The sequence below is a fragment of the Ursus americanus genome, chromosome X (genome assembly GCF_024610735.1).
Source record: "Ursus americanus isolate L20-20 chromosome X, mUrsAme1.1.p, whole genome shotgun sequence".
Taxonomy (NCBI): Eukaryota; Metazoa; Chordata; class Mammalia; order Carnivora; family Ursidae; genus Ursus; species Ursus americanus.
Window position 1 is genome coordinate 58,531,262 of NC_142164.1, and position 288,358 is coordinate 58,819,619.

General features: G+C 36.1%; 1 protein-coding gene and 1 pseudogene across 2 annotated transcripts; one reads left to right on the forward strand and one right to left on the reverse strand.

Moving 5' to 3' along the window:
* Positions 1–17,966: 17,966 nt before the first annotated feature.
* On the forward strand, positions 17,967–230,212 carry BRWD3 (bromodomain and WD repeat domain containing 3). 2 transcript variants are annotated; one of them, XM_087859782.1, is made up of 42 exons: positions 17,967–18,289; positions 18,412–18,470; positions 18,672–18,701; positions 19,111–19,170; positions 29,578–29,728; positions 31,336–31,434; positions 74,237–74,397; positions 76,893–77,114; positions 81,263–81,363; positions 81,878–81,948; positions 83,119–83,219; positions 110,866–110,904; positions 115,479–115,519; positions 118,193–118,297; positions 119,332–119,485; positions 123,460–123,594; positions 124,640–124,768; positions 125,682–125,907; positions 135,623–135,790; positions 137,800–137,983; positions 145,351–145,444; positions 147,133–147,282; positions 148,814–148,890; positions 149,481–149,649; positions 150,518–150,631; positions 182,015–182,122; positions 184,034–184,158; positions 187,017–187,099; positions 188,229–188,340; positions 189,423–189,484; positions 189,584–189,739; positions 190,402–190,522; positions 191,550–191,675; positions 191,764–191,842; positions 197,277–197,333; positions 198,555–198,695; positions 199,635–199,706; positions 201,306–201,458; positions 202,492–202,655; positions 203,017–203,114; positions 203,664–203,822; positions 224,526–230,212. In XM_087859782.1, exons 1-42 carry the CDS (start codon positions 18,259–18,261, stop codon positions 225,278–225,280), a joined length of 5,442 nt encoding a protein of 1,813 aa, XP_087715908.1. In that variant the 5' UTR covers positions 17,967–18,258; the 3' UTR covers positions 225,281–230,212. The 2 variants fall into 2 exon arrangements, with proteins under 2 accessions (XP_087715908.1, XP_087715909.1); XM_087859783.1 differs by lacking the exon at positions 110,866–110,904 and having other exon boundaries at positions 17,968–18,289.
* On the reverse strand, positions 136,604–136,704 carry LOC123792765 (U6 spliceosomal RNA; annotated as a pseudogene).
* Positions 230,213–288,358: the final 58,146 nt, after the last annotated feature.

Sequence of the window (288,358 nt, forward strand, 5' to 3'; positions counted from 1 at the left end):
GCCTGCTGTGGGCAGTGTTTTGTCCCTGGCCTGAATGTGGTGAGTTTTAACTAGGGGTGCTGTGGTCTGCTTGTGAAATGAGACCTGTTACCTCCTCTACCAGTACTGAAGCCCTACAGAACTTTCTGGTTGTGAGAAGTGGTGTTAGCAGGGGTTTGTGCTCATCTTCAGAGGCCTGCCTGCCCTGGCACTGTGGCAAGTGTGACTGAGGTAGGCAATCCCAGTGTAGTCCAGGGGGGTGGGGCTTGGTGTAAGCAAGTTAGGCAGCTAGTGTTGATGCTATGATGCTTCCCACAGGTGGCTCTGTGTTTAGGCTGAGGGGTGTGTTTGGGGGGGAATGGCACCAGGCAGTTCTTTTGTTTCCAAAGAGGTGTCCCTGTGAAGGCTACCTCTCAGGAATGCACTCTGAGAATAGTGAGTAAGATCTCTACTGTGTGTCCCTGGAGTGCTTCAGATTGCTGTTTCCAAACTGTGTGCTCTTTGGTTGTTTGCCTGCCTTCTCTCTAGAAGCAGTAGCACCCTCCAGGCTCTATCCCAGCTGAGCCCACTGACCTTTTAATTTCCAGACTTTAAGCCCTGCTTGTTGCAAGAATTCATTTTCAGGCCCTGAATTCAGCCCCTCTTGTCTTCCAAGCCAATAGCTTTTGGGGAAATGTTCTTATGCATTTCCCTGTGTGCTTCTCTCTCTCTCTCTCTCTCTCTCCCTTCTCCACAATCACAGCTCCCTCCTCTCTACAGCACCAGTGATATGTTTCTCCCCTAAACCATGTCTCTACACTTCCTATGTTTTTTGATGTGGCTTCCTCTCTCCCTTTAGTTGTGGAGTTTCTTCTGTCAGTCTTCAGGTGAATTTCTGGAGTGTTTAGGATGATTTGATGGTTATCTTGTTGCGTTCAAGGGACGAGGTGATCCTAAGGTCCTCCTACACCACTGTCATCTTCCTCTGTTACTCCAGGTTTCTTTTGAATTCCATTTGCATGATAGATGTTTCTCCAACCTCTTACTTTCAACCTGAAGGTATCTTTTAGGTCTAAACTGTGTCTCTTCTAGGCAGCATATAGATGAGTCTTGTTTTTTTATGCATTCAGCCATACTGTGAGCCTGAACACTTTAAATAATATATTGTGGCAACCTCGGGTACTGGTACACCTTTCTCTCAGGTCTTGTTATTGTTATGTGCTTGTTTATATTACTGTGCAAACCCTCTGACATTGTCCCTCAGAGGGTATAGCCTTGATTACACACACATTCACCCTGGAAGAACACTCACAGTGACAGGGCTTTCCTTGTCTCCTACTCTGATCACTCCCTAGATCTTAAGTTTCACTAATAGCCTACTGATTAGTCCGGGTTTTTTTTTTTTTTTTCATATGCACTAGGGCATAAATTGACTTATCTGATCCATTCATTTTTTTGGCCGAGAATTATTTTTCTTATTTTTATTTATTTTTTGATGTAAAGTTTGATGACTCATTAGTTGCATATAACACCCAGTACACCATGCAATACGTGCCCTCCTTACCACCCATCACCAGCCCATCCTATTCCCCAACACCCTCCCCTCTGAAGCCCTCAGTTTGTTTCTCAGAGTCCATAGTCTCTCATCCTTCATTCCCCCTTCTGATTACACCCCCTTTCTTTATCCCTTTCTTCCCCTACCGATCTTCCTAGATCTTATGTTCCATAGATGAGAGAAACCATGTGATAATTGTCTTTCTCTGCTTGACATATTTCACTTAGCATTATCTCCTCCAGTGCCGTCCATGTTGCAACAAATGCTGAGAAATCATTATTTTTGATAGCTGAGTAATATTCCATTGTATATATGGACCACAACTTCTTAATCCAGTCATCTGTTGAAGGGCATCTTGGTTCCTTCCACGATTTAGCTATTGTGGACAATGCTGCTATGAACATTGGGGTGCATATGGCCCTTCTCTTCACTATGTCTGTATCTTTGGGGTAAATACCCAGTAGTGCAATGGCTGGGTCATAGCGTAGCTCAATTTTTAACTTTTTAAGGGACCTCCACACTGTTTTCCAGAGTGGCTGTACCAACTTGCATTCCCACCAACAATGTAGGAGGGATCCCCTTTCTCCACATCCTCTCCAACAATTGTTGTTTGTTTTCTTGTCAATTTTTGCCATTCTAACTGGTGTAAGGTGGTATCTCAAGGTGGTTTTGATTTGAATTTCCCTGATGGCTAATGATTTTGAACATTTTTTCATGTGTCTGTTAGCCATTTGTATGTCTTCATTGGAAAAGTGTCTGTTCATATCTTCTGCCCATTTTATGATTTGTTTGTTTCTTGTGTAGTGAGTTTGAGAAGTTCTTTGTAGATCTTGGATACCAGTCTTTTATCTGTAGTGTCATTTGCAAATATATTCTCCCATTCCGTGGGCTGCCTCTTAGGTTTTTTTTTTACTATTTCCTTGGCTGTGCAGAAGCTTTTTATTTTGATGAAGTCCCACAAGTTCATTTTATCTTTTGTTTCTCTTGCCTTTGGAGACGTGTCATGAAAAAGTTTGCTTTGGCCGATGTCATAGGGGTTGCGCCTATGCTCTCCTCTAGGATTTTGATGGATTCCTGTCTCACATCGAGGTCTTTCATCCATTTGGAGTTTATCTTTGTGTATGGTATGAGAGAGTGGTCAAGTTTCATTCTTTTGCATGTAGCTGTCCAATTTCCCCAGCACCATTTATTGAAGAGACTGTCTTTTTTCCACTGCATGTTTTTTTCCTGCTTTATCAAAGGTTAGTTGCCCAAAGAGCTGAGAGTCCATTTCTGGGTTCTCTATTCTGTTCCATTGGTCTATGTGTCTGTTTTTGTGCCAGGACCATGCTGTCTTTGTGATCAAAGCTTTGTAGTACAGCTCGAAATCTGGCATTGTGATGCCCCTGGCTTTGTTTTTCCTTTTCAACAATTCCTTGGTAATTCGGGGCCTTTTCTGGTTCCACACAAATTTAAGGGCTGTTTGTTCCAGTTCTTTGAAGAATGTCCTCGGTATTTTGATCGGGATAACATTGAAAGTGTAGATTGCTCTGGATAGCATGGACATTTTAACTATGTTAATTCTTCCAATCCATGAGCATGGAATATTTTTCCATCTTTTTGTGTCCTCGTCAATGTCTTTCAAGAGTGATTTGTAGTTTCTAGAATATAGGTCCTTTACGTCTCTGGTTAAGTTAATTCCAAGGTAATGTATGATTTTTGGTGCTATTGTAAATGGGATGGATCCCCTAATTTCTCTTTCTTCAGTCTCATTGTTCGTGTATAGAAATGCAACTCATTTCTGAGCATTGATTTTTTATCCCACCACATTACTGAATTGCTCTATAACTTCTAATAGTTTGGGAGTGGATTCTTTTGGGTTTTTCATACAGAGTGTCATGTCATCTGCGAAGAGAGACAATTTGACTTCTTCTTTGCTGATTTGGATATCTTTTGTCCCGTTTTGTTTTCTGATTGCTGTTGCAAGGACTTCTAGTACTATGTTGAATAATAATGGCAAGAGTGGGCATCCTTGTTGTGTTCCTGATCTTAAGGGAAAGGCTTTCAGCTTTTCCCCATTGAGAATGATATTTGCTGTAGGCTTTTCATAGATGGTTTTTATGAGATTTAGGAATGTACCCTCTATCCCTACACTCTGAAGTGTTTTAATCAGGAAAGGATGTTGTATTTTGTCAAATGCTTTTTCTACATCTATTGAGAAGATCATATGATTTTTGGCTTTTTTCTTATTGATAAAATCTATCCCACTGATAGATTTGCGAATGTTGAACCACTCTTGCATCCCAGGGATAAATCCCACTTGGTCATTATGGATAATCCTTTTAATGTACTGTTGGATCCTATTAGCAAGGATCTTGTTGAGAATTTTGGTGTCCATATTCATTAGGGAAATAGGTCTGTAATTCTCCATTTTGATGGGGTCTTTGATTGGTTTGGGGATCAAGGTAATATTGGCATCATAGAATGAGGTTGATAGCTTTCTTTCTGTTTCTATTTTTTGAAATATCTTTAGGAGAATAGGTATTATTTCTTCTTTGAATGTTTGGTAGCATTCCCCGGGAAAACCATCAGGCCCTGGTGTTTTGTTTTTTGGTAGGTTTTTAATCACTGTTTCAATCTCTTCATAATTAATTGGTCTGTTTAAAAAATCAATTTCATCCTGTTTCAGTCTTGGTAGTCTATAGGTTTCCAGGAAGGCCTCCATCTCTTCCAGATTGCTAAATTTATTGGCATAAAGCTGTTGGTAAAAGTTTCTAATAATCCTTACAATTTCATTGGTGTTGGTTGTGACCTTTCCCTTTTCATTCATAATTTTATTAATTTGGATCCTTTCTCTATTCTTTTGGATACATCTTGCCAGAAGCCTGTCAATTTTATTAATTCTCTCAGAGAACCAGCTTATAGTTCTCTTGATCTGCTCTACTGTGCTCCTGGTTTCTAATTCATTGATCTCTGCTCTAATCTTGATCAACTGCTTTCTAGTGCATGAATTAGGCTCGTTCCTCTGTTGCTGTTCCAGCTTTTTGACGTGAGAATATAAAAATTGCATTTTTGATTTTTCTGTTCTTTTGAGTGAGGTGTGCATGGCTATGTATTTTCCCTTTAGGACTGCCTTTGCAGTGTCCCATAGGTTTTGGACCATTGTGTTTTCATTCTTCTTTGTCTCCATAAATTGCTTAAATTGATTTTTCATTTCCTGGTTTATTGAATCATTCTTGAGCAAGATGGTTCTTAGTCTACAAGTGTTTGAATTTATTCCAAATTTTTCCTTGTGGTTGAGTTCCAATTTCAAGGCATTGTGGTCTGAGAATATGCAGGGAATAATTTCAGTCTTTTGGTATCGGTTAAGACATGTTTTGTGACCCAGAACATGGTCTATTCTTGAGACTGTTCCATGGGCATTAGAATAGAATGAGTATTCTTTGGTTCTGGGGTGTAGTGTTCTATATATATCTATGAGGTCCAACTCATCTAGTATGGCATTCAAAGCTCTTGTTTCTTTGTTGATTTTCTGCTTAGGTGATCTCTCTATTGCTGATAGTGGTGTGTTGAGGTCCCCAAGTATTAACTTTTCTTTATCTATATGTCTCTTTATTCTGGTTTAGAGTTGGCTTGTGTATCTTGCTGCTCCCCTGTTGGGGTCATATATATTTATAATTCTCATATCCACTTGTTGGATACATCCTTTAGGAATAATATAGTACCCTTCTATATCTCTAACTATAGTCTTTAGTTTAAAATCCAATCTGTCTGATAAGATTTTTGCTACCCCAGCTTTTTTTTGAGGTCCATTGGCATGAAAGATGGTATTCCATCCCTTTACATTCATTCTGGATGTATCTTTAGGTTCAAAATGAGTCTCTTGTAGACCGCAAATGGATGGGTCATGTCTGTTTATCCAATCTGCAGCCCTGTGTCATTATGGGAGCATTTAGGCCATTTATATTGAGACTAATTATTGAGAGATATGATTTTTTTAATGTTTTTTTATTATATTATGTTAGTCACCATAGAGTACATCCCTGGTTAGTTGCGTATATCACCCAGTACACCATGCAATACGTGCCCTCCTTACTACCCATCACCAGTCTATCCCATTCCCCCACCCCCCTCCCCTCTGAAGCCCTCAGTTTGTTTCCCAGAGTCCATAGTCTCTCATGCTTTGTTTCCGCTTCTGAATACCCTCCCTTTCTTTATCCCTTTCTTCCCCTACTGATCTTCCTAGTTCTTATGTTCCATAGATGAGAGAAATCATATGATAATTGTCTTTCTCTGCTTGACTTACTTCACTTAGCGTTATCTCCTCCAGTGCCGTCCATGTTGCAGCAAATGTTGAGAACTCGTTCTTTCTGATAGCTTAGTAATATTCCATTGTATATATGGACCACAGCTTCTTAATCCATTCATCTGTCGAAGGGCATCTCAGTTCCTTCCACGATTTAGCTATTGTGGACAATGCTGCTATAAACATTGGGGTGCATATGGCCCTTCTCTTCACTATGTCTGTATCTTTGGGGTAAATACCCAGTAGTGCAATGGCTGGGTCATAGCGTAGCTCAATTTTTAACTTTTTAAGGGACCTCCATACTGTTTTCCAGAGTGGGTGCACCAACCTGTATTCCCACAAACAATGTAGGAGGGATCTCCTTTCTCTACATTCTCTCCAGCAATTGCTGTTTCCTGCCTTGTTAATTTTTGCCATTCTAACTGGCATAAAGTGGTATCTTAGTGTGGTTTTGATTTGAATTTCCCTGATGGCTAATGATTTTGAACATTTTTTCATGTGTTTGTTGGCCATTTGTATGTCCTCATTGGAAAAGTGTCTGTTCATATCTTCTGGCCATTTTACGATTTGTTTATTTGTTTCTCGCGTATTGAATTTGAGAAGTTCTCTGTAGATCTTGGATACCAGTCTTTTATCTGTAGCATCATTTGCAAATATATTCTCCCATTCCGTGGGCTGCCTCTTAGTTTTTTGACTGTTTCCTTGGATATGCAGAAGCTTTTTATCTTGATGAAGTCCCACATGTTCATTTTATCTTTTGTTTCTCTTGCCTTTGGAGACGTGTCATGAAAAAGGTTGCTTTGGCCAATGTCATAGAGGTTGCTACCTATGTTCTCCTCTAGGATTTTGATGGATTCCTGTCTCACGTTGAGGTCTCTCATCCATTTGGAGTTTATCGTTGTGGATGGTGAGAGAGTGGTCAAGTTTCATTCTTTTGCATGTAGCTGTCCATTTTTTCCCAGCACCATTTATTGAAGAGACTGTTTTTTTCCACTGGATGTTTTTTCCTGCTTTATCAAAGGTTAGTTGCCCAAAGAGCCGAGGGTCCATTTCTGGGTTCTCTATTCTGTTCCATTGGTCTATGTGTCTGTTTTTGTGCCAGTACCATGCTATCTTTGTGTTTTTTTTTTTAATGATTTTTTATTATATTATGTTAGTCACCATACAGTACATCCCCGGTTTCCGATGTAAGGCTCGATGATTCATTAGTTGTGTATAACACCCAGTGCACCATGCAATACGTGCCCTCCTTACTACCCATCACCGGTCTATCCCATTCCCCCAACCCCCTCCCCTCTGAAGTCCTCAGTTTGTTTCTCATAGTCCATAGTCTCTCATGTTTCATTCCCCCTTCTGATTACCCCCCCTTTCTTTATCCCTTTCTTCCCCTACTGATCATCCTAGTTCTTATGTTCCATAGATGAGAGAAATCATATGATAGTTGTCTTTCTCTGCTTGACTTATTTCACTTAGCATTATCTCCTCCAGTGCTGTCCATGTTGTAGCAAATGTTGAGAACTCGTTCTTTCTGATAGCTGAGTAATATTCCATTGTATATATGGACCACAACTTCTTAATCCAGTCATCTGTTGAAGGGCATCTCGGCTCCTTCCACGATTTAGCTATTGTGGACATTGCTGCTATGAACATTGGGGTGCATATGGCCCTTCTCTTCACTACGTCTGTATCTTTGGGGTAAATACCCAGTAGTGCAATGGCTGGATCATAGCGTAGCTCAATTTTTAACTTTTTAAGGGACCTCCACACTGTTTTCCAGAGTGGCTGTACCAACTTGCATTCCCACCAACAATGTAGGAGGGATCCCCTTTGTCCACATCCTCTCCAACAATTGTTGTTTCTTGCCTTGTCTATTTTTGCCATTCTAACTGGCGTAAGGTGGTATCTCAGTGTGGTTTTGATTTGAATTTCCTTGATGGCTAATGATTTTGAACATTTTTTCATGTGTCTGTTAGCCATTTGTATGTCTTCATTGGAAAAGTGTCTGTTCATATCTTCTGCCCATTTTATGACTTGTTTGTTTTTCGTGTATTGAGTTTGAGAAGTTCTTTGTAGATCTTGGATACCAGTCCTTTATCTGTAGTGTCATTTGCAAATATATTCTCCCATTCCGTGGGCTGCCTCTTAGTTTTTCTGACTGTTTCCTTGGCTGTGCAGAAACTTTTAATCTTGATGAAGTCCCATAAATTCATTTTATCTTTTGTTTCTCTTGCCTTTGGAGATGTGTCATGAAAAAGGTTGCTTTGGCCGATGTCGTAGAGGTTGTTGCCTATGTTCTCCTCTAGAATTTTGATGGATTCCTGTCTCACATTGAGGTCTTTCATCCATTTGGAGTTTATTTTTGTGTATCGTGTGAGATAGTGGTCAAGTTTCATTCTTTTGCATGTAGCTGTCCAATTTTCCCAGCACCATTTATTGAAGAGATTGTCTTTTTCCCACCGGATGTTTTTTCCTGCTTTATCAAATATTAGTTGCCCAAAGAGCCGAGGGTCCATTTCTGGGCCTCTATTCTGTTCCATTGGTCTATGTGTCTGTTTTTGTGCCAGTACCATGCTGTCTTTGTGATCACAACTTTGTAGTACAGCTCAAATCCAGCATTGTGATGCCCCCAGTTTTGTTTTTCCTTTTCAACAGTTCCTTGGCGATTCTAGTCCTTTTCAGGTTCCTTAAAAATTTAGGGAATATTTGTTCCAGTTCCTTGAAAAATGTGATCGGTATTTTGATCGGGATAGCATTGAAAGTGTAGATTGCTCTGGATAGGATGGACATTTTAAGTATGTTAATTTTTCCGATCCATCAGCATGGAATATTTTTCCATCTTTTTGTGTCTTCCTCAATGTCTTTCAAGAGTAATTTATAGTTTCTAGAATATAGATCCTTTACGTCTCTCATTAAGTGAATTCCAAGGTAATGTATGGTTTTTGGTGCTATTGTAAATGGGATGGATTCCCTAATTTCTCTTTCTTCGGTCTCATTATTTGTGTATAGAAATGCAACTGCATCTGAGCATTGATTTTGTATCCCGCCACATTACTGAATTGCTCTATAACTTCTAATAGTTTGGGAGTGGATTCTTTTGGGTTTTCCATATAGAGTATCATGTCATCTGCGAAGAGAGACAGTTTGAGTTCTTCTTTGCAGATTTGGATACCTTTGATCCCTTTTTGTTGTCTGATTGGTTTTGCAAGGACTTCTAGTACTATGTTGAATAATAGTGGCTAGAGTGGGCATCCTTGTTGTGTTCCTGATCTTCAGGGAAAGACTTCCAGCTTTTCCCCATTGAGAATGATATTTGCTGTAGGTTTTTCATCGTTGGCTTTTATGATCTTGAGAAATGTACCATCTATTCCTGCACTCTGAAGGGTTTTAATCCGGAAAGGATGCTGTATTTTGTCAAATGCTTTTTCTGCATCTATTGAGAGAATTATATGATTTCTGAATTTTTGTTTCTGGATAAAGTCTAAGACACTGATAGATTTGCTAATGTTGTACCACCCCTGCATCCGAGGGATGAATCCCACTTGGTGATGGATAATCCTTTTAATGTACTGTTGGATTCTATTAGCCAGGCTCTTGTTGTTTAGGATTTTGGTGTCCATATTCATTAGGGAAATCGGTCTATAATTCTCCTTTTTTTGGGGTCTTTGCCTGGTTTGGGGATCAAGGTAATATTGGCCTCATAGAATGAGTTTTGTAGCTTTCCTTCTGTTTCTATTTTTTGAAATAGCTTTAGGAGAATAGGTATTATTTCTTCTTTGAATGTTTGGTAGAATTCCCCAGGAAAACCGTCCAGGCCTGGAGTTTTATTTTTTGGAATATTGTTTATCACTGACTCAGTCTCTTCATAATTAATTGGCCTGTTTAAAAAAACCAATATCTTCTTGTTTCAGTCTTGGTAGTTTATGGGTTTCCAGGAAGGCCTCCATCTCTTCCACATTGCTTAATTTATTGGCATAAAGCTGTTGATAAAAGTTTCTAATAATCCTTCCAATTTATTGGTGTTGTTTGTGACCTCTCGTTTTTCATTCATAATTTTATTAATTTGGATCCTTTCTCTATTCTTTTGGAAATGTCTTGCCAGAGGCCTGTCAATTTTATTAATTCTCTCAAAGAACGAGCTTCTAGATCTGTTGATCTGCTGTACTGTGCTCCTGGTTTCTAATTCATTGATTTCTGCTCTAATCTTGGTCAACTGCTTCCTCGTGTTGGATTAGTTCTCTCCCTCTCTTGCTGTTCCATGTTCTTGAGGTGAGAATATAAAAACTGCATTTTAGATTTTTCTGTTCTTTTGAGTGAGGCTTGGATGGCTATGTATTTCCCCCTTAGGACTGCCTTAGCAGTATCCCATAGGTTTTGGACCATTGTATTTTCATTCTCGTTGGTCTCCATAAGTTGTTTAAATTGATTTTTGATTTCCTGGTCTATCGAATCCTTCCTAAGTAGGATGGTTCTTAGTCTCCAAGTGTTTGAGTCTTCCAAATTTTTCCTTGTGTTTGAGTTCCAATTTCAAAGCATTGTGGTCTGAGAATATGCAGGGAATAATTTCAGTCTTTTGGTATCAGTTGAGACGTGTTTTGTGTCCCAGAACATGGTCTATTCTGGAGAATATTCCATGGGCATTAGAATAGAATGAGTATTCTTCGGTTTTGGGGTGTTGTGTTCTATATATATCTATGAGGTCCAACTCATCGAGTATGGCATTCAAAGCTTTTGTTCCTTTACTGAGTTTTTGCAAATGTGTTTTGTTTATTTCTGATAGTGGGGTGTTGAGGTCCCCTACTATTTTTGTATTTTTATCTATATGTTTCTTTATTCTGGTTAAGAGTTGGCTTGTGTATCTTGCTGCTCCCCTGTTGGGGGCATATATATTTATAATTGTCATATCCACTTGTTGGAAACATCCTTTAAGAATAATACAGTGCCCTTCTCTGTCTCTAACTATAGTCTTTAGTTTAAAATCCAATCTGTCTGCAATGAGAATTGCTACCCCAGCTTTCTTTTGAAGTCCATTTGCGTGAAAGATGGTATTCGATCCCTTTGCTTTCAGTCTGAATGTATCTTTGGGTTCAAAATGAGTCTCTTGTAGACAGCAAATGGATGGGTCATATCTTTTTATCCAATCTGCAACCCTGTGGCGTTTTGTGGGAGCATTCAGGCCATTTACGTTGAGACTGAGTAGTGAGAGATATGATTTTAATGATGCCATGTTGCCAGGAAAGTCTTTGTTTCTATAGATTGTGACTTTCTGTTCTGTATCACTCTTGGGGCCTTCTTACGTTTATAGAACCACCCTTAATATCTCCTGTAGGGCTGGTTTCGTGGTTACGAAAACGGTCAATGACTGGCGATTCTGGAAGGTCTTTATTTCTCCATCAATTCTGAATGACAGCCTTGCTGGATAAATCCTTGGCTGTATGTTTTCCTCGCAAGAGCTTTAAAAATGCCCCCCCCCAACCCTTCCTCTCATTTCAGGTCTGTGTAGACCAGTCTGACATAATCCTGATAGTCTTGCTTTGGTACGTGAGAAATTTCATTGCCCTGGCTGCTTTCAATACTGTATCTTTGTATCTAATATTTGCGAATTGCACTATGACGTGACGTGGCGCAGGTTTGTCGTGGTTGAGCTTGGGAGGGCTCCTCCCTGCCTCTTGGACACGAATGTTTGTTCCTTTGCTAGATTAGGGAAGTTTTCAGCTACAATTTGTTCAAATATCTCTTCTAGACCTCTCTCTTTCTCCACCCCCTCGGGGATGCCGATGATTCTGACATTGGAACGTTTCATTGAGTCAGTAATCTCCCGTAAGCTACATTCTTGAGATTGGATTTTTTTGAGCCAAGTTTCTGTTTTAGCCTTCTCTTCTACTAACCCATCCTCCAATTCACCCATACGTTCTTCTGCCTCATTTACCCTGGCCGTCGGAGCATCTAGTTTTGACTGCATTTGATTTATAGTATTTTTAATTTCTGCAGATTCGCTCTCATTTCCACCCTTAGAGATTCTATATTCTCATTAATATTTTCGTTAATATTTTTTCAAGTACACACATCATCTTGAGCAATGTTACTCTGAACTCCATTTCTGATAATTTCGTTATATCCATATCCATTAGTTCTGTGGCAGAGGCCATAGACTCATTGTCTTTTCTTTGCTGGGGGGGATTTCTCCTTCTCGTCATTCTGATGAGGAGAGATTGAGGGGTTGTCCAGAGCCCAAATTATTGCCAGGACCCACTCAGTGTGCACTTGTGTTATAGGGATCTTAGGGATGTGGGCTTCTTGATTTTTCAGCCTGCCTTCTGGGGTAGGTGCCTGCCGAGCCGATACTCAGGCAACCCTGTTTGGGTAGGTCTCCCTGTCTCCTGAGAGGGTTATGGGGTTGGGCACACTGTGAGCCGGTGTTTCCAGGCTTTTGTTCTCTGGTGGCTTTCCGTGGCGGTTTGCTGTGCCTCTTTTGAGAGTCAGAGCAGCAGTAGCGGAATCTCAGCCTCTGTCTCAGAACAGAGGAATCGCAGACCACTCTCCACTGGGGTTCTGGCCACTTTAACTCTGTTTCTGTTGGTGCTGCTCAACCCTGCAGCGTCCAGGGATGTGTGCCCCACAGATGGCGTCCCAGCCCTCACTTCCAAGGCTGGCACATCTCTGTCCTTTGTGTTTCTCACAGTGCCAGCCGCCAGCTGCCTTGCGTGCTCTAGAGCTCTGTTTCAGTGTGGTTCGCAGGTGCTCTGGAGCTCTGGTTTTTAGTCTGGTCATGCCCGTGTTCCCTGGCTCAAGGTCTCAGTCTGCTCTCTCGCAGGTGCCAGTCTTAGAGTCAGCCTGCTCCCCAGTGCAGGTGGCTACTGCTTCCTGGCGCTCGAGCGCGGTGGCTCCCTCCCCCTTCCGTTTATCTTCAGATATCTGTGCGCGGCTTCACAGCTCCCCGCTTCATACCTCAATACTCATTGCTGGATATGTTCATTTGTAGTGATCCAGATGTATCTTCCTGTGTCTCAGGCTGATTCCGTGGATGTTCAGGATGGTCTGGTACCTGTCCAGCTCAACTCAGGGGACCAGCTGAAAAAGGGGACCCCTACTTCTCCGCCATCTTAACTCCTTCCTCACAATCTGATCCATTCAAATTTGAGTTCCTTTGAAGGGATATTTGTTTAGATCAGTGTTTGAGATTTGCTCTGATCTCAGGATGGCTCTTTTCAGATGCCTTTCCTCTATTTCTCTCCATGAAATAACGTTTAAGGTTTCGCGTATAATTCAAATGGGTATCAATTTCTTTCCAGTTACATTTTGCCACTACCTTCACTGTCTTTTAGAGTACTCTCAGGCTTAAATTTCTTCACAACCTCTTGTAAATAAAGTCAGTTCCTATGGGGAAAGATTCATAGTTCTCTCTTCTAGGCCCTCCTGCTTTCCTAGTGCAGATTCTCTGAGGTACAGCTCTGGTACTGAGGGCCAGCATAGTGGCATACTTCTCTATGACATCCCAGCTTTTGGAGATGAGTGCTTAGTGTAAGAGGTATGCAGCAGACTTAGGTCTCTTTGCCTTGCCTGTCTTAGCATGCATTTCCTGTGCCACATTTTGGTGCAAAGGTAATCAAGGCCCCAGTATTCTTAGTGCTACCATGTCCCATATATAGCCTTGTCACAGAAATGGCAGCTGGGTGAAAGAATGATGCCCACCATGTCTTGGCTGCACTGGATCAGAACTTAGCCTTAACAACAGTTAGTTGGGGGAAGTATGAGAAACACTTATGTTCTGTGCCACACAAGAAGATAGCCCTTCAACTTAGAACTAAGGGGAGAGGAAGCCATATATTTTTAGTTATTTTACTCTGCAGTGGAGTTTCTCCTTAGATAAGTTTGTGTGGGGGGAAGGAGGAAGTGGTTCTTCATTCATATACCATAAAGTTTCATTGTTTCTAAAGTTTTAGATTTTCTTAAATATGTGCTTTTTTTCATTTATTTTTTGCCATTTTAAGACCATTTCTAGAGATTTTAAATGGTTGTTTATGTTTTGTAATTTCCACTAGTTTCACTGGGAAGCTTATTCACAAAACTCTTCACGCTGTTATCCTGGAAGTAGAATCTATCCATTCACATGTAATGCTGTTATTGAAGTAGTTGGATTTATGTCTATTATTTATTTATTTTTTCTATATGTCTCATGTCTTTTTTTGTCCTATTCTATTCTCTCTTTGCGTTAAGTAAATATTTTCTAGTGGAACTTTTTAAAATTATTTTTTCACTATTTTTTAAGTTATTTTCTTAGCAGTCCTAGGGCTTAGGATATATCTCTTAGCAGAATATAGTTCACTTTTATACTAACTTAGTTCCTTGAGATACAGAAATGTTACTCCTGTATAGTTCTATTCCCTCTTCTTTCTTTTTTTCCTATTTTTATGCATATTATATCTATTTAATATGTTAAAATATATTAATATATCATAATATATGTGATATATTTAAAAAATCTAAGAATACATTATTTTAGTTATCACATTTTATAAACTTTTAAGAAAATGAGATAAGAAAATAGAACTATTTATTTATACAGTTTATTATATTAATCTCCTAATTTACCACTTCCGTCCCTCCATCTCAAGATTCCCTACTTTTTAATTTCTTTTTTTTTTGTCATACTAGGGATATTTGCTAAATTTCAAACTTGGCCTTCCATTAACATTATTTTTAAGGAGACAGAATAAAATAAATAATTTTGGGTTTAATTATGTCCCTTCCAAAAGATATGTCCATTTCCCCATCCCCAGTATGTGTGAATACAACTTCATTGGAAAATAGTGTTTTTGCACATGTAAATCATTCAGGTTCTTGAGAGATATTATTCTGGATTTAGGGTGGACCTGAAATACAATGCCTGGTGTTTTTATAAGAAAGAGGAGAGGGGGTTTTAACACAGGGACACACAAGTAAGACCATATGAAGATGGAGTCTGGAGTTAATGCTGCCACAAGCCAAGGAATGCCAGGAGCCACTAGAAGCTGGAAAGGGCAAAGAAGGATTCTCTACTAGAGATTTTGGAAGGAGTGTGTCCCTGCTGATACTTTGATCTTAGATTTCTGGACTCTAGAACTATGACAGAACAGACTCCTCTAGTTTTAAGTCATCCTGTTTGTGTTAATTTGTTATGGCAGTCCTAGGAAACTAACACACCCAATCAGGCAAACATTCCAGATTTGTTTCTTTGTAAATCCATGTTTGCTTTCATTTATGAAAATTTCCTTCCCCACCCAATTAAGCTTTTGGGCACAGGGTTAATACTGGTGACTTTAACGGCAACGAAGTAATTCAAAGTATTTGGCTTATCACAAAGAGCAATGAAAACTTTTTATGTTAACATATACATTCTAATAACTTTCTTTTTGTCACCCTAGTAATTAAAGTCAAGAGAAAAGCAAGGAAATTGTGCCAGTTTATTGATTTGCTGCTTATCATCTCTAAAATTCTCCCTTCTTGACTGCTCTATGAAAATGGATCTGGGACAGTTATTTATTTATTTATTTATTAAGATTTTATTTCTTTGACAGTGAGAGAGAGAGGAGAGTGAGAGAGCACACAAGCAGGGGGAGCAGCAGGCAGAGAGAGAGGAAGAAGCAGGCTCTGTGATGCAGGGCTGGATCCCAGGGCCCTGGGATAATGACCTGAGCAGAAGGTAGACACTTAACTAACTGAGCCATCCAGGTGCTTGGATCTGGGACATTTAAGTATTTTTCTTCTGGTCAGCTAGAACTGAAGCGTTGTCAGTAGATGGAACTGGAAATACAGGGCAGGAAGAAAGGGTTTTGCTTCCTGCTTCTGGCATTTTTACTGGGTAGGCTGCTCCCCCAGCTTGTGCAAATTTCTCCTGTGCCTTTTTCCTGCAGTGCATTGTTTTGGTAGCACTCCCAGCAGCTTCCCCTGGCACTCTTCTTCTGGTGTCTTTGTAGTAACGTCCTTCTGGTGATACAGTTCCTCATGAACACATTTTTCAGACACCCTAGAAGACTGATCCCAGGGCAGAGTTCCAGTGACTTCCAGAGGTTGTAGTTTCAGCAAGTTCCGCCCACAAAGTACCACAGCAACTTTCCTGTCATTTAATGAGTCTTGTCTGGCTTTATTCTCTCCAGCCAAGTCTGGATCTTAGCCCTAAGTGGGAAGTAGGAGTTGAGGGTACTATATCTTAATTCTAGGGGTAGTGGCTATTTTAGCTACTATTATATTATATATTTGCTATTCCTATATTTGTTAGAGTTCTCTTTACTCCTTACAAGATAATCCCTCATTACTCCAATCTCCTGTTATTGTTAATAATTTTGTATCTTAGACTTTCTTAAAAGGCACATAGTAATTTGAACTAATTAGTAATTTGTAGTAATTTTCCCTTTTGATTGCACCCAGACTGATACTGAGGTGATCACTGGAATAACAATGTCCTAGAAAGTTTGAAATACAGTATGAATATATTCACATGACTTTTACAGCAAGCAATTCCTGTGAAGTGGGCACAGCAAGTACTATTACATTTTACAGATGAGGAACAAGGTTCACAGAATACAAGTAAGAATACAAAATCATATAGTCATTTTTATTATCTGTAAAATGGGGATGACAATAAAACCTACCTCCTAGGGTAATTATAAAGATTAAATGAGGTGAAGTATATAAAGTGCTTAGTGCCTGGTAGTGGCTTGATAAATGTTAACTGTTATATATATTATACTTGACTTGTAAAAAATATTCAATCTGGTGCTTTGCTAAACTTTTTGCAACGAGTTGTCTAGGGCTTATATATTTTTTCCATATATATATTTTTTGTTAATGGCATTTTTCAAGTACTATAGCATAACCACCAAAGATGGGACTATCATATCACAATTACCATGTGTAGTTCTTTCTTTCTAAGGGGAAAACACGGCCAGAGTGAGAGCTAAACAACCTAGTGTATGATTATATCAGCATAATGCAATTCTAGACCAACTGTGATCAATGGCTAAACTCTGAGTAAGGAAACCAAATTTCTGAGAATCCATCACTAAACTTAAAAGGTAAACCTTCAAATTTGATTATTTTAATGAATGTAAATAGTACATGCAGCTTAAACATAATCTCTGGTCTCATCGGGTTCGGTTTCTATTAATTACTTTTTCTTTGGTCAAGGCTTGAGGTGGGAACAAAATATTAAGGAAAAGTAGAAAAGGAGACTGTTTATTATATAAGTATCAATTATTCTACAAATCGTTTAATCACTTACGATTTTAGTAACTAAATACTGAAAGTCAGTACTGTACTAAAAATTTAGTATTAAAAAACATTGTCCCAGAGCTTGCATACAGATTTGTAAAAATACATAAAACCACCTTGCATATAGATATGTAATAATACATAAGAATCCATGGTTAATGTAAAATACTTTGACAGAACTTTAAGACACAAATGAAAATTATCCTACAGGAATGAGACAGATATTGCAGGTGTTAAAGTTTCATGAGGGAAAAATAAAATGCTTGATATCTGACAGCATATTCCCCTCACAATATCAGTTGTTAGACCTGGTCCTTATAACAATATGAACCCTGCACTCTGGACTGGTAAGTAAAACATTTTCATGTGATACAAAAACCATTTTAAAGGGAAGCAAGTGTGGTGACATAGGGGCTCCTTTTTCTCCCTCGGTCACAAGATCTTTCAGTGGAGGGCCTCTTTTCAGTGTAGCGGCAAAAAACCAAACCAAACACCAAAACAACAACAACAAAGCCTATTCGGTGACGGGAAGAAAAATAAAGCAGCAGAATCAAGTAAGCCCCTCACTTGTCCCTCCCGGCAACGCCAGAGCGAAAGATCCTCAACAGAACAGAGCCCGACTGCCCTCGCAGGAAAGGAAACACACTCAAGAGCTCTCGGAGGAGAACGCCACCATGGAGTTCTACGGCGCCAGCCAGAGCGTCGGCCGTGATTAGCCCCTCCCCCTGTTTCCGGGAGCGGTAGCTAGGCAACCGCCGGCCTCAGGGAGAGAGGAGGATACTCGGTTGCGTTAGTGCCCCTAGCGGCGAACAGCGAGCGCTGCAGTCTCCTCTTACAATTTTTACCCTCCCCTCTCTCCACCCCTTTGCCCCGTCCCCCCACCCCCGCCGCCACTTCGGCTCCTCCCCTCTCTTCTCTCAGGCTCGCTAGCTCGCGCTCGCTCTCGCTCACTCTCGCTCTCTCGCTCGCTCGCTCTCGCTCTCTCTCTCCCTCCTTCCTCTCCGCCTCCTCTGCTCTTGGGCTAGAATATCTATGGGTCGAAACGTGATGCGATGAATCCAAGAGAGACCAGAGAGACCGAAACTAGGACGAGGAGTGGGGCGGAAGCGGTGGGACTCCTGGGCATGGGGGCTTCACCACAATAGAGGCAGCGCCCCCACCCGCCCCCGCCAGCTCCTCCGGAGCGGAGCCCCCAAACCCCCTAGGGAAAAGGATGGCGGCGGCACCTACCCAGATCGAAGCCGGTGGGTAACTGTGTCTGGGGGCTAAGGAGATGGGAGCTTAGCGCGAGGGCTGTCAGTTTCTTTTGAAAAAGCTTCTGTTTTTCTTTACCTCCCTCTCAACCCCTTTTTCCCCTCTTCCACAGAGCTGTATTACCTGATTGCTAGATTCTTGCAGTCCGGACCCTGCAACAAATCCGCTCAGGTGAGAGAGCGAAGGAGATCTGGGAGTCGTGGGGAATGGTCCCAATGGGGAAATCGAGGCATCGGGTGTGCGGTTTCACTGAGGGTGAGGGAAAGGCCGGCCTTGACTAGTCCTGCCGTCAGCGGCTGCGTTCGAAGTGGGGAGGGAGGATGTGTTGATGGCCCGAGCTGCTCCTCATATCCGTGTTTCCCTTTTGCTCAGGTGCTAGTGCAGGAGCTCGAGGAGCATCAGGTACGGAGCCCCTTCGGGAAGACGTGGGGAGGGCTGGGGTGAGACTGGAGGAAGGGGAGGGCAAGTCAGGGGCGGAGGACAGGGGCTGGGAGGGAAGCTTGGATCTGGGCACTCATAACTGTTGTCACTGGAGTGAACCAGCTTCTTCCCTCAAAAGGGGCGGATATCGCCGGGGTCTTAACTCGCCCCCTCTTTATGACCAAGGGAGGCGGTTTTTCAGGATTTCCTCCCCCTCGGCCTCCTCCTTCCTACACTGGACTAGCTTTGAGGCAACAGCTATCGGACCTGGAGAAATACAGACACCAGAGGGTCGGGGACCAGGACCCGGGTTGGGTCGGGTTCATTGGGAGCCAAGGCATGGCCTATATGGTTTGCCCACCCCCCACCCTTTCTTTTCTCCCGGCCCCAGTTGATTCCGCGCCGCTTAGACTGGGAGGGAAAAGAGCACCGAAGAAGCTTCGAGGATCTGGTGAGTAAAGTTTTCATTTCAACTTAATCCAACTCTTTCTCCACTCCCTCCCCACCTTGTTCCTCCAACCCGCTCTCGACCCCTCAGCCAACACTGCTCTAGAGCTCTGTGCTGGGCCGTAGAACGACTGCCCCTTCCCCCCTCCCTGCCAGTCGGAGAAAGGGTACCTTGCCCTCCCCTTGGTTTCGCTTATTTCCACTCGGAAACTTTGCAGAATGTGAGTTAGTTATCAGAGATGCCGTTTTGTGGATTATGAATATGTTACAAACATTGAGAAAGGCCCATTGTAGGGGGAAAAGGGAGAGAAACCTGGGGGTTATCTTGGGGCACGTACTAAGGACTGACGTTGGCCAATGACAGCGTTGGTAACAGCCCAGAGTTCCGGATTAGTGGAAGAAAACTGGTTTCTGGTTGGTCCTGGCTTGAAATACGGGAACTGAGGCCAGGCTTAGTCTTTGGGCGGGGGGGCGGGTGTTACGGGGGAGGGGGCTAAGGAGGGGAGTTAACCGACCCTGGATTGGGCAAAACGACACAATTAAAAATAATAGGAAGCATCAAGCGAATTCCAAAATTTGCCGGTTTTAGGTAATCGACTACCGAATCAAAAAGCATAATTATTGTATCTATCACGTTTTAGAAAATAGCTCATTAAATCATTAGATCGCATTTCTGCAGATACATTTTCACTAAATAACAACTGCGGATTATGACCTTTTTGAGAATTGATGAAACACGATTTGGGGTTTAGAAGAGATAACAATGGTTATATTTTTAAATATACTTTAGTAAAGGACCAAAGGCATTGGATTGACTGTGTTGTTTCTCCTACAAATATAATTCATAGTGTCCATGCACTTCTGATCAGCATTGACACATACAAAAAGGTGATGTTTTTTATTTTGGGGAAGATGTCCCCTTGCGTTAGCCTCTGGTACAGTGAATTGGAAGGAAATGAAAGGAGAAAGGGGTGGTGTTACTGAAATCTAAATTCAGCTATCTTTCCTTCAAATAAGATCCAAATGGAGGAAAATGAAAGTTAAAGAAAGTTGAAGGGGTATGGTAGACTCTAAATATAAATAAAATGATTTGATAATACAATATTTAAACTGATTTAGTGTTCATTTGACAATTTTTATATTACAATAATGAGGCCATGTTAATAATTATTACTAAATAATAATTTTAGTTTGCTGTTTTATTTTTTGCAAATCACAAAATGGTGTAATAATTGTAATATGGATAAACCCCACCGCCTATACTATTAATGGTAAAAAATTCTCAGGTGGATAAAAATTATTTTGGAGAAACTGCATGTATTATCATTGTATTTAAGTAGTCAGACTTTTTGTTAGACTGAAGTCCTGCCAAAAAGGGGGCAAAACGGTGCCTACCAATAACTAAACACTTTTTAACTAACTAATGTGGTTTTGAAGATAGAGTTTTATACTGAGATATATTGAAGATGTTTTCATTTATATTTGTCTCTGAACAGACCATTTTAAGCAAATAGCAAAAGGAAACTTAGAAAGCTTTTTTTAAAGAAGAAAAGCTTTTTAAAAATTACTTGACAGTGATAAAAAGCAAATGGACATCAAAATAATTAAAAACAGTCTACTCACCACAAATACACATAAAAACAAAGCAAACCCCCCCAATCCAGTTTATTAGACTTTCTTTTCTTATATTATAGAGGCATATTTTTACATAATGTTAATCAATGTCCATTATATATAAATTACTCTTCAGAAGAAGATAGTACTAATTTATGATGTTACCATCTAGATACTTAGAGTGAGTTTTTAAATACTTTTTAAATCTTTTGGTGGCTTTAATAGGTGAAATAGCCTCTAGTTGATTTAATTAGCTCTTTTTTTTTTCATGATTAGTGAGGCTTAAATTTTAATGTTATTTTTTAAATTGTTATTATCTATTTGTATGTCTCTACATATGCCTGATTTTCACATTTATCTTTTAAATTTATTGTTTTTTTAATATTTCCTTACACATTTTTATTTTTATATACAGAATTTCATCTATTGTTTGAACATTGTCTATAGTGTAGATAGTGCATCTTTTTTGTTTTTAATTTAATTTTCGTATTGTACAGAGGTTTTTATTTTTCTGGGATCCAGTGTTTTTAGGAATATTATATTTTGATAATATGGACCTATTTTAAGTCAAATATCTGTTCTGTACTTATAGATTTCTTTGTAAGGGAAGATGGGCTAGGGCTAAGTGAAAATTTGAACAGAAGGAAAAGAAGTATAGTGGCTGAGAACTGAATGTGCTGTGTTAGATTGATTGGTAGACGTATTAGTTGTATAGTTGCTTAAAATTATTTCACATTGACCTTTGATTTTGTGTGGCTTCATTGTGGAAGAGATGGGTTTTTTTTTTTCCTTAGTGTAGGTATTTTTTTAAATGCTGTTAGAACAATGGATTTATACAATGTGATCTTTGATTTAGCTACATGTTTCAGGTTGAAGTTTAGGGCAAGTATAAATAGTAAAACCTTATATGTACTTACAGTATTTATAAGTAGTATAATTCTGTATGTTAAATTATATAGCAGTACTTCAAACTGAAGGTATACTCGGGGATGAGAAAGGAAAGAATACAATGCATGATGAAGAGGTAAAGGATTATAAACAAGGATATCAAAATACTGAATTAAGATTGCATTTCCATGTATGCTATGTCTATGAAACAAAACTCCTGCCTTTCTGTCTGTATGTGTACTTTCACTTAAATTGTATGTGCTGCTTAACTTGATTTATCCAGAATAATATTAAGATAATAAGTTGGATTTCTTCAACACTTCATTTCTGTTACTATTATGCATTCTAGAAATCCCTCTTTTTTCTTTCTTAAATCTGATTTAGTGTTTTACTTATAATTTGGAACAAAAGGAAAGGTGGTATTTTGTTAAAGCTATTAGTAGGCAAGTATTGACGTATTCAGATCTGAAGTACCTTTTAAAATAAGAGCCCGTACATGAAATGTTTGTCAGTTTATGTTGAACTGTAAGGTTTTTGAATATGACATTCAAAATAAAGCATTCTAAATTAACTTTCAGAATTTTAAGTAATGATACAGGGAGAAATTTGAAGTCATGGTGAGTGTTTTTGAAGTTTGATCTGGACATTTTTCATTTCTGCTTGACTCTTATTTACAACGTAATAGAATTAGATTTGCTTCTTACAATTCATCTTATGGTAGATAATTTAAATAATTACAGATGTCTGTTCATTTGTGTTGACCCTGTTGAATTGTTGGCTATTTTATTGCTTCCTCCTTGGTGCTTTATTGGGGACTACAAACATAGTAATGAGGGGTATATGTGTATGTGTGTGTTTAAATGAAGTTTTTGTTAACATACAAATTTTATATATTGAAATTGTGACTTCGAAACTTTTTTGAAGGCATGTTTTAATATTTTTTAATGATTTTAAGGGGACTTGTATCATAAGACTGAGCCAAAGGCATAACTGTCTTTAGGTATGGTATATATTTTTACATTTATTCAGAATTTTTCATGTATAGAATTGAAAGCCCTAATTACTGTTTTCATTTAGAGTAACATAGATTGTATTACCTTCATTTTATATTCAACAGACTTGAAGCAATTTTATGCTATTGAAAAGTTTATCAAGATTGTATCTCAGTTACTATCTTAAAAAAATTTATACATCTATGAAGATATATATCATTACAAGAACTTGCATCTGCTTATAATATTTGCAAGTTTAAAAAGTGCTTTCACATTATCTCATTTGATGCTCACCAAGTACTTTAAAATACTGTATTTGAATTCCTGAAATACCTGTATTTTTTCTTACCTTACCCAGCTCTTGTTCTCTAATTACTAGTAATAGCTTAAATTGTCTATTAGAACAGTAGAATGATTTTTGAGTGCTGGTGGCATAGTTATTGCATCTCTAAGTGTGGAAGTAGTTTAAGTGTGTGTGATTTATTAACTGCTATGTGGATGCACAGCCATAGTTAGGAAGAACAGAATGCATCATGGGAAACCAAAAGGCTTGTGCTGCTCAACCCCGGTGTGAATATAATGCTAACTGATAGGTCCAAGGAAACTAGTATTCCTCACTTTTCATTTGTTTGAACCATATGTACACTTTTGCTTTCTGTAATATGTTGGTTTTAGCTATTTGTCTGGATTGATCATTGTCTTTTTTTCACACTTTGGCTCTAAGAACATACTTTCAATGATTAAATTCCTTTTGGAGATTTATCATTAGTTCTAGAAAACTGGTATCTCAATACAAATGAGATGGCATCAAGAAAGTGAAGAGAGCTGCTGTTACGGAGTAAGAATTAGGGTTGGGTGAATGTTCCTTATAAAATTTTGTCCTGAAAGCATCTTTGTCAATTTGAATATTAGTTTGTGTGTTTTTCTTCTTGGTTTACTGATGTTGATTACTGATTGATTAATAAACATTTTTTTTGTAGAGAGCAAAAAGTAATTTGAAGTCAATTTAGTGTTTGGGTCAAATTTCAGAGATGCCCTTGTTTGACATTTTTCATAAAGGATTTTGTGAGTGGTAGAAAAGATCATAAGATTTAGTTGGGAAGATAGTCTTGCTGAGTGACCCTGGGCAAGTTACTCAACCTCTCAGGGGTTCAGTTTCCTCATATATAAAATAAAACCCCCTATCTATTTTACAAGGTTGTTTTGTGAACCAAATGAGTTAAATATAAAGAATGCATTTTGTTAATTGAAAATGCTGTGCAAATGAATTGGTTACTGCATTTTAAAAATAGGACATAGAGGTTGAATGGAAAATGGGTATCTAAAGAACTGTGACCCCAGAATTTATGTGTTCACAGCTAGCTATAGCTATATGTTCACCACCTCATTTTCCTAATATTTTTATAAGGTGAGGGGCATATAAAACAGTACCATTGGAAAAAAGTATTTAAAAAGTGTTAGAATTGAACCAAAATGAGTGCTTTGAAGTGCATCTCTATTAACTCAAACAAGAAATGATTGTTATGTCAAAAGATGCTTAGTGTTATTTGCATTTTTATTAATCAAAGAAAAGTACCTTAGTATGATATTGGTGTAGTATTCACTGTTTTTTAAGAAGTGGAAGATAGGTCTTTCTGATGTGTCTTTGCAGGGATCCTCAACCCTTCTGAGTGATCTTTTCTTATCCTGAACTTATTTCCTATACGTTATTGATGAGTAATTTCTTGTATTTTAAATTGCCTTGTTGAAGATGTTTTCTCATGACCTTTAATATCTACCATAGTACTTTATAGTAATCTGGCCCTCAGTTATTGTTTGTGTAATTTTCTTAACTTTTTTTAGGAGTATTTCATGATATATATTTCTTAGGCTTATTTAATATGCTAGCTGGAACTAAGTTCCTTTATTGGACCTTTCTCTACTGAGAAACTTCCAGCATGTGGGTGGGTCCCTTGTCCTTGTCCTGATACTATCTGCCCTCAAAGTTATAGTACTTTTGGTACTTGGCTACGGTACTGTAACCCATAGAATATTTGAGCCTAGGTGGGTTACTCTTGGCTGTCTCATTCCTGAGAAAATCTTAAAACTAATAGAAAAAGAAATGCTGTGAACAATGATAAACATTTTCAAAGAAAAGTGATAGGAAATCTTAACACTTTGTAGCCCATTGTACAAATCAGTGTATTATTACAGTAGAAAAGCCTACCTGTTTTAAACACTTTACTATATAATATTGGATGATTGCAGACATTTATATTTTACTGAAAGGTATCAAGAAGAAAATATTAGTTTTTTTGTGTTTTCTTCTAGTCTTATTTTTTTGTATGTGTATTTTTTCACATCAAAATCAGATGATACTCTGAGTTTTTTTATTACTTTCTTTTAACTTAACGTTATGGAGGAGAAGCTTAAACATTGAGGGATATTATGTGTTAGTCACTGTGCAAAGTACGTTTACTGGGTAGGGGTACCTTTCTATTTGCCTGGAATGCCTTCCCTTCCTTTTATCTGTCATGTGAATTTTCACTTAGCCTTCAAGTATGAAATTAGACATGAACCCCACCCCTAGGCTGAAGTAGGTACTGTATTTCTTTGCTTCTCTGAGCTCTTTGTACTACCTCTAGGTACTTGTACTTTGATTTGTTTTATTTACAGGTTTGTTTTATTTACTAGTTTGTTTCCCCCACTGGGACCGTGGGTTCCCTTAGGGCAGCAGTTTAATTGTCTTCCCCTCTCATCTCTATACATTAAATGTCTGAATGAAATACATGAGTGAATGATTTTGTTTTTGTTTTACAAATCATATAAGGTAGTTATCATTACTCCCTGTTTTACAGATGCAGAAGGTTAGGCTCTCAGACTGAGTAGCTTTGAAGGTCACAGAAGTAGGAACTGAGGATGGTGGAAAAATTAAAATCTAAGTCCTTTCTGCTATATCACACTGCCAGAAGGAGTAACAGCTAGTAAATTTTAGAACCTGAATAATCCAGGCTTCCAGACTTCAAAGTACCATGCATATCTCTATATTATACTTATATTGATGTATTTAAAGCCTTGCTGTATTTTTCAAAATCTATTTTGTTTCTGTCCCTAAATAGAAAAAAAATCATGTGACTAATTTTTATATGTGCTTCTCCCCCCATCCTTCCCACACCAAAAAAAATAAAATCTCAGATAAAATGTTATATTTCACTTACCTGTGTAGTCATGATCTTAGAAAACGAAACACAGGAAAAATTATCACTTTTATTTGTTTTTTGGAGTTATCCTATAATTTCTAAAAGCCAAAGTAAAAATGTCATTATTGCTATCTGAGAATTAGTATTTCAAATGTAGTGCTTGGTATGGGCCTGGCACCCTGAAGTTAGGTACCTTTTGCATTTTATTCAATTCACAGCTGGATTCCTTTTAACTAATTATGATGAGTAGGATCATTTCCGTGAACTCTCTGTTCTTCTCACTTGTCATAATAATTCTGAAGTTTAGTAATTCAATTGTTGGATTTCCTCTTTAGGTCAGCCAGTCTTCCTATCAAGAAGGTTTATAATCTAGGCTTCATTTAATTTCTTTCAGTTTATTTGAATTTATAGTTTTATTTTTTTGCAGGCTTTGTGTTAGTTATCTTCATGATTTTTCAGTTGCCTTAATAAGACAGTTATAGGAAGAGCAGTGGACAGGGAAACCCAGATTTCTGTACATTCATTGTGACCATCGGACTTCACTTCTCTGGGTGTTTTTCTTACTGTAAGATGTGAAGTTAGGCTAATAATGTGTAAGGACCCTTCTAAATCAAACATTCTATAATTTAACTCCTTGGAGCTGTTTTACAGAATAATATAGAAGTTTGTATTATACTCTTGAACTTTGTTTTTAGAGAATGCTTTTCTTCTGCAGATATCGAAGTACTTGTTATGTACTTGTTGGCCAGAGAGAAAAATGTGGTTAAATAACTGAAATTAGAATATTTGAGCTTTAATTGAAAAGAATGGGTTATAATATCATGTTACAAATTTCATAGACTATTTTAATACATACTTTTAATGTTACTTTTATTATATATCACATTTTATTCATACATAATTCTAATATAGAATTTTTTAAAGACTTAAAAAAGTAATTACTGAGGGTAGCTAAGAGTTCTTATGCCAAAAAAGATGACCTTTAAAAAATTTCAACTTCAATCAAAGCAGATGGATTGAAATAAATGTTGAGTACCACTTATAAGTTCTGAAATTTGATTTAGAAAAAACTATTATTGCAAGAACTGAGCTGATACAGTCTGGAAGCCTGTTGATACTGTTTAAAGGAGACACTAGCATGTTCAACTCAACTGTATTGTTATTACTGTTGTGTTGATAGAATATGTTTATCTACTACTGTTTCATAATCAAATTTTTATTGATTTTAGACGAACGGACTTGTTGAATGGGACCACTTAGAAATTAAGCAGTTTCCAATTGTATAGGGTGGAATTCAAACTTGTAAAATTTATTTTATAGCTTATAATAAAAATCTTCAAGGGGGAGAACTTGGGTATAGATAAGCCTTGTTTTGGTGGCTTAATTAATGACTCTGTATTTTAAAATTATTACTGAGGAATTGATAAAAAGATTTATGTGATTGGCTGAAAATCAAACATCATTGTTTCTATAAAATGAAGTAGCCAGGTGACTTAAGATGTCAGTTTAGGATATAGTTCTGACAGATTTTCTGTAAGAGGGTGATTCTAAAAATTCATATTAGAGAATTATTTTCTGGAATATATGTGGCTAGATATATTGCAATTTCTAGGCAGGTGAGTAACTCTTGAGATGGTTACGGGATGAAAAAAAAAAAGAAAATTGATCAAAAAGAAAATGCCAGTTAAGGAGGGCACTTGTAATGAGCACTGTGTGTGATATGCAACTGATGAATCACCAAATTCTACCCTGAAACTAATAATACACTATATGTTAACTAACTTAAATTTAACTTAAATTTAATTTAAAGAAATAAACCAACCCCCCCAACCCAAACAAACAAACAAACAAACAGAAGAGAAAATGCCGGTAAAGACATGAACTACTATCCTATGTAAAGCCTTCACAGTGTTTACTTGATAAAAAAACTAATGGCTGATAATGGAAGTAGAGTATATCTGAGACAGTGTTGGTGGGGAAAAAAGGCATAAGCTATTATAGATGTTCATATGCAGTATATTAAAGCTTTTTTCTTTGAGGTACATATCTTTCTGGGGTACTAAGTATACTTTCCTGTAGGCATATTTAGGAAATGTTTTAATGTGGAGGGAATGAATTACAAACTAGGATTTAAGGATATCATTGTAGCTAATACATTAAATTGAATCATCAGCTGCTTTGACTTTAGTGTTACCTGTATGTTTTACTAAGAGGTGGTTCTATGTAGTTACTTGCTTCCAAAGCAAACTAGAGATGTGAGAAATAACTGAAAGAATTTGCTTGATCCTTTGTCCCAATCCAGAAGCTAAACCATGTTGACATAAGTATAAAAAAATCAGGCTTGGTTGTCATTCTTTCTGAGCATCATGATAGTTCCCAAGACCTGTGTATTTTGGTAGATTAAAATTAATTTTTGCTGGGACTTAAAAAAGATAATTGGCAGGGAATAATTTTTAAAAACCATGATAGAATCCTAATTCACAGAATTCCGAATACATGTTGGATTGTAGTTCTTCAACGTATGTTTTCTAAGAAAACAAAAAAGGTACCTTGATAGGAGAATCTAAGATTTTTCCTCTGTGAATTCATGTAGTATTTCCTTTAGACGGGCTTTACTTTGGTTTTTTAATGTTCATTGATTCATTGAACAAATACTTACCACGAACACACATAATTTCTTTTCTCATGGTGATCATTAGGGATGATTTACAAAATTATTCTTTTATGTTGTGTTGTTCTTGACCTGGTGATAATATATTGATGTGAGGTCCTATACACACACACACACACACACACACATACATACACACACACACACAGAGTATATATTGGTGGATATTATGGTGTATATATGGTAGATATTATATATATGTATTTACATTTTTATTTATATTTTTCATTCTTTCTCTCTCCCTTTATGTCAAGATGAGAATGTAGATTTTTTTTAATCTAAGGATTTTTAATAGTTTAGTTTTCTGTTTGCTCCTTTAATAATTAGGTATTTATGATACGCATCAGGGACTTGAACATTAGCTTAGATAAAAAATGAACAGTTTTGTTGTTTAATTTTCTTACCCCTGTATACATATGTTTACCATCTTCAGAAATTTGCTTGTGTGTTTTAAAAATGAATTAATGTTGTGATGAATTTTGAGTACATAGCTTGGTTATTTAGAGCATAGTATTTATAAAAACATTAATTGAATACTGTTTTGGAAACCAGTTAACTTTTTTAAGGAAAACCAGTTCTGCTTTATTAAGCAAATTTGTCCTGTTAATCCTAAAGGGATTTAGGTGAGAGTTTGATGCAAGTAATACCTTTTCTTTATATTCTTATCATTTATATAGAATCTAGATTCTCTGATTCTTGATCAGTTCATCACTACTGAATAAATCAAGTACTAGTAGAGTTTACCCGTTGTCTTTGTACTTTAATTTTAGGCATGCGCACTTTTGCTGTTTTGCAACACTTATTTCATAAGATTAACAGCTAAGCAAATGATTTAATCAAGGCATGTAAAAGTAAGTTTGAGTGCCATGTCATTTAAATGTTATTTAGATGTGCTTAATTTTTGTAGCTGTTTCTTTAATTTGGTTAAAGTATTAAATATTTAAAATGTTATTTTCCTGATCCTGTATATAAAAATTACACTTTGTTCCATGATGGAATAGTTTGGTAATGGAGTAAATTATGTTTTTAAACCAAATTGGTTTTCCTGTTTTATTTATGCTTTTTAGGTGGCAGCCAATGCACACATTCCTCCAGACTACCTCCTTAAAATTTGTGAGCGGATTGGTCCCTTACTAGATAAGGAGATCCCTCAGAGTGTTCCTGGGGTACAGACATTACTAGGTGTTGGTCGGCAGTCTCTGTTACGGGATGCTAAAGGTAAGATTTTAACAGTTTTCACAGAAAGAAGTGGAGAACAGCATATTTTTATGTTAAGTAAATGTTCCCATGCTTTCCTAAATACTAATTTTCTTCTAGTTTTTCTTATTTTGCCAATCTTATTTTCTTAGTGTACAAGTAAATGTTTAGAGGCCTAAAAGAAGCCCTCTGCTATAAAACAGTGAATACAGTAGAGGTAAAGAATATAAAAATTTCTTGTAATCCTGTGGAATAGAGCTCTTAAAGGATCATTGCTCTGATTAAAGTACAGTATGAATGCTTAAAAGTCTTTCATTATGTTTTTAATATTTTTAAGTATTTCAAGTCTTTATATCATCCTAATCACATTGTATATTTTATAACAGGTAGATGAAAAATGATGCGTAAACATTTATATATGATATGTAAAAATTTTTATAATTGAAAATATTAAAAAAATATATCAACCTGTTAGTGACTGTTCAGTAACAGTTTTTGTACTCCACTGTTTTTCAGTCTTAAAGATTTTCCCCAAAGTTTTTCATGAAACCCCAATATGTAAAATATATAAAGTAGTATTTTATGAACATCAAATGTGGAATTAGGCATTAAGGATGCCTATTAGTGTAATAAATACTTCAGGTCTAGCAACTAATTTGTTTTGTTTTATTAGCATCATGTTTTTTAAAAAAATATATCTCATTTTAAAATATAAAGAAATTCTTCAAATCAGTTAATTTGGAAGTTTTCAAGAGAGCAGTAGAGGGGTGCCTGGGTGGCTCAGTTAGTTAAGTGTCCAACTCTTGACTTCAGCTCACGTCATGATCTCAGGGTTGTGAGATTGAGCCCCGTGTCAGGCTCTATGCTTGGCATGGAGCCTGCTTGGGATTCTCTCTGTCCCTTTCCCTCTGCCCTTCCCTGCGTCAAAAAAAAAAAAAAGAAAAGAAAAAAAAGAAAAAAAGTAGTACAATATTTTTGTATCACAGTTGAATTATTAGGAATATTTCACATTTACTTGAGTTTTTTGACATAAACATAAAGATAAAAAACATAACTCTTTATAGTCATTTATTATCTGATATGCAATATTTTTACCTGTTATGACACAATTGGCAGGCACTCTATAACTGACCATGAACCAAGTATAAATGTTTCTGAATTTTACTTGTGCTGTAGTCGTAACCTTGCTTATATAGTTTTATATAAGTAGAATTATATAAGCCTACAGATCAAGAAGTTCCAATATAAAATTAAAACCTTATTAATCCATGATATATTTATGTATGATTTAAATACACGCATATTAAAGTTTTAGTTCTAAATCAGCACAGAAATAAAATATCCTGGTGTTATATTAAAGTGTTGTTGCTTAACAGTCATCATACAGTTTATAACATGTTTAAAAATACGCACGTTATTTTTTATTGTGGTATTAATAGTTAAAAATATATTCCAACAAAAGAAATTGAAAGCAGACATTTACCTCTGAGGTACAATTTAAAAAAACAGTTCTATTTCTGTCTTTCTTTTTTTTTTTTAATTATGATATGTTAGTCACCATACAGTACATCATTAGTTTTTGATGTAGTGTTCGATTTCTTGACTAACTTTTGAATCTTTTTGAATAGACTGTAAGAGTACACTATGGAATGGGTCTGCTTTCGCAGCTCTACATAGAGGCAGACCTCCAGAACTACCTGTAAATTATGTGAAACCTCCAAATGTGGGTGAGTAGTGTCCATGTGACCTATGAACATATTCTTGACTTGTTTCTTCCTGAACTCATTATATGGCCAAAAATGGGTACCAGAATTAAATTTGAAGTATAAAGAAGCTGCTTACATTCTTGAGGGGTTTCATGGTTGGTTCAACTATTTTTAAAGCATTTTTATTTAATGTAATTATGGTTTTTGGTCTCGTTTTCTTTATTTTCTTTCTTCTTTTTCTCTTTCTTTCTTTCTTTCTGCCTTCTTAGCAGAAACATTTCCTTTTTTTATATACTATACGTGTTTTTAACCATATGGTTCTGTGTTTACACATCTATGTGCTGAGCTTAAAGATTTTACAAGGAACTATGTAAAGATAACTTTCAGAACAAAACAAAATACATTCTGCTTATATCTGTTTGCTAAACATAATGATGTGATCAAGTTTATATGTCTTCATTTAAACAAAATCATCCTTCCCCTTTTTAAAGTTTACTGAAATTTGCATGTTCCATTCAGATTATTCCTGGGGTGTCTCTGGCCAGACCATTTTGGAGAAATACTACTAGTGGTTTCCAAGGAGACCTAGGTACAAAACCATTTGTACTAAAATTTAACTCTTAAAAAGAATGTATAAACAGCTAAATGAGTAATTGACACTCTGCTTCCCTATTTTCTTACTCTTCTAAAAATTTATTTTATATAGTGCCTAGGGCCTAGAGAATATTCCTTAAATTAAAATTGAAAAATAAAAATACTTTTTAAAAGGAATACTATTTTATATAATAAGCTTATAGAAGTTATTTACCCCAAGAGGGGTAAAAATTTAGGCTAGAAATAATTTCAAAAGTTATTTAGACAAAATTATTGATAAAGATTCATAAGGTTTATTGAAGTAAATTAGATACTTCGGTACACATTACTAACAATACTCTTCCATAGCTGGATGTTACTGGGTGAAAAGGACTACTAATTTGGGTCTAATTGGACATGACATTTCTAACATTTTTTTTTTCATTTTCAGGGGTGGTTTCTTTACCCTTTAGAATTTTCCAGTATTCACTTTTTCCCTAAAGCTTTATTCATAATTAACTTATTGGCTTAAATTAAAATGGCTCTTATTATTCATTCATTTATTTATGTTCAAAAGATATAAAATTTTTAACCACACTATCAACATTATTTGTAATGCTTTATACTTCTTTTAGTGGTCACATGTAAAGTGCTGAAGAGGAGCATTTAGAGTATTAGGTTTTCCATCTTTCTTTAGTCTTTCTTCCCTTCTTTTTTTTTTTTAAGATTTTATTTATTTATTCGACAGAGATAGAGACAGCCAGTGAGAGAGGGAATACAAGCAGGGGGAGTGGGAGAGGAAGAAGCAGGCTCATAGCAGAAGAGCCTGATGTGGGGCTCGATCCCAGATTGCTGGGATCACGCCCTGAGCCGAAGGCAGACGCTCAACTGCTGTGCCACCCAGGCGCCCCTCTTCCCTTCTTTTTTTTTTAAAACTATTTTAACTATATGTATTCAAACTTCTATCAGTTTTGTACAATGAATACTTAACATTCTGCCTTAGATCACTTTGTTATTTTCATAGTAATTGCTCAGGAGTTTTAGTGTTCCTGGCATTGATACTTTCACATTCTTAATTCTGCCCTGTTATTTGAAGAGGAACTATTACAATAAAGATAATTCAACCATGGTGTATTTTCATGTAGTGTATACTAGTCAAAAATATTTAAGTTTAGGATATTTAGAATTCAGAACCTGGTAAAAACTCAGAGGAGTTGACTAGGAAAGAAGCAAGATGAATAAGAAATCTTTTAAAATTTGTGATTTAAGAGTTTTCTCATTAAGGGCTATAGTTTTGCGTAGCTACTTTAAAATCAATCAGTTTTATAGTTTCCCAGTGTAAATAAAACTTAATCAGGAAGGTGGAGCACCTGGGTGGCTCAGTCCCTTGAGCATCTGACTCTTGGTCTCAGTTCGGGTTGTGATCTCACGGGTCATGATCTCATGGGTCCTGAGATTGAGCCTCCTGTGGGGCTCTGTGCTCAGCAAGGAGTCTGCTTGAAAGAATCTCTCCCTCTGCCCCTCCCCCAACTCACTTGTGTGTGTGTGTGTGTGTGTGTGTGTGTGTGTGTGTTTGTGCACGCTCTGTCTCTCTTTCTCTAATAAATAAATCTTAAAAAAAAGCTCAAGAAGTAATTTTGAAAGTTTAATCAATGAATCTTAGAACTTTGGCAATGCCATTTAAAAAATTATTTATTTATATTTTGAGAGAGAGAGGAGGGTGGGGGTTGGAGGGGCAGAAGGGGAGGGAGAGAGAATTTTAAGCAGGCTGCATCTCACTACTCTGGGATCATGACCTGAGCCAAAATCAAGAGTTGGACGCTTAACTGACTGAGCCACCCAGGCGCCCCAGCAACACCATTTTTTGATAAAAGTGTTCCTTGGTCAAGTAAATGTGGGAAACACTGAGTTTAAAAAATTATAGAAAAAAATGAATGCATGTAGGAATGTTCAGAGCCTTTCATATGCTAAATGCATTGTGAATCACCTTATGGGGAATATTTCCTAAATAATTTGACAGTAGAAACCCTTTTCCCAAAATACCTGTAACATTCTGAACATTTCCTAGAAGCAGATTTGAGAAACTAGGTTATAAACCCCTATTTACACCAGAAAAAGGTGAAGTCCAGAGAAGTCCAAACAGTCTATTTTCTACACCATATTTCCTTGGTATAACAGATCTGTACTTATAGAGCACCAAAACTAGAAGATTAGCCATATTACATTTATTTCTTCATTTCTTTATTTAGATTTATTTATTTTTAGAGAGAGAGTGTGCACACGCATGCACATGTTTGGGTTGACGGAGGGGCAGAGGGAGGAAGAGGAAGGAGATTCTCCGCTGAGTGGGGACCCTGACATGGGGCCGGAACTTAGGACCCTGAGATCATGACTTGATCCGAAATCAAGAGTTGGATGCTTAAGTGACTAAACCACCCAGGCGCCCCTATTAATTTTTTAAGTCAAATATATTATGGTATAATTCATATAAAATAAAATTTCCCCTTTTTAAGTGTCCAGTGAGTTTTGACAAATGTATGCACTTATATAACTATAGCACAATAAAAATGTAGAACATTTCTGTCACCTCCTAAATTTCCTCATGTCTCATTGTAGTCAATCCTCTGCCCCTCCCTGTATTCCTGGAAACCAGGAACCTCTCTGTCCACTCTACTTTTGCCTCACTTACAATTTCATCTAAATGAAATAATAAGCATGTAGTCTTTTGTTTATATCTGATTTTGCTTAGAACCTAGTGCTTTTTTGATTTATGCATGTCATTTGTTCTATCAATAATTTATTCCTTTTTATAACCAAATAGTCGTTCATTGTATGGATGGATATACCATGATATATTTGTTAATTCATTAATTGATGGGCATTTGAGGTGTTTCAGATTTTGGCTATTATAAATAAAGCTGCTATAAACCTTCTTATGTATGTCTTTGCATGAACATTGGTTTTCATTTCTCTTGGGTAAATATCTAGCTAATGGGATTGTTGGATCATATGGTAAGTATGGGTTTAACTTTTTAAGAAACTGCCAAATTATTTTGAAAGTGGCTATCCCATTTTGTATTCCTACCAGCAATGTATAATTTTAGAATTAGCTTCTCAGTTTCTACCAAAAAACAACTAGGATTTTGTTTGGGATTATATTGAATCTGTAGATAATTTGGGGGGAAATTAACATCTTAACAACATGAACCTTACAATTCAGGAACATGGTATAATTTCCCATTTATTTAGGTCATCTATAATTTCTCAAAGCAGTATTTTGTAGTTTTCAGTGTACAGGTTTTGCACATCTACTGTGAATTTTTTTCCTGAGGGTTTCATGGTTTTTTTGGTGCTGTTTTAATTTATCTATTTTAAATTTTCAAATTTACAGTTGTTTGTTGATAGTAAATAGAAATGGGTTTTGTTTTGTTTTTGTATATTAATCTTGCTAAATTCATTGACTAGATCTAATAGCATTTTTTTTTAGATTCTTCGGAATTCTCTACATAGATGATCGTGTTATCTGCAAATAAAGACAGGTTTACTTTTCCTTTCTAATCTGGTCTGCCTTATGATTCTTTGTCTTGCACTAGTGAACTGTTGTGCTTCAGGTATAATGGTGAATTGAAGTGATGAGACTGGACATCCTTCCCGAGTTCCTGATTTTAGGGGTAAAGCAGGCAGTCTTTCACTATTAAGTATGATTGTAGATGCCTTTATCAGTTTGAGGATGTTCCTTTCTGTTCCTACTTTGCATAGAACTCTTATCACAAATAGATATGTTCCACTTTTTAATTTTAACCAGTATAGTTAGATTTATACCAGTTATTTCTTGGGGCTCATTTTTTTTAAGTCTTTTAAATTTTTTATTTAAATTCAATTTAGTTAACATATACTGTATTATTAGTTTCAGAGGTAGAGTTCATCAGTTGCATTCATCAGTTGCATATAACACCCTGAACTCATTACATCGTGTGCCCTCCTTAATGTCCACCATCCACTTACCCAATCCTCCCACCCACCTCCCCTTCAGCAACCCTCAGCTTTTTCCTATAGTTAAGAGTCTTTTATGGTTTGACTCCCTCTCTATTTTCTTTTCCTTTTTTTTAAATAATTTTTATTTTGTTATATTAGTCACCATACGGCTCATTTTAACTGGTATTTTATGTAAAATAGTGCTACCCAATAGAACTTTCGATAATAATGGAGCTGTTCTATTTGGTGCCATCAGAAACAGTAGTCACCAGCCAAATGTGGCTGTTGTATCCAAGGAACTCAATTTTTAATTTTACAGAATTTTTACTAATTTTATTTTTATTATTTTTTTCAAGATTTAATTTATTTATTTGAGAGAGAGAGAGAGAGAGAGAGAGAGAGCATGAGCACAAGCAGGGGAAGGTTGGGAGAGGGAGAAGCAGACTCCCTGCTGAGTAGGGAGCCCAATGTGGGGCTCGATCCCAGGACCCTGGGATCATGACCTGAGCCTAAGGCAGAGGCTTAACTAACTGAGCTACCCAGGTTCCCCTAACTAATCTTAAAGTCTATAACCACATATGGCTAATGACTACAATAATGGATAGTGAAGATCCAGAACAATATGAAAACCAGTAAGCAGCTTTCTGGACAGGTACATAATTTAGTAATAATGTATTATCTAATGATTCATTTTACAAATTTAACCTGGAATGTTTTTTACTTTTGTACTTAGAAACTACCTTTAGCTTTTCCTATTTTGATTTTAGTAACTCACTTCAAAGATCATATGTGCCACTTCTTTCTAATGAGTTTCACAATTGTCTTTGGCCAAAAACAATAAAATTCTGACCTTATCTGGACTTTCCACAATATGGGATTATTTATTAAATGTTCCCATCCTTTGTGCAGTTAATCAACAATGTTATTTAGTAATTTAATGAAATGGGGGTGAGGGAGCATGGCATAGCATGGACTAACTACTGTTATACTTTGCATATATGTGTACCTAAGTTTATCAAGGGTGAATTTCCAAATCCCTGTAGGAAAAGAGCAAAGGTGCCTATGATATTTATGTTATTACAAGTCTAAGCTCTAGTCATGCCATTTCATTAGCTGTATGCTTGACTAATCAAATTGGGTTTGCATTATGCCAAAATTAAATCAAAGGAAGAAAGTTGAACTAAATTCAAAACAATATTAATACCTAATGCCACTCAAAAAAATCCTGGAGCATATATAATTAATATTTGTAGTATCATTTGAGATCTTGCACTGTTATCACTAAATATTGTTGTTTCTTCATTCCTTTAAAGATTAGTATTTGTTTTGGAAACTTTGTAAGTAGTTGCACTAAAATTTGAAAATAACATTTCACACAAACACAGTCTGCTACTGAGCTAGTTTTTCAGTACAGAAGTAATTTTAAAAGTCTGTTTCATGTCCATTTGAAATGAATATTTGAAAGAACTAGTCTTATAGTTATTTTCTATCATGGTGAAATTTTCAGAAATTTTCCTAATTACTATATTCTAAACAATTTCCATAAAATTATCTGTAGAAATGATGGCAGGATAGCTTGTTTATTCTAGTTTGAGACTGACATTATTACCCAAGGAACCAATGTGCATACCTAGGTTTCTAAATTGAATCAAGGGCATGATATGGCAGGACTATTTTTAAACCTTTTTTTCTCTTCTATCTTTAGTAAAATTGATACATAACATTGTCCTATAATTTACATGTAGTAGGCCTGTAATTTATACTGTATATAGCTCAGGAGGCTTGCATTAACTCTAAAGCCAAATTAATATTTATATATTGCCATAAGCTTCCATTTAGCATTGATTGGCTCTTGACTTATTGGTCATTGTATGGTTATATGTCACACTTAAACCCATAATTCACTTGGTGGTGGGAAACTCGCCTCTTGTTAATATGTACATGTAAATTGAAAGAAACTCTAATTTAAATTTTCTATTTGGCTGAGGTGACTGGGTTTCTGCCAGGAATGTGTGTCATCCTCCCTCTCTAATTTTATGTAGTTCTTATCTCTTGCCCATGGATAACACTTTTGCCAGGCCCTGCTTTACCTTGCCTCCTTTTCTCCACTTACCATCTTCCTCCTTTTTGTACTCACATAATTGTGCATGAACCAAGTTGATTCTAAAGTCATTACTTTTATGTATCTGGAGAGGAGCAGGGGTTTCTTGTCACACCTGCAAGTAATTAGAACTGGAAAATAAACTCAGAATCTTTTTTAAGTGCTACATTGTGAATGCTCACTAAATATTACATGAATAGAAGTAGTATAATTGCTGCCACATGGAAACTTAAGCATCCCTTTTAAAGGCATTGATTTGGTTTTATACAGCTCATGAGTTTCTTGTTTGTATCCATTTCTGGAATCGATATTGTATTAATATTAGGATTAATAATTTGTTTCTTTATTTGAAAGAAAAACAGCTTTTAGTACATGAGTCTTAGTATCATCATGTAAAGTATAATAGAAAAGAATTTCTCTATTCCTATTTTGAACATTCTTTTCCCTTCCTCATTATTCTTTGTCATTCCTTTAGCTTTTTCTTTCAACATACACCAAAGCATTCTAAAAGAATCTTCTAGTATTTGTTTTATACATTTTACTCAGTACCTTACAGAAATAGAACTTCATATTTATAATTCATAAAGGTAAGCTATAAAACAATTTCAGATTTGTTTAGTTGGAGGAAAAGGCAGCCTAATAAAACATCTGTGTATAATAACCAAATGCAGTTATATGGTTTAGAAGATAGTAAAATATTTAGGGTATTTATTCCCAAATTATATTAAGTGAACTTTTTGCAGAAAGGTTGAATGGAATTAGAAATACTGTTTATTTGCTCTATTTTACTTAATATTATCCTAGGAATAAGACATTCAGTGATCATGAATGTCAATACTCTGTGGGACTTACTGGTGTAATTTAAATTGTAGTGGGATGGGTGTTGTGGGGTGGGAATGGCATTAACCTTAAAGATTGTAAAGCTGTTCTGTGTGGTTAAGGTTTCAGAGACATAATTTGATTGGTAGTAGCATCAAATCCATGAAGGAAGTAATTCTGTTGTCTTGTGCTTTTACTGTAGTTTTCAGGTTCTATTAAAATTTGTTTCTGATCTTTTTCTGGCTTCTTTTATAACACTTTTTTTTTGTTCAGTTGTTAGAGCTTTTTTGGGGAACCCTTAAACCAAGCTTCACACAGAAAATATTACTAGTCATTGTAAATCTAGAATTGACACTGAATTTCATAAGTCACTTTCCACTGTTCTTGAAAGAGTATATTCTTAGTTTATTGTCCTCTCTACTTATAGGATCCATTATGTTCAAGTGCATTATTTATTTATTAAGATTTATTTATCTGAGAGAGAGAGAGAGAGAGAGAGAGCAAGAGAGAGCATAAGCAGCGGAGAGGGGCAGAGGGAGAAGGAGAAGAGAAGCAGGCTTCCCACTGAGTAGGGAGCCTGACATAGGGCTCCATCCCAAGACCCTGGGATAATGACTAGAGCTGAAGGCAGACCCTTAACCAACTGAGCCACCCACGCTCCCCAGTTCAAGTGCATTTTAACAATCAGAAGTTTGCATATTTGCTATGATTCCATTTTCTGATTAAAATTAAAAAAATAAAACTAAATGTTGATCAGGAGACTTTTTTGTAAAAGAGAAAAGACTAATCCAAAATTATTTTAGCCTTTATATCTTGTTTTCGGAAAAATTTTGTATTTGAAGAGGATATTGTTGGTGATGGGTGTGGTATTAGAAGCCTGATTTGTGAGCAGTAGTCCTTTTTGCTTTGTGTGAATAAAGCCTTAAGACTGTTTTTTGGTTAGAAGTTATTGGCTGAGCCTCTGGTACTGTTTATTTATTTATTTTTTATTTTTTATTTTTTTTATTTTCTAATTATTTTATAATAATTTTATTTTATGTTATGCTAGTCACCATACAGTACATCCCAAGTTTTTTATGTAAAGTTCCATGATTCATTATTTGCGTATAACACCCAGTGCACCATGCAATATGTGCCCTCCTTAATACCCATCACCGGTACTGTTTTTGATTCAGTCTTAAGCTTTTGCTGAAAGCACTCCTCTCTACTTCATCCTCTACCCAACCCCCCGTTCCTGAGGTTTATCTTTGAGGTAGGCGTGTGGCTACTATTTCTTAGAAGTTCAAAACTTTGCTTTATTGTTCTGAAGTTGTTTTAGTGGATTTTAAAACATTTTTTGATCCAACAGGCATCCTAATAGAAATACGATTTTGGTAATATCCTTTGTCCTTCATTCCCTTCATAAGGCTGGCCTACCAAAGTTGGGTTGAGATTATTCTTTAAAATAGCTAAACCCACTACTTTCTGGTGTTACTGGTCATGAGTCATATTTAAATTCTCTGGGTTGTTTATGGCTTCTTTGTATAGGAAGTTAGCTTGACCTATGGTTAAAAAAACTAATTTTATCTTTCAATGCCATTTACAGAAGAATTGGAAATATTTTGTTTTTTTTATATAATCTGTCTTAAAGTCTAAATATGAAAAGTTTGAAAATTATACAAGGATTTCATGAACACTAGGTATAACACATTAGTAGATTGTGGGTGACAGGTAAAATTCCTTGAGTTATGTGACTGATGTATGTTAAAAATCAGATAACATCACCAATTTGTATACTTTTGTTTTATCTGGAGCTTAATGCTGAGTTAATAATATCCTGTTTCTCCCAGCAGGTATGGTAGTTACCTGGCTTTGGTTCAATATTATATCTCTTAGCATCATTGATCAGATATTCCTGTGATATCAGCAGTAGAATTCAGTGAGTTCATCTTGGTAGTGAAAGTCGCTTATGGCTAATGATTTTCTGGTTTAAGCGCAGAAGTTTTTTTTTTTTTTCTGTTTTGGGAGGAGAGGGAGGGTGGTGCTTTTTGTCAGTGCTAAACTGCTGAATCTCTAGGGTAATTAAAAATAATTTACCTTGTGGGGCACCTGGGTGGCTCAGTCAGTTAAGAGTCTAACTCTTGATTTTGGTTCAGGTCATGATCTCAGGATCTTGAGATAGAGCCCTGAGGGCTCCAGAGTCAGCTTCAGGAGTCTGCTTGAGTTTGTTTGTTTGTTTGTTTCTCTCTCCCTCTCCCCCTCCCCACCTCCCCCCACCACTCATTCTCTCAATAAAATGTAAATCTTTAAAAAAATTTACCTTGTTAAAGCCTCACCAACTAGAGACCACGAGGAACAAGCCTGTAGTATGACGATATGAGATTTATTGACTCCATGGTGAGGGAGTATACTCCAGAAGAACCATATCAGGCCTCTGGATAAGAGGGAGAAGGGAAGTGCTTTTTGTAAATTTTGAATTGCCGCTGAAGAATTCTGAGAAGGGTCTGAAATTAGCTGGGATTAGTTCTAGATTGGTGACTGCTTTTGAAGCAGATTGAGAGAAGTAGGGATTAATTAGGGATTGGGTGCTGTCATGAAGCAGGGTGGTTTAGGAATTTGGTATCTCCCTCCAGTAATAAATGAAAATAGCAAAGCAAGTCTGGAGGTATCATTGGTAAGAAAGCAATAATCACTCAAAGAAGAGATCATTATGATATTTTACAGCTGGTGCATGACCTTGGGAAAAACAGTGTTTTCTGTTAACTTTGCAGTTGGCTTTATCTGTGTCTATCCTCCTAGCCTGATTAATTGCAGGGCTGCTTTTTCTTTTTCTTTTTTTTTCTTAGCTGATATTCACTCTTTCAGTCACAGGTTTTGATTCTTTCAACATGTGGTCTTACAAATCTTTTTTAAAGTTTTTACTTAAATGCCAGTTAGTTTACATACAGTGTAATATTTGTTTCAGGTGTTCAATATAATGATTCAGCACTTCCATATATCACCGGTCTTTATCTCAACAAGTGTACTCCCTAATGGTCATCACCTATTTAACCCACCTCCCCTGTGGTAGCCATCAGTTTGTTCTCCGTAGTTAAGAGTCTGTTTCTTAGTTTGCCTCTCTCTCTCTTTTTTCCCTTTCCTTGCTTGTTTTGTTTCTTAAATTCCACATAGCACTGAAATCATGTGGTATTTGTCTTTCTCTGACTGACTTATTTCATTTAGCATACCTCCATCTATGTCATTGCAAATGGCAAGACCTCATTCCTCTCTGTGGCTGAAGGATATTCTATTTTATGTACACACACACATATATGTATATATGTATACACATCACAACTTCTTTGTCCATTCATCAGTCGATGGACACTTGGGCTGTTTCCGTAGTTTGGCTACTGTACATAATGCTGCTATAAACATAGAAGTGCATGTGTCCCTTTGAATTAAAATTTTTGTATTCTTTGGATAAATACCTAATAGTCTGATTGCTGGATTTTAGGGTAGTTCCATATTTAAGTATAGAGGAACCTTCATACTGTTATCCAGAGTGGCTGTACCAGTTTGCATTCCCACCAACAGTGCAAGAGGGTTCACCTTTTTCTACATCCTCTCTAACACCTGTTGTTTCTTGTGTTGTTAATTTTAGCCGCTCTGACTGGTGTGAGGTGATATCTTATTGTGCTTTTGATTTGTATTTCCCTGATGATCAGTGATGTTGAGTATCTTTTCATGTGTCTGTTAGACATCTGTATGAGTTCTATAGAAAAATGCCTATTCATGCCTTCTGCCCACTTAATAATCGCATTATTCATTTTTTGGGTGTTCAGTTTTGTAAGTTCTTTAAATATTTTGGATACTAACCCATTATTGGATATGTCATTTGCAGATATCTTCTCCCATTCCACAGGTTGCCTTTCAGTGTAGTTGATTGTTTCCCTCACTGTGCACAAGCTTTTTATTTTAAGTCCCAATACATTATTTCTACTTTTATTTCCCTTGTCTCAGGAGACACACCTAGAAAGAAGCTGTAGTGACCAATGTCAAGAGGTTACTCCCTGTGTTCTCTTCCAGGATTTTTATGGTTTTGGGTCTCATTTTTAGGTCTTTAATCTGTTTTGAATTTGTTTTTGTGTGTGCTGTAAGAAAGTGGTCCAGCTGCATTCTTTTGCATGTTGCTGTCCAGGTTTCCCAACACCATTTGTTGAGCAGACTGTCCTTTTCCCACTGGATATTCTTTCCTGCTTTGTCAAAGATTAATTGACCATATAGTTGTGGGCTCATGTCTGGGTTTTCTATTCTATTCCATTCATCTGTATCTATTTTTGTGCCAGTTCCATACTGTTTGGATCACTACAGCTTTTAATATAACTTGAAGTCCAGAACTGTGATGCCTCCAGGTTTGCTTTTCTTTTTCAAGGTAGCTTTGGCTATTCAGGTCTTTTGTGGTTCCACACAAATTTTAGGATTCTTTGTTCTAGCTCTGTGAAAAATGTTGGTGGTATTTTGATAGGGATTGCGTTATACATGTAGATTACCTTGGCAGTGTGGACATTTTAACAATATTTGTTCTTCCAACCCATGAGCATGGAATGTCTTTCCATTTCTTTGTGTCATCTTCAGTCTCTTTTATCAGTGTTTTCTAGTTTTCAGAGTTTGGGTCTTTCACTTATTTTGTTAGGTTTATTCCTAGGTATTCTTATTGTTTTTGGTGAAACTGTAAATGGGACTGATTCCTTGCTTTCTTTTTCTGCTACTTCATTGTTGGAGTATAGAAATGCGGCAGATCTCTGTATATTGATTTTGTATTCTGTGACTCTACTGAATTCGTTTATCAATTGTAGTAGTTTTTTGGTAGAGTCTTTCAGGTTTTCCATATACAGTATCATGTCATCTGCAGATAGTGAAAGGTTGACTTCTTCCTTGCCTGTTTGGGTGCCTTTTATTTCTTTGTGTTGTCTCACTGCTGTGGCTAGGACTTCCAGTACTGTCAAATAACTGGTGAGAGTGGACATCCTTGTCTTGTTCTGACTATAGAGGGAAAAGTCTCAGTTTTTCCTCATTTGGAATGATATTAACTGTGGGTTTTTCAAATATGGCCTTTATGATGTTGAGGTATGTTCCCTCTAACCTATTTTGTTGAGGGCTTTTATCACGAATGGATGTTGTACTTTGTCAAAGGCTTTTTTCTACATCTACTGAAATGACCATATGGTTCTTATCATTTTTTTTTATTAATGTGGTATCTCATGTTGATTGATTTATGAATATAGAACCACGCTTGCACCCCGGGAATAAATCCCACTTGATTGTGGTGAATGATATTTTTAATGTATTGTTGGGTTCAGTTTGCTAGTATTTTATTAAGAATTTTTTGATCTATGTTCATTAGGGTATTGGCCTGTAGTTGTCTTTTTTAGTGGGGTGTTTATATGGTTTTGGTATCAGGTAATGCTCACCTCATATAATGAATTTGGTAGTTTTCCTTAATTTTTTTTTTTTTTTACTTTTTGGAATAGTTTGAGAAGAATACACATTAACTCTTTAAAGATTTGCTAGATTTCACTTGTGAAGGCGACTGATTCTGGGCTTTTCTTTGTTGGAACTTTTTTGATTACTAATTCAATATCTTTGGTATTGATTGATCTGTTCAGATCTTCTATTTCTTCCTGTTTCTTTTTTGGCAATTTATGTTTCTAGGAATTTATCCATTTCTTCCAGGTTGTTCAATTTGTTGACATATAGTTTTTCATAATATTCTCTTATAATTGTTTGTATTTCTGTGGTGTTAGTTGTTATTTCTCCTCTCTCAATTGTCATTTTATTTTTTTTGGATCCTTTCTCATTTTTTTTAGAAGTCTGGCTATGGGTTTATTAATTATATTTTATTTTTCAATGAACCAGATCCTGGTTTCGTTGACATGTCCTAGTGGTGGTTTTTGTTTTTGTTTTTTTTTAGTTTCTATATCAGTTGTTTCTGCTCTAATCATTATTATTTCCTTCCTAATGTCTTTAGGCTTCACGGTTATTTTTGTAGCTCCGTTAGGTGTAAGGTTAGGTTTTTTCTTTGAGATTTTTCTTGCTTTGGGAGGTAGGCTATATGTATTGAAGTAGCCTATGTGTATTGCTATATACTTCCCTCTTAGGACTGCTTTTGCTGCATCCCACAAGTTTGGACTGTTTTGTTGTGTTTCATTTTCATTTGTTACCATGCATTTTTGAATTTCTTCTTTGATTTCCTGGTTGACCCATTAATTGTAGCATGTTGTTGAACCTCCTTGTATTTATGGTCTTTCCACATTTTTTCTTCTGGTTGACTTCTAGTTGCATAGTGTGTGGTCAGAAAAGATTCATGGTATGATTTCCATCTTTTTATGTTTATTGAGGCCTATTTTGAGGGCTAGTATGTAATCTGTACTGGAGAATTTTCCATTTGTACTTGAAAAGAATGTGTACTTTGCTGCTTCAGGTTGGAATGTTCTGAATATGTGTTAAGTCCATCTGGTTCAGTGTGTCATTCAAAGTCATTGTTTCCTTGGTTATTTTCTGTTTAGATGATCTGTCCATTGATGTAATTGGGATCTTAAAGTCCTTTCCACTTATTGTGTTACTATTAATTCTTTTATGTTTGTTATTTATTGTTTTATATATTTGGGTGCTCTCATGTGGGGTGCATAATTATTCACTATTGTATATCTTTTAAAAGCACATAGTCAGCATACAAGAATTTGTTATTAATTGTACTTAAGAACTTTTCTGTATGTTCTTAGTCTGTGGAGTTGAAAATCATTTGTTTCACCCTGGAAATATTTTTGACACCAGTTAAATTTTCCATGTCACTGTAAAATAATTTTAAAACAAACAGATTTTTCTCCACTGTAATTAGAGAATGAATTGAATAGACTTGTGGTCTAAGAATTCTGCTGTTGCCATTTTATAATAGTCTTCAAATGTGGTGAACTTTCCAGTTTAACCCAATTTTAATAGAGCCAGAGTTCCTGTTGATACTCTTCACTGACTTTTGGAGTATGATGGAAGTACATAATGTAGAATTTTTGCTGTTAAAGGTACTTTTTCAGGCTCATAGGAGATTGCCCTTTGTATAATTTCATTAAGATAGCATTGAAAAGTATAAAGAATATTGAACTAGAATTAGGAGACCTGGATTGAGCCTAGGCCTGGCTGTTAATTTGCTCTGTGATGTTAAACAAATCACTTAGTTTTTTGGGGCCTTAATTTCCTCATTTACAAATTGAAGAAAATGCTTTCCTTCATATCTCACAGAATGACCATGATCTCAAATGAGATGTCAATGGAATTAATTCATAAGCTTTAAAATGTCACGTAGATCTAATTTGTAATTATGATATTGGTTCGCAAGTGCTGATAATAACTTGAATAATGATAATAATGACTCATAGATTAAAGATGTGTCTTAGTTATCTTTGTGAAAATATTGTCTAACTCACACGCAACTATAGTGAGGTACCACTTTAGTATGTAAACTTGTAAGACCTGTCCTTTGACTATAAATCTAGTGGTCTTTCCACAAAATTCTTAGCAAAGGAAATAATACATATTCCCTGGTTGCAGTAGTAGAACCTCTTGTCAACATTGTAGGTGCTCTGAGATATTTATAATCCTCATATTTGATATCACTTTCCCAAACAGTTACCAACTGATTTATGTTTAGAATAACAGTTTTCACATTGTTATAGGTGTTTTAAATAAGACATGAGATAATATCGTGGGAGTTGGTAAACACTATTTTATTCAATATACTTTGAGGTCCAACTGTATCAAGGTATAGCTTGTAAAATGAGTAGCAGTACTCAGAAGAGAATTGCCACTTGATAAAATAAGAGCCTGGAATTTGCAGTGGGAGATGTAACTAGAAAGGGAGGTTGGGGCCCAGTTATTCTGAACTGTCCATGCTAGGAGTCTACAGAATTGGTTAAAGGGCTGGATAGTAAAAGTTTTTGGCCTTGTGCATCATTTGGTTTCTGTTGCAGCTACTCAACTGTGTGGTAATGTGAAAGCACCATAGCTAATATGTAAATGAATGAGAATGGTTGTTTTCTAATAAAACTGTCTTTACATAAACAGGTGGTGGGCTGAAATTGGACCAAGGACCATAGTTTTTCAACCTCTGTTCTATGCTATACTAATGAGTTTAGATTTTATCTTGTAGATATTAATGTACCACTTGATATTTTTGAATAGGAAAATTACATGATCAGATTTTTATTTTGAAGAGATAACTCAGGTGGCAGAAAGTAGGATAAACTGAAGAGAAGAGAGACTGGAAAAGGCAGACGGGGAAATCAGAGGGAAGGCTATTACTGTAAATGTAGACAGGAAATGATAAGCATGGCATCAGCGGCAATAGAAATGGAGATAACTGGATTGATTCAAGCAATATTTTAGAAGTAGGTAATAATACAATTTGGTTGGATATGGTGAATAAAAGAGGAAGCTTTAGAAATAATCTGTTAGTGACAAAATTGAGGAGTAGGAGAATATAAGAAACTTGTGATGGAAGGATAATTAACTTCATATGAGAAGTCTCCATCTATGGTGTATCCAGGTAGAGGAGATGGATGTCCATGAGGTGGTTGAAAATGTGGACCAGGAGCTAAGGTGAAGAGATAAACATTTTATTATTTATTTTAGAGATAAAAATTTGGCAGTAATTAGTATGTGGGTAAGTGAGATTGCCGGGGCAGCATGAAGGTAGAAGAGAACCCTGAATAACATTTGAATAAACTATCAGCATTTCATCAAAAGTGAGTCAGGGTAAAAAAAAAAAACAATACAAGGAATTAAGAAGGCAAGGTTTAGAGAGGCAGGGGGAGAATCAGAAATAAGATCTTGTAAGTCATAAGAGGATTATAGACTTGATCAAAATTCCCTATAAAACTTCTTGACTATGGAATTTAAATTCTGAATGGTTTTGGAAGGTTGATGGATAATGAAAATTACTTAACTTTCTAGAAATAATTTTTAATTCAATTTAGCAAATATTTGAACGTCAAATATAGTAAAGCCTTTTCCAAGTGTCCAAGGAAGTCCTTGCTATCAAGGATTTTACTCTTTGGAAATGTTTGGACGGATGCCAGAATACAATTATGGTATAGGGCATTGTCTCAGTCCTTTCAGGCTACTACAACAAACTGGCATAGACTAGGTGGCTTATAAACAACAAACATTTATTTCTCACTGTTCTGGAGTCTGAGAAGTCTAAGATCATGGCAGCAGCAGATTCAGTGTCTGGTGAGGGCCCACATTCTGGTGTATAAATGGTACCTTCTCACTGTAACTTCACGTGGAAGAAGGGGCAAAGGAGATCGCTCAGGCCTCTTTAAAGAGTACTGATTCCATTCATGAGCACTCTGCCCCCATGATCTGATCACCTCCCAAAAGGACCCACATCCCAATACTATCATACTGGACATTAGGTATTCAACATGAATTTGTAGGTAGGACCACAAACAATCTATATCAGACATATAGACTAAGTGATTTAAGGGAAATACAAAGTGTAATGGGCATTCAGGAAGGAGAGATGAAACTGATTAAGAGAAACAAGGAACAATTTTAAGGAATGAGTGGCCTTTGAGGTGAACTTTGAAGGCTGAGGGGTGGAACATTCTAATTAAAAGGATAATCTGCATATTATAGACAAGAGGGTTTGTCTTATTTCAAGTGGAAAATTTATGTCCAAGAGGAGTAGGAATTATGGTTAGATATTTTTAGAAAGGTGGGACCAGATTAATTAAACAAATACTTGAGTGTCTTGCTTCCAAGGGACTGAGCTAGGTCACTCCATGATGTATTAAACATTAATCTGTATCCTTAAAATGTTTATAATCTTATTAGATCAGAAATATGCAGAAATAACTAATATAAGTACCATGATAAGGTCCAGAAGTGAAGTAGGAGAGTTCTCTTTTGGCTGAAGTGATTGAGAAAGATTTCTTTGAAAAAAAAAAAAAAAAGGAGGTGATTTTAGGCTATGTTTCCAAGGTTAAGGGGGATATCAACGGTAAAATCGCAGACATAGGCATAAGGCTAATGGAATAGTGTAAGCAAAGGTGCCAAGGTGGTAAACTGTGAGCAGTTTAGTTTAAGGGTAAGACTTGAAATTTCCTATGGTTTTAATCAGAAATTATCAGTGTTGCTGGTACTCATTTGATTGTGTGTGTAGTTTTGTCTATATAGTTTTATCACTTGTGTATTCACCTCCACAGTTAAGATAGAGTTTTATCACCGCAAGGATCCCTCATATTACCTTTTTATAACCACCTGCCTATCTTCTGCCTCTCTCTAACCACTGCCTCCGTCTTGTCAACTACTAATCGGTACTCCATTTGTATAGATTTGTCATTTCAAGAATGTTATGTAAATGGAATCATACGGTATATAACTTTATTTCACTCAGCATAATTATCTGGACATTCATCCAAGTTGTTATGTTAATATTCATTCCTTTTTATTGCTGAGTGGTATTCCTGGTATGGGTATTCCACAGTTTATTTGTTTACCGGTTGAAGGACATCTGGGTTGATTCTAGCTTTTGACAGTTACAAATAAAACTATGAACATTTGTGCATAGGTGTTTTGTTTTGCTTTGGTGTGTGTGTGAACATAAGCTTCCTTTCCCTGGTAAGCTTTCATTTCACTGGGATAAAATCCCAAGTGTACAATTCTGGGTCATGCGGTAGTTGAATGTTGAGTTTTTTAAGAAACTGCCAAACTATTTTCCAGAGAGGCTATAGCATTTTACATTCCCACCAGCGATCTATCCACTTTCTCCACATCTTTGCCAGCATTTGGTATTGTCTCAATATTTTATTTTAGATTTTCTCGTGGCTATGCAGTGTGCTATTATCATTGTGGTTTTAATTTGCGTTTCCCTGATGGCTGCTGATGTTGAACACTTTTTTTAGTGCTATTTACTGTATGTATATCCTCTGATAAAATGTCTGTCTGAGTCTTTCACCCATTTTCTAATTGGATTATTTTCATTCTGTTACTGAGCTTTAAGAGTTCTTTACATATTCTAGATGCCAGTCCTTTGTTAGATATGTCATTGGCAAATATTTTCTCCCTGTCTGTAGCTTGTTTTTTTCATCCTCTTTACATAGGCTTTCACAGACCAAAAGTTTTAAATTTTGATGACATCCATATATCAAATTTTCTCTTTTTGGATCATGCTTTTATTGTCAAGCCTATGAATTCTTTGCTTCAGAATTCTGAAGATTTTTTACTGTATCTTTTTTTTCAAGCAGCTTGCTAGTTCTGCATTTAATTCTATGATCCATTTTCAGTTAAGTTGTGTAATGTATGAGTTTTAGGTAGAGGTTCGTTTTTTACCTATGAATATCTAATTGCTCTAGCACCATTTGTTGAAAAGGCTATTCTTCTTCCATGGAATTTGATTTGCAGTTTTTTCAAACATCAGTCAAGAATATTTCAAACATCTTCAAGAATCTATTTTTTGGTCCTCTGTTTTGTTCCACTGATCTGTGTGTTTATCTCCTCACCAGTGCCACATTGTTTTGATTACTGTAGTTGCATAGTAAGCCTCAACCTTGTAAAGAGTAATCCCTCCCACTTTTTCTTTGTCAGGATTGTTTTCAATATTCTAGGGTCAGTGCTTTTCCATTTTTATTGTACTGTATTATATTATATTATTTTATTGTTTGAGAGGGAGAGAGGACGGGAAGAGGGAGAGGGAGAGAGAATCTTAAGCAGGCTCCATGCCTAGCATGGAGCTTGATGCGGGGCTTGATCTGAGATCATGACCTGATCTGAAATCAAGAGTCGGACACTTAACTGACTGAGCCACCCAGGCACCCTTTCCATATATATTTTAGAGTAAACTTGTCAGTGTCTGAAAAAGCCTTTTGAAAGGAATTGCATTAAGCCTATAAATCAGTTTGGGAGAACTAATTTGTTTACTGTGTGGAGTCTTCCAATCCATGACCATGGTATGTCTCTTCATTTATTGAGGTCTTTGGTTTCTTTCATCAGCACTTTGCAATTAGAGCATACAGATATTGTACATGATTTTTTAAATGTATATCTAATGTTTGAGTGATTGTAAATGGTATTGTGTTCTTAATTTTGATTTCTACATGTTCATTGTTAGTGTATAGAAATGCAGTTAATTTGTGTTTGTTGATCTTATTTCCTCCTACCTTGTTGAGTTCACCTATTATTTCTAGAAGTTTTCAAACTCTTCTAAAACATATTCCATCCTGCTATTTTTATATTACAATTTTGGGATTGGATGATTTGACAGATTTAATTATGTCCTGGGTTGGTTTTAGCTAGAATTTTAAGTTTTGAGTGAAGACTGTTGTAGTCATTGGAACATAGTATAGCTTTGGTGCAAATGAAAGAAAATTTAAATTTTTTTTCTCATTTTCAGAAAAGGTATTATACAATATTGGTTAGGAGATCAGCCTCTGAAGCCAGATTGCCTGGATTTGAATCCTTGCTCTGCCATTTTATTAGATTGGGATCTTGGGGATATTACCCCTCTATGCTTCAGTTTCTACATCTTTAAAAAGGGGATATTAATAATATTTTATAGGGTTAAATAAGTTAAACATATAAAGTGCTTAGCACAATGCCTGGCACGTGAAAAGTGTTCAATGTTAAGTTTTATTACATATAACAAAGGATTTTTTTTTGTCAATTCTGGTCAGTAAAGTGTGGGTAATATTTTTTAATTTAAATTTTGTTAGTTAACATACAGTGCAGTATTGGTTTCTGGAGTAGAATCTAGCAATTCATCAGTTACATACAACACCCAGTGCTCATCACAGCAAGTGCCCTCTTTAATACCTATCACCCATATAGCCCATCTCCCTCCCACTTCCCTTCATCAACCCTCAGTTTGTTCTCTATCATTAAGAGTCACTTTTGGCTTGGTTCCCTCTCTTCTTTTTTTCCCTTTTCCCCCTTCCCCTATGTTCATCTGTTTTCTTTCTTAACTTCCACTTATGAGTGAAATCATCTGGTATTTGTCTTTCTCTGACTTATTTTACTTAATGTTATACATGCTAGCTCCATTGACATCATTGCAAATGACAAAGATTTCCTTCTTTTTGATGGCTGAGTAATATTCCAGTGTGTGTGTGTGTGTGTGTGTGTGTGTGTGTGTGTGTGTGCGTGCCACATCTTCTTTATCCAGTCATCAGTCCATGGACACTTGGGCTCTTTCCATAGTTTGGCTATTACTGATAATGCTGCTATACACATAGGGGTGCATGTATTCCCTTGATTCCATATTTTTGGATACTTTGGGTAAATATCTAGTAGTGTGATTGCTGCATTGTAGGATAGTTCTATTTTTAACTTTTTGAAGAACCTCCATACTGTTTTCCAGAGAGGCTGCACCAGTTTGCATTCCCACCAATAGTGGAAGAGGGTTCCCCTTTCTCCAGATCCTTACCAACATCTGTTGTTTCCTGTGTTGTTAATTTTAGCCATTCTGACAGGTGTGAGGTGATATCTCGTTGTTTTGATCTGTATTCCCTGCACTTTTATATGTTTATTTATTTATTTATTTATTTATATTTATTATTTATCTTTTTTAATTTTTTTATTTTTATAATAATATTTCTTATTAAATTATGTTAGTCACCATACAGTCCATCCCTAGTTTTTGATGTAAAGTTCCATGATTCATTACTTGCGTATAACACCCAGTGCACAATGCAATACATGCCCTCCTTAATACCCATCATCAGCCTATCCCATTCCCCCCCGAAGCCCTCAGTTTGTTTCCCAGAGTCCACAGTCTCTTGTAGATCATTCCCCCTTCTGTGTACCCCCTCTTTCTTCTCCTAACGATCTTCCTACTTTTTATGTTCCATAGATGAGTGAAACCATATGATAATTGTCTTTCTCTGCTTGACTTATTTCACTTAGCAATATCTCCTCCAGTGCCATCCATGTTGCAGCAAATGTTGAGAAATCATTCTTTTTGATAGCCGAGTAATATTCCATTGTATATATGGACCACATCTTCTTAATCCAGTCATCTGTTGAAGGGCATCTCGGTTCCTTCCATGATTTAGCTATTGTGGACAATGCTGCTATGAACACTGAGGTGCATATGTTCCTTCTCTTCACTACGTCTGTATCTCTGGGGTAAATACTCAGTAGTGCAATTGCTGGATCATAGGGTAGCTCTATTTTTAACTTTTTAAGGGACCTCCACACTGTTTTCCAGAGTGGCTGTACCAATTTGCATTCCCACCAACAATGTAAGAGGGATCCCCTTTCTCCACATCCTCTCTAGCAATTGTTGCTTCCTGCCTTGTCAATTTTTGCCATTCTAACTGGCATAAGGTGGTATCTCAGTGTGGTTTTGATTTGAATTTCCCTGATGGCTAATGATTTTGAACATTTTTTCATGTGTCTGTTAGCCATTTGTATGTCTTCATTGGAAAAGTGTCTGTTCATATCCTCTGACCATTTTATGATTTATTTGTTTCTTGTGTATTGAGTTTGAGAAGTTCTTTGTGGATCTTGGATACCAGTCTTTTATCTGTAGCATCATTTGCACATATATTCTCCCATTCTGTGGGCTGCCTCCTAGTTTTTTGGACTGTTTCCTTGGCTGTGCAGAAGCTTTTTATCTTGATGAAGTCCCACAAGTTCATTTTATCTTTAGTTTCTGTTGCCTTTGGAGATGTGTCATGAAAAAGGTTGCTTTGGCCAATGTTGTAGAGGTTGCTGCCTATGTTCTCCTCTAGGATTTTGATGGATTCCTGTCTCACATCGTGGTCTTTCGTCCATTTGGAGTTTATCTTTGTGTATGGTGTGAGGGAGTGATCAAGTTTCATTCTTTTGCATGTAGCTGTCCAATTTTCCCAGCACCATTTATTGAAGAGACTGTCTTTTTTCCACCGGATGTTTTTTCCTGCTTTGTCAAAGATTAGTTGCCCAAAGAGCCGAGGGTCCATTTCTGGGTTCTCTATTCTGTTCCATTGGTCTATGTGTTATTTATTTTTAACAAATGAAAATTATGTATTTTGAAGGTGTGCAACATGATGTCTTGATGTATGTCTATGTTGTGAAGTGATTATTGCAATAAAAAATTAACATGTTCATCAACTACTATAGTAATCATTTCCTTCATGAGAACACTTGAGATCTACTCATTTAACAATTTTCAAGTATACTGTACATTATTAGCTATAGTCACCATGCTGTATATGAGGTAATTAACTGTTTTTACCTTTTGATCAGTGTCTCGCCTTTTCCTATACCCTTCTAGCCTCTGGTAACCATCATTGCAATTACTGTTAATATGAATTGAAGTTTTTTTTTTTTTAAGATTACACGTATCAGTGAGATCATGTGATTTTTGTCTTTGTCTGGCTGTTTCACTTAGCATAATGTGCACCAAGTTCATCCTTATTGCTACAGATGGCAGGATTGCATTTACTTATTGCCAAAGGCAGCTGGTTGTTTTATGTCTCCTGCATTTTGTATGTTTAGAATTAAAGAACATAAAGCACAGTTAAATTTTAAATGTAAATCACAATGAAAATTTCCTAAGGTCATAGAAAATGAATAGAAATATTCCATTTCTAATGATACTGTTGGACAAGTGTCTATTCATGTAGTTGATTCAAATGCATGTTTGAACCTATGCTCTAGAAAAAGGGCCTTCTTAATGTACTTTTCAAATTGAAATATATTTGACAAAACATTGTATAGATTTAAGTTCTACAATATGTTAATTTTATACATTTATATATTATAATATGATTGCCATTGTGGCAATAATTAATACCTCTGTCACGTTAAATAATCATTTTCTTTTATTGCAATAATTAAGTTCTAGTCTCTTAGGAGTTTTGTTGATTATAATACAATATATTTCTTTATAGTCACTATACTATTCATTAGACCCCTAGGACTTATTGCAAGTTTGTACCCATAAAACAACTGTCCTATCCCCCAACCACCAGCCCCTGGTAACTACCATTTGCTTCTCTGGTTTTACACGTTTGAGTTTTTTAGATTCCACATATAAATGATTCCCTGGTTGAGTTCTCTCACTTAGCATAATTTGATCAAAGTCCATTCTTGTCACAAATGGCAGGATGCCTTTCTTTCTCGTGGCTGAATAGTATTCCATTTACATATATACCATATCTTTTTTATTTATTCATCCATTGATGGGGATGTGGGTTGTTTCCATATTATGGCTACTGTGAAAAGTACTGTAATAAATAGTGAAGTGCATATATCTCTTCAGTATCCTATTTTCATTTCCTTTGGGTATATAGTTAGAAGTAGAATTGCTAGATCATATGATAGTTCTGTTTTTAATTTATTGAGGAAGATTCATATTGTTTTCCATAGTGGCTGAACCAATGTACATTCCCACCAACTGTGGCGAAGGTTTCCCTTTTCTTCACATCCTCACTAACACTGATTAGTCTCTTATATTCTTGATGATAGCCATTGAAATACGTATGAAGTGATAATCCAGAGTAGTTTTGATTTGCATTTCCCTGGTGATTAGTGATGTTGACCATTTTTTCATGTACCTGGTGGGCTTTTGGATGTTTTTTGGGAAACAAATGTCTGTTCAGTTCCTCTGCCCATTTTTAATCAAATAATTTGTTGTTGTTGTTGTTATTGAATTGTGAAGTTCTTTATATGTTCTGGATATTAACTCTTTGTCCAAAATATTGTTTGAAAACATTTTTTCCCATTATGTAGGTTGCCTTTTCATTTTGCTGATTGTTTCTTTTACTGTGCATAAGTTTTTAAATTTGATATAGTCCCACTTGTTTATCTTTGTTGTTTGTGCTTTTAGTGTCATGTTCAAATTATTATTACCAAATCCAATGTTGAAGAGCTTCTTGTTTCTTTCTATGAGTTTTATGACATCAGGTCTTATGTTTAAGTCCATTTTGAGTTAATTTTTGTGTGTGGTATAAGTTAGGGATCCAATTTTATTGTTCAGCATGTAGTCCATTGGCCTCCAGCACCATTTTATTGAAGAGACCATTTTTTTCCCATTGGGTGTTCTTGGCCCCCTTCTTGAATATTAGTTGCCTGTATATGATAGGATTCATTCTGGGGTCTATCTTCTGTTATATATCTGTGTTAGACACACTGGTCTGTGTGTCTATTTTTTGCCAGTATAATACTGTTGTTACTATCATAGTTTTATTGTATAGTTTGAAATTAGGAGGTGTGATACCTCTAAATTTGTTCTATCTCAGGATTTCTTTGACTACCTTGGGTGTTACCTAATTCCATACAAATTTTAGGAATATTTTTCTTCTGTTTGTGAATTATGCTACTAATTTTTTTAAAAGATTTTATTTATTTGCTTATTTTAGAGAGAGAGTGTGTGCTTGAGCAAGGAGAGGAGTAGAGGGGGAGGGAGTGGGAGAGAGAATCTCGAACAGATTCTACTTAGAGGGTGGAACCAGACGTCCTGAGATCATGACCTGAGCCAAAACCAAGAGTTGGATGCTTAACCAATGGAGCCACCCAGGTGCCCCTGCCATTAAAATTCTGATAGAGATTGCACTGAATCTATAGATGGCTTAGGGTAGTATGGACATTTTAATGTTATTCTTAATGCTGATGCATGAACATGTGATGTCTTATCATTTATTTATGTCTTTGATTTCTTTCAACGGAGCCTTGTAGGTTTTGTTGTGCAGATCTTTTACTTCCTTGGTTAAATTTATTCCTAAGTATTTTATTTTTTGATGCTACTGTGAATAGGGTAGTTTTGTTTTCCATTGTTTCATTATAGTATATAGAAATGTAACTGATGGAGAGGAAGATGGGGGCAGAGTAGGCGGACTCTAGACTCATCTTGTCCCACAAACAGAACTCGATAACTATCAAGTCATCCTAAATACCCCAGAAATTGACCTGAAGACTGACAGAAAAATACACCACAACTAAAGGGAGCAAAGAGGCCACATCAAAGAAGGTGGGACGTGCAGAGACATTGTTTACGGGAGAAACAGATCCTGGGTGATGTTTTTAGTGTGTGTTTGTGTAAAAGGGCAAGAGAGAGGAGGACACAGGGGAATGCACAAAGAGATTGTTCCATTGGCTTGGAAAATGAGAGGGGATGAATTTCATGAGGTCTTACAAACAGTGAGGCTTAAAGCCTGGAGTTTTAAAGGCCAGAAGGCTTGGCTGGAATAGAGTCTGGAGGACTCTGTGCTGCTCCTAGAGAGAAGGCAGGCAAACAACCAGGGTGAGACCCTTGCCACAGAGATAAAAGAAATAAAAAAGAGTCAGAGATTCAGAATGCAATAAATGAGATTTGAAACAGGCTTGATGCAATGAACAGCAGGTTACAAGAAGCAGACAAATGAATTAGTGATCCAGAAGACAAAATAATGGAAAATAATGAGGCTGAACAAAAGAGAGAATTATGCAACACGAGAATAGACTGAGGGAACTCAGTGACTGCACCAAACATACTATCATTTGTATTATAGGAGAAGGGGACAGATAGAGAAGGGGGCAGAAAATTTATTTGAAGAAATAATAGCAAAAGCTTTCCCTAAGCGGAAGGAAACAGACATCCAGATCCAGGAGGCCAGAGAACTCCCATCAAAGTCATCAAAAGCAGGCCAACACCAAGATATATTGTAATTAAATTTGCAAAATGTAGTGATAAATAAAAAATCTTAAAAGAAGCAAGACAAAAGAAATCCTTAACTTTCAGGGGAAAACCCATAAGGCTAGCTGGAGATTTCTCAACAGAAATCTTGGCAAGCCAGAAGAGAGTGGCATGATATATTCAAAGTGCCAAATGGAAAAATCTGCAGCCAAAAATACTCTATCATTCAGAATAGAAGGAGAGATGAAAGAGTTTCCCACACAAACAAAACCTGAAAGAGTTCCTGACCACTAAACCAGCCATGTAAGAAATTTTAAAAGGGACTCTGAGTGCAAAGAAGAGCCTGAAAGTGACAAAGACAAGAAAGGATCAGAGAAAATCTCCACATACAACAATAGAACGAGCAATGAAATGACAATAAATACATATCTATCAATACTTTGAATGTAAATGGACTAAATACTTCAATCAAAAGACAGGATGTCAGAATGGATACAAATATAAGACCCATCTATATGCTTGCCTACAAGGTCTCATTTTAGAACTAAAGACACCTGCAGATTGAAAGTGAGGGAATGAAGAAACATTTATCATGGGAAATGATGTCAAAAGAAAGCTATATTAGCAATACTTATTTGGGCAAATTAGACTTTAAAACAAATACTGTGAAAAGAGACAAAGAAGGACATTATATAATCATAAAGAGGATAATCCAACAAGAAGATCTAATAATTGTAAATATTTTTGCCTCCAACATATGAGCACCCAAATATATAAAACAGCAGACATAAAGGAACTAATTTATAATAATACAATAACAGTAGGGGACTTTAACATCCCACTTATATCAATGGACAGATCATCTAAATAGAAAACCAAGAAGGACACAGTGGATTTAAATGACACACTGGACCAGATGGACTTAACAGATATATTTACAACATTCCATCCTAAAGCAGCAGAATACACATTCTTTTCAAGCGTACATGGAACATTCTCCAGAACAGATCACATATAGCTCTCAAAACAGGCCTCAACAAATACAAAAAATGGAAATCATACCATGACTGTTTTCTGAACACAACACCATGAAACTAGAAATAAACCACACACACACACACACACACAAAGGCTGAAAAGACCATAAATACATGGAGGTTAAACAAGATGCTACTAAACAATGAATGAGTCAATGAGGAAATCAAGAAGAAATAAAAAAATATGGAAACAAATGAAAATGAAAATGTGATAGTCCAAGAACTTTGGGATGCAGCCAAACTGGGCCTAAGATAGAAGTATATAGCAATACAGGCCTACCTCAAGACGGAAGAAAGTCTCAAAAGAAATTACCTAACCTTACACCTAAAGGATCTATAAAGAGAACAACAAGCAAAGCGTACAGCCAATAGAAGGAAGGAAATAATAAATATTGGAGCAAAAATAAATGATATAGAAGCTAAGGGAACAATTGAACAGATCAATGAAATCAGGAGCTGGTTTTGTGAAATACCTCTAGCTAGACATATCAAAAAGAAAAGAGAAAGGACCCAAGTAAATAAAATAAAAAATGAGAGAGGAGAAATAACAATCAACACCACAGAAATAAAAACAAGTATAAGAGAATATTTTGAAATACTGTATGTCAGGAATTGGACAAGCTGGAAGAAATGAATAAATTCCTGGAAGCATATAAACTACTAGAACTGAAATAGGAAGAAATAGAACACTTGAAAAAACTGATAACCAGCATAGAAATTGAATCAGTTATCTAAAAACTTGCAACAAAGAAAAACCCAGGGGGCCTGGGGTGGCTCAGTGAGTTAAGCGTCTGACTCTTGGTTTTGGCTCAGGTCATATTCTCAGGGATGTGAGATTGAGCCCTTCATCAGGCTCCACGATTAGGGAAAAGTATGCTTGAGATTCTCTCTCTCCCTCTCTCTCTGCCCTCCCCCAAGCTCTCTACATACATACATACATACATACATACATACATACATACATACATAAAAGAAAGAAAAGCCCAGGACCAGATGGCTTCACAGATGTACCAAACATTTAGAGAAGAGTTAATACCTATTCTTCTCAATGACTTCCAAAAAACAGATAAGTAAGGAAAACTTCCAGATTCATTACATGATGCCAGCATTACCCTGTTACCAAACTAGATAAAAGCACCACTAAGAGGGCACCTGGTGGCTCAGTCAGTTAAGCATCTGCCTTCGGCTCAGGTCACGATCCCAGGGTCCTGGGATCAAGCCCCACATCGGGCTCCCTGCTCAGCGGGGAGCCTGCTTTTCCCTTTCCACCCTACTCATGCTGTCTCTCACTCTGTCTCTCAAATAAATAAATAAAATCTTAAAACAAACAAACAAAAAAAAACACTAAGAAAAAGAACTACAGGTCAGGATCCCTGATGAGTATGGATGCAAAAATTCTGAATAATATGCTAACAAACAGAATCTAATAATACATTAAAAATATCATTCACCACAATCAAGTGGGATTTATTCCCGGGGTGCAAGCGTGGTTCTATATTCATAAATCAATCAACATGAGATACCACATTAATAAAAAAAATGATAAGAACCATATGGTATTTCAGTAGATGTAGAAAAAAGCCTTTGACAAAGTACAACATCCATTCGTGATAAAAGCCCTCAACAAAATAGGTTAGAGGGAACATACCTCAACATCATAAAGGCCATATTTGAAAAACCCACAGTTAATATCATTCCAAATGAGGAAAAACTGAGACCTTTCCCTCTATAGTCAGAACAAGACAAGGATGTCCACTCTCACCAGTTATTTGACAGTACTGGAAGTCCTAGCCACAGCAGTGAGACAACACAAAGAAATAAAAGGCACCCAAACAGGCAAGGAAGAAGTCAACCTTTCACTATCTGCAGATGACATGATACTGTATATGGAAAACCTGAAAGACTCTACCAAAAAACTACTACAATTGATAAACGAATTCAGTAGAGTCACAGAATACAAAATCAATATACAGAGATCTGCCGCATTTCTATACTCCAACAATGAAGTAGCAGAAAAAGAAAGCAAGGAATCAGTCCCATTTACAGTTTCACCAAAAACAATAAGAATACCTAGGAATAAACCTAACAAAGTAAGTGAAAGACCCAAACTCTGAAAACTAGAAAACACTGATAAAAGAGACTGAAGATGACACAAAGAAATGGAAAGACATTCCATGCTCATGGGTTGGAAGAACAAATATTGTTAAAATGTCCACACTGCCAAGGTAATCTACATGTACAACGCAATCCCTATCAAAATACCACCAACATTTTTCACAGAGCTAGAACAAAGAATCCTAAAATTTGTGTGGAACCACAAAAGACCTGAATAGCCAAAGCTACCTTGAAAAAGAAAAGCAAACCTGGAGGCATCACAGTTCTGGACTTCAAGTTATATTAAAAGCTGTAGTGATCCAAACAGTATGGAACTGGCACAAAAATAGATACAGATGAATGGAATAGAATAGAAAACCCAGACATGAGCCCACAACTACATGGTCAATTAATCTTTGACAAAGCAGGAAAGAATATCCAGTGGGAAAAGGACAGTCTGCTCAACAAATGGTGTTGGGAAACCTGGACAGCAACATGCAAAAGAATGCAGCTGGACCACTTTCTTACAGCACACATAAAAACAAATTCAAAACAGATTAAAGACCTAAAAATGAGACCCAAAACCATAAAAATCCTGGAAGAGAACACAGGGAGTGACCTCTTGACATTGGTCACTACAGCTTCTTTCTAGGTGTGTCTCCTGAGACAAGGGAAATAAAAGTAGAAATAATGTATTGGGACTTAAAATAAAAAGCTTGCACCGTGAGGGAAACAATCAACTATACTGAAAGGCAACCTGTGGAATGGGAGAAGATATCTGCAAATGACATATCCGATAATGGGTTAGTATCCAAAATATTTAAAGAACTTACAAAACTGAACACCGAAGAAATGAATAATGTGATTATTAAGTGGGCAGAAGGCATGAATAGGCATTTTTCTATAGAACTCATACAGATGTCTAACAGTCACATGAAAAGATACTCAACATCACTGATCATCAGGGAAATACAAATCAAAAGCACAATAAGATATCATCTCACACCAGTCAGAGTGGCTAAAATTAACAACACAAGAAACAACAGGTGTTAGCGAGGATGTAGAAAAAGGGTAACCCTCTTTCACTGTTGGTGGGAATGCAAACTGGTGCAGCCATTTTGGAAAGCAGGATAGAGGTTCCTCGAAAACTTAAATATGGAACTACCCTACCCTACGATCCAGCAATCACACTAGTAAGTATTTAATCAACGAATATAAAAATACTAATTCAAAGGGGTATATGCACCATGATTTTTATATCAGCATTGTCTACAATAGCCAACTTATGGAAATAGCTGAACTGTCCATCAACTAAGGAATGGATGAAGAAGAAGTGGTGTGTGTGTGTGTGTGTGTGTATATATATATGGAATATTTTCAGCCATAAAAAAGAATAAAGTTTTGCCATTTGCAAGAATGGGGTTGCAGCTAGAGTGTATTATGCTAAGCAAAACAAGGCAATCAGATGAAGACAAAATACCATATGATTTCACTCATACCTGAAATTTAAGAAACACACCAATCAAAGAAATGGGAAAAAACATAGAGGGAAACCAAGAAACAGACACTTAGGTATAGGGAACAACCTCGTGGTTAACAGGAGAGTAGATTGGTGGGGGTGTGGGTAAAATAAGTGATGGGTATTAAGGAGTGCCCCTGTTGTGATGAGGACAGGGTATTCAGTGAAGGCGTTGAATCACTACATTGTACATTTTGAACTAATAAGACACTGTATTTAACTAACTGGAATTTAAATAAAAACTTTTAAAAAATGAAATATAACTGATAATTGCATGTTGATCTTATATCCTGCAACTTTACTGAGTGTGTTGATTTTTTTCTAGTTTTTTGTTTGAAGCTGGAATTTTCTAAAATTATAGTATATACAAATAACAGTTATATTTGTTTTCTGATTCAGATGCCTTTTCTTTGTCTTACCTAATTGGTATAGCTAGGACTTCCAGTACTATATGGGAAAGAGAGATGAGAGTGGGCATCCTTGTCTTGTTCATGATTATAGAGGAAAAGATTTCAATTTCTCACAATTGAGTATAATGTTAGCTGTGGGTTTGTTGTATATGACCTTTATTATGTTGAAGTATGCTTCTATACCAGTCCTTTTGAAGGTTTTTGTCATGAAAAGATGTCATATTAAAAGATGTCATATTTTGTAAGTACTTTTGCAGCATCTATTGATATAATTATGTGATTTTTATCTTTCTATTAATGTGATGTATTACATTTATTGATTTGAGTATGTTTTATCCTTGAATCCCAGGGTTAAATCACACTTGGTCATGTATAATTCTTTTAATGTGTGCTTGAATTTTGTTTGCTAATATTTTGTTGTGAATTTTTGCTTCTATGTTTATCAAGGATATTGGTTATTATAATAGTTTTCTTTTCCTGTAGTGTTCTTTTTTTTAAATGTTTTTTTATTATATTATATCAGTCACCATACAGTACATCCCTGGTTTTTGATGTAAAGTTCTATGATTCATTAGTTGCGTATAACACCCAGTGCACCATGCAATACGTGCCCTCCCCACCACCCATCACCAGCCTATCCCATTCCCCCCCCCGAAGCCCTCAGTTTGTTTCTCAGAGTCCATAGTCTCTCTTGCTTCATTCCCCCTTCTGATTACCCCCCCTTTCTTTATCCCTTTCTTCTCCTACCGATCTTCCTAGTTCTTATGTTCCATAGTGGTCCATATATACAATGGAATATTACTCAGCTATCAAAAAGAACAATTTCTCAACATTTGCTGCAACATGGACGGCACTGGAGGAGATAATGCTAAGTGAAATAAGTCAAGCAGAGAAAGACAATTATCATATGGTTTCTCTCATTTTGTAGTGTTCTTATCTGACTTTGGTATCAGAGTAATGTTGGCCTTGTTGAATGATTTTGTAAATGTTCCTTCCTCTTCAGCTTTTTGAAAAAGTTTGAGAATTGGCATCAATTCTTTAAGTTTTGGTAGAATTTGCCTGTGATGCTGCCTGTCCTGAGGTTTTCTGTGTTGGGAGGGTTTTGACTACTGATTCAGTCTCTTTACTAGTTAACTGATCTGTTCAGATTTTCTATTTCTTCTTGATTCAGTCTTGTTAGGTTGTGTGTTTCTAAGAATTTATTCACTTTTTTATGTTATCTAATTTGTTGGCTTATAATTATTGATTGTAGTCTCTTATGGTCCTATGTATTTCTGTTGTAATATGTCCTCTTTCATTTATAATATTTTTGAGTCTTTTCTCTTTTTTTTTCTTAGTGCAGCAATTTTATCTTTTAGAAAACCCGCTCTCAGTTTTTTTTGATCTTTGTATTTTTTTCTTTTGGCCTTTATTACATTTATTTCTGCTCTGATCTTTATTATCTTTCTTTTTACTAAGTGCTTAATTTGTTCTTTTTTCTCTCTAGTTCCTTGAGATGTAAAATTATGTTTGAGATTTTTATACTTTTTTAATATATACATTTATCTCTATAAGCCTTCCTCTCAGAACTGCTTTCTCAGCATCCCATAGGAGTTGATATGTTGTGTTTCCATTTTCATTTTTTTCAAGGTGTTTTTTATTTCCCTTTTAATTTTTTTTGTTTGACCCATTGATTGTTCAGAAGTGTGTTTATTTTTCACATTTGTAGAATTTTCAGCTTTCCTCTTGTTGACTTCTAGTTTCATACCGTTATGGTCTGAAAAGATAGGTGGTACGATTTCAGTCTCCTTAAATTTGCTATGAGTTGTTTTGTGTCCTATCATATGATCTGTCTTTGGAGAGTGTTATGTGTGCACTTGGGAAGAATGTATTCTCGTGATGTTGAGTGGAATGTTCTATATATGTCTGTTAAATCTGTTTGGTCTAAGGTATGTTTCAGTTTTGTTTCCTTGATTTTTCTTATGTCTTCTTTGATTCTTATACTGAAATGGGTTGGCTATTAGAATGCTTTCTTTTGTATTCCAGAATGTGGCACAGTAACTCATGCACATGGTTTTTCCGTCTGGAGTTAGTTCCCTCAGATGCACTGGGAGCATGCACGAGGACATCGCAGTGGAGTGGGAGTTGCATGGGCTTAGCACCTGGGGCTTTGAGGGTGCCCACTGGCCAGTGGGTGGATCCTCTGAGTGGAGCATTTCCAGAGATCAGTGGGGTAGACCATGTTGATGATCTGAAGCAGACAGCATAAAACTTTTGCCTTTATTACCCTTTGATATTCTCATCTGCTCTTCCCCTATTCCTCTCCCTCCCCCCAATCAAGGAGGTCTGTCCTCCAAAATTTTGGTGCTGCCTGAGAGAAACAGGTCCCTTCAGTTGTAACCTGCACATTTGCAGCAGCTGGGCAGTCACTTACTACTTTTGATTTCTTCCTTCTCTGTGGGAGTGGTTGCAGCTTTCCACCTCTACTGGAGAGGGTGCTGCTGCAGCTGCCGAAATCTCAGACCCTTACATTGTCATCCTGGAAAGCCCTGCACACTTGGCAAGTTCCTCCAGCTCCTCTGTGTCCAAATTTGTCTCTATTCCACTCTCATAGCATGCCAGATTCTCCCTTCATGCAGGCTGGACCTCCACAAAGTCTCTATTGCCTGTAGGTATCCACTCACTTTTGCACTGTCCAGATTCCCTTTAACGCATGATCACAGTGAGTTGGGGTGGGGCATGCTTGCCTAATCCCTTGGGTTGCAGCCCCCACCGAAGTCCTGTCTACCCATAGATGCACAGATAGGTAGAAATCTCTGGGGTATTCTGGTATGACATGCAGAAGCACTTTTGTTCTAATATGAATGTCTAATTAGTTGTTAATCAAAGTGGAGAGAAAAGTACAACAGTTAATCTGCCATGATGCTGACATCATTCCCTTAATGAACTTTAAATTTGGGTTTTGCTATTGATATTTGTATCCTAGCAATAAAGAATGTATAATATGAGATTATAAAAAATACTCATTTTATTTCTAAAATGGAATCATTTTTGAATATATTATATAATAAACTAGGACTCTTAAAATACTTTAGAAATCTAAGTCACATTTTTCTTCACTGACTATATAAAATATAAAACCTTAAGTTTAGTATAAAATAAATACTTTATACTTCATTACTACTTTTGTACTTTTTCCAATTTTTAAATTATTTTTAAATTATTACTTTACAAATTTTTGTCCTACTTGTTATGCAATTGTTTCAGTATGTTTCAGCATAGGCTTCCTGATCTTTTTGGTCTAATAATGTTCTGTTTTTCATGTATAGAGTTGATAGAAGGGACTGTGCTTTGAGGTGTTTTTTACAGAAGTTATGAACTTGCAGTGATCCTTCTCTTTCTTCTTGCTTACTGACCTAGGTGTTTTGATATGATTGACTGAATTTAGGAGAACAGACTGTGTGGTCTTGACTGTTGGAGGAAAAAGCTGATGTAGTATTAAGTTTTGTTAGTATAACAACCCTGTAATAAATCTTTGATTTTGGCTTATTGCTATTAAGTGTTCTTGATATCAGGTCCTGTATTGTTTTTCAGGGTTTTTTATTACCATTTAATATTTGAAATTCTAGTACTAAGCTTTTAAGTCAAGATAATAAATAGTACATCTTGTGCTGCATGCAACAAATATTCTAAAATGGACACACTTTTTCTAACACCAGGATTTTAACAGGTTGTTGGTAGCTTTTTTTCTATAAAATGACAGGATGGATCACTAATGGAGAGAACAGTGAAGAAAGGATTAATATAAGAAAGGAAGCACATCCTTATAATAAATTCAGGATGCCACAGAGTGAGCAAGGCAAAGCTATTGTTGAAGACTACCTAAAAAAAATCAGTCTGGTTTGAACTTTATTAATTTGGGTTACAGCATTCCATATTATAATTACAAAAGAAATAGAATTTGAGTATGTGAAATGATGTATTAATATCTAGTGTGTACTGGAATATCATACACTTCAAATTAGGATATTTTTCTGTGCTTTTTTTAAAAGACCATTTAATATTCTTAATTTCTAAAGGTATTTCAATAGTGTTTAAAATGTTAATAGAGAGGTGCCTGGGTGGCTCGGTGGGTTAAGTGTCTGCCTTGGCTTGGGTCGTGATCCCAGGATCCTGGGATCGAGCCCCGCGTCGGGCTCCCTGCTCAGCGGGGAGCCTGCTGCTCCCCCTACTTGTGCTCTCTCTCTCTTTCTCAAATAAATAATAAAAAATGTTAATAGAAAAATAACAAATTTCAGGAGAACCTTTACATGAATTTTATTCAGTTTTAATTAATTCTTTAAAATGTTCCTTATGGGTGCCTCAGTGGTTCAGTCGGTTAAGCATCTGCCTTTAGCTCGGGTCATGATCCCGGGGTCCTGGGATTGAGTCCCGCTTTGAGGCAACAGGGAGCCTGCTTTTCCCTCTCCTCCCTGCTTGTGCTCTCTGTTGCTATCTCTGCCTCTCTCAAAGAAATACATAAAATCTTTCCAAAAAATGTTCTTGATAAAATTTGAGTCTTCTCATGGGATAACTGTGATCTCATGTTCTCTCCCTTTTACTGTTCATGACCACTTCTAATTGATGCTGAGGAAGCATAGAAAGTTAAACTGAAGTAAGTTAATTTTACTGCTTGTTCGGGACACTCATAAAATTCCCCAGTTTTAAAGAAAATGGTATGATGAAATATAGTGGCTATAACATAGGAAAAAGATCCACAAAGGTGGAAGTGACCCATAATTCACAAGAGAAAACATTAGGTTGGGCAGAATATTTATAAATATTAGGTATAATGCAACAAAGTGAACTAGAAAATTTTACATAAGAAGATACAAACTTGAAATGGTATAAATATGACTATATTATGAAAAACAATGGGTAGGGGCACCTGGATGGCTCAATTGGTTAAGCGTCTGCCTTTGGGACAGGTCGTGATCCCAGGGTCCTGGGATCGAGCCCCACATTGGGCTCCCTGCTCAGTGGGGAGTCTGCTTCTCCCTCCCCCCCTCCCCCTGCTTGTGCTGGTGCTCTCTCTCTCTCTCTCTCTCTTTCTCTCTCATAAACAAATAAAATTTTTAAAAAAGAAAAACAATGGTAGAGATAAAAGGAGTGAGAAATCTATATGGGATGATACTATAGACCTGACAGTGTGGATGGTGCTTTCCTAATGGAGAAGTAAAAAGAACAGGATACCTACATCAGACTAATGCTTGATGTCTGCCCATCCCCCCACTCCAATTATAGGTATTATGCTGAGCCATCTAAAATCACTATTTTTTATGTAGAATATAGTCAAATACCAACAATTTCATTCAGTTCAACCCATAAGGGATTACCCCAAAACACCTTTAATATCCCAATTAGCATATAGGCGAAGAACCTATAGATTTATTAAAAAGGAATAGATGGTATAAATTCATAGCTTAAATGTGAGATCTGGAGACAACCATCTTTTCTGTTAGTTTTTTGTATCAAAGAGAGTGATCTGTCACTATATCAAAGGGTAGAGCAAGCATGGTTAAAGAAAAGAAAAGCCAAGATACATGTGTACCTACCTGCTTTAAGAAGCCCAAATGAATTAAATCCTGGTATACTGAAACAGTTTTCACTGGCACCTGCCAGTGAAATTTTTTTGTGAAATCAGAGTGGACAGGAGAAATGGAAATGACCCAATGGACAAGTTATATGAAAGGAAACAAATAGTAGATTCTAGGAATTATAGATTGGTGAATTTAACTTTAACCCCAGGCAGAATTTTAGCCAGGTTTATAGAACAAGTGGTTTGTATACTCTTAGAAAAGAAAGAGGTGAGCACTAGGAATATGTTTACTAAGAACGATGTCAAACTAACTTTATTTCCTCTTTAACCAATAGATAGTATAAGGCAGCTGTTTTAGAAAACTAATGTCGTCTTTGCAGTCCTAAATTGCATTCATAAGATGTGTGGTTGAAAATAATCCACTGTATTCTGTGCTGATTAGACCACTGGAATATTTTGCTCAATTCTTGTTATTTTAAGAGGCTGAGACATTGATGAACTAGAAACTTCTCAGAAAAAAGCAACCACATTAGTTTTTAGGGTGAAAGAATATTTTTCTATAGGGGGTGATGGGGAAGAGAGATATGTGTAAACTATGGCTGAGAATAATGTAGGGGGGACCTCATATATTGAGAGAAGATGTAAGGCACAAGTGATAGCTGTCTTTAAATATTTCACAGGTAACAAAGGGATTTGACTTTTTTTTTTTTTCCTTCAGCGTAGCTCACAAAGGCAAAGCCTGTATCATTCCCGAAGTTACAGGGAAAGAGATTGAGTTCAATTAAAGGTTGAGTCTCCCCAAAATTAAAGTGGCTTAACATATGAATTGGCCATTTTTTAGGAAATAATAATCTTCTCTTTACCAAAAGTGTTTAAGCAGAGGCTATCTGCCAGATATATTGTAGAAAGGATAATTTTGGGAAAAGGAGGTTGGACTAGAATTAGTGGTTGCCAAACTTGGCAGAGTATGAGCATCAGCTGTAGAGCTTATTAGAAAAATATATTTCAAGAGCTGTATGTATTTGTATAGATCACTTTCCTCATTAAGGTATCTTATTCATGAAATTGGGTAAATGATGAAAGCTTTGTTCAGTGGAATGTAAATTCCGTGAGAATGGGGATCTTGTTTGATTTATTTATAAGCTGTATTTCCAGTGTCTGTCATAGTTCTTAGCTCATAGTAGGTGGTCAGCAAACTAGGTTTTGAAGAAAAAGTAATTATTCCATTGATAGCTGTTCACTGCTCTCTGTGACTTAATAAATTTAAAACATACAGTAAGTCTTATCTTGTTCTAACTTGAATCTTTAAGCATTTTGGTCTATCACTGAGTTAGGTCATATATCCTGTCTCTTGTTAGAGTACATTTAGATGTCTATCTTAAAACATTTTAGTGAAAAAAATTAGACATAATGGATTCTGAATAGAACATTTTGTATTAATACATTTTATACATATATACATTTGACTAATTTATCTACTAGTTGAATTTGTCAACTATGCTAAATACAAATAAATGTATTGTGACATCAAGGATGTTTGTCTGAAAAGGAAGGTGCTTAAAATATTTCAAGACAAAGTTGGCATGTTCACATGACTGCTCAAGAGAAAATGCTCTATAGTTGATTGTTGGAACCTGACCATAACTATGCCAGATCCCTAGATGAAAGGTGTTACAACTACAGTACAGTGTACTATTTCTCTGAAGTTGTCAAATCCTTAACAGCAGCAGATGGAGAAGCAGGTATTTTGTTCTGACTAAGATTATGTTGATTGGTTGCCCTATTTCAGCTAGTGTTTCTGCCATTTCACTTTTGTGACTATATGGGGCTAAATTCTTTAGTAAATGGAGGTTGAAATAACATAACTTACCCTTTATAGTGTTTTTGAAAAGCTTAAGTAATTAATCGAGGTAATGAGTAGTATATACTAAAACTACATGCCTTTGAAGTACTATGGCTTTTAGAAGGCTTAATAGTGAGAATTCAGTAAATGACATTATAGTAGATATATTGGCATAGGATTGTGGGAGTTTTTTCTTATTTATTTGTAGGTTCCTCATTAATACCTCATTTTACTTTGTTAAGGTGAAAGTTAAATTGCTCATCTCTCAACTTGCATTATGCTTAAGGTAGAAAAAAAATCACTAAAATAGTACATTTGGTAGAGATATTCACATACATCACAGTGATAATTGTGTGTGTGTTTGTGTGTGTCATTTTATTTTATTGTTACTTTTGAGCAAAAGATTAATGACTTTAAGCATTCCCCTCCAGTAAAGGGAGCATGAATAATATTCATGCTAGAAGAATGAGATCCAATTCTTCCTAGTAAAGTACTCAAAGGTTGGTTAAAAGTGAACTCTTGTATCTTTATAGTCAGTTATCAGCCATTAACGATTGAGGATAATGTTTCTGATAAAGTGCTCAAAAATGCTTAAAGATTCAAGTTAGAACAAGATAAGACTTACTGTATGTTTTAAATTTATTAAGTCATAGAGAGCAGTGAACAGCTATCAATGGAATAATTACTTTTTCTTCAAAACCTAGTTTGTTGACCACCTACTTTGAGCTAAGCACTATGACAGACACTGGAAATACAGCTTATAAATAAATCAAACAAGATCCCCATTCTCACGGAATTTACATTCCACTGAACAAAGCTTTCATCATTTACCCAATTTCATAAGAAAAGCAAAAAGCAGCAGCAATACTAAAAAACACTGGTTAAATGGACAATGCATGCAAAAAAGAGTGTTGACAGAACTCCTTAGTGTATATAGAACCGAAGGCCTGTTGATATTAAATGACTGAGAAAAATGTATAAATGTTATCATCTCAGGTGCTAGATGAATAAACAAAAAATCACAGATTGGAAGGAAGGAATATTTGATGCTGCTGCTGTCAAATATACAATGTACCTTATATTAGAATTTTTTTGAATAGCTATTAGCAATAACTAGGAAGATCCCAATAGAAAAGTTGTGTTTAAGATAAAAATGTATTGTTAAGTGTATTAGGTGAAATTTTAAAAATTTACCTATACTTTGATCACAAAGCAGTTGGTTTCATTTCTCTTGTTTCTTTTTAGTCTTTATTATATGTGTATGCATATTTTTCCATAATTTAAATCGTAGTATACTCATAAGGTTGCATTTTATATTTTTTTGCTTTGTAGTTCCTAAATTTTCCTACAGTGCTGCAGTTTTATATTTTAATTATTAATTCTTATAGAATAGTCCATCACATATTCTGTAATTTAATTAACCATTCCCCTGTTGTTGGACCTAGGTTATTTATCATTCTTTGGTATTATAAGTAGTACTTCATTAAACATTTGTACATGTAACTCATTTTTGCTAATGAGTTGTGTCACTAGGATAGATTCCTAAGGGTTGGGCAATGGGCGTGTGTATTTTCATGACTCTCGAAGTGTATTGCCAAAATTATTTTCCAAGTGGATCATGTCACTTTATGGTGTATCTAGATATGTAGGCGTATACCAGTTTCAAGTAGTAATTGCTGGCCTTAGGTTTTAGAATTTTTAAAATGCTAATTTATTAGATATAGTATTGTATTTCATTATTTTCATTTAAATTTCTTTTGATAGTTGGCAAAATAGTTAAATATATTCTGTGATTCAGTTTATTTGTATTTCGTATATTGTGACTTATCTGTTAATTTCCTTTATTCATCTGTTAGATCTTAGTGGTATTTTTTTAAAGATTTTATTTATTTATTAGAGAGAGAGAGCAGAGCGAGAAAGAGAGCATGAGCAAGGGGTGGTCAGAGGGAGAGGGAGAAACAGGCTCCCTGCTGAGCCAGGAGCCAGATGTGGGACTCTGTTTCAGGACTCTGGGATCATGACCTGAGCCAAAGGCAGACACTTAACTAACTGAGCTGCCTAGGCGCCCCCTTAGTGGTTATTCTCATAGATGGTTAGTTTTATATGTGTTTTAAAATATTAAGATTTTGTCATATTTGTTGCACATACTTTCCATTTTTCTTTTTCAATTAATAGTTTTCTTTGTAAAGGAGTCTTAAAAAGTAAAAGCTAATTTGTATAGACTATAAAGATGCATAAGGTTTTCAGTCATTGTTCCTGATTTAACAGTTTTGGCGTGATATACTAATGGGATGTCTTAGTGGGGTCAAGAATATTTTGTTTATATACTTGGTTTTATTCCTTTGGCCTTCAAAAAACACAGATATTTGCTAGAGGAATGATTGGATTTCTGGTGGCTTTTTATCTCTCCCCTGTGTCTTTCACTACTTCTTTTTCTTCATGTCTCTGCTTTTCTTCTTAGAATTGTTTTTCTGATTATTTTTCTTCCTATTGATACTGTTTTTTGTTTTTATACTTTAAGCAGTGGTTTTTAACTGGGGACAGTTGTTGCATTTTTTGTATTTGTTTATTACCACCAGGAGACATTTGGCAATATCTAGAGATATTTTTCCTTGTCACAGCTTCGTGGTGGTAGGGTTCTACTAAAATCTAGTGGGTAGAGACCAGGGAAGCTGCTAAATACTTTTCAGTAGACAGCCCCACACAGTGAAGGCTCATCAAGCCCAAAGTGCCAGTATGTCTGAGGCTGAAAAACCCTGTCTTACAGTAATACACCTTTTCTTCTATCTACTTGAAAAGTATGGATAGAAAAAAGCAAAGCAGAAGTGATGGTTGATTGTTTCAAGGAGCTAAGAGCAGTAAGAAATGTTTGACTAGTGAAGGATGATTGCTAAGTCCCAAAGTTACAGTGTCTGCTCTTTCCATCTGAGAGTTGTGAAAATTTCTAGAGGTTGGATTGGGGAGCATGTGCCAAAAAGAAGTCCTCTGAGCTGGCGGTAGTGATGCTTGTGGGTTTTCTACCATTATTTACTCAGCATTTCACAGTGTTCTATAAATACTCAGATCTCTGTTGTGTTCTTATGATTTGCGTTCAAAGTCTCATTGGTTTTGCTATCCATCATTCATTTTTTTGTCATTTTGTCAATTTAAAATGGCCAGTGGATCTACCTTTGCCTGAAAAAAAAAAGACTCCATTGCTTTTAAGATTGAGATGTGTAAAGGTTTCATATTTTTTATTGTGGCATTGTTCTAATTGTTCTAATCGAGCTACAAACTCATTCTTGCCTTAATTTTGACTTACTTCAACATAAAGCTGTTATCATTTGTACTATATTATTTATGCACTATGATAAAATGTTGCCTTGCCTCAAGGTGACTTTGCACTTATAAGGATCTTATGTTTTGATTAAAATATAATGTATGGGATGTTAAATATTTTCAGTGTATAAGGGAAGACTGGAGGAATTTCACAGAGCAAGTGGGTGCTTGTAAATCCTTACATGGGGACTAAGATCTCCATTTTAGGTAAGTGAGAAGAATCCAGGTGGCATTTGGAAGAGAACTGGTCAGACTTATGCTTTATTCTGTTTGTTTTTTTTAAAAATTAATAATGCAAAGCAAAAAGAACTATAATGACTTTATATAGGAGATGCAGTTTCAAAAATTCATTGGTAATTAGTGGGAGAATCTACTGATTCAGAAACCAAAAAGCAGAGAACCTATAGACAAACCTAGAGAGGATTGTTTGTTACTGAAAACTTAATGTATTATCATAGCTTCCTTTCTTTTTTCACTGTAAAATTCTATTACTCTTGAAAGTTTAGAGACAGCTGCAAAAGGAGTGGATAGATTTGAGTAGGTAGGATAGGAGTTCGTAAAATTCCCTATGTAACTTTTAAAATGTATTATATTTAATCAAATGTAGTCTCTATTCTAAAATTCCTTCATGTTATGGTAAGATTTACCTATATATTTAAAGTGACAGTGTCTTTGACTACAGTTTTACCAAGAAAGGTAAAACGAGAATGTACCTGAGAAACCATAGTAAGGCAAACAGAAAATCAGATTGTGGGATTTAAAAGAAGAGTATTCTTCGTGCTTTGCTGTAGTAAACTTGCATTCATAAAATCATGAAATGTGTAATGGAATTTAGACTTGTCACAGGGTAAAATTGCTATGGTGTGTGTACCCTATTTTATCTCATCTTAATATTTATGATTTAACTTCATGTAGTAGGTTTTGCTTTTAGGTTTTAAGGAATCTTCTATTTTATGTTTTTCAGTGAATATCACCTCTGCCAGGCAATTAACTGGATGCAGTCGCTTCAGCCATATTTTCCCTTCATCTGCTTACCAGCACATTAAGATGCATAAGAGAATTCTGGGGCACTTGTCATCTGTCTACTGTGTAGCATTTGACCGAAGTGGGAGAAGAATTTTTACAGTGAGTTTAAAATTAATGATAGTGTAGCATATTTGAGATTTACTACAATTGAAGGTAGGCTTCATGGCATAGAATTATACTTCATAAGCGATTCATCCTTCTTAGACACATGAATGCAAGAAAAGACGAGTACAAAGATGAGTAAAAAGATGAGTTTACAAACTGAGAGTTGCTGGAGGGGTGGTGGGTGGGCGGATGAATAATTGGGTGAGGGGCATTAAGGAGTGTGCACTTGATATAATGAGCACTGGGTGTTATATGCAACTGATGAATCACTAAATTCTACCCCTGAAACTAATAATACATTATATGTTAACTAATCTGAATTTAAATAAAATCTGAAAAGGGGAAAAATAAGAAAAATAAAAATTATGTAACTTAAAAAAAGAACTTGAAAATCTTTTCTCATCTATATAAATAAATGGGTGAACTATAAGATCCTCTCTGTTTTGGAAATCTAATTTAAAAAATTAAATCTTAAGAAGGCCTTATATTCCAGAGGTGGTTAATTTATGTGAAACAAGTTTATCTACTCCATTTCATTTCATTTCATTTCATTTCATTTTAGCAAACATTTATTAAAATGAATTTTCCATTTGTCACTTAGTGCAATTGGTGCCCATTCTGCTTAATTAAAATGATTATGTCATTCTTATGATTGAATAATTGTACTACACAGTTAGTAACCAAATTACAGTTATTGTGTATATCTTTCTTTTATTTCAGTACTAATTATTTTTTTAAAGATTTCGTTTATGTATTTGAGAGAGAGAGAGAGCGCGCGCGTGCAAGCGAGCAGGGGGGAGGGGCAGAGGGAGAAGCAGACTCCCTGCTGAGTAGGGAGCCCATCTCAGGGCTCAGTCAGAGGACACTGGGATCATGACCTGAGCCAAAGGCAGATGCTTGAGTGACTGAGCCACCCAGGTGCCACAATACTAATTATTTTTAATTTTTTTTTTGGTTTGTTACTGTTTTTGCTAATTTTTTTTTTCACACCGGGTTTGGACTTATGACCCTGCGATTAAGACCTCAGCTGAGATCAAGAGTTAGACACTTAACTGACTGAAACACTCAGGTGCCCTTAAATCTGGGTTTTTTGTTTTTATTTAAATTCTAGTTAGTTAACATACAGTGTAATATTAGTTTCAGGTGTACAATATAGTGATTCAGCACTTCCCTAAAACACTTGGTGCTCCTCACAAGAAGTGCACTCCTTAATTCCCATCACCTGTTTTACCTATCCCCCTACCTACCTCCCCTCTGGTAACCATCAGTTTGTTCTCTATAGTTATACGTCTGTTTCTTGGTTTGCCTCCCTTTCTCCTTTTTTTCCCCCTTTGCTCATTTGTTTTGTTTCTTAAATTCCACATATGAGTGAAATCATACTGTATTTGTCTTTCTCAGCTTATTTTGCTTAGCATTTTATTAACCAGATCATATCATGGGCTTTTGAGTACAAAATTGTAGCATGCTAATATTTATAAGGAAGGGTTTAGTCTCACTACTCTAGTACCAAGTTAACATAGAAGTGTAGGTACTGTCATAATTTTCTTTTTAACTTTCTATGCTATATAGTAAATGAAGTAGTTTGCATTTTGGGAAATTATGACTCCTTGTAGTTCATTAAAGATTCTTCCATTGACATTTTCATAACTCCAAATGCATCACCAAGTATTTGGATGTTAATGATCATGATGAGAATGACAATTGCCATCTTTTTATTTTTTATTTTTTTAAAGATTTTATTTATTTATTAGAGTGACAGAGAGGGAGAGAGAGCACGAGCGGGGGTGGGGGCAGAGGGAGAGGGAGAAGCCGACTTCTGGCTGAGCAGGGAGCCTGACCTGGGGATCCAGGCTAGATCCCAGGAGGGATCATGACGTGAGCTGAAGGCAGACACTTAACTGACTGAGCCACCCAGGCGTCCCACCATCTTTTTATAAACCAATAATTACTAACTAACTTATTTACTATATTAGAGTAGAATTGTTTTTTACTATTTTTAAAGCTCTTTTGAAATTCTCAAAAGGAAATTCAACTTAATATTTTCAGCAGAGTTTATTAACAAACTCTCAAGTTTACTGAGAAATGCATACAGAATTTAGGTGAAATTTTTAAGTATTTGTAGAAAAAGTATTCAAGTAATTATGATAAAAGGCTGTCAGCCATAAGGAAAGAAATAATGGCAGATACATTTAATGCCAAATCACTTAAAAGTGAGTTATAAATATTTTGAGTTGTCAGGATTGGTAGTTTTGGGGAATTCTTCACAAATGTTGTTGTCAGTTTAGATAATGCTTTGTCAGTGCTGTCATTTGGAGCTCATTTATATTTCTTCCTGATCCATATTATATGGACCGAGGAGATTAGAAAGTAAAGGCTCAGAAGTAACAATAAAAATCCCCCTTTGTCATTTTGGCTTTTTTTTTTTCCTGGAGGGGGCTGGTGGTGCAAATTTTGCTTCATTGGGAATCTGTCCTTTTGTGTTACTATAGGGTTCAGATGACTGTTTGGTGAAAATTTGGGCAACAGATGATGGACGTCTCCTTGCTACACTTCGAGGCCACTCTGCTGAAATTTCTGACATGGCTGTTAACTATGAAAACACTCTTATTGCTGCAGGCAGCTGTGATAAGGTTGTGAGAGTGTGGTGTCTTCGAACTTGTGCACCAGTTGCGGTCCTTCAGGGACATTCAGCTTCTATTACTTCCATACAGGTAAGAAAAATGAAAAGATATCACTAACATATGTAATGAGGATGAGAATTCTCTCAGTTTTTGTTATTTTGTGTGGATATTATTATAAAGAATGGCAACAGAAAAATGTTGATCTCTAAGGGCTTTGTCCCTACCCTGCTCTGGTATTTTTAAAAATTCCTTTTTCATATAAATTTATTGTTTCCGAGATAATCCAAAAATCATTGAAAAAGTTTTCCAAATATAGTGTAAGACATTTATCTCACTAGTATTTGTGAAGAGAGGAGAAGACCTATAAATGCTGTAAGGAAGCAACACTAATACCTGTTAGTCGGGTTGTAAACAGGTTCTAACTTGAATATTGGCATACTTTGTGTTAATATTTAATGCAAGATGTTTGTCAGTCGCGTTGTGTGTGTGTGTGTGTGTGTGTGTGTGGTTTAATGTTAAAGAAAATTTTATTCTTAGTTTCAGTGATTTCCTATTTCAACTTGATGTTTGACATAAAATACATTGACTTCTTTTAAATTTTTGTTCATAGAGTGTTTTTACTAAATGTTGATAGTGAAAATCCTTGATACCCCCAAAAAACCTTTTATTTAAGAAAACTAAGCTGAACTTGTCTTCTTCTTTGCGTTGAGAGCAAAACAGGAATCCTGAAACTGTGTTTTACACTTGGGTCAAGGAGACCACTTTTGTGAATGAGATAATTACTCACATTTACTTTTCTTTGTTCTTTAGTCACTAAAAAGTATGCCAGTGTGTTATTTAATATAAAATCACCTGTTTATGAGGATCTAGCAAGAATTATGTTTAATGTATATTGGATTTTAAAAATTTTGTATCAAATTTTTGATCAGTTGAAATTATTTCATGGATTTTGTTTTAGGAGATTATTAGTTATTTGTATTCCCACCATCTTATCTGACAGATTATTTCTAGGATTTGGAAATAACTCTCATAATAACATAAAAAATAACTGCTTATATTGAAAAATATTTATGATACTGTTTGGCTCTTTCATAGTTTCATGTTCTAATTTCTATCTCATTTTGTTTACATCTGGGAACTCCCTAAAGATCCGTGGATCTCTATCACATTCTTTCCCTTAGTAATCTCATTAAGTCTCATGGCTTTGGAGTCATCTGTAGGCTGATGATTTTCAAACTTATATTTTCATCGCTGATGATTTTCAAACTTATATTTTCATCTTGGGACCTTTATTTTAGTTCCATACTTGTATGTTCAAGTACCCACTTGGTATCATCACATGAATGTCCTGAATCTCAAACTCAACATATTCAAAATTGAACTTTGGTCTTCCTTCCTCAAATCTACTTTTCCTAGAGCTTTCTTCAACTAAACAAATGGCAATTTTATACTTTCAGTTGCTCAGAGTAGTCATCTCTGACTTTTTTTTCTTTCTCTTATATCTTATATCTAACTTGTTAGTATATCATGTTGGCTCTACCCTCTGAATAAATTCAGAATCTGACAAATTATCATGACCTTAATCATTACTATTCCGTTTCAAACCATTATCATCTGTAACCTAGATTACTGAAACAGACTTCTAACTGATCTTCCTGCTTCCCTTCTCTCTTTCTTGCCCCAGTCTAACCTCTGCATAGCAGGCTGAGTGATTTTTTTTAAATAATTTTTTTGTTATATTAGTCACCATAGTATGGTATTGGTATGTTCTCGTTTTTTTTATTTTAATGTTTTTTTTATTATATTATGTTAGTCACCATACAGTACATCCCCAGTTTTTGATGTAATGTTCCATGATTCATTATTTGCATATAACACCCAGTGCACCATGCAATGGGTGCCCTCCTTAATACCCATCACTGGCCTATCCCAATCCCCCCCCCCCCCGAAGCCCTCAGGCTGAGTGATTTTCGAATGGAAGTTAAATCATGTCATTGGTACTCAGAACCTTCAGTAGCTCCCAAATTCAGAGTTAAAGTTGAAGTCTAAATGACCCACATTGTAAGGTCTATATTCTTAGCCCCTTGCTCTCTTTGACCTCATCTTCTACTACTTGTTTCCTGTTTTTATTTTGCTTTAGCTGCTACCCTCTCTGCTTTTTTAGATCACTCTAGCTACGATCCTGCCTTTGCTCTTTCTGTTTCATGTCTCTGGAGTGGTCTTCCTTGGATAGTCACATGGCTTATTCTTTCCCTTTCCAACCACCTCTTGCAAATGTGTCTTTCTCAGGGAGACTTTCTCTGACCACTTTACCATTCTAAAATTTTAAGTTGTTCCCTGCACCAGCACTCTTTATCTCCTCTTAATGTGATTTAGCATGCATTCTATGTTACTTATTCATTGCTAATTAATTGTCTCTCTTAACATCATGGTGTTTTATCTTTTCAGATTCTTTTTATAAGCAAAATTGAGATAAAATGGTATGACTTTAATAGTGGTTGCCTCTGGGCAGTGGGATTATAAGTAGCTTTTATTGTTTTTCTATATTTACTAAATTTTCTTTAATAATTATATATTTATATTAAGAAATGCACATATAAGTGTTTTTATTTTTATAATCTCTAATGATTTATTATTTAAAAACAATTCAATTAGACTACGTTAATGGGCCACAACCCCTTTGTGACTGATGAATTTATTTAAATATAATGGTGATAATAAAGGTTCTAGTGTTTCTTCAAACTTAATAAAATGATACTATTTTATATTTAATTTATTCGTATAAATCAGACATCAGCAAATTTACAGATCAGATAGTAAATATTTTAGGATTTGCAGGCCATATGGTCTCTGTCACACCTACTTAACTCTGCATTCCAGTGCAAAAGCAGCCACAGGAAGTGTAAGGTGAATTTGTTCCAATAAAACTTTATTTACAGAAATACGCAGGAAGCTGGACTTGGCATGTGGGTTGTAGTTTGCAGACTCCTCCTATAAATTGTGGATCAAGTTTTCCAATGCAACCTTCTCTATCTGAAAAAGGAAAATATAGGCATGCTACCTGAGTACTGGTTTCTTCACTATGTATCAACTACTAATGGATAACATTAATTGATAATTTTTATTTAAACTCTGTAGTCTTTGTAGAAGTTATGTGTTTCCAATCAAGAAAACTAGATAAATGACTTCTAATCTGTGATGATCATTTTCTTTAGATCTGAGGTCAAAATTTATTCAAACCCTATGCATCTGGATCCTTAATATTCATCTTAGTGGTATTGATTATCTCTATTTGGGATTTTTAAAACTCATGGCATGCAGAGACCCTGGTTTGATTTTCAACTTTTTCCTGTACCTCAGGCATCAGGAACCCAAAGGCTCTTCCCTTATCTGTGATTCTTTTCTGAGGATGTATAAAATACTGAGTTAGAGCCTGAGAATCCTACATGATAAAGGCTGTCCATGGTTCATCTAGGGTATTAATTATCCTTTAAATTGGCAACTTAAGTATACTTTTTAATCTGTTTTTTCCACAATTATATAATGATTTGACCTATTTTACTTATTCTGTTAAAACAAATGAAAAGGGTTTAAATTTAAAAAGAACAAAATTTATATCATATGTCATTGAAGCTGGAGTTTAAAGTAAAACATGAAGACCAAAATATTTAGATATTAACTTCCTAAGCATTGATTTTAGATTGGTTCTTGATGCCCTGCTCATATGAACAATAAAAATTCCACAGTTGTTGCTGTATAAGCATATATTTAGCAGATTTGTAATGGTTTAACTAGTAACCACCTTATGATTTTTTTCTCCATTAAAAGTAATGAGATAGTAATCTTGAAGTGTGATATTCAGTAATTTAAAAATAATTTTTTAGTAATTTTTGAAGATTTTACTTTTAAGTAATTTCTACACTCATAACCCTGAAATCAGGAGTTGCGTGCTCTATTGACTGAGCCACCCAGGCACCCCTAAAAATAATTATTTTTAGGACTAATATGTTTTATCCTAAATTTGATGACTGACTTTTTTTTTTCTACAATTGCTTGCTATTTTAAATTTTTGTAAGGTATTCATTAATCTAGGAAATTTAACTGATTTCTTGAAAGTGAAATTCTTAATTGAATTTATTTAAAGTATTTTTTAAATGATTATAATTTTAGAACATGCTGTGTTTAAAATAAGTTTGAACATGAAAGCTTTCTATTTGAATTAGAATTTTTTTTTTTAGTTTTGTCCATCAACTAAAGGCACAACCAGATACCTCACTTCTACTGGTGCTGATGGAACAATCTGTTTCTGGCAATGGCATGTAAAAACAATGAAGTTTAGGTAAGTTTAGAATTGGGTTAGAAATTTTGTGCAAAATCAAGTATGTTTATTTTTCTTTATGACCTTGAGAAATTCTTAATAGTGCATGTATTTAAGTACATAAATATACGTGTGTGTGTGTGTATCATCTATACCTACTTCAATTAGATGTTATAGATTTTAGAATAAAATTTTTATGAAACCAATGTTGAAGAGACTAACTTATACACAAAATTTTTGTAGAGAGTATTTGTTTCATTTATTATTCTGGTAAGAAGACTTTGAACTTCTCTTAATTGTAGTAAGTTATGTGGTAATTTTGTAAAGTTATAATAATAATACTGGTATCTTAAACTATATTTGCAAGGTTTAATGCATTTTTAACCCTAATGATGGGAATAATACTTATCGACTACTTCAGTTGTGTGTTTTTTATAATATTGATGTTAAATCTGTCAATATCCAGCAGTGTGCAAAGATTCTTGCATGTTAAATGAACATGATGGAAAATAAAAATATCTTACTTTTCCCTTAGAGATCGCCCAGTGAAGTTTACTGAGAGATCCAGACCTGGAGTTCAGATATCTTGTTCATCTTTCAGTTCTGGTATGTGTAAATATTGAAAGTTTCAAGTACCCAATATATTAAATGATCGAGTTGTAAAAGATATATGTTTAATTTTGTGGAGAAAAAAATGTATGTTTGTTAATAGAAACACACCAAAAATGTGAACCATATGATATAATAGATGGACCTTTGTGGACTTTAATTAACATGTAATAGCTTTTGAATTTTTTTAAATTTTCTAATATGTTTTTATATAAATCAGAATTTGGTTGGTAAAAAGTACAGCTCTTTCCCAATACACATACAGTTCAACATTATAATCCTGCCCTGACATTACAGAAAATATATACTGTGGTTCCATTTAGAATACACTTTTACAGTATGTAATTGGTGCTTTTCTACTGCTAAGAATCATATGCTAGCTGACCTTTTCTTTTATTGTGGTAAAATATAACAAAATTTACTATTTTTTTAAAAAAGATTTATTTGAGAGAGAGAGCGCGCACATGCACCCATGCGCACAGTGAGTTGGGGGAGGGACAGAGGGAGAGAATCTCAGGCAAACTCCATGTGGGGCTCAATCTCAGGACCTGCAGATCGTGACCTGAGCTGAAACCAAGAGTCGGACACTCAAGCGACTAAGCCACCCAGCCACCCCTAAAATTTACTATTTTAATAACCATTTTTAGGTGAGTAGTTTTGTGACATTAAGTATATTCATTAAGTATATTGTTTTAGATATATTACCACCATCCATCTCTAGAATTTTTTCATAATCCTAAAAGTGGTTGAGTTTTTACATTACACCATGATGGCCACTATAAAGAGAATTGCAGCTATAGGTCATTTTATAAATAATTTTGGAGCATTATGATTTTGCATAAAATATAAAGAATTCCTCAAGGCTCTGTCCTTTAATGTTTATTTTTCAAAGGCCTGTGTTTAGTGTGTAGTTGTTGGATTTTTGTCGGGTGAATGGTATAATTGTCCTTTAAATATTTTTCTTGAATTTTACCTATTTTTCTCAGAAGTTTTATGTCTTTAATTATTAGATAATAACCTGTGTTATCTTTAATGATTAGAAGATACCTGTCTTTAATGATTAGAAGATAACCTCTTATTAATATAAGGTAGCATGTAACTAAGAAGGCAAAGTGTTTTTAAAGTTCCTTGGTAAAATGTTTGCTTGTTTGTTTTTTAATCTTCCAGGTGGTATGTTCATTACAACAGGTAGCACTGACCATGTGATTAGAATATATTATTTGGGTTCTGAGATCCCTGAGAAAATTGCTGAATTAGAATCACATACGGTAAGAGCAAAATGAGAAACTTAAATATGTTTCTTTCTTTTTTAATATCTCTGGAAAGTTGGTTTTATTTCTTCTTTTCTAATATGTACCTTAATTTAATATATATTGGTGCTGAAATCTATATGGTAAGATATCTCAGTAATATTGAAGATCAGTGTGAAATTCTGGATTTAGTATGGCTGTAGTATTTAAAACAAGTTCTATTTGATTACATAGAAAGAAACCACATTATAGTAATAATTAATGAAAAGCCTCTTTGAGCCTGCTGTATTCAATTAATTATATGAGCTGTTTGTTACTTTAAAATCTACATGCTTTTTAAAGATTTTGTTTTTTTATTTAAAAGAGAGGGAGAGAGCATGAGCAGGGGGAGGGGCAGGCAGAGGGAGAGGGAGAAGCAGGCTCCCCGCTGAGCAGGGCACCTGATGCGGGGCTTGATTCCAGGACTCTGGGGTCATATCATGACCTGAGCTGAATGCAGATGCTTAACCGACTGAGCCACCCAGGCGCCCCAAAATCTACATGCTTTTTAAAAGACACATTGAAAAATGGTGGCATGGAAGGATCCTGAAATCACCTCCTCCTGTGAACATGACAAATCTACAGCTATATATGGGACAATTCCCTCTGAAAAGGACCTGAAAGCTAGCTAAACAGTGCCTCTACAACAAAAGATGAAAGGGCCACATTGAGATGGGTAGGAGAGGTAGAGATGTGGTCCTTCAAAAAACTCCACCCCAGGAGCAGCAACCCACAGTTGGGAGTAATCTCATAATATGGAACTTGTTCTTGAGGAGGAAGGTATCTAATGTCCCACATCAGGCACCCCAACCCTTGGGACCAGAACTAGAGAAACGAGCCCCCAGGGTATCTGGCTACGAGAGCCAGGGGGGTTTACTTCTAAGAGAACTGTAGGGAATGAAAAATACACTCTTAAAAGTGTCCTGCACAGACTCACTTGCCATGGGACCCAGCTCAGAAGCAACAGTTTGCAAGGCACCTAGACTCTATGTGAAGGAGACTTATTTGCTAATCTTAAAACGTCTGCTGGAGAGGCAAGAACCTGTTGGGACTCTCTCCAGGGGAAGAGGTAGGCACCATTTTTGCATTCTCCTGCCTTGTTGGTCATGGTGTAAATGGGTGCTATGTGGAACCCCTCCTTTAAGTCTTTAAGTTGGCTAGCTTCAGTGGGAGTACCATACCCATGCACACTGCAGCTGTGGCCTATCCCACCACAGCCAGGTGGGCTGAGTACCCCATACCCATATCACATTCACAGCCTGCCTACCATAGCTGGTGGGCATGCACAGCCCACACAGGATACCCCTTGACCACCTGGCTCTAGTGGCCCGGGGTATTGTGTTCCTGGACCCAATGGGTTTGAAGCAGTTAGACAGCTTCTGGCAGGCTACCATAGCCAGGGCACTGCACAACCAGAAGACTGAAACACCCCCATTCTTGATGTGAATAATTCCTATTATTTTTGTTGTGGGAGCAGGTCACACATCCAGAGGCTACAGAAGGGCTCTCAGGGAACATGGGCAGGGATTCACCATATTAGCACCCTCACTTGACCTCATCATAGCTTGCTGATACCTCACAGAAAGGAGGTTATACACGTGTCTAAAGCTATGATTTTTGCAACTATTGCCTGGGGACACCTCTGGAACTGGTCTGGAAGTCAACAGGGTTTATGCTTGTGGACCCAAAGACTGTATATTTGCATATCTTAAGAAGATACTGCTTGATAATCTGTCTTACAATTAGCCTGGAAGTAGGCACTGTCTGAGAGCCCTCCTTTTGGAACAGTGGCAGGTCTTGGCATACCTTCAACAACTGAGACTTATCAAGAACAAATTGTGCTACTTATAGACAATCTCAGAGGTCTGAGAAACAACCAAAAGCTAGGGCACAGTTGAGCTGATAAGGTTTATCTCCAATGCAAGGCCACACTATACAATTTCATTTATATGTGGAATTTAAAAAGTAAAACAAAGTAAAACAAATGAACAAAAAGCAAGAAGCCGACCCATAAATGCAGAGAAAAACTTGTGATTGCCAGAGGGGAGGGAAGTGGGGGAATTGGCAAAATGGATGAAAGGGAATGAGAGATACAGGTTTCCAATTATCGGATAAATAAGTCATAGGGGTAAAAAGTACCAAGTAGGGAATATAGTCAATCATATTGTAATAGCATTGTATGGTGACAGATGGTAGCTACACTTGTGGTGAACATAGTATAATGTATAAACTTGTCAAATCACTATGTTGTACACCTGAAATTAATATAACATTATGTGTCAACTATAATTAAAAAAATTTTTTTAAGGAGGAGAGGTAGCTATTTTACCTAATGCATAGAAACAAACATGGAGTCAAGCAAAATGAGGAGACAGGTATATGTTCGTGATGAAAGAACAAGAGAAAACCTCAGAAAAAGACCTTAATGAAATGGAAATAAGTAATCTACCTGATAAAGAATTCAAAGTAATGGTCGTAAATATGCTTACCAAACTCAGGAGAAGAATGGATGAACACAGTGAAAACTTCAACAGAGAGATATAAACCACAAGAAAGTAACAAAGAGAAGTCGCAAAGCTGAAGAATCCAATGGGTGAAGTGATAAATATACCTAGGTGGTTCAGTGGCAGACTAGACAAAATAGAACAGATGAGCAGCCTGAAGACAAGATACCAGAAATAACTGAGAACAGGAAAAGGGGGAATAAAAAGAAAAATTAAGATAGTTTGAGGGACATACTGGACAACATCTAGCAGAATAACATCTGCATTATAGGGAGTCCCAAATGAAGACAGAAAAAAAAAAAGTAGAAAACTTATTTCAAGAAATAATGGCTGAACATTTCCCTAACCTAGGGAAGGAATCAGATATTCAGTTCCAGGAAGCCCACAGAGTTCCAAATAAGAAAAAAACAAGGAGATCCACATCAAAGAACATTCGAATTAAAATGTTAAAAATTAAAGAGAATCTCAAAAGCAGCTAGAGAAAAACAACTTGTTGCATTAAAAGGGACCCCCAAAAGCCCATCAGCTGATTTTTCAATGGAAAATTTGTAGGCCAGAGGGGAGTGGCATGGTATGGCATGATATATTGAAGGTGCTGAAAGGAAAAAAAAATGTCCAACCAAGAATTCTACCTGGTATATTATTTCAGAATTTAAGGAGTGATAGAGTTCCCAGACAAGCAAAAACTAAATGAATTTGTCACCATTTAAACAGTCTTATTAGAAATGATAAAGAAATAAGTTTCTGCTGAAAAGAAAAGGAATGAACTAGTAATAAATTGTATTAAAGTAAAATATCTCACTGAAAAAGACAAACATATTTAAGATAGGGGATTCAACACATATAAAGCTAATATGAAGTTTAAAACAAAAAAAATGATAAAATTAACTATATAATAATTAGTACAGGGATGCACAAAATGAAAAGATTTATTTTTTTAAGTCTTTTTTTTAGTTTTAAATTTCAGTTACTTAACAGTGTTATATTAGTTTCAGCTGTACAATATAGTGATTCAACAATTTCATACATCACCTGGTGCTCATTATGAAAAGTTCACTCTTTAATCCCCATCACCTATTTAACCCATCCTCCAAAACTCCTCTGGTAACCATCAGTTTGTTCTCTATAAGAGTCTGTTTCTTGATTTGTCTCTCTCTTTCCCTTTGCCTCCTTTCTTTTGCTTCTTAAATTCCACAGGTGCATGAAATCATATGGTATTTGTCTTTCTCTGACTGACATTTCACTTAGCATTATACTCTCTAGCTCCATCCATGTCACTGAGAATGGCAAGATTTCATTCTTTTAAAAAACTGAATATTCCATTGTATGTATTCTTCTTTATCCATTCATCAATTGATGGATATGTGGGTTGCTACCATATCTTGGCTATTGTAAAAAATGCTGCTATAAAAATAGGGATTCATGTATCTCTCTGAATTAGTGTTTTTGTATTTTTTGCATAATTACCCAGTAGTGCGATTGCTGGATCATAAGGTAGTTTGATTTTTAACTTTTTGAGGAACCACCATACTGTTTTCCAGTGTGACCACACCCAGTTTTCATTCCTACTAACAGTGCAAGAGGGTTTTCCTTTCTTCACATCCTCACCAACACCTTTTGTTTCTTGTGTTGTTGATTTTAGCCATTCTGGCAGGTATGAGGTGCTATCTCATTGTAGTTTTGATTTGAATTTCCCAGATGGTAAGTGAGGATGAACAACTTTTCTTGTGTCTCTGGGCCATCTGTATGTCTTTTTTTGAAAACTGTTTATTTCTTCTGCCCATTTTTTAACTGGATTATTTGGTTTCTGGGTGTTGAGTTTTATAAGTTCTTTATATATTTTAGATACTAACCTTTTATCAGATATGTCATTTGCAAATATCTTTTCCCATTATTTAGGTTGCCTTTTAGTTTTGTGGATTGTTTACTTCATTGTGCAGACACTTTTTATTTTGATGTGGTCCCAATAGTTTATTTTTGCTTTTGTTTCCCTTGCCTCAGGAGATATATCTAGAAAGAAGTTGCTATGGCTGATGTCAAAGAGATTACTGCCTGTGTTCCTTTCTAGGATTTTGATGGTTTCCTGTCTCACATTTAGGTCTTTCATCCGTTTTGAATTTATTTTTGTGTATGGTGTAAGAAAGTGGTCCAGTTTCTTCCTATTCCATGTGGCTATCCAGTTTTCCCAACACCGTTTGTTGAAGAGACTGTCTTTTTCCTGTTAGATATTCTTTCCTGCTTTTCAAAGATTAATTGACCATATATTTGTGGGTTTATTTCTGGGTTTCCTGTTTTTTTCCATTGATCTATGTGTCCATTTTTGTACTAGTACCATACTGTTCTGATCACTACAGCTTTGTAGTATAACGTGAAGTCCAGAATTGTGATGCCTCCAGCTTTGCTTTGCTTTTTCAGGATTGCATTGGTTATTTGAGGGTTTTTTTTTGGCTCCCTACAAATTTTTGGATTGTTTGTTCTAGCTCTGTGAAAAATGCTGGTGGTATTTTGATAGGCATTGCATTAAATGTGTAGATTACTTTGGGTAGAATAGACATTTTAAATATTTGTTCTTCCCATCCATGAGCATGGACTGTCTTTCCATTTCTATGACCCTCAGTTTCTTTCATCAGTGTTTTATAGTTTTCAGTGTCCAGGTCTTTCACTTCGTTGGTTAGGTTTATTCCCATGTATTTTATTTCTTGTGCAGTTGTAAGTTGGGTTGATTCCTTAATTTCTCTTTCTGCTGCCTTATCATTAATGTACAGAAATGCAACAGATTTTTGTATGTTGATTTTGTATCTTACAACTTTACTAAATTTATTTATCAGTTCTAGCAGTGTTTTGGTCCTGTCTTTTGGCTTTTTTATATAGAGTATCATGACATTTGGAAATAATGAAAATTTGATTTCTTCTTGCTGATTTGGATGCCTTTTATTTCTTTGTGTTGTCTGACTGCTGTGGTTAGGACTTCCAGTACTATGTTAAATAACAGTGATGAGAATGGACATCCCTATCTTGTTTCTGAGTGTAGAGGAAAAGCTCTCAGTTGTTACCCATTAAGGATGATGTTAGCTGTGGGTTTTTCGTATATGGCCTTTATCATGTTGAGGTATGTTCCCTCTAAACCTACTTAGTTGAGGGTTTTTATCAATGAATGGATGCTGTACTTGTCTAATGCTTTTTCTGCATCTGTTGAACAGATCATATGTTTATTATCTTTTCTCTTATTGATGTGATGTATCATGTTGATTTGCAAATATTGAACCACCCTTTCAACCCAGGAATAAATTCCACTTGATCTTGTTAAATGATTTTATTAATGTATTGTTGAATTTTGTTTACTAGTATTTTGGTAAATATTTCTGCATCTCCATTCATTGGGGATTAGCCTGTCGTTCGTTTTATGTGGTGTCTTTTATCTGGTTTTGGTATCAGGGTAATGATGGCCTCATAGAATGAATTGGGAAGTTTTCCTTCCTTTTCTACTTTTTGGAATTGTTTGAGAAGAGGTATTAACTCTTCTTTAAATATTTGGTAGAATTTACCTGTGAAGCCCTCTGGTCCTAGACTTTTGTGATTTTGAGTTTTTTAATTACTGATTCATTTTCTTTGCTGGTTATTGGTCTGCTCAAATTTTATGTTTCTGCCTGTTTCAGTTTTGGTAGTTAATATGTTTATAGAATTTAACCATTTCTTACATGTTGTCCAATATGTTGGCATATTGTTTTTCATTATATTCTCTTATAATTGTTTGTATTTCTGTGGTTTGGTTATTTCTCCTCTCTCATATGGGATTTTATTTATTTAAATCCTTTCTCTTTTTTTCTTGGTAAGTCTGGCTACACGTTTATCAGTTTTATTAATTTTTTCAAGGAACCAAGTTCCTGGGTTCATTGATCTGTTCAATTGTTTTTTTTTTTTTAGTTTCTCTATCATTTATTTCTGCTCTAATCTTTTTATTTCATTCCGTCTGCTGGTTTTACGTAGTTTGTCTTTCTTTTAGGTGTAATGTTAGGTTGTTTATTTGGGATTTCTCTTGCTTCTTCAAGAAGGCTTGTATTGCCATAAACCGCCCTTTTACAACCACCTTTGCTGCATCAGGGGTTTTGGAGTGTTATATTTTCATTTTTATTTGCTTCCATGTATTTTTTAATCTCTTCTTTGGTTTCCTAGTTGACTTATCATTTTTGAGTAACATGTTATTTGATCTCCATTTATTGTGCTCTTTCCAGGTTTTTTTTCTTGTGGTGCACTTATAGTTTCATAGTGTTCTGGTCAGAAAAGATGTATGGTATGACTTCAACATTCTTTAATTTGTTGAGGATGTTTTGTAGGGTAATATGTGATCTGTTCTGGATAATGTTCCATGTACACTTGAAAAGCATGTGTATTTTGCTGTTTTAGGGTGGGATGTTCTGAATAGATCTGTTAAATTCATGTGTTGCAGTGTGTCATTCAAAGCCATTGTTTTCTTGTTGCTTTTGTGTTCAGATAATCTGTCCATTTATGTAAGTGGGGTGATAAAATCCTGTACTATAATTGTATTATTGTCATTTAGTTGCTTCATGTTTGTTATTAACTGTTTTATGTATTTGTGTGCAGCTATGTTAGGTGCATTAATATTTACAGTTGTTATATCTTCTTGTTGGATTTTCCCCTTTATCATTATATAGTGTCCTTCTTTGTCTCTTGTTAGTCTTCTTTTAATATCTCTTTTTTCTGATGTAAGCATTGCTAGTCCAGCTTTCCTTTGGCTACCACTTGCATGACGTTTCTCCATCCCCTCACTTTCAGTCTGCAGGTTTCTTTAGGTCTAAAATCAGTCTCCTATAGATAGCATATAGATGGGTCTTGTTTTGTACCCATTGCATCACTCTATGTATTTGATTAGAGCTTTTAATTTACATTCAGACTAATTATTGATAGATGTGTGTTTATTGTCGTTTTATTATTTGTTTTGTAGTTGTTTCTGAAGATTTTTTCTGATCCTTTCTTGTTTTTCTCTTTTTCATGTTCTCCTGATTTTCATTGCTGATGTGTTTGGATTTCTTGCATTTTATTGGTGGTTCTTGGTTTATGGTTACCATTAGTTTTGTATATAACCTCTCCTGTATATAGGAGTCTATATTAAGTTGATGGCTTTTTAAGTTTGAATCCATTCCTTACTGCTCTAATCCCCATGCTTAATGTGTATGTTGTTATAATTTATATCCTTTTATTTTGTGAGATCATTGATTTTTTACAGAAATATTCATTTTTACTGCTTTTGTATTTCCTGTCACTTTTGTGTCACTTTCTGTTTATACTGTCACTTCGTGTTTCTCCTTTCTACTCAGAGTCCCCTTAAATATTTGTAGCAGGGCTATTTTAGTTGTCATGAGTTCCTTTAGGTTGTTTGTTTGTCTGGAAGCTCTTTATGTCTCCTATTCTGAATCATAGCCTTGCTGGATAAACTATTCTGGGCTACAGATTTTTCCCATTCAGCAGTTTGATATATCATGTCACTCCTTTCTAGCTTGCAGTGTTTCCATTTAAAAGTCTCCTGCTAATTGGTTTTCCCTTTTAAGTTACTGTCTTCTTCTGTCTTTCTGCTTTTAGGATTTTGTCTATATCACTATATTTTGCACATTTAATTACAATATGTGTTGGTATTGGCCTGTTTTTGTTGATGTTGATGGGATTTTCTGTGCTTCTTGGATCTGTATATCTGTTTCTTTTCCAGATTAAGGAAGTTTTTAGCTATTATTTCTTCAGATAAATTGTCTGCCCCCTTTTCTCTCTCTTGTTCTGGGACTCCCATAATATGAATGTTATTAAATTTGATGGAGTCACTCAGTTCCCAGAGTCTGTACTCATTTGGCATAATTCTTTTTTTCTCTTTTTTGTTCAATTTGAGTACTTTTCATTACTCTGTCTTCTAGATCACTAATTTGTTCCTCTGCTTCTTCCATTGTTCTCTTCATTCCATCAAGCATGTTTCTCATTTTGTTTATTGACCCCTTTATCTCTGCTATGTTCTTCTTTATCTCTGTGTTAAGGTCTCACTCATGTCTTCCACTCCTTTCTTAAGTTCATGAGTGTTCTTATGATCAATGCTTTAAATTCTCTACTAGGCACATTACTTATATCTGTTTCACTTAGATCTCTAGCCATGGCTTTTTCCTGTCCTTTCATTTGGGATAAATTTCTCTCATTTCGCCTCCCTCTCTGTGTCTGTTTCTGGGTGTTGATAAAGTCAGCTATGTCTTCTGCTCTTCAAAGTAGTACCCTTATAAAGTAGAGGTCCTGGAGTGCCCTGCAGTGCACTATCCCATGTTTGCCTGAATCTTGCACTTCAGGAGCATATCCTCTGTGTGTGTGTGTGTGTGTGTGTGTGTGTGTGTGTGTGTGTGTGTGTGTGTTTTGCTTGTGCTCTACTGTTCGGTCTGAGACACTTTTCCTTTCAGTGCAGTTGTCTGCACTGATTCTCTGCCTGTTGTGGGCTGTACTTGCTCTCTGTATTGTTAGTGGGATCCAGGCAGGCTAACTGTAAGGATCATGCCCACCCAGAAACTTGGGAGTAGGGTAGCAGTGTTACCAGCATTTGTACTGAGCCACTAGTCCTATGCTACATCCACAGAAACACTGCATTGGCTGGGGACTGCTTGCCGGGTTGGCCTGGGGTGGGAGGCTGGGTGCTGTGCGTTGTGATGCCGGGGTATGGTTGGGCCTGGTGCACGATAGCAGCTTGGGGCATATGGTGAGAAGTGGCCTGCAGCAACAGCTGTGCACCCAGCAGCTGGTCATTGCACGGTCATAATGGCTCAGTGTGGCAAGGTAGCCGTGTGCTGTGAGGTAGCTGGGCTCAGTGCATGGGGGCACCTGTGCACTGGTGGGTGGGTAAGGAGTATGTGGCTTTAACAAAATTTGCCCTGAGCCCACAGTCATAGGGCAGCAAGCTTGGAGTGGTTGAGTGCTCAGGAGAACTCGTGGAGGTGGCTTACTGCCCGTAGGTTAGATAGCAAGTGTCTGTGCAGCCCTACCTCCTGCAGAGGACCATGTCTTTATGCTGAGGGGTGGCGGTGAAAATCGTGCCTGCCAGTTCCTTCATTTTTGAAGTCCCCCAACATTCTCTGAAATCAGTGTGACAGATCTGTCTCCTGTTTGTTCCCCAGCATTGTGTAAACTACTGTTTTTATGTTGCCTCTCTATGCAGGCTGCTGTCTCTTTAAGGGCAGTGGCCCAGCTATCACTCACCCTTATGGCTGGTCTAGTGCTCAGTCAGCTGACTTTTAAAGCTTCAGGCTCCAAGTCCCACTGATTATACAAGCTCACAGAATTCAGCCCCTCTGGTTTTCAAAGTCAAGCATTATGGGGATTAGTCTTCTCAGTGTGAGTTCCTTGCGTGAAGGCCTGTTTCTCTGCCCTCTCCATACACACAGCTCCCTCCCTTGTGCCAGCAGCCTCTCTCTGCCTTTCTGACCTTCCTAACCTTTCATATCAGCTTTTCTTCTGTATTTACTTGTTGAGTTTTTTCTGACAGTGTTCGGATTACTCTCCAGTTTATTGATTTGGGTGTGGATGATATCTAGTGGTATAGGGTGAGCTCAGGTCCTCCTCCTCTGCCATCTTCCCTGGTAGGCATCCAAAATGAACAGAGTTAAATCAACATCAATAAAAAATAAATAAGTAAAATAAAATCAACATAAAAAATAACACATGAGGGGTGATAAAGATGTATAGTTGTAGAATGCATTCGTACAGGAGATGCTATCACTTCAAAATAGAGTGATATATATAGGATGTTAAATGTGAAACTCATTTAATACAAAGCAGAAATCTATAGTAGAACACAAAAGAAAACGAGAAATGAATTAAGCATAACACTAAAGAAAATTACCAAATAGCAAGTAAGAGTACAAAAAAAAAAAGAAAGAAAAGAAAAAAAAAAAGAAATGAACAGAGCGGAACTAAAAAAACAGCCAGAAAAAATTCAACAATTGTTGCTAAGTACATTCCTATCTATAATTACTATAAAGTTAAATGGACTAAATTCTCCAATCAAAGACATAGAGTAGATGAATGGATTTTATTTTATTTTATTTTATTTTTTTTAATGATTTTTTATTGTATTATGTTAGTCACCATACAGTACATCCCCGGTTTCTGATGTAAGGCTCGATGAGATGAATGGATTTTAAAAAAGAAACAACAAAAGAAAGACTCATTAATATGTTGCCTGCATACTCATTTCAGATCTAAGAACACAAACTGAAAATGAAACTATAGAAAAAGATATTCAGTGGAAATGGAAATGAAAAGAACACTGGTCTTTTACATGTTGGGAGCTTTTAATTACTAATTTGGTTTCTTTGTTGGTTATTGGTATCTTCAAGTTTTATATTTAGTTCTGTTTCAGTTTTTGGTAGTTTATATGTTTCTAGGAATTAATCCATTTCTTCCAGATTGTCCAATTTGTTGTCATATAGTTTTTCCAAATATTCTCCTATAATTGTTTGTATTTCTGTGGTGTTGGTTGTTATTGATGCTTTTTCATTTGTGATTTTATTTATTTGGGTTCTTTCTCTTTTCTTTTGGATAAGTCTGAATAGAGATTTATCAATTTAATTTTTTCAAAGGAGCAGCTCCTGGTTTCATTGATCTGTCCTATTGTTTTTTTAGTTTCTATATCATTGTTTTACACTCTAATCTTTATTATTTGTTTCCTTCTACTGGCTTTAGGCTTTTTTGTTGTTCTTTTTCCTTTAGGTGTAAGGTTAGGTTGTTTGAGGTTTTTCTTGTTTCTTGAGGTAGGTCTGTACTGGTGTAAACTTCCCTCTTAGGAATGCTCTTACTGCATCCCTAAAACTCCCAATAAAAAAAGTCCAGAACCAGATGGCTTCACAGGCAAATTCTACCATACATGTAAAGAATTAATACCTATTCTTCTCAAACTATTCCAAAAAGTAGAAAAGGACGGACAACTTCCAAATTCATTCTGTGAGGCCAGCATTACCCTGAACCAAAACCAGATAAAGACTCTACTAAAAAGGAGAACTATAGGCCAATATCCCTGATGAAAATGGATGCAAACATTCTTAGGAAAATACTAGTAATCCAAATCCAACAGTATATTGAGAAAATCATTCACCACGCTAAAGTGGGATTTATTACTAGGTTATAAGAGTGGTTCAATATTCATAAATCAATGTGATACACCACATAAAGGAAAGGATAAGAAACATATGATCCTTTCAATAGATGCAGAAAAAGCATTTGATAAAGTACAGCATCCATTCCTGATAAAGACCCTCAACTAAGTAGGTTTAGAGGGAACATACTTCAACATCATAAAGGCCTTATATGAAAAACCCACAGCTAACATCATCTTTAATGGGGAACAATGGAGAGCTTTTCTTCTACACTCGACAAGAAGATAGGAATCTCCACTCTCACCATTGTTATTTAACATAGTACTGGATGTCCTAACCACAGAAATCAGATAATAAAAAGAGATAAAATGCATGCAAATCAGCAAGGAAAAATCAAACTTTCACTATTCCCAGATGACATGATATTTTATATAGAAAACCCAGCAGATTCTACCAAACACTGCTAGAACTGATAAAGAAATTTAGTAAATTTGCCAAATCCAAAATCAATGTACAGAAATCTGTTCCATTTCTATACACCAATAATGAAGGGGCAGAAAGAAAATTAAGGAATCAGTTCCATTTTCAATTGTATCAGAAATAATATGCCCAGGAATAATCCTAACTAAATAGGTGAAAGACCTTTACTCTGTAAACCATAAAACACCAGTGAAAGATATTGAAAATGACAAAAAGAAATGGAAAGACATCCCATCATCATGGATCAGAAGAACAAATACTGTTAAAATGTCTATACTACCCAAAGCAATGTATACATTCCATACGATACCTATCAAAATACCAACAGCCTTTTTCACAGAACTACAACAAACAGTCCTAAAATTTGTACGGAACCACAAAGACCCTGAATAGGGAATGCAGTCTTGAAAAAGAAAAGCAAAGCTGGAAGCATCAGAGTTCTGGACTTCAAGCTATATTACAAAGCTGTAGTCATCAAGACAGTATGGTACTGGCACAAAAACAGACACATAGATCAATGGAACAGAATCGATAACCCAGAAATGAACCCACAGATATATGGTGAATTAATATTTGACAAAGTAGGGAAGAATATCTGGTGGGAAGAAGACAGTCTCTTCAATAGATGGTGTTGGGAAAACGGGACAGCAACATGCAAAAGAATGTAACTGGACCACTTTCTTACACCACACACAAAAATTAATTCAAAATGGATTAAAGAGCTAAATGCAAGACCTGAAATCATAAAATTCCTAGAGTATTATATGGGCATTAACTCTTTGACACTGGTTGTGGCAACTTCTTAGTAGATATATCTCCTGAGGCAAATGAAACCAAAGCAGAAATAACCTTTTGGGACTTCATCAATATGGAAAGCTACTGCAAATAGAAGGAAACAATCAACAAAACTAAAAGGCAACCTATGGAGTGGGAGAAGGTATATGCAAATGATATATCTATTAAGGGTTTGGTATCCAAAATAAATAAGGAAATTATAAAACTCAAACCCCAGGGGCACCTGGGTGCTCAGTCAGTTATGTGTCCAACTCTTGATTTTGGCTCAGGTCATGGTCTTGGGTATTATATCAAACCCTGCATCAGACTCTGCTTATTATGGAGTCTGCTTGAGATACTCTCTCTCCCTCTCCCTCTGCCCCTGCCCCCACTCCACTCACTCTCTCTCTCAAGAAAAAAAAGAGAGATAGAACAGAGATCTTGAGTTGGAGGGGAGGGGAGAGGGAGAGGGAGAAGGAGTCTCCCCTCTGAGCAGGCAGCCTGATGCTGGGCTTGATCCCAGGATCCAGGGATCATGACCTGACGTGAAGGGAGATGCTGAACCTACTGAGCCAACCAGACGCCCCATAAATAAAATCGTAAAAATAAAACAAACCAAACCAAACCCACAACCCCCAGAAGACAAATAATTTAATTAAAAAATGGACAGAAGACATGAATAGACATTTTTCCAAAGAAGACATGCAAATGGCCAGCAGACATAATGAAAAGATGCTCAACATCACTGATTATCAGGGAAACACAAAATTAAACTACAATGAGATATCACTCTGCACCTGACAGAATGGCTAAAATCAACACCACAAGAAACAACAGATGTTGGTGAGGATGTGAAGAAAGGGGAACACTCTTGCCCTGTTGGTGGGAATGGAAACTGGTGCAACTACTCTGGAAAACTCTAAGAAGGATCCTCAAAATGTTAAAAGTTGAACTACCCTATGATCCCACAATTGCACTACTTGGTATTTACCCAAAGAATACAAAAATACTAATTTAAAGGGATAAATACATTCCAGTGTTTATAGCAGTGTTAACTATAATAGCCAAACTATGAAAACAGCCCAAGTGTCCATTGACTGATGAATGGACAAAGATGTGCTCATGGATTGATGAATGGATAAAACACACACACACACACACACACACACACACACACACACAGAAATATTAGCCATAAAAATTATTGAAATCTTGCTATTTGCAATGATGTGGATGGAACTGGATAGTATTATGCTAAGCGAAAAAAGTAGGTCAGAAAATGACAAATACCATATGACTTTACCCATGTGTGGAATTTAAGAAGCAAAACAAACCAGTAAAGGGAAAAAAAGAGAGGCAAATATCGAAACAGATTCTTAACAATAGAGAACAAACATAGTTATCAGAGGGTCGGTGGGTGTGGGATGGGTTAAATTGTTGATAGGGATTATGGAGTGTACTTATGGTGAGCACAGGTGTTGTATGGATGTGGTGATCAGTATATTGTACACCTGAAACCAGTATAACTCTGAATGTTAACTAACTGGGTTTAAATAAAAACTTTAAAAAATGAAAGCTTTTAAGGAGAAAAAAAAAAGAACCCTTGTGAAACTGTGCATATACCAGACAAAATAAACTCTCAAGAAAGATGGTAATGAAAGGTATAGAAGGGCATTACTAAATGATAAAGGCATCAATGCAACATGAGGTTATAGTATTTGTAAATATTAAACAATCAACATAGGGGCACCTAAATACACAAAGCAAAAATTACTAGACTTGAAGGGAAAATTTGAAAGCAATAAAATAATAGCAGGGAACTTTAATATCCAGCTGACATCATTGGCAAAAGCCAATAAGGACAGATTGGCCTTAAAGGACACATTAGACCAGATGGACTTAATAGATACATAAAACATGTTCCATCTGAAAGTACCAGAGTACACATGAAACATTGTCTAGGATAGATCATATTTAGGCACAAAACAAGTATTAGTAATTCAAAAAGATTGAAACCATATAAACCAACGTTTCTGATCACAATGCTATAAAAATAGAGATCAATTACATAAGGAAAACTGGTGGGAAATCAGATATGTGGAGATTAAACAAGATGCTACTGAACAACCAATGGATTTATTCAGAGCTCAAAGGAGAAAATAAAAAGTACCTGGAGACAAATTAAAATGGAAATATAACAGCCCCAAACATGTATGATACAACAAAAGCAGTTTTAAAGAGTTTTAACAGCAAAACAGGCATATGTAAAAAACAAGAGAAATCAGAAACAAATAATCATACTCTACATATAAAGGAACTAAAAAAAGAAAATCAAAGACCAAAGTTACTAGAAGGAAGGAAATAAAGATCAGAGGAAAAATAAATGAAATAGAGATTAAATGACAGTAGAAAAGATAAATGAAAATACGAGCTTGTTCTTTGAAATAATAAAGTTGACAGATACTTAGCTATATTCATCAAGAGAAGAATAAGAGAGGACTCAAATTGATAATCAAAAACAAAAGAGAAGTTCCAGTTGACACAACCACAAAACACAAGGGATCACAATGTATATAAAGTATTATATGCCTACAAATTAGATAACGTAGAAAGAATAATTTTTTTAAATTTTTATTTTAATCCAATTAAATAACATGCAATGTATTACTGGTTTCAGAGGTACAGGTCTGTGATTCATCAGTCTTATATAATACACAGTGCTCAATACATCAAGGGCCCTCCTTAATGTCCATCACCCAGTTACCCCATCCCCACCCACCTCCCCTCCAGCAACCCTCAGTTTGTTTCCTATGATTAAGAGTCTCTTATGGTTTGTCTCCCTCTCTGGTTTCATCTTGTTTTATTTTTTCTTCTCTTCCCCTATGATCCTCTGTTTTTTTTTTCTTCTTAAATTCCACATATCAGTGAGATCGTATGATAATTGTCTTTTTCTGATTGACTTATTTCGCTTGGCATAATACCCTCTCGTTCCATCCATGTCCTTGCAAATGGCAAGATTTCATTTTTTTTGATGTCTGCGTAATATTCCATATTATTTATATACACACCACATCTTCTTTATCCATTCATCTGCCAATGGGCATCTGGGCTCTTTCCATAGTTTGGCTTTTATGGACATTGGTGCTATAAACATTGGGGTGCAAGTGCCACTTTGGATCACTACGTTTGTATCATTGGGGTAAATACCCAGTAATGCAGTTGCGGGGTCGTAGGATAGCTCTATTTTCAACTTTTTGAGGAACCTCCATACTGTTTTCCAGAAAGGCTGTACCAGTTTGCACTCCCACCAACACTGTAAGAGGGTTCCCCTTTCTCCACAACCTCACCAACACTTGTTGCTTCCCGTCTTGTTAATTAAGGCTATTCTAAATGGTGTAAGGTGGTATCTCACTGTGGTTTTGATTTGTATTTCCCTGCTGCTGAGTGATGTGGAGCATTGTTTCATGTGCCCGTTGTCCATCTGTATGTCTTCTTTGGAGAAATGTCTGTTCATGTCTTCTGCCCATTTCTTTTTTTTTATTATTATTTATTTGACAGAGATAGAGACAGCCAGCAAGAGAGAGAACACAAGCAGGGGGAGTGGGAGAGGAAGAAGCAGGCTCACAGTGGAGGAGCCTGATGTGGGGCTCGATCCCATAACACCGGGATCACGCCCTGAGCCGAAGGCAGACGCTTAACTGCTGTGCCACCCAGGTGCCCCCTGCCCATTTCTTGATTGGATTATTTGTTCTCTGGTTGTTGGGTTTGATAAGTTCTTTATAGATTTTGAATACTAGCCCTTTATCTGATAGGTTATTTGCAAATATCTTCTCCCATTCTCTCAATTGTCTTTGGTTTTGTCTGCTGTTTCCTTTGCTGTGCAGAAGCTTTTAATCTTGATGAAGTCCCAGTAATTCATTTTTGCCTTTGATTCCCTTGCCTTTGGAGACGTGTTGAGCAAAACGTTGCTGCAGCCGAGGTTGAAGAGGTTGCTGCCTGTGTTCTCCACTAGGATTTTGATGGATTCCTGTCTCTCATTTAGGTCTTTCATCCATTTTGGGTCTATTTTTGTGTATTGTGTAAGGAAATGGTCCAGTTTCATTTTTTCTGCATGTCTCTGTCCAATTTTCCCAGCACCATTTGTTGAAGAGGCTGTCTTTTTTCTATTGGACATTCTTTCCTACTTTGTTGAATATTAGTTGACCATAGACTTGAGGGTCCATTTCTCGGTTCTCTATCCTGTTCCATTGATCTGTGAGTCTGTTTTTGTGCCAATACCATATTTTCTTGATGATTACAGCTTTGGAATAGAGCTTGTAGTCCAGAATTGTGATGCCACCAGTTTTGGTTTTTGTTTTCAACATTCCTTTGACAATTTGGGGTCTTTTCTGGTTCCAAACAAATTTTAGGATTATTTGTTTGAGTTCTGTGAAAAAAAATTGATGATATTTTGATAGGGATTGCATTGAACGTGTAGATTGCTCTACGTAGCATAGGCATTTTAAAAATATTTGTTTTTCTAATCCATGAGTGTGGGATGTTTTTCCATTTCTTTGTGTCTTCCTCAGTTGTTTTTTGTGAGTATTCTATAGTTTTTTGAGTACAGATCCTTTCTTCTTGGGTTAGGTTTATTTCTAGGTATCTTCTGGTTTTGGGTGCAATTGTAAATGGGATCAACTCCTTCATTTCTCTTTCTTCTGTCTCATTGTTTGTGTATGGAAATGCAACTGATTTTTGTGCATTGATTTTATATCCTGGCACATTGCTGAATTCCTGTAGGAGTTCCAGCAATTTTGGTGTGGAGTCTTTTGGGTTTTCCCCATAGAGTATCATGTCATCTGCAAAGAGTGAGAGTTTGACATTTTCTTTGCCAATTTCAATGCCTTTTATTTCTCTTTGTTGTCTGATTGCTGAGGCTAGGACTTCTAGTACTGTGTTGAACAGCAGTGGTGATAGTGGACCTCCCTGCCATGTTCCTGACCTTAGGGGAAAAGCTCGTTTTTCCCCATTGGGAATGGTAGTTGCAGTGGGCTTTTCATAGATGGCTTTTATGATGTCGAGGTATGTTCACTCTATCCCTACATTGTGAAGAGTTTTAATCAACAGAGAATGCTGTACTTTGTCAAATGCTTTTTCTGCATTTAGTGAGAGGATCATAAGGTTCTTGTCCTTTCTTTTATTAATATAGTGTATCACATTGATTGATTTGCAGATGTTGAACCACCCTTGCATCCCAGGAATAAATCCCACCTGGTCATGATGAATAATCCTTTTATTGTACTTTTGGATCCTATTGGCTAGTATGTTGGTGAGAATTTTTGCATCCATGTTCATCAGGGATATTGGTCTGTAATTCTTCTTTTGGTGGTGTGTTTGTCTGGTTTTGGGATCAAGGTAATGCTGGCCTCATAGAAAGAATTTGGAGGTTTTTCCTTCCGTTTCAATTTTTTGAAACAGCTTCAGAAGAATAGGTATTAATTCTTCTTTTAAGTGTTTGTTAAATTCCCCTGTGAAGCCATCCTGCCTGGACTCTTGTTTGTTGGGGATTTTTGATTACTGCTTCAATTTTCTTGCTGGTTATGGGTCTGTTCAGGTTTTCTATTTCTTCCTGTATCAGTTTTGTTAATTTATACATCTCTAGGAATGCATGCATTTCTTCCAGATTGCCTAATTTGTTGGCATATACTTACTCATAATATGTTCTTATGATTTTATTTCATTGGTGTTGGTTGTGATCTCTCCTCTTTTATTCATGATTTTATTCCTTTGGGTCCTTTCTCTTTTCTTTTTGATAAGTGTGGCCGGGGGTTTATCAATCTTATTAATTCTTTCAATGAGCCAGCTCCTAGTGTCGTTGATCTATTTTACTATTCATTTGGTTTCTATTTCGTTGATTTCTGCTCCAATCTTTATTATTTCTCTTCTCCTGCTGGGTTTAAGCTTTATTTGCTGTGCTTTCTCCAGCTCCATTAGGTGTAAAGGGAGGTTGTGCATTTGAGACCTTTCTTGTTTCTTGAGAAAGTCTTGTATTGCTATATACTTCTTAGGACCACCTTTGCTGCATCCCTGATGTTTTGAACAGTTGTGTTTTCATTTTCATTTGTTTCCATTTTTTAAAAATTCTTCTTTAACGTCCTTGTTGACCCACTTATTCTTTAGTAAGATGCTCTTTAACCTCCTTGTATTTGAGTTATTTCCAAATTTCCTCTTGTGATTGAGTTCCAGTTTCAAAGGATTGTGGTCCAAAAATATGCAGTGGGTGAACCTAGTCTTTTGGTAGTGGTTGAGACCTGATTTGTGACCCAGTATGTGATCTATTCTGGGGACCGTTCCATGTGCACTTGAGAAGAATGTGTATTCTGCCCTTTAGGATGGAATGTTCTGGATATATCCGTGAAGTCTATCCGGTCCCGTCTGTCAGTCAAAGCCTTTATTTCCTTATTGATCTTCTGCTTAGATGACCTGTCCATTGCAGTGAGGGAGGTGTTAAAATCCCCTACTATTATTGTGTTATTTTCAATGTGTTTCTTTCGTTTTGTTATTAATTGGCTTATATTATTGACTGCTCCCATGTTAGGGGCATAAATATGTATAATTGTTAGATCTTCTTGTTGGATAGATCCTTCAATTATGATATAGTGTCCTTCCTTATCTCTCATTACAGTCTTTGGTTCTTTGATTTAAAATCTAATTTGTCTGATATAAGGATGGCCACCCCAGCTTTCTTTGATGTCCATTAGTAGGATAAATGTTTTTCCACTCCTTCCCTTTAAATCTGGAGGTGCCTTTGGGTCTAAAAATAGTCTTTTATAGACAGCATATCAATGGGTCTTGCTTTTTTATCCAGTCTGAATCCCTGTGTCTTTTGAATGGACATTTAGCCCATTTATATTCAGAGTAACTATTGAAGGATATGAATTTATTTATTTATTTATTTATTTATTTTTTTAAGATTTTATTTATTTATTCGACAGAGATAGAGACAGCCAGAGAGAGAGGGAACACAAGCAGGGGGAGTGGGAGGAGTGGGAGAGGAAGAAGCAGGCTCATAGCAGAGAAGCCTGATGTGGGGCTCGATCCCAGAACGCTGGGATCACGCCCTGAGCCGAAGGCAGACGCTTAACCGCTGTGCCACCCAGGCGCCCCGAAGGATATGAATTTAGTATCACTGTATTACCTGTACAGTGACTGTTACTGTATATCGTCTGTTTCTTTCTGGTCTATGTTAGTTTTGGGCTCTCTCTCTGCTTAGAGGATCCCTTGTAATATTTCTTATAGGGTTGGTTTGGTAATCACAAATTCTTTTAGATTCTGTTTGTCCTGGAAGCTTTTTATCACTCTTTCTGTTTTGAATGGCATCCTAGTTGGGAAAAGTATTCCTGGCTGCATATTTTTCTCATTTAGCACCTTGAATATATCATGCTAGTTCTTTCTGGCCTGCTAGGTCTCTGTGGATAGGTCTGCTGCCAGTGTAATGGTTCTATCCTTGTAGGTTACATACAGACCTCTTGCCCCTGGCTGCTTTTAGGATTTTCCCTTTGTCTCTAAAATTTTTAACTTTCACTATTCTATGTCAAGGTGTTGACCTACTTTTACTGATTTTTTAAGGTGGGTTTTCTATGCCTCCTGAAATTGGATGCCTGTTTCCTTCCCCAGATTAGGGAAGTTCTCCACTATTATTTCCTACAATATACCTTCTCCCTCCTCTCTCTGTTTCCTCTTCCTCTGGGATCTCAATTATTCTAAAATTTTTTCACCTTGTGGTATCACTTATGTCTCGAATTCTCCCCTTGTGATCCAGTAGTTGTTTATCTCTTTTTCTTAGTTTCTTTATTCTCCATCATTTTGTCTTCTATGTCACTAATTCTCTCTTTTGCCTCATTTATCCTAGCAGTTAGAGCCTCCATTTCTGATTGCATCTCATTAATAGTCTTTTTGTTTTCGACTTGGTTATATTTCAGTTCTTTTATTTCTCCAGAAAGGGATTCTCTAGTGTCTGTTATGCTTTTTTCAAGCCCGCCTACTATCTTTATGATCATTATTCTGAACTCTAGTTCCGACATCTTACTTAATGTCCAATCTGATTATGTCCTTGGCAGTCAGTACTGCCTCTTGTTCTTTTTTGCATTGAGTTTTTTCGTTTTGTCATTCTGTCCAGTGGAAAATAGATGAACGAGAGAACAAAATACTAACATGGCAACAATGACCCCAGAGAAATATACACTAAGCCAATCAGAAGAGACCTGACATCAGGAGGACAAAAAAAAGAAAAAAAAAGGATAAAAGAAGGGAAAAAAGAGAATATAATCAGACAAGTGAGCAGAATAGAGCAATACACTGGGGTTTTTTGTGTGTGTGTATTTTGGTCTGTTTTTTAGAAAACTAGGTCCCAGAATTGTCAAGAAAGAAAAACTTATATATGTACAAAAATAAAATTAAATCCAATGAAAAGATAGGATGTAACTGTAAGTATGGAAATTAAATACAAGAAAAAAACAAAAGAGGAAAAAGGAAACAATGACAGGAAAAATAATGGGAGATAGGTGAACAGAACAAAGCAATACACTATCTCCTGAGTGTATCTTGTTCAGTTTGTTATAAGAAACTATGTCTCAAAATTGTAAAGAAAGAACACCTTATATATACAAACATAAAATTAAATACATTGAAAGGATAGAACATGCAAAACTAAAATTAATACCTTGAAAGGATAGAATAAAATTTAAAAATGAAAATTAAAAGACTTTAACAAAACAAAAAAAAGAGAAAGAAGAAAAAGATTAAACAAAACAAAACAAAAAAGAAAATGATCAGACAGGTGAATAGAACAGAGCCATACACTAGATTTGGGGTTTATTTTGGTTTGTCCGAAGAAACTGCATCCCCAAATTGTAAAGAAATGAAAACTTATGTGTGTATAAAAAGAAGATTAAATACAATGAAGGGATAGGATATAATTGTAAAAATGAAAATTAAAAAAAAATTTAAAAAGGTGTTGATTAAATAAGAAATTTTGTTGAAAAACAAAAGAAAAATAATTAAAAAAATTAAAGTTGAAAAACTAAAGAATCATGGGATAAAGTCCATGAATTCTAGATGTTGTATTCCACTAGTGCTGGAGTTTTGCAGTTCTCAATGGTCAGTAAACTTGTCCTTGACTGGATGTTCTTCCTGATCTTCTGGGAGAGGGGCCTGTTACATTGATTCTCAAGTGTTTTTGTTCCAGGCGGAATTGTACTGCCCTTGCCAGGGGGCCAGGCTAAGTAATCTGCTCTGGTTTGCTCTAAGTGGCTTTTGTTCCCTGAAGGCTTTCCCTGCAGCTTTAGAGGATAAGAATGAAAATGGAAGCCTCCTAATCTCTAGCCTGGAACCTAATGCCTTGGGCCCCACTCCTCAGTGCACCCTCAGGGAAAAGCAGTCAATCACCCCTGTCTCCCTGGTCTCTGTTCACACTTTGTGTTTACCCAGCCTGTGACTGAGCATTTCTGTCTCAGGCAAGCCACCCAGTTTGGAGTCTCCAAACCCTGCAGACTCCTGCCATGCACTCCCACACTGCTCCTCTTGGGGGAAGGAGGGAGGTCTCGCCGGTTCTGCTGCTTGTTTGGGCCCCTGCTCAGAGAGCAATCGCCTGACTGCTGCTTTTTGCGGTTTATGGCTATCCTGAGCTGAGAGTCCATTCCTGGGCTCACTCTTTGTAGCTGGCTTCTTCGCTCTGATGCCTGGGAGCTCTGCCACACTCAGGCACCCCCGGTCTTCCTGTGACCCCGAAGATCCTGAGACCACACTGTCCCATTTAGGGATCCACCCCCGCTTAGCAGCCTAAGTGACGTCCCTCACTGACCAGACTTCTGAAAGTTCTGATTTTGTGCTGTGCTGTTATATTACTTGCTGGTGGCTGGCTGACGGAGGCTCCCTCCCCCTGCAGTCTATCTTCCCATATATCGCCTCAGATTCACTTCCTCGCATCGACCTTGCAGAAAGTGGTTGCTTTTCTACTTGTAGAGTTGCAGCTATTCTTTTCTTAGATCTCTGGTTGAGTTCACAGGTGTTCAGAATGATTTGATAGCTATCTAGCTGAATTCCTGGAACGAGACGGAATTTTGGTCTCCTACTTCTCTGCCGTCTTGGACTCAGAAATGGATAAGTTCTTAAAACATCCAATTTTCTAAGACTGAATTATAAAGAAATAAAAAATCTGTATTGATGGATTCCTAGAAAGGAGACTGAATCAGTAGTCAAAACCCATCCAACATACAAAAGTCCAGAACCAGGTGGCTTCACTGAATAGTGCTAAACATTGAAAGATTTAATCACTGTCCCCAGACTCTTCCTAAAAATTAAGGGAATGCTCCAAACTCATTTTACAAGGTCAGTCTCTGATATAAAAACCAGACAAAGACACTAAAAATGAGGAAATCACAGGCCAATATCCCTGATGTATAGAGATGCAAAAATATTCAACAAAATATTAGTAAACTTAATTCAGCAATGCATTCAAAGGATCATACACCATGATCAGGTTGGGATTGCTACAGGCAAGAATGATTCAACATCTGCAAATCAATCAACATGATACACCACATTAGCAAAATGAAGGATAAAAGTCATATTATCATCTCAATAGTTGCAAAAAAAGTATTTGATAATATTCCATATTCATTTATGATAAAATCTCTATTAATAAAGTGTGATAGAAGGAATGTATCTGAGTATAATAAAGATCATATCTGACAAATCCACAGCTTACATACTCCGTGGTGAAAAGGTGAAAGCTTTTCTCGAAGATCAGGAGTAAGACAAGGATGTCCATTTTTGCTGCTTTATTCAACATAGTATTGGAATTCCTTGCCACAGTAATTAGCCATGTAAAAGAAATAATAGGCATCCAGTTTGGAAAGGAAGAAGTAAAACTGTAACTATTTGCAGATAACATAATTCTGTATATAGAAAACCCTAAAGATTCCACTAAATAAAACCAAACTGGTACAACTCATAAATGTACTCAGTAAAGTTGCAGGATAGAAAATCAATATACAGAAGTCTGCTGTGTTTCTATACACTGAGAATGTACTATCAGAAAAAAATATACTAAGGAAAAAGTCTCAATTACAATGCTTCTAAAGAATAACATACCTAGGAGTAAATTTAATCAAGGAAATGTAGACCTGCACACTGAAAACCAGAACAGATGAAAGAAATTGAAGAAGACAAATAAATGGAAAGATAATTCCATGCTCATGAATTGGAAGAATTAATATGTCCAGGCTGGCTGCCCAAAGTAATCTAGAGATTACATGCAATCCCCATCAAAACCCCAGTGGCAATTTTTAGAAGGGGAACAGATATGTCTAAAATTTGTAGGAGTCACAAAAAATCACAAATAGCCAAAGTAAACTTGAGAAAGAACAAAGCTGGAGGCATCACACTTCCTGATTTTAAACTATACTACAAAGTTCTAGTAATCAAAGCAGTATGGTGTTGGCAGTAAAACAGACAAATAGATCAATGGAACAGAATAAAGAACCCAGAAATAAACCTGCACATGCATGGTCAGTTAATTTACAGTGAAGGAGCCAAGAATGTATAATGGGGAAATGGTAGTTTCTTCAGTAAGTAGTGTTGGGAAAACTGGACAGCCACATGCAAAGGAATGAAACTCTGGACCACTATTTTACACAATACACCAAAATTGACTCAAAAGTAAGACCTACCTGAATATAGAAGCTGAAATCAAAATTCCTAGAAGAAAACATAGGCAGTTGTCTGTCAGTTTGTAACCCTTTCAGGAGCTTATTGAGTGTAATCTGAAACTGACCCTGTACTCAGAGGACAACGAAAGTAAGAGGCAGGCTACTCCAGGTTGGTAGGTGACAGTTTGAATAAGTAAAGGGAACTTACATATAAGTCATGTCTTGGGTGGCAGCAAGACAAATGGATCTCCATGGCCACCCACCAAATCGTAAAAGTTTAACAAGAGGCCTTAACTGGGTCCAGTCAAATATACTGTGCAGGTGTTCTCAGCACCACATCATTATCTCAAGGCTTTGCCCTTGGAGCAACCTCTGGGAGCATGAAAGGCAAGAGGAACCCACATTCCAAGGGAGGAGGTAACAAGCCTTTGATTGCCTGGGGTCCAGCTTGCAGATCAGTTGGTGGTCACATCTTTTCAATGACTTTCCCCTACATTCCACCCTTCATGACCGGCTTTTATAATCTCATGTGCCCCCTTGTGAAGTGGGCCCTAAGTGTTCAGCAAGGGGTTTTATTAGCATGGAGGTGACTCCTTTGGTGACTGTCTGGCTGCATTGGAGTCTGATGCCACAACAGCAATATAGGTGCATGTAAAAGGAAACACAGATTAAATAAGACAATGATTATAAAATCAATGACAACCTTTTTTGTAAGAGCCCTTGATCTGATCTGCTGATTTATTAAGTCTCCTAAGCTGGGGATTGGATTACTCAGGGCATTCACTTGTATTTCATGTGATTTAATAAAGATGGCACATTAGCAGATTCACTGGGGTGAACACACAACATTGTGTTTGGATAATGGCACAGGTCCCTCCTTATGAGGCAGTAATAATGTCTAAATCCATTTTATTTTGGAGTACAGCTTTCTAAGTAATAAGTACAGCTTACCAGAGACATTTCAGTGTTCAGTAAGGACAGATTTTATTGCTATCATTCAATGCTTGCTGAGAGAATTTATTAAGGGGTTCACGTTTTCTATTAATGTCTTCTAAATCTAAGCCAATGGAGGGAACAAAGACAGTGGCAAAATGGTCTTATCAGTGAAAAAATCAAACACTTACCCTGACTTTGAGGAGAGGGAGGTTAGCACCTTTAGAAACTTGACCTGGTTGTACATACCATACATGTTGGCCAGGGGAGGCAGCACTGTCAGGTGTGAAGAGATGAACTGGGGGCGGGATATGCCATCATCAGGACCCTCATTTTCCCCATTCTTTCACTGGTGCATGCTTGATTTCAGGTACAGTGCATTTTAACAGTTCCAGCATGCAGGAGGACAAGGGGATCTTAGTGGAGATTGAGTAGGTTCTTCACCCAAGGGTGTGAGGGAACTCACCTGTCTCATTGGGATATTGCATTGTAAATTCTAGTAGATAATTCCTTTTTCAAGAATGATGGGGCTTGGTGTTTTCCACAGCATAGTGTGTTGATTTTGGGCAATGGTTGTTTCCAATAACTTCTATATCTTTACAGTATTGGGTGCCTGGGCAGGGGTAGTCTGGCATATAGGGCAATAGGCCCTACTGTTTGGTCATTTAAATATATTAAAGCCTAGGACAGTACTTTTGTCCAGTTGGCCAAGGTGGTTTTGCCTGTTAAGTATTTAATATGCTGTTTTAATACCATTTTCCTTTCTACCAATCCTGCTGCTTGTGGGTTATAGGGGAGATGGAACTTTTATTTAATGTCACATTTTATTGTTCAGTCTTGCACATCATGGCCTTTGAAATGTGATCTCTGATAATTATGTGTTTAATGAGGATATTCATACATGGTACTCAGTTTCTTAATCCCCTAATGATGAGATCCTGCTTTGCAGGGTGGCAGGGAAAAGTGTGGATTAGGCCAGATGCAATGTCTACATAAACCAAGGCATATTTAGAACACTCACTTAGAGGAGGCCAATACAATTAATTTGCCAGTTTCTCATAGGTTGGGAACTCCGGTGGATGGCCTGATTCTTTTAGCAGTTGCCTTTGGTGTTGTTTAGGACACACAACATGCTGTTATTACTTTAACCAAGTCAGTGTACTCTGAGGGCAGTCTGGCATCCGTGGCAATATGCCATCCTACTTGGGCATTGTGGGGGCCACTCTTTATATGCACCCAATCTGCCTAAACTACTGACGGGTCGGTAGCTAGGGCTCATTCCCAAGCTAGGACACCAGCTTTCTGATTGCTGGGGGGGGGGGTGTCAGTGTCTTAAGAACTGGGACATGAAAAACAGTGAGAATCACTTCAGGCTCTTGCAGATGGACCCAAATGTCATACTATATATATCTTGACCCCACAAGGACTTTTTAATGATCAGCTTCCCATTGTTCAAGCAATAAATTTAATCCCTTAAAATAGCCTAATTATCAGTACAAAGGATTAATGGCCAGGGCTCCTGAGTGATCAGCAGCCAGACCACTATGAGCACAGTACACTAGTTGCTGTACTGGCTGCTGCGTAAGAAGTTTTACCTGGAGGAGCACTGTGTACATTGCTAGGAGTTGTTGCTCTATGGGGATATATTGGGGTTTTGCCACCTTCCAGAGCTGGAACCAAAATCCCAGAGGTATTCTCCCCTTTTGTTATCTCTGCCATAGTGTCTGGCCCGTATCTTTTGGAGTCATAGACACATCGAACTCAAATGGTAGCCCTACTTAGGAGATGCCCAGAGCTTTAATCTATTTTATTAGTATTTTTGCCTTCTCAAAGGCAGCACACTGCTGTTGTCTCCAGTCTCGTATGTGCCGTTTCTTTACCGGGCAGCATAAGGAATGGGAGTACTGTGCCAGGTGGAGATTAAAAGTATTCCAAAACCCCAAAATCCCTATAAAGGACTGCACCCCTTTCCCATTCTTAGGGGTTGGATAGGCTTACACCTTTTCAGTTACAGCTTTATGAGACTTAGCTGACTAGATGACACCTAAAACCTTATAGCAGTGTCTAGGCCTTGAGTTTTCTTTGGGTTCATTGCCCATCTTCTTCCTCACAGATGTTCCTGAGCAAAGCCTGCAGGTGTCCTGCAGCAGAGGTAAATCTTTACATGTTAACATTGTATTATCAATGTAATGGGCCCATTTTGCTGATGTGGGGAAGGAGAACAGGGATAGGTCCCCAGCTACCATTGTATGACATATTGTGGGGCTATGCACATAGCCTTGGGATAGCACTTGAAAACTTCATTATTATCTCTCCAACATGAAAGCAATTTAATCTTAGTTATCAGAAACCTGTCAAAGTCTTTTCCATGAGTGTTCTTAAAAGATGAACCACTGTTGTAGGGACACTTGTTGCAATGCATCAGAGCAAAATAGTAACTGCAAATGACAGAAGACTTAGAAATGGTTATTTGATTTGATGAGAGTTCATTATAATGCAATGGACAAGAAAACTATAGCTGTATTCTTAAAAGACCCTCCTTTTTTTTCTGGCAATGTTTTGGTTATTTCCAGGGGTATTTATATTTTAAAGACATGATAAGATTTATAAACTTCAAGGGACAGAGGAAGATGTACGTTTTCTCCTAGGAGTTTTGGGGTAATTGCTATTTAAAATTAGGGATCAGAAGATATGGGGCATTATGTCTGTTTCCTCATCAATTACCACAGCATCCTCCTCTTCATTTTCATCATTTTCTCCAAGATTCCACCTCAGCATCCTAATCGGGCTTTCTCATAAGTTCTCATTTCTTAATACATTGCACCCTCCTTGCTTTGCAAAACGGACACTAAGGTCTCTAATTTATTACTTTGCTCTTCTATCTTGTCTGCCAGCCCCAGAGCTAGCAGAGTAGTGGACACTCACATATCCTTTTCTAAACTCAGCTCTTCTGACTTTCTAACTTGAGCTTCAGCCTCTAGTTGGGCATCAGTGGCCAGCTGACCTACCCACAGTAGAAGCCCACTATGGCAATCATGTTTCCCTTCTCTGCCTAAATGTAGTATGTGCATTTCCTCTAACAAGTGCATTAGATTGGCAGGCATTTTCTGGGTGTCCCCATATTCATGTAGTAGTCCATAAGCATCTAACATACAGGCCACCCTTCCTTACACAGAAGTTGATGGCTAATTTGGGATTTCTCCTGTGGATGCCTCATTCCCAAGGCCCATTTCTTTAGTCTCTGGGTTGACTTGCCAATTGTCAGTTTACAGCCCTCTTGGGAGCTTCTTGGATATAACCAGAAACAGGCCCCTATACCCAGAGGTCAAGGAAAGACCAAAGAAATAGGTAGGCCACTCTGGGTTGGTAGGTGGCAGTTTTAATAAGCAAAGGGAATTTACACATGAAGTTTGTTTTGGATGGCAGCAAGATGAATGGATCTTTGTGCTTGCCCACCAAATCTTAAAAGTTTACAAAGAATCCTTAACTGGTATACTGTTCAGGTGTTCTCAATACCACATCATCATCTCAAGGCTGTGTCCTTAGAGCAGGAAAGGCAAGTGGAACCATATACTGTATACCAAGGATAGGGAAGAGTGCAAGGAGCCTCTGATTGCCTGGGGTCCAGCTCACAGGTCACTTGGCAGTCACATGTTTTTCATGACCTTCCCCAACAGTGGTAAGGTCCTTGATATTGGTCTTGATTTTTTAAAATCTGGCTCTAAATGCAAGGGAGACAAAAGCAAAAATGAACAAATGAGACTACTTCTTAGTAAAAGGATACTGCACAGTAAAGGAAAACATCAATAAAACAAAAAGACAACCTAGTAAATGGTAAAGGATATTTGTAAATAATATATCCATTAAGCAGTTAATACCCGAAATACATTAAGGACTTCTATAACTCAACAACAACAACAACAAAAAACCCAATTAAAAGATGAACAGAGGAACTAAATAGACATTTTTTTTCTAAAGAAGATAAATTGATGGCCAATAGGCACATGAAAACATTTTCAACCTCACTAATTATCAGGGAAATGCAAATGAAAACTACAGTGTAATATCACCTCACACCTATTAGAATGGCTCTTATCAAAAAGGCGAGAAATGACAAGTGTTGGAGAAGATGTGGAAAAAAGGATACTCTTATACACTATTGGTGGGAATGTAAATGTAAATTGATGTAGCCACTATGGAAAATACATTATGGAGATTTGTCAAAAAATTAAAAATAGAATGACCATAGGATCTAGATATTCCACTTCTGAGTATTTATTGATGAATACAAAAACACTAATTCAAGTAGATATATGCACCCCTATGTTCATTGCAGCAGTATTTATAGTAGCCAGAATATGGAAATAACCTAAGTGTCCATCCATGGATGAATGGAAGATGAGGTACACACACATGCACACACACACACACACACACACACACACACACACACACTGGAATACTACTCAGTCACACATAAGGAAATCTTGCCATTCTTGACAATACGGATGGACCTTGAGTGTATTATGCTAAGTGAAAAATCTGATGGAAAAAGACAACATGATTTCACTCTGTGGATTCTAAAATAACAAAACAAAAGAACAAACCAAACCAAACAAAAACAAACTCATAGATACACAGATCTATGATTACCAGAGGGAAAAGGGCATTGGGGGATGGGTGAGAGGGCTTATTTGTATGGTGATGGATGGTAACTAGACTTAATGGTGGTGATCACTTTGTAGTATATACAAATATCAAATTATAATATTGTACAGCTGAAACTTATATAATGCTATATGCCCATTTTACCTCAAATAATAAAAGATATACTATCTTGAGAAAAAAATAATTTACTAATTTAGCTTGTTGATTTTAGTTTGATTATTTTCAAAATGTCATCATAGACTCCTGAAATCTAATCCTACTCGGTTATCAATAACAACAGGGAACAGCTTTATGCCTAGGTGACAGCCATTGGTGACTGGCCATTGGTGACTGGACCTTTTCCTCAAAGCTATTTCCACTTTCTTTTTTTACGAAGCTTGGAGCCAGTAATGTTTTTTTCATATCCTTGTGTACCTTTCATCTTTTCCTCTTCTTCCTTTCCTTACCTTTTTCTCTAGATAATTATTTACTATGGTATATGGGAGTACTTGTTTTTCAGCTCACTATACATCTCATATACCTCATTGTCAAAGCTGTATAGTCAGCAATTGAAAGCACTGAGCTTTGTAGGTCTTAAGATTACTGTTTTTAGTACTGTTGACCTCTCATTTGGAATAGTATTAGTGTACATCAATAAAATACACACAGTTTCCCTGAATCCTGACTATTAGAAAAAGATACTTCGTGAGTTACAAAATCAATCATGTTCCCGAAATTTGTAGTAAAAGAGACCTGTTAGAAACCTTCTCCTTGAACTTTTGGAAACAGCCTCCTGATTTTGTCCCATCCCATAAACATAACTTGAACAATTACTTATGAACCACTGCTGAACCAAGCTGACTCTCACCTTGCTGTTACTTATTCCTAGACATTAAAATCCTGGAATATTATTTAAATTGTGAAAGAAAAATACTTAGGAAATATATAAATATCCATTTCTACTAGGGTATGCAAAGGAGGCATCTTTACAATTACCACACAAGCGGGTATGTATACAAGTGCAGTCAAGTTTATTGAGAGCTTAGTGAGAAGGAGGTAGTAGAAACAATGGGCAAGAATGGAGTCAGGGAAAGATGAAGAAAAATTGATTAGTAGAGTTTTGTGCATTTATTTGCTGGGGTCCAGCTAAGAGAAAGTCAGAAAACCTAAATATTCCCTGTAGGAAGTCAGCGGCTACTGTTAGTCATTGAAAGTAAGATGTACTTTCAGAACATCTAAAACCAGTTATTGCAACTGGCAGTGAGAATCCAGAATCTGTCAGATAAATATTATAGTGAAATCACAGAACATTATGACTATACCTCTGAACATATGAAGACAGTTTAATAATTTTTAAAAATGAAAAATAAATATAAAGATATTTAGTATCTGAGCTTTTTACTAAAAATTCAAATGCCATTCAGTAACTGAGTGTTTTGTGAAAATATGTACAACATTTGAGGGTACGTTTTAGCTTTATTATCAAAGAATAAGAAGTAAAATGCATATTCTGGCTTACACTTTAATCTTCTCATCACTATAATACACATTAGTTTTGTTGTAAAAGTATAGTTTAATCATTATAAAAGAAGATTCAAAGAGAAGTATCTAAACTGTTGTACTAAAAGACAGATGAATCCTTTGTAAAATAAATAATCCATGTGAAAAGCAGGAAATGATTGATTTTCTGAAATTAAAAAAAAATAAGTGGGAAATTTAGTTCAACTGCTATTAAATCTGTTACTTTAAGGTCGCATTTTAGGTTAGTGTGCTGTCCTATTATGGGGGACATAAAAGCTAATATCTATTCAAACTGTCTCTTGAGATTATGATTTAGAAACAGGATTGCTTATGTCTGGTTTATCTCAAATTACTGCTAATAAGTATTCCTCCTTAGTTAATGCATTGCTTCAAACTTCATTAATTTTTTTTAAGAAAATTAGAGTCTTTTCTGAGAAAATTATAGCATTAAAAAGTCTACTCCATGATGCTTTTGCATGTGAATTTGAAGGGAAGAGTACTTTATTCGTTTTACAAATAAATTAACTCTAACCAAAAATCTGTTGTTTTATGTCTTAGGACAAAGTTGTTGCTGTTCAGTTCTGTAACAATGGAGACAGGTAACTATGTAGTACATATCTGTGTAAACAGATGTTTGACATATTTTATCTCTATTCCTTCAGAAGTAGCTCCCTCTACTGTAGTACTTTATTTCTGTTCAGTTTCTTAAGCTGAAAGCCCTTGTCTATTTTTGATGGCATCCTTACCCCATCTCTTTTAAACTCCTATTCAAGTAGTAGCCATACTTTATCAGTTCTTCCTTTCTGAGTGATTTCTTTTTTGTTTATTTTGTTTTTTTTCCCATTTCTATTATCACTCACTTTAGCCAAGGATTCCATTGTTTGACCCATTACCTTCAGTTTTCTTCTCCTTTCTAAATATATCCTGTCCATTTCTGCCAGATCACATTGCTCTGTTCAGAAATCTTTAGTGTTTCTGCTTTGTCTATAGAATAGAATTCAAATGTCTTAGCCTTGAATTCAGAACTTTCTATAACTTAGACCTACATTATTTTCTCATTTACTATTCCTCATATAAATCATTACATTTAGCCTAATTGACTTGATCATTGCTCCTGTTACATCCATATATCTATATTTTTTCTCTCATTCATTGCTTTGCTTATACTTTACCTCACACCATTCTTACCCAGAAATATCACCCTTACTCCCCTTCACTTATTCTCTTTCCCTCCTACAGCCTCCCTCTACCTTCTGTTCTCCTTCGCTCTATTTTTCTTCTCCCTCCAGTCTTTCTCTTTCATAAGTCCTCTATCTTCCCATGTTCTACCTGAAGCCTTTTCTGACTGCTCCAGATTTTAGCCATATTGTCTTTCTCTGAACATCTGTATTACTTATTGTCTCTTCTACTCATATGATACATATCTCAAACTGTGTCTGTAAACTCAGAAATTTTGTGCAGGTATTTGCGCACCCTCTCAAATGCTTGATCCCAAAAGAATGATAATCTTTTGCCCTGGTCTAAAGATTGACCTAGAATAGATTAAAAAATGTAACCATGTAATATAAATGTGTATCTGTATATTTCTATAAGGACTTTATGTGGGTGACCATGTTTTATTTTAATTTAATTTATTTTTTTTTATTTTTTGACCATGTTTTATTTTTAAATATTTTTCAGACAGTGGGTGATTGCTATGATGAGTTTGTTCATCTTTATTAAATGCAAGAGTAAATAATGATGGTCCACATAGAGTGAAGTTTATATTAGGAATGAGAAAACCTTCAGATAATTTTTTGAGGTTGATTTATTGCACTATACTGAGTTATACACTTGAAGGTTTGTACAGCTATGATTCTTTCATGCTAGAGGAATCTGAAGTTTTTAATTCCTTGCCTTTTCCCTAAAGGAGAAACATTATTTTATCTTCATTAGTTATGTGGACAGTAAACAAAGGATATCCAATTTTACTAATAATTAAAGATGCAGTTTAGAATAAAAGTAACATTTTTTTTTCTTTCAGAATGACAAGATATGAAGAATGTTAGCACCCAGTATTGCTGAGGGTTTAGGGAAAATGGGTACTCACTCTCCCATAACTTTTGAAGAGATTGTAAAGTGTTAAAAAAAAAAAAACTTTTCAGGGAAATAATTCATCGAAAGCTTTAAAAATGTGCTGACCATTTGACTCAGCAAAGATATGTATAAGGTTGTACAAAGATATGTATAGAGATACTCATCACAACATTATTTATAATGGTGAGGAATGGAAATAGTATAAATATTTATCATTAAGGAGTTGATTAAATTTTGATACATCCATATAGTTGAATACTTATTAAAAGTGACAGTAGTTTTATATTTATAAACCTAGAGATATATCTATAAAATAAAATATCTATAAAATGTTTTCTTAGGGGAAAACATAAAACATTATATATAGTACAATTCTGTTTCCTCTAGGGGGAAATATATAAGTGTATATTTATGTTTTTAATAAAGTCTGGTGGAATAGAAATGAAAGTATGAATGGTGATAGAATTATGGGTGAATGAATGTATTTTTGTAAGTTTTATTGAGATATAATGCACATAACATAACTTCAGTGTTTTTTAGTGTATTCACAGGGTTCTGCAACCTTTGCCACAATCAATTTCAGAACATTTTTAGCACCCCAAAAAGAATTTCCATACCCTTTAGCTATCACTCCCCAGTATCTCTGCACTTGCACCCTTAACTCTGGGCAACCTTTAATCCAGTTTTTGTCTTTATAGATTTGCCTATTCTGGAAATTTTGTATAAATTGAATTATACAATATGTGGGTTTTTGTGACCGACTTCTTTCAGTTAGCATAGTGTTTTCAAGATTCAGTCATGTTGCAGCATGTATTATTATTTCATTTCTTTTTATTGCTGAATAATATTCAATTGTATGGATACCACAATTTGTTTATCCCTTTATTAGTTGATGGACATTTGGATTGTTACCACTTTTTGGCTTGTGATGAATAATGCCATGGATATTCATGTACAAGTTTTTATGTGGACTTAATGTTTCATTTCTCTTGTATTTATACCTGGGAGTAGAATTGTTGAGTGATATGGCGACTCTTTTTATCATTTTGAGGAACTACCAAACCATGTTCCAAAGTGTGTAATTTTCATTCCTCCCAGTAGTGTATGGGGATGAACGTATTACTTTCATAATTAGAAAAAAAGTGATTTCTATTTTGGAAAAAAGTAATAAGGGTATTTTAACTGTTTCTTTGCAGTTTAAGATTTGTTAGTGGAAGTAGAGATGGAACAGCAAGAATTTGGCAATATCAACAACAAGAATGGAAGAGTATAGTGCTAGATATGGCTACTAAAATGACTGGGTAAGATCGGATGTTAGATATTTCAGTGGTTCTCATATGGTATACTATCTTTTGATTTACTGAATTATATTTCATAATGAAAATATCTTTTTAGATTAGTAAATAGTTTGGAGTTCATTGGTAGACCTGAAGTTTGCATCTGTATTTAGTCTTTAAGTAAATTGCCTTTTGCTGTTGATGGACAGACTGGATGATAGAAACTTTGCTGAGTCATTCAAAATTCTGATCTCTTGTGACTCAAAGATCTCTACTCGGAGTTATTTTCTGCCTTAGTTTTCTATAGGTCATTTTTAATATCTGTCTATACCACTTTCTACTTTGAGAATTGTTCCTATTAAATGTCATCATAAGTTTAACTATTTCTCTGTCTTACTGAGGTTACCTTTATAATGTTTCATATTGTTAGCATTACTCAACATTATAACTACACTTAATCAGCATTCTGTTTCATTGTCTTCCCTGTTGATTGGAAAATACATAATTACATTTTTTAGGACATTACAGTTTCTATAGGGTAAGGCCCTGAAACTAATTATCTTCCCATTAATAACAACATAGAACTGACATTGTAGTCCTAGCCAGCTATTCTTGTCGTATTCAACTAAATTAAAAGTTAATGAATTTCTTGCTGCTCTTTTATAAGACCTATTATTTTAAAAATTTATTATTTAAGGGAATAAAGTGTCCATTATATGTTTTCCTCATATTTTCTGGTAGCCAACATGACCTTGTATTTTATTTTTCAAGGGATTTGTAGATTTTTTTCTAGTTTCACTTTTTTTTTGTTCTTGTGTAACTACAGAATTTTTTGTCGTTTTGTGTCTTTTGTCTTCCTAAAATAAGCTTATGGGTCTTGCCCTACTTAGGTACATTTATTATTTTATTTTGTGAGTACTTAAAAGTATAGTTTAGGTTTTTTTTATCTAAAAATTTGCAAGCTACTGGAGAGATTTTTTTCATAATTTGCTATTTTAGATGTACCTTTGTTAATAATTTACAATGTCTGTATGAATACTGCAAATTTTTTCGTTTAGGAATAATCTGCCATCTGGGGAAGACAAGGTCACTAAACTTAAGGTGACTATGGTGGCCTGGGATCGCTATGACACCACAGTTATTACTGCAGTGAACAATTTCCTTTTGAAAGTATGGAATTCTATCACAGGGCAACTTCTTCATACTTTATCTGTAAGTATTTTTGGAATAATTAAAATGATCAAAAATGGCATTATTCCAGAAGACAAGAAATTTAAATTTTAGTTTACTTTCTTTGACTTACTATCCCTCAGAGAAGTAAATATTTCAGTTACCTCTGTTGACATATCTGCAAAATAAGGATGGTACGTGATATAGCTGCTAAAAGCAGGTATGAAAACATTTCAAGATCCTTTTGAGGTCTGATAATTATTTATTTTGTTAAATGCAGTCAAGGATATGTAAGTTATTTTGTTTTTAGCTTGAGTTGAGATTTTTGTTATTGTTTTAGGGGTAGAGCTAACTTTATTTTGACAAGGGTATCCTTTATATTCTACTTTCAGAGATTCATTTATGCAAGAAGTAGAGGTAAGAGGAAAAAGTGGGAGAAAAAGGTTGCTTTTCCTCTTTTAAAAATGTATTTGTTGTAGTAAAAGACTGTAATATTTGTGATATGAAAAGCGGAAGTCACATAGGTGGGGTTGTTTGTTGGCTTATCATGTACACTTCAGGTTAAATGCCACGTAAAAGCCTTATTCCCTATCTGCTTCATCATCAGTTCGTAAATACTTTGAGGACAAGGGCCAAGTGATTGCCATATGGTTTACAAAGTAGTAAGTGATAAGGACTAGAATCTAGAATCATGACTCAATTCACTTTGTAGTATACCATGGTATCATCCTCATTTGACTCCTATGTGAGATAATCTTACCTATAACCTCTGAGGTTTCTAAAGATTTGTTTAATTTTGGGAGTATTTCCATATACCTTCCAATTCTCTTTCCTGAATAAAATCCTAACACTGTGTTAGTGGAGTTTTAGATTCTTTTTTTTTTTTATCTGCTTAGCCAATTCTGTATCCCCTTCTGCCTCTCCCTATTTCCCGATATAATTTTCTGTTAATATGTGTAGAAAAATCTATACTATTTGCTTGATTCTTTGTTAGGAAATGTTTGTCTATGCAGCATGCTCCAATAGAAATATAATCTGAGCCACATATGTAATATTAATTTTTCTAGTAGCCACAACAGAAAAAGTAAAGCATAACAGGTGAAATTATTTTTAATAATATATTTCGTTTAACCCAGTATATCCAAAATAGTAGCATTTCACCATGTAACTAATATGAAAATTATTAATTAACTATTTCATATTTTTAAAATACTAAATCTTTGAAATCTAGTGTGTATTTTACACATCTCAGTTTGGACTAGGTGCATTTCAAATGCTTAATAGCCACATGTATTAACTACAGTATTAGCACAAGTCTGTGTCTCTAAAAATCACAATTTCAAAGTTCATGTCATAGCCACTGGTTTTATAAATCTGTGTAAAATACTGTCTTAATAAGTACCTTAATTTAATATAATAAATATTGAAAAAATAAAATAAAAGGATGTTTCCCCTAAAAAAAAAAATATGTACCTTAATTTAGAACTCTGTTTAGTGGTACTCTTCTCATGGGTTGATTCATGGGTCATCTGTTTTCAGTGAATTTTACTAAAACAATTTTAGAACAGACTTTATTTTTAGTCCTTGTAACAGTCAGATCTATTAGTTTTGATATTTATCTTTTCTGTGTTAACAATTTGTTAATTGCGGTCTTAGTGAAGGGTAAATTTCTTCCACTCAGCAAATACTTACTGAGCATCTACTGTGTGTCAGCAACTGAGGTAGATGTTAGGAATAAATAGTAAATTAGAGGGTCCCCTAAATCCCATCCTGGGATTTACAGCCTATTAAGAAAAAAATAAAAACAACGACAAAAAAACACACAAAAATTAATTAAGTAAATGGTCAGAAGAAAAGTGTAAAATACAATGCAAGTTTCTAATAGGGTGACCACACCTGGTCTAAACCTATTTGGCCCTGGTCAAAATCGGTCAGAGAAACTTCCTCAGGAAGTTAAATTTGGGTTAAGATTTGAACAATAGGTAGAAATTACCCAAGTCTCAGCCTAAATGTCACCTCCTTGACAAGGTTTTCCCTGATCAAACAATCTAGAGTAGCTTCTAGTCTTTGTCTGATTCTATCAGCTTGCTTTATTTTCATCATAACACTTATCACCACCTGATATTTTCTTATTTTCTGTTACAATATGGTAGGATATCGGTAAATATTTGATAAATTACATATGTAAGAGAGTTGGGAGGTCCTTACAGGAAGAGGGAAAAGCACATCAAAGGTCTTCAGGTCGAAGGGAGTTGAAAGAAAGCCAATTTTTGTCTAGAGCACAGAGAACAGAGTGTCACCGATAGGACTGGAGAAATGGACAGAGGCCAGACCATTCAGGGTCTTATAAGATCTATCCTAGACCAATATAAAACCATTAAAAGGTTTAAAAGCTAAGGAATGATATGTGGATTTTGCTTTTGAAGAATACTGTAAAATTCTGGCAACAGAATAGAGGGAATAGATTGGAATGAAGATAAGAGTGACTTGGGTAGACTATAGGAGTCTATGGTAGGATGGGCCATGGTAATAATTTGAATTTGTGTGGCAGTGGTGAAAGTAGAGGTGTGCTTAATAAATAAAAATAAGGCAGATGATATATCTTATGACATTACTGAATTTGGTTAGGTTTTGTTCCCTAAGATCCAGTGACTATGGCCTATCCTATGACGTGTGACCAACAAATAAAATCCCCTATTTAAAAGCCTCTCTTTTCCAATGTAAACTGAAATAGTTGTATCATTATCATTTGAGTTTAACAAAGTAGTTTTACTGTTTGCTCATTAGGAACCTGAGAAAGTATTTGTTATATCAGGTTGATTATTTAGCATATAACAAAGAAGTAACTTTTTAGTGCTCACTGGGAAAAGAGTTTTGGTAAACTTTCAGTTGTAAGAGTATTTATTGCAGTGGGATTTTACCTACACATTTTGAGCCAGTCTGCAGTTATTTTTTAATAAGTTATATTTTTATACATAAAGGTAATAGGGTAGGGTGCTCTATTATTCCATTTTTTATACGATGATTTGGGATAAAATGCACTTTTTAGGGTCATAAGATATGATGATTTCTAAAAGCTCCTGATGTATATATGCTGATGTGTTCCTAAGTGAAATGCAACTTCAGGATGTCATGCATGCGTTTCTAAGACTTGGAACCTATCGTTCATCATGTATTCTCCTTAACAATGATCTGAGTCCAGTGTTGGCAAATTATTTCTTTAAGAGGCCAGATAGTAAGTATTTTAGGCTTTGCAGGCCACATATGGTCTCTGCTGCATATTCTTTGTTTTTTGAAGCCTTTTAATGCAGAAACCATTCTTAGTTCATGGGCTGTGTGTACAAAAATGTCTGGGAGCTAGATTTGACCTTTAGGCTACAGTTGCAGAGTCCTCATAAGGTCTCTATATAACTGATATTCACTGGTAAGGGAAACATATATAGAGAAGATTGGTTTTCAAACTTTTTTTTTTAGCAGCAAACCCATTTTTCGGATAGCATATTAAATGAAACCTTCAACTATAAAGTAGATAAAGGGCAGAGCCACTACACTTTTTTGTTTGAATGTACCATGGGGCCTTCCAAAATATAAATTTTTGAATACTAGGGATAGAGAGTACTAGATAAAGAACAATGAAGGTTTGTGTGTTATCTCCGTGGCAGAATTGGGTGTTAATGAAAGATTCTGTTTGTCCCATTTTTTTGTGGGTCTTTTAAATAGCAGAGTCATAGAAATACAAATTCTTTTTCAGGGGCCTGGTTAATGAGCTGTAACTGTTTCAGACTACACTTTAAACACCTTTTTGGGTCTTCTGTATTGAATGCTTTTTGAAATCAGCACCTAAACATATAAAGAACTCTAACTGAACTATTTCTTGTAGTGTCCATCTAGTAAATGCTGTGGTGTGCATAAATTCATCTAAGTGGGATTAATAGCACACTCCTGAGAGATTTTTTGGCCAAATAAACCAAATACCTGGTGTTGCTTTTCATTTTTAATATTGATTTTTATCACAGGGACATGATGATGAAGTATTTGTTTTGGAAGCACATCCATTTGATCAAAGGATCATACTTTCAGCAGGTCATGATGGGAACATTTTTATTTGGGACCTTGACCGGGGGACCAAAATTCGGAATTATTTTAACATGGTAAGAAAAATCTGTGTTTAGTTCATATTAAAACAGGCATCTCTTATATGACAACTTGGTAATTAAAGTATACTTAGTGCCCAGGAACCTCTGTCATCTGTGTTTAAATCCATACAGTAACTTAGAGAATGTCTCAAGACCTGAGATTAAGGCCAATGGAGAATCACACCTGTCAGAGTGACTCTGTTATCATGGCATTAGCATTTTCCAAATTCTTGTCCCCACCTCTAAATTCTAGAAACTCAGATTTGATAAGCTTTTGGAGTTAACAGTAACCAAAATCACAAAAAGGTTAATGTTTAAATAATAATCATAATGTATAAATCATAACAGTGACTATATTGTATCTGCTTCTGGTTAACCCCATATGGCTTAGTTAGTAATCAGGAAGTTCTTTGGCAAACGTGGAATTGGAGGTTTAGATACTCTTAAGATATATTTCATACAAGCCATGAAAAAATCTGGTGAGCTATTTCTTTTCCCAGTAGAACACCCTCCTATGGTAATGGGAATACTCATATCCTCCATATTTAGTGTTCCTCTCTGAAGAATAGTTGTGAGGAAACATTTCTAAATTGTCAACCTTTGAACTCCCTTTTATAGGCTTTGTACAGTTCTAGAGTGTTAATAATACCCTGTCTTTTGTTAGTAAAATTGATTCGTGTGCTTTAATTTTAGGAAGTTATTTTAAGGCTTACTTGCATTTCAGTTTAAGGTGTGAAGATATTATTTTGACTTTGCTCAGATAGCACTTTTGTCATTTTGGTTGTATTTAGGTCTTTTTTAAATTCTCAGTTACTCATTTAGTACTTCTTGAGATATGACATTGCTAGTAATATTTGATACCATCTATTGCATTTTGATTTTCCTAATTTCTTTCAGAGCTTTACTGTTTCAGTAGGGTTCTGGCTACAGAAGCCAGAGAGTACATTGGAATGTTGATGCATCACAGATTCCAAGATATTAGGAAGCAGAATCTATTGCCTACTTATTATTTGAAAATTACCTCTTAAAGATGACTTAAAGTGACTCCTCTAAATTTCAGATTGAAGGCCAAGGCCATGGTGCAGTGTTTGATTGTAAATTTTCACCAGATGGAAACCATTTTGCCTGTACAGACTCTCATGGGCATTTGCTGCTTTTTGGTTTTGGATGCAGTAAATACTATGAAAAGGTTAGTCTATTTAATTTTTATTATAGACTATAATTTTGGATTATATCATTCATAAATTGTATTTGAAGTCTTCCAGTTAATAAGGGTCATTGTGTGTCAATAGATATAAAATAACAAAGTCACCTTTCTTGATAAAAGTTTTCATCACTGCCAGAACATAGGCTTGGCAGTTTGAATCGCTATTAAGATATAGGGTGATGTAGATATAAAAATTCATTAGGAAATCCTTTTGCTTAGAACATATTCTCTGTGCTGCCCTTCAGGTGTAATGGAGAACAGCTTTACCAGATTGCATCCTCTAACTTATCATAAATTAGAAATAAACAGCTGGTGACCAAATGTTAATTTTCTTGCTTGGCCACTTTACCTATTATCCATCTTGTTAAAATACTTTGGAGGCTAACTTAATTGGTTCTTTATATTTTATTAACTATGAATTTGAAATAGATTGTAGATTCTTGGAGTTGGAAGAGAACTCAGAATCATTGAGTTTAGCTCAATACTTATATCATCTTTGAGTTTTTTATGTATTTGGTATTTACCTGCTTTGCCATTTATATTATACCTCATCTATCCTTATTTGAATAGAAATAAGCAATAAAAATAGCTATAAAGGTTTGTATGATGTTTGCAACTTAAGTAAAAATACCTAACTTTATCTACTGTGTTATTGCTCTCCTTCATATGCTAATTGGAGAAATATGGTACAGGGCCAGAAAGTAATACAGATGGTAGGATTTTGTGGAGAAGAGAGAAGATTACCACTTAGGTGATTCACTTCTACCTAGAGGGAACATAAAGCAATAGAGGGCTATAAGAGTATGTAAAAAGTGTCTGATTTGAAAAATGTATTCTCTCTAAGAATAAAAATCAATTCCCTATGCATGTTATATACTTAAAACCTGTCATAAAGATTCCAGACCAGATGTTCTTCCACACGGATTATCGACCTCTTATCCGTGATGCCAACAACTATGTACTGGATGAACAAACCCAACAAGCTCCTCACCTCATGCCTCCCCCGTTCTTGGTGGATGTTGATGGCAATCCTCATCCTACAAAATTCCAAAGGCTAGTACCAGGACGGGAAAATTGTAAAGATGAACAACTTATACCACAGCTGGGATATGTGGCTAATGGTATGTTATCTCCAAAATTAAATTTAAAACATTTTGCAAAATGTTATACTTGCTGCTGTTCTCTCTATATGTCCCTTGCTAAGCTCTGTAGTAGGTTATATTTTGCCTAATACTTCTATTAATTTTCAGTATAGTACTTACCAGAGTAGTTTTGCATTTTTATGTCACTTAAACACAGACAAATGGATTAGGACAGCAGGCATATACTCAAGCAGAGAATATATCAACCTGCTTCCTTAGAACCCTGAACATTAAATATACTACCTTTAGTGTGTCAAGCATTTCTCATTGGTGAAATTGCACTGCTCATATTATTGGTATTTTAATTTGACAGTCCATAATTAATGGACCAAAAATGAGGAAATTTCAAAGACCAAAAACTGGAAAATGGCCATTTGCCCATTCTCTTATGTGAAATGCAGAGAATTATTTAGTGTTTAAATACCAGTCAATCCTGGATGATGTAAAGGAAGCAGTGATGAGCATGATGCATGATGTAAGGATATTAGAATAAGTCACCAAAATATGCTATTCCCTGTCAAATCAACTCTTCTTTTCAAATTTTAATTCCAGTATGGTTAACATACAGTGGTATATTTGTTTCAGGCCTAGTGATTCAACACTTCCTTGTATCACCCCGTGCTCATCACGACAAGTGCACACCTTAATCCCTATCACCTGTTTGACCCACACCCCACTCTCCTCCCCTCTAATAACCTATCAGTTTGTTCTCTATAGTTAAGACACTGTTTCTTAGCTTCTCTCTCTCTCTCTTTTATTTTCCTTTGCTCACTTGTTTTGTTTCTTAAATTCCACATATGAATGAAGTAATACAGTATTTATCTTTCTCTGACTTATTTCAGTTTACATTCTCTAGCTCTATCCCTGTCACTGCAAATGGCAAGATTTCATTCTTTTTATGGCTGAATAATATTCCATTGTGCATTTATGTGTGTGTGTGTGTGTGTGTGTGTGTGTGTGTATACACATACTATATCTTCTTTATCCATTCATCTATTGATGGACACTTGGGCTGCTTCTATATCTTGGCTATTGTAAATAGTGTTGCTATAAACTTAGGGGTACATGTATCCTTTTGAATTGGCGTTTTGTGTTTTTTGGGTGAATACTCAGTAGTGCAGTTACTGGATCTTAGAGCACCTCTATTTTTAACTTTTTTAAAAAGATTTACTTATTTGAGAGAGAGAGAGAGAGCAAGTGCAGGGAGGGGCAGAGGGAGAGAGAGAGAATCTCAGACAGAATCCTGCTGAGTGCAGAACCCGGCACCGGACTCTATCTCACAACCCTGTGATCATGACCTGAGCTGAAATCAAGAATCAGTCACTGAGGTGCCCCACTATTTTTAACTTTTTGAGGAACCTGCATACTGTTTCCACAGTAGCTGCACCAGTTTGCATTCCCACCAACAGTGCAAAAGGGATCCTTTTTCTCCACATCCTTGCCAACACTTGATGTTTCTTGTGTTTTTGATTTTAGCCATTCTGACAAATGTGAGGTAGTATCTCATTGTAGTTTTGATTTGTATTTCCCTGATGATGAGTGATATTGAGCATCTTTTCATGTGTCTGTTGGACATTTGGATTTCTTCTTTGGAGAAATGTCTGTTTATTTCTTCAGCCCATATTTTAATTGGATTATTTGGTTTTTGGGTGTTGATTTATATAAGTTCTTTATATATTTTTGATACTAGCCCTTTATTGGATATGTCCTTGGCAAATATCTTCTCCCATTCAGTAGGATAACATTTAGTTTTGTTGACTGTTTCCTTTGCTGTGCAGAAGCTTTTTATTTTGATGTAGTACCAATAGTTTATTTTGGCTTTTATTTCCCTTGCCACAGGAGACATATCTACAAAAATGTTGCTATGGCTGATATCAGAGAAATTATTGCCTATATTCTCTTCTAGGATTTTTATGGTTTCAGAACTCACATTTAGGTCTTTTTAAAACATTTTTTAAGATATATTTATTTATGGGGGGGGAGAGGGGCAGAGGGAGAAAGAGAATTCTCAAGCAGACTCCACAAGTGTGGAGCCCAATGAGGGGCTCAATCCTAGGACCCTGAGATCATGACCTGAGCCGAAATCAAGAGTTAGCTGCTTAACGGACTGAGCCACACAGGTGCCCCGGTATAGACGTTTTTAAATATTTATTCTTCCAGTCCATAAGCATGGATGTCTTTCCATTTCTTGGTGTCATCTTCAATTTCTGTCATCAGTGTTTATAGTTTTCAGAGATAGGTCTTTCACCTCTTTGGTTATAGGTTTATTCCTAGGTAACATTATTTTTGGTGTAATTTTAAATGTGACTGTTGTCTTAAACTCTCTTTCTGCTGCTTCATTATAAGTGTATAGAAAAGCAATAGATTTCTGCACATTGATTTTATATCCCGTGACTCCTGAATTCATATGTCAGTTCTAGTAGTTTATTGGTAGAGTTTTTAGGGTTTTCTATATAGAGTCTCGTGTCATCTGCAGATAGTGAACATTTAACTTCTTCCTTACCAGTTTACATGCCCTTTATTTTTTGTGTGGATCTAATAGCTATGGCTAGCATTCCAGTACCGTCTTGAATAAAAGTGGTGAGCGTGGACATCCTTTTCTAGTCCCTTACCCTAAGGCGAAAGCGCTCAGTTTTTCCCCATTGAGGATTGTATTAGCTGGGGTTTTTTTGTGTATAGCCTTCATGATGTTCAGGTATATTCATTCTATCCCTGCTTTGTTGAGGGTTTTTTATCATGCATGGTTGTTATACTGTGTCAAATGCATTCTCTACATCTGTTGAAAGGATCATATGGTTCTCATCCTTTCATTTATTAATGTGGTGTATCACGTTGATTGATTTGTGAATACTGAACCACCCTTGCAGCCAAGGAATAAATCCTACTTGATTGTTGGATTGTATTTTGTTGAGGATTTTTGCATCTATGTTCTTCAAAGAGATTGACCTGTAGTTCTCTTTCTTTAGTGGTGTCTATCTGGCTTTGGTATCAAGATATTGCTGGGCTCATAGAATGATTCTGGAAATTTCCCTTCCTTTTGTATTTTATGGAATGCTTTGAGAAGAATAGGTATTAGCTCTTCTTTAAATGTTTCGTAGAATTCGCCTGTGAAGACATCTCGTCCTGAACTTTTGTTCATTGGGTGTTTTTTGATTACAGTTTCAACCTCCTTTCTGGTAATCAGTCTATTCCTATTTTCTATTTCTTCCAGCTTCTGTTTTGGTAGTTAATATGTTTTTAGGAGGTTACCCATTTCTTCTAGGTTGTCCAATTTATTGACATATAGTTTTTCATAATATTCTAATTATATTTCTGTGGTATGGTTGTTATTTCTCCTTTCCTTTGTATTTTTATTTATTTGTGTCTTTTTTCTTTGTTTTTTGATGAGTCTGACTAGAGGTTTATGAATTTGTTTATCTTTCAGAGAACCCAATCCTGGTTTCTTTGATCTGTTCCACTGTTTCTTTAGTTTCTATATCATTTATTTCTGCTGTAATCTTTGTTAGTTCCTAACATCTGCTGGTTTTAGGTATAGTTTGGTATTTTTTGTAATTCCTTTAGGTGTAAAGGTAGGTTGTTTCTTTGAGGTTTTTCTTGCTTCTTTAGTGAGTTCTCTATTGGTATAAATAACCATTTTTGCTGCATCCCAAAGCTTTTGGACCATTGTGTTTTTATTTTCATTTATTTCCTCGTACTTTTGGATTTCTTCATTCATTTCATGGTTAATCCATTCATTGTTTAGTAGCATGTTATTTAACCTCCATATATTTGTGGTCTTCGCAGATTTTTTCTAGTGTTGAACTTCTACTTTTTTTTTTTTGTCATCAAAAATATGCATGGTATGACTTAAATTTCTTTGAATTTGTTGAGTCTCTTTTTTTGGCCTAATATGTGATCTATTCTGGAGAATGTTCCGTGCGCATCTGAAAAGAATGTGTATTCTGCTGTTTTAAGATGGAATGCTCTAAATATATTTGTTAAATCCACCAGTGCACTGTGTCATTGTTTGCTTTTTAATTATCTGTTTAGATGTATGTAAGTAGTGTATTAAAGTCCCCTACTATTATTGTATTGTTATTGATTGGTTCCTTTATGTTTGTTATTAACTGTTTTATGTATTTAGTGCTCCCACCTTGGGTGTGTAAATATTTACAATCATTATCTTTTTGGTAGATTGTCCCCTTTGTTATTATATAGAGCCCTTCTTCATCTCTTGTTACAGTCTTTGTTTTAAAATCTATATTTTCTGATATAAGTATTGCTACTCTAGATTTCTTTTCACATGATTTGCATGATAAATTTTTTTTTATTTCCTCACTTTCAATCTGCATTTATCTTTAGGTCTAAAATGAATCTCCTGTCCGTAGTATATAGGTGGGTCTTGGTTTGTTTTTTTTTTTAATGCATTCTGTCACCCTATGTCTTTTGGTTGGAGCATTTAGTCCATTTACATCAAAGTAATTATTGATAGATATGTATTTATTGCTATTTTATTACTTGTGGTTATTTCTGAAGTTTTTCTCTGGTCCATTTCTTATCTTTCTCTCTTTTAAGTTTGCTGACTTGCTTTTGTGATATATTTGGATTCCTTTCTCTTTATTCTTTTCCTGTCTATTAGTGTTTTTTGATTTGTGGTTATCATTAGGTTTACATAGAACCTCTTGTGCATATAGCTGTCTATATTAACTTCATTGCATCCAGTCTGTTTTGAATCTCAATTATTGCATTCTTCATTTCTGACAGTTTTTTAACTCTTTTATCCCTGGGTTAAGGGCCTCCCTGAAGTCTTCCATACTTTTCTCAAGCCCAGTGACTATCCTTATGACTGTTGCTTCAAATTCTCCATCAGGCATATTACTTGTAACTGTTTCACTTAGATCTCCGGCCATGACCGTGTTTGAATTCCTCAATCTTGGCATTTTTAATTTTTTTTTGTTTGTTTTTTGTTTTCTTTTTTTTTCTTTTAAAGATCGTATTTATTTATCTGAGAGAGAGAGAGAGAGAGAAAGATCACAAGCAGGGGAGAGAAGCAGACTCCCCACTGAGCAGGGAGCTCAATGCAGGACTCGATCCCAGGACTCTGGGATCATGACCTGAGCCAAAGGCAGACACTTAACCAACTGAGCCACCCAGGTGCCCCATCTAGGCATTTTTTTTTCTAAGTCTCTGTCTACTTCTCTGTGTTAGAAAAGCCTGTTATGTTTCCTGCTCCTGACAATTACGGCTTTGTGAAGAAGAGGAAGTCATAAAGTGTCTAGGGCCTGGTGCTTCAAGAAGTGTCTCTGATGTGTGCTGAGTACACTCTGCTGCTGTGTTTCAGCTGCCCTGTCCTTCAGACCAGTCCTCTTCAGAGCCTCTCCTTGCCTGCAGTGGGCAGTGTTTGGACCTTGGCCAGAGTCTGGCATGTTTTAATTATGTATGCTCTTTTTTGCTTGTTAAATGAAACTTGATGGTACTTCCCTTGGAACTGAAACCTTGCAGAACTCCCTGATCGGGAGTTGTGGTGTGTGCAGGGGTTTCTGCTGGTCTTCTGGGGAAGGGGCCCACTGTGCTAGGACTGAGGCAAACTTCACCTAGAAGAACAGTAGGGACAGAGTGAGGGGTGTGGGTCCTGGTGTAAGCAAGTTAGGCAGCCAGTGTTTGAACTGTGCTGTTTACTGAAGGTGGCTCTAAGTTTATGTGAGGGGCAGGGGAGGGAAATGGCACCAGCCAGCTCTTTTGTCCCAGGAGAGGGGTCTCTGTGCTTGCTGCTCTCAGGGAAGCACTCTGAAAAGAGTGAATAATCTTTTCCAGTGTATCCTGGTGTTTTTCAGTTGCTGTTTTCATGCTGTTTGCCCCAGGGTTGTTTGCCTGCCTTCTCTCCAGGAGCAGCACAGTGCCCTCAGGGCTCTATCCCAGCCAAGCCCATGGACCTTTTAAAACTACTGTCTTCAAACTCCCACTGGTTGCAAAAACTCACAAAAATCAGCCCTTCTCATTTTCCCAGCCAACGAAGGGGGAAGTGTTCTCCTTGTGCTCCTCATTGTCTTGCCTTTCTCTGTAACTATGGCTCCCTTCCCTCCACAGCACCCATGCTGTTTCTTCCCCAAACCATGTCTCCACACTTCCTATCTTTCTTGATGTGCCTCTTCTCTCCCTCTAATTGTGGAGTTTGTTCTATCAGTCCTCAGGTTTATTTCTTGGGTATTCAGAATGATTTGATAGTTATCTAGTTGTGTTTGAGGGATGAGACAAGCCTAGGGTCCTCCTACTACACCACCATCTTCTAGCTCTCTAGTATTAAGTTGGTATCATTTAAGCTTCAGCCCATTCTTTACTCCTCTCCTCCCCATGTTTTAGGTATATGATGTCATATTTTACATTCCCTTATGTTGTGTGTTCCTTTACTGATTTCTTATAGAAATATTCATTTTCACTGCTTTTGTGTTTCCTACTTGATACTGTCACTTTTGGTCTTTCCTTTCCACTCAAAGAATTCTTTTTAATATTTCTTACAGAGCTGATTTATTGGTCATTAACTCCATTAGTTTTTGTTTGGGAAACCCTTTAGCTTTCCTATTCTGAAAGATAACCTTGCTTGATAGAGTATTCTTGCCTACAAATTTTTCCCCATTCAGTACTATGGATATGGCACTCCCTTTTTGTTGTAACGTTTCTCCTGAAAAATCTGCTGATAGCCTTATGGGATTTCCCTTATGTGTAACTCTTCTTTTGTCTTGGTGACTTATTTTTTTTTATTTATCACTATATTTTGCCATTTTAATTATAATATGTCTTTCTGTGGATCTGCTTTTGTTGATTTCGTTGGGGGTTCTCTGTGCTTCCTGGATCTGGGTGTCTGTTTCCTCCCCCAGAGTAGGGAAGTTTTCAGCTATTATTTCTTCAAATACATTCTCTGCCCTCTTTTCTCTGTTTCTTTCTTCTGGGACTCCCATAATATGAGTGTTATATTTGATGGAGTTACTGAGCTCCCTAATTCTTTTACATAATTCTTTTTTTTTTCTCTTTTGTTTAGCTTGACTACTTTCCATTTCTCTGTCATCTAGGTCATTAATTTATTCCTCTGCTTCTTCCAGACTGCTGTTCATTCTGTCAAGCATATTATTCATTTTGTTTATTGAATCCTTTATCTCTGCTGTATTATTCCATATCTCTTTTTTAAGTGTCTCACTGATGTCTTCCACTCTTTTCTCAAGTCCAGTGTGTATCTTTATGATCATTACTTTAAATTCTCTATAAGTCATGTTACTTATGTCTATTTTGCTTAGATCTCTGGCTGTGGCTTTGTCCTCTTTTTTCATTTGGGAGAATTCCTCTGTCTTCTCATTTTGTTTGCCTCTCTGTGTCTGTTTCTCTGTATTAGGAAAGTCAACTATGTCTCCTCTTCTTGAGGGAAATAACCTTTTGAAGAAGAAGTCCATGTAGTACCCTGTAGTGTAGTGTCCCCTTTTCCCGAGGCCCTGTCACTTCACTGAGTTTTTCTAATGTGTGGTGCAGGCACTCTGCTGTTGTGTGCCAGGCACTTTATTCTTTAGGCCCATCTTCTGTAGATGCTGTCTTTGCCTATTGTCAGCATTGTTTGGTGCTTGGCCTATTGTGGTGAGCTTTAACTATATGTGCTCTGGTCTGCTTGTGAAATGAGACATGTTGTCACTGCCACTGGAACCCAGGTCCTGCAAAACTCCTGGGTCAGGAGATGCAGTGTTAGCAGGAGTTTGGGCCAGTCTGAGGGAAAAGAACTGGTGTGTTAGGACTGAGGTAAGTGTGACTTGGAAGGTCAGTTCCATCTGAGCATGATGGGGTGGGACTTGGTGTAAGCAATTTAGGTAGTAAGTTCTGGTGCTGTACTGCTTCCCATAGATGACCCTGTGCTTATGCAGATGGGTGGCGGAGGGAAATGGTGGCTGCCAGTTACTTTGTTCACAGATAGGTCTTTCCATGACTCCTACCTCTCTGGGACACTCTGAGATGGGCAAATAAGCTCCCCACTGTGTGCATCAGGTGCTCTTGAGATCAGTTTCCATGCCATATGCCTACAGGCTGTTTGCCCTGAATTCTTTCCAAGAGCAGCCCCAATACTTTGCATGCTCTCTGAGAGGCAAACCCATTGACCTATAAAACTCCAGGCTTTAAGCCCTGCTGTTTTCAAGAACTCATGAAATTCACCCTCTCTGGCTTACCAAACCAGTTGCTATGAGGATTCATCTTTCCCATGTGAACTCCCCTTTGTGCAAGTCTGTCTCTTGCCCTTCTCTACAACCTTGGCTCCCTCCCCACCATGGTAGCCATGATCCGTTTCTATCCCAAACCATGCCTCTGTACTTCTACCTTATCTGATGTGGCCTCTTCTCTACCTTTAGTTGTACAGTTTGTTCTGCTAGTCTTCAGATCGATTTCTGGAGTATTTAGGCTGAATTGGTAAATATCTACTTGAATTCGTGGGAGGAGGTAAGCCTAGTCAATTCCTCCTACTCCATGGCCATCTTCCCCTCCATAGCAAATCTTGTTTATACATTTCTCTTACATATTCTGCATCCCCCACAACAGAATGCCTTCATATCTTTGTTAGATGTAGGTTTTCTTCCAGGTATGAGGTAGGTATTGATTTGTAAATGGAATTTTATTTCCTTACTAGGGATTTAAGACTTGTTTTTTTATAGAGTGAAATGTTGCATATCCTTTTATGTACTCTCTCATAAAGATTTGTAGAATAATGAAATGGTGTTACACATTTGCTGATATTGACTTTTATAATGTCATATGTGTAAATAAGGGCAAAAAGCATGAATATTAAATAGTTAAAACTCAAAACATTTGAATAAAAAAATTTCTAATTCATCACACTTCATTTCCTATAATAACTGATGACTTGGCTACTTGGCTTCCCTTTTGGATACCTTTTAGTCCGATTAGAGGACAAGATGAAAAACATGTCTAAGATGTATTTAAGAAAAGAATATAGGGGTGCCCGGGTGGCTCAGTTGGTTGAGCATCTGACTCTTGATTTTGGCTCAAGTCGTGGTCTCAGGGACCTGGGATCCAGCCCCGTGTGACTCAGTACTCAGTGTAGAGTCTACTTGAGGATTCTCTCTCTTTCTCTCTGCCCCTCTTTCCCCACTCTGTTATAAATAAATCTTTAAAAAAAAAAGAAAGGAAAAGAATATAGAAGTAAATAAAGTATTCACATGTAATCATTGTATTTCAGTGTATCAATAGAAATAAATCTCTACTTACCAATATACTGAGGTGTTTTCAAAAGAGACAGTATTTAAAGGACCATTATTTTTATTTATTTCAAAAAGGAAATTCTCATGAAATAAAGATGCAAAACATTTTCTGTATCTGTGGTTGAACTTTAAACTTTACTCAGATCTCTACTGTGGACTTTTTGCTTGGAATATTTCATCAAGAAAGTACAGTTGGAAATTCATAATTTAATAATTATTCTTTAATATGAGAAGGCCCTCCTAATGCTAATTTGGGGACATTTGTTAAGTCATACATACACACAAGCCGACATATCAAACAATTTAAAAGTTCTTTACAAATACTGTTTGATATATGTTTTATTTTCATTTTAATCTTATTTTTTATTATTTATCTAGAAATTTATAGATTAAGGTTGTTTTTACTATATTTAGGGTATATTAAAATGTATGTAATCTTGTGGCTTTCTATCTTTGGTCTCATTAAGGTGATGGTGAGGTAGTAGAACAAGTAATTGGACAGCAAACCAATGACCAAGATGAAAGCATTCTTGATGGAATAATCAGGGAGCTACAGAGAGAACAAGATCTTAGACTAATTAACGGAGGAGATGTTCCACATTTTCCAATTAATAGATCATATTCTGCTAATGGTGGTAAGTATACATATATATATATATATATTTATATGATGGAGGTACTTTATTTATTTTACTTGCACTAAGTAATTACATGTAAGGAACAATTTTAGGTTTTTAAATAAGAACATTTTTATTAATTTACTTGTGATTTCAGATACACCAAAGTGCCATAATCTCGTCATTCGTGGCTAAAAGGTTTTTAGTTTTTCTTAAGAAATATGGGTGGTATATTTTAATATACTGTTTTCTCTTAAGAATGTATTTGCAGTCTTTACTTCTGTTATAATAAATGAGGTGCTGCAGTAAGTACAGCCTTAAAAGGGGAACCAACCTGTAATGTTTTCAAAATAAAAACCACTGTGAATGTAAGAATTACTAACAAAAAATTTACCCTTCTTTGTTGAAAAAAAAAAAAGCAGCGTTAATCCCCTTCATCTCTTGAATTTACAAAAATACACTGGAAGATAAGCCCTATTCTTAGGAAATACAGATGCAACTTGTGAATTGATTTTCAGAACAGTTTGAATACTGGCAGTATCTTTTCTTCACTTTACATGAAATGTAACTATACATCTGAATTTTTTTAAAGATTGTATCTATTAATTTGAGAGACAGAGAGAGAGAGAAAGCACGAGAGGGGGTAGGGCCAGAGGGAGAAGCAGACTCCCTTGCTGAGCAGGGAGCTCAATGCAGGACTCAGATCCTGGGACTCTGGGATCCTGGCCCAAGCCAAAGGTAGACGCCCGACCGACTGGGGCACCCAGGTACCCTATGTATCTGAATTTTGTATAAATCTTAGCTTCTGTCAGTTTTACTTTTTTTTTTTTTTTAATGATGGCTTGCTTCATGAATTTGTGTGTCATCCTCACTCAGGGGCCATGCTAATCTTCTCTGTATCATTTCAATATAAGTGCTGCCAAAGTGACCACCATCAATTTTACCTTTATCAAGAACTATTAGTTGTACTTTAAAATGCAGTCTTCTTATGGGATTTTGGCAAATGTGTTTCTTTTTACATTTATGTAATTGGGGTTTATTTGGGTATCATAGCTTTTGGAGTCAAAGCATTGAATAAAGCGATTTAAATTTGAGGTGATTCACAGGGTATTATACTCATGTCCTGATTCTTAAGTATCCCATAAAATTAAAATAAAAACATTCTTTGTTCACTTAAGGAGCACCTGACTCACATAGGCTTTCCTTAACCTGGAACAAAATAAGAAGTGGGATGATAATCCTACATAACCAGGCCCTTTTTGTTTCTAAGACATAAAACTTTCTTAGAACACTGATTTAGAGATTCATTAATGAAATCCGCATTCATCTGTACCCTCAATACTAGATTTCTGTGGATAGATTTGAAATGCCATTAGTAAAAACGACCCCACTGACTTCTATTTCCAGTGTTTATTTTTTTTGTCTTCCTGGGTGCTTATTTTCACAATTGAATGAATCATTCAATTTCCATTTTTATTTTATTTGCAAATTCAATAAAAAATTTTTAAAATAACAGGGAATGTCCAGGGGCTTAAAAAAGGTTTCCTTACTTTATTTCCCCTTTCTTTCATTGCTTTTCAGTTTTGAAAATGAAATTTTTATAGTTAAAAATATTTTTTGCTTATACTTTTTCTCTTATTACTACTTTTGAAAGCCTATTGAAACTTTATTCATAGACCTTTTCATGGGCTAAATATAGGTTTTAGATTAAAAGCTGCTTTCTGAAGTAGTACTATTAAACATTTGTGAATCTACCAAATCATATTAAATATACATTTTGTATTTCCTAAGCATTTAGTAGATGACAGATGTGAATGTACTTTGAAAAAATTATTTAAAAGAGTGATAGAAACTTTAAACATTTATTGAGTGACTTGCTTTATTCAAGGTGCTACAGAAAATGTAGAACAAAAGGATAGCAATATTGTCTTAGAAGTACCATCTTAGACTCTTCTATTTTAGAGTACTGATCTCTAAAAATTTGGTGCCTTTACTCGGAGAAAGTGGTACCTTTCTATTTATTCTAGCTCTGAGAAGTCCAAATATGGACATATCTTCATCCCCAAATATTGGGCTTCGACGTAGTGGTCAAATTGAAGGTGTCCGACAAATGCATAACAATGCTCCTCGGAGCCAGATGGCCACTGAACGAGATCTCATGGCATGGAGCAGAAGAGTGGTGGTCAATGAACTAAATAGTGGAGTTAGTAGGTGAGTCAATAAGGTAACATTGATAAGAAAATTGAGAACTTTATTGTTAGTAAATTTTAAAAACTAAGGTATTTTTTAAACAAGCTGAGTTTTATATTAGTTTTTCTACATTATTCCAGTTAGTTCATTCCATAACTATTTAATGATTATCTTCAGTTTCCTTGGCTATGTGCTAATGGTTTGAGAAATACTGAAAAACGAAAATCATAGTTTGCTTTCCATGAGTTTCTACTCTAGGTTAGAAGGTAAGAATACAAATACTATTAAGTGAGAATATGAGACCATATGTTGTTAAATATGTCAGTGGTATATAGACCAAAATTCAACAGTGGTTCTGAGAAAAAGGCCATTAATTTGATATTGGAATAGTTTGGGAATGCAATATACATGTGTTGCAGACCCCACTGCTTAATGTATTTTGAAGTGCCCTTTAAGTGGACTTCCTTGTATGAAAGGATTTTATTAGGATGAATTTCAAATTTAGAATACATATTCTTTTTTTTATTATATTATGTTAGTCACCATATAGTACATCACTAGTTTTCGATGTAAAGTTCCATGATTCATTACTTGCGTATAACACCCAGTGCACCATGCAATACGTGCCCTCATTAATACCCATCACCAGTCTATCCCATTCCCCCACCCCTCTCCCCTCTGAAGCCCTCAGTTTGTTTCCCAGAGTCCATAGTCTCTCATGGTTCATTCCCCCTTGTGTTTACCCCCCTTTCTTCTTCCCTTTCTTCTCCTACTGATCTTCCTACTTCTTATGTTCCATAAATGAGTGAAACCATATGATAATTGTCCTTCTCTGCTTGACTTATTTCGCTTAGCATTATCTCCTCCAGTCCCGTCCATGTTGCAGCAAATGTTGAGAAATCGTTCTTTTTTGATGGCTGAGTAATATTTCATTATAGATATGGACCATATCTTCTTAATCCAGTTATCTGTTGAAGGGCATCTCAGCTCCATCCACAATTTAGCTATTGTGGACAATGCTGCTATGAACATTGGGGTGCATACGGCCCTTCTCTTCACTACGTCTGTATCCTTGGGGTAAATACCCAGTAGTGCAATGGCTGGATCATAGGGTAGCTCAATTTTTAACTTTTTAAGGGACCTCCACATTGTTTTCCAGAGTGGCTGTACTAATTTGCATTCCCACCATCAATGTAAGTGGGGTCCCCTTTCTCCACATCCTCTCCAACAATTTTGTTTCCTGCCTTGTCAATTTTTGCCATTTTGACTGGCGTAAGGTGGTATCGCAGTGTGGTTTTGATTTGAATTTCCCTGATGGCTAATGATTTTGAACATTTTTTCATGTGTCTGTTAGCCATTTGTATGTCTTCATTGGAAAAGTGTCTGTTCATATCTTCTGCCCATTTTCTTATTTGTTTATTTGTTTCTTCTGTAATGAGTTTGAGAAGTTCTTTGTAGATCTTGGATACCAGTCTTTTATCTGTAGTACATTCACAAATATCTTCTCCCATTCCGTGGGCTGCCCCTTAGTTTGTTTGACTGTTTCCTTGGCTGTGCAGAAGCTTTTGATCTTGATGAAGTCCCACAAGTTCATTCTTTCTTTTGTTTCTCTTGCCTTTGGAGACGTATCATGAAAAAAGTTGTTGTGGCCGATGCCAAAGAGGTTGCTGCCCATGTTCTCCTCTAGGATCTTGATGGATTCCTGTCTCACATCGAGGTCTTTCATCCATTTGGAGTTTATCTTTGTGTATGGTGTGAGAGAGTGGTCAAGTTTCATTCTTTTGCATGTAGCTGTCCAATTTTCCCAGCACCATTTATTGAAGAGACTCTCTTTTTTTCACTGGATGTTTTTTCCTGTTTTGTCAAAGACTAGTTGCTCAAAGAGCCGAGGGTCCATTTCTGGTTTCTCTATTCTGTTCCATTGGTCTATGTGTCAGTTTTTGTGCCAGTACCGTGCTGTCTTGCTGATCACAACTTTGTAATACAGCTTGAAATTGGCAATGTGATGCCCCCAGCTTTGTTTTTCCTTTTCAACAATTCCTTGGCGATTCGGGGCCTTTTCTGGTTCCACACAAATTTAAGGGCTATTTGTTCCAGTTCTTTGAAAAATGTCATTGGTATTTTGATTGGGATGGCATTGAAAGTGTAGATTGCTCTGGGTAGCATAGACATTTTAACTATGTTTATTTTTCTGATTCATGAGCGTGGAATATTTTTCCATCTTTTTCTGTCTTCTTCAGTGTCTTTCAAGAGTGATTTGTAGTTTCTAGAACATAGATCCTTTACCTCTCTGGTTAAGTTAATTCCGAGATAACATATGATTTTTGGTGCTATTGTAAAGGGAATGGATTCCCTAATTTCTCTTTCTTCAGTCTCATTGTTCGTGTATAGAAATGCAACTGATTTCTGAGCATTGATTTTGTATCCCGCCACATTACTGAATTGCTCTATAACTTCTAGTTGTTTGGGGGTAGATTATTTTGGGTTTTCCATATATAGTGTCATGTCATCTGCGAAGAGAGACAGTTTGACTTCTTCTTTGCCGATTTGGATACTTTTTATCCCTTTTTGTTGTCTGATTGCTGTTGCAAGGACTTCTAGTACTATGTTGAATAATAATGGCAAGAGTGGACATCTTTGTTGTGTTCCTGATCTTAAGGGAAAGGCTTCCAGCTTTTCCCCATTGAGAATGATATTCGCTGTAGGCTTTTCAGAGATGGTTTTTATGAAACTGAGAAATGTGCCCTCTATCCTTACACTCTGAAGTGTTTTAATCAGGAATGGATGCTGTATTTTGCCAAATGCTTTTTCTTCATTTATTGAGAGGATCATATGGTTCTTGACTCTTTTCTTGTTGATATGATGTATCACACTGATAGATTTGCGAATGTTGAACCACCCTTGCAACCCAGGGATGAATCCCACTTGGTCATGATGGATAATCATCTCATCTTTATTTTTTTATAATAATATATTTTTATTATATTATGGATAATCCTTTTAATGTACTGTTGGATCCTGTGAGCTAGGATCTTGTTGAGAATGTTGGCATCCGTATTCATCAGGGATATCGGTCTGTAATTCTCCTTTTTGATGGGGTCTTTGCCTGGTTTGCAGATCAAGGTAATACTGGCCTCATAGAATGAATTTGGTAGTTTTCCTTCTGATTCTATTTTTTGAAACAACATCAGGAGAATAGGTATTATTTCTTCTTTGAATGTTTGATAGAATTCCCCGGGGAATCCATCAGGCCCTGGAGTCTTGTTTTTTGGGAGGTTTTTGATAACTACTTCAATCTCTTCATAATTTCTCGATCTGTTTAACAAATCAATTTCTTACTGTTTCAGACTTGGTAGTTTATAGGTTTCCAGAAAGGCATCCATTTCTTCCAGATTATTTACTTTATTGGCATAAAGCTGTTGATAAAAGTTTCTAATGATCCTTCCTGTTTCATTGCTGTTCGTTGTGACCTCTCCCTTTTCATTCATAATTTTATTAATTTGGGTCCTTTCTCTGTTCTTTTGAATAAGTCTTGCCAGTGGCTTTTGATCTTATTTATTCATTCAAAGAACCAGCCTCTAGTTCTGTTGATCTGTTCTACTGTGCTCCTGGTTTCTAATTCATTGATCTCTGCTCCAATGTTGATGAACTGCTTTCTCTTGCATGGATTAGGCCTATTCTTCTATTCCTGTTCCAGCTTCTTGAGGTGAGAATATAAAAACTGCATTTTAGATTTTTCTGTTCTTTTGAGTGAGGCTTGCATGGCTATGTATTTTCCCCTTAGGACTCCCTTTGCAGTGTCCCATAGGTTTTGGACTGTTGTGTTTTCATTCTCGTTGGTCTCCGTAAATTGTTTATATTGATTTTTTATTTCCTGGTTTATCGAATCATTCTTGAGCAGGATGGTTATTAATTTCCATGTGTTTGACTTTCTTCCAAGTTTTTCCAGGTGAATGAGTTCCAATTTCAAAGCACTGTGGTCTGAGAATATGCAGGGAATAATTTCAATCTTTTGGTGTCAGTTGATACCTGTTTTGTACCCAGCATATGATATATTCTGGAGAACGGTCTATGTGCATTCGAATAGAATGAGTATTCTTTTGTTCTGGGATGTAGTGTTCTATATATATCTATGAAGTTCATCTGGTCTAATATGGCATTCAAAGCTCTTGTTTCTTTGTTGATTTTCTGCTTAGGTGATCTGTCTATTGCTGATAGTGGAGTGTTGAGGTCCCCTACTATTAACGTATTTTTATCTATATGTCTCTTTATTCTGGTTAAGAGTTGGCTTGTGTATCTTGCTGCTCCCCTGTTGGGGGCATAGATATTTATAATTGTCACGTCCACTTGTTGGATACATCCTTTAAGAATAATATAGTGTCCTTCTGTATCTCTAACTACAGTCTTTAGTTTAAAATCTAATCTGTCTGACATGAGAATTGCTACCCCAGCTTTGTTTTGAGGTCCATTGGCATGAAAAATGGTTTTCCATCCCATCACTTTCAGTCTGGATTTATCTTTAGGTTCAAAATGAGTCTCTTATAGACAGCAAATGGATGGGTCATGTCTTACTATCCAATCTTCTACCCTGTTGCGTTATGGGAGCATTTAGGCCATTCACATTGAGAGTGATTATTGAGAAATATGATTTTAACGATGTCATGTTGCCTGTAAAGACTTTTTTTCTATAGATTGTAAATTTCTGTTCTGTATCACTCTTGGGGCCTTTTTACTTTTATAGAACCCCCTCTTAATATCTCCTGTAGGGCTGGTTTCGTGGTTATGAAATTGGTCAGTGACAGGAGATTCTGGAAGGTCCTTATCTCTGCATCAATTCTGAATGACAGCCTTGCTGGATAAAGGATCCTTGGCTGCATGTTTTTCTCTGAAAGAGCTTTAAAAATGCCCCCCCAATCCTTTCTCTCATTCCAGGTCTGTGTAGACAGGTCTGACATAATGCTAATATTTTTGCCTTTGTACCTGAGAAATTTCCTTGCCCTGTCTGCTTTCAAAACCGTATCCTTGGATCTAATATTTGCGAATTGCACTATGACGTGATGTGGCTTAGGTTTGTCGTCATTGAATTTGGGAGGGGTCCTCTCTGCCTCTTGCACACGCATGCTTGTTTCCTTTGCTAGATTGGAGAAGTTTTCAGCTACAATTTGTTCAAATATCTCTTCTAGACCTCTGTTTTTCTCCACCCCCTCGGGGATGCTGATGATTCTGACATTGGAGCATTTCATTGAGTCCGTAATCTCCCATAACCTATATTCTTGAGATTGGATTTTTTTGAGCCAAGTTTCTGTTTTAGCTTTCTCTTCACCATCCCATCCTCCAAATCAGTAATTTGTTCTTCTGCCTCATTTACCCTGGCCGTCAGAGCATCTAGTTTTGACTGCATTTGATTCATAGTATTTTTAATTTCTGCCAGATTCACTCTCATTTCTGCCCTTAGAGATTCTATATTCTTGTTAATATTTTTTTCAAGTCTACACATCATGTTGACCATTTGTTACTCTGAACTCCATTTCTGATAATTTGGTTATATCCATATCCATCAGTTCTGTGGCAGAGGCCACAGACTCATTTATCTTTTCTTTGCTGGGTCGGATTCCTCCTTCTTGTCATTCTGATGAGGAGAGGTTGCAGGGTTGCACAGAGCCCAAATTATTGACCAGGACCCAGACAGTGTGCTCTTGTTTTACAGGGACCTTAGGGATGTGGTCTTCTTGATTTTTCAGCCTGCCTTCTGGGGGAGGGGCCTGCCACGCTGATATTCACGCAACCCTGTTTGGGTAGAGTCTCCCTGTCCCCTACAAGGGGGGATGGGGACTGGCACAACGTGAGCTGGTATTTCCGGGCTTTTTTTCTCTGGCGGCTTTCCCTGGTGGTTTTCTGTGACTCTTCTGAGAGTCAGAGCAGCAGTGGCCGTATCCTAGCCTCTGTCTCAGAACAGAGAGATTGCAGTCCGCTCTCCACTGAGCTCTTCTGGCCTCTTTAACTCTGTTTCTGTTGGTGCTGCTAAAAACCCTGCAGCTGGTGTCCCAGCCCTCACTTCGAGGGCTGGCACATCTCTGTCATTTGTGTTTCTAACACCGCCAGCCACCCCTGCGGGCGCTCCCAAGCTCCCTGTTTCAGTATGGTGCGCATGCACTAGGGAGCACTGGTTTTCAGTTTGGATGTGTGCGAGTTCCCAGGCTCACGGTCTCAGTCTGCTCTCTTGAGGGTGCCCATCCGTGAGTCCTGCTGCTCCCCAGTGCAGGTGGTTACCGCTTCCCAGTGCCTGATCACGGAGGCTCCCTCCCCCTTCCATTTATCTTCTGACATCTTTGGGCAGATCCACGGCTCCCTGCTTCCTATCTCAATACTCAGTGCTGGAGATGTTCATTTGTAGAGATCCAGATGTGTCTTCCTGCGTCTCAGGCTGATTCCGTGGGTTTTCCATATGGTCTGGTACCTATCCAGCTCGGCTCAGGGGACCAGCTGAAAAAGGGGACCCCTACTCCTCTGCCATCTTCTGAAATACTTATTTATAAATCCTAACGTTTCCTTTAATATCAATTCCAGATAATCCACATAGGCTGGAAGTAGATTTAGGGACGAAAAAGGACATTCGACAGAGAACATACAAAATCTCTTAATCATGCTATATCCTTTACCAAGCCTTTTACCAGCTCATCCAACAAGTAGCAAACATAATTTAGTTTCACATTTTCTTTCTACAGCAGTAATAAAAAAAAGGGAGACATAGCTTATTTATGAACTTTTGACAGTAGAGGAATTTGAAATAATTCTTTGCTCAAAACATTGAGGTACAATTGAAAGAAGGAAGTCAAATAGATACTTGTATGCCAATGTTCATTGCTATATTATTCTATTATTCACAATACCAGAACAGTAGAAATAACTCCAGTGTCTGTCCTCAAATGGATAAACAAAATGTGAGTATGCATACAATGGAATATTGCTTAGTCGTAAAAAAAAAAATGAAGTTCTCATACCTCCTCCCGCATGGATAAACATTAAAAACATGCTAAGTGAAATACCAGACACAAAAGGACAAATAACATATGATTCCACCTATACGAAAAATACAGAGAAAGCAAATTCATAGGGATGTGAAGTTGATTAGAGTGTTAAGTTAACATGGACTGGTAGAAAGAGAAATAGAGAGTTACTGCTTAATGGTTACAAAGTTTATTTGGAGTGATGAAAAGGTTTTGGAAATAGTGGTGATGGTTGTTATGCAACATTGTAAATGTCATTAATGTACACCTAAAAGTAGTTATAGTGGCAAATTTTACATTCGAAGATATTTTTGTTATCTGACTTTCAGACTGGTGGTTTGATTTTTGATGATTTTCTGTCACTTTGACCTTTTTTATTAGGGTTCAGGAAGAATGTCGAACTGCAAAAGGTGACATAGAAATCAGTCTTTATACAGTCGAAAAGAAGAAAAAGCCATCTTATACTATCCAAAGGGTAAGTTTAGTTTTACATTCCTTTGGGTTACACTACTTGCAAATATTTGCAGATACTGGGTTTTTCAAAAGTAGCAGTTATGTGTTAAGGGGCTGTTTTGATAGTTCACTACATATAGGTAACCTATTTTTCAAACCTGAAATTGGTATATATTGTAATTATTAATAAAGATAAAATTACATGATGTCAGGACTGTCCCCCAAAATTTAGGACATGTGGTCATTGTAGGTATAAAACATTTGTGTTCAAATACCATTTTCATGTGCTTAAGGTAAAACCTTAAAATTGTTGGCTGATCACTAATCACAGTGTAATGTGAGTGTTTAGATATCCTAGGTCAGAGGTTGACAAACTACTACCCATGGTCTAAATCCAGTCTACAGCCTATTCCTGTTAATAAAAGTTTTATTGGAACACAGCCACACTTACTAATTAATATATTGTCTATGGCTGCTTTCATGCTATAGAGTTGAGTGGTTATAACAAAGGTCATATGACCTGCAAAGCCAAAAATATTTACACTCTGGCCCTTTACAGAAAAGGCCCACTCTTGGCCTACCTAATCATATAGGAGCAAAATCTGATCTATACATTGGGAAGATTCATATTCCCAGTAGAAACTTCTAAGCAGGGAGTCAGATTCCTATACTTCATTAGGTACATAGTAAGCCCCTTACTAGTATTCTGAGATTGAACAAACTAGTGGCATACTGATGTATAGTCTTATTCCCAGAACTAACCATAACTCCTAAAATGTATGGTAACTTGGAGAGTCTAGGATGATTTTAATTTTATTAAAGAAATCTAGGCAATGGGCACTGAATTTTAAATGTTTTTTTTCAGTATTGATAAACACAATTTTAGGTAAGTATCGTATGAATATCTTCAAATATCCTTAGATCATTTTGATGCCCACTTTCTTAATTTCTCTTGAGGTTTTGTTAGCTTATTTGATGTTCTCTGATAAGATTATTTTCTTAGAGATATTGAATGATTCAGATCCATGATTTATATTATTTACTCTTGCTAAGCTGATTTTTCAGATATCAGACTTGTCTGAGACTAATAAACAGGGTTGTTTGGTCTATAAACATTTTTATTTATATCAAAAATGAGAAATAGTTACATATGGGGTAAGAAACTAGTCCTTGATACTGATTTATTTATAGGAGTTTTAAACTTGTTTTCTCTTGATAACATGCTATGGTTGTAACTTTTACATAAGGGTATATCATTAATATTTTATACTTGTAAAGGTTAGAATAAAATAGTTTTCACTTTAATTTTAGTTAAAATTAAATATTTGTATCGGTTTATTAAATGTATTTTTAAAAGAAGTACATATTTTATTAAGAATTATATATACGTAGGTGTGATATGATATCTTGCTTCATCTTGTAATAAATTCTGAGTAATATAGTATATGTGAATTCTGAGTGGGTCTATTCTTGCAGCCCAAACTTTAAGGACACTCTTTAATTTGATCACAAAATTTTCGAAATAGGGAAGTAGTAAATATTAATGGAAGGTAGTATAAATGTATATAGATCTTGTGTTTTCTTTTGGGGAGATTTATTCCTAATTATTACATCCATCCCTCCCCCACCCAATTAATTTGCTTTATGCATGTTTGTGTTTGTTCACTGAGCATTTGATTTTTTTAAATCTATTTTCTTTCTGTTCTACAGAATGATTATCAGCCTAGCTGTGGGCGGTCTTTACGAAGGACACAGCGCAAGCGTCAGCATACTTACCAAACACGGTCCAATATAGAGCATAATTCACAAGCATCATGTCAAAATTCAGGTGTACAGGAAGACTCAGACAGCTCCTCAGAGGTTAGATATCTGCTATTATTTACTCAGTGTAATTCTTTGTTTGCCAGTTAGTATCATCACCTTGGGTTTACTTTTAATAGTCATTTTATTAGAAACAAATTCTAATGATTTTCTTTTAAGAAGATTATTCATTGGTAAGGCATTTAATAGGCAAATTTGAGCATTATATTGAATTCCTTTAGATACCTTCTCTGATTTATACCTAAGATATTATTTTGTTTGAGAGTATCAAATATGCCAGTGAAAGTTTGAGTTTGGGACAATGAGAAAAGAGTGAGAGGAAATCTGCCCATAAATAGAAAGTGGAATATAAACATTGATAGCTAGTTTACAGTCCCAGAACTGGTTTACTGTGTAATCAGCAGAAAGACATATTTTCCGTTATTGTTGACTTCATCATTCATGAAGATTATGAAGTGATGGCTTTTTTCAGACCTACTTTTTTCATGGTAGTAGAATAGAGTATACCCATTATTTTCTTCCTCTCTTCTCCAGTCCTTTCCTTTTGTTCTTTTAACAACTTTAGTTGCTAAGTGGATAATGTGGGTTTAATTATTCATTGGCAATATATGGCACTCCCATTATTCTTCCAGCATTCACAGTTCTTTAATTCTTATCAATGATGTCCTTCCTTTTCTCCCTTACCTATGAAAATCTTGAACTAAAACAAATGGTGAGGTATTGAGGAATGATTTTACCTTTCTAATGTCATAATGGTGGTGTGGTTTTATTTTAAAGAAGAATCCTAATATTACTAAATGTTTATAGTTAAAATGCTTTTTTATAAGGATTTCTTTTGAAATAATCACTTGGGTATGAGGCAGTTGGTGATGGTACAGGTAAAACAAGGTAGGCAGTGAGTTATTGTCTACACTGGAGATTGTGTACACAAGGGTAATTTATTCCCTCTACTTTGGTATGTTTGAAATTTTGCATAATAAAAAGATTATTAATTTTTATGGGGAGTAATTATATTAACTTGGCAAAGGCATATAGATTTTTTTTAAGTAATGGTCTTAACATTTAAGAGGGTTATATTTGGGAACCTTAAGGAGTCTGTTCAGTCTTTGAAATAATAAAAGATGTCCCATATCACTAAGATAGTAGATATTAGAAAGTTTTAAATACCTGGTAGGCTTAGTTGTGAGTTACAGATATATGTAGAAAAATGATTATGTACATTTTGAAAAGATTTATTGATTTATTTTAGAGAGAGAGAAAGAGAGAGTGCATGAATGGGGGAAGGGGCAGAGGGAGAAGAGGAAAAAGAGAATCTCAAGTAGACTCACCACTGAGCGCAGAGCCTGACAGGTAGCTCAATCCCACCACCATGAGATCATGACCTGAGCCAAAATCGAGTCGGACATTCAACCTACTGAGCCACCTGGGTGCCCCTTATTATGTACATTTTAACTGGAATGTTGTTTTGGTTGGAGGAAATACAAAAAGTGTTATAAAACAGGTAGTGTGTGCTGATTAATGATATGCTAGTTAATAACCATATATCTCAATTGCTGGCTCCTTGTTGCAGGAAGATGAAACACTTGGCACAAGTGATGCTTCTGTAGAGGATCCTGTTATTGAATGGCAAAGTGAAAGTTCTTCCAGGTAGTTTTAATGGTTTTGATTTGGCCAAAATTGTTTGACCATTTTAATATGAAATTATGTTCTTGTAGGAATTTAGTAAAACCGGAGTTAAAATAGTAAATTATAGTAGAAAGAGTACTGGGTTGGAAATCCAGAGACTTGTTTTATCCTGGTTCTGCCAGTATCTTTTTGGGCATGTCACTATGGGCTTTAGTTTCCTCATTTGTAAAATAAGATGCTTTGTAAATCCAAGATTCTGCATTTTAGCAGGCTATGTTTATTTAGTTGAGTTTTAAAATAGCTACATTTAACCATTTCCAGGGATTAGGGGCATCTTTATTTAAAGAAGCTTATGTGACTTGGACAGGAATTTTGAATTTTAAATTCTGTTATGGGAAACTAACCATTATACTTTAGCCAAGAAGGATTTCACTGAAATCACTTAGATAATGATCAGTAATCTATACTGATATTTTTTTCTGTTCAGTTAGAACAAAATCAAGCCATGTCATTTATAATGCTGTTTTATTACAAAATGATCATCTTTCAATTAGGAAGCAAAACTATTCCTTTTCTAAACTTATATATTCATAATTTTGATACATTTATAGTGATTCATCAAGTGAATATTCTGATTGGACAGCAGATGCTGGAATAAATTTGCAACCTCCAAAAAGACAAACCAGACAGGCAACAAGGAAAATATGCAGCAGCTCTGAGGAGGAGAATTTGAAGTCACTGGAGGAAAGGCAGAAGAAACCTAAGCAAACTAGAAAGAAGGTTTGTAAATTTACAGGTTGTTTTTATTTTTGCCTTTGACACTTGAATAATAGAAACACTTGACTTTTCTCTAAAAATAACATTCCATCTGAGAAACTAAGTAAAGTTGTTTAAAATGACTTTAAAGTAAAAAGAAGTTTAAATTTTTTTTGTTATCAAAAGTAGAGGCTAGAATATCTTCATTATTATTTTAGTTATTAAATTAAAACATTGATAATCACTTTTAAAATATAGTAGAGTTTTAAACAATAAGCTACTACAGTATTAAAAAGTTATTCTTGTCATGTTTCTGGTAATACATTTCTGTACATTTTGGACTTGTGAAATGGAAGAGTATAATAAATCATGTAGGAGTTTTTCTTCCATTTCTTTATATGTTTTTATTTCATCCCGATGATGGTTTCTCTTCCTCACTGTAATTTCAGGTAAAGACTTAATCCACATAGTTATTTGAATATTAATGTAAAAATTTATTATGTACATATTATACATATATACAGTGTATCCTGTATCCTGTTGCTTTAGTAGACAGAATTATCTTCTTGATTGTCACCATTTTATTGGCAAAAAGATCCTCTGTTACTTGTACTCAAATTCACATGGTATTCTTAGGACTTAAAAATTTGTGGTTCTAATATAGTATATAATGTCATATTATTATCTGTCAACCAAAATTGAGCAACATATTAAAGAATTCACTTGATTATTTTATTGGTACAAAATTTTACATAATTAATTGGTAAATGAAAATGTTTAAAATTTGTATATTTTAGGTTTTATTATAACCTGATTTTTTTAACGTTCTCTGTTATTTTTCATACTACTATTCATATATTTATGGCTTATATATTTGTGAACTATATTTTAGAAAGGAGGACTGCTTTCTATAGCAGGTGAACCCAATGAAGAATGGTTTGCCCCTCAGTGGATTTTGGATACCATACCACGACGTTCCCCGTTTGTCCCACAGATGGGAGATGAGGTAATTGTTACCTGTTATAATCTTTTTCTCTTGGAACCTCAAGAGCACTCACTTTAATCAGTCTTAGGGCATTTATATTCTCAATTCTATTATATGTACACTGGCTTAACTGCTGTCCTCCACTATTTATTCTTGTGGACAGTGACAGAATCTTACTAATTTTTGTATCCTTCGTGTTATCAAAAACCTACCTCTGTGCTTTAGAGACAAAATATAACTCGAAGACAGAGTTTGGGTAAAGAGGAACAGTAGCTTTATTGCATTCCCAGTCAAAGGAGTCTACATACAGCAGGCTATGGCCTTCAAAAACTTCAAGTCCACTGGAGGAAGGGGATGGGGGTGCTTAGGGAAATACAGAATCTAGCTGGTTTTGATAGGAATTGTGTACTTTCTGCCAGCTCTTTTATTATGCCTTTAGGGTGGTAGCAGGTTCCTGAAACAAAAGGCTAAGAAGGGAAGAGGGGAGGTTTGCAGGAGAGAGGTAAAAGGTTACTTTAAAATCTAGCTTCACTGAAGCATTACTGTAGCCGTTTTAATTTCTGTTCAACTTTATGCTTTTAAGTGGTTTCACTTGTGGTACTTAACACAGAATCTTCAATATATTAGATGCTCAGAGAATATTTAAATAAATTGATTGGCTTATGAACTCATGAAAATAATTGTCTTTATTTTAGCTTAATTGCTACTTAGTAGAATTACAGTGGTATTTTGAGTCCTAATTCAAGTCCTAGTATTTTTTTTTAAGAAGCCCATGCTCAACCTGATAGAAAATATACTAGAGGACAGTTACCCCTTTCAGTGATTAGAAGAATGTCATTTCATAAGCAAGTCCTTCCTACTGAGCCTATGATTAAGTAAAATAGCCAAAATTATTACTGGTCAATCAAAAATTGATTTAAATTCTAGCTTGTTGAAAATTTTCATTTTCTTATAAAAATTATGGTAACATTGTAATATTTTGACTAAAATTGGCTTATATATTCTCTGGTATATTGAATAGCCATTCATTTCAGAGTGATTAAATGTTTGCAGTTCTTAATTTAAGACTACTGATAGGAATGTAATATTGTCATCATAATAAAAGAAGGGGCAAAACTTTGCAAATGGATCTAAAAGTCATGGGACCAATAAAAATTTCACCAAATGTTTCTATAATTGACTTTTATGGATACCTTATACCAGACATAGTGATCAAGTAGTCTTATAAGTAAATAATTACTTGCTGATTATCTTTTGATATTATTAAAATGTTTCCTTTCCTAATTGTATCTTCAAATAAGTATTGGAATTTGGAGCAATGCTTGTTTGTGTGGTTATTTTAGTAGAACATGCTCTGATGAATGCCGTATTAAAAAAACCCTAAAGAGCTTTTTCAGGGGCATATTCAAAATCGTGATTTGTTATACTTATTGCCTGTTCTTATGGAGCTTAAGGGGAGTAATTTTCTTAAGATTTTATTTATATTCCATTCACTTAACATACAGTTTTATATTAGTTTGTTTCAGGTATGCAATATACTGATTCAGTGCTTCCGTACAACACCTGGTGCTCATCACAAGTGTACTGCTTAATCTCCAGCACCTTTTTAGCCCATCCCCCTACCCACATCCTGTCTAGTAACCATCAGTTTGTTCTCCATAGTTAAGTCTCTTTCCTGATTCCCCTTGTCTCTCTTTTTTTTCCCTTTGCTACTTTGTTTTGTTTCTTAAATTCCACATATGAGTGAATTCACATGGTATTTGTATTTCTCTGCCTGACTTATTTCACTTAACATAATATTTTCTAGCAAAATCCATGTCCTTATAAATGGCAAAATTTCATTCTTTTCAATGGCTGAGTGGAATATCAATATTAAAATATTAATAAATATTAATAAAAATTTAAAAAATATTAAAAAGCATTTTAACCATAAATATTTAGTAATATTATTTAACATTTAGTAATTTATTTTTTAAAATAAAACCACACCACCATTATGACATTAGAAAGGTAATATTCCTCAATACCTGACCATTTGTTTTAGTTTAAGATTTTCATAGGTGAGGGAGAAAGGAAGGACATCATTGATAAGAATTAAAGAACTGTGAATGCTGGAAGAATAATGGGAGTGCCATATATTGCCACATTATCCACTTAGCAACTAAAGTTGTTAAGAGAACAAAAGGAAAAGCCTGGAGAAGAGAGGAAGAAAAGAATTGGTATATGCTATTCTATTGGAATATTACTCAGCCATTGAAAAGAATGAGAATTCCATTGTGTATAGATAAGTTGATGGACACATAGGCTGTTTCCATAATTTCACTATTGTACATAAAACTGTAATAAACGTTGAGGTGCATGTATCCACTTGAATTAGTATTTTTGTATTCTTTAGGTAAATACATAGACGGTAAATTCTGGATCCTAGGGTAGTTCTATTTTTAACTTTTTGAGGAACCTCCATACTGTTTTCCATAGTGGCTGCGCCACTTTGCATTCCCACCAACACTGCAGGAGGGTTCCCTTTTCTCCACACCCTTGCCAAGACTTGTTTTTTGTTGTGTTGTTGATTGTAGCCATTCTGACTGGTGTGAGGTGGTATCTCATTGTAATTTTGATTAGCATTTCCGCAATGATGAGTAATGTTGAGTATCTTTTCATGTGTGTGTTGGACATCTGGGTGTCTTCTTTGAAAAAATGTCTATCCATGTCTTCTGCCCATTTTTGAATTAGATTATTTGTTTTTGGGGTGTTGAGTTTTATAACTTCTTCATATGTTTTGGATATTAACCCTTTATCAGATATGTCCTTTGCAAATATCTTTTCGCATACTGTAGGTTGCCTTTTAGTTTTGTTGATTGTTTCCTTTGCTGTGCAGAAACATTTTATTTTGACGTTGTCCTAATAGTTTATCTTTGCTTTTGTTTCCCTTGACTCAGGAGACATATGTAGAAAGAAGTTGCTACACCGTTGTCAAAGAAGTTAGTGCCTGTGTTCTCTTCTAGGATTTTTATGGTTTGAGGTCTTACATTTAGGTCTTTAATCCATTTGGAATTTATTTTTGGTTTTGGGTATATGAAAGTGGTCCAGTTTCATTATTCTGTATGTTGCTCTTCAATTTTCCCAACACCATTGGTTGAAGAGACTGTCTTTTTCCCATTGGATATTCTTTCCTCCTTTGTCAAAGATTAATTGATCATGTAGTTGTGGATGTATTTTTAGATTTTCTATTCTGTTCTATTGATCTATGTATCTGTTTTTGTGCCAATACCATACTGTTTTGATTACCACAGCTTTATAATAAAAATTGAAGTCTGGAATTGTGATGCATCCAGCTTTGCTTTTCTTTTTTAAGGTAGCTTTGGCTATTGGGGGGGGGGGCTTTTGTGGTTCCATACAAATTTTAGAATTGTTTGTTCCAGTTCTGTGAAAAATGCTGGTGTTATTTTGATAGGGATAAATGAAATATGTAGGCAGTGTTGGGTTTTATAGACGTTTTCACAATATTTGTTCGTTCAATCCCTGAGCATGGAGTGTCTTTCCAATTCTTTGTCTTATCTTCAATTTCTTTCATCAGCGTTTTACAGTTTTTAGAATACAGGTCTTTAACCTCAGATTTATTCCAAGGTATCTTATTAGTTTTGCTGCAATTGTAAATGGAATTGAATCTTTAATTTTGCTTTCTGCTTATTCATTATTGGTATGTAGAAATGTAACAGATTTCTGTACATTCATTTTGTATCCTGCAACTTTATTGAATTCGTGTATCAAACCTAGCACTCTTTTAGTGCAATCTTCGGAGTTTTCTACAGAGAGTATGATATCAACTGCAAATAGTGGAAGTTTTATTTCTTCCTTGCCAATTTGGGTGCTGTTTATTTCCTTTTGTTGTCTGATTGCTGAGGCTATGACTTCCAGTACTATGTTAAATAAGAGCGGTAAGAGTGGCCATCCCTGTCTCGTTCCTGACAACGATGGAAAAACTCTCAATTTTTCCCCTATAAACACAATATTAACTGTGGGTTTTTTTGTATATAGCCTTCATTGTGTTGAGATATGTTTCCTCTAAACCTACTTTGTTGGAGGTCTTTATCATGAATGGAGGCTGTACCTTTTAAAATGCTTTTTCTGCATCTATTGAAATGATCAGGTTTATAAAGATTTAAGATAGTGGAGTAGTGGGGGTACCCTATATTTGCCTCGCCCCTCGAGCACAGCTAGATAAGTATTGGGTCATTCTGAACACCCATGAAATCAGTCTGAGGACTGAGATAACAAATGCACAACTAGAAGGAGAAAAGAGGCCACTTTATGGAAGCACAGACAGACTTCAGTGAGTAGCACAGTGCCCACTGTGGAAGTTTGAGCTGCGTACACTAAACCCTGCCCCCCTGAGCTCTGGAGGTGCTTTTTTTTTTTTTTTTATAAGGCAAGCTTTCCTGAGAACCAGAGCAGCAGGCACCTCCCCCAGAAAACCAACACAAACCACCCCGCCCTTACCAACTCTACTGACCATAGAGTGTAGCAAAACTTCAGATCTAGTGGAAGCTGGATCTAACCTCTTTTAACAAGCTGACCAGAGCACACTAAGCTAAAACTCACCATGTACTGGACAAGGTCCAAACACTCCCCACTGCAGGCGAGAAGAAACTCTGCAGAGGACTGATACGAGGGAGAGAGTAGCCTAAATACAGCAGCAGAGTGCACAGGGCATACACCAGAAACATTTCCTGAAGCACCAGGCCCTGGCCAGTATATGACATCTTCTTCATATAGCATTACTCTCAGGAACAGGAAACATAACAGGGTTTCCTAACACACAGAAGACAGAGACCTAGGCAAAATGCCACATCAGAGGAATTCATCCCCAAAGAAATAACAAGGTCATGGTCAAGGATGTAATCAAAACAGATATAATATGCCTGAGCCAGAACTTGAAACAACAATCATAAGGATAGTAGCTGGGCTTGAGAAAACCATAGAAGACACTGGGGAATCCTTACTGCAGAGATAAAAGACCTAAAACCTAGTCAGGCTGAAATTAAAAAATGCTATAACTGAGATGTGAAACAGATTGGATGTAATGAAAAGGATAGGAGAACTACAAATAAGTGATATAGAAGACAAAATTACGGAAAATAATCAAGCTGAAAATAACAGTGAAAGGAAAATATTGGATCATGAATGTAGACTTAGTGAACTTAGTGATTCCATAAAGCATAATAACATATCATAGGAGTCACAGAAGAAGAAGAGAGGGAAAAAGGGGCAGAAGGTTTATTTGAGCAAATAAGAGCTGAACACTTCCCTAATCTGGGAAAGGAAGCAAACATCCAAATCTAGGAGGCACAAAGAACTCCCATCAGAAAGCAACAAAAACAGGACAAAATGAAAACATATCATAGCAAAATTTGCAAAATATACACATAAGGAAAATATCCTGAAATCAGCAGGGGAAAAGAAATCCCTAACTTACAAAAGAAGACAAATCAGGTTAGCAGCAGACTTATCAACAGAAACATGGAAGGCCAGAAGGGAAAGCATGATATATGCAATGTGCTGAATGGGAAAAATATGCAGCCAATAATACTTGATCCAACAAGACCTTCATTCAGAATAGAAGGAGAAATAGATTTTCCCAGACAAACAAAAACTAAAGGAGTTAGTGAACACTACACTAGTCCTGCAAGAACTATTAAAAGGGATTCTTTGAGTGGGAAAGTAAGTCCAAAGGCAACAAAGACTAGACAGGAACAGAGAAAATCTCCAGAAACACTGAGGTAATACAGGTGACACAGTGGCACTAAATTTATACCTATTGATAATCACTCTGAATGTAAGTGGACTAAATGCTTCAATTAAAAGAGGGTATCAGAATGAATCAAAAAACAAGACCCATCTATGCGCTGCCTACAATAGGCTCGCTTTATTTTTTTTATATGCATCTTTATTTTTTTTGCTTATTATTTTTTATTATGTTCAGTTAGCCACTATATAGTACATCATTAGTTTTTGATGTAATGTTCAGTGATTCATTAGTTACGTATAACACCCAGTGCTCATCACAGCACATGCCCTCCTTAATACCCATCAACCTGTTACCCCCTTCCCACATCTCCTTCCCCTCTGAAACCCTCAGTTTGTTTCCCAGGGTGCATAGTCTCTCATGGTTCGACTCCCTCTCTGATTTCTCCCCCTTCGGATTTCCCTCCCTTCCCCTATGGTCCTCCATGCTATTGCTTATGTTCCACATATGAATGAATTCAGTGATAATTGTCTTTCTCTGCTTGACTTACTTCACTTAGCATAATCCCCTTCAGTTCCGTGTCAGTGCAAACGGTGGGTATTCATCGTTTCTGATGGCTGAATAATATTCCGTTCTATATATGTACCACATCTTCTTTATCCATTTGTCTTTTGAAGGGCATCTCGCCTCCTTCCAGTCTGGCTATTGTGGACATTGCTGCTATGAACATTGGGGTGCATGTGCCCCTTTTTTTCACTACATCTGTGTCTTTTGGGTAAATACCTAGTAGTGCAATTGCTGGGGCATAGGGTAGCTCAATGTTTAACTTTGTGAGGAACCTTCATACTGTTTTCCAGAGTGGCTGTACCGACTTGCATTCCCACCAACAGGGTAAGAGGGTTCCCCTTTCTCCAAATCCTCGCCAACATTGGTTGTTTCCTGTTTTGTTAATTTTTGCCATTCTAACTGATGTGAGGTGGTATCTCATTGTGGTTTTGATTTCTATTTCTCTGATACCATCTGATGTGGAGCATTGTTTCATGTGTCTGTTAGCCATTTGTATGTATTCTTTGAAGACATGTCTGTTCATGTCTTCTGCCCATTTTCTGAGTGGATTGTTTTTTGAGTATTAAGTCTGAGAAGTTCTTCACAGAGATTGGATACCATCCCTCTATCTGTAGTGTCATTTGCAAAGATCCTCTCCCATTCCGTGGGTTGCCTCTTAGTTTTGTCCCGTTTCCTTTGCTGTGCAGAAGCTTTTTATCTTGATGAAGTCCTAAAAGTTCATTTTTGCTTTTGTTTCCCTTGCCTTTGGAGCCATGTCTTGAAAGAAGTTACTGTGGCTGATGTTAAAGAGGTTACTGCCTATGTTCTCCTCTAGGATATTGATGGATTCCTGTCTCACATTGAGGTCTTTCATCCATTTTGAGTTTATCATTGTGTATGGTGTAAGGAAATGGTCCAGTTTCATTCTTCTATATGTAGCTGTCCAATTTTCCCAGCACCAATTATTGAAAAGACTGTCTTTTTTCCACTGGATATTTTTTCCTGATTTGTCACAGATTAGTTGACCATAGAGTTGAGGGTCCATTTCTGGAGTCTCTATTTTGTTCCGTTGGTCTATGTGTTTCTTTTTGTGCCAATACCATGCTGTCTTGGTGATTACAGCTTTGTAATGTAGCTTGAAATCAGGCAATGTGATGCCCCGAGCTTTGTTTTTCTTTTTTATCATGTCCCTGATGGTTTGGGGCCTTTTCTAGTTCCATACAAATTTTAGGATTCTTTGTTCCAGCTCTTTTAAAAATGCCAGGGGTATTTTAATAGGGATGGCATTGAAAGTGTAATTTGCTCTGGGCAGGATAGACATTTTAATGATGTTTATTCTTCCAATCTATGAGCATGGAATGTTTTTCTAACTCTTTGTGTCTTCCTCCATGTCTTTCATAAGTGTTCTGTAGTTTCTAGAGTATAGATTGTTTACTCTTTGATTGCGTTTATTCCTAGGTATCTTATGGGTTTTTTTGCTGTTGTGAATGGAATCAATTCCTGAATTTCTCTTTCTACAATTACATTGTTAGTGTATAGAAAAGCAACTGATTTTTGTGCATTGATTTTGTATCCTGCCACATTCCTGAATTGCTGTATGAGTTCTAGTAATTTGGGGGTGGAGTCTTTTGAGTTTTCCACATAGAGTATCATGTCATCTGTGAAGAGGGAGAGTTTGACTTCTTTGCCAATTTGGATGCCTTTTATTTCTTTTTGCTGTCTGATTGCTGAGTCTAGGATTTCTAGCACTATGTTGAACAATAGTGGTGAGAGTGGGCATCCCTGTCGTGTTCCTTATCTTAAGGGAAAAGCTCTCAGCTTCTCCCCATTGATAATGATATTCGCTGTCAGCTTTTCATAGATGGTTTTTATGATATTGAAATATGTTCCCTCTATCCCTATACTCTGAAGAGTTTTAATCAGAAAGAAATGTATTTTGTCAAATGCTTTTTCTGCATCAGTTGAGAGGATCATATGGTTCTTGCCTCTTCTTTTATTAATGTGCTATATCACGTTGCTGGATTTGCAAATGTTGAACCACCCTTGAGTCCCAGGAATAAATCCCATCTGGTTGTGGTGAATAATCCTTTTAATGTTCTTTTGGATCCTATTGGCTAGAATCTTGTTGAGTATTTTTGCATCCATGTTCATCAGGGATATTGGTCTGTCATTCTCCTTTTTGATGGGATGTTTGCCAGGTTTTGGGATCACGTAATGCTGGCCTCATAGGAGTTCGGAAGTTTTCTTTCTGTTTCTATTTTTTGAAACAGCTTCAGAAGAATAGGTATTACTTCTTTAAATGTTTGGTAGAATTCCCCTGGGAACCCATCTGGCCCTGGACTCTTGTTTCTTGGGACATTTTTGTTACTGCTTCAATTTCGTTACTGGTTTTTCGTCTATTCAGATTGTCTGTTTCCTCCTATTTCAGTCTTGGTAGTTTGTACGTTTCCAGGAAGGCATCCATTTCTTCCAGGCTGCTTTAATTTCTTGGCATATAGTTGCTGGTAATAATTTCTATTAATTGTTTCTATTTCCTTGGTGTTAGTGGTATTCCCTCCCCTTTCATTCATGATTTTATTAATTTGGGTCATTTCTCTTTTCTTTTGGATAAGTTTGGCCAGTGGTTTTCAATCTTATTAATTCTTTCAAAGAACGAGCTTCTAGTTTCGTTATTCTATTCTACTTTTTTCTGGTTTCTGTTTCATTGATCTCTGCTCTAATCTTTATTATTTCTCCTCTCCTGCTTGGTTTATGTTTTATTTGCTGTTCTTCCTCAGCTCTTTTAGGTGTAGGGTTACCTTGTGCATTTTGGATTTTTCTGATTTTTTGAGAGAGGCTGGGGTGGCTATGTATTTCCTCCTTGGGACCGTCTTTGCTGTATCTCATAGGTTTTGGACCGATGTGTTTCTGTTCTCATTAGTTCCATAAATTTTTAAGTTCTTTGATTTCCTAGTTGACCCATTCTTTCTTTAGCAGGATGGTCTTTAACATCCACATGTTTGAAATCCTTCCAAATTTTTTCTTGTGATTGAATTCCAGTTTCAAGGCATTGTGGTCTGATAACATATAGGGAATAATCTCAGTCTTTTGGTATTGGCTGAGTCCTGATTTGTGACTCAATATGTGGTCTCTTTTGGAGAAAGTTCTGTGTGCATTCAAGCAGAATGAGTATTCTGTTGTTTCAGGGTGGAATGTTCTGTATATATCTGTGAAGTCCATCTGGTCCAATGTGTCCTTCAAAGCTCTTGTTTCTTTGTTAATCTTTTGTTTAAATGATCTGTCCATTGCTGAGAGTGGAGTGTTTAAATATACTACTATTGGTGTATTATTGTCAATTTGATTATTTATTTTGTTTAACAGCTGGCTTATGTAGTTGGCTGTTCACATGTTGGGGGCATAGATATTTACAGTTGTTAGATTTTCTTGTTTGATAGACCCTTTAAGAATGATATAGTGTCCCTCTGGATCTCTTATTACAGTCTTTGGTTTAAATTCTAATTTGTCTTATATAAGAATTGCTACCCCAGCTTTCTTTTGAGGTCCTTTGGCATGATAAGTACTTCTCCATCCCCTCACTTTCAGTGTGGAGGTGTCTTTATATTCAAAAAGATTCTTTTGTATACAGCATATGGATGGGTCCTGTCTTTTTATCCAGTCTGATACCCTGTGCCATTTCAGGAGAGCATTTAGGCTGTTCACGTTGAGTTGCTACTGAAAGATATATATTTATTGCCATCCTATTGTCTGTACAGTCCCTGTTTCTATGGATTATCTCTGTAAATTTCTGGTCTATATTAGTCTTGCGATCTTTCTTCTTTCATAGAATCCCCCTTAGTATTTCTTACAGGGCTGGCTTGGCAATCACATATTCTTTCAGTTTCTGCCGGTCCTAGGAGCTCTTTATCTCTCTATCCATTCTGAATGGCAGCCTTGCCAGATAAAGTATTCTTGGCTGCATGTCCTTCTCATTTAGTACCCTGAATATGCCTTGCCAGCCCTTTCTGGCTTTCCAGGTCTCTGTGGACAGGTCTGATGTCATTCTGATGTTCTTGCCTCTGTACATAAGAAATACCTTCCTCCTAGCTGCTCTCAGGATGGCTTCCTTGGTTTTAAGATTTGTGAATTTTACTATTACATTCCAGGTGTTGATATGTTCTCCTTGATCATGGAAGGGGTCCTTTCTGCCTTTAGGACACAAATGCTTGTTTCCTTACCCAGATTAGGGAATTTCTCAGCTATCATTTGCTTACATATATCTTCTGGTCTTCTCTCTCTCCACCCTCAGGGATCCTAATAATTCTGACATTGGAGCATTTCATGGTGTCACTGATTTCCCTAAGTCTGTTGTCGTGGATTTTAAGCTGTTTGTCCAATGCCTCCTCCTGTTCCTTCCTTACTATCAGTTTATCTTCTACATCACTAATTCATTTTCTGCCTCATTTACCCTAGCTGTGAGAATATCTAGTTTAGACTGCATCTCATTCATAGCGTTTTTAAGTTCAGCCTGATTTCATCTCATTTCTGCTCTTAGAGATTCTATGTTGCTGCTAATGGTTTTCCCAAGCCTAGCTATTTTCCTCATAATTGCTACCCTGAAGTCTTTCTCTGACATCTTGCTTATATCTGTGTCCATTAGGTCTGCGGGAGAGGCCATTGTCTCTGGTTCTTTTCTTTGTTGGGAGTTCCTCCTCCTAGTTATTCTGTTGAGGGGTGGTTGAGGGGATGTACAGAGTCCAAAATATCAACCATAATCACAGGCAAGATGCACCCTGGGAAAGTTTGGAGCAGTCAGAAGCCACCATCGCAAAAACACTGCCAAAATGAAACCCAGGAATAAGATTTAAAAAGTTAAAAAAAAGGGGGGGTGTGAGAGGAGAGGGAGCTACAATCTGTCAGTGTGGGTAAGGTATGATGTTTCAGTTCTTCCTGGGTGTATTTTGTTCTCTTTGTTAGAGAACACTACTTCCTAGAGTTACAGGGAAATTAAAACTGGTATATATAAAGTTAATATTGAATAGGGAAGAAAGGACTACTTTGATGCTTATATCTGTGTGTGTGTGTGTGTATACTTTTTAATATATATATATATACGCACACACACACATATATATGTATATGTTGGGAGTATAAAGTATAAGGTAAAAAGTATAAAGTAAAAAGCTACTATGGAATATGTTTTATTAAACATCTAGTTGAAATGAGAAATAGGTAAAAAGAAAAAACAGAGAAGAAATATGAGAAAGAAGAAAAAGAACCAAAAAACAGTGGTATCTGAGAAATACGCAAGCTGTGATGCAATACTTAGAGCTCAATATACTGTTTTCCCCTGATGTTGGGGTTTTACAGTTTTATGGGGACTCTGGGGTTATCATCCTCTTGTTCTTCCAGCTTGTCTTCTTGGGGAGGGGCCTGCTGTGCTATTTTTCAGGCAACCCTGCTTGGGCAGAGTTGCCCTGCCCCTTATGAGGGGTCTGGGTTCTGTGGAAACCGGTTTTGGGGGCTTTTATTCTCTGGCAGCTTTTTGTGCTTTTTTATATCGTCAGAGCAAAGGAAAATGTCCGCACCTTGACCTCTGCCGCAGGGCAGAAAAGTCACAGTCTACTCTTCTCTGAACCCTCCAGAACACAGTCTCCCTTTCTGTAAGCACTGCTGAAAACCACAGCCTCCCACGGGTGCTGCACACCCCCAGCGACCCTCTCAGCGGTGAAATCAGGCCCCCCCCTTGTCTCTGCCCTTTGTGCTTCTAAAACTGTGAGTAGTCCCTGTCCGGTTGGGCAGCCCCGGATCCGTGGGTGCAGGCAGGAGTGGCTGGCCTGGGGTCCGTGGGCTCAGGGTGCAGCAGCTGGCTACAGTCAGCGATAGGCTCACTTTAGACCTAACGTCACATACAGACTGAAAGAGAAGGGATGGAGAACCATCTATCATGCTAATGGATGTCAAAAAAAAAAAAAAGCTGGAGTAACCATACTTATATCAGATAAACTAGAGTTTAAACCAAATACTATATAACAAGAGATGAAGAAGGGCACTATATCATAATAAAGTGGTCTATCCAGCAAAAAGAACTAACACATGTAAATATTTATGCCGCCAACTTGGGAGCACCCAAATAAATAAATGAATTAATAACAAACTTAAAAAAACTCAGTGATAATAACACAAGTATATTAGGGGACTTTAACACACCACTTACAGCAATGGACAAATGATCTAAGCAGAAAATCAACAAGGAAACAATGGGTTTGAATGACAGGCTGAATGTGATGAACTTAACAGATATATTCAGAACATTTCATCCTAAAGCAGCAGAACACACATTCTTTTTGCATGCACATGGAATATTCTCCAGAATACATCACATACTGGCTTACATCAGTAAGATTGAGATCATACCATGCATATTTTCTGACCAGAATGCTATAAAACATGAAGTCAACCACAAGAAAAAATTTGGAAAGACGATGTATACATGGAGGTTAAAGAATATCCTACTAAAAACTGAATGGGTTAACCATGAAATTAAAGAGAAAATAAAGAAATACATGGAAACAAAGATGAAAACACAGTAGTCCAAAACTTTTGGGATGTAGTGAAAGCAGTCATAAGACAGAAGTATATACAAAACAGACCTACCTCAAGAAGCAAGAAAAGTCTCAAATAAACAATCTTAAGGAGCTAGAAAAAGAACAGCAAATAAAGCCTAAAGTCAGAAGAAGACAGGAAAAAATAAAGATTAGGGCAGAAAATAAATGATATAGAAACAAATAAAAAACAGAACAGTTCAGTGAAACTAGGAGCTTGTTCTATAAAAGAATTAATAAAATTGATAAACCCCTAGCCAGATTTATCAAAAAGAGAAGAGAAAGGACCCAAATAAATAAAATCATGAATGAAAGAGGAGGGATCACAACTAACACCACAAAAATATTTTAAAAAATAAGAGAATATTATGAAAAATTATATGCCAAAAATTGGGCAATATAGAAGAACTGAATAAATTCCTAGAAACACAAGCTACCAAAACTGAATCAGGAAGAAATAAGAAAACTTGAAGAAACCAAAAACCGCCAAGAAATTGAATCAGTAATCACAAATTTAACTAACAAAAGTCCAGGGCCAGATGGCTTCACAGGGGAATTCTAACAAACATTTAAAGAAGAGTTAATACCCATTTTCCTCAAACTCTTGCAAAAAATGGATGGAAAACTCGTTCTACAAGTCCAGGCTTACCTTGATTCCAAAATCAGACAAAGACCCCAATACAGTTGAGGTCATGATCTCAGGGTTGTGGGATTGATCCCTACTTTGGGCTCCACACTCAGTGCAGAGTCTGCTCGTCCCCCTCCCTTTTCTCCACCCCCTGCTCGCTCTCTCTCGCTTTAAAAAAAAAAAAAAGGACCCCACTAAAAAGGAGAATTATGAGCCTATATCCCTGATAACGATTAATGTAAAAATTCTCACGAAGTTGCTAGCAAATTGAATCAAACAGTACATTAAAAGAATTATTCACCACAATCAAGTGGAATTTATTCTTGGGCTGCAAGGGTGATCCAGTATTTGTAAATCAATCAACATGATAACACCACATTAATAAAAGAAAGAATAAGAACCATATGATCCTCTAAATAGATGCAGACAAAGCATATGACAAAGTACAGCATCCATTCCTTAAAAAAAAAAAATTAGGGAGAGAGGGAACATACCTCAACATCATAAAGTCCATATGTGAAAGACCCACTGCTAATATCATCATCAATGGAGAAAAACAGAGCTTTTCCTTTACAGTCATGAAGAAGACAGGGATATCCAGTCTCATCACAGTTATTTAACATACCTGGAAGTCCTAGCCACAGGAAAGAGACAAAAAAATTAATAAAAAGCATCCAAGTCAGTGAGGAAGAATTAATTTTCACCATTTGCAAATGTCATGGTACTCTATAGAAAACCCAAAGGATTCCACTAAAAATTCCTCAAACTGATACACAAATTCAGTAAAGTTGAAGGATACAAAATCAATATACAGAAATCTTTTGCGTTTCTACACACCAGTAATGAAGCAGCAGAAAGAAATCAAGGAATCCATCCCATTTACAGTTGTATCAAAAACCAAAAGATACCTATGAATAAACCTAACCACAGAAGTAAAATATCTGTACTATGAAAGCTAGAATAATTATGAAAGAAATTGAAGAGATCACAAAGAAATTGAAAAATATTCCTTGCTCATGGGTTGGAAAAATTAGTATTGTTAAAATGTCTATACTACCCAAAGCAATCTACACATTTAATTCAATCCTTACCAAAATACCACCAGCATTTTTCACTGAGCTAGAACGAACAATCCTAAAACTAGTATGGAACCACAAAAGACCCCAAATAGCCAAAGCAATCTTGAAAAAGAAATGCAAAGCTGGAGGCCTCACAATTCCAAACTTCAAGCTATATTACAAAGCTGTACTAATCAAGCCAGTATGTGACTGGCACAAAAACAGACACACAGATCAATAGAACAGAGTAGAGAACCCAGAAATGCACCCACAACTAGATAGTCAACTAATCTTTGACAAAGTGGGAAAGAATATCCAATGGAAAAAAGACAGTCTCTTCAACTCATGGTGTTGGGAAAACTTGACAGCAACATGCAAAAGAATGAAACTGGACCACTTTTGTACACCAGATACAAAACTAAATTCAAAATGGATTAAAGACCTAAATGTGAGACAGGAATCTGTCAAAATCCTAGAGGAGAACAAGGGAGAAATCTCTTTGCCATTAGCCTTAGCAACTTCTTACTAGACACATTTTAGGAGGCAAGGAAAGAAAAGCTATAATGAGCTATTGGGACTTCATCAAGTAAAAAAGCTTCTGCACAGCAAAGGAAACAATCCACAAAACTAAAAGGCAACATTTGCAATGGGAGAAGATATTTGCAAATGACATATCTGTTAAAGGGTTATTATCTATAATATATAAATAACTAACAAAACTTAATACCCGAAAAACAAATAATCCTGTTGAGAAAAGGGCAGAACACATGTAGACATTTTTCCAAACAAGATCTTCAGATGTCTAACAGACACATGATAAAATGTTCAACATCACTCATGATCAGGGATCTACAAATCAAAACCACAATGAGATACCACCTCACACCTGTCAGAATGGCTAAAATTAACAACACAAAAACAACAGGTGTTGGAGAGGGTGTGGAGAAAGGGGAACTCTCTTGCAGTGTTGGTGGGAATGCAAATTGGTATAGCCACTTTGGAAAACACTCTGGAGGTTTCTCAAAAGGTTAAAAATAGAACTACCCTAAGACCAAGCATTTCACTACTAGGTATTTATCCAAAAGATACAGAATTACTGATTCAATAGAGCACTTGTACCCCAATGTTTATAGCAGCATTATCAAAAATAGCCTAATTATGGAAAGAGACCAAATGGCCTTTGATGAATGGATAAAGAAGAAGTGGCATGTGTGTACAATGTAGTATTACCCATCAAAAAGAATGATATCTGGAAATTTGTAACAGTGTGGATTGAGCTAGAGTGTATTATGCTAAGTGAAGTCAGTCAGCCAGATAAGTATAAATACCATATGATTTCACTCATATGTGGAATTTAAGAAACAAAACAGATGAACATATGGGAAGGAAGACAAAAAAATGAGAGAGGGAAGCAAACTATATGAGATTATTAAGTATAGAAAACAAACTGTGTTGCTAGAGGGGAGGTGGGCAACAAATGGGCTAAATGGGTGATGGGTATTAAGGAGGGCACTTGTGATGAGCACACTGAGTATTATATGTGAGTGATGCATCACTAAATGCTACTCGTCAAACCAATATTACAGTATAATTTAACTAGAGTTTAAATAAAACCTTGGGGAAAAAAACCTAAAAATGAAATGATCATATGGTTTTTATCCTTTCTTTTATTAATGTGATACAACATATTATTAAGAGTGATGAAGTGATGTGCAAATATTGAACCACCCTTGCAACCCAGGAATAAATCCCACTCAATCATCATGAATTATTTCTTTAATGTGTTATTGGACTCAGTTTGAAAGTATTTTAATGAGTATTTTTTCATCCATGTTCATCAGGGGTATTGCCCTGTAGTTCTCTTTTTTAGTGGTATCGTATTTTGTAATCTTTTATTATATTAGTCACCATACAGTATGTCATTAGTTTTTGATGTAGTCTTCTATGATTCATTGTTTGCGTAAAACACCCAGTGCTCCATGCAGTACGTGCCCTCTTTAATACCTATCACCGGCCTAGCACAACTGCCCACCCCCTCCCCTCTGAAACCCTCATTTTGTTTCCCAGAGTCCATAGTTTCTTGTGCTTCATTTCCCCTTCAGTTTACCCCCCTTTCATTCTTCCCTTCCTTCTCCTACTGATCTCCCTGCTATTTCTTATGTTCCATAAATGAGTGAAACCCTATGATGATTGTCTTTCTCCGCTTGACTTATTTCACTTAGCATAATCTTTTCCAGTCCCATCCATGTTACTGCAAATGTTGGGTAATCATTCTTTCTGACGGCTGAGTAATATTCCATTACTCAGTATATATGGACCACATCTTCTTTATCCATTCATCTGTCGAAGGGCATCTCGGCTCCTTCCACAATTTAGCTATTGTGGACAATGCTGCTATGAACGTTGGGATGCATATGGCCCTTCTCTTCACTACATCTGTATCTTTGGGGTGCATACCCAGTAGTGCAATTGCTGGGTCATAGGGTAGCTCTATTTTTAACTTTTTAATGGACCTCCACACTGTTTTCCAAAGTGGCTGTACCAACTTGCATTCCCACAAACAGTGTAAGAGGGATCCCCTTTCTCCACATCCTCTCCAACATTTGTTGTTTCTTTTCTTGTCAATTTTTGCCATTCTAACTAGCGTAAGGTGGTATCCCAATGTGGTTTTGATTTGAATTTCCCTGATGGCTAATGATTTTAAACATTTCTTCATGTGTCTTGTCAGCCATTTGTATGTCTTCATTGGAAAAGTGTCTGTTCATATCTTCTGTCCATTTTTTATTTGATTATTTGTTTCCCATGTATTGAGTTTGAGAAGTTCTTCATAGATCTTGGATACCAGCCTTTTATCTGTAGTTTCATGTGTAAATATCTTCTCCCATTCTGTGGGTTGCCTCTTTGTTTTGATGACTGTTTCCTTTGCTGTGCAGAAACTTTTTATCTTGATGCAGTCCCACAGGTTCATTTTTTCTTTTGTTTCTCTTGCCTTTGGAGATGTGTCATGAAAAAAGTTGCTGTGGCGATGTTGAAGAGGTTATAGCCTATGTTCTCCTCTATGATTTCGATGGATTTCTGTATCACATCAAGGTCTTTCATCCATTTGGAGTTTATCCTTGTGTATGGTGTGAGAGAGTGGACAAGTTTTATTCTTCTGTATATAGCTGTCCAATTTTCCCAGCACCATTTATTGAAGAGACTGTCTTTTTTCCACTGGATGTTTTTTCCTGCTTTGTCAAAGATTAGTTGACCATAGAGCTGAGGGTCCATTTCTGGAGTCTCTGTTCTGTTCCATTGGTCTATGTGTCTGTTTTTGTGCCAGTACCATGCTGTCTTGGTGATCACAGTTTTGTAGTATAGCTTGAAATCAGGCAACATGATGTCTCCAGCTTTGTTTTTCTTTTTCAACATCTCCTTGGTGATTCGGGATCTTTTCTGGTTCCACACAAATTTTAGGATTGTTTGTTCCAGCTCTTTATATAATGTTATTGCTATTTTGATTGGGATGGCATTGAAAGTGTAGTTTGCTCTGGGTAGCATAGACATTTTAACTATGTTTATTCTTCCGATCCATGAGCATGGAATGTTTTTCCATCTTTTTGTGTCTTCTTCAATGTCTTTCATCAGTGTTCTGCAGTTTCTAGAATATGGATCCTTTACCTCTCTGGTGAAGTTTTTTCTGAGATATCTTAAGATCTTTGATGGTATTGTAAATGGAATGGATTCCCTAATTTCTCTTTCTTCAGTCTCATTCTTCGTGTATAGAAATGCAACTGATTTCTGAGCATTGATTTTGTATCCTGCCACATTACTGAATTGTTGTATGAGTTCTAGTAATTCGGGGGTGGAGTCACCTGTGAAGAGAGAGTTTTTACTTCCTTTTTGCCAATTTGAATATCTTTTATTCTTTTTTGTTGTCTGATTACTGTTGCTAGGACTTCTAGTACTATGTTGACCAATAATGGTGAGAGTGGGCATCCTTGTCGTGTTCCTGATCTTAAGGGGAAGGCTTTCAGCCTTTCCCCATTGAGAATGATATTCACTGTAGGCTTTTCATAGATGGTTTTTATGAAATTGAGGAATGTACCCTCTATCCCTGCACTCTGAAGGTTTTAATCAGGAAAGCATGCTGTATTTTGTCAAATGCTTTTTCTTCATCAATTGAAAGGATCATATGGTTCTTGTCTCTTCTCTTATTTCTTTTTTAGATTTTATTTATTTATTTGACAGAGATAGAGACAGCCAGCGAGAGAGGGAACACAAGCAGGGGGAGTGGGAGAGGAAGAAGCAGGCTCACAGCGGAGGAGCCTGATGTGGGGTTGGATCCCATAACACTGGGATCACGCCCTGAGCTGAAGGCAGACGCTCAAACGCTGTGCCACCCAGGCGCCCCTGTCTCTTCTCTTATTAATTTGACTAACACACTGATCGATTTGCGAATGTTGAAACACCCTTACATCCCAGGGATAAATCACACCTGCTCGTGATGGATAATCCTTTTAATGCACTGTCGGGTCCTATTAGGTAGGATCTTGTTGAGGATTTTGGTGTCCATATTCATCAGGGATATCAGTCTGTAATTCTCCTTTTTGAACGGGTCTTTGCCTGGTTTGGGGATCAAGGTGATACTGGCCTCATAGAATGAGTTTGGCAGTTTTCCTTCTGTTTCTATTTTTTGAAACAGCTTCAGAAGAATAGGTATTATTTCTTCTTTGAGTGTTTCTTAGAATTCCCCGGGGAATCCCTTTAGTCCCCGGACTCTTGTTTTTTGGAAGGTTTTTGATCACTGCTTCAGTCTCCTCTAAATTAATCAGTCTTTTTAAATAATCGATTTCTTCCTGTTTTAGTCTTGGTAGTTTATAGGTTTCCAGGAAGGCATCCATTTCATCCAGGTTCTTTAATTTATTGGCATACAGTTATTGATGATAGTTTCTAATGATTGTTTCTATTTCCTTGGTGTTGGTCGTGATCTCTCCCCTTTCATTCATAATTTTATTAATTTGGGTCCTTTCTCTTCTTTTTAATATGTCTGCCCAGTGGATTATCAATCTTATTTATTCATTCAAAGAACCAGCTTCTAGTTTGTTGATCTGCTCTACTGTGCTCCTGGTTTCTAATTCATTGATCTCGGCTGTTGATCAATTGCCTGCTCATGTGTGGGTTAGGCCTGTTATTCTGTTCCAGCTCCAGATTCTTAAAGTGAGAATATAAAGACTGCATTTTAGATTTTTCTGTTCCTTTGAGAGAGGCTTGGATGGCTATGTATTTTCCCCTTAGGACCGCCTTTGCAGTGTCTCATAGGTTTTCCACCCATGTGTTATCGTTCTCATTGGTTTCCATAAATTGCTTCAGTTCTTTAATTCCCTGATTTACCATATTATTCTTAAGCAGGATGGTTCTTAGTTTCCATGTGTTTGAGTTTCTTCCAAGCTTTTCCTTGTGATTGAATTCCAGTTTCAAAGCACTGTGGTCTGAGAATATGCAGGGAATAATCTCAGTCTTTTGGTATCAGTTGAGACCTGTTTTATGACCCGGGATATGGTCTATTCTCGAGAAAGTTCCATGTGCATTCAAAAAGAATGAGTATTCTGTTTTTCTAGGGTGTAGTGTTCTGTATATATCTATGAGGTCCATCTGGTCCAGTGTGTCATTCAAAGCTCTTGTTCCTTTGTTGATTTTCTGCTTAGATGATCTGTCTATTGCTGAGAGCGGAGTGTTGAGGTTCCCTAATATTAACATATTATTATCTATATGTCTCTTTATTCTGGTTAAGAGTTGTCTTGTGTATCTAGCTGCTCCCCTGTTGGGGGCATAAATATTTATCACTGTTAGAATCTCTTGTTGGATACACCCTTTGAGAATAATATAGTGTCCTTCTGTATCTCCAACTACAGTCTTTAGCTTAAAATCCCATCTGTCTGATATGAGAATTGCTACCCCGCCTTTCTTTTGAGGTCAGTTGGCATGAAAAATTTTTCTCCATCCCTTCACTTTCAGTCTGGATGTATCTTTAGGTTCAAAATGAGTCTCTTGTAGACAGCATATGGATGGGTCCTGTCTATTGATCCAATCTGCAACCTTGTGGCGTTTTTTTTTTTTTAATGATTTTTTATTATATTATGTTAGTCACCATACAGTACATCCCCGGTTTCCGATGTAAGGCTCGATGATTCATTAGTTGTGTAAAACACCCAGTGCACCATGCAATACGTGCCCTCCTTACTACCCATCAACGGTCTATCCCATTCCCCCAACCCCCTCCCCTCTGAAGTCCTCAGTTTGTTTCTCATAGTCCATAGTCTCTCATGTTTCATTCTCCCTTCTGATTACCCCCCCTTTCTTTATCCCTTTCTTCCCCTACCGATCATCCTAGTTCTTATGTTCCATAGATGAGAGAAATCATATGATAGTTGTCTTTCTCTGCTTGACTTATTTCACTTAGCATTATCTCCTCCAGTGCTGTCCATGTTGTAGCAAATGTTGAGAACTCGTTCTTTCTGATAACTGAGTAATATTCCATCGTATATATGGACCACAACTTCTTAATCCAGTTATCTGTTGAAGGGCATCTCGGCTCCTTCCACAATTTAGCTATTGTGGACATTGCTGCTATGAACATTGGGGTGCATATGGCCCTTCTCTTCACTACGTCTGTATCTTTGGGGTAAATACCCAGTAGTGCAATGACTGGATCATAGCGTAGCTCAATTTTTAACTTTTTAAGGGACCTCCACACTGTTTTCCAGAGGGGCTGTACCAACTTGCATTCCCACCAACAATGTAGGAGGGATCCCCTTTCTCCACATCCTCTCCAACAATTATTGTTTCTTGCCTTGTCTATTTTTGCCATTCTAACTGGCGTAAGGTGGTATCTCAGTGTGGTTTTGATTTGAATTTCCTTGATGGCTAATGATTTTGAACATTTTTTCATGTGTCTGTTAGCCATTTGTATGTCTTCATTGGAGAAGTGTCTGTTCATATCTTCTGCCCATTTTTTGATTTGTTTATTTGTTTCTCGTGTATTGAGTTTGAGAAGTTCTTTGTAGATGTTAGATACCAGTCCTTTATCTGTAGTGTCATTTGCAAATATATTCTCCCATTCCGTGGGCTGCCTCTTAGTTTTTCTGACTGTTTCCTTGGCTGTGCAGAAACTTTTAATCTTGATGAAGTCCCATAAATTCATTTTATCTTTTGTTTCTCTTGCCTTTGGGGATGTGTCATGAAAAAGGTTGCTTTGGCCGATGTTGTAGAGGTTGTTGCCTATGTTCTCCTCTAGAATTTTGATGGATTCCTGTCTCACATCGAGGTCTTTCATCCATTTGGAGTTTATTTTTGTGTATGGTGTGAGATAGTGGTCAAGTTTCATTCTCTTGCATGTAGCTGTCCAATTTTCCCAGCACCATTTATTGAAGAGACTGTCTTTTTCCCACCGGATGTTTTTTCCTGCTTTATCAAATATTAGTTGCCCAAAGAGCCGAGGGTCCATTTCTGGGCTCTCTATTCTGTTCCATTGGTCTATGTGTCTGTTTTTGTGCCAGTACCATGCTGTCTTTGTGATCACAGCTTTGTAGTACAGCTCGAAATCCGGCATTGTGATGCCCCCAGCTTTGTTTTTCCTTTTCAACAGTTCCATGGAGATTCGGGGTCTTTTCTGTTTCCATACAAATTTAAGGACTGTTTGTTCCAGTTCTTTGAAAAATGTCATCGGTATTTTGATCGGGATAGCATTGAAAGTGTAGATTGCTCTGGGTAGCATGGACATTTTAACTATGTTAATTCTTCCAATCCATGAGCATGGAATATCTTTCCATCTTTTTATGTCTTCCTCAATGTCTTTTAAGAGTGATTTATAGTTTCTAGAATATAGGTCCTTTACATCTCTGGTTAAGTTAATTCCAAGGTAACGTATGGTTTTTGGTGCTATTGTAAATGGGATGGATTCCCTAATTTCTCTTTCTTCGGTCTCGTTATTCGTGTATAGAAATGCAACTGATTTCTGAGCATTGATTTTGTATCCCGCCACGTTACTGAATTGCTCTATAACCTCTAATAGTTTGGGAGTGGCTTCTTTTGGGTTTTCCATATAGAGTGTCATGTCATCTGCAAAGAGAGACATTTTGACTTCTTCTTTGCCAATTTGAATACCTTTGATCCCTTTTTGTCGTCTGATTGCTGTTGCAAGGACTTCTAGTACTATGTTGAATAATAGTGGCAAGAGTGGGCATCCTTGTCGAGTTCCTGATCTTAAGGGAAAGGCTTCCAGCTTTTCCCCATTGAGAATAATATTTGCAGTAGGCTTTTCATAGATGGCTTTTATGAGATTGAGAAATGTACCTTCTATTCCTACACTCTGAAGGGTTTTAATCAGGAAAGGATGCTGTATTTTGTCAAATGCTTTTTCGGCATCGATTGAGAGGATCATATGGTTCCCGAGTCTTTTCTTGTTGATATGATGTATGCCGCTGATTGATTTGCGAATATTGAACCACGCTTGCATCCCAGGTATGAATCCCACTTGATCGTGATGGATAATCCTTTTAATGTACTGTTGGATTCTATTAGCAAGTATCTTGTTGAGGATTTTGGCGTCCATATTCATTAGGGAAATCGGTCTGTAATTCTCCTTTTTGATGGGGTCTTTGCCTGGTTTGGGGATCAAGGTAATATTTGCCTCATAGGATGAGTTTGGTAGCTTTCCTTCTGTTTCTATTTTTTGAAATAGCTTTAGGAGAATAGGTATTATTTCTTCTTTGAATGTTTGGTAGAATTCCCCAGGAAAACCATCCGGGCCTGGAGTTTTGTTATTTGGAAGGTTGTTTATCACTGACTCAATTTCTTCATAATTAATTGGCCTGTTTAAGGAATCAATTTCTTCCTGTTTCAATCTTGGTAGTTTATAGGTTTCCAGGAAGGATTCCATCTCTTCCAGATTGCTTAGTTTATTGGCATATAGCTGTTGATAAAAATTTCTAATAATCCTTCCAATTTCAATGGTGTTCGTCGTGACCTCTCCTTTTTCATTCATAATTTTAATAATCTGGGTCCTTTCTCTTTTCTTTTGGATAAGTCTTGCCAGTGGTCTGTCAATTTTATTGATTCTCTCCAAGAACCAGCTTCTACTCCTGTTGATCTGCTCTACTGTACTTCTGGTTTCTGCTTGATTGATTTCAGCTCTAATTTTGGTCAACTGCTTCCTCGTGCGTGGATTAGGCCTGTCCCTCTGTTGCTGTTCCAGCTTCTTGAGGTGAGAATATAAAAACTGCATTTTAGATTTTTCTATTCTTTTGAGTGAGGCTTGGATGGCTATGTATTTCCCCCTTAGGACTGCCTTTGCAGTATCCCATAGGTTTTGGACTGTTGTATTTTCATTCTCATTGGTCTCCATAAATTGTTTAATTTGATTTTTGATTTCCTGGTTTATCGAGTCATTCCTGAGCAGGATGGTTCTTAGTCTCCAAGTGTTTGAGTTTCTTCCAAATTTTTCCTTGTGGTTGAGTTCCAATTTCAGAGCGTTGTGGTCTGAGAATATGCAGGGGATAATTTCAATCTTTTGGTATCGGTTGAGACCTATTTTGTGTCCCAGAACATGGTCTATTCTTGAGAATGTTCCATGGGCATTAGAATAGAATGAGTATTCTTTGGTTCTGGGGTGTAGTGTTCTATATATATCTATGAGGTCCAACTCGTCGAGTATGCCATTCAAAGCCTTTGATTCTTTGCTTAGTTTTTGCCAGGGTGTTCTGTCTATTTCTGATAGTGGAGTGTTGAGGTCCCCTACTATTAATGTATTTTTATTTATATGTCTCTTTATTCTGGTTAAGAGTTGGCTTGTGTATCTTGCTGCTCCCCTGTTGGGGGCATATATATTTATAATTGTCATATCCACTTGTTGAATACTTCCCTTAAGAATAATATAGTGCCCTTCTGCGTCTCTAACTATAGTCTGTAGTTTAAAATCCAATTTATCTGATATGAGAATTGCTACCCCAGCTTTCTTTTGAGGTCCATTTGCGTGAAAGATGGTACTCCATCCCCTTACTCTCAGTCTGAATGCATCTTTGGGTTTGAAATGAGTCTCTTGTAGACAGCAAATGGATGGGTCATTTCTTTTTATCCAATCTGCAACCCTGTGGCGATTTATGGGATGGTTCAAACCATTTACATTAAGACTGATTACTGAGAGATATGATTTTAATGTTGCCATGTTGCCAGTAAAGTCTTTGTTTGTATTGGCTGTGACTTTCTGTTCTGTATCACTCTTGGGGCCTTTTTACTTTTATAGAACCCCCCGTAATATCTCCTGTAGGGCTGGTTTCATGGTTACAAAATTGGTTAGTGACTGGCGATTCTGAAATGTCTTTATTTCTCCATCAATTCTGAATGACAGCCTTGCTGGATAAAGGATCCTTGGCTGCATGTTTTTCTCTGAAAGAGCTTTAAATATGCTCCCCCAACCCTTTCTCTCATTCCAGGTCTGTGTAGACAGGTCTGACGTAATTCTGATGCTTTGGCCTTGGTACGTGAGAAATTTCTTTGCCCTGGCCGCTTTCAATACTGTATCCTTGCATCTAATATTTGCGAATTGCACTATGACGTGACGTGGCGTAGGTTTGTCATGGTTGAGCTTGGGAGGGGTTCTCTCTGCCTCTTGGACACGAATGTTTGTTTCCCTTGCTAGATTAGGGAAGTTTTCATCTACAATTTGTTCAAATATCTCTTCTAGACCCCTCTTTTTCTCCACCCCGTCATGATTCTGATGTTGGAAAATTTCATTGAATCAGTAATCTCCCGTATTCTACATTCCTGAAAGGTCTGTTTTGTGACCTAATATGTAATCTATTCTGGAGAATGTTCCATGTGCACTTGAAAACAATGTGTATTCTGCTGTTGTAGGATGGAATGTTCTGAATATATCTGTTAAGTCCATCTGGTCCAGTGTGTCATTCAAATCCCTGTTCCCTTGTTGATTTTCTGTTTAGTTGATCTACCCATTCACCTAAATGCAGTGATAAAGTCCCCTACTATTACTATGTTTTTTACCAATTATTTCTTTTATGTTTGTTAATAACTGCTTTATATATTTGAGTGTTCACATGTTGGGTACATACCTATTTACAATTTTTGAATCTTCTTGTTTGATTCCCCCCTTTACTATGCTGCCGTGTCCTTTTCATCTCTTGTTACGGTCTTTCTTTTAATGTCTAGTTTGTCTGATATTATTATAGCTACTGTGCCTTTCTTTTGACCTGCATTTGAATAGTAAATATTTCTCCTCCTCTTGCTTTCGATCTTCAGGTGTCTTTAAGTCTCAAATGCATCTTTTGTAGGCAGCACGTAGATAGGACTTGTGTTTTTATCTATTCCGACACCCTATATATTTTGATTTGAGCATTTTGTCCATTTACTTCCAGAGTAATTATAGATAGATGTGTATTTATTGCCATTTTGTTACTTGTTTTGTCCTTGCTTCTGGAGATTTCCCTGATCCTTTCTAATCTTTGTCACTTTTGGTCTCTCTTTTCCCCCGCAAAGGGTCCCCGTTAATATTTCTTGGCAGGGCTTTCTTTGCTGGTTTTGGGGTCATGAACACCTCCAGTTTTTGTTTGTCTGGGAAACTCTTCATCTTTCCCTCTATTCTGAATGATAGATCCAGCCTTGCTGGATAGGGTATTCTTGACTGCTGATTTTCCCCATTTAGCACTTTGAATATATTATGCCACTCCCTTTTGGCTGACCAACTTTTTGTTGAGAAATCTGCAGCTGCCTTATGTGTTTTCTCTTGTATGTTAAGGAATTTTCTCTTTCTGTTTTTCAGACTTTATTTTATCACTAAATTTTGCACATTTAATTTCAATATGTCTTTTTTTACATTTAAATTCAATGAATTAACATATAGTATTATCAGTTTCAGAGGTAGAGTTTAGTGATTCATCAGTTCCATGTAACACCCAGTGCTCATTACCTCAAGTTCCTTCCTTAATGTCCATCACCCAGTTACCCCATCCCCCCACTCACCTCCTCTCCAGCAGCCATCAGTTTGTTTCCTATAGTTAAGAGTTTCTTCTGGTTTGTCTCCCTCTCTGTTTTCATGTTATTTTATTTTTCCCCTATGATCCTCTGTCTTGTTTCTTAAATTCCATACATGAGTGAAATCATATGATAATTGTCTTTCTTTGACTTATTTTGCTTAGCATAATACCCTCTTTTTCCATCCACTTCATTGCAAATGGTAAGATTTTGGAGTTTTTTTTTTGATGGCTGAGTAATATTCCTTTGTATATATATACCACATCTTCTTTATCCATTCCTCTGCCAATGGACATCTGGGCTTTTTCCATAATTTGGCTATTGTGGACATTGCTGCTATAAACATTGGGGTGCAGGTACTCCTTTGAATCACTATGTTTGTATCCTTTGGGTAAATACCTAGTAGTGCAGTTGCTGGTCCCTAGGGTAGCTCTATTTTTAACTTTTTGAGAAGCCTCCATACTCTTTTCCAGAGTGACCACCAGTTTGCATTCCCACCAGCAGTCTAAGAGGGTTCCCCTTTCTCCACATCCTTGCAACATCTGTTGTTTCCTGACCTGTTAATTTTAGCCATTCTGTGTGTTGTAAGGTGGTATCTCATTGTGATTTTGATTTATATTTCCGTCATGCCCAGTGATGTGGAGCATGTTTTCATGTGTCTGTTGGCCATTTGTATGTCTTCTTTGGAGAAATGTCTTCTGCCCATTTCTTGATTGTATTATTTGTTCTTTGGGTGTTGAATTTGATAGATTTTGGGTACCAGCCTTTTATCTGATAAGACATTTGTAAATAATCTTCTCCCATTCTGTAGGTTGTCTTTTGGTTTTGTTGACTTTTTCCCTTGCTGTGAAAAAGCTTTTTATCTTGATTATGTCCCAATAGTTCATGTTTGCTTTTGTTTCCCTTGCCTTTGGAGATGTGTCTAGCAGGAAGTTGCTGTGGATGAGGTCAAAGAGATTTCTGCCTCTGTTCTCTAGGATTTTGATAGATTCCTGTCTAACACTTAGGCCTTTTATCCATTTTGAGTTTATTTTTTGTGTATTGTGTAAGAAAATGGTCCAGTTCCATTCTTCAGGTATCTTTCCAATTTTCCCAACAGCATTTTTTGAAGAGACTGTCTTTTTTTCCATTGGCTATTCTTTCCTGCTTTATCAAAGATTAGTTGACCCAATTATAGTATGTCTTGGTATTGGCCTGCTTTTGTTTGTTTTGAATGAAGTTCTCTTTGCCTCCTAGATCTGGATGTCTGTTTCCTTCCCCATTTTAGGAAAGGTTTCAGCTTTTGTTTCTTCAAATAAATTTTCTGCACCCTTTTTTTTTTCTATCTTTGTCTTCTGTGACTCCTATAGTACATATGTTATTAGGTTTCATGGAGTCATTGATTTCCCTAAATCTATTCTCGTATTACAAAATTATTCTTTCTGTCTTTTGTTCAGCTTCATTACTTACCATTACTTTGTCTTCTAGGTCACTAAGGCATTTCTTCTTCCAAACTGGTGTTCATTGAATCAAGTATGTTTCTAATATCATTTAATGTTCTCTTCATCTCTGATTGATTGTTTTTTACTCCTTTGTCTCAGTGGTAAGGGTCTCCCTGATGTCTTCTATTCTTTTTTTAAGCCCAGTTAGTATCCTTATGATTGTTGCTTTAAATTCTCCATCAGACATGTTACTTGTATTTGTTTTGCTTAGATCCGTGGTTGTGTCATTATCTTTTTCTTTCATTTGGGATGAATTCCTCCATCTTTGCATTTTGACTAAGTCTCTGCCTTCTTCTCTGTGTTATAAAAGCCAGTTATGTTTCTCGAAAGCATTGGCCTTATGAAGAAGAGATTATGGACCTGGCTCTTCAGGAAGTGTCTCAGGTATAAGCTGCTTGTACTCTGCTGTTGGGTGTTGGCTGTTCTGTCCTTCAGGCCATTCATATTCAGAGGCTCTCCTTTCCTACTGTGGGCTATGTTTGGTCCATGCCCTGACTGTGGTGAATTTTAACTAGATGTGTTCTGGTCTGCTTGTGAAAATGATTCCTGTCACCAGCTCCACCAGAACTGAGGCCCTGCAGAACACTCTCATCAGAATTTGTGGTGTGGGGAGGTGCTTCTCTGCTGGTATTCTATGGGAGGGTCCCACTGTGCTGGGAGTGAGGCAAGCCTGACTGAAAAGGGCAGTTGCACCAGAGCACAGGTGTATGGGGCTTGATGTATGCAGCTTAGGCAGCAGTGTCAGCACTGTGTTGCTTCTTGCAGGTAGCTCTGTATTTATACTGAAGGGCAGGGGAGAGAAATTGCACCAATCAGTTCCTTTGTTCTTAGAGAGGTGTGTGAATGCTGCCTCTCAGAGTATGTACTCCAAGAAGAGCAAATAATCTCCCCATTGTGTGTCCCATATGCTGTTCAGATAACTGTGTCCATACTGTCTGCACCCAGGTTGTTTGCTTGCCTTCTCTCTAGGAACAGGGCAGTGCCCTCCTGTCTCTATCCTAGTCAAGCAATCTGTTCTTTAAAGGTCTAGGTTTTATGCCTTTCTGGTTGCAAGAACTCACAAAATTCATCCCCTCTTGTTTTCCAAGCCAGTGGTTTTAGGGAAACGTCATTGTGTGTTCCCCCTTTGGGCACCTCTCTCTCTCTCTCTCTCTCTCCCCTCTCCACGACCACGGATCCCTCCCCTCTCCAGCACCTGCATTCCGTTTCTCCCCTAAACCAGGTCTCCATACTTCCTACCTTCTTCACTGAGGCCTCTGCTCTACCTTTTGTTTTGGAGTTTGTTCTGTCAGTCTTCATTTCTATTTCTGGGATATTTTCGATGATTTGATAGTTATCTAGTTGTGTTTTGGGGACCATGCAAGCCTAGGGTCATCCTACTCTGCTGCCATCTTCGTCTAAGGGGAGTAATTTTTAATTAATCTTAGAAGACTTTACAAGATATGGGGCAACTGGGTGGCCCAGTCGGTTAAGCATCTGACTCTTGATTTTGGCTCGGGTCATGATCTCACGGTTATGAGATTGAACTTCATGTTAGGCTCTGCACTCAACAGAGAGTCTCCTTTGAGATTCTCTCTCCCTCTGCCCACTTCCGCTGCTCGCTCTCTCTCTGTCTCTCTCTCAAATAAATACATCTTTATAAAGAGGACACTTTATAAAACAGCACAAGAATCTGTATATTCTTTGATCTGATGGGACTCCTCTCTATAGGACCATATTTATCCTGGTGGAATCACTAAACTTTGCATTTGCTTATATGCTTCAAGACTAGTTAGTGTGTATTAGGTAATGACAGTTGTTCAGGTAATGGAGGAGGTATATAAGTGAAACAGTGGGGGCGCCTGGGTGGCACAGCGGTTAAGCGTCTGCCTTCAGCTCAGGGCGTGATCCTGGCGTTATGGGATCGAGCCCCACATCAGGCTCCTCTGCTGTGAGCCTGCTTCTTCCTCTCCCACTCCCCCTGTTTGTGCTCCCTCTCTCACTGGCTGTCTCTATCTCTGTCAAATAAATAAATAAAATCTTTAAAAAAAATAAGTGAAACAGTGAAATACATAAATAATGTTTTTAAAGAACTCATAAAACTCATACTTTTTAAATAAAATCAGCTCTTAATGACAGCATTACTTTTTACTTTAAATGTTAAGCCCTCAGGATTTTGCCTGGAATGGCCATGCCCACAGATCATTGCCTTTGAAAATGCTCATTCGCCGAAGTCTAATTTAAATGCCAACGTTTCCTGGATGTTATCCCTGCTTTCCATTTGGCTACCACTCTTTCCTCCTGAGATTTCACACCTAAATTATTCATTTCTTATGATACTTAGTATAATCTGCCTTATGTTATACTTGCATGTCTGCCCATATCCCTGAGGGAAAGGATTTTATTTTGATATATTAACCATGGCACCTGGTGCCTTGTACACACATGTTCAATCAATATTAGTTGATATAAGAATAAGCATATAATAAATGATATCTGAATAACATGTTTATTATTGATATTTTACCCTTATAATTATGTTTATATACTAGTATTTAAATCATTTTAGTGTTCTACTTGTATCTTTAGGTATTAAAAATTCTGACTTAGACACCATTGATTGGTAGAGTATGTCAGTGTAGTTTTTGAATCTCAGTATGTTTTTTTAATGTTACATTTTCTTAATTTTATTATCTCTACTACCACTTTAAAATTATTGAGAACAAGAAACCTCTTTTAATGAATCAATATGGTGGTGAATGCTGTCCTAAGGAGGTGAAGGGTGTTGACTAAGCACTTGAATTCATTTTCTTTCCATACTATGCCAGTTCTGATGTTAATTCTTACAAAATAAAAATTCTAATCTATTTGGAAATTACTCTATTTAGTAGCTTGTGGTTTTATATATATATATATATATATATATATATATATATATATATATATAGTGTGTGTGTGTGTATATATATATATATATATATACACAAAATGTGTAGGCTATCAAAATGTTGATATTTAGAATGTTAATTACAGTTTGAAATGTAGTACTTTAAAATATGACCAGTTTTGTATACATTTGTCATTGATCCCTGTTTCTTCAGAAATTTATGAAGCAGTTAGGGGGAAAAGGATTGTGTGTACAGTATGTATTTATATTATACAGTACTTAGTGCTGGGCAACACAGTTATGAATACTGAATTACATTTTTTGATGGTGACAAATACCTTTATTATATATTTTTTTTAAATTATAATTATGTTTGTTTTAAACAGAAGACATTTGTAAGAGTATATGTTGGGATATATAGAATTGTTAAATAGGATGCTGCTGTTTAATACTTTATGTTTTTTGTTTTAGCTTATCTACTTCAGGCAAGGACATGAAGCTTATGTGCGGGCTGTAAGGAAGTCAAAAATATACAGCCTTAATTTACAAAAACAGCCATGGAATAAAATGGATCTCAGGGTAAATTTGACATATTCATAAGTGTGCAATTGAAATAACTTTGGAATTAAGTTATTTGCTTTTATGATTTTTCTTTTTCATAATATTTCACTGTATTGTGTGTCTAAGATAAGGTGATGTACCGTACTCTTGTACAATTGAGTGTTATGGGTCATATTTTATGTTTCCTGAAATTTGTACGCTGTTTTCTTGATTATCTGACCTAATTTCCTTCAAGCTTCAAGTAGTCTAGTGTATATACCTTTCTATATTTAGAGCAAAACAGTAGTTCCCCTGGTGTGGATATTTTCTTCAGCAGCTTTGTACATTCTGGAGGCTCTATAAACTGACTGTGTGAACTACAGACACCCTTGAGGTGCCAGTGACTTTAAGATATTAGTAAATATCATAAATCCCAAGAAACTCAGAACTTTGTGGTGCTTTATGGATTACCTATTTTGATATATTACCTTATAGCTACATGGTATTAAGTAAAATAAACATGTTTATTTTTAGAGGATTTTTTTCTGACTGTAAATGCATATTCACTCATTCTTTCATATGTACATAGATACATACAAACAAACAGACATAAGGATACATATACCATCATTTCTAGTTAGGTTTATGGGTGTTTTCTTCTTTTATTTTTCCAAGTTGGAGAACAAGAGACTAAAGAGCAATTTTACAATGGTTTCCAGGTAAATGAAGGATTGTTGTGTGATGGTGTTTAGCAGGAAGGATACATGAAAGCATGTATGTTTATTGAAATAAAGATTTAGACACTTGTAAAATATTATATTAAGATTGTAAGGTACCAAAGTATCTTATCAAATCAGCTTTACACAGTCATCTCCTGGTAGATTGTGATGCTGCCATCTATTCTGAATCAGGTGAAAGTTGAGTTGTGGGTCTTTTTTGGTTTTTTGGGGGGTTTTTTTTTTTTTTTGGTCTTTTTTTAGAATCAAGGAATGAATAAGACATATTTTTTTTATTTTTTAAATTCTAACCCTGTGGCTCTAGGAAATTGTAGGAGGCAGCATATATGTGGGTGCAAGAGTCTGGGTTTTGGAATATGACCTGACTTTCAATCCAGATCTGATATATATACACACACCCAAGTGTATAACTTTAAGCAAGTCACTACGCATGAGGCTCGGTTTTGTCATCTGTTAAGTGTTACTAATAATCAATTATAAGGGTGGTTTGTAAAATAATATTGTGGGCGTTAGAAAAATGTAAGTGCTTTCCCCAAATGTAAGTCCTTTCTGCAGATATATACATACATGTCTACTTGCCTACTTACATACTGTTTTTCTGCTGGAGGAGTGATTCTTAACTAAGAATCTTAACAATCATCAAATGTCAGTTGCCCTAATATAAAATACTTAAACACTTGGCCTCTTAAGCAGACCATTACTGATTATGGTTTTCTTTCTTTCTCTTTTCCTCCCTCTTTGTCTGTCACTCTTGTCTTTCTCTGTCTCTGTCTCTCTCTGTTTCTCTGTACCTCTACCTCTTTCTACCCCTTTTCTCTTCCTCTCCCCCTCTCTCCCTTCTCTCTCCCTTCCTTACCTCCTCACTAGCTATTTGATTCTTAATTCCCCTGGGGAGTTCTTTCAAAATATGTATGACTAAGCTTGTACCCCAGACCTACTGAATTCAGTTCTATAGGAGTAGGGTTTAAGAATATGAATTTTAAAAATGTTCTCACTGGAATTCTGTTGCTTATCCTTGGTTTAGAGACCTGCAGTGTACTACAGCCTGCTATAAAGGGTCAAGAACCATGTCTTATTGCCTTTAGCACTTAGTGGAATGCTTAATATTTGGTGGGTATTCAGGAAATTTTTAGTTGTTCGAAAAGTAGTGAAATAATATGCAAATGTTAGGCAATTATGAAAGTAATAATTTATTGGTATTCTCCATGAATAGGAACAAGAATTTGTTAAGATTGTAGGAATCAAATATGAGGTTGGACCACCTACACTATGTTGCTTGAAGCTTGCATTTCTGGACCCCATTTCAGGCAAAATGACCGGAGAATCTTTTTCCATTAAGTGAGTAGCTATCTCTGGTTGTGTCTGTGTGTCTGTGTGTTTTAATCCCTGTCATGTATTCTTTTTGTTGTTGTTGTTGTTTGTTTTGTTTTATAGTATTTTATTTACAGAATATTCCACAGTTTATCCATTCTACCATTGGTGGGTATTTGGGCAGTTTCCAGGTTTTGGCTAGGACAAGTGGGGCAGCTGTACACATTATAGAACATGTCTTTTGGTGCACAAATGTAAGCAGTTCTGTGGGCTGTCCCCTCCGGGAGGGAGGTTGCTGGGTCCTGGAGTATGCACCAGCTCAGCTTAGTTCATGCCACCACACAGTGTTACCAAACGGTGGTGTCATAATACATCCCCCCGTAGTAGTCCTCGGGGTCACCAGCATTTGCTATGAATTGTTTTCATGTTAGCTATCCTGGTGGGTATATGGCAGTGCCACAGAGTGTGGTAACCAGTAGTAGTGAGCATGCTTTCATATGTTTTCTGGTCCTTTGAATATCCTCTTTCATGTGGAGTCTAAGTAATTTGCCCACTTTTTCATTGAGTTGTCTGCCTTTTTCTTACTTACTTGTGTTTTAAGTCTCTTTTTTTAACCCACAAATACTAAAAAAAAAAAAAATTCTAAATAAAATAAGCTGCTTTTCTCTGTGGGCCAAAAGTACTAATTAGAAAAGATTTGCCCCCTCTGTTTTCTCATGTAATTTTTTCTCAACATAGAGTTTCTCCTGCACTGTGCATTGCTCTTTATCAAGTCTCTATCAGATTTTGTGCTTATTTCATAGCTTCACTTAGAAATATTATAAAGCAATTTGGGGAGGAGGGTTTTTTCATTAGTTACGTATAACACCAGTGCTCATCAGGTCTTTTTTTTTAATATTTTTTTATTATGCTATGTTAGTCACCATACAGTACATCCCTGGTTTCTGATGTAAAGTTCAATGATTCCTTAGTTGTCATGTATTCTGTAGAGTACAAGGCTTACTGGGAGAGAAAATACGAAAATACTATAGCACTATAGGTTTTAGAGTTTTAAAGACCTGATGATACAATGGAATATTACTCAGCCATCAGAAAGAACGATTACACAACATTTGCAACAACATGGACGGGACTGGAGGAGATTATGCTAAGTGAAACAAGTCAAGCAGAGAAAGAATTATCATATGGTTTCACTCATTTATGGAACATAAGAAATAGGAAGATTGGTAGGACAAGTAAGGGAAGAATGAGGGGGGTAAACAGAATGGGGAATGAACCATGAGAGACTGTGGACTCTGGGAAATAAACTGAGGGCTTCAGAGGGGAGGGGGGTGGGGAATTGGGATAGGCCAGTGATGGGTATTAAGGAGGGCACCTATTGCATGGTGCACTGGGTGTTATATGCAAATAATGAATCATGGACATTAAATCAAAAACTAAGGATATACTGTATGGTGACTAACATAACATAATAAATATTTTTTAAAAAAGAAGACCTGATGAGCACTGGGTGTTATACGTAACTAATGAATCATTGAACACTACATCAAAAACTGATGTACTGTATGTTGGCTAGTTGAATTAAATTAAAAAATAAATGAAGACCAGGGTTTAATGTTTAATTTTTGGTTTGTTTCTCCATGTAATAGTGTGTGTGTGTGTATGTGTGTGTGTATATATGTGTATATATATATGTATATACATATATATATACATATATATATATATATATATAAAACATGCATGTGTGTGTAGTTAATATATATGTAATGTAATGTGTGGGTATGGGTGTGTGTGTGTATGTATACAGTTGACCCTTGAACGGTGTAGGGCGTTATGGGCACTGACCCCCCTCACAGTTGAAAATCTGCATATATATAGCTTTTGACTCCCCAGAAACTGAACTAATAGCCCACTGTTGAGCAGAAGCCTCACTGATCACATAAACTTTTGACTAATACGTATTTTGTATGTTTTATGTATTATATTTAGTATTCTTACGATAAAGTAAGGTAGAGAAAATAAAATGTTAAGAAAATCATAAGGGAGAGAAAATACATTTACAATACTATATTTATTGAAAAAAATCTGTATATAAGTGGACCTGCACAGTTCAAACCCATATTGTTCAAGGGTCAATTGGATATATATGTATATATATGTATCCATGAGCAAGTTACTTAACCTCTCTGAATTTATGCCTTCCTCTGCAAAATGTAAATGTTAATAACTTCTCAAGATTGTTGTGATGAATTAAAAGAAAAATCTTTATAAATGCCTAACAGTGTGGTTGAGACATGGTAGTTGCTTTTATTTCTGTTAATAATAATAGAAATAGGGGCGCCTGGGTGGCACAGCGGTTGAGCGTCTGCCTTCGGCTCAGGGCATGATCCCGGCGTTACGGGATCGAGCCCCACATCAGGCTCCTCCGCTATGAGCCTGCTTCTTCCTCTCCCACTCCCCCTGCTTGTGTTCCCTCTCTCGCTGGCTGTCTCTATCTCTGTACAATGAATAAATAAAATCTTAAAAAAATAATAATAATAATAGAAATAGTTAATCACTGGCTCATTTCTTAAAGTTTGAAATCTGAGGAGATGAAAGAACATAAATTCATACTTTTCTTAAAGAGGACTTAATATAAAATACCTTATACTAAGCTTTAAAGATCTTCATTGGTGTCTTTATTTTTTGAAGTAATATAGTAGTAGGCAGGAGACTCCCAAACAAATAAAGGCAGATGGAGTTTAATTATAGCCATTTGCAAAAACCTTGAGGCTTGCAACAGTTTTTAAATGGCTCCATATTAAACATATATCTCTGGATATTTAGTGACATACACTGCTATATTTGTATATTGAGTAATATGTGCTTTATTTTTTGTGTAGGTATCATGACATGCCAGATGTCATTGACTTCCTTGTGCTACATCAGTTTTATAATGAAGCCAAAGAAAGGAACTGGCAGATAGGTAAGTATAAAATTCTCACTTAATAACTATTAATTTTGAAATAGAATAAGTAACTTTTTAACTCCAATTTAATAGACATAAACTAGTTTGACATGCAGTTGGTAAAAGCTGTTAGCCAAATTAGAAAGATCAAATTAAATTTTCCTTCTCAGTTATGTTTAGGTGACATTATGCACATTGTATGTGTCACATAACCTCTAAACTTTCTGCAAATATCTAATCTGGTAGAATACAAATGTGAATTACAAAGAAAATCATCAAATGTCAGTTGCCCTAATATAAAATACTTAACACTTGGCCTCTTAAGCAGACCATTACTGATTGTGGTTTTCTTTCTTTCTCTTTTTCTCCCTCTTTGTCTGTCTGTCACTCTTGTCTTTCTCTGTCTCTCTCTGTTTCTCTCTGTACCTCTACCTCTTTCTACCCCTTTTCCCTTCCTCTCCCCCTCACTCCCACCTCTCTCCCTTCCTTACCTCCTCACTAGCTATTTGATCTTGGGCAAGTTTTTAATCTCTCTGTGTCCCACCGCCATTATCTTTATAGTGGGAGTCATATCAAAACACACCTACAAGGTTGATGTGAGCAATAAATGAGATGATATATAGGAAACACTTAAAATGGTACCTAGTACTTGAAATTTATACTATGTAAATGTTTGCTATTAGTTCTTTTAAATTCTCCTTTTTTGTGTGGGAGAAAATTTTTGTTCACAGTGGTTTGGCTTTATAATCCTTAACCCTTTAGAGGCAGAAAATTAGTATGAAGAGATTTTTAAAGGCAAAAAGCTGAAAGTGAAAAGGAAAAGAAACAAATGCAGCAACATGTATAATACAAGAAAAAGTAAGCCTAATGATAATCCTAAATAATTGATAAAAGATTATACATGGTAGCATTTATTTAAGAAGACAGGGACATATTTGATTCATTTCAGAAAGATTACCAGTACCTGGAAATTAAAATCCTTAATGAAGGTAAAATGTAAAATTTTCTTATCTGGGAAACTCAGATTGAAACCTCTAATAATGCTAGATACAATGCTACTTCTGTGTCCAACACAAAGTAGCAATTTAGAATGTGAACAAAGCTATTCTCAAAAACATCCTTTTAAGAATTTCTAAAAACATTATAGGTGATAGATTCCGCAGTATAATAGATGACGCCTGGTGGTTTGGGACTGTGGAGAGTCAGCAGCCTTTTCAACCAGAGTATCCTGATAGTTCTTTCCAGTGTTACAGTGTTCAGTAAGTACAGTTATGGTATTTTATGCCTGATATAATACTGTAGTACTATATGGACTTTCTATAAACCCTACTAGGAATAATACCTTGTTCATTTGACGTATCTTTATCTGACCTGTGAAGTAGTAATCATAGTACCTGTAAGGAAGGAATTTGATGATAAACCTCTTGGTCCAATATGCATGCTAAAACAAAGCAGGAACCGGAGACTTATTTCTACCTCTCTTATGCCTGTATTTTCTTTTAAATATGTCTGTTTTAAACAAGAATTGCAACTATTATTTCACGAAGAATACTGAAATTAATTCAGTGTTTAAAGTAATTGTTATCTTGGAACACTACATCAAAAACGAAGGATGTACTGTATGGGGACTAACATAACATAATAAAAAATTTAAAAAAATAAAATAAAATAAAGTAATTGTTATAGCAGGAATATAGCAATAAATACTAGTACCCAGTCTTTTATTTAATGGTATGAATTCTAAGCAGAGGTATTATGTTTGAACGTACTATTTGTCTACAACATTTACTTTAGTTCTTCATTAAATACCAGCATTGTAAGATTCCTAATAAATGAAGTTTTCTTCTTAAGAATGATAAAGGTTTATTCTGTGAAGATTGACTTTTAGTCTCCATATTGCTGATGAAAAGGGAATAATAAAATTTTGGAGGTGCTGTAATACTTAGGCTATTAGGATAAAGTAGATTATCCTACAGAAAGAATCGATCTATCAAATCGACTTTTTTAACCCGAAAGGAATTTTCCAAAGAGATCTTTTCATTCTGTATCCTGGCTTAATATTGAATACATGCTGGATTGAATTTTTTTTTAAAAGCCAAGTAAAACTAAGTGTAAGCTTACTGCTCTCTATATTTCATATTGGTGGACTATTTTCTAATTTTCTCTAATTTTTTTTGTTTTCTCTATTAAAGGTTTATTATTATCTTTATGTAGATGAAATTGTACTCTAAGGAAAACTGTGTTGCCCTTTTCCAAATTTTACCCCAAGAAGTCATGCAAATTATGCTAGTATATAAATTGTCATGTGAATTTGATTAGTATCTTGTTATTTTTTTAATAGCTGGGACAATAATGAGAGAGAAAAGATGAGCCCCTGGGATATGGAGCCAATTCCAGAAGGAAGTAAATATGCTTTTAAAAATGAATTATAATTCTAAAAGAAAAATGTCGATAGCATAATATTGGAAACTAATGATTTCTGATTTTTCATCTTCTACATAGCTGCCTTTCCAGATGAAGTTGGTGCTGGTGTCCCTGTGTCCCAGGAGGAACTGACTGCTTTGCTATACAAACCCCAGGAAGGAGAGTGGGGGGCTCATTCCAGAGATGAGGAATGTGAACGGGTTATTCAGGGCATCAACCACCTTCTTGCCCTGGGTATGGTGGATGTGAAAGAATATTAGGAAGGAACAAGGAAAACCAGCAAAATTTTAAGTTCTACAAAAGGAAATACACTTTTTCACTGTATGCTTTTAACTTAAGAGGCACTTTTAATCAAGTGATTCTAGTTTAACATCAGTATTTTGATATGTTTGGCCAATGTAATGACTGATAAATGTTTTCTATTCTCTGGGGGCTTAGGATAGTGAAAGAAGGTATATAATTATCTTTTCCTTTCTTGAGTCACTTTGGCTCTCCAGGTATTTCCTGAGCCTGACTTTGGATGAGTTTTTTGGTAGACAGTAGAAGAGTAATATATTTTACTTATATGCCTAAGCTATATTATCTAAAATGTATCACTTGAGCCGTTTGGCATTTATCTAGAAAAGACATCAGTTTGAAGTTAAACCCTGTTCTCCTTTAATTAGTCTCATTTCACCTGATTTGAACCAGTGCGTCATGCATGATTCATAGATACTGTGTCCAAATAAAGAGAATGACGTTTTAACAATATTCATCTTATATTTGCATAATTGAATCATTATCATTTTAGTAATATAGTATACTGCCCTCCCTTATTTATATATGAGTTTTTGTTTGTTAATATGAAATATTAATGTCTTTTATAACTACCTTTTTTTATTTTGGTAATATTATAGATTTTGCCAGTCCTTTTGCTGTTCCAGTGGATCTCAGTGCCTATCCCTTGTATTGTACTGTAGTTGCTTATCCAACTGACCTCAACACCATTAGGCGGAGACTTGAAAATCGCTTTTACAGGTCTGTTTAGTTTTATTATTTACTATAAAGTTCATAGCTTTACATCTTTTGTTTTTCTTCTTGCATAATGATACAGTGAGATCTGTATTTTCATAGTGTAAAATAATCATTCAGTATACCCACTTCAAAATTTCTTCTAAAAATTTGGAACACTAATTTCCCTTTATTCAATAGATTCTCAGTCTTCCAGGGTTAGAAGGAGTATGGAATAAAGGACAGGGAAGAAATTTTGAGTAGCACAGCTCTCATGTGAAACGAAAACTACAGTTAACTTTAGTTTAATTAAAGGCAGATTAAATAGTTTGTGGATTCATCATAATTAAGGTGCTACAGAAACTTGGAGCATGATTAAATCCCCTGTTGAGGAATTAGGCAGCAGTTAGATTTAATTACCAGCCCCAAAGTGTGTTTAGATAAAGAGCCAAGTTATTTTTTTCTTGGTTTCAGTTGGGAGTGAGGTAATTATGAGAGAGCAGTAGAGGGCAGCTTTTGGTACCTCTCTCACCCCAAAGTCTACTGTGTCCTAATCGTAGTTATTCCAACATGAACTGGTTATAAATACAACCAGTTGGGTGTATTTTATAACATTACTTATAATTTCATTTAATAATGTATACCATAAAAGTAACTAAATAAAAATCTGTCCTTTTCTAAAACCTGGTTTCTTTTTTTTCTTGATCTTCTCATTTCTTTCCCTGAAAACTGAACATTCTTTTGACTTTCTCAAAACACTGTTCATTTATGTTTATACTTATTTGGTTAAATCACTATTTACCCATAATGTCCTGGGTCAGTTCTTTTTAATATGAAGTCCAGTGGTTCTTCATTCTTACCTCTGCTTCAAATACTGAAACTATATACCTTTATTAGTGCACATCCGTTATACACATACATTAAGTCACATACAGATAGTAGAACACCTTTGACATACTCATGATCGAGTGCCTAGTTGTTCTATGTTGTATATTCTTAGAATAGACTTTAAATGTATCAACCTAGAGTAACAGGGTATGTTTTTCTTTCATAGGAGAATATCAGCATTAATGTGGGAGGTACGCTACATTGAGCATAATGCTAGGACTTTCAATGAGCCAGACAGTCCTATAGTTAAAGCAGCCAAAATTGTAACCGATGTCTTACTTCGATTTATTGGGTAAGAAGCAGCTTTATCTTCCACAAGAGCTGATTTCTGATTTAAAAAAAGATATATTGAAATGTATTTTGACTTTCTTGTTTCTTAGGGATCAGAGCTGCACTGATATACTGGATACTTATAATAAAATTAAAGCAGAAGAACTAAACAGTACTGATGCAGAGGAGGTGAGAATCACAGCATGATTAATAGGCATGAATTCCTTTTCTGTTTTTTGAAGTACAGTAAGTATTGTGTGTGTTATAACTGGCTATAAGCGTTGAAGCTGATTTCTAAAAGCTGGCTGAGCACCTGCATCTTTTTATATTAAACTCTTTAACCTGTATTTAGATGGTATATACTAGAAATATGGTGGTACTACAATTTTTAGTCAGAGACAGGTGGCCAGTTATCCTGTTTGACTCAGTGAGTTTCAGTGATGAGAAATCAACACTTCATTTTCCAGCCTTAAAAACAAGACAAAGCACTAAGAAATTTTAATAAGGATTCATTTTCTATGCAATATGTACAAAATATTAAAGTATTTTAAAGTTTTTAGGTTTCAAAGTACATTTGTAGTAGTTTTATGAAATTGCTGTTTAATTTCCTTTATGGAAATTTGCAAACTTAAGCCAGTTTTTCTTAATGAAATCAAATTAGTATTACCAGCAGACCTTCACATATCTAATTTCCCTACCTAGCCATATTCCCAGTTTACATAAAACCATTTTTGATTGAAAGCTATGATGGACAGAAGCCAAAGAAGAGGAAGAAAAACGAAGAAGAGGATGAAACAAAGTGTGATAATGGAATGTGATAATTCATAAATCTTTAGTGGAAAACAAATTGCCCTAAGGATGAGTGACTCAAACATGCTAGATTTTATATGACTATTGTATAGAGATATTTTACGTGTTTATATTGTCTGTACTGTTAATATCTAGAACAGTAAATCCCCGATGTTTTTTTTCTCTTTTTATTTTTTGAAGTATAATTGACGTAACATATTAGTTTCAGAGGTATAACAAATGATTCTGTATTTGTATATATTAGGAAAGAATCAGCAAAATAAGACTAGTCACCATACATAGTTATAGTTTTTCTCATGTGATAATAACTTTTAAAATGTTCTTTCTTAGCCACTTTCATATATTCAAGACAGTATTATTAAACTATAGCCACTATGTCGTACATTATGTCCCCAAGACTCCTTTATTTTACAACTGAAGCTTATACCTTTTGACCCACTACATGTATTTTGGCCGCCCCACTCTAGTCCTCCCCATCTGTGTCAACTACCAATCTGTTCTGTGTATCTATAAATTATTTTTTTAGATTCCACATATATAAGTGAGATTATAGATGCTTTTCTCTGACTTATTTCACTAAGCATAATGTTCTCAATGTCTGTCTATTTTTGTCACAAATGGAAAGTTCCCTTTTAATGTCTGAATAATATTCCAGTAGGTATATATTACCATTTTTCTTTATCCATTTACCCGTTAATAGACACTTAAGATTGTTTCTATATGTTGGCTATTGTAAATAATCCTGCAAAGACTATGGTAATACGTATATCTTTTAGAGCTAGTGTTCTCATTTTCTTTGGAAAACCTATGAGTGGAATTCCTAGATCATAATTTAGTTCTTTTTTTTTTTAATTTTTTGAGGAACCTCCATACTGTTTTCCATAGGTTACACCGATTTACATTTCCACCAGTAGTGCACAAGTGTTCCCTTTCTCCAGATCCTAATCAACACTTGTTATTTCTTGTTTTTTTTTGATAACAGCCATTCTAACAAATGTGAGGTGATAGCTCATTGTGGTTTTCATTTGCATTTCCCTGATGGTTATTGATGTTGAGCACCTTTTCATGTACTGGTCAGTCATCTATATCTTCTTTGGAAAAATGTCTGTTAAGGTTCTCTGCCCATTTTATTTGTTTTTGTTTATTTTTTTTTAATTATTTTATTTGAGTATAGTTGACACAGTGTTACATTAGTTTCAGGCATACAACATAGTCATTCAACTTCTTTACATGTTATGCGATGTTCACCACAAGTGTAGCTACCATCTGTCATCATACAACACTATTACAGTATTATTGACTGTATTCCCTATGCCGTGCCTTTTATTCCTGAGATTTATTCATTCCATAACTGGAAGCCTGTATCTCCCACTCCCCTTCACCCATTTTGCTAATCAACTCCATCCCCTTCCCTCTGTCAACCATTGATTTATTCTCTGTCCCAGTGTCATGTTTTACTCTTTCCTGAAAATGTATCTGACCGTATAACATTATATTATCAGAGTTAAATGTTATTGATGTAATAAGGAAAACTCAGATATTCTGATTAGATATTATCCTCCTGAAACTGATGAAAAATTTATCATTCTTGTTTCTGATAATTTCTCTTCCTTTCATATAAATACATTTTGACTCAGGATTTGATGTAGCAAGAATTACTCCTCAGTAGCACTACTTGTGTTAGAATGGAAAATTAAAAGTAAAATGTAATTCAACAACTTTATCTTTTTTGTTGTTGTTGAGAACATTTAAGTTCTACTCTCTTAGCAAATTTCAATTATACAATACAACGTTATGAGTTATGGTCACTGTGTTTTACATGAGATCCTTAGATCCTCAGACCTTATTCATTTTGCTGAAAATTTGCTTTTACCAATCTCTCCTTATTTCTCTTATCACCCAGCCCCTGGCAACCACTTTTCTATTCTCTGTTTCTATGAGTTTGACTTTTTTTAAAAAAGATTCCATTTGTATAAGTGATACCATGCAGTATTTGTGTTTTTTTCTGGCTTATTTCACTTACCATAATGCCCTCAGGGTCCACCCACGTTGTCACAAATGGCAGGTTTACCTTTTTTTCTCAAGACTGAATAATATTCTATTGTGTATATATATATATATATCACATCTTCTTTATCCATTCATATGTTGAGGACACTTAGGTAGTTTCCGTATCTTGGCTATTGTGAATAATGTTGCAGTGAATATGTAAGTACAACTTTCTCTTTTTGATATCCTGTTTTCATTGCCTTTGGAAAAATACCCAGAAGTAGGATTGCAGGATCATATGATAGTTCTATCTTTACTTTTTTGAGGAAACTCCATACTGTTTTGTATAGTGGCTATACCAGTTTACATTCCCACCAACAATGCTCAAGGGTTCCTTTTTCTCCATATCTTTAGGAATACTTATTATCTCTTGTCTTCTTGATGATATACACTCTAATAGATATGAGGTGATATCTCATTGTGGTTTTGATTTGCATTTCCTTGATGATTAGTGATATTGAATACTTTTTCATATACTTGTTGACCATTTGGATGTCTTCTTCGTAAAAATATCTATTCAATTCCAATGCCCATTTTTATTTTTTTTTAAGGTAACTTATTTATTTGAGAGAGAGAGTGCAAGCGAGAGAGCACAAGCAGGGGGAGCAACAGAGGGAGAGAGAGAAGCCAACTTCAGACTTCCCACTGAGCAGGGAGCCTGGTGTGGGGCTCGATCTCAGGACCCTGAGACCATAACCTGAGCTGAAGGCAGCCACTTAACCAGCTGAGCCACCTAGGCGCCCCCAATGCCCATTTTTTAATTGGATCTTATTTTTATTATTGAGTTGTATAAGATTTTTATATATTTTGGCTATTAACCCCTTATCAGATAAAAGATTTGCAAATACTTTCTCCCATTCTGTAGGTTGACTTTTCATTTTGTTGGTTTCCTTTGTTATGCAGAAACTTTGTAGTTTGATACATGTTTACTTCTGCTTCTGTTGTTTTTTGTTGCTTTTGGGTTTTGTCAAATCCAAAAAAAATCATTGCTAAGACTAATGTCAATGTACTTACCCCCTGTGTTTTTTTTCCCCCAAGGCATTTTATGGTTTCGTGCCTTACATCCAAGTCCTTAATCCATTTTGAGTTGAGTTTCATGTATGGTATAAGATATGGGTCAAGTTTCATTCTTTTGCATGTGAATATCCAGTTCTCTCAGCACCACATATTGAAGAGACTATCCTTTCCCAATTGTATATTCTTGGCTCCTTTGTTGTAAATTAATTGACCATACACATATGTGGGTTTATTTCTGGGCTCTCTATTCTGTTCCATTGATTTGTATATCTTTTTTTTTATGCCAATACCATACTGTTTCTGTTACTATAGCTTTGTAATATAGCTTGAAATCAGGGAGTGTGAGGCCTCCAGGTTTGTCTTTCTTTCTCAAGATTGTGTTGTCTATTAGGAGTCTTTTTTGTGGTTCCATACAAATTTTAGGATTGTTTTTTGCTATTTCTGTGAAAAATGCTATTGGAATTTTGATAGGGATTTCACGTAATCTGTAGATGGCTTTGAGCCATCTACACACCCAATTCATTACCACAGAGTATCTTTATTTATTGGTGTCTTCAGTTTCTTTCATCAATGTCTTGTGGTTTTTAATGTGCAGATCATTCATCTCCTTGGTTAAATTTATACCTCAGTATTTTATCTCTTTTGATGCAATTATAAACGAGATTGTTTTCTTAAATTGACATTCTGATAGTCCTCAGTGTATAGAAATGCAACTTATTTTTGTATATTGATTTAGCATCCTGCAACTATAGTGAATTCATTTATTAGTTCTAACAGTTTTTTTGGTGGAGTCTTTAGGGTTTTGTATATGTAATATCATGTCATCTGCTAATAGACATAGTTTTACTTCTTTTATGATTTGGATGTATTTTTTTTTCTTGCCTAATTGCTGTGGTAAGGGCTTCCAATTCTATCACACATAGAAATGGCCAGAGTGGGTATTCTTGTCTTGTTCCTGATCTGAGAAGAAAAGCTTTTAGTTTTTCACCATTGATCATGATGTTAATTATGGGATTGTTATATATGGCCTTTATTATGTTGAGCTATGTTCCCTCTGCACCTAGTTTATTGAGAATTTTTATGATGAATGGGTGTTGCTGTCCTCAGCATAGCATTCTTTGGGTTAAAATAGAAGATTAAAATAAAATGTAATTCAACTTCATTTTATTAGAAAGTAGTACCAGTAGCTCATGAGCTGCTTTTATTTTCTCCTAGAAACTACCTATGTGCTTTACCACCACCAGGTGAATAATGGTGTGTGGGCCTTGCCTCTTTGTATTAAAAAGCTATTGCTCAGAGGGATACTTAACTGAATCTTAAGTTTTTATAAACATTCATATTTCCGTATAGAATATAGATGTATTTCTTGAAATAGTGAAAGATTAATCATGAGTAATTCATGATTATAATACATTGAAGTATCATGTCATATAGAATAAGTTTTTTTTAATATTAACATTAGGTACAACTTTAGATACTAGTCACTATACTTTTTTTCTTCATTTCCTATTCTGATTTAAAGAGAGACCTTGTTTACTCTTCCTCTCCCAATATATTTTTCAGTCTGTATCTAATGTACAGGCAAAGTTTGGAGTAATTGTACCTTCAAACTTTGTTCAGCCTGCTGCCTGTTCCAATAAGGGAGTTAATTGTGATTGTATTTGCCATTTCTTTGTAAATGTTAATCAATTCAGTAAGACTTTGAATATAACTTAACATCTTTCCTCATCTTCCCTTTTAATTTTAGGATACGGAATTGGTTGATTTAGATTCAGATGGCCCTGGTACTTCATCTGGAAGAAGGGTGAGTGAATCAAATAACCTGCTGAGAAGAAAAAAATTCAGGTTTCCTGTGTCAGGCATCCCTAAGACCAACTCCACCCATTTGGAGAATTGCTATAAAGATTCACAGAACTCAGTATATATACTTGTGATTCATTGCTAAGGTTTATTACAGTGACATAAAAAGGATATACAGCTGGATCACAGGGAAATAAACACAGGCAGAGTCTGGAGGAATCCATGTGTAGGCTTCTTTATGCTTTCTCCCTTCTTTGAAAGGCCATACAGAGCACACTCTTCCCCTACATTGAAAATGTAGCAATATATATATGTGATTAGAGGCTCAGACCCCAAGGAATTTATTGGGAACTGGTTATATAGACACCATCTGATTAGCACATGCCAAGATTCCAGACTCCCAGAAAGCCAGAAAGCATAGGAAAAGTACAGGAAAGCAGGCGTTCAGTACAAATCACATTGTTTGTACAAACAGTGTAGGCATAGTAAACCACCTTTAGTATTTAGAAAATGGTTCAAGTGCCAAGTATCCAGAATGACAACCAAAGGCCAACCTTATAAGCAAGCCCTGGTAAAGATAGCAGCCTCAGATCTGTCTGTTATGTTAATTCTGTTCTGTACACTTCCTCTCCAAGGTAATTAGACAAATACTTGTTTTATATAAGGAAAATTTTCTTTGAAATACTGAAAGAAATCATATAAAAAGGCATCAAATGGTAAGGGCTAGAATGTACCGTGACAACAAAGGATATATATATATCCTACACAACAGGGGAGATATATGTACATACATACACACACACACACACACACATACACACACAATTAATAAATACATAATATATAAATATATAAATATGCATTATATATATTTGAGTTTTGAGAAAATTATGATGCCATTGTCAAGCATACTTAACTACCAGCAAATATTAAGACATTAAGATTATTAACCTTGTAGAGAAAAAAAAATGTTCCTCTGTATTTTATTTGTGGTTCAGATTTTCTTAAAATGAAAATTCAGAATACTAGAATTCTTGCTATTTCCATGAATATACTGTCTAGTTTTTATTATATATATTTTTGTCAGGGAGAATGATGTCTAAACTGAGAAACTTAAATAGCAGCTCCTCTATGTTATGTAGCTATATTAACATTTGAAAACAGGAGAAAATCAATGAATAGTTAAGGAAAGAGCTTTTATATATAATTCTATTAAAATCTACAGGTCAAATGCCGAGGCAGAAGACAGTCTTTAAAGTGTAATCCTGATGCTTGGAGAAAACAATGCAAAGAACTGTTGAGCCTCATTTATGAACGCGAAGACTCAGAGCCATTTCGACAGCCAGCTGATCATCTTTCTTACCCAGTAAACATACACTTGTTTAAATCATTTCCAATATGTAATTTCCCACAAATGTACATGCTAAAATCTAGTTAAAAGCTGCTTTTCCCCTTCTTTCCTTTCTTTCTTCTTTCCTTCCTCCCTTCCTCTATCCCTCCCTACCTCCCTCCTTTCTTCCTCTTTCTTCCTTTTTTGGTATAATATCTTTTAATTGTGAAGGTGGGTAGTTTGATTAATTATGACTGAAATTCCGGTCATGTACTTTGTGTGTTAATTATATAGTTGTGAACCAAATTTGAATCTAAATACCCTTGCAGTCCTTCCTGCTTTCATTTTGGATATTTGTTTAATAAATTTTATAAACTTCTAATACATTTCTACTCACTGGAGACCCCTTGTAACATGTCAGCCCTGTTTAATTTATACTAAATGTGTTATCCAATAACACATGATGATTGATCACTTAGAGTAATCAATGTATGCCATATTACTTTTCATCAAAGATGAAAACATGAGAACTTAGATTATAGGATTCTTTTTTTAGGAGTTTATCTATTTATGTGTTGAATAACCATTTAGTATAGATAGCAAATCTATCAACTTTTTCAGAGAAAAGTTACAGCAGTATTTCAGAAATGCTTCAGACCAACCTCTGAAATTAGTGAACATAAATATTTTCTGCATACACAGGTTTTAGTTGGGAAAAAATATTCAAATAAAAAACAAAATTATGTTCAACAAAGCTCATTTTGTTTGTAGGGAGTTTGAGTAGAATAAATGAGTCTTGTGTTTCTTATAGTAGAGGACAATGGTGAATGTAGAATTCCTTCATCTTAAAGTACAGTCAGTAAAAAACTAATTCCTGTTTATGGAACTTCAAGCTTTAAATCATAATTGCATTGCAAATCTTGATACTTTGTTGTAGTAGTCTGGAAATACAATATATCCTCTTTACCCTAATAGGGCCATCAAGAGCAAGAGGGAGAATCGTCAGAGTCAGTTGCTCCAGAAAGACAAGATCCATCTCTTTCTGAGGTAGACCTAGTAGTCTCTTAAAAGACATACACTGGTTGTTTTTGCATTGTTTTAATTTTTAAAATTTCCATACTGTAAAGGAAACTTTTATAATTTGTAAGGCTGTTTTCCAACTCTTCTCACTCTCTTTTTATCTTTGATTTTTTTAGTTGTTTTTGTTTTGTTTTTTGTGGGGGTTTTTTGGTTTGTTTTTTCAAGGTTTTTTTTTTAAAGATTATTTATTTTGTTTAGAGTGAGAGAGACACGAGCAGGGGGTAGGGGCAGAGGGAGAGGAAGAGAAGCAGACTCCCCACTGAGTGGGGAGCCCGACAGGACTCGATCTCAAGACCCTGAGATCATGACCTAAGCCAAAACCAAGAATCAAATGCTTAACCGACTGAGACACCCAGGCGCCCCTATGTTTTTGTCTTTTAAATCAACACGTGTTTCCAAGTGTGTTCTTTGTGGCATCTGCGTACATGTTTATTTGTTTCTATAAATCTAAAGTTACTGTAGCGGAGTGGAAAACATTAACTGCACAGTATGTCTGTACCCACTGAGACTTCATTCAGCAACCTTACTTGGTCTTTTGAGTTTTAGTCAGATTACACAAGTTCCAACATATTTCCTCTATGAAAATCTTTGTTTCATAAGCTATGCTATGTTGGAATATACTTTTGGTTGTTATGATTTAAGACAAAAATATTTTTAAAGATTAATTAAGAGCAATCATGGTCTCTTACACTTGGAAAAATATTTTCTCTTATTTTATAATACTTCTCCTCTGCCCATTCTTCTGGCTCTTTGGCAGCTTCTTTGGAAGAAATGTGGTGATTGTTAATGATTTTAAATGGGATGAGGGATCTAATACTGACTATGGTTTTCACTCCAAAATGTGTATTTATTGATGGTTATGGTATATATAGATGTATAAATTTTAGATTTCATTCTATATGATAAACTTAGGCATATCTTACCTAAACTTGACAGATTTAGGTTAAAATGGAGAGAATCTTCTCCCTTCCCTGATCAAATCAAACTAATTCAGAATTTATGAGACTACAGACCTCCAATGAAGCATAAGTGTCATATTCATTAAAAAGCAAAAATATAGGAGCTAGGCACAGACATGACCAGTTTGACTTTGATCTTCAACTAATGACATTTTAGGTAGAATGACCTCTTAGCTGGGAATATCTTGGAAATACATAGCTAATTTGTGACATGGAACTGTTTAATTATATGTGAATAATCCCATCTGCCTTCATTGAACACTTTGCCAGGGAATTGGGGGCTGCTTCAACCTTTAAGCAAAAAATGGAATTCTGAATTCTGTAGGGATAAAGCCAGTGGCTGTGCATTTTCTATTCTGTCTCTTGAGAGAATCATACGGTTATCGATTTCAGGGTGAAGGCCAAGACTCTCCCAAAGACCCTTGCTGTTTTCCTGAGCTACCAAAGAAACTGTTTAAATGAATGGTTTTGATTGGGGTAAATAATTGGCAGATTGAAAAGCAGTGTGTTTATTTCATGGTGGATTGGTGATGCAAATCTCAGTACCATTGTATTATGTAGTATTGTTACCCAGCCTGTGTATTTAATAGCACATTCTTCTTTGTAGGGTTATCCAGATATTATAGACACTCCTATGGACTTCAGCACTGTGAAAGAAACTTTGGAAGCAGGAAATTATGGTAGTCCTCTGGAATTTTATAAGGACGTTCGCCAAATATTCAGCAACTCCAAAGCTTATACCTCTAATAAAAAGTCAAGGGTATGGAAAAACAATATTAGGTAGATTAATTACTTAGGCATTTACATATATATGTATATCAGGTAGTTTTCTTTCATCAGTTTTAAAACCGCTAAAGAAGTATATATTACAGTTCTGACATGGTTACTGAAGTTTATTTTCCCTGTGAACAAAAAAATAGTAATAATTTCTGATTTTTGTAATCACTGGTGTCTGATTAACTTTTAAATCAGTTGTGCACTAGATATATACTTGCCCACTTTCACCTCATATGAAATGAATTTTCACTAATATCTGCAGGCATATTCACTTTTGGTTTACTTCCTACATATATACTTACATATGTTTATAATATTTGAAACTGTAAGTTTCATATTTTGAAGACTTTTTTCAGCTTATACATTATGAACGTTTTCCCATGTCATTATGACTCTTTGAAAACAGTTTTAATGTCTCTGTAGTATTCTACTGTATGGTTGTTTTAGGTTATTTAACCAGTGCCCTGGTGTTTGAGATTTAGGTGGTTTCTAGTTTTTAACTTTATATGAATAATGCTGTGGCTTTCATCTTTAACATTCTTGAACATAATTATTTTGTGTGTACAGTTCTCTAATATTTACTTAGGATAAATTCCCAGAAGCAAAATTATTGTGAAAGGATAGCTATATTTCTAATATTTTTGGTACATAATGCAAATTATTGTTTTAGAATGTTGTTCCAGTTAAAATATTCTCTGGCAATGTATGCGAATCTTTTTCCTACCCTTCCCAATATTGGATATGATCTTTTAAAATCTTTGTTAATTTCTAGGTGAAAATGATATCTTTTTTTAATAATATTTTTTATTATATTATGTTAGTCACTATACAGTACATCCCTAGTTTTTGATATAAAGTTCCATAATGATATCTTATTTTAATTCTTTAGGAAGAGTTTTTCAAGTGTATGAAATTACACATATATTTTGCCTGAAAGGATAATGCTGATACTAGTCCAAGCATATTTATACTTTTTATTTTTGTATAATTAAAGTAGTTGATTTCTGCCTTTTCAGATCTATAGCATGACACTGCGATTATCTGCCTTATTTGAAAGTCATATTAAAAATATCATCTCTGAATATAAGTCAGGAATGCAGAGTCAGAAGAGGAGAAGGCCCCGGTACAGAAAACGTCTAAGAAGCAGCAGCAGTTCATTATCTAGTAGCAGAGCTCCTAGGTATGTTACACTGATGTAGAATTTTATGTTTTAAGGCATTTTGTATATATTACCTCATTTCTTAAAGTTTATTGAACAGTTTGAGAAGATCCAAAGACCAAAAAGATTTTTAAGAACTCTTGTACTTGTGTAAAGATGGAGTGGTAACCCAAAGCTTTGTTTATGTGGATTTTATTATGCCAAAAACTATTTTTTTTAATTTTAATGATTGATTTTCAACTTTGTCATATTACCAATTTGAAGCATTTCACCTAAATTATAAGGCATTTCTTTGGTCAGCTTAAGGATTTTGTATCATACTATCATAATATGTTGCTAATAGAAAAAACAAATGTTCATTGTTATATATTTTAAATTGTAGTCCCAAAGGGAAGCAAAAACAAATGAAGTTGCAGCCTAAAAATGACCAGAATACCTCAGTGTCTTATGCCAGGACTAGCTCTCCTTTCTCGTCTCCCGGTAAATGTCTTTTGTTTTCAATGTTCTATATTTTCAGTTTAATACTGATATTAAGGATGTAGAAGAGGCAGCATGATCTATACTACAAAAAGCAATGGATTTAGATGTAGAAAAGTTGTATTTTATTCCCAGTCCTTCTAACTGTGTGGCCTTGGGTAAGATATTAGGCCATAGAATTCAGTTTCTTCATTTTTAAAATGAAAGTGTTGAGACTAGATGAATTTTAAGTCTCTTAGGTTTAAAATTCTGTGACTATAATTTTCAACTCTGTAATATCTCAGAGCACTCATTTACAACATATTTGCAAACATGAAAATTGAGGATTCATTATCTGGGGAGGTGGTTTTCTTGGACAAGTTTTTCTGGCATTCTGTGCTTGAAAACTTAATGATGTGATGAAACATTTGTTCTCAAAATATTCATATTTCCCTCTTCAAACAACTTGTGTGTTTGATGTTGGAGTAAAATAACTGAGATATCATTTTAAAAACAACCTGTTTAATTTTCCTGAAACATGATAATTAATATTACAATCTTTTTAAATATAAGTTTCAGATGCTGCTGAAGGCCTTTCATCATATTTACTTGATGATGAACTGGATGGGCCATTTTCTTCATCGAGCTTCAGTGGCTATAGCCGAAGTGGAAATAGCCATGACCCAGGGAAAGCCAAATCATTTCGGAATAGAGTTTTACCAATTAAACAAGGTAGGAAATAAATATGGACAGGACATTTATTCTTTGTTCTCTTATGATGGCAGATAAATCATTTAAAAGCTGGCTGATGTATTTAGGTAGTAAAAATTAGCGTGCCCTTATAGTTAATGACAATTTTAATGTTGTCAAAAAATTTGAATAAGATAGGGTTTCATATCCACAATCAGGAACAAGCCATTAGCAGATTCCATAACTATTTCAAAAACATATTTTAGTCTTTTAAAATAAAATATGAAATAAATAGGTAGGGAAAACTAAATGAAGAGATATTTCAAACCAAACCCTTTTTTAAAATTGAGATAGCCCTTAAAAATATAAGACCTACCTAAAAATGATTTTGGAATGTTTTTTCCTTTGCTATCAATATAGTTTAATATATGAAATGTATTTTTATTTTTTATAAATTTTAATGAAAGATTAAGTAACATATCCACCGTCGTTGAACTGTCAAATGACTTAAAAATTGACTTTCTAAGGATATATTTTATATTGGTTATATGAAAAATATTGAAACATTTGATTACCTTAAAATAATTTAGTGCCTTTATTTTTCCCATTTTGTATCTTTATTCTCTTCTCTAGTCATGCTGCACATTGCCTACACATGCCACTTTCTTCTCTTTTTTCCCTTCCCTTCACTGTCAAGCTATTAGAAAGAATAGCTTATATTTCTTGCTTCTATTTTCTTTCCACCTAAAAATTCCCTTATCCTTTATAGGCTGGCTTCTGACCCCATCACTCTCCAAAAGCTGTTCTCCCCTGAATCACCTGTTCTCTTTAGTAACCAACCAGTGTTCTTTTCTTAGTCCCTATCTCCTTGATTTTCTCTATCTTTACATACTATTAAATACCCCCTCTAGGAACTCTACTGACAGGTTTCTTTCCTGATTATCATACATCTCTGTTTTTCTTATAGTTCTATATTTTCCGTTTCTTTTCTTTGGCTGTACTTACCTCCTTTTTGCAGAGTTTCCCACAGGTTTCTTGATTTGTTTGTTTGTTTGGGTCTTTCTTTTTCTTTTGGTCTTCTACAAATAATCTAATAACCATATCAATCATGTTCATGCTGATGACTCTCCAAATTCACATAGCTAGCCCTAACATCTCTTTATTCTACCTGTCTCGTTTCCAAGTGCTTCCTAAGATAATTTCCTTGGGTGCTTATCATCCATCTTTCTGTCTCAAACATGCTTCTGTTTCTGCACTCACTACTTTAGTTAATGCCACCACCATCTTTCTATTAACCCAACTTAAAATCTTGCAGTTGTCTTAAACACTTCTTTTACCCCTCATATCTAGTCAGTTGCTAAGTTTTGTGAATTCTAAAACTCTTTAATACCACTTAAATCCTTTGTCTACAGTTTCTATTGCTATCACCTTAGTCTTTAGCCTACTATATTAGTCAGCTTGGGCTGTTACAAAATGATACCACAGACTGGGTGGCTTAAAAGCAGATATCTATCTTTAGCAACTTTATTGAGATATCACTGACATAAAATACTGTGTATATTTAAAGTGTACAACTTGATGTCTTGTTATATGTATGCATTGAGAAATGGTCACCATGATCAAACTAATTATAACATATCCATCACCCCACATAGTTACCCTGTGTGTGTGTTAAGAGTTAAGATCTCTCCTTTTAGCAAATTTCAAGTGTACAATACAGTATTGTTAACTAATCACCATGCTGTACCTTAGATACCCAGAACTTACTCATTCTGAATAACCGAATCTTTATACGCTTTGACCAGTGTCTCCCCAATTCCTCTTCCTCCAGCCCCTAGCAACCACCATCCTACTGTTTATATGAGTATGACTGTTTTCGATTATATATGTAAGTGACATGCAATATTTCTCTTGCCCTGTCTTCCTCATTTTGCTTAGCATGATGTCTTCCCAGCTCCAAACATGTTATCGCAAATGACAAAATTTCCTTCTTCTTAAAGGCTAATATTCCATTGTGGGTTGTGAGTGTATGTGTGTGTATTACATTTTTTATATTCATCTGTAGAAAGACATACAGATTATTAACATATCTTGGCTATCGTGAATAATGCTACAGTGAACATAGGAGTACAGATATCTCTTGAAGATCTGATTTCAGTTCCTCTGGTTATATATCCAGAAGTAGGGTTACTAGATCAAATGATAGTTGTATTTGTAATTTTTTGAGGAACCCCCCCATAAATATTTCCATAATGGCTATACTAATTTTCCCTTTTCTCCACATCCTTGCCAACAATTGTTATCTCTTATCTTTCTTTTTTCAAAGAAAGAGAACTTGGCCAGTAATATTTATTTCTATAAAACAAGGTGAGTGTACAAAAAGACCACCACGGGACCATGTACATCAGACATATCCCATGCTTTGCATTTCCTCCCTCAGGGGCACTGTGCATGAGACCTGGGAAGGATGAGGGGTGCTGGTACAAGGTGTGGATGGAGGATGAAAGAAACAAGACTGTGGACTCTGGGAAACAAACTGAGGGCTTCAGAGGGGAGGGGGGGTGGGGGAGTGGGATAGGCTGGTGATGGGTTTTAAGGAGGGCACGTACTGCATGGTGCACTGGGTGTTATACACAAGTAATGAATCATGGAAATTTACATCAAAAACTACGGATGTACTGTATGGTGACTAACATAATAAAAAATTATTATAAAAAAAAAGAAACAGGACATAGACATGTGGTGTCATGTCCACAGCCACATCGGGTGCTGTCCTTTCTTAAAAATTGTTATTTTAAATGCAGTTAGTTAACATACACTGTTATGTTAATTTCAGGTATACAATATGTGATTTAACAGTTACATACATCACCTGGTACTTATCACGGCAAGTGCACTCCTTAATCCCCATCACCTGTTTAACCCATCCCCCCCATCCACCTCCCCTCTGGTAACCATCAGTTTGTTCTCATAATTAAGAGTATTTTTCTTGATTTGTCTCTTTCTCTTTTCTTCTCTTTGCTCATTTGTTTTGTTTCTTAAATTCAACATATGAGTGACATCATATGGTATTTGTCTTTCTCTAACTGACGTATTTTACTTAGTGTGTTACTTTCTACCTCCATACATGTTGTTGCAAATGGCAAGATTTCATTCTTTTTTATGGCTGAATAATATTCCACTGTGTGTGTGTGTGTGTGTGTGTGTGTGTGTGTGTATACATGCACCACATCTTTATCCATTCATTATTCAGTGGATACTTGCACTCCTTCCATATCTTGGGTATTGTTGATAATGCTGCTATAAACATAAGGGTGCATGTAGGCCTTTGTATTAATGTTTTTGTATTCTTTGGGTAAATACCCAGTAGTGTGATTGCTGTATCATAAGGTAGTTCTTCTTATAACTTTTTGAGGAATCTTAATGTTTTGCACAGTAACTAAACCAGATTGCATTCCCATCAGCAGTGCAAGAGGGTTCCATTTTCTCCACAACTTTGCCAACACCTGTGTTTCTTGTGTTGGTGATTTTAGACATTCTGACAGGTGTGATGTGGTATCTCATTATAGATTTGATTTGCATTTCCCTCACAGTAAGTGATGATGATCTCTTTTCATGTGTCTGTTGGCCATCTGGATGTCTTGATGTCAAGGAAGAAGTCTGTTCATGTCTTCTCATTTTTTAATTAGATTATTTGTTTTGGGGTGTTGAGTTTTATAAGTTCTTTATATATTTTGGATACTAATGCTTTATTGGATATATCACTTGCAAATACCTTCTACCATTTAGGAGGTTGCCATGTAGTTTTCTTGATTACTTCCTTCACTGTGCAGAAGCTTTTTATTTTGATGTAGTCCCAATAATTTCTTTTTGCTTTTGTTTCCCTTGACTCAGGAGACATATATAGTAAGAAGTTGTTACAACTAATGTCAAAAAGGTTACTGCCTGTGTTGTCTTCTATAACTTTCATGGTTTCAGGTCTCACATTTAGGTCACATTTTGAATTTATTTTTATGTATGTTCTAAGAAAGTGGTCCACTTTCACTCTTTTGCATGTTACTCTCCAGTTTCCCCAACACCAGTCATTGAAGAAACTCTTTTTTTTTCCATTGGATATTTCTTCCTACTTTGTTAAAAGATTAATTGACCATATAGTTGTAGGATTATTTCTGGGTTTTCTATTGTGTTCCATTGTTCTATGTGTCTATTTTTGTGCCAGTACCATACTATTTTGATTACTAGAGCTTTGTAATGCAACTTGAAACCTCTAATTGTGATGACTCCAGCTTTGCTTTTCTTTTTCAAGATTGCTTTGGCTATTTGGGGTCTTTGTGGTTCCTTACAAATTTTAGGATTGTTCTAGTTCTTTAAAAAAAGTTGTTGGTATTTTGATTGGTATTGCATTAAATCTGTAGATTGCTTTGGGTACTATAGACATTTTGACAATATTTGGTCTTCCAATCCATGAGCATGGAATGTCTTTCCATTTCTTTGTGTCATCTTCATTTACTTTCATCAGTGTTTTGTAGTTTTAAGAGTCCAGATCTTTGACCTCTTTGGTTAGGTTTATTCCTAGATATCTTACTATTTTTGGTGTAATTGTAAATGGGATTGTTTTCTTAATTTCTCTTTCTACTGCTCCATTATTGATATATAGAAATGAAGCAGATTTCTGTATTTTGATGTTTTTATCCTGTGACTTTACTAAATTTGTTTATCAGTTCCAGCAGTTTTGTGTGTGTATGTGTGTGGAGTCTTTCAGGTTTTCTCTATGCAGTATCATGTCACCAGCAAATAGTGAAAGTTTTATTTCTTCCTTCCCTATTTGGATGAATTTTATTTCGTTTTGTTGTCTGATTGCTTTGTCTGAGACTTCCAGTACTATGTTGAATAAAAGTGGTGAGTGGACAATCCTTGTCTTGTTCCTGACCTTAGGGAAAAGTCTCTCAGTTTTGTCATATTAAGGATGATGTTAGCTGTGAGTTTTTCATATATGGCCTTTATGATGTTGAGGACTGTTCCCTTGAAACCTACTTTGCTGAGGGCTTTTATAATGAATGGATGTTGTACTTTGTCAAATGCTTTTTCTGTGTCTATTGAAAAAATCATATGGTTCTTATCCTTTCTCTTATTGATATCATGTATCACATTGATTGATTTGTGAATGTTGAACTACCTTTGCAACCCAGAAATAAAACCCACCTGAAGATGGTGAATGATTCTTCTAATTTATTGTTGGATTCAGTTTGCTACTATTTTGTTGAAGACTTTTGCATCTATGTTCATCAAAGGTATTGTTTTGGCTTGTAGTTCTATTTATTAGTGGTGTCTTTATCTGGTTTTGGTATCAGGGTAAAGCTGGCCTCATGGAATGAAGTTGGAAGTTTTCCTTCCTTTTCTGTTTTTTAGAGTAGTTTGAAGGGAATGAGTGTTAACTCTTCTTTAACTGTTTGGTAGAATTCCCCTGTATAGCCATCTGGCTCTGGACTTTTATTTGTTGGGAGTTTTGATTACTGATTCAATTTCTTTGCTGGTTTCAGTGTGTCCAGATTTTCTCTATCTTCCTCTTACTTGTGGTAGTTTATATATTTCTAGGCATGTATCCATTTCTTCCAGGGTTTTCCAGTTTGTTAGTATACGTAGTTTTTCATAATGTTCTCTTATGGTTGTTTGTATTTCTGTGGTATTGGGTGTTATTTCTCCTCTCTGATAGTGATTTTACTTATTTGAGTCCTTTCTTTTTTTTTCATCATAGGTCTAACTAGAGATTTATCAATTTTATTGATTTTTTTCCCCCAAACAACCAGCTCCTGGTTTCATTGATCTGTTCTATTATTTTTTTAGTTTCTTTATCATTTATTTTTCTTTTTTTAATTTTTATTTATTTTTTTGATGTAAAGTTCGATGATTCATTAGTTGCATATAACACCCAGTGCACCATGCAATATGTGCCCTCCTTACTACCCATCACCAGCCTATCCCATTATTTTTCCTGTAATCTTTATTATTTCTTTCTTTCTGCTGGCTATAGTTTTTTTTTCTTTTTCTAGCTCCTTTAGGTGTAAGGTTAGATTGTTTAAGATTTTTCTTTCACCTTGATATAGGCTTATATTATTATGAACTTCCCTCTTTGGAGCACGTTTGCTGCATCCCAAAGGTTTTGGATCATTCTGTTTTCATTTTCATTTGTTTCCATGTATTTTTTATTTCTTCTTTATTTCCTAGTTGAGCATTCATTGTTTAGTAGTATGTTATTTAACCTCCATATATTTGTGGTCTTTCCTCAGTTTTTTCTTGTGGTTGAATTCTAGTTTCATAGCATTGTGGTTAGAAAAGATGCATGGTATGGCTTTGATCTTTTTGAATTTGTTGAGGCTTCTTTTGTGGCCTAATGCATGATCTATTCTGGAGACAGTTCCATATGCACCTGAAAAGAATGTGTATTCAGCTGTTTTAGGATAGAATGTTCTGAATATATGTGTTAAATCCATCTGTTCCAGTATGTCATTCAAAGCCATTATTTCCTCATTGATTTTTTTTGTATTGTGTTTATTTTTTTTGTTTTTTTATTATATTATGTTAGTCACCATACAGTACATCCCTGGTTTCTGATGTAAAGTTCGAAGATTCGTTAGTTGCGTATAACACCCAGTGCACCATGCAATACGTGCCCTCCTTACTACCCATCACCAGTCTATCCCATTCCCCCACCTCCCTCCCCTCTGAAGCCCTCAGTTTGTTTTTCATAGTCCATAGTCTCTCATGCTTCATTCCCCCTTCTGATTACCCCCCCTTTCTTTATCCCTTTCTTCCCCTACTGATCTTCCTAGTTCTTATGTTCCATAGATGAGAGAAATCATATGATAATTGTCTTTCTCTGCTTGACTTATTTCACTTAGCATTATCTCCTCCAGTGCAGTCCATGTTGCAGCAAAGGTTGAGAACTCGTTCTTTCTGATAGCTGAGTAATATTCCATTGTATATATGGACCACAACTTCTTAATCCAGTCATCTGTTGAGGGGCATCTCGGTTCCTTCCACGATTTAGCTATTGTGGACAATGCTGCTATGAACATTGGGGTGCATATGGCCCTTCTCTTCACTACGTCTGTATCTTTGGGGTAAATACCCAGTAGTGCAATGGCTGGATCATAGGGTAGCTCCATTTTTAACTTTTTAAGGGACCTCCACACGGTTTTCCAGAGTGGCTGTACCAACTTGCATTCCCACCAACAATGTAAGAGGGATCCCCTTTCTCCACATCCTCTCCAGCAATTGTCGTTTCTTGCCTTGTCAATTTTTGCCATTCTAACTGGCATAAGGTGATATCTTAGTGTGGTTTTGATTTGAATTTCCTTGATGGCTAATGATTTTGAACATTTTTTCATGTGTCTGTTAGCCATTTGTATGTCTTCATTGGAAAAGTGTCTGTTCATATCTTCTGCCCATTTTATGATTTGTTTATTTGTTTCTTGTGTATTGAGTTTGAGAAGTTCTTTGTAGATCTTGGATACCAGTCTTTTATCTGTAGCATCATTTGCAAATATATTCTCCCATTCCGTGGGCTGCCTGTTAGTTATTTTGACTGTTTCCTCATTGATTTTCTGTTTAGATGATCTGTCCATTCACATAAGTGCGCTGTTAAAGTCCCCTACTATTGTTGTATTATTATCAATTAGTTCCTTGATGTTTGTTGTTATTGTATGTGTTTGAGTGTTCCTATCTTAGGTGTATAAATATTTACAATTGTTTTATATTCTTGTTGAATTCTTTATTGTCTAGTGTTATTTGTCTCTTCTTATAGTCTTTGTTTTAAATCTAGTTTGTCCTTTATAAGTATCACTACTTCGGCTTTCTTTTGATATACATTTGTGTGATAGATGTTTCTCCATCCCTTCAATTTCAATTTGCATGTACCTTTAGGTCTAAAATGAATCTCCCTTGTCTGAAGAAAGCATCTGCATCCTAGAGACCGACTGGAAAGCCCAGGCTTTGGGTGAATGCACTAACCTCTGCCTCTAGACTTCTTCCCAGCCTGCTCCTACCTCCAGGTCCTGGGCCCGAGTTGTGGCCTCCAATCCAGCTGTCTGTCCTTGCTGCAGACCAGTTGCCCCCATAGCCCATGTCCTTCTATCCTGCCCATTTCTTCTGCCTAATGGGGTTTTGTGCAATTTGGGCGCTTTCCCATAAGCTGACCCTTGTAGTAATAGAGCCTTTAGGAGATTTTTGATAGAAACCAAGGACCTCCCTTCAGCTCCGAGCAGGTTTTTCCCTGAATTCCAACCCAAAGAATTATGTACCTTTCTAGTTTAGTCAAATTTATGGATGGCCTCTCTCCCTTTCCCACTCTACATTCTTGGTCCTATGTTAGCCCTATGTAAGTCTCAGAAATGGTGAAATGTACATCAGTCCAATAAAATACAAAATAACTAAATAAAATAAAAATAAAATGAATCTCATTGTAGGCAGCTTGTGGATGGATCTTGGGTTTTTTTATCCATTCTGTCTCCCTGTGTGTTTTGATTTTAGCATTTAGTCCATTTACATTCAAAGTAATTATAGATAGATATGTATTTAGTGCCATTTTATTACTTGTTTTTTTGGTTGTTTCTGAAGATTTTCTCTGCTCCTTTCTTGTCTTTCTCTCTTTCATGTTTTGCTGACTTTTTAGTGATATATTTCTCTTTATTCTTTGCATATTTATTAGAGGTTTTTAATATATGGTTACCAGTACATTTGTATATAACCTCTTCTGTATATAGGAGTATATGTTAAGTTGATAATCCTTAAGATTAGACCCATTCTTTACCCCTCTCCCCATGCTTTAAATATATGTTGTTATATTTTATATCCTTTTATCTTGTGAGTTCCTTGCCTGATTTTTTTACAGAAATATTCATGTTTACTGCTCTTATGTTTCTTATCTTTATATTGTAACTTTTGGTCTCTCCCTTCTACTCAAAGAGTCCCCTTAAATATTTCTTGTAGGGCTGGTTTAATGGTTATAAATTCCTTTACTTCTTGAAAGGAAAGCTCTACCTCTTCTTCTCTTCTGAATGATAGCCTTGCTAGATAGAGTATTCTTGGCTGCAGATTTTTCCCATTCCATACTTTGAATAATCATTCCACTCCCTTCTGGCTAGGAAAGTGTCTGTTGAAATATCTCCTGCTAGTTTTATGGGTTTTCCCTTCATGTTAGTATCTTTTGTCTTGATGATTTAATAAATTTCTCTTGGGGCACCTGGGTGGCTCAGTCGGTTAAGCATTTGCCTTTGGCTCAGGTCACTGGGATCGAGTCTCACATCAGGCTCCCCACTCAGTGGGGAGCCTGCTTCTCCCTCTCCTGCCTGCTCCTGCTCCTGCTCTCTCTCACTCTCTCTGTCTCTCTCTCCAATAAATAAAATATTTTTAAAATAAAAATAAAAAAATAAATTTATCTTTATCACTGTATTTTGCCAATTTGATTACAATATGTCTTGGTGTGGATCTGCTTTTGTTGGTTTTGTTGGGGATGAGTCAGTGAGTTCCTTATATCTATTCTCATTTTGCATATTCTTTTTTTCTATCTTTGGTTCAGCTTTAATACTTTACATTACTCTGTCTTCTAGGTTACTAATTTGTTCCTCTCCTTCTGTTGTTCTCTTCATTCCATCAAGAGTGTTTCTCATTTCGTGTATTGTACCCTTTATCTCTGCTGTGTTCTTCCTTATGTCTGTGTTAATGTTCTCATTCACGTCTTTCACTTTTTTCTCAAGTCCAATGAGGAGCCTTATGATGATTGCTTTAAATTCTCTATCAGGCATGTTACTTATATCTATTTCTGGCCATGGCCTGGTCCTGTTCTTTCATTTGGGATAGGTTTCTATTCCTCCTCATTTTGTCTGCCTCTTTCTGTCTGTTTCTATGTGTTAGGAAAGTCACCTATGTCTTTTGCTCTTGAAAGTAGTGACTTTATGAAGAAGAGTCCCTGCAGTGCAGAGTCCCCTGTTCACCAGAACCTGGCCCTTCATGAGAGTATCCTTTGTGTGTTGTTTATGCCCTGCTGTTGTGTCTGAGTCACTTTTCCTTTCAGTGCAGTCATCCGAACTGACTCTCTGCTTTTTCTGAGTTGTGCCTACTCTCTTTGGTATTAGTGGGACCCAGGCAGGCCAGCTCTGAGGTGGTGTGCCCACCAGGGAACTAGGAGCATTGCAGGGGTGTTCACAAAATTTGTGCTGGGCTACTAGTTTTAAGTTGGAATCCTGAGGTGCTAAAGCAGCTGGCTCCATGCACCAGGGTGGCTGGGTGCGTCACGATGTCTGTGGCTCAGCATGGCCAGGCAACAGGGCAGGGCTCAGCAGCTGAACATGGAGTGCTTTGGCAGCTGTGCACCTGGTGGCTGGGTGGGTCCCTGCAATGTTAACATAATTTGCCCTTAGTCAAGGGTCCAGGCCAGCAGACTTGGAGTGGGCAAGCCCTTAGGAGAACTTGTGGGCATGGTACAGTGCTAGTGGGGTCGGTAGTAAGTATCTGTGCAGCCCCACATCCTGCACATGGCCCATTGTTTATGCTAGGGGACAAGGGAGGAAAAAACGGCACCTTCCAGCTCCCTCATTTTTGGAGAAGTCCCCCAACATGCTCCAAAACCAGTATAAACAGGTCTCCTTTTTGCCCCTGGGGTTGTGTAAACTGACGTTTTTATGTTGCCTCCTGGCGCAGGCTGCTATGTCTTTAAGGGCGGCTACCCAGGTATCACTCATCCTCCAGAGTTGCCCAGTGTTGAGTCAGCTGACTTTTAAAGCTCCAGGCTCCAAGTCCCAGTGGTTAAACAAATACAGGAATTCAGCCCATGTGGTTTTCAAAGCCAAACATTACGGGGATTAGTCTTCCCTATGTGAGCTCCCTGGTGCAAGGGTCCTTCTCTGCCATCTCCACTCACATAGCTCCCTCCCTCCGGGCAGCAGCCTCCCTCCACGTATATGACCTTCCTATCCTTGTGGATGCAGTGTCTTCTCTGTATTTAGTTGTGGAGTTTGTTCTTCCAGCCTTCAGATCACTCTCCCGTTTATTGACTTGGATGTGAATATCTACTGAAAACATGGGACAGGGTGAGCTCAGGGTCCTCCTACTCCACCATCTTCCCAAACTCCTCTCTCCTCTTGTCTTTTTTTTTTCCTTTTTTATATGAAGTTTTCTGTTTTAATTCCAGTATAGTTAACATACAGTATTACATTAGTTTTTGGTATACAATATAGTGATTCAAGAATTCTATACATTACTCAGTGCTCGTCATGGTAAGTGTACTCTTTAATCCCCTTCACCTGTTTCACCCATCCTCCCACCCTCTGGTAACTATCAGTTTGTTCTCCATAGTTAAATGTCTCCTGTTTTGTCTCTCTCTGTCTTTTTTCCTTTGCTCATTTGTTTTGTTTCTTACATCCCACATGTGAGTGAAATTATATGGTATTTGGTTATCTCTGACTGGCTTATTTTGTGTATCATTATACTGTCTAGCTCTGTCCATGTCATTGTAAATGCAAGATTTCATTTTATGGCTGATGAATATTCCATTAGATATATACTACACCTTCTTTATCCATTCATTTATCAATGGACAATTGGACTCCTTTCATAATTTGGGTATTGTAAATAGTGCTGCAGTAAATGTCAGGGTAAATATATCCCTTTTGAATTAATATTTTGGCATTATTTGGATAAATACCTAGTAGTGCAAGGGCTGGATCATAGGGTAGTTCTAGTAACTTTTTGAGGAACCTCCATGCTGTTTTTCAGAGTGGCTGCACCAGTTTGCATTCCCAACAACAGTGCAAGAGGGTTCCTCTTACTCCACATCCTTGCCAGCACCTGTTGTTTCTTGTGTTGTTGAGTTTAGCCATTCTGATAGGTGAGAGGTGATATCTCATTGAAGTTTTGATTTGCATTTCCCTGATAATTTGAGATGTTGAGCACTTTTTCATATACATTCAACAAACATTTATTTCCTCACAGTTCTGTAGGCTCAAAGTCCAAGATCAGGGTGACCCCAGGGTATCTCGTCAGGACTCTCTTCCTGGCTTGCTGATGGCTGCCTTCTTGATGTGTCATCACATGCCTTTTTCATTGTATATCCACAGACAGGAAGAGAGAGTGAGTACTGCTGTCTCTTCCTCTTCTTTCAAGGACACCAATTCTAGTGTTTTAGTGCCTACACTTAGGACTTCATTTAATTTTTATGACTTTCTTTTTTTTTTTTAAGATTTTATTTATTTATTCGACAGAGATAGAGACAGCCAGTGAGAGAGGGAACACAAGCAGGGGGAGTGGGAGAGGAAGAAGCAGGCTCATAGCAGAAGAGCCTGATGTGGGGCTCGATCCCATAACGCCGGGATCACGCCCTGAGCCGAAGGCAGACGCTTAACCGCTGTGCCACCCAGGCGCCCCTAATTTTTATGACTTTCTTATAGGATCTGTCTCCAAATACAGACACACTGGGGGATAAGGCTTTAGCATATGTAACTTTTTGAAGTTTTTATTTAAATTCCAGTTAGTTAACATACTGTGTTATATTAGTTTCAGGTATACAGTATAGCAGTTCGGCACTTCCATACAACACCTGGTGCTCATCACAGCAAGTGCTCTCCTTAATCCCCATCACCTATTTAACCCATCCCCCCACCAACCTCTCCTCTGATAACCATCAGTTTGTTCTGAACAGTTAAGAGTCTGTTTCTTGGTTTGCCTCTCTTTCTCTTTTTTTTCCCTGTGCTCATTTGTTTGGTTTCTTCAAGTCCACATATGAGTGAAATCATATGGTATTTGTCTTTCTCTGACTTATTTCGCTTAGCATCTAGCTCCATTTATGTTATTGCATGAGTAATATTCCATTGTTTACATATACCACATCTTTATTTATTCATCTGTTGATGGACATCTGGGCTCTTTACATAATTTGGCTCTTGTAGATAATGCTACTATAAACATCAGGGTATAGTATTTTTATATCCTTTGGGTAAATACCTAGTAGTGCAATTGCTGGATCATAAGGTAGTTCTATTTTTTAACTTTTTGAGGAACTTCCATACTGTTTTCCACAGTGGCTGCATCAGTTTGCATTCCCACCAATGGTGTAAGAGGGTTCCCCTTTCTCCATATCCTTACAAACATGTGTTGTTTCCTCTCTGGTTAACTTTAGCCATTCTGACAGGTGTGAGGTGATATCTCATTGTAGTTTTGGTTTGTATTTCCCTGATAATTGAGTAATGTTGAACATCTTTTCATGTGTCTGTTGGCCATCTGTATGTCTTCTTTGGAAAATATCTATTCATGTCTTCTGTCCAGTTTTAAATTGGATTATTTGGTTTTTTGGGTGTTGAGTTTTATAACTTCTTTATATATTTTGGATACCAAACCTTTATCAGATATGTCATTAGCAAATGTTTTATCCCACTCCATGGGTTGCCTTTTAGTTTTATTGATTGTTTCCTCTGCTGTGCAGAAGTTTTTCATTTTTATTTTTTAGTGATATTTATTTATTCACTTGAGAGAGAGAGAGTGCACACAACGAGGAGCAGCAGCAGAGAGAGAGGGAGAAGCAGGCTTCCAGCTGAGCAGGGAGCCCAATGTGGGGCTCAATCCCAGGACCCTGGCATCGTGACCTGAGCTGAAGGCAGATGCTTAAGTAACTGAGCCACCCAGGCACCCCCCAGAAGCTTTTAATTTTGATGAAGTCCCAGTAGTTTATTTTTGCTTTTATTTTCCTTGCATCAGGAGATATATCTAGAAAGAAGTTGCTATGGCTGCTGTCAAAGAGGTTACTGCCTGTTCTTCTCTAGGATGTTAATGGTTTCCTGCTTTCATTTAGGTCTTTCATCCATTTTGAATTTACTTTTGTGTTTGGTGTAAGAAAGTAGTCCAGTTTCATTATTTTTCATGTAGCTGTTTAGTTTGCCCAACACCATTTTTGAAGAGAGTCTTTTACCCATTGGATATTCTTTCTTCTCTTGTTGAAGATTAATTGACCATATAATTGTGGGTTTGTTTTCTGGTTCTCTATTCTGTTCCATTGATCTATGTGTCTGTTTTTGTGCCAGTACCATACTGTTTTCATCACTACAGCTTTGCGATATAACTTGAATTCCAGAACTACAGCTTTGCTTTTGTTTTTCAAGATTGCTTTGCCTATCCAGGTAGAAATTTTAGTATTGTTTATTCTAGCTTTGTGAAAAATGCTGTTGATATTTTGATAGAGATTACATTAAATGTGTAGATTGCTTTGGGTAATAAAGACATTTTAACAATATTTGTTCTTTTGTTCCATGAGCATGGAGTGTCTTTCCATTTCTTTGTGTCATCTTTAATTTCTTTCATCAGTGATGATGGTTTTTAGATAACAGGTCTTTGAACCTCTTTGGTTATGTAAATCTAAGTATCATGGATTTGGTGCAATTATACAAGGGATCATTTTCTCAATTTTTCTTTCTGCTGCTTCATTATTGGTGTAGAGAAATGCAACAGATTTCTGTACATTGATTTTTGTATCCTGCAATTTTACTGAATTTGTTCAGTTCTAGCAGTTTTTTGGTGGAGTCTTTTGGGTTTACTATATATAATATTATGTCATGTTGAAATAGTGAAAGTTTTACTTCTTCCTTGCTTATTTGTATGCCTTTTATTTCTTTTTGTTGTCTGATTGCTAGGGCTAGGACTTCCAGTACTATGTTAAATAACCATAGTGAGGGTGGACATCCCTGTCTTGTTCCCGACCTTAGAAGAAAAGCTCTCAGCTTTTCCCCATTGAGGATGGTATCAGCTGTGGGTTTTTCATATATCACCTTTATTATGTTGAGGTATGTTCCCTCTGAACCTACTTTGTTGAGCATTTTTATCATGAATGGATGTTGTACTTTGTTAAATACTATTTCTGCATATTTTGTGATGACCAGATAGTTCTTATCTTTTCCTTTATTAATGTTGTGTATCATGTTGATTGATTTGCAAATATAAACCACTCTTGCAACCCAGGAATAAATCCCATTGATTTTGGTGAATGATTCTTTTAATTTATTGTTGTATTTGGTTTGCTACATTTTATTGAGAATTTTTACATCCATATTCATCAGCAGCATTGGCCAAAGTTCTCTTTTACAGTCGAGTCTTCATCTGGTTATAGCATCCGGGTATGCTGGTATCATAGAATGAATTTGAAAGTTTTTCTTCCTTTTCTATTTTTTGGAATAGATTGAGAAGAACAGGTATTAGCTCTTCTGTGAATGTTTCATAGAATTTGCCTATGAAGCCATCTGGTCCTGGATTTTTATTTGTTGGGAGATTTTTGATTACTGATTTTGTTTCTTCTCTGGTTATTGTTCTCTTGAGGTTTTCTATTTCTTACTGTTTCAGTTTTGGTAGTTTACGTTTCTAGGAATTTTTTCATTTCTTTCAGGTTGTCCAATTTGTTGAACTATAGTTTTTCATTATATTTTCTTTTTTTTTCACAGTTTAAATGATTTTTCTCTTCAGTCTGTATTCATTTATTTTTTATTATAATATTTTTTATTATATTGTGTTAATCACCATACAGTACATCCTGGTTTTTGATGTAAAGTTCATTATATTTTCTTAACAGTTGTTTGTATTTCTGTGGTTTTGGTTGTTATTTCTCCTCTCTCATTTGTGACTTTATTTATTTGGGTCCTTTCTCTTTTCTTTTTGGTAAGTCTGCCTAGAGGTTTATCAATTTTCTTAATTTTATCAAAGATTCAGCTCCTGGTCTCATTGATCTATTACACTGTTTTCTTTGTTTCTATATGATTTATTTCTGCTCTAAACTTTATTATTTTCTTTCTTTTTTTCTGGCTTTAAGCTTCATTTGTTGTTTTTCTCACTCCTTTAGGTGTAAGATTAGGTTGTTTCTTTGAGATTTTTCTTGCTTTGGGGTAGGCCTGTACTGCTGTATATTTCTCTCTTAGGACCACTTTGGCTGCATCCCAAATGTTTTGTATTTTGTGTTTTCATGTTCATTTGTTTTTATACGTTTTGTTTAATATCCTAGTTGAACCGTTCATTGTTTAGTAGCATGTTGTTTAACCTTCATGTATTTGTGGTTATTCTTTTTTTTTTTTTTTTTTTGCGTGACTTGAAGTTTCATGGTATTGTATGATCTCAGTATTTTTGTATTTGTTGAGGCCTGATTTGTAATGTAGGATGTGATCTATTCTGGAGAATGTCCCATGTGCACTTGAAAAGATTGTGTATTCTGCTGTTTTAGGATGGAATGTTCTGAATATATTTGTTAACTCCATCTTAATCAGTGTGGCACTCAAAGACATTATTTCCTTGTTGATTTTCTATTTACATGATCTGTCCATCGAAGGAAGTGGAGTGTTTATGTTCCCTACTGTTATTGTGTTATTATTAATTTCCTTATGTTTGTTATTCATTGTTATATATATTTGGGTGATTACATGTTAGGTGTATAAGTATTTGCAGTTGTTACATCTTCTTATTGTATTCTCTGCTTTATTATGATATAATACCCTTCTTCGTTTCTTGTTACAGTCTTTGTTTTAAAGTCTAGTTTATCTGGTATAAGTATTGCTACTCTGGCTTACTGTTGACATGCAGTTGTGTGATAAATGTTTCCCTATCCACTCACTTTCAATCTGCAGGTGTTTTTATGTCTAAAAATCAGTCTCTTATAGGCAGCATATAGATGGTTCTTATCTGTTTGGTTTTTTGGTTTGTTTGTTTGTCTTGTTTTTTTGTTTGCCTCCTGACAGCCTATGTCTTTTGATTGGAGTGTTTAGTCCATTTACATTCAGAGTAAATATTGATAAATATGTATTTAGTGCCATTTTATTACTTGTTTTGTCAATGTTTCTGGAGAGTTTCTCTGTTCCTCTCTAGTCTTTGTCCCTTTGTCACTTTGTCCTTCCTTTCCTTGCAAAGATTCCCCTTTAATATTTCTTGCAGGGCTGGTTTCGTGGTCATGTATTCCTTTAGTTTTTGTTTATCTGGGAAACTTTTTATGTCTCCTCTATTCTGAATGACAGCCTTACTGGATAGTGTTCATTGCTGCAGATTTTTCCCATTCATCAAGTTGAATGTATGATGCCACTCCCTGTTGGGTTACCAGGTTCCTGTTGAGAAATCTTCATCCAGCCTTATGGGTCTTCCCTTGTAAGTTAAGGATCTCTTTTGTCATGCTGCTTTTTTAAGATTTTTTTTATTTATCACTAGATTTTGCCAATTTAATTACAATATGTCTTGTTGTTGGCCTGCTTTGTTTTGATGGAAGTTCTCTGTTCCTCCTGGACTGGATGGCTGTTTCCTTTCCCAGAGTAGGGAAGTTTTCTGCTATTATTTCTTGAAATAAATTTTCTGCCTCCTCTTCTCTCTTCTTCTTCTGGGACTCCTATAATAAGAATGATTCTACATTTGATGGAATCACTATGTCCCCTAAGTTTATTCTCATATTACATAATTCTTCTCTCTTTTTTTTCAGCTTCATTATTTTCCATTATTTTGTCTTCTATATCACTAAATCATTCCTTTGCTTCTTCCAGCCTGCTCTTCATTGCATCATGCTTGTTCCAATTTCATTTATAACATTCTTCATTTCTGTTTGTTAACTCTTTTATCTCTGTGGTAAGTGTCTCCTTGATGTCTTCCATTCTTTTCTGAAGCTCACTGAGTATCCACATGATTGTTGCTTTAAATTATGGACCAGGCATATTACATATATCTGCTTCAGTTAGATCCCTGGCTGTGATCTTTTCTTGTTGTTTCATTTGGGATGAATTCCTCCATCTTGGCATTTTGTCTAGGTCTCTGCCTTCTTCTGTGTATTAGGAAAGCCAGTTATGTTTCCTGCTTCTGAAATTAACCGTTTTATGAAGAAGCAGTCTCGTAGTTTCCAGTATCTGTTACTTCTGAGATTTCTCTCTGGTGTGTGCTAAGTATGCTCTGCTGTTGTGTTTTGGCTGCTCTGTCCTTCAGGCCAGTTGCCTGCAGAAGCTCTCCTTGCTTGCAGTGTACAGTATTTGTTCCTTGGCCAAAATGTGGTGATTTTTAACTAGTGTGCTCTGGTCTGCTTGTCAAATGAGACCTGATAGTATTTCCACTTAAACTGAAGCCCTGTAGAACTCTTATTAGGATACATGGTTTGGGCGGGGGTTTCTGCTGATCTTCTCAGGGAGGAGCCCCGCCATGCTGGTATTGGGGCAAGCTTGACTGAGAAGGTCAGTCTCATCAGAAAGCTGGAGTGTGGGACTTGGTGTAACTATGTTAGGCAGCCAGTATAGGTGCTGCAGTGCTTCCTGCAGCTGGCTGTGTGTTTATGCTGAGGGGCAGGGGAGAAAAATGGCACCAGTCAGCTCTTTTTCCCTGAGAGGAGTCTCCATGAATGCTGCCTCTCAGGGAAGCACTCTGAGAAGAGCAAATAATCTCCCATGTGTGTGCCCCAAGCGTTTTCTATTTTGCTGTTTTTAAGCTGTCTGCCTCCAGGTTTTTTTTTGCCTACCGTCTCTCTAGGAGCAGCATGGTACCCTCCAGCCTCTATTCCAGATAGTCCTGGTGACCTTTAAAACTGCAGCAGACTTTAGAGACATGGTGTGGTGTAGGGGCTTGTGCTGGTCTTCTGGGAGATGGGCCCACCATGCTGGGACTAAGGCAAGCTTGACTGAGAAGGGCAATCCCACTAGAGTGCAGGGGTGTGAGGCTTGGTGTAAGCAAGTTAATTAGCCAGTGTCGGGGCTACACTGCTTCCCACTGGTAACTATGTGTTTATGCTGAGGGGTACTAAAGGGAAATGGGTCTGGCCAGCTCCTTTGTTTCTGGAGAGGCGTCTCTATGAAAGCTTCCTCTCAGGGAAACGCACCAAGGAGAGTGAATAATCTCCCTCCTGTGTGTCCCAGATGTTCTTCAAATCCCTGTTGCCATGCTCTGTCCCCAGGTTGTTTGCTTGCCTTCTCTCTCCAGGAGCAGAGCAGTGTGCTCAAGGCTTTGTCCCAGCCAAGCCTGCTAACCTTTAAAATTCTGGGCTTTAAGCCTCATTGGTTTTAAGAACTCATGAAAATCGGCCCCTCTCATTTTCCCAGCAATGGCTTTGGGTAAATGTTCTTCTTGTGTATTCCCGTGTGTGCTCTACTCTCTCACACTCTTCTCTGTGACCGCAGCTGTCTCCCCTCTGCAGTACCCATGATCCATTTCTCCCCTAAACCACATCTGGGTACTTCCTACCGAATTTAATATGGCTTCTTCTCTCCGTTTAGTTGTGGAGTTTGTTCTGTCAGTCTTCATGTTGATTTCTGGGGGTATTTAGGGTGATTTGATTGTTATCTAGTTGTGTTTGTGCGACAAGATGAGCCTAGCATCTTCCTACTCCACTGCCATCTTCCTCCAGAAAACCAATATATATATATATATTTTTTTTTGAGAGGGGAACACAGTCCAGTCTATAACACCTAGACTATTAAACTAATCTTGTCACTGTGGTTACCATACAGCCCTAATCTTTGCTCCTTCCAAGCTTTTCAGTCCACTCTCCTGTTTTCCTCCTACCTCACTAGCTGTTCCTTCTCAATTATCTTTGTCAGTTCTTTATCTTTAGATGTTGGAATATCCCAAGTCTCAGTCATCAGCCACATTCTCTTTCTTTGTTTGCTCGCTTAGTAGGTGCCCTCAGTTCTCTTGACCCTAAACGTTATCTCTTACTGAAATTTTCCAAAATTATATCTCCACCTCTATATGAGTCTCCCCTGATCTCTAGACAGGTGTATCTACCTGCTTTTTTTTTTTTATTGCCTTTACTTGGAACTCTAGTAGTATTTAAAACTGGAATCTTGATTTTTTTTTTCCTACCAGACTGCCTAAACCTATTCCTCTTTCAGTGTTCTCCAACTTAGCAAAATACCTCTACCATTCATCTAGTTTCTCAGGCCATAAAACCTTGGAGTTTACCTTCATTCTGTGCTTACCACTTGACATCCAATTCATCAACAATTCCTGTCAGTTCAAACTTGAAAAATAAAAGGTTGGTTCTGATGGCTTCTCTAGAAAGAAACACTCCAAATCTAATCACTTCTCATCACCTCTATTGGTACATCCCTTATCATGTCTTACCTAGAGTATTGCAGTAGTCTCCCAACTGGTCTCTGCTTCTAATCCCTTCCATAATTTGTTCTATGTAGAAGAACCGTAGTGCTCTTTTAAAAATATAAATTAGATCCTGTCATTCTCTTGTTCTAAAACCCTTCACCACTGGCAGTTATCTCCGATTACTCTGTTTTTTCTTCCAGTCCAGTTTCCTCTAATTCATTGTCTATCAAGCTTTCCCCACTAAAATATAAATTCAAAGAGTAAGGACTTTGTCTCATTATTGCCATATTTCAAACTTCCAGCAATATAGTAGGTAATCAGTAAATATTTGTTCATTGAATGACTGTGAAAGTATTCTGATACATGTTCTTACATAATTCATTGTAGAGTTCAAGCCCTTGAAATTTCTGCCTAGCTTCCTTACCATCCATCATCCCTCCATACTCTCCTTCCTGCCCCCCAAAAAAACACAATCAGATAAAACTCAGAGTATTAGTATTTTCTATTTCTAACAGATTTAAATTTATATTCCAATATTCCCCATTATTTTACCCCATCTATCTTTGGGTGCTAAGTATTTTTTGATAGAATTTTTATTTTACTTTTAAACTTAAATAACCATCTTCAGTGTCAAAGCTTAACTTTAAAAAATTATTCATCTTGATTTAGATCACTCCCTTGATGGACCCCTTACAAATGGTGATGGCAGAGAGCCTCGGACAGGAATCAAAAGAAAACTACTTAGTGCATCAGAAGAAGATGAAATCATGGGAAGAGAAGAGAAAGAGAAAAAAGAAACTAAAGAGAAATCACATTTGTCCTCCTCAGAGAGTGGAGAGTTAGGATCCAGTTTAAGTTCTGAAAGTACCTGTGGTTCTGATTCTGATTCTGAATCAACTTCCAGAACAGATCAAGATTACGTAGATGGAGACCATGACTATAGCAAATTCATACAAACCAGGCCTAAAAGAAAACTCAGAAAGCAATATGCCAATGGAAAAAGAAACTGGAAGACAAGAGGCACAGGAGGAAGGGGCAGATGGGGCAGATGGGGTAGATGGAGTAGAGGAGGCCGAGGAAGAGGAGGCAGGGGACGAGGAGGTCGAGGAAGAGGTGCAGGTGCCACTAGAGGGAGAGGGAGAGGAAGAGGAGGAAGAGGTGCTTCTAGAGGAGCCACCAGAGCCAAACGTGCACGTATTGCAGATGATGAATTTGATACCATGTTTTCAGGACGTTTCAGTAGACTGCCTCGAATTAAAACAAGAAACCAAGGCAGGAGGACTGTTTTATATAATGATGATTCTGATAATGACAATTTTGTGTCCACCGAAGATCCTCTGAATCTTGGTACATCCAGATCAGGCAGAGTGCGTAAAATGACAGAAAAAGCCAGGGTTAGCCATCTCATGGGATGGAATTATTAACAGTTAGTAAATTTAGAGTAATTTAAAAAATTCAATGGCCTTCTACTGCAGGGAATTTACTAGGAAATCTACAAAGCAAGTTGTGTGGGGACTTCTGCTTCCTTTCACATTGGTGCTTTTCCATTATGCCAGTATACATTTGTTTCAAGACTTTTGATCTCCACACTTCATTTGTTCAAACAAGCCTTACTCATTAGGCCTTAAATGAAAAGAAAATTCTGCCCACATATAGACACACACACACACAACACATCACAAACACACTACAGATTTACTACATTAAAGGAGCATTCAGCTTCTTAAGAGTAGCATGACATTTTTATCTCAATTGAATATCCCTCTTTTGCTTTTGTATCACAGAAGTATAGCACCTTCTTACAGAGTTTTATATAGTTTGTTTTTGCCATTTTGATTCTTGTACCCAGTAATAATAACTTTTGCACAATACACCAATCCTATAGGCAGCTATTAAATGTTTACAGTTTCTATATTGTAAGAACGATCTGGATTATTTTACTCTTCCCAGGCCAAACTTTCATGAATTGTACTGAACTGAAGTATATATTTATACTACAGTTTTTTGGGGGTGGGGGGATCTTGATATGCTTCTCATTGATTTGCTTAATTCATGTTAAAGGTGAGAAAGGGTTGGTGCCTTGTAAATATGTAGCAAATCTTTGTGGTGTGTCCTGATGTTTGCATTAACTTTATTAAAAAAGAATATTTGAGGTATCAATCTAGACAAGGTGCCAAATGCAAAAGTTTCTTGCATCCATTTTCTTTTTCCTATTATATTTTATCGCATTAATAGAACTTGTGTAGTTTAAAGAATAACTTAAACATTTGAAAAAATCCTCATCCACAAAGAATAACTTCTTTGAATTGTAGCTCAGCTACCTCTATTAACTACAACTACTGGAAACGTTAAGGAAAATAAATGCTGTTATTCATTACTGACTAAAAAGATAGAACAAGCTTGGTAGGAATGAATACTCATGTTATAAGCTGAGAGGTTGTTAATAATTGTATTGGCTCTCAAATTAATAGTTGTAATTAACAAACTTTCTTAAGTGTAGTATGCTGTACCTTAGGCTTTTCTTAGTACATACTTGTGTAAGTAGACTTGGGTCTACTGCTTATGTATCTCTGCTACCACTTGCTATTTACAGCTGTGAGTGATTGGTTTTCATTTGAATTTTAAAATGTAACAAAGCAGCTAGTTTGAATTGGAATGTTTTGGCTAGCAGATCTTTTGAGGCAACTTTAATAGGTTTTGCTCATATCATTCCAGAGGGTTCTTCTGTTATAATTTTTTAGAAAAGAACCTCATTACACTGCACACTGATATTCGAGTCATTATTTTATAGATTAAAAAAAATCTTTAAAACCCTTATGATCTTGTTTACAGCAGTGGAGTGCACATGATTCCATAAATGAGCTTGAGTTCCAAGATGAATTTTAGTCCTCAAATTTTAGAAATTGCAAATTCACTAATTTGTTAAGGTGAGTGGGATAATATAATCTCTGTTATTGTAACAGCAGATTTGTTGCATTTAGATCAGACTTTGGATATAAAAAAAAACTTCTTAATGTATGCCTAGTAATCCCAGGATATTTCTTAAGCTAATGTGTTTGTTTCATGTTTCCAATCATTTTATGCATCTGAAAATCCTTAAGTGCAAAGGAAGGAGTACACACATAACTTCGCTCTTTTTTTGGGTCAGGTAGGGGTTGTTCCTGTACTAACAACTTTAAGCAATTTTCACTTGCAGTAGAAATGGTGTTCAGGCTTTAAGAAAGTATTGTTGTGAATTGTTAATGGCACTAACTTCTGTTACTGAACAGTAGATCAAGCTGATTTTTTTGTTGTTGTTGTAGTGGTGTTGTTGTTGTTGTTTTTCACTAAACCAAAACTATGCTGGTTAAACTCAGCTGACACTTTTAACCGTACTATAGATTCAAAAACATTCACATTTGAAACTCTGCATTTGATTTTTGCTAAAATATACTATTTTCATTATTCATCTCTTGGGCATTTAGACTAAATTTGTGCCTGTGTTTTCCTGGAATCAATAACACTTTGACTTACCCTATCAAAGTAACATAGTTACTTATTTTCATGGATATACCCAAACGTGTATTACGTATATCATTTTAGTGTGAAATTTTTGTTGACATTCTTCTATGAAGAGCTGACCCCTTCAAATGTAGAAGAATTGCTGTCTATGTGATTTTAGCTATCTCAAGCTTTATTTATAATTTATTTTGAAAAATAAAAATGCCACATTTATTTCCCATATATCAAGATTTTCTAGGTTTAGATAATTAGAATAATAAGGCTGAAGACATTTTTAAGCACATTTTATATGTAGTGAAGTACTGTGAAAATACTAGTGAACAGCATTTTGCTATAATGTTGATTTCAGTTATTACGATTTACAAGTCACCAGGGTATGTTAGATGAGCATATTTACCATTTATTACAAAACAAACAGATTATTTTCTGTTTGCATGCAAATTATTTTAATACGTGTGAAAATAAAAGTTTGGAAGATAGTATTTTTACTTTTATATCTGAACACTTTCCCCCCAATTTATACTTTGCTTGTTTGTAACGCCACCTCCTGTGAATGTGTTGTAATTTGTATCACATTGAATATTGTACACTTTAATTTTTTAGAGTACCTTTAAACCTAAATAATATCAGGTTCAGGCATAGCAAAGCAAGTAGGAAATGAGGTGAAAATTTTGAAGAAAAGTCTAAATCTTAAATGAATTGCTAAGAAATAAATGTATATTTAGGTCCGTGAGAACATACACATGTATAAACCTAATCCTATGCTGGATATTAATAGTCACTGACCTATAATATTTCTCATGAATGCTAATAATCTTTTAATTCCCAGCTTTAAGATCTTAGCATATGTATCTGTTTATGAAAACAGAATTGTGTGTTCTATGTCTTGCTGTGTGCAACTCTTCCAGCAATAGGATGCTTTCCAAAACATTCACTAGCCTATCAGCCTAATGACTAAATTTGTGTGTGTGTGTGTGTGTGTGTGTGTGTGTGTGTGTGTAGATTTTTTCCCAACTTGACACACTTTGTCTTGGACATTAAAAAAAGAATATTTTGTATGGAAGACAGCTGTATTCACAGTCTACCAATTCTTTGCCTCTGTTTAAAGCACTTAGCCTGTATATATACTGCTTGATCATCCATTTCATTATACCTTCTAGATAAACTAGGTTTTTATCATGTACATGTGTCCCTCTATTTTTTTTTAATTTATCCTTCCTTAACTTGTGTTTTTGTCTGTTTCCCTTCCCAGAGATCAGGCTTGTGCTAGAATTCTTCATACAGCACTTTGTTTCACCCAGAGGCTAAGAAATTGGGTAAAATTCATAAATCTCATAATGCACAACTGTGTGCTCAGATATCTAACTCAGCCTTGTAATACTTTGAAGTAAATTTGAGTGATTTGTTATTTTGTTGTTTTTGTTGTAATCCTATAGGTTGTCATCAGACAATAACAGAGTGATTGCAAAGAAAAATGTGAATGCCACTTTTTAGTTTTTGATAAAAACTTTTTGAGCATTTTCAAAATTTGTATGTTTGTGGTAGTGATAAACACCTTGATTACTTGCTTATATATCTCGGGAATTAATTTGTGCACATTTACCAACTGGTACTTATCTTTAAAGTTGGAATATTCACATCCACAAAAAGGAAACTGACATCCTGTATAATTTTCAGTTTACTTTGATATCGAACCTTTTAAACAATTACTAACATTTTGAGTTCCAAAATGAATATAGTTCAGTTCTGGGGGAGGGAATGGAAATTTGACACTTAAAATTCACTGTTTTAAATGTTAACCCCATCCCCAACATTTTTGTGGTACATGAGGCTTTATGAAAATTTTATTGAAAATAGAGTATGATCACTTTTAAGGCTTGTTTTAAAAATTAGTGTGAAAATATTTTCATGCTTTTTTATTTTTATCTCTTAGTAAAGTTTCTTTACTAAGTTTTAATTTGAAGTTTACCAAGTTTTGTTTAAATTCTAATATAAAGTTATTTTTTCCATGGTGCTGTATTTTGTGAAATATGAATTACCCTCAAGTTTCTAGAATTTATTTCTTATGTATCCTTATCCTTGATTATTTTCTTTTCAATCATTCCTGCTTACTTTTATCCTCACTTCTCTTACTGCAATGAAGACTGCACCTAAATTAGCACACTTCGACAAGACTGGCAATTTATGATTCACTGATGGGAGAAGTACAGTAGAAAGGCCCTGCAGTTTAGAGTTAAGGTGTGTTTATTTATATGTATGCCCATTTGTTATTCTTATACCTATCTTAATTAAATCTATAATATGAGACTTTGACATATAAAAGCATGATAAGTATTTTCTAAAAAATAAAACTATTGATACATATAATCACCATTGGTAATTGACTTTTAAAATCACATACAAAAATATTTAGAAACCCAGTTGGGAAATGTGTTTTTACATATGTCACCAGATACACATTAGGCAGTACTAGAAATGTTAATTCTTTAAACAATACTGTGGTGATGGCAATCAGTAATTTATTTCTTTGTCCTGTAACTTACCATCTTTGTCTTTTGTAATCCCTTACAAAGTATTAACAAAACTGTACCTTATGTTTGTTCTTAGTATCCATAAAATTTTAAGATGGAAAGTCATTGAGTTAATAGTTGATGTGATGTTGTATATGGACAAAGTGTCCATTAAACTAAAATTCAGTAAAGAAAGGTAAAGTAACTGGCTTGGTTTATAAAAGATGTTTTGTTTGGCAGTTACCAGTCATTATAAGCAATTATCTTCAAAGGCAAAAAACTGGATTAATTTGTTGCCATTCTTTATGGGATGTTTACAATAAAATTCCAAGTTGTTTGGAATCACTTGCACTCTTGCTGCTTTATGCTTTAACTCAGGTACTGGAGATAAATTAATAAGAAGAAAGAAATAAGGAGTTTCCTTTCCATTATGCAGCTTCAGAGATTTTAATATGTAACTCTTGGGTCTTTCCTTTTTTGTTTCTTTGTCATATAATATTTTATTACTATTTTTTATTTGAAAAACTAGGGTGCTTATCAAAGAAAATTAAGGAGTTTTTTTCCTTAGTCATTGCAGATATTCTTTGGGTCACTTTTAGGTAATAAATGTTTTAACATTTTAAATGTGGGCTGCTTGGTGCATTAAATAACAGCCTGGAAAGCTTCAGTCAACATTTTGTTTTGAAATGAAAAGATTTCTAATGTCTTTATGGCTTAAAAGTTTTAACAACTGAGCAGTGAATCCGTAGCATCTTTCGTTATAGTAATATTGCCCACAGAGGCTTAACTGTATTATAAATGTACATCAAGGAAGGAGAGAAGTAAACCGAAAGGTAACTTTTGATCCAGGAATTGAAAGCCCTAACAGGAACATTTATTCAACTTATTCACTGGCAATTTTCTTCCCAGTGGCATGAACTTCACTTGCTTCAAGGTAAGTAAGCTGGCCAAAGACTGAACTGCATGTTTTATGCATATGTTGTCTGTTTTATGAATTCAGAATCAAGAAATGGTACAGAAAAAAATATCATCCTTGACTTCTTACATGGTATCCTATGGCTATGAAAGGAGCCCAAATTTTCACATTTGGAGAGTGAAGCAAAGATATATTGTTTGTTATTTGTGTTTAGTTGCTTGATTGGTTAAAGATAGCGCTATTAAAGATACAGAAGTGTACATTAAAAATTCTTTATTAGCAGTCTTTGATGTTTTCTGACTTCACCTGCTAAAAAATAATTTTTATAACAAATTATTATAGCAGTATTCAGAAGATCCTTCTTTTCCTAGTTGACAAAGAACAAAGTACTCTCTACCCTCTTTCTCAGTTGTGTGTCCCTGACAATTTAAAGCTACTTGCCAAAAATATACAAAATAAATTGAAGTTGATATATATTGATACTGTAAATTGGTTTTCTTGGGATATTTAAGCCCATACGTTTACATTTGCTATCTTGGGTCTTTTATATTATTATTTAAAAGATATTTTATGCTACATATTGCTGGAAAACCAAACATATTAAATAAAATAAACTTTTTGTGGTACCAGTGTTTTCCCAAAGTTTTGAGGAATTTTTTTTTCTTTCCTTTCTTTGCAACTTTAGAATGTTTTTCTTTGCCAGCTGTGGCAGTTGCTTTAATAATGTTATCTTTCATCTGGAGATTATAAACATCTAATAATTTTAATTAAGTTATTAATCATTAACAAATTAAAGTTTAATTTGATATTGGAGAATTTAAAAAAATATTTTCAAAAGTTAGTATCTTTTCATTAATGCATAAATTTTGAATTGTCAACTTTCCTGCTCAGCATATTTATGATTCTCTTCAGAGAATACATTTTGTAGTAAATATATGAAGAAATCAAAACATTTCAGATTACTTGATTTAGGTTACTGATATTACTTGGTGGAATTTATTTTTAGGGGTGTTTTTGTGGTTTATTTTTATCATGATACAACCCTAAAAAGAATTTATATAACAACATGTTAATTTTTATTTCGAATTTCATGTAATCAAGTAATTTAAGGCAGTAAAACCGTCTTTTTTTTACTACCTTTTTATTTAAATTCAATTAATATATAGTCTACTATTAGTTTCAGAGGTAGAGTTCAGTAGTTCAACACTCATATAACACCCAGTGCTTATTACATGACGAACCCTCAATGTCCATCACCCAGTTACCCCATTCCCCACCCACCTCCCCTCCAGCAACCCTGTTTGTTTCCTATGACTGAGAGTTTCTTATGGTTTGTCTCCCTCTCTGGTTTCATCTTCTTTTATTTTTCTCTCTCTTCCCCTATGATCCTCTGTTTTGCTTCTTAAATTCCACATATGAGAGAAATCTTATGAAAATTATCTTTGCTCTGATTGTTTTATATAACTTAGCATAATACCCTCTAGTTCTGTCCATGTCATTGCAAATGGCAAGATTTCATTATTTTTGATGGTTGAGTAATATTCCATTGTGTGTGTGTGTGTGTGTGTGTGTGTGTGTGTATATATATATATATATATATATATATATATATATATATATATATCATCTTCTTTATTCATTCATCTGTCAATGGATATCTGAGCTTTTTCCATAGTTTGGCCATTGTGGACATTGCTGCTATAAACTTTGGAAAGCAGGTACCCCTCTAGATCACTACATTTGTATCTTTGGAGTAAATAACTAATAGTGCAATTCCTGGGTCCTAGGGTAGCTCTATTTTCAACTTTTTTGAGGAACCTCCACACTGTATTCCAGAGTGGCTGTACCAGCTTCCATTCCCACCAACTGTGAAAGAGGGTTCCCCTTTCTCTGCATCCTAGCCAACATCTGTTGTTTCCTGACTTGTTAGTTTTAGCCATTCTGACTGGTGTGAGGTGGTATCTCATTGTGGTTTTGATTTGTATTTCACTGATACTGAGTGATGTGAAGCATTTTTTCATGTGTCTCTTGGCCATTTGTAAGTCTTCTTTGGAGAAATATCTATTCATGTCTTCTGCCCATTTCTTGATTGGATTATTTGTTCGTTGAGTGTTGAGTTTGATATGTTCTTTGTAGATTATGGATACTAGCCCATTATGTGATGAGAGATTTGCAAATATCTTCTGCCATTCTGTAGGTTGTCCTTTGGTTTTGTCGACTATTTCCATTGCTGTGCAAAAGCTTTTTATATTGGTGACGTCCCAGTACTTCCATTTTGCTTTTGTTTCCTTTGCCTTTGGAGACATATCTACCCAGACATTGCAGTGGCGGAGGTCAAAGAGGTTGCTGTGTTCTCCTCTAGGATTTTGATCGATTCCTCTCACATTTAGGTCTTCCATCCATTTTGAGTCTATTTTTGTGTATGGTGTAAGGAAATGGTCCAGTTGCATTCTTCTGCATGCAGCTGTCGAATTTTCCCAACACCATTTGTTGAAGAGACTTTTTTCCATTGGATATTCTTTCCTACCTTGTCAAAGATTAGCTGAACAGAGTTGAAGGTCCATTTCTGGAGTCTCTATTCTGTTCCATTGATCTATGTGTTTTTGTGCCAGTACCATACATGATTATAGCTCTATAATATAGCTTGAAGTCTGGAATTGTGATGCCACCAGCTTTGGTGTTCATTTTCAACATTCCTTTGGCTATTCGGGGTCTTTTCTGGTTCCATACAAATTTTAGGATTATTTGTTCCAGCTCTATGAAAAATGTTGATGGTATTTTGATAGGGATTCCATTGAATGTGTAGATTACTTTAGGTAGCCTAAACATTTTAACAATGTTTGTTTTTGGAGTCCATGACTATGGAATGTTTTCTCCGTTTCTTTGTGTCTTCCTCACTTTCTTTCATTAGTGTTCTATAGTTTTCAGAGTACAGGTCCTTTGCCTCTTGGCTTAGGATTATTCTTAGGTATCTTATGGTGTTTGGTGCAATTGTAAATGGGATTAACTCCTTGATTTCTCTTTCTTCTGTCTCATTGTTAGTGTATAGAAATGGAACTATTTCTATGGTTCGGTTTTCTACGTAGAGTATCATGTCATCTGCAAAGAGTGAGAGTTTGATTTTTTCTTTGCCAATTTTGATGCCTTTTATTTCTGTTTGTTGTCTGATTGTGGAATCTAGGACTTCTAGTACTATGGTGAACAGCAGTGGTGATAGTGGACATCCCTGCCGTGTTCCTGACCTTAGGGGAAAAGCTCTCAGTTTTTCCCCCATTGAGAATGATATTTGCTGTGTGCTTTTCATATATGCCTTTTATGATATTGAGGTATGTTCCCTCTATCCCTACACTCTGAAGAGTTTTACTTAAGAAAGCATGCTGTACTTTGTTGATTGCTTTTTCTGCATCTATTGAGAGGATCATATGGTTCTTGTCCTTTCTTTTATTAATGTGATGTATCACATTGATTGATTTGTGGATGTTGAACTACCCTTGCATCCCAGGAACAAATCCCACCAGGTCGTGGTGAATAATCCTTTTAATGTACTGTTGGATCCTATTGGCTAGTCTCTTGGTGAGAATTTTGACATCCATATTCATTAGGGATGTTGGTGTGTAATTCTGCATTTTAATGGGGTCTTTTATTTTGGTATCAAGGTAATGCTGGCCTCATAGAAAGACTTTGTAAGTTTTCCTTCCATTTCTATTTTTTTGAAACAGCTTCAGAAGAATAGGTATTAGTTCTTTAAATGTTTGGTACAATTTCCCTGGGAAGCCATCCAGCCTGAACTCTTGTTTCTTGGGAGATTTTTGATTACTGTTTCAATTCCCTTGCTGGTTATGGGTCTGTTCATGTTTTCTATTTCTTCCTGTTTCAGTTTTGGTAGTTTCTGCATCCATTTCTTCCAGATTGCCTAATTTGTTGGCACATAGTTGTGCATAAGATGTTCTTATAATTGTTTGTATTTCTTTGGTGTTAGTTGTGATCTCTCCTCTTTCATTCATTTTTTTATAATAGTTTTTTATTATGTTATGTTAGTCACCATACACTATATCCTTAGTTTCTGATGTAGTGTTCCATGATTCATTATTTGCATATAACACCCAGAGCACCATGCAATATGTACCCCCATTAATACCCATCACTGGCCTATCCCAGTCCAGCACTCCTCTCCCCTCTGAAGCCCTCAGTTTGTTTCCCAGAGTCCACAGTCTCTCATGGTTCATTCCGCCATCTGTTTACCCCTGCCTTCATTCTTCCCTTCCCTCTCCTACCGATCTTCCTATTTCTTACGTTCCATAAATGAGTGAAACCATATGATAATTGTCTTTCTCTGCTTGACTTATTTCACTTAGCATAATCTCCTCCACTCCCATCCATGTTGCTGCAAATGTTGGGTAATCGTTCTTTCTGATGGCTGAGGAATATTCCATTGTATAAATGGACCACATCTTCTTAATCCAGTCATCTGTTGAAGGGCATCTTGGCTCCTTCCACAATTTGGCTACTGTGGATAATGCTGCTATGAACACTGGGGGGCATATGGCCCTTCTCTTCACTACATGTGTGTCTTTGGGGTAAATACCGAGTAGTGCAATTACTGGATGATAGGGTAGCTCAATTTTTAACTTTTTAATGGACCTCCACACTGTTTTCCAAAGTGGCTGTACCAACTTGCATTCCCACCAACAGTGGAAGAGGGATCCCCTTGCTCCACATCCTCTCCAACATCTGTTGTTTCCTACCTGGTCAATTTTTGCCATTCTAACTGGCATAAGGTGGTATCTCAATGTGGATTTGATTTGAATTTCCCTGATGGCTAATGATTTTGAACATTTTTTCATGTGTCTGTTAGCCATTTGTATGTCTTCATTGGAAAAGTGTCTGTTCACATCTTCTGCCCATTTTTTAATTTGATTATTTGTTTCTTGGGTGTTGAGTTTGAGAAGTTCTTTATAGGGCTTGGATACCAGTCTTTTATCTGTAGTATCATTTGCAAATATATTCTCCCATTCCGTGGGCTGTCTCTTAGTTTTTTTGACTGTTTCTTTGGCTGTGCAGAAGCTTTTATATTGATGAAGTCCCACAAGTTCATTTTTTCTTTCGTTTCTCTTGCCTTTGGAGATGTGTCATGAAAAAAGTTGCTGTGGCCAATGTCAAAGAGGTTGCAGCCTATGTTCTCCTCTAGGATTTTGATGGATTCCTGTCTCACATCGAGGTCTTTCATCCATTGGAGTTTATCTTTGTGTATGGTGTGAGAGAGTGGTCAAGTTTCATTCTTTTGCATGCAGCTGTCCAATTTTCCCAGCACCATTTATTGAAGAGACTCTCTTTTTTTCACTGGATGTTTTTTCCTGCTTTGTCAAAGATTAGTTGCCCAAAGAGCCGAGGGTCCATTTCTGGGTTCTCTATTCTGTTCCATTGGTCTATGTGTCTGTTTTTGTGTCAGTACCATGCTGCCTTTGTGATCACAGCTTTGTAGTACAGCTTGAAATCTGGCAATGTGATGCCCCCAGCTTTGTTTTTCCTTTTCAACAATTCCTTAGCAATTCAGGGCCTTTTCTGGTTCCACAAAAAATGTCATTGGTATTTTGATTGGGATGGCATTGAAAGTGTAGATTGCTCTGGGTAGCATAGACATTTTAACTATGTTTATTCTTCTGATCCATGAGCATGGAATATTTTTCCATCTTTTTGTGTCTTCTTCAATGTCTTTCAAGAGGGATTTGTAGTTTCTAGAATATAGATCCTTTACATCTCTGCTTAAGTTAATTCCGAGATAACGTATGATTTCTGATGGTATTGTAAATGGAATGGATTCCCTAATTTCTCTTTCTTCAGTCTCATTGTTCGTGTATAGAAATGCAACTGATTTCTGAGCATTGATGTTGTATCCTGCCACATTACTGAATTGCTCTACAAGTTCTAGTAGTTTGGGGGTGGATTCTTTTGGGTTTTCCATATAGAGTATCATGTCATCTGCGAAAAGATTTTATTTATTTAGGTTCTCTCTCTCTCTCTCTCTCTCTCTCTCTCTCTCTCTCTTTCTTTCTTTGGCTAGAGTTTTACCATCTTATTAATTCTTTTAAAGAATCAGCTACTAGTTTCATTGATCTGTTCTACTGTTCTTTAGGTTTCAATTTCATTGATTTTTGCTCTAATCTTTATTAATTCTCTTCTCCTGCTTGGTTTAGGATTTATTTGCTGGTTTTTCTCGAGCTCCTTCAGGTGTAATGTTAGAGTGTATTTGAGGCCTTTCTTGTTTCCTGAGAAAGATTTGTATTGCTCTATACTTCCTTCTTAGGGAATTATACTAAGGATGCACCTTTGCTGCATCCAAAGGTTTTGAATAGTTGTGTTTTTATTTTTATTTGCTTCCATGAATTTTTTTTAATTCTTCAATTTCCTGGTTGACCCATTCATTCTTTAGTAGGATGCTCTTTAGCCTCCGTGTATTTGAGTTCTTTCCAAATTTCCTCTTTTGACTGAGTCCCAGTTTCAAAGCATTGTGGTCTTTAAATATACAGGGAAAGACCCCAGTCTTTTGCTACTGGTTGAGACCTGATTTGTGACCTAATATGTGATCTGTTCTGGAGAATGTTCCATGTGCACTCGAGAAGAATGTGTATTCTGTTGCTTTAGGATGGAATGTTCTGAATACATCTCTGAAGTCCATTTGATCCAGTGTGTCTTTCAAAGCCCTTATTTTCTTGTTGATCTGCTTGGATGATCTGTCCATTGCAGTCACTCGGGTGTTAAAGTCCCCTACTATTATTGTATTGTCCCATGTATTTCTTTAATTTTGTTATTAATTGGTTTATATAATTGGGTGCTCTCAAGTTGGGGGCATAAATAGTTACAATTGCTAGATCTTCTTGTTGAATAGACCCTTTAATTATGATATAGTGTCCTTTCTTATCTTATTACAGTCTTTGGTTTAAAATCTTATTTATCTGATATAAAGATGGCTACCCCAGCTTTCTTTTGATGTCCATTAGCATGATAAATGGTTTTCCACTCCATCACTTTCAATGAGGAGGTGTCTTTCTGTCTAAAATGAGTCTCTTGCAGAAAGCATATCAGTGGGTCTTGGCTTATGTGGGGGAGGAAGATGGTGGAAGAGTAGGGGTCCTTAGTTTTGTCTTGTTACTGAAATTCAGCTAGATAGCTGTCAAATCATTCTGAACACCTGTGAACTCAACTGGAAATCTATAAAGAATTGCTGCAATTCTACAAATAGAAAAGCGACCACTTTCTGCAAGGTGTGGAGAAGTGAATCCGAGATGATATATCAGAATGTATACCACGGGGACAGGGAGCCTCCATAAGACAGCTACCAGAAAGTGATATAGTAGTGGAGTGCAAAATCAGAACTTTTAGAAGTCAGCTCCAGTGAAGGACGCCCCTGCCTGAAAGGTGCTCAGGTGGTAAAGCCAGGCGGAATTGTAGGTGGGTCAGCCTCATCTCAGGATCCCTGGAGTCAGAGAAAGAGTGGCAGTGCCTGAGTGTGGCAGAGTTCCCAGGCATTGCAGCAGGGAAGCCAGCTGCAATCAGAAAGCCCAGGAGTGGGCTCTCAGCTTGGTGTTGCCATAAACCTAGAACCTTGGCACAGTCTGGTGACCGCTCTTCGAACAGGATCCCAGCAAGTGGCAGAACCACAGTGAGAACTCCTTCTCTCCCCCAGGAGGAGTGGCACGGGTTTGCGCTGCAGGAATCTGCTAAGTTTGGAGACTTTTAAAGCAGGGTTGCATGCCTGAGATATAAATGCTGGGTCACAGGCTGGGTGAACGTAGAGTGTGGACGAAAACAAGGGAGACAAGAGTGATTGACTGCTTTTCCCTGAGGGTTCACTGAAGAGTGGTCGATGCCATCGTTCAGTTCCAGGGCTGGAGACTGGGAGGCTGCCATTTTTCTTCTCACCCTCTAAAGTGACGCAGAAATCCTTCAGGGAACAAAAGCCACATAGAGCAATCTGGAGCCACTTACACTAAGCCCAGCTTCCCTGGCAAGGGTGGTGCAATTCCTTCCAGGCAAAGACCCCTGAGAATCAGTGCAACAGGCCCATCACCCAAAAGAGCAGCAAAAACATCTGGCAAACACCAAGTTTACTGATCACACAGAACTGCAAAACTCCAATGCTAGGGGAAAATAGTATATAGAATTCATGGTTTTTTCTCAGAATTCTTTAGTCTTTCAATTTTTTGTCTTTTTCCTTTTCAACCAATTTCCTATTTTATCAACTCTTTTTTAAAATCTTTTTTAATTTTCATTTTTATAGTTACATTCTATCCTTTCATTGTATTTAATTATATTTTTGTGTATATATGGGGGTTTTTTCTTTACAATTTTGGGATGTTGTTTCTTCTAACAAACCAAAATACACCCAGAATCTAGTGTATTTCTCTTTCCTGTTCACCTGTCTGATTATATTCTCTCTCTCTTTTTTTTAATTTTCATTTCAGTTTTGGGTCTCCTCTGATTTGTTTAGTGTATATTTCTCTGGGGTCACTGTTGGTATTTTAGTATCTTGTTCTCTTGTCCATCTATTCTCCTCTGGACAGAATGACAACACAGAAAAACTCACCTCAAAAAAGAGAACAAGACATAGTACTGACTGCCAGAGACCTGATCAGTATGGATATAAGTATGTTGTTGGAGCTAGAGTTCAGAATAACGATAAAGATATTAGCTGGGCTTGAAAAAAGGCGTCGAAGACACAAGAGAATCTTTTTTCTGGAGAAATAAAAGAACTAAAATCTAATCAGGTCAAAATAAAAAAGGCTATTAATGAGATGCAATCAAAATGGAGACTCTAACTGTTAGGATAAATGAGGCAGAAGAGAGAATTAGTGATTCAAAAGACAAAATGATGGCAAATAAAGAAGCTGAGAAAAAACTGGATCACAAGGGGAGAATTCAAGAGATAAGTGATACCATAAAGAGAAATAGCATTAGAATAATTGGGATCTCAGAAGAAGAGGAAAGGGGGGGGCAGAAGGTTAATTGGAGCAAATTATAGTGGAGAACTTCCCTAATCTGGAAAGTAAACAGGCGTTCAAGTCCAGGAGGCACAGAGGACCTCCCTCAAAATCGATAAAAATATGTCAACACCCCAGCATAGAATAGTGAATCTTTCAAATTTCAGAGACAGAGAAAATCCTGAAAGCAGCTAGGGATAAGAGGTCCATAACCTACAAGGGAACAGGACATATGCCCTTGACATTTTCATAATCACATCACCAAGTAATCCTTTCAGTTTTACGTGTTGTTCGTTTTTATTATAATTGTGGTTAATAGTTCTTATGATGAAGAATATTATTGAGGAAAAATTATAGTTCAAGTTTGTAGTAGATACATTTTTTATTTACAATTGCCTCAAAAATATGACTGGTGAATACAATGACATGTTTTCAACACTGTAAAAATACTAATCTTTTATCATTTTGCTTATATTTATTCAAGCAGAAGTTGTCAGAGAACAATCTGAGATAGTCACATGCGGGGAATCTCCTTCACTAATACATATGAGGATCTCATACAGGGATCGCCTTCATTGAAGAAGATATTTACCAGCAGGAATTTGTAGTCTGTATTTATATCAGTGATAAATGGCTAACAAAAGATTAGTCTATCTCTTCCCTTCCCAGACTTATTTGTTCATTCATTCAACATTTACTGAGTACCTTCTATGTGCCAAGCACTGTAATTTTATAAAGTGCTTTACAGTTTACAAAGTCCATATCTCAAACATTCTCATCACCAGAAAGCAACTATCACAAATTCCATTTTCCAGGTGAGAAAAAATGAGTTTCAGTGAAATCAAGTAATTTGCCAAAGGTCACCTGACTAGTAAATAGAAAAGCCTTGATTCATCCAGAATATCTACTTTCCATTTTCTAGTCTTAGTCTTTATATCTTATTAATGGGATAATATCTGGTTCTATTTCCCTCCTTCACGTTCTCCATAAAATAGAGACTCTGAAATCTTGCATGTGTTATCTTGAAGATCACATTTTCTTTTGTTTCTGGATAAGATCATTTAATAGAGGACATTAAGATGTGGATGTTTAGATCTCTTAGTACTTTGAGGAGGTGGTATAGTTAGGGACTAAAGTTTTTAAAGGTACCAGGTTCTGAAGTAGAAAAATTAATGGAGCTTTTAAAAGTCCATATATTTATGCAAACTTAAAGGGTGAATGTCCAAGAAAAATGTAGAATTTACCCTATCTTACTGTGAGGATTAATTCTGCTAATAATGTACACTAGTCTGCTTTACAGTACATGATACAAAATTTGTCTGTTATTGCTACCTTTCACATTTTATGCTTTTTGCCAGTTGCGAAACCAAGAATTTATTTTCCCTTCTGAGCTTAGATGAGTTTCAGGGACACTTTTCAAAGAATGCAGCAAGGTTCCTGACTTAATCCAGGAATTTCAGTTTAGGGGTTTTTTTGTTTTGTTTTGGGTTTTTTTAAAAACATTCTTTGAACTGCCTCTGAGTTTTACTCATTATATTGTCACTCTTCCTTTGAACCCTCATTTTATAAATTTGCCCAAATCCAAAATGTCCAGGGAAAATAAGACCATTTCAAAAGAAAAAATTTACTATCTTAACTTTCATATACTCCTCCTTTAATATCATTTTATTTATTTTTATTTTTTTAAAGATTTTATTTGTCAGAGAGAGCACAAGCAGGGGAGCGGCAGGCAAAGGGAGAAGCAGGCTCCCTGCTAAGCAAGGAGCCTGATGTGGGACCCGATCCCAGGACTCTGGAATCATGACCTGAGCTGAAGGCAGGTGCTTAACCAACTGAGCCATCCAGGCATCCCAATATCATTTTAATGATAGGGATTTTTTTTCCTAATTAAGACTTTGGGGCAGGCGTGGTAGTTGGTGGGGTTTGACCAGCCCTGTAAATACAGTAATACTGAATTTGAACCCCTGCTAATTTGAGTTTTATAACAGCTCTCTGTAGAATATATGTGGTTATTTGGGACAATAAGTTTCAATTAATTTAACTCAGGATCCAGGTTTTTGTTACATGGTAGATTTCCCTTCCTGGGGTTTTGCAGTGTGTTTTGAAAAGCAATTAGGACTGCCCAAGTTGTATTTGGTTTATGGCATTTATATTGGTCTCATTCATATTCGCAATGGCACCTTTTCTCTTCTAACCACTTTCTACTCCTTGTGATTGTTATCTAAGGAACAGAAATGTTGGTTTCTAACAGATTGGCTATTGAGTTTTTCTATTAGCAAAGATTGCTGTAAAAATTAAACTGAAGGGGAGTAGAAAATAGAGTATATTAATTTTCTCTGGGCCTGCTGCCTAATTTCTAGTAACTCAGTTCTGCTTTATTTTGGGTTTCAAAATAGAGTTTATTTTTCTAGCTAGATAAAGCAAGTCAGGTTTGCCTAACTGATTATATCTACATTAGTCTTTGCTTACATTAGAAAAAATATAACCTATAAATCTGAATTGGAGTCTTGTGCTGTGGTTAAACACCGTTTTGTGACCTGACCTCTGTTTGACAGTGTGTATTTAGATAGAAGTAGCCTGACATGGAGTCAGGTATTGTGGTTATGGTGGAGGGTAAGGGGAAATGGAAAGCTAAGGGGAAACTTTCAGTTATAAGGTCTATCTTAACCAGAGGAGAGAAAGCAATGGGGTTTGGAGGGTTAATGCAGGATGAAATCCCCTCGTGTTCAGGTTTTGGGTGTCAAGCACAGCAGCCTCAGAAACAGGTTAGGGGAAGCCCCACATTTTTTGTTTTGTTTTGTTTTTTGAGGTGAGAGAGGTTGCAAAACAGTCATTGGTGGTGATGGTTGGATTTTAATATCAGAATTGCTGTATTAGTAATAAGAGTTATATTTCTTGAGATCTCAACCCTATTAGGAAATTATTATTAGCTTCATTTTGCAGATAAGGAAACCGAGGTATGGAAAAGCAAAGAACCTTGCCCAAGATCACACTAATAATAAATGACAGGATTTATACTCCAGTGTTTTTACAAAGGCTGTGTGCTTAACTATTATCACACATGCCACTTTCCATTGGGCTAGTTTTAGTTCTACCTCTGTCAGAGACTTGAGTGTCTTTGTTTGTTTGTTTCAGTTTTTAGCTACACAGGCTGAAGTTAATTACTAAATGATTTCTAAGGTCCTTATGATTCTATTTAAATTTCTTGCTTGTCTTTTCTTTATGCATCTTCCTAATCTCTGAAACATACTTCCATTGGAATCTCAATTTTTTTGTTTTAACTTCAAATACTGTAAATTTTGAAAAGTATCACCCATATGAATAAATTAGAAATCTTGATGAGCCCAATATCCTACTGATTATAGTTATTCATTTGGAGCAAATATCCCATCTGAACTGCTCTAGGAGGTTTCAATTTTCACAAAGGAAGGCTTACAAAATGCAATTTAGGAAGTGTAAAAAAAGTAAATAGAAATGTTGACTTCTAGCAATGACAATGTGAGGAACTCCACTGACTTCTCAGTGGAACTGGTGAAAACTATTTAAAAAAAAAACCCTCTGGAAATGGTCCTAAGTGCAAACAGCAAGTAGAAAAAAAAAATCGGGTGCCTGGGTGGCACAGCGGTTAAGCGTCTGCCTTCGGCTCGGGGCGTGATCCCGGCGTTATGGGATCGAGCCCCACATCAGGCTCCTCCGCTGTGAGCCTGCTTCTTCATCTCCCACTCCCCCTGCTTGTGTTCCCTCTCTCACTGGCTGTCTCTGTCTCTGTCAAATAAATAAATAAAATCTTTAAAAAAGAAAAAAATCTGTTTAAGAAAATCTGGAAATTCTGTAAGAAAGATGAGAACCTATGGTATTTGAACCAAAACCAAGACTGCTCTCTTCCTATGCCATCCCAGGTCAGCAAGATAGACTGTAGATTGCTATAGCCAAGAACACAGGCTTCCTCTCCCCAAAGCTTCAAAGCCAAGGACTTTCTTCCAGATAGGAGCAAGACATTCGCATTTCTCAACATTCCCCCAGCTATGCCTTATTGAGGCTAAGTCCAAGTGAGTGAAGTTGTTGGTGGAGGCTCCCTTTTTCTGTCCAGCCCCCTCTCATGGAATGGAAACTCCATTTTGGTATGATGGGCTAAGAAGACTGAGGCCCTGATCACATTTGCCCCAGCTCATGATGTAGTGGTTCTATACCTGGAGAAAACCTCAGGCTGCTGCCTATGGCCCTACTGAGTGCTCAGCTCCTAGAGTGGGGGTGTCACTCAGAAGCCTGCCATTGTCCCCACCACTGGCTTGAGACCCAACTCAGATTTTGTCTGGTGTACTAAGCCAGCCATAAAAAAATGTATAATGCCTTCCTGAAAGAATTGAATTTATTTGCCTAAGTGCTCTCAAAAACAGTTGACAGTGTAGTGAAAGGCAAGTAAAAGGAGGTTCAAGAAATTGGCTAAACTGTAGGGAGGCTGGTTTATAGGAGACAACCAGGGAATAAGACAGTTGGGAAGAGCCCTCCTAAGGTCAGAACAAATATCAAATACCTCAAAAATGTTGGGTTTTTTTTTAAAGATTTTATTTATTTATTAGAGAGCGAGAGAACGAGCAGGGTGAGGGGTAGAGGGAGAAGCAGACTCCCCTCTGAGCAGGGAGCCTGGCATGGGACTTGATCCAGGACCCTGGGATCATGACCTGAGCCAAAGGCAGACACTTAACAACTGAGCCAGCCAGGTATCCCAAAAATGTTAGTTTGTAAAGCAGTTTATACCACAGGAAGTTGTTCAAAACAAGTGAGTAATCAGCCTGCAACTAGGGGAGTTTAACAGCTGGATGCAGTCAGGGGAAGAAAGACATCCTTTCACAAACCACTGTCATCCCAGGGTGATTGTGGGCATACCAGAAACTGAAGCTCCCTGAGGAACAACTTTAGACTATTGACACTGTGTGAAGAAAAATAGACCTCACTAAAATAATCTAGCCAGTTACTAAAGAAAGAGATGTGCAAATAACAATAAGTCCTGAGTAGGGAAGATCAGTACCCACAGTTGCTGCAATACATTATTTGAAACATCCAGTTTCCAACAAAATAATTATGAGACATAGAAAATTAAAACTAAAATGGCAAAAGTAAATCTAACCATATAAATAACATTAAACAAAATGGATTAAACAATATAGCCAAAAGGTAGATATGCTGGACTGTGTAAAAAAAAAAAAAAGAAAAGAAAACAACTATACACCGTTTACAGGAGACATTTTAGATGTAAAGATCCACATAGGCAGGAAGTGAAAGGATGACAAAATGTGGAGAGGGTATAGTAAATAGAAGCAAAAATAGGCCTTAAGGGCTTCATGCTGGGTGTGGAGCAAACTTTAAAAAAAAAAAAAAGTAGGCTTTGAGACAAAAACTGATTAGAGATAAAGAGATTCATTTTATAGTAATAAAAGGACCAATCAGGGATATAAACAGTTATAAACATAAATGCATTTAATAACATCCCCAAATACATGCAGCAAAAAGTGACAGAATGGAGGAATAAATGGACAGTTAAATAATAATGTTTGAAGACTTAATACCCCACTTCCAATAATAGGTAGAATAACTAGGAAGGAAATCAAAGTTATAAAAGGCTTGAACAATGCTATAATCCAGCTAAACCTGAGAGACATATTTTATAGAGCATTCTATCCAATAACAGCAAAATACACATTCTTAACTGCACATGGAATATTCTTCAGAATATTACTATATGCAAAGCCTTAGAATTATATTATATAGAATTACTATGTGCAAATCTATAAGACAAGTGCTGATAGATTTAAATGGATTAAAATTGTGCATAGTATGTTCTCCCACTATACTGGAATGAAATTGAAAATCGACAATAGGAGGTAACTGGAAATTTTACAATTATGCAGAAGTTAAACAATATTCTAAATAACCAATTGATCAAGATAAATTATAAGGGAAATTAGAGAATACATTGAGATGAATAAAAATGAAACATACCAAAACTTGAGATCAGCAAAAGTAGTGCTTAAGATTTATAGTTGTAAGTACCTATATAAAAAAGGAAGGAAACTCTCAAATTAATAACCTAACCATCTACCTTAGGAAATTAAAAAAAAAAACCCAAAGCAAGCAGAAGGAAGGAAATAATAAAAATTAGAGTGGAAATAAAAGAAATAGAGAATAGAAAAAATGAGAGATAATGAAACAAAATACTCTATGAAAAGATCAACAAAATTGAAAAACCTCTAGCTACACTAAGAAAAAATGAAGATAGACTCAAATTACTTAAATCAGGAATGTAAAATAAGACATCACTACCTACCTTACAGAAATCAAGGACTTTTAGAGAATACCATGAACAGTGGTATATTAGTCTGCTAGGGCTGCTGTAACAAAATACCACAGATTGAGTGGCTTAAAAAACAATTTTTTTTTAAATTTTTTATTATGTTATGTTAGTCACCATACAGTACATCCTTAGTTTTTGATGTAGTGTTCCATGATTCATTGTTTGTGTAAAACACCCAGAGCTCCATACAATATGTGCCCTCCTTAATACCCGTCACCAGCCTATCCCAATCCACCAACCCCCTCCCCTCTGTGGCCCTCAGTTTGTTTCCCAGAGTCCATAGTCTCTCGTGGTTCATTCCCCCTTCTTTTACCCCCCCTTCATTCTTCTCTTCCTTCTCCTACCCATCTCCCTGCTATTTCTTATGTTCCACAAATGAGTGAAACCATATGATAATTGTCTTTCTCTGCTTGACTTATTTCATTTAGCATAATCTCCTCCAGTCCCGTCCATGTTGCTGCCAATGTTGGGTAATTGTTCTTTCTGATGGCTGAGTAATATTCCATTATATATATGGACCACATCTTCTTTATCCATTCATCTGTTGAAGGGCATCTCGGCTTCTTCCACAATTTAGCTATTGTGGGCAATACTGCTATGAACATTGGGGTGCATATGGCCCTTCTCTTCACTACATCTGTATCTTTGGGGTAAATGTTGGAAAAAACAAATTTCTAATTCAACACCCATTCTTGACAAAAATGTGCAGTAAACTTTCTTAACCTGATAAAGGGTATCTATGAAAAAACTGTAAGTAATAGACTTAATAGAGAAATACCAAATACTTCCTTAAGATGAGGAACAAGACAGGATTTCTGCTCTCTTCACTTATGTTCAACCCCTACCTAGAGGTCCTAACATGAACATTTAGTCAAGGAAAATAAATAAAGGCATCCAGTATGGAAAGGAAGAAGTAATATTATCTCTTGTTTGCAGATTACATTCTTATATATTGAAAATCTTAAAGAATGTATAAAGTATTAGAACAAATGAATGCATACAGCAACTTTGTACAATGGGGATAAATACTCAAAAATCAGTTATTTTTCTATACACTGTCAGTGAAGAATCAAAAAATAAAGTCAAGGAAACAATTCCATTTACAGTAGCATATAGAAGAATAAAATACGTAGGCATAAGTCTAACAAAAGAAGTACAGAACCTATACACTGAAAACTACAAAATTTTGAATGAAATTAAAGAAGACCTAAATAACTGGAATGGTATCCCATGTTCATGGTTTGAAAGACAATATTAAAATGGCAATACACCCAGATTGATGCACATTTTCAACAAAATTTCTAGCAAAATCCCAACTGGATTTTTCAGAAACTTCAAAAATTCATGTGGAAATGCAAGAGACTAAGAATAGCCAAAATAATCCTGAAAAGAGCAAAGTTGGAGGACTCACAATCCCCAATTTCAAGTCTTACTAAAAGCTAGTATAAGTAACACTGTGGTACTGACATAACGATAGACATGTAAATCAATGGAATAGAATTGAGTCCAGAAATAAACCATTTGTCTACCATCAATTGATTTTTGACAGTGGTGCCAAGACAATTCAATGGGGGAAATAATAATTCTTTAACAAATAGTGCTGGGACAATGGGATAGCCACATGCAAAAGAATGAATTTAGACCACTGTATCAAACAACATAGAAAAATTAACTCAAAATGGATCAAAGACTTGAAAGTAAAAGCTAAAATTATAAAACTTTTGAAGAAAAATAGGTGTAAATATTTGTTATCTTAGATTAAGCAATAAATTCTTAGGTATGGCACCTAAAGCACAAGCAACCAAAGAAAAAATAAATAAATTGGACTTCATCAAAATTAACCACTTCTGTGCTTCAAAGGACATTATCAAGTGAAAAGATAACCCACAGAATGGGAGAAGATAGTTGCAAGTCATATATATCATAAAGGCTTAGTATCCAGAATATGTATAAAGAACTAACACATCTCAACAACTAAAAGTTAAGCAGCCAAAGATTTGAATATTTCTCCAAAGAACATATACAAATGGCCTATAAGCACATGAAAAGTTGCTCAACATGACACTTACTATGGAAATTAAATTCAAAACCATAATGAGATGCTACTTTCCATCTAGCAGGATAGCTATAATAATAAAAGTCAATGATAAACATTGCTGAGGATGTGGAGTAATCAGCATGCTTATACATTGCTGATGAGAATGTGCAATTGTGCAGCTGCTTTGGAAAAAATTGTGACAGTTCCTCAAAAAGTTAAACATAGAGTTAGCATATTCTGGCTTTTCCAGTACAAGGTATATACCCAAGAGTGTTGAAAACACACATTTAAACAAAAAGGTTTGCACAGAAGTTCACAGCAGTATTATTCATAAGAGTCCAAAAGTGATAGCCCAAATGACCATCAACTATTTAGTAGATAAACAAAATGCCGTATACTAATACAATGGAATATTATTGAGCCATAAAAAGAGTGAAGTACTGATAATACCTGCTAAAACATGAACTTAAAAACATGCTAAGTGAAAGAAGCTGGTCACAAAGACCATATATTATATAATTACATTCATATAAAATATCCAGAAAAGGCAATCTATAAAGACAGAGAATAGATTAGGATTGCCAGGGAAGAGAGTGTGGGGTATGCTGATGGGTATGGTTTTTCTTTTTGGCATCATAAAATGTTCCATAATTAGGTTGAGGTAATGATTGCACAACTCTGTACATAAACTAATATCATTGAATTATATATTTAAAATAGTGAACTTTATGATATGTAAATTATATCTCAAAAAAGCTACTAAGAAAATGTGTGGTTCCTTGAATTGGGACAAGTCACTAACATCAGATTTTCTTTAAAAATTAAAAGTTGAGTTTTTTGTTTTTTGGGTTTTTTTGGTGAAGTCTTCTGGGTTTTCTATATAGAGTATCATGACATCTGCAAATAGTGAAAGTTTTATTCCTTCCTTGCTGATTTGGATGCCTGTTATTTCTTTTTATTATCTGATTACTATGGTTAGGACATCCCGTACTATGTTAAATAACAGTGGTGAGAGTGGATATCCCTGTCTTGTTCCTGACCATAGAGGACAACCTTTCAGTCTTTCCCCATTGAGGATGATATTAGCTGCAGGTTTTTCATATATGGACTTTATTATGTTGAGGTATATTCCCTCTAACCCCACTTTTTGAGGGTTTTTAATCATGAATGGATGCTGTACTTTGTCAAATGCTTTTTCTGCATGCGTTGACAGGATTATATGGATCTTATCCTTTTATTAATATGGTGTACCACATTGATTGATTTGTGAATATTGAACCACCCTTGCAACCCTGGAATAAATCTCACTTAGTTCTGATGAATGATTCTTTTAATATACTGTTGGATCTGTTTTGTTAGTATTTGGTTGAGAATTTTTGTGTCCATGTTCATCAGGAATACTGGCCTATAGTTCTTTTTTTTAGTGACATCTTTATCTGGTTTTGGTATCAGGGTAATGCTGGCCTCATAGAATGAATTTGGATGTTTTCCTTCCTTACATATTTTTTGTAATGTTTGAAAGTAGCTATTAACTCAAAAACTCCACCAAAATATTGCTCGAACTAATAAATTCAGTAAAGTCACAGGATACAAACTCAATGTACAGAAATCTATTGCATTTCTATACACAAATAATGAAGCAGCAGAAAGACAAAATAAGGAATCAATCCCATTTACCATTGCAAAAACAATAATATACCTAGAAATAAACCCAACCAAAGAGGTGAAAGACCTGTACTCTGAAAATTATAAAACACTGATGAGAGAAATTGAGGACACATAGAAATGGAAAGACATTCCATGCTCATGGATCAGAAGAATAAATATTGTCAAAATGTCTATTCTACCCAAAGTAATCTACATATTTAATGCAACCCCTATCAAAATACCACCAACATTTTTCACAGAGCTAGAACAAACAATCCAAAAATGTGTAGGGAACCACAGAAAAACTTGAATAACCAATGCAATCCTGAAAAAGAAAAGCAAAGCTGGAGGCATCACAATTCTGGACTTCAGATTATACTACAAAGCTATAGTGATCAGAACAGTGTGGTACAAAAATGGACACATAGATCAATGGAAAAGAATAGGGAACCCAGAAATAAATCCACAAATATATGGTCAATTAATCTTTGAAAAGCAGGAAAGAATATCTAACAGGAAAAAGTCACTTCAACAAATGGTGTTGGGCATACTGGACAGCAACATGCTGAAGAATGAAACTGGGCCACTTTCTTACACCAAAAGAAAAAATAAATAAATACAAACTGGATTGAAGACCTAAATGCAAGACATGAAACCATAAAAATCCTAGAGTATTACACAGGCATCAACCTCTTTGATATTGGTTGTAGGAACTTCTTAGTAGATGTATCTCCTGAGGCAAATCAAACCAGAACGAAACTGGACCACTTTCTTACACCATACAAAAAAAATAATTATAATGGATTAAAGACCTACCTGAGACAGAAAACCACTAAAATCCTAGAGGAGAACACAGGCAGTAACCTCTTTGACATCGGCCATAGCAACTTCTTTCTAGATATATCTCCTGAGGCAAGGGAAACAAAAGCAAAAATAAACTTTTAGGACTTCATCAAAATAAAAACTTCTGCACAGTGAAGGAAACAAAAAAACTGAAAGGCAGCCTATGGAATGTAAGAAGATATTTGCAAATGACATATCTGATAAAGGGTTAGTATCTGAAATACATAAAGAACTTATAAAACTCAACACCCGGGGGCAACTGGGTGGCTCAGTTGGTTGGGCATCCACCTTCAGCTCAGGTCCTGATCCCAGGGTCCTGGGATTGAGTCCTGCATTGGGCTCGCTGCTCATCGGGGAGCCTGCTCCCTCTGCCCCTCCCCCCACTTGTGGGCTCTCTCTCTCTCTCTCATAAATAAATAAAATCTTTAAAAAAACACAACACCCCAAAAATGAATATTCCAATTTAAAAATGGACAGAAGACATGAATAAACATTTTTCCAAAGAAGACATACAGATGGCCAACAGACACATAAAGATGCTCATCATCACTCATCATCAAGGAAATACAAATGAAACTACAATGAGATACCACTTCACACTGGTCAGAATGGCTAAAATCAACAACACTAGAAAAAATAGGTGTCAAGTGAGGTTGTGGAGAAAGGGGAATCCTCTTACACTGTTGGTGGGAATTCAAACTGGTGCAGCCACTGTGGAAAATAGTATGAAGGTTCCTCAAAAAGTTAAAAATAGGACTACCCTATGATCCAGCAATTGCACCGATAGGTATTTACCTAAAGAACACAAAATTACTAATTTGAAGGGATGTATTCATGCCAATATTTATAGCAGCATTATCTACAATAACCAAATTATGGAAATAGCCCAAATGTCCATTGACTGAGGAATGGATATAGAAGACGTGGGAGATACACACACACACACACACACACACACACACACACACACACACACACACACTGGAATATTACTCAGCCATAAAAAAGAATGAAATCTTACCATTTGCAACAATGTGGATGAGTTAAAGAGTATTATGATCAGCAAAATAAGTCAACCAGAGTTAGACAAATATCTAATGATTTCACTCATATGTGGAATTTAAGAAACAAAACAAATGAGCATGGTGGGGGGAAAGAGAAAGGCGTACCAAGAAATAGATTCCCAATTATAGAGAACAAGCTAATGGTTACCACATGGGAGGCCAGTGGGGGGGATGGGTTAAATAGGTGATGGGGATTAAGGAGTGCACTTGTGATGAGCACCAGGTGTTGTATGTTAAGTGTTGAGTCACTAAATTGTACACCTGAAACTAATATTGTGCTGTATGTTAACTAACTGGAATTTAAATTAAAACTTTAAAAAATTAAAAGTTTTTAATTTAATAGGTTTAAATCATGTCTCTAACCTTTTCTTAGTATTTTTCTTCTCCCACTCACAATCAAAAACTTCAAAACAAAAATGACGAATTAGAAGAATGCCCTTTCCTGGGGCGCCTGGGTGGCACAGCGGTTAAAGCGTCTGCCTTCGGCTCAGGGCGTGATCCTGGCGTTATGGGATCGAGCCCCACATCAGGCTCCTCCACTATGAGCCTGTTTCTTCCTCTCCCACTACCCCTGCTTGTGTTCCCTCTCTCGCTGGCTGTCTCTATATCTGTCAAATAAATAAATAAAATCTTAAAAAAAAAAAAAAGAAGAATGGCCTTTCCTGATAATAATTTCCTGCCATTATTCCAATCCCATATCTTCCACCAATTCTGAGTCAACCACCAGAAGTAGTGTGAAAGAAATATTAGTTGTATCCAGAGATAGGTGTGTGGAAAAAAGTAATGGGTTCCTGGGTAAGGCAAATAAATTTACTGAAGGATATTTGCCTCTGCTTTTTCAGATCCAGGCCAAAATGACTTGAGTAGTGGGGTATTAAACTGAAGATATCATTACCATTTATTTGCAGGAAGGAGGCTTATTCCCATAACTAGGAAGCTACCCTGAGTTGTGACAAGAGCCATTTCCATATCTAGTTTCCTAGGAAACAGCAGGATCGTCACCTGCAGCAATGTCAAGGCCTTCTTAGATAGGTTGCTCCTATATTCCACCCTTTGGAAATATTGGAGGGAGGGTTCTCATCCATCATGTAATGTGGTGATGTGAGATTGCTAATGAACTTCATGAAACAGATGAAGTGGTATTTCTTAAAGGCCCACACACTTCCATCATCCCTCTGGTTATGAGGAAATCTAGTCCTTTACTAAGGTCACATTTTGACCTACCAAAACTCACTGTTCCTTTCTTTCTCCTGAAGCAGGACAGGAGACAGAGCTGGATGGGAGGATAAAGAAGTGGGCATAAAAATGGCAAAACCCCAATGACTGTCCAGATGCCCTTTCTCTAACTCTAAAACTTATTTGTTCTAAAGAATAGTGATTAGCTGGAACATGATGAGGCCTTTAAGTTTGTATTGCAACTAATAAATGTTTTACTACATCCCCCTGGCCTGAAGTGTCTCAGGCTTGACCCCTAAAACCATAAATCCATATGGTTTTAAAACTCATAAAAATCAAATTCCCAGTTTTCTCCTATTCACATGAAAGCATTCAAAAAATTCAGTTATATCACTAAGCCATTTTCCCTACTTTTCATCAGTAGTGTCTGAGATTATTCCAAACATAAATTTCTAGTAAAAAAAGGTACAGTGATGTGATCACTTATTGGACTTAGAATAGGATTTACTTCCAATGGCTTGTTATCTATAACAGGAGTTAGGGTATTGTCACTTAATTCTGTAAAATCCTAAATCAAGATTTAGAATTTTTCATGGTAGATCATACATGGTACTTTATCTATATTGAAATAAATTGAGCTGAAGACAAAATCTACATTCCTTACTGTGACTTAAAGACCCTACATGATGTGGCATATGTGTACCTTTTCTCTTACCTCATGGCCTTTGTACTTTCTATTCCCTCTGCCTGGATCATATTTTGCAAAACTGCTTCCTACTTGTCATTCAGGTGTCCTCTCAAATATTATTTCTTCAGAAAAGTCTTTCCTAGCCATCCCATGTAAAGAATAACCCTTTTCCATCTAGTAATCATCACTATTTGGAATTATTTGTGTTTATTTGTGTTTTTTCTTGTGGCACAAGACCAGAAGCTCCATGAAAACAAGGACTTTCTCTCTCTTGTTAATCTAGATTAGTTGGTAAATCATAGGTTTGCAGATAAATATTTGGTTTAGTTATTGAAACTGCCAATATGTTGGTAGCATTGTCTTTTAGAAACCAGTACATCTAAGGATACTTCCTTCCAGCACATTTATTTTTGTCACATTCACTGATACTAGCAACAATAATAGAACAATCCTAGTCACTTTGATGTCATTTTACACATCCGTTGGTTCTTTTCACACTCTGTACTGAAGTTAAAAATAAACAGGACATTTTATCTGTACCACAAAATCACTTCAGGTAAAAGAAAAATTGTGACATGATACTGTAAGTTGGTCATTCAGTAAATTTATTATGTGAGAGATGAAACAATAATAATCCTAGAGGAGAACACAGCAATAACATCTTTGACATTGGTCATCGCAACTTCTTACGATACATGTCTACTGAAGCAAGGGAAACAAAACAAAAATAAACTATCGGGACTTCATCAGAATAAAAAGCTTGTGCACAGCAAAGGAAACAATCAACAAAACTAAAAGGCAACCTATGGAATGGGAGGAGATATTTGCAAATGACATATCTGATAAAGGGTTAGAATCCAAATTATATAAAGAACTTATACAACTCCACAGCCAAAAAATGAATAATCCTTGGGGCGCCCGGGTGGCACAGCAGTTAAGCGTCTGCCTTCGGCTCAGGGCGTGATCCTGGCGTTATGGGATCGAGCCCCACATCAGGCTCCTCCACTATGAGCCTGCTTCTTCCTCTACCACTCCCCCTGCTTGTGTTCCCTCTCTCACTGGCTGTCTCTATCTCTGTCAAATAAATAAATAAAATCTTTTTAAAAAATGAATAATCCAATTAAATAATGGGTAGGAAACATGAACAGACATTTCTCCAAAGAAGATACACAGATGGCCAGCAGACACATGAAAAGATGTTCATCTCTTATCATCAGGGAAATGAAATTCAAAACTACAATGAGGTATCACCTCACACCTGTCAGAATGAAACAATGGGTGTTGGTGAGTATGTGTAGAAAAAAGAACACTTGTGCACCATTGGTTGCAGTGGGAACTGGTGCAGCCGCTGTTGAAAACAAAAAGTTAAGAATAGAACTACCCTATGATACAGGATTGCACCACAGGGTATTTACTGGAAGAATATAAGCACAATAATTCAAAGGAATACATACACCCCTATCTTTATAGCAGCATTATCTACAGTAACCAAATTACTGAAACTGCCCAAATATCCATCAACTGATGAATGGATAAAGAAGTGGTATATAGATATATATAATGGAATATTACTCAGCCAAAAAAAAGAAAAAAGAAAAAAGAAACCTTGCTATTGGCAATGACATGGATTGAACTAGAGAGTATAATGCTAAGCAAAATAAGTAGTCAGAGAAAGACAAATAATATGTGATTTCACTCATACTGGAATAAAAGAAATAAGACAAGCAAAAGGAAAATGTGTGGGAGAGAGAAAAAAAGCAAGAATCAGACTCGTCATTACATAGAACAAACTAATGGTTACCAGGGGGTAGGTGGTTGCAGGGATGGGTTAAATTTTGGATGGTTCTTTTTTTTTGGGAGGGAACATGAGAGGGGGGAGGGTCAGAGGGAGAAGCAGACTCCCTGCTGAGCAGGGAGCCCGATGCAAGACTCAATCCTGGGACTGCAGGAGTAAGACCTGAGCCAAAGGCAGTCGCTTAGCCAACTGAGCCACCCAGAAACCCTGTTGATGGGTTTTAAAGAGTGCACTTGTCATGATGAGCACAGGGTGATGTATGGAAGTGTTAAATTGCTATATTACACACCTGAAACTAATATAACACTGCATGTTAACTAACTGGAATTAAAATAAAAATAAAATGCTGTTAAAATATTTTTAAAAATGATGTTAAGTGATTTGATGGTATATGTAGAAAAATATGAGAATAGCCATGTGCTTAACATCTTAAAAGTTCACTGTGGGGATGCCTGGGTGGCTCAGTCAGTTAAGCATCAACCTTTGGCTGAGGTCGTGATCCCAGGATCCTGATGGGCTCCCTGCTGAGGGCCACTTCTCCCTCTTCCTCGGCTCCTCCTTCCCTCTCATGCTCTCTCTCCCTCTCTCGAATCAATACATAAAATCTTTTTGAAAAGTTCACTGTATAGAATTTGTCCTTCAAGGAACATCTTTGTTTCATTAAGATGTAAGCAGCATTAAAGTTATACGCAGAAACATTTAAAAAATAAAAATAAAGAGACTTCAATGTGGAAAGCAGTTGGGTGATTTCTCAAAATGTTAAATATAGAAATACTAAATGATTCAACAATTCCATTTTGAGATCTGTACCCAAAAGAATTGAAGGCAGAGAGTCACAGATATTTGTACACCAATATTCATAGTATTATTGACCATAGTCAAAAGGCAGGAGCAACCCAATGTCTACTATTGGATGCGTGGATAAACAAAATGGTGTGTGTGTGTGTAGTAAATATGTATATATATTATTCACCCTTAAAAAGGAAGAAAATTCTGACACATGCCACATGACTGAATTTTGAAAACATGATGCTAAGTGAAATAAGGTAGTCACAAAAGGACAAACATTGTATTACTTCACTTATATGAGGTATGTAGTGCAGTCAAATTCATAGACACAGAATAAATATTGATTTCCAAGGGGCCGGATAGAGGGAAGAATGGGGAGTTATTGTTTAATGAATACAAAATTTCTCTTTAGGATAATGAATACTTTCTGGAACTAGTTAGTGGTGGATACAATGTGGATACATTTTGCAAATGCATTTAATGACACTGAAATTTTCACTTAAAATGGCAAATTTAATATTGTTTATGTTTTACCACAAAGTTTCAAAAGCTCTCTGTTTTCTTGCCTGACAATTCATTTGTTTTAAGTATTTGAATTTAAGCTTTTTCATTATAAGCAATTCCATAGCCTGAGAAGCCATCTTGGGCTTTGGAATCAGGCAGACTTTGCCCTGCTACTTATTAGCTGTGTGATCCTTGGCTCATGACTGAACCTCTCTGAGCTTCAGTTTTCTCATCTATAGAGTGGATATTCAACTCCTAATTTTAAGGAGTAAAATCTTTGCTGTGGACAAAATCTAACACAGAAAAAATATATTGCATAGAACCCAAATAAATAAAACATATAGAAACAATGAGGCAGTGAGGGGTTAAGTATATTTTGTGGGCATGGGAGGAGGAAGTTCTATTACCCCTACTCCTACCTCCAAGTCACTTACCTGGAACCCTAAAACAGAGAATAACATGGTTTGAAAACCACTTGAATAGCTGTGTTGTAATTGTCTTGCCAGCTCTGACATTCTATGATTATTTGTCTTAGAGAATTTGTACTCTCTGGATCATTAGATGCTGTTAGGAGCAACCCTGATGACAAGTGTGTGAAACACCTTATAAATCACAAAGACCATCGCAAGTGGGAGCTACACTTGTTATGATTATGTCCTACTTGATCCCATATATGGTGAAATAAAAAAACAACATTGGACGGGGAAGGCAGAATATCCAGATCCCTTCCTACAGTAACGTTGAGGAATACAGAGGGTTATCAGTGAATGCTTAAAAGTAAAAACATACAGTACAGATGGAACACTAGATAGCAGAGTAGAAAGATTGAAATGCAGGAAAAAGGGTAAATGCCTCTTCTGACCAATTCCTTTCCTCATTATATAAATTCTCACCTTGCTTTTGTAATAAAATTCATTATTAAAAGATTCATTATGTTAATTTTTAGATCTAAAATTGTTCATATTTAAGCAAGTATAATCTAATAACCCCTTTCCATTTTATAATCAGAAGAAACAATTTAAAGCAAGAACTAAAAGATAAGACCAGAACCCCTTAAGTAAACTGTTCCCATGATGCTGCTACTTTCCAGTAATGATAAAAGCTGGATAAGGTCTATAACATCATATCTTTAGTATTCTTGGTAACCCAGCATGATGTTAATTGAACTCTCTGTAGCTAATTGAAAAGGAGCAATGGACTGAGATTAATATACCACACTCATACATGCATTTAGGTTGGAAGTAGAATTGATAGTTGTTGGCCAGAGGGTGCTGAAATGCTTCCAAATTCCCTTTTCTTCCCTTTTCTCAGTACAGTTTGCAATAGCACATGACAAATAAAGCTAAGTCTGCAGGTTAGCCTTGTTCTGCTTTCTTCCTACAAATATTTGTTAAATGCCTCATATGTTTAGGTGCTGTGATAAATAATCCTCAAGGAGCTCACACTTTAATGAAAAAGACAGAATGCATGTGCAGTGCAATAGTATATACACTACCAAGAGTAAATACAGAATGTTACAGGAACACCTTACCTAAGCAATGGGAGACAGCAAGTAAAGGAACTATATATGGAGAGGTAGAGTGAGGACAAAGACACTTTTGTTAAGAGATCATGTTTTACAAAATGCAAGTAATTCAATATTCCTCAAGAACTGTGGCAGCCAGGGAATGAAAATGTAATATGACAGAAAGATGAGACTGGACAATAGGCAGAGGTTGTATGTTGAAGGACTGGAGAGGATTTTGAACTTCATCTTCTAATCAATGGCTAGTCACTGCTTAAGCAAAATAATGACACAGTAAGATTTTAGAAAGGCTACTCACTACAGTAGGGAGGCAAGGATTCAAGAGGACAAGCAGAGAAATTAGTTAGGAGGATATAACCATACTCTAAGCAAGAGATCAAAGTGACTTGTTTGTATAAAAGTGGTGTCATTGAAGATAGAGAAAAAATAGATTACGAGATGTAGAAAAAGTCAGACTTGGTGACTTATGGAATGTGGAAACTTTGAAGAGAGAGAGGCATTGTGAATGATGGCCTGGTTTCTGACTTGTGAAGCTTGGAGAGAGAATACAAGAGAAAAAAAGTAGCTCGAAACGTAAAAGCAGGATAATAAGTTCAGTTTTTAATGTCAAATATAAGGTAACTACACAATAGAGAGCTACACAAAAGTAGAGCTGGTGATTGACTAAGTTTTGTCTGTGATGGAGACACAGTGTTGGGGGTCATCAATATATAGGTGATAGCTGAAATCACAAGAATGGATTAGATTGATCATAGAAAGTGTGTGGGTTTAAAAGGAAAAGATTAAGGTTAAACCCCCAAAGAACATCAACATTTAAGGAATGGGTGATATAAAAACTTAAAAGGAAACTAAGAAAGAGTCAAGGGTAGATAGAAGGTAAAGTACTGACAAGGACAGAAACATGTTAGATTTAGCTCTATGAAGCTTTTAGATAATCTAGGTGGTGGCAATTTCAGATAAAAGGTAAATGCAGAGAGGCACCTGGGTGGCTCAGCCGTTAAGCATCTGCCTTCAGCTCAGGTCATGATCCCAGGGTTCTGGAATCAAGCCCTGCATCGGGCTCCATGCTCGGCAGGGAGCCTGCTTCTCCCTCTCACACTCCCCTTGCTTGTGTTCCCTCTCTCCCTGTATCTCTCTGTCAAATAAATAAATAAAATCTTAAAAAAAAAAAAGATAAATGCAGAGAACCAGATTCCAGTGAGTTAAAGAAAGAATGGAGAGAGAATTCCAGTAGAATAGCGGACTACATACATTGAGAGGCTTTCTTACAATGCATCCACTAAGTCCTGAATAGAACAGTTATTTAATGTACTGCTGGACTTAGAAAATAAGAGATACATTTGAGGCACACTCCCTACTAGCTAGAATGAAGGTAACCTGAAACCGAGCAGATAGCAACAGGCAAGCAAGAAAATGGCTTAGATATGAGGACAAATGTCATTAACCATCACTCAAATGGATCAGAAGACTAACCTTGGGTCAACATCAAGCAGGGGAGCTGAATTTGAGGCTGTGGGCATTACACCAAAACCCCTACCCAAAAAGGAGCTAAAGTTGCCCAGGTTAATAGTATACTCTGGCACACACAAAGACAAAAGCAAATATTCTCTGAGGGAAAGTACCTTTAATTTAAACTCCTTGGAGATCCACAGATTAAGACCAATAAAATATAAGCATACAACAGAAGGTCACAAACACATAAGAACAAAACCATTATGAGTGAGTGTCAACAGAAAAAAAGCAAACGGCAGATTTAAACTCCCAAAGGCTACCTTCAGTTATTAAAATAGTCAGATATAGATTATAAAATGCCTGTGTATGAACTGTTTCATAGAATGCAAGATAAAATCCAAAAATGAGTAAGCAAGAAAATTATACATACACACTTTATTTTTTTTCTTTGAATTTTTATTTAAATTCCAGTTAGTTAACGCACAGTGTAGTATTGGTTTCAGGAGTAGAATTTAGCAATTCATCACCTCCATACAATACTCAGGGCTCATCCCAAGTGCCATCCTTCATGCCCATCCCCCATCCAGCCCATATACACTTTAAAATTGTAGAAATATATTTATATATCTGTATATGTATATATTATAAACTATATATTATATATTATATAATACAATCTATATATCTAATATATAAATATCTATATAAACTATATTTATATAGATATATATATAAGCTGATACCAAATATCGAGATAGATACATACATACATGCATACATACCTACATAGATTCTTTGTATGTATCTATAGATAGATACATACACACATACATAAATTCTTTGAAAAACAATTAAATGGAACTTAAAACATTGAAAAAAATAATTGTTAAAGAAAACAATGTATGTGCTGAACAACAGATAAGATAGAGTTAAAATATTAACAAACTAGAAGATCAAGCTAATGAAATTATACATAATGCAACAGAAAAAGAAAAGTGAAAAATGTGAAGGGGGAGTTTATAGTTACTGATTATTAATTAGAAGCTTTAGTATATATCTCAGAAGAGAATAAGGAAAATAGAAGAAAGGTAATACTTGGAAAGATAATGAATAAGAATTTTCCAAACCTCATGAGAGAAATGTATCTACAGACATTAGAAAGAAAAAGTATGTAAAGCAAGATAAATAAGAAGAAATGCTGTTCCAGTTCAAGATGGTGAAGGGGATTCTGAACTCACTTCCGCCCATGAACACGCCAAATATACAGATATATATAGAACGGTTGCTTCTGAAAAACACCTTAAAAACTGGCTGAGTGACCCTTACATATTGGGCAAATGAGAAAAGGCCCACAATGAAGCACTTAGGAGACACTGGGACACAATTTTGCCATAAACCATCCCCCCCCAGCACAGTGATCCACAGTCAGAAGGAACGCAAAAACCTAGAGCTTCTCCCCAAGGAATAAAGTGTTTGAATCATACATTGGATACCCACAACTTTGAAGACCTGCACCTGAGAGATGAGTACCCAAAACATCTAGCTTTAAAAACAAGTGGGGTTCATATGCATGATATCCACAAGACTATAGTGATTTGAAAAATGGCTACTAAAAGGCTTGTACTCTCATACTCACCCCCCCAGGACCCAGTGCAGCAGTGGCTGATCAAGGGACTCCTGGACTTTGTGTGGGAGAGGCTCATTTGCTTACGTTTGAGCATTACTCCAAAGCGTAGGCATTTGACACCATTTTAAGGACCTGCTAGTATTCTCTCCAGGATGGTGACTGCTGGGTGCCATTTTTGTACTCTCCCTTTTCTTCCTCCAGCTGGAAAGCATCATCTTTCTTTTTTTTTTTTTTAAAGTATTCCTTTATTTCTTTATTTCTTTTACAGTGGGCACCATCTCTACACTCTTCCTCCTCCTTGCTCCAGCCAGTAAAAGCCATCTTTGTGCTCCCTCTCTGTCATGCTCCAGAGAGCCAGTAACTCCCAAAGAGGAGGTCTTTTTTTTTAAATAATTGAAGTGTATACATTGTTATATTAGTCTCAAGTGTACAATATAATGATTCAACAATTCTATACATTACACAGTGCTCATCCCAAGTGGAGTCTTAATCCCCTTTATCAATTTCACACATCCTCCCACCCATCTTCCCTCTGGCAACCACCAGTTTGTTCTCTATATTTAAGAGTCTGTTTTGTTATTGTTGTTGTTTGTCCCTTTTCCCCTTGTTTATTCATTTGTTTGGTTCTTAAATTCCACATATGAGTAAAATAATATAATATTTATCTTTCTCTATCTCACTTCACTTACATACAATCTATGTCTACCCATGTATTGGCAAATGGCAAGATCTCATTCTTTTTTGTGGCTGGGTAATATTCCATAGTGTGTGTGTGTGTGTGTGTGTGTGTGTGTGTGTGTGTGTGTGTGTACACACACACACATATATACCACTTTTTTAATCCTTTCATCTATGGATGGATACTTGAGTTTCTTCCATATCTTGGCTATTGTAAATAATGATGCAATAAACACGGGTACATATATCTTTTCATTTTTTCTTTCTTTTTTTAATTTGGATTCAATTAGCCAACATATAGTACATCATTAGTTTAAGACATAATGTTCAATAATTCATCAGTTGCATATAACACCCAGTGCTCATCACATCACCTGCAATCCTTAATGCTCATCACCCAGTTACCCCATCCCCACCCACCTCCCCTCCAGCAACCCTCAGTTGTTTCCTACATATGTCTTTTAAATTAGTGTTTTCACTTTCTTTGGGTAAATACCCAGTCGTGGAATTACTGGATCATATGGTAGTTATAGCTTTAATATTTTGAGGAAACTATGCTCTTATCCTTAGTGGCTCCATCAGTTTGCATTCCCACCAACAGTGTGCCAGGGTTCCTGTTTCTCCACATCCTTGCCAACACTTGTTATTTCTTGTCTTTCTGATTCTAGACATTCTTACAGGTATGAAGTAATATCTCATTGTGGTTTTGATTTATATTTCCCTGATGATTAGTGATGTTGAGCATCTTCATATGTCTGCTGACCATTTGTATGTCTTCTTTGGAAAAATATATATTCAGGTTCTCTGCCCATTTTTTTAAATCAGATGATTTATTTTTTTATGTTAAGTTGTACACATTCTATATACATTTTGGATATTAACTCCTTGTTGGATATATCATTTGCAAATATCTTCTCTCATTTACTAGGTTGCCTTTCCATTTTGTTGCTGGTTTCCTTCACTGTGCAAAAGATTTTTATTTTAGTGCAGTTCCAATAGTTAATTTTTGCTCTGCCTCCCCTTGCCTGAGGAAACATATCTAGAAAAATATTTTTTTTATTATATTGTGTTAGTCACCATACAGCACATCCCTAGTTTTTGATGTAAAGTTCCATGATTCATCACTTGCACACAACACCCAGTGCATTTCTAAGGCTGATGTCAAATAAATACTGCCTATGTTTTTTTCTGGGAGTTTTATGGTTTCAGGTCTCACATTTAGGTCTTCAATCCATTTTGAGCTTATTTTTGTGTATGGTATAAGAAAGTGGTTTGGTTTCATTCGTTTGCATGTAGCTGTCCAGTTTTCCCAGCACCATTGGTTGAAGAGACTGTCTTTCTTTCCACTGTATATTCTTGCCTCCTTTGTCATAGATTAATTGACCATATAAGTGTGAGTTTATTTCTGGGCTCTCTGTGTTGTTCTATGGATCTATGTATCTACTTTTGTGCCAGTACCATACTATTTTGATGATTACGGCTCTGTAGTGTATCTTGAAATCTGGGATTGTGATACCTCCAGATTCGTTCTTTCTCAGGATTGCTTTGGATATTTGGGGTCTTTAGTGGTTTCATACAAATTTTAGAATTATTTGTTCTAATTTTGTGAAAAATGCTGTTGGTATTTTCATAGGGATTACATTAAATGTGTAGATTGTTTTAAGTAGTATGGACATTTTAACAATATTGGTTCTCTCAATTCATGAGCATGGGATATCTTCCATTTATTTGTGTCACCTTTAATTTCTCTTATCAATGTTTTGTAGTTCTCAGAGTACAGATTTTTCACCACCTTTGTTAAGTTTATTCCTAGATATTTTATTATTTTTGGTGCAATTCTAACTGAGGTTGCTTTCTTAATTTTCTTTTTGTTATTTCTTTTTTAGTGTATAGAAATGCAACCAATTTCTGCATATTAATATTGTATCCTATGACTTTACTGAATTCATTTATCAGTTCTAGTAGTTCTCAGTGGAATATTTGGATTTTTTTTTTGTATATGTAGTATGATGCCTTCTGAAAATAGTGACAGTTTTAATTCTTCCTTATCAATTTGAATGCCTCTTATTTCCTTTTCCTTTCTGATTGCTACAGCTAGGACTACCAGCGCTATGTTGAATAAAAGTGGTGAGAGTGGACATCCTTGTCATATTCCTAATTTAGAGAAAAAGCTCTGTCTTTCACTGTTGTGTATGCCAGCTGTTTTTTTTGTTATTGTTTAATATGGCCTTTATTATGTTGAGGTGTGTTCCTTGTAGTCTAATTTGTTGAGAGACTTTATCATTAATGCAAGTTTTACTTTGTCAAAGATTTTCTGCACTTACTGAGAAAGTCATATTGTTTTTATCCTTTCTGTTGTTTATGTGATATGTTGACCGATTTGTGATTCTCGAACTACCCTTGCATTCCTGGAATAAATCCAACTTGAGTGTAGTGAATGATTTTTTTTTAAATGTTGAATTAGTTTTGCTACTATTTTTGGGGGAATATTTGATCTATGTTCATCAGAAATATTGGCTTGTAGTTCTCTTTTTCTTAAGTGTTTTTGTCTTGTTTTGATATTAGGGTAATGTTGGCCTCATATAATGGATGTGAAATCTTTTCTTCCTCTTCTACTTTTTGGAATTATTTGAGGAGGATTGGTATTAACTCTTCTTCATGTGTATGTAGAATTCACCTGTGAAGTCATCTGATCCTGGACTTCTGCTTGTTGGGAATCTTGATTACTGATCCATTTCATTGCTAGTAATTGGTCTATTCACATTTTCTATTTCTTCCTGCTTCAGCTTTGAAGGTTATGTTTCTAAGGATTTTTTTTTTAGATTTTCAGTTGCTAGAATCTTTTTTTTAATAATTTTTTTATTATATTATGTTAGTCACCATACAGTACATCCCTAGTTTTTGATGTAAAGTTCCATGATTCATTACTTGCATATAACACCCAGTGCACCATGCAATACATGACCTCCTTAATACCCATCACCAGCCTATCCCATTCCCCCACCCCCTCCCCTCTGAAGTTTCTAGGGATTTATCCATTTCTTCCAAGTTGTCCAACTTGTTAGTATATACCTTTTCATATAATAGTCTATTCTAAACTTCTGTATTTCTGTGGCATCAGTTGTTGTTCTCCTCCTTCACTTGTGATTTTATTTGAGTCTTTCTTTGTCTTTCTTTTTTTCTTTCTAGTCTGGCTGAAGGTTTATCAATTTTGCTGATCTTTTAAAATAAAACAGCTCCTGATTTTATTCATTATATATAACATATATATATATAGTTAATATATATATACATATATACAAAGATACATATAATATATTTACATATATTTAACTGTATATATACATATGTACATATACATATATAATACATATATATAATACATATATTATATTTCATTTTTTTCTCTAACCTTTATTATTTCCTTCCTTCTGCTGACTTTGGACTTTATTCTTTTTCTAGCTCCTTTACATGTAATGTTAGATTGAGATTTTTCTTGTTTCTTGAAGTAGGCCTGTATTGCTATAAACTTTCCTCTTAGAACAGCTTTTGCTGCATCCCAAAGACATTGGACTATTGTTTTTTTTCATTTTAATTTATCTACATGTATTTTTAAATTTCTTCGTTGATTTCATGATTGGCCCGTTCATTGTTTATAGTCACAGCCATGTATTTGTGTTCTTTCCTGATTTTTTCTTGTGATTGACTTCTAGTTTTATACTGTTCCTGGAAAAGAGGCATGATATGATTGAGCTCCCAATCTAATTGGCTTTCCTTTACAGGGCAGGTCAGCTTGCATTGGCAGATTATGTCCAGAGCCCAGTTGTGCTAGTATGTTTGCCCAAAGCCCAACTGAGTTGGCATTTTGTCCAGAACCTGACTGAGCTGCTGTGTTTTACTGCCTGGAGCCCAGTTAAGCTGCAAGTTTTGCTTGGAGTCCAATTGAGCTGGCAGAAAGATCTGCTCAGAGCCAAGACCCTAACCTTTCAGACCACAGTTCCCAGGTAGAAAGCCTCAGTAAGGTTTCACAGGAATAGTGGTGGGACATACATGGTCTTATGGTCAGGATGTAGTCTACCAATATATTAAGTTAAATGTTTGTCTTGTTTTGTGTAAATAAAGGTATTCGTAGTGGGGATCTCAGATGAGTGTGGGTTGATTATTTAAAGGCTGTTGGAGGACTTAACACCTCAAGAAGACTCTGATAATAGGATAAGTTGGTCACAAAACAGGTTAAGTTGATATTAGATCACCCACCAACCTCAAAAAGACTTTTGTGCAATGATGTACACTGTAAAACAGGCACAACCCAACGCTCAGCACATCCCTTTTAAGTATTAGTTTGGCTCCCAGAAACCCAAAGTTTTAGCTAATGAGATCCTTAAATTCTAAAGAGTCAAGCAGACTACCTTCTGGCACACATGCTTAATTTATGTCTAAGAACAATAATCCTGGGATAGCTGGAGAATTTTTTTTAAATAACTAAAATTGCAGTGGCCATTCTGGGTAATGCTCCAATTAGACAATATTTTTCACTTAAGAAATGCACTTGAAAGTAAGAGTTCCCAACTTAACGAAACAGAATGGGATGCCTATTTTGATTGGCATGAAGAAACTTCCAAAAGGCTTTAAGTTTCCAAAATATTCTGAGGGAGGAAAGATGGTGGAAGAATAGGGGACCCTATTTCAACCAGTCCCTTGAATCGAGTTGGATATCAACCAGACCATTCTGTACACCCATAAAATCAGCCTGAGATGTAAGAAGATATATCTGGATCTCTACAAACAGAACACAGTGCATGTGTGAACTGGGGGCAGCTGGTGGTTTAGAAGCACAAAGGGCAGAGATGTGCCCAGTCATGGGAGCAAGGGCTGGGGGAGTGGCTGTGGGGTGCACAAACCAGGATGCTGTTTGTTTTTAGCAGAACAGACAGAAATGGAGTCAGTGTGGCCTGGAGAGCTCAGTGAAGAGCAGACTGTGATCTCTCTGTTCTGAGACAGAGGTTTGGATATGGTAAATTCTGCTCTGACTCTCAGAAGAGATGCAGAAAGCCATCAGGGAAAGCCACCAGAAAACAAAAGCCCCAAAAAACTGGTTTTCACTGAGCCCATCTCCCACACACAGGGGGCAAGGCAACTCTGCCCAAACAGGGTTGCCTGAGTAACACCACAGCAGGCCCCTCCCTGGGATGGCAGGCTGGAAAAATAAGAGGCCCACAACCTTAAGATCCCTATAAGACGTGAATCTTGCTTGAGTTGTGGTCAATAATTTGGAATCTGTACATTCCCGCAACCACCCCTCATCAGAATGACTAAGAGGAAGAACACCCAACAAAGGAAAGAATCAGAGACTGTGACCTCTGCTGCAAAAGTAATGGATATGGATATAACAAGATGTCAGAAATGGATTTCAGAGTAACAATTATCAAGGCGTTATCTAGGCTTGAGAAAAATATTAACGAAAATATAGAATCTCTAAGTGCAGAAATGAGATCTAATCAGGTCAAACTTAAAAATGCTATGAATGAAATGCAGTCTGAACTGGATGCTCTGACTGCTGGAGTAAACGAGGTAGAAGAGTGAATTAGTGAGTTAGAGGATAAGATGATAGAAAAGTAGGAAAATAAGGAGGCATGGAAAAAAATTAAATTTCAATAAATTAAGCTGAGAGAGATTAGTGACTCAATGAAACGTTCAATATCAGAATTATTGGGATCCCCAAGGGAGTAGAGAAAGAGAGAGGTCTAGACAATATATTTGAGCAAATGGTAGCTGAGAACTTCCCTAATCTGGAGAAGGAAACAAGCTTTCATGTCCAAGAGGCAGAAAGGACCCCTCCTAAGATCAATGAGAACAGACCAACACCATGATATATAATAGTACAATTTGCAAATCTTAGATCCAATGAAACAATCTTGAAAGTGGCTAGGGGGAAGATATTTCTTACAATAGAGGGAGGAACATCACAATAATGTCAGACCTGTCTGGAGAGACCTGGCAAGCCAGAAAGGACTGGCAAGACATTTTTAGGGTACTACATGAGAAGAACATGTAGCCAAGGATACTGTATCCAGCAAGGCTGTCATTCTGAATAGATGGAGAGACAAGGAGCTTCTAAGACCGGCAGAAACTGAAAGAATATGTGATCATCAAGCCAGCCATGCAAAAAATATTAAGGGGGGGATCTATAAGAGGAGAAATACCCCAAGGGTGATACAGAACAGAAATTTACAGAGACAATCTATAGAAACAAGGACTTCACAGGCAACATGATGACATTAAAATCGTACCTCTCAATAATTACTCTGAACGTGAATGGCCTAGATGCTCCCATAAAATGCCACAGAGTTGTAGATTGGATAAAAAGTCATGACCCATTCATATGCTATCTACAGGAGACTCATTTTGAGCCTAAATATACATCCAGACTGAAAGTGAAGGGATGGAGAAAAATTTTTCATGCCAACGGACCTCAGAAGAAAGCTAGGGTAGCAATCTTCATATCAGACAATTAGATTTTAAGCAAAAGAGTGTAGTAAGGGATACAGAAGGACAGTATATCATTCTTAAAGTCTCTATCCAACAAGAGGATCTAACAATTAAAAATATCTATGCCCCAACATGAGAGCAGCCAACTGCCAAAGCCAACTCTTAATCAGAATAAAGAGACATATAGATAATAATATGTTAATAGTAGGGGACCTCAACACACCACTCTCAGTAATAGACAGGTCATCTAAGCCGAAAATCAACAAAGAAACAAGAGCTTTGAATGACACACTGGACCAGATGGACCTCATAAATATATACAGAACATTCCACCCTAAAATAACAGAATAGTCATTGTTCTCAAATGCACATGGAACTCTCTGCAGAATAGACCATATACTGGGTCACAAATCAGGTCTCAACCAATACCAAAAGACTGAGATTATTCCCTGCATATTCTCAGACCACAATGCTTTGAAACTGGAACTCAATCACAAGAAAAAATTCGGAAGAAATTCAAACACATGGAAGCTAAAGACCATCCTGCTTAAGAATGTTTGGGTCAACCAGGAAATTAAAGAAGAACTTAAACAATTTATGGAAGCCAATGAGAATGAAAACACATCAGTCTTAAACATATGGAATACTGCAAAGGCATTCCTAAAGGAGAAATACATAGCCATCCAAGCCTCACTCAAAAAAATAGCAAAATCTAGAACACAGACTGTATATTCACACCTTAAACAACTGCAGATGGAACAACAAAAGAGGCCTAAGCAATGCACCAGAAGAGAATTAATTAAGATTAGAGCAGAGATTGATGAATTAGAAACTAGAAATACAGTAGCACAGATCAATGAAACTAGAAGCCAGTTCTTTGAAAGAATTAATAAGATTGATAATCCACTGGCCAGACTTATCCAAAAGAATAGAGAAAGGGCTGAAATTAATAAAATTATGAACAAAAGGGGAGAGATCATGACTAACACCAAAGAAATAGAAACAATCATTAAAAACTATTATCAACAACTTTATGTCAATAAATTAAGCAACCTGGAAGAAATGGATGCCTTCCTGGAAACCTATAAACTACCAAGACTGAAACAGGAAGAAATTGACAACCTAAATAGGCCAATAACCAGTAACGAGATTGAAGCAGTGATCCAAAACCTCCCAAAAAACAAGAGTCCGGGGCATGATGGATTCCCTGTGGAATTTTACCAAACATTCAAAGAAGAAATACCTATTCTCCTGAAGATGTTTCAAAAAAGAGAAACAGAAGGAAAACTACCAAACTCATTCTATGAGGCCAGTATTACCTTGATCCCCAAACCAGACAAAGGCCCCATCAAAAAGGAAAATTACAGACCGATATCCCTGATGAATATAGATGCCAAAATTCTCAACAAGATCCTAGCTAATAGGATCTAACAGTACATTAAGAGTATTATCCATCAAGACCAAGTGGGATTCATCCCTGGGATGCAAGGGTGGTTCAACATTCGCAAATCAATCAGCGTGTTAGAACACATTAATAAGAGAAGAGACAAGAATCATATGATCCTCTCAATTGATACAGAAAAAGCATTTGACAAAATACAGAATCCTTTCCTGATTAAAACTCTTCAGAGTGTAGGGATAGAGGGAACATTCCTCAGTATCAAAAAAGTCATCCATGAAAAGCCCACAATGAATATAATTCTCAATGGGGAAAAGCCAAGAGCCTTTCCCTCAAGATCAGGAACACGATAAGGATGCCCACTCTTGCCACTATTGTTCAACATAGTAATAGAAGTCCTAGCAACAGAAATCAGACAACAATAAGAAATAAAAGGTATTCAAATTGGCAAAGGAAAAGTCAAACTCTCTCTCTTTGCAGATGACATACTTCATATGAAAAATCCCAAAGACTCCATCCCTGAATTACTAGAATTCATACAACAATTCAGTAATGTGACAGGATACAAAATCAATGCTCAGAAATCAGTTGCTTTCCTATACACTAACAATGTAAGTGTAGAAAGAGAAATCAGGGAATTTATTTCATTTACAATATCACCAAAAACCATAAGATATCTTGGAATAAACCTAACCAATAAGGTAAAGGATCTATACTCTAGAAACTACAGAACACTGATGAAAGGCATTGAAGAAGACACACAAAAAAATGGAAAAACATTCCACTCATGTATCAGAAGAATAAACTTTGTTAAAATCAATGCTACCCAGAACAATCTATACTTTTCAACGCTATCCTGATCAAAATACCAATGTCATTTTTCAAAGTGCTGGAACAAACAATCCTAAAATTCCTGTGGAATCTGAAATGACCCCGAATTGCCAAGGAAAGGTTCAAAAAGAAAAACCAAGCTGGGGCATCACATGGCCTGATTTCAAGCTATATTATGAAGCTGTGATCACCAAGACAGCATGTTACTGGCACAAAAACAGACACATAGATTAATGGAACAGAATAGAGAGCCTAGATATGTACCCTCAATTCTATGGTCAACTAATCTTCGACAAAGCAGGAAAAAACATTCAATGGAAAAAAGACAGTCTCTTAAATAAATGGTGCTGTGAAAATTGGACAGCTATATACAGAAGAATGAAAGTTGACCATTCCCTTACACCAGGCACAAAGATAATCTCTGAATGGATGGAAGACCTCAATGTGAGACAGGAATCCATCAAAATCACAGAGAAGAACAAAGACAGTAACATCTTCGACATCGGCCACAGCAACTTCTTTCATGACACATCTCCAAAGGCAAGGGAAACTAAAGTAAAAATGAACTTTTGGGATTTCATCAAGATACAAAGCTTTTGCACAGCAAAGGAAACAGTCAAAAAAAAAAGTTGCAAGCCACGAAATGGGAGAAGATATTTGCAAATGACACTACAGATAAAGGGCTGGTATCCAAGATCTACAAAGAACTTCTCAAACTCAATACACAAGAAACAAATAAACAAATCAAAAAATGGGCAGAAGATATGAACAGACACTTTTCCAATGAAAATATATGAATGACTAACAGACACGTGAAAAAATGTTCAACATCATTAGCCATCAGGGAAATTCAAATCAAAGCCACATCGAGATACCACATTACGCAAGTTAGAATGGCAAAAATTAACAAGGCAAGAAACAACAAATGTTGGAGAGGATGTGGAGAAGGGGGAACCTTCTTACACTGTTGGTGGGAATGCAAGTTGGTACAGCCACTTGGGAAAACAGTGTGGAGGTCCCTCAAAAAGTTAAAATTAGAGCTACCCTATGACCTGGGAATTGCACTACTGGGTATTTACCCCAAAGATACAGATGTAGTGAAGAGAAGGGCCATATGCACCCCAATGTTCATAGCAGCATCGTCCACAATAGCCAAACTGTGGAAGGAGCCAAGATGTCCATCAACAGACGAATGGATAAAGAAGATGTGGTCCATATATACAATGGAGTATTACATCAGAAAGGATAATTATCCACCATTTGCATCAACATGGTTGGACCTGGAGGAGATTATGCTAAGTGAAATAAGTCAAGCAGAGAAAGACAATTATCATATGGTTTCACTTATTTGTGGAACATAAGAAATAGTGTGGAGGACATTAGGAGAAGGAAGGGAAAAACGAAGGGGGGGAATCAGAAGGGGAGATGAACCATGAAAGACTATGGACTCTGGGAAACAAACTGAGGGTTTTAGAGGGGAGGGGATGGGGGGATGGATTAACCCAGTGATGGGTATTAAAGAGGGCATGTTTTGCATGGAGCACTGGGTGTTATACACAAACAATGAATCATGGAACACTGCATGAAAAGCTAATGATGTACTGTATAGTCACTAACATAACATAAAAAAAGTTTCTAAAATATTCTCATTGAGAGATTAGTTACAAAGATAATTAAAAATACAAGAGGTGCCTAATACAGAAAACTGAAATATTGATGCAACTCTTACTACTCTCCTGTTCTTTCTTTATCTGAGTACTCACAGTCTACTGTGAGTACTCAGATGTTTAAATTGCCATTCCACAGTGAATAGACAGTTAAATAAAACTGCCTGAGATAACAGGTGATCTTCCTCAAGTATCTTTCATGCCTAGGTTAAAGACTATGGGCCGCAGTAAAAGAAAATTCTCAAATCTAGGAGGAATCCTCAAAAAAACAATTTTTTTTAATGGATGACCTCCTGATCCCATTTGAAAGAGGGAAATAAAAATTCATGTTATCACTTCCTTTCCAAATCCAGGCCCATTGGTTATTAACCATTTTTATCCTGAGAATGACTATTTTTTTTCTTGTGTAATTTATTTTAAATCCTAAGACCATGGCTTGGCTTTCTGCCTGCCAATGACATGTATATTGTTAGTTCTTTTTTGGGCTATCTTTGGGAGTGGCTCTAAATCCTGTAAAAATAGTATTTTTTACACCCGTTTTCAGGATGCCTCTTGGGTACATGAGGCTGTTTAATACTTCCAGAAATCTTCACTGTTTGTCTTGGCTAAAACCTAGCAAGATATTTTTAAAAGATTTAATACCTCTGCAATCAGAAATTTGACCATTTGGCCAAATTAAAAGCTGATATTCAAATCCTGATAAAATTTGTTTGGGTCTTTTCCCCTAAGCTAAATATATCCAGAGGAAAAGAAGACTTTCTTATGGGTGGATGGATGTGTCAGTCCTTTGATATTATCTAGGCAGCAAGTGAATTCTTTGAGAAACTAAAAACCATTGTCCTTGTTTTATAAATCTAGTCTTTAAAGGACCAGAGGTGTGATTCCAAAAACAATTCAAAGACCAATCCTTTTTGCCAGTTCCAAAACTCCTCTTACCTATCTCAAAAGGCTTGTAAGTACTGTAAAAATTATGGCTTTAAGAGAACAAAGTCCTTCTAAATAGTGTTTGCATTTATTCCCCTGTGCCTTTACAATGTAAGCATACAGTACTCTGTCTAGTGTTCTCCAGGAATTCATCATCTAGCCCATCTTCTTATTTATTTTTAATTTTTTAATGATTTTTTCAGACAGAGAGAGGGGGAGAGGCAGAGACAGAGGGAGAGAGAGAATCTTTTTTTAAATTTATTTTTATTTAAATTCAATTAACAGACACTATCAGTTTCAGAGGTAGAGTTCAGTGATACATCAAGCTTATATAATACCCAGTGCTCATTACATCGCGACCCTCCTTAATGTCCATCACCCAGTTACCCCATCCCCCCACCCTTCCCGCCTCTAGAATCTTAAGCAGACTCCATACCTAGCACAGAGCCAGACACAGGGCTTGATCTCATAACCCAGAGATCATGACCTGAGCCAAAAGCAAGAATCAGATGCTTAACTAACTGAACTTAACCTTAACTAGGGGCCCATGGCCCATCTCTTTAAAATGCAAATTCCAGTGATACAATTCTTATCAAGTAAAAACAATGGGGGAAAGATTTAAAACTTGACTTGTCAAGGACAAAAACAATTCTTAAGTGTGCCCTCCACAAATATTAAAAGAAAGCTTTAGTCATCTAAACCAATGACCTTAACTTACTCCATCTACCAGAAAAAAACAAAAACAAAATCAGGTCCAGTTTTTATAACTAGTAATTTTGTATCTATTTCATGGCAGTAATATTAAAACGGAAGCTATAAGGTCTACATGTCTCTGTATGTTAATGTGTGTTTTTGTATGTGTTGTAAATGCGTTTTTACCTCTGGGTGATACTGCTAAAATTGATTTGTAAAAGAGCTTTGTTTAGTTGGTTTGAAGGCAAGTGCTTGTAAGGATTGGGCATTCTAAAACTCAAAAAAGAGAAAAATCAACCCAAATGTTTTTAAGTTTACATGGTCTAAAAAAAATATTTAATACAAAAGCTACTTTGAGATTGATAGTTTAGTTAAAATAGACATTTCTTTTGGAGTTACCAACACCAAATGTAATAGAAATAATCAACTTTTATTCTACCTGATTTTATTAAATTCTTGTATTCATTGCAATTTGTCAGAAAACATGACTTAAAATGATAGTTGATTTTGTCTGTCTCATGAAGTTTTCGTGGATAATTTTTAAGAACAAGTAGGTTGAATAGATAAAAAAAATAACATTTGTAGGTAAACTTTTAAATAGCTTTCAAAATTTTTGGTAATCTAAAACTTGGAAGTTTTGCTAGGTGAAATGATAAATTGGGTTATTATATATCTAAGTCTTTTCCTAATAAGATAGAATACTGAAATTTTGATTACTAGACATAGGTTTATCTACTTTTGTCTTACAGACAAACTAAAGATAAATGTGGATCTGTTAGTAAACAACATGTTTTATGCTTTATTGAAAGAATATGGTATGAAAAAACACATTTAAAGAATTTTTAGGGGCGCCTGGGTGGCACAGCGGTTAAGCGTCTGCCTTCGGCTCAGGGCGTGATCCCGGCGTTATGGGATCGAGCCCCACATCAGGCTCCTCTGCTATGAGCCTGCTTCTTCCTCTCCCACTCCTCCTGCTTGTGTTCCCTCTCTCGCTGGCTGTCTCTATCTCTGTTGAATAAATAAATAAAATCTTTAAAAAAAAAATTTTAAATATTTTCATAAATTTGCAATTAAAAATGCTAATATGATAGGTCATTTACAATTGCTTTCTGCTTAGTTTTTACTAGAAATTACAGTTTCTAAGCATTAAGAATCCTAAAATGTAATTAAGACTACTGGAAATAATGAAGGAAATAATTCTGTGTGAAAGGAAAGTAAGATAGGTGTTTTTGGTAAGAAAGGTATGAAGAATGAGAATACATTTTTGTTGAGGAAAAATAAATAATTTTGTCCTAAATGAGACTTGTTTATATAGAGGGAAAACAGGACAAAAGCTAAATGAAAAAGAAAGTTTGTGAAAACAGAACCTTTGGAAAAGATTTTTTTCCAATGGCTAGAACTGACTACAATTGAAATAAATGTTTTAATAATGTATATGGACTAATTGGACTAATTTCTTCAATCTAAAGTAATACAGTGACTGAATAGATAAAAAAAATAAAAATTAAAAACTAAAAAACAATCCCAAACTATATGATGCCTACAAGAGACTCACTTCAGATGAAAGGACGCACATATTTAAAGTGCAGTTATAGAAAAAGATATCCCATGCAAGTAGACAATAAAAAAAATCAGAGGTAACTGTACTCATATCAGCCAAAATAGACTTTAAAACAAAGACTGATATAAGTGGCATAGAAGGTCATTACATAATGCTAGAGAATCTGGGGGCACCTTGGTGATACAGTCTGTTCAGTGTCCAACTCTTGGTTTTGGCTCATGTCGTGATCTCAGGGTTGTGATATCGAGCCCCACATCCACATTGGGCTCCACACTTGGCATGGAGCCTGTTTGAGATTCTTTCTCCTTCTCCCTCTGACCCTCCCACTTGTGCTCTCTCTCTCTCTCTCTTTCTCTACCAAATAAATAAATAACTCTTAAAAAAAGAAAGAGAAGATCTGAACAAATCAATTACTAGTAAGGAGATTGAACCAGTAATAAAAAATATCCTAACAAACAAAAGTCCATTATCAGATGGCTTCTCTGGGAATTCAACCAAACATTCAATCAAGAATTAATCCAATCCTTCTCAATTCTTCCAACAGATAGAGGAATAGGAAAAACTTTCAAACTTGTTTCATGAGAGTAACATTACCATAACACCAAAATCAGGCAATGATGCCACAAAAACAAACAAACAAACAAACGAACAAACAAAAAAACTACAGGCCAGTATCCCTAATGAAAATAGATGCAGAAATACTCAGCAAAGTATTAACAAACTGAATTCAACAATACAATAAAAAGTCCATACATCATGATCAAATGTGATTTATTCCAGGGATGAAAAGATGATTCAACATCTACAAATCAATGTGATACACCATATTAACAAAATGAAGAATAAAAATTATATGATCATCTCAATAGATGCACTAAAAGCATTTGACAAAATTCAATATCTATTTGATAAAAACTGAGCAAACTGGGTATGGAGGAAATGTAACAACACAATAAAGGCTATATAGGACAAGTCCACAGTTAACATTATACTGAATGGTGAAAAGCTGAAAGATTTTCCTCTAAGATCAGGAACAAGGAAAGGAAACTCTCACAACTTCCATTCAATAAAGTATTGGTGGTCCTGGCCAGAGCAATTAGGCAAGAAAAATAAATAAAAGGTATTGGAATTGGAAAGGAAGACATAAAGCTGTCACTATTTATAGATGATATATATAGAAAACCCTAAAGATGCCACCACAAAAACCTTATTAGAACTAATAAACAATTCAGTACAGTTGCAGGATACAAAATTAATATATACAAAAATCTGTTTCATCTACACTAATAACAAACTATCAGAAAAAGAAACTTAGAAAACAATTCCATTAAAAATTGCATCAAAAAGAAAAAAAACAATACTGATGAATAAATTTAACCAGGAAGTTAAATGATCTGTAAACTGTAATCTATAAGACACTGGTGAAAACAGTTGGAAAAGACACAAATAAATGGAAAGATATTTCATGCTAATTGATTTGAAGAATTAATATTGTTAAAATTTCCATACGATGCAAAACAGTCTACAGATTCAATGCAAGATTTATCAAAATTCCAATGGTATCTTTCACAGAAATTGAACAAAAAATCCTACATTTATATATTTATACAAATAACCATGAAAAACCAAAGTAATCTTGAGAAAAAAGAACAAAGCTGGAGGCACCGTATTTCCTGATTATTCAAACTATATTACAAGCTAGAGTAATTAGAATAGTATGGTATTGGCATAAAAACAGATACATAGATCAGTGGAACAGAATTGAGAGTCCAAAAATAAACTCACACACATATGATCAATTAATTTTCAAAAAAAAGGAGCTGAGAATATTAGTGGGGAAAGGATAGTCTCTTCAATAAATGGTGTTGGGGAAATGGGACAGCCACATGCAAAATAGTGAAATTAGACCACTATTTTACATCATACACAAAATTCACTCAAAACAAATTGTCTTGAACGTAAGGCCTAAAACCATAAGACTCCTAGAAGAAAACATAGCTGCTAAGTATCTTGACACTGTTCTTAGTAATGATTATTTGGATTTGACACCAAAAGTAAAGGCACCAAAAGTAAAAATAAACTGATAGGATTACATAAATCTAAAAAGCTTCTGCACGGGTAAGGAAATCAGCAACAATGTAAAAAGGCACTTGCAGAAATGGAGAATAATGGGGGGATGGGTTAAATAGGTGATGGAGATTAAGGAGAGCACTTTTGATCAGCACCAGGTGTTATATAGAAGTTTTAAATCACTAAATTCTACACCTGAAACTAATACTACACTCTTAACTAACTGGATTTTTTAAAAAAAGATTCTCTTTATGTATTTGAAAGAGAGAGAGAGAGTTGAGAGTGAGAGCATGAGCAGGGGGGAGGGAAGGGGACAAGCAGACTCCCTGCTCAGCAGGGAGCCCAATTCAGGACTCGATCCCTGGACCCTGGGATCATGACCTGAGCCGAAGGCAGAGGCTCAACTGACTGAGCCACCCAAGCATCCCTAACTAACTGGAATTTAAATAAAAACTTGGAAGCAAATATAAATAGGTAGATAGATGATAGATAGATAGATGATAGATGATGATGATAGATAGATAGATAGATAGATAGATAGATAGATAGATAGATAGATGATAGATAGATAGATAGATGATAGATAGATCTCTACATATACAGCATAATATTCTGCCATAAAAAAAGAGTGAAATCTTCCCATTTGTGACACAGATGGACCTCCTTGAGGGTATTATGCTAAGTGAAATGGTCAGAGAAAGACAAGTACCATATGATATTACTTATATGTGGAATTTAAGGGGAAAAAACACACGTGAGCTCATAAATTCAGAGAAAAAAATCATAGTTACCAGAGATAAGAGGTGGATGATGTATGGAATGGGTGAAGGGGGTCAAAATCTACAAATTTACAGTTATAAAATAAGTCATTAGGATAAAATATACAGCCCAGTGACTATAGTTAATACTGTATTATATATTTCAAAGTTAATACGAGTTGATAATTTAGAAGTTCTCATCATAAGAAAATATATTTTGTAACTGTGTGTGGCAATTCATGTTAACTATACTTACTACTGTGTTTAATTTGCAATACATACAAACACTGAATTAAGTTTTACACCTGAAACTAATATAATATTATATGTCACTCTAGAAAATGCATATCCAGACATCTGGTGGCTTTCTCAAAACAAGGGTCAATTTCTAAAAGAAGTCAGAGAGGAATGATAGATCATGTACAACCAAAAGCAACTAAACTAACAACCAACATCTTACAGCAACAGAGAAGACAAAAGATAAATTATATGTTCAAAGTGCTGAGAGAAGATAATTTTTAACATAGGATTTTGTAGCCAAAAAATTATCCTTTAAGGACAAGTGCAAAATAAAGACTTCTGAATAATATACCCTAATGGACTTCTACTAAAGGAACTTCTAAAGAATATAAACCAGTTAGAAAAAAAAAGTAATACCAGAAGGTGGGTCGGTAATGCTAGAAAGAATGAGGATCAAAGAATCTGGCAAATATGTAGATAAATCTAAGTGAGCATATTTTTTAATATTAAGAACAATGTCTATGGGATTTTAAATGATGGAGAATCAATAATTTAGAAGTTGTGCAATTGTGGTAAAGGTGTTTTAAGTAAAAGTGTTTAAGATTTTTTGAGAAGCAGGTTAAGATATTATTTTTAGGTATTTTAAATTATGTACACATAGTAAAATTTCAAGGGTATATAATAAATATAGAGTTTATAAATTCTAAAACAAGTGACAGAAAATTAAGTCATTAGACTCCAGAAACCTGGAATGCTTAACATTTGTGAATTCTTCCAGGTCAATGTAGCTTTCACTAAGACTTTCTAGTTTACAAATAGTAAAGTGCCATTGGATTTTTTCTGATTCTTCAATAGGTATAATAGATTTAACTAATGCACTAATGTTGTGGACCTAAAAGAAAAAGAAAAAAACTAACTTCAGTTCAAGGGTGATGTTGCTTTGGAATGTATAGATACAAACAAGTCCCTGATGCTGGTTTTATATAACCTCTTAGACCTGGGTGAATAAGAACGGTGTCCTGCAGAATTAAGCTGCATGTGGAAAAAGACTGCAGAGTTCTACAGATTACCTTCACATTAATGCACTAATGCTCTAAAAAAGAGAAGGATATGCTTGCACTCTAGTATCCTGAGACTCACCTCTGTTTCTTCCGCAGTCCTATGTAGATCAACGATTCTCAAACCTGACTGCACTTTGAATCACCTGGAGAGTGTTAAAACCTACCAGTGGCCAAGCTCTTTTCCAGACCAGTTGAATTAGAATTTAGTATCCTCTCAATAGATGCAGAAAAAGCATTTGACAAAATATAGCATCCTTTCCTGATTAAGCCCTTCAGAGTGTAGGGGTAGAGGGTCCATTCCTCAATTTCATAAAAACCATCTATGAAAAGCCTACAGCGAATATCATTCTCAATGGGGAAAAGCTGAAAGCCTTACCCTTAAGATCAGGAACACAAGGTTGCCCACTCTCGCCATTATTATTAAATACAACATAGTACTAGAAGTCCGTGCAACAGCAATCAGACAACAAAAAGGGATAAAAGGTATCCAAATCAGCAAAGAAGTCAAACCATCTCTCTTCGCAGATGACTTGATACTCTATATGGAAAACCCAAAAGAATCCACCCCCAAACTACTAGAACTTCTAGAGCAATTCAGTAATGTGGCGGGATACAAAATCAATGCTCAGAAATCAGTTGCAGTTCTACACAAGAACAATGAGACTGAAGAAAAAGAAATTAGGGAATCCATTCCATTTACAGTAGCACCAAAAATCATACGTTATCTCAGAATTAACTTAACCAGAGATGTAAAGGATCTATATTCTAGAAACTACAAATCACTCTGGAAAGACATTGAAGAAGACACAAAAAGATGGAAAAATATTCCATGCCCATAGATTAGAAGAATAAACATAGTTAAAATGTCTATGCTACCCAGAGCAATCTACACTTTCAATGCCATCCCGATCAAAGTACCAATGACATTTTTCAAAGAACTGGAACAGACAGCCCTTAAATTTGTGTGGAACCAGAAAGGCCCTGATCGCCAAGGAATTGTTGAAAAGGAAAAACAAAGCTGGGGGCATCACATTGCCAGATTTCAAGCTGTACTACAAAGTTGTGATCACAAAGACAGCATGGTACTGGCACAAAAACAGACACATAGACCAATGGAACAGAATAGAGAACCCAGAAATGGACCCTTGGTTCTTTGGGCAACTAATCTTTGACAAAGCAGGAAAAAACATCCAGTGGAAAAAAGTCTCTTCAATAAATGGTGCTGGGAAAACTGGACAGCTATATGCAGAAGAATGAAACTTGACCACTCTCTCACACCATACACAAAGATAAACTCCAAATGGATGAAAGACCTTGATGTGAGACAGGAATCCATCACAATCCTAGAGGAGAACATAGGCAGCAAGCTCTTTGACATCAGCCAGAGCAACTTTTTTTCATGACACATCTCCAAAGGCAAGAGAAACAAAAGAAAAAATGAACTTGTGGGACTTCATCAAGATAAAAAGCTTCTGCACAGCCAAACAGTCAAAAAAACTAAAAGGCAGCCCACGGAATGGGAGAATATATTTGCAAATGATGCTACAGATAAAAGACTGGTATCCAAGATCTACAAAGAACTTCTCAAACTCAATACATGAGAAACAAATAAACAAATCATAAAATGGGCAGAAGATATGAACAGACACTTTTCTAATGAAGACATACAAATGGCTAACAGACACATGAAAAAATGGTCAAAATCATTAGCTATCAGGGAAATCCAAATCAAAACCACACTGAGATACCACCTTACACCAGTTAGGATGGCAAAAATTGACAAGGCAGGAAACAGCAAATGTTGGAGAGGATGTGGAAAAAGGGGATCCCTCCTACATTGTTGGTAGGAATGCAAGTTGGTACAGCCACTTTGGAAAACAGTGTGGAGGTCCCTTAAAAAGTTAAAAATTGAGCTAACCTATGACCCAGCCATTGCACTACTGGGTATTTACCCCAAAGATACAGATGTAGTGAAGAGAAGGGCCATATGCACCCCAATGTTCATAGCAGCATTGTCCACAGTAGCCAAATTGTGGAAGGAGCCGAGATGCCCTTCAACAGGTGACTGGATTAAGAAGATGTGGTCCATATCTACAATGGAATATTACTCAGCCATCAAAAGGAATGATTTCTCAACATTTGCTGCAACATGGACGGGACTGGAGGACATAATGCTAAGTGAAATAAGTCAAGCAGAGAAAGACAATTATCATATGGTTTCACTCATTTATGGAACATAAGAAGTAGGAAGATCAGTAGGAGAAGAAGGGGAAGAAGAAGGGGGGGTAAGCAGAAGGGGGAATGAACCATGAGAGACTATGGACTCTGGGAAACAAACTGAAGGCTTCAGAGGGGAGGGGGGTGGGGGAATGGGATAGGCTGGTGATGGGTATTAAGGAGGGCATGTATTGCATGGCGCACTGGGTGTTATAAGGAAGTAATGAATCATGGAACTTTACATCGAAAACTAGGGATGTACTGTATGGTGACTAACATAATATAATAAAAAGGAAAGAATTTAGTGAGTGATTAATCAGGAATAGTTTGCTATCCCCAGTCCCAGCCTTTGAAAATATTTTGAAATTGCCTATATTCCCTTCCATTCCTTTTTTCAGGATCCAAGTCTCCGTTATCCACCCAGGCCGGCATTGCTTCCAAAGCTGCTTCTGTCTGAACCTGTCACTCTCCCCTCAAAGCCTGTCCATCTGTTGTTCCATTCTCTCAATTCCAACAAATAACTGGCTAAGTACTGAGTCACGACAAGAGTGTTAGTGGCTGAAAATAGCTTAGTGTGTTCCCTAGAAAGAGAAGAGAACTAAAGGGAGTTGTAGTTTAACAGAATTCCAATAATGGAGAATATAAACTCAAGGGTATGAATATGGAAAGAAGTAACTCCAAGCATTTTGTCAGAGGGTGCAAGTGAAGTATTTGGTACAAAATTCATATGAGAGCCCCAAACTTATCTGAAGTTAGTTACAGTTTCTGTGTATGTATAATTTGACCTGTGAATATAATCTTCTTCACATGGGAGTAGAAATTGCATTTATTCCAGAGAATGGAATGGGCTAGACAGGAAAGATGAAAGGAAACTAAAAGATAGTAAATTGTTGCTGATGGTTCCCACAACAGCAAAGATGTTCTAGCTAGTGTTCATTCTCTTTGTTGCTGAATCTACATACGTTTTTAGGGGTAGAGAAATAATTTTAATTCCTTTCTTGTTCTCTGAGAACAACTAAATGAACAATGAGAAGAAATATATTGTTCTTGGGCTGAAGGGAAAATATTTTGACAGTTTGTTTCTATGGAAGCTTCTCTTTTTTTTAACTAGATGCCAAAGACAAAAATGTACACCTTCCCATATTAATAAAAATGTACTAATTTTTTTCAATTGATATAAGAAATATAAGATGGGTATTAGGCAAAGTTAGGACATGGTGAAAAAACATTCAGTTGTGTTCCCCACCTAAGCTATATTAATCTTGAAGACTTAAACCTCTTGCATAGTAGTCAAGGGTGATCATTTTATCTCCTTCCTAATCTTTAGTGTTGATGGTTTTTCATTGCTTGACTGAAACAAAACTTGATTTGTGAACTTATAACTTTCAAAATTTTCTCATAGATTTTTCTTCTAATTACCACTTAGCTGTATTGGATTTTTTTCTTTAAAACTCAAAATGGAATTTAAAAAAATATGAAGTACCACTAGCTGCTTTTTTAAATTTAAATTCCAGTTAACATACAGTGTAATATTAGTTTCAGGTGTATAATTTTGTGATTCAACACTTACATACAGCACCCAGTGCTCATCAAAAGTGTCTTCCTTAATCCCCATCACCAATTTAACCCAAACCTTCACCCACCTCCCTTCTGGTATCCATCAGTTTGTTCTCTATTGTTGAGTCTTTTTCTTGGTTTGCCTCATTCCCCCTATTTTCTCCCTATGCTCCTTTGTTTTGTGTTTTAAATTCCACATATGAGTGAAATCATATGGTATTTGTCTTTCTCTGACTTATTTTGCTCAGCATACAGTGCTTACAGTTGGTAGTACTTCCCCACTAACTTTAAATTATCACGGTAACAAGGAACAAAGCAAATATGGCTACATGTAAGCCATAGTTAATCCAGAACTTTCCCCAATTGAGGTTTTGTTCCAAAATGGCTAAAATAACTAAGTGCCTTGCTTGGTGTTTGACCTACTCTCTCTAACCTTTCTAGATTTCCTGGAAGCTTAACAAGAGGCTGCCCAAAGTTAGGTCACAAAATGGAAAAGAAAACATGGATAGTTAGAGTCCTTCTGAGGCTGACTTCAGGGTGAAAGTCATGGTTGAAACATTTATGCAAAAGTGTGGACCTAAAAGAAAAAGTAAAAGGTAAACCTATTCCTCATTAACAGAAGTGATCATTGTCATGCTCCATTTGAAAAGTATGTCATACCACTAACAGACTAAAAGAGCTTTTGAACAGATTGGTTTATCTAATTGTGGTCAGTGCCAGCTTGGAGGTTAAGCAGAGGCTGTTTGTGAATATGGCACACCTTTCATTTTGTGCTCACTAACACAAAAGGAACTCCAAAATTGTCTTTGTGTCATTAAAATTTTGTATGCCCCCTATTGTGGGTCCAAGAACAAATTCAACCCAGGGCATTGAGTACACTGGTTAATTTGTCTTATTTCTGAAGGATCTGATTGATACCTATCCAACTCTCACCCCAAGTGGGAGATTAATGGCTTGGTATGGATAAAATGAGGACAGTTGTCTTTTGGGATTGACCTTTTGGAGTCAAAGTCAGTCTTATTTATAATTTATTTTTTATTTAATTACACTGTAAGCACAGAGGGATGGGGAATTTTGGAGGAATTTTATTTATAGAAAAAAAAGTGTGCCTGATTTTATCAAAACAAAAATTTTTAAAGATTTTATTTTTAAGTAATTTCTACACCCAACATGGAGCTTGAACTTACAACCCTGAGATCAAGAGTCACACTCCACTGACTGAGCTAGACAGGCACCAAAAACACAAATTTTACGGAGAAAAAGAACATGTGACCTATTGATCTGAAGAATTATTTGAAGTATATCTGTCTATAATGTGGTTTTTTTTAATCTTGTGGCAGTGTTTTTTGTTGCTGTTGCAGGAACTATGAACACAAATTAGTCACAGCTTGAACATCTCTGTATATGAGTAAGATAGTGAAAGAATATATAAAAATAAATTGTGTCAAAAATTGTTCCAGAAAAAGAAGAAAATTATATTTGAGTAAAAGAATGGAAATAAGCATAAGATGTCAGAAGTTGAGAAGGAAAGACAAGTTGAAGAATAAAAAAGGAAAAGATAAGCAGTGTATACATTATTCCATTCCAGTTGGACTGCAGAATACAAAATGATAATAGCTAATATTTGCTGACCTTTTTCAATGTGCTAGGGTACAGTTCCAAATAATTTAAATACACTTACACATGTAATCCTCAAAGAGGCTGGTATGACTATTATTCCCATTTTATAGTTGAAGAGTAAGGAAAATGAGACACAGGGCTAAGTAACTTTGCCAAGGTCATACAGCCAGCACGTTGAAATGCTTAGATTTAAAACAAACAAACAAAACAAAAACCAAAAACTGCAAACCAAAAACTTAGATTCTAAATTAGGCAGTGTCTGGGAAGCAAACTGAGGGCTTTAGAGGGGAGGGGAGAGGGGGATCAGGACAGGCCGGTGATGGGTATTAAGGAGGGCACGTATTGCATGGTGCACTGGGTGTTATATGCAAGTAATGAATCATGGAACTTTACATCAAAAACTTGGGATGTACTGTATGGTGACTAATATAACATAATAAAAAATTATTATAAAAAAATAAATAAATAAATTAGGCAGTCTGACTCCAGAACCCATGTTCACAATTACTGCAATATGATGTGAGAAACCAGAGTCCCACTTTTCTTATTAAAAGCCTCTTTTAACATCTTCAGCCATGCTCACTTGCATGCAAAATGAAAAAGTGAAATGCTTCTTTGTTATTGTTACATGTCCAGATTAGACCTCCTGATTTTACTCATTGCCATAGTCACATCTTGGACTTTATCATCACATGGATAATTAAAAAAACATGGAAGAAATGTCAAATTAAGATGGCAGAAGAGAAAAAAAAAACAAGGACTTCCACTTCTGGGTATGATGATACAATTTTTATCAGATTAAACCTCCCTCTAGGAACATTTATAAAGACTTGATAAAATTTTTAAAACCCTTGCCTGTTTGAGTACTACTGGGTACTTACCCCAAAGATACAGATGTAGTGGAGAGAAGGGCCATATGCACCCCAATGTTCATAGCAGCATTGTCCACAATAGCTAAATCATGGAAGGAGCCGAGATGCCCTTCAACAGATGACTGGATTAAGAAGTTGTGGTCCATATATACAATGGAATATTACTCAGCTATCAGAAAGAACGAGTTCTCAACATTTGCTGCAACATGGACGGCACTGGAGGAAATAATCCTAAGTGAAATAAGTCAAGCAGAGAAAGACAATTATCATATGATTTCTCTCATCTATGGAACACAAGAACTAGGAAGGTCAATAGGGGAAGAAAGGGATAAAGAAAGGGGGGTAATCAGAAGGGGGAATGAAGCATGAGAGACTATGGACTCTGAGAAACAAACTGAGGGCTTCGGGGGGGGGTGGGGGAATGGGATAGGCTGGTGATGGGTAGTAAGGAGGACACGTATTGCATGGTGCACTTGGTGTTATACGCAACTAATGAATCATGGAACTTTACATCAAAAACCAGGGATGTACTGTATGGTGACTAACATAATATATAGAAAAACATTAAAAAAATAAAATAAAATAAAATAAAATAAAATAAAGAAAAGAAAAGAAAGAAAAGAAAAGAAAAGAAAAGAAAAGAAAAGAAAAGAAAAGAAAAGAAAAAGAAAGTGTCATACAGCAATTGAGGCATTTAGGACTTGAGAAGCCAAAATCCTAGGTGAGGCAAACCAAATCTGATCTTTTTCTTTCCTTTTCTTTTGAACCATTTGCTTTTACCTGGTGTGGTGCATGGAAGTTGAACAGAAATTGGTAGCATTAAGTTTTCCATAGTCCCATAAGGGAGACTATGGAAGGATAAAAATCAGAGTTAAATATTTGAGAAGAACGAACTACAGAGAAGTTAGTTGTGCAGCCTGTGAGATGGGAATGGAAATTGACACATGCCAAGAAATCAAGTGAAAAATATATGCTAACAAATTAAGCATAACTTTCAGACTATTGACAAAACAAGAGAAATAAAAATTAAAAGTCAGGGCTTTCCAAGTTGAGGGGCCCTGGAAAACTCCTGGGATTGTAGTTAAAATTCTTGAAGAGCTGCACCATATGAGTAAGGGCAAAACAGAAATAGACCAGCATTCAAAATGCCTGATAACAAACCTAGAACTATCTCAATCTCTTATTGAATCAAGGTGTTCTGTCCACACCATAAGTACAGTCCAGAAGAAGCTTAAATCCTATCTATAATAAGATACTATCCAGATTTTCCAACGGGTTTTTATACACAATGTCTAACATGCAATCCAAAATCATCCATCTTTCAAGAATTTAGGACCAAATAAGAGAAAACCAAGAGATAAATACACACAATAGAAACACATAAATAAGTGATCTAAATATCAGAGATACCAGACACTTCAAAATAACTTTGTGCCTAATCCACAATCCTTATTCAACTTCTATGTACATACCCAAGAGCTACAAGGGTATATATCTAATAAAAGGCATGCACAATAATGTTCATAGCAGCTTTATTCTTCATAACCCAAACTAGAAATGAATCTTAAAAGGTTAACATTAGCAGCTAACATTAATAACACTTCATGTATTTAACATATGAATGCTATAGCTGAAAGAAGGAAAGCACATAAAATAACTAAAATTAAATATAATATTTTTATTAATATAGTAAAGAAAATTGGGGAAAATATGGAAAATCTCAATAGAAAATTGGAATTTATATCAAATAATATAATGAATATTATAGAATCAAACAATAAAATATGTGAAATCAATATCTTAATATATAGTTTTAACGACATATTAGAAACAACAAAAAAGATTAGTAGTTTGGAAAATGGGTCATATGAATGGATGGCATAAGGGAAAATGGGATGAATATAAGAAAAAGAGCATAAGACATATGGTACATATGTAAAAGATCTAGCACATGGAATTGGAATCCTGTAAAGAGAAAGAAAAAACAGGGAACAAGAATATATTTGAAAAGATCTGGCAAAAATTTACAGAACTGATGAATGTCAGGAAGTTCTAGAATCATGACACTCTAAAAACACCAAGCAAAATGTAAGATGAACATAGGAGAAGGGAAGAAAAAAAAATAAGATGAAAACAGAGAAGGAGGCAAATCATAAGTGACTCTTAACTATAGGAAATGAACTGCAGGTTGCCGGAGGGGAGGTTGGGGGGATGGGGTAATTCAGTGTTGGGCATTAAGGAAGGCACTTGAAGTAATGAGCATTGGGTGTTGTATGCAACTGATGAATAACAATTCTACCGCTGAAACCAACAATACAGTATGTTAATAGAATTTAAATAAAAAATAAATAAAAACACCAAGCAGGTTAAATTCAAAGAATGACTCACTAGACACATTATAGTAAAACTGATCAAAAGGTGGGGCAGCTAAGATGGCGCCATAGTAGGAGGCCTCTAGGC

Bases quoted from the DNA above. Each gene is read 5' to 3' on its own strand.
- BRWD3 (XM_087859782.1), top strand. From the start codon at position 18,259: ATGGCGGCGGCACCTACCCAGATCGAAGCCG. The intron at 18,290-18,411 runs GTGGGTAACTGT...CCTCTTCCACAG, and splicing joins ACCTACCCAGATCGAAGCCG to AGCTGTATTACCTGATTGCT. The intron at 203,115-203,663 runs GTAAATGTCTTT...TTTAAATATAAG, and splicing joins CTCTCCTTTCTCGTCTCCCG to TTTCAGATGCTGCTGAAGGC.